A 210,232-nucleotide genomic window follows, 5' to 3' on the forward strand; every position below is an offset into this window, starting at 1 on the left:
TAGAGCTTGAAGTTGGGGAACATAATGCCCCCCACACTTTATTCTTCCTTCTCAGGATTGCTTTAGATACCATTTAATATCCATTCTTTCTTTTTATAATAATGACGTCTACTTTCCTTGGAGGCACTATCCCCTCCCTTACTCTCAGACATGTCAGGGGAATTGGCCCCACACAGGCTTCATTCCCTAGGCCACAGGGATGGTCCAGAGACAAGATCAGCTGGGGGCCTTTGCTTACAATTGTGCCCTTTTCTGGAGAACTTGAATCTGGGAGGATGCACTTGATATCTTGGTTTGTCCACTCTCCCCATATCTACCCCTACTCTATGCCCTCAAGAAGCCTGGTCTGCATAATATAAGTTCCTTTGACTTCTATTTGAATGTAGCCAATTAGGGGTACCAGCAGGGGATCAAAGGGAGGCAGAAGAGTGAGGCTAGGATGTTATTCCCCCAACTCCTCTTCTGGAGGGTCTCCTCTACTGAAGATCACAGCTCCTGTGAGACAGCCCTCTTTGTCCACGTTTTGGTAACTTATCATCTCCATTCTCTCTGCTCTCTTAAACATTATCCATGCAGTACACATTCCTTAGATTACCAACTTTAAGCCTATCTTTGACCCTGACTGAAACAGAGTATGAAGGCCTAGAGCTGCCCACAGCCATCGGGTCATCTTGTGGGGTCTGACAGTCAGATCAACAGGAAGGAGAGAAGAGGCAAGGGAAGCAGAGGGACTTAGTCCCCCCCCACCCCCACCAGCCAACCACTGACTCTGGTCATGCCTGAGGCTGCAACACTCACTGATTTTTCAGTTACCTGAGTCAGTATATTTCTTTTATGGCTCAAAAGATTTTAAATGATGTTTCAGTTGCTTGAAACAGTGTCTTAATTAAGGTATAACCAACAACATAGCTTTAAAGTGAACTGTATGCATCCCTGATCCTAAAGACCCTAAATTTGACTTAAATACAGAACTACCTTCTAGTTCTAGGCTCCATGAGGCCTGATCTTACAGCAAATCTCATTTGTAGGTTCCTCTGAGATTCTGTCTTCCTTACACATGATGTGCCTCCTTACAATAGTTACCATCTTTACTCAAGTTAATATGAGTGAGTCTGTTCCTTGGAGCAAAATGAACATAATAAAGACCATTCCCATTTTATAGATAAGAAAATGAAGGCCAAGATAAATGAAGAAACTTCATGTAAGTCAAAGGAATGTCAAACTTGGACTTGGCAGGCAGGTCATCTGGCCCAGGACCTTTCCATGCTCCTTCCCCAGCTTCCATGTGTTCTCTTTCCCTCCTACCCTTATCCTTTTCCCTTCTCATTTGCCCTGAATTTTTGTGGCCCTGTTGTCCTAGTAGGACTGGGATGTGTTACATTGTCTTAGGGCCTTATACTACCCAACTGTCAGAGGAGAAAAGCCGTGGGCTTGTCTTTCTCTGGCTTTTCATCTGTTGTCTATACACTCATTTGGTATTCAGCATGTGCTACCCTGTGAAAGTTTTGGGGATATTTGATCAATGTTAACTTGTAATTTTAGTTAGTTCCCCAAGAATTCATGACTTGTCTTCTCAGGTGAGAGTAAATTTATCTGCTATCTGATTCATTTTGGAAAAACCTGTAGTGCCTAGCAGAGTATTTAGCTCACATTAGAAAATCAGTTACAGAACAAGATTGACTGAAAGGATCTTATATAAGTATTTTGCTGGCTAAGCTGCTGAAACAAAATCATAGTGGCTTCAATGTGATGGAAGTTTACTTCTCCCCCACTGCCCAGAGGTGGGCAGGTAGTCCAGCATGAGTAGGTGGTTCTGTTATACAAAGTCATACTGGGACTCAGGTTCCAGCTCTTTGCTCTGCCATCCTCTGGGGTGTTTTATTGCTTGTGGTTGGAACTAGCTCACCAGTACCACATTCACATTCTGGCCCAAGGAAAGGAGAGAAGGGAAAGTGAAGGGAAAGCAGGTAGCTTCCTTATTAACATGGAATCCAAATAGGAACACATTAGCTCTGCTGGCAGCTCACTGGCTAAAACATTGTCACGTGGTCACACTGGCTGGCAAGTCATACTGGAAAATAGAGAATCTTAATTAACTGCCACATGATGATAAAACTTAGGGCTCTATTGCTAAGAGAAAGGTGGGAAGTCATTTGCCAGTTTAACATCCTCTAGACTGACTAAAGAGACTGATGAAACCAAGTGGGTGGGAGAATAAAAGGGTATATCCATCACAGAGAATGCTTTCATCATCCTCTCCTAGGTATTTACCTAAGAGCTATGAAAACACACGTCCACAGAAAGACTGGTATAAGAATGTTCATAGGAGCCTTACTCAACACTAGCTAAACACAGGAAACAAACCAAATGTCATTCAACAGAAGAATGGTTGAATATGTTATGGGATAGTCATCCAATGGGATGCCACTTAGCAATTAAAAACAAAAACAAAACCAAACTACTAATACATGAAACAATCAGGGCTGACTTACCCATTTGGCATAGTAGGCACAATGCCCAGGTCCATGAAATTGTTTTAATTTCTTTTGAAGGTAGAAGGAAAACTTCTGAACTTTAGGCTGAGAAAATATTTCCATATGTTAAATGGATACATTTGTCTTTGTAGTAACACAGTTCTAAGAGGTCATTTTTTTATTTTTTATGAGGAAGGGACCCATGAAGTCCCTAGGGCCCACAAATGTTGTAATGCAGCCCTACACACAATAGGGGTGGATCTTAAAAACATTATGTTGAACAAAAAACAAAACAAAGCAAAACAAAACAAAACAAAAAAGCTTGAGGCACAAAAGAGGGCATGCTATACGATTCTAATGAAATTCTGTGACAGGCAAAACTAACCTATATTGACAGGGATCAGAAAGTGGTCATCTCTGGGATGGGAGGAATTGCCTGGAAAGAAGAATGAAGGCAATTTCTGGAATATCAGCAATGTTCTGTGTCTTATCTTAGGTGGTCACCTAAAATCATGAAACTGAAACTTTAGGATCTGTGCATTTGATTGCATATTAATTATGCCACAATTTAAAAAAGCAAGAGGGAGAGAGTGGACACTAGAGTACAATTAAGAATCTAATAAATAGCCTTGATCAATGAATTCTTGAGACCGTGAGGGCTGACCAGATTTTAAGCTGCATTTTAGTAGAAAAGCTTTAGGAACTCAAAGGGAAGAGTCCAAATATTGTGACAGGTCAGTGGGGAACAAATCACTCTGCTCTGTATCGTCAAGGTTTTTGATTGTAAGGAACAGAAAGTATCATTGGTTAGTTTAAGCAGAAAATGAAGTTATTGAAAGTCTAACAAGAAGTGTAAGAAAAAACAGGCTCTGAAAACAGGCAGGAAGGAATTAAAGGAGGCAAAAACCACCAGATCACTTGATGCCATTATCCTATATCTTTGCACCACCCTGGCATTCTCTATCTTAGGCTCCCAGCGCATCTTTTTATTATTTCCCCAAAGTTGAAAAACCTGGATGTAAGTGTCTGATTGGCAGCTCAGTGGCTAAAACACTGATTTTTAGCTGGCCAAATCTAGATTTCACATACATATTATAACTCCCAAGGATTTGTGAGAGGGAATATATGTTTCACTTGGCTTCTGGAGTGGGAGGTGGGGCTCTGTCTCCCACCTATTTTGGAATTTCCTAAAATAACACTTATGTTTGAATTCTGAGTAGCCAAAAAATGAAAATTCACAGTATAGTTTGTCTCTGTTCTATCGCCTGTGCAGGACTTCAAGATCCAGGACAGGATCAGTGTAGACAGCTATATTCTAACCACTGACCTGGGCTCTGGAGAGAACCATGAGATCAGGTGTGGGAGGTCACCCTGGCTCAGCTACCTAGGACCTGGGCAGGGAATTAAATTATGCCAGTGAGATATGGTAAGAGCTTGAATTACACAAGAGAAATATTTGAAAGGGAGATAGGAGACAGTACTGGTGATTAATCTGGAATTTGCAAAGGCCAGGGGAAAGGAGTCCGAGGGGACAGCCCTATATTTTGACTGCAGAAGGGAGGGGTGAAGATACACTGATGTATAGGGACAATGACACTCAAGAGTGGTAAGAAGTAGGTTTGTTTATTCCAGATGGGGAGGGTTACGTTTTTCACATGGTGAATTCAAGATGAAGATGTCCAGTACGCAACGGAAACGACAGCTTTTAAAAAGACCAGAAAAAGTCAATTTATTGGCTGAGGCCTTGGATATGGGCCAGCTCAGTCCCGATGGTGAGCAAGGATGTTGGAGAAGGTCCTGGACACTCCTTTACGGGTCCCTTAGATACACTTAGGGAGCGGTCTCTGAGCATCGCTCTCAGCTCGCGCTGAGCACGTGCTCCAGGCCACCCCCGCCGCGCCCGCGCACCAGACGGTCGGTGGGTGCGCCCCAGGCCCCTCCCCGCTGGGCGGGGCTAGGCAGGGCCCCGCGAAGTCACCCGGAAGACGCAGTCGGGTAGGCGCGCTTGTGGCCGCCTCTGACCCCCTGGGCTGGGTGGGGAGGACCGAGGAAGGGGTGCCCGACGAAAGGGAAGAGAGGGCAAGGAGCCGAGGGGAAGGGGGGATGCCCGGGCTCGCGGCGCTGGGCGCGGCGGCGGCGGCGGCGGCGGCGCTAGTGGCCGCCCTGCTCCTGCTGCCGCTTGAGGACGCGGGGCCGGGGGCCGGCTCCAGGTAACCCTCCGCCTAGGGGACCGAGCGGGCCCCTGAGCCCCCGTGGGAACTGGGGATATCGTGGGGGAGCGAAGCCTCGGGGTCTCCGCAGTTTGTGCACCTGGGCGCATTTCCTTCTGCGCGTGGGTTGGCAGTGGTGCGGGACCATCACGCCGCTCCACCCTGCAGGTGACTCAGCACTTTCCCCTGGGACCAGGCTGTGGAGAATAATATCTTCCACTAGAACAAATAAACAACCCTTGTTCCCCAGGGTAACCACGAGGCATCCCTTAAACATCCTAAGACCAGCACCTGTTGTTGATATTTCTGCAGCATGGCCGAGACGGGGGCGCTGCCAAAGCTTCGTGAAGACTTCAGGATGCAGAATAAATCCGTCTTTATTCTGGGTGCCAGCGGGGAAACCGGCAAGGTGCTTTTAAAGGAAATCTTGGAACAGAGGCTTTTCTCCAAAGTCACGATTATTGGCAGGAGGAAGCTCACCTTTGACGAGGAAGCTTATAAAGATGTGGTGGGTATTTGAACTGGGGCTCAACAATACACACTCAGTGTTTCTGCAGCGTAAATATATTTCATACCTCAAGGCTGTACATTGTCCGGCCAAGGATGGTGGCAGCAAGAGGTATCAGAACAGTCTGTGAGCCCTTTCTTGGGAGCTGGAGTCCTAGTTGAAGACTCACATTGACCTCCCCTCACTGTGGTGGCCTTGGGCGAAGCCCTTCTAGACCTTTTAAAAGGTCTGTCCCACGTTGTAATGGGGCTGGGGAGACGGGGAAGAGCACTATTTTCAGGATCATTCAACCTAGTTCTAGAGAGTCTTGTGACCTTGGGCAATTTTCTCAAACTACTTTGCTTTGTCTACCTGTCGGCTTCACACTAATGCCATTGATGCAGAAAGTCCTTTGCAGAGCAGGAATGGTCCATGGCGGTGAAAGGTGGGGTTATTCACCTACCAAAAATGTGCCCTGCCTGAAAACTTCCAGGGCTGCAGGCTTGTACCTCTAAGTGGAATGTATCCCCTTCACTGTCACTTTACCTTTCATAGTTAACCAGATACACACCAGACTTCAGTGGGGCTCTAACCCCCTAATATTGGAAGTCTGACCTTCCTGGAGATTCCTTTCCCTATTTTACTGAGTTATATGTGAAGTACAGTAAATTAAACTGGTGAAATTCTGAGACCCCACAACTATAGAATTTGGTCCCATGAGTTTCACAGTGGAATATTCCAAATAACAAATGGTCTCACAGATAGATGTTCTGGACTCTTGCAAGTCCATGTTCAGGTCAATTTGTATATCTCTTTGGTCCATCAAGGCTTTTCAGTTTAAAACATCTTTACTGAGACTGAGGCAGGTAATATGTGGTCTTAAGAGTCTGGCTTCATGGGGTGTGTGAGATGCTTCTAGCAATTAAAAACTGAAATCGAGTTCTGTGCTTTGATGATAGTCTAGTTTTGGTGGCACATCTTTTGGTCAGGCACTTTTTGTAAACATATTTTTTCTTGCAGCATTATGCCTAGTACCAGGAAAATTCTTTTGAGGGAGTTAATGGTAGGGAAGGGAAGCAACATTTTATTTGGACTCCTAGATGATGAGAATTTCTCAAATGTTCTTTATTGAGTTTCCCAACAAACTTATGAAGCTATGTGGAGGTTCTTAAATTTCAGTGAGTGTGAGAATTACTGAGGGTGCTTAGAAAAATATATTTTCTGATTTAGATGTATTGGTGTGAGACTGAGGAATATGCCTTTTTATCAAGCACCTGCTGGCTGGTTTATATTGCAGGTGGATCATGGATAAGACTCAGGGAAAGATTATCATTCACATTTTACCTTTGAGAAAACAGGTATATAAAATAACCTGGCCAAAATTACATGCCTAGTAAATAGCAGGCCCAAGACTTGAACCTAGGTCTTTGATATTAAACCATTTCCTGTCTCCACATTATACTTCGTTGGTATCCATCCTGGTCATAGACAGACAGATCTTTTATTTTTCCATAGGGAAAATTATAAGTGAACCTGACTTTAGTGATCTGAATCACCCCTAGTTCAGTTATGTGTACTGTGTACATATAAGTGCATTGTTGATTTTGAATTCAGATTAATTGCTTTTTGGTGGGAGATACGAGCTTGCAAAATTTGACATTAAGTGGGCAAACTTCAGTAATATTCTGTAATTTATTTTTGAAATTTAGAGGGGTATTTTTGTCTTTTAAAAAATAATATCAGTTTATATTCAGCTGTGTCCTTATGTCTAGAATCAAGAAGTGGTGGACTTTGAAAAGCTGGATGACTATGCTTCTGCCTTTCAAGGTCATGATGTTGGATTCTGTTGCCTGGGTACCACCAGAAAAAAAGCTGGGGCGGTAAGGAAAAAAATATACTCTTTTCCCTTTTTGCGGGCCAGAAATGTCAAAGATTCCTTTCTTGCTTATTCTTTTTCTTTATATTGCTTTAGTGTAAATATGCACTTTTTTTTTAAAGGTTAGAAGACAGTTTTATTGAGCAAGGAGAAAGTACACTCTTGAAGGGAGAACTGGTGGCCTGAGAAGTCTTATCGTTTGAGATTCCATATGTTGCCCTAGCCTTTGCTATGCTTTAAATAGTACTGATAAGTTCATTTTTCCTTCAAGTAATCTTTGAGTTCGGGCCTGCATGCCGGAGACATCAGAAGTATTTACCTGGTCCTCCCTCCTGCAAATTTGCTATCCCTACATCCCCTGATGAAGGCAAAAACCATCATGTCTGAATAAAAAAAAAAGTAACTGGCTCATGCTGTTAGCAGTAAGCTCTTTTTTTGTTTTGCCTTTATAAATGCTTTAAACTTCAAGTATTCCCTCTCACATGAGCAATTTGCTTCAACTTATTTTCATAACCAAGTTTTAAGCTTCTGGCAAAGAACATCAGAATAGAGGCACGATTCAGCTAGCCTCCAGTGATGACTCAGCCCCCAGCAATGATTCAACTTTAGTGGTGATTCAGCCTTTACTGACGCAGAACTGTTCTAAAGATATTTTATTTTCTTTTTAATGGTGTTCTCAATTGCATCGGCCGCTGTCCAAAAGTCATAGCTTTCTATGTAGACCCTGAGAGAGTGTTAATACATCTTACTTAATTTACACCTTGACTGTAGTTTATCCCTCTCACAGAATTTAATTTTGCTGGAGCCAAAGATGTCTATTAAATATGCAGGACCACAGTGTTGCCATGGACCTTACTATAGGTCTATAAACAGGCCTATGCCCCAGAATTATTAGGAAAGCACATGGTTAAGAAGTATGGGTTTATACCAATCAGGAATTAGGCTTAGATGTACTTCTCTGGGCCTCCTGGTGGTCCAAAGAATAATTCTGTAAGTGTTTGTAGTTCTGCCATGTCCACTTTGGAACACAGCTGGATTTTGAGCTCTGTGCTGGCAAGTGTGGATTATAGAGCAGTTTGACTCTCCGAGGAATTGGCACATTATTTCTCCTAGAAAGGGTCGTGTTCCTGTTCAGCAGCTAGTATAGTCTTTTCTGTGCCAGGGACAGTCACAAGTGGTTTGCCCTGTCAAAGCATCAAAGGACTTTTGAGTTAGTACACCCCAGGTTGCACTGTCTCAAGTGCAAACCTGATTTTGGTGGTGTGTTAGGCTGAGAGCAGTCAGTTTTCATGACGTGAGGCATATGTCATTATAGAGCACTCCAGGGAAAAGTCTAAATTGCTTTGTTACATTCAAATTGTATAATGCAATTTTAATGAGAGGAATTGAGGGTCTTCCCTATCCAGAATATTTTTTAGGTGGAGTTCTTTCCACCCCTCAGCCTGCTCACTACCTTTTGTTTTCCAAAGTTAGTTTGAAAAGATAAAAGTAATTAATGAGTAAGCAAGATAAAAGACATGTAAGCCAAAGATAGTCTTCCATAAAACTTACTTCCATTAGTAAGTTTTAAGAGGTTAATGACAGAAAGGAAGCGGACATTTCCTCTGAAAAGTTTTTTTTTTTTAATTTAAAACTAGTTTAGATTGGATACAGTGTGAAGTTTGGAAGTTGTGATAAATTTAGGCAATTTAAAAGAGGTGACAATTCACAAGTGGCTAGGTAATAGTAGTTGTTTGATGGGGGGTGGGGTTGTGGATTTCCAAGCTCACCCCACCCAGTATTCTGGGTCAGCAGCTCTCTCTGTTGAAAAAGAGTTCAACAGAGAGATACTGCAAAGCTGGTGGCAAGCCTTGTGACATTTTGTAGCCGTTTTGTAACTGGAACACCCCACATTTTGCCTTAGCAATCTGAGTTTTCCAGGAGAGAAACTTCAAGAATTTAGGGCTTCTGTATGAGTGTTGAAATTCTCTAAGTAGCCAGCTTATTTCCCTATGATTTTCAGTGTACTAGTTGGCTAGGGCTGTGACAACAAAGTACCATAACCATGGTGCCTGAAAACAACAGAGATTTGCAGTCTCACAATTTTGGAGGCCAAAAGTCTTAGATCAAGGTGTCATCAGGATTGGTTCCTTCTGAGGGCTGTGAGGAAAGGATCTTCTCCAGGCTTCTCTCCTTGGCTTACAGATGGCTGTCTTCTCCCTGTATCTCTTCACATGTTATTTTTTTCTTTATGTATATGGCTATGTCCAAATTTCTTCTTTTTATAAGGGCACTAGTCAAATCGGATTAAGAACCACCCTATCCAGTATGATGTCATTAACTAATTGGATCTACAATGACCCTATTTCCAAATAAGGTATTAGAGGTATTAGAGGTTAGGATTTCAACATAAGAATTTTGGGGGAAAACATTGCAGCCCATAAAATTCAGTCTACCCAGATTTCTGTTGAAACTGGTACTAGGGATAGGTCTATTAGTTTTCTTCAGCTCTTTGGAAAACCTTTTTCTTTAGCAATAGCTTGTTACCTAATTTTCTTTTCACAGCAACAAGCCATAGTCATCTAAGCAATACAGTGGCTTCCTGACTTGGCCCTAATCCAGATCTACTGGATCAGAATCTCTGAGGTTGGAAACTTGGAAACTATTTTTAGCAGGCTTCTTGGGAGATTCTTGTGCAGTCAGTCCTCTTCTTCTCGTTGCACCTGCTTTTGGAAAGCATTGGGATGTATTAGTTTTCCTCACCTGCCACTTTCCTAGCCACTGTCACCCCAGATGGCCTCCACCCTGCTTTAGTGAATAACTTGTAAGCTAGTGAAGTTTGAGATACCCTTTGGAAACCAGATCTACACTGACCATGAGTGAAGAGCAAAAACTCACAGATGCCACTGAGAAAATAGTGAATTCCCATTATTTGTATTAAGAGAAGGATTTGGTTAGTGAGTTTGAGGTGGTATGATGTGGCATTTATCTCCTCATCTACTAGGCAGAGGCTCTGGCAGTCCAGGTTCTGGACAGTGCCACTCATGTGATTAATGCAGCCATTGTAACATTTCTTAGGCATTGTTAGAGTCTCTTGCCTTCTGATTCTAATGATGCATTCTTCTAATCCAGGGGCTTGCAAATTACGAACTGTGGGCCAAATATAGCCCACCTGTTTTTACATAGCCCATGAACTAAGAACATTTTTATGTTTTTAAATGGTTAAAAAATTCAAAAGAGGAATATGTCATGACACGTGAAAATATAAGAAATTCAAATTTCAGTATCCATTATTAGAACACAGCTCTCATTACTTTATGTGTTATCTATGGCTGCTTTTGTGCTGTGGTGGCAGAGCTGTGTCATTGCAAAAGAGGCCTGCAAATAAGAAAAGATATACTATCTTATCCTTTGTTGTACTCTCTACTGTTTTATTTGTCTAGGCAGGGTTTGTGAAGTGGCAAAGTCCTAAATGGGTTGAGGGATCCAGATTATGGGCCCTGTTTGAATGCCAAGTAGCCATGGGACCTTGGGTGTGCCGGTCAGCCCGGTGGGCCATTGCTTCCTTGTCTTTACTGAGAAGGAGGTGGCCCTGAAGCCCCTTTGGTCTGCAGAAGTTTTTTACTTTCATAACAGAGAAATGAATGCCCCAAATGGAAAAATTTTGTGAGAACAGAAATCGACTCAGGAATCCACATCATCAGTTTGATTGTATTTTCCTTCTCAGAGCTCTTTCTCTAACTAAGATTTTGATTCCACCACTGTGCATCAGATATGTAGAGATGCCCTCCAGGACACAAACAAATGGGGCCTCAGATTATACCATTTGTTGTTCATAGGCATTTCTGTCTTCTAGTCTAACTTACAGGGTTAGATTGAAAAGGAGTGAAGGAAAAAGAATCTGAAGCAGACATACAGCTAAGTAGGACCCCTTACAGAATGGTGGATCCTGCCATCCTGGAAAAGGATCTCCCTGACCTTCTGGCATGCTCGCTTATCACATCAGTCAGTGCTAACATACCTTACTTATTAGGATGAGTTCTTAAGCAGGAGTGTCCCCAGTTACCAGGCATTGGTAAAGAAGGTTAGAAGAAATGTTTTGTAGTTTTGGGTTTAATATGACTTAAAATGCAAAGTAATTGGAGAATTTGTCTCCCTTGATGTGTGTGAAACTTGTGAGGATATCTCCACAGAGTATCCCATGTTATATTACATTGTCTTTTTTCTTTCCAGCGGTGGCTGAGAAAGGAAATTTATAGTGGAAATTTATTTAATCAATTCCTTTTTCTAGAAGGAATTCTGATTCCTAGCTTAGAGCAGGATACACTGAATATAGAGTCATAAAGATACTATAACATAATGGACTTAATGCTTTTGAAAGAGATGTCTTTTCTCCTGCCATATGATTAGAGAAACTAAGTGCGATTTTTCTGAAAATTTTGTTTCTGGGATATGGAGTAGCCTGTTTTGGTTTGTTTTTCTATTGTATTTTTTAAATTTGAGCTGTTAGAGAACAAGAAAGGGTGTCAACAATAAGATTTTAAAGAGAGTTCCCTACTATCTAGAAATGGAATCTTCCTCACTCACAGAAAATTGGTGTGTGTTGATACCTCTGAGTCAGTCACCAGGACCTACATTTAAGATTTCTAAGTCCTTTAAAGCCACTGATCCCTTCACTTTTGAGTTTCATTCACCAGCTAAAAGGCCTTGCATCGGGGTGGGGGAAGTGAAAATAAAAATTTGTGGCCTTGGAAAAATACCTGTTTATAATCAGCTTGAGGGCTCAGAGGATTTGTGAAGTCATTTTGGATTAACAGCCATTGATTGCTAATAAAACAGTATTTAGCTTTGACCAGAGAACAGCAGTGGAGAAAGGTATGGGCACCTTGTCAGCAGGGCCCATTGAGCCGGGATGATGGGCTGGGTGCGGGGGTCCCTGCGGCGCCGTGGGCACTAGCCCTCCAAGGAGCTGTTGTCAGCTGTGAGCGAGTGGAGTGAAAGGGAGGACGCCGGCGTCTGATGGCTGGGGTGGTATTGATGTGCCTTAGCTGACTAATCAGATTGAAAAAATCCCATGGTATTTATGTCACTTTAATTTTCATCAAACAATTGGAGACGGCAGCACTCTATTAAGGAGAGGTTGATCCAGAACGAAAGCCAAATAAATTAGGGTCTCAGTTTAATCAAATGATCCCTTTACTGGTCTTGGATTAAGTGAGAGACAGCGTCGGTCTAGAGACTTGTGATTGGCTGAATCTTTCCCTTATTTTTTAAAGATGCTGACGAAAGAAAAAAACATTTTAACAGAGAAATAATAGCTAGATTCTAAGAAATAGTGCTAAAACAACGGCAACACAAAAAGGAATTCATTTCTCCAGTCAACTGTATAATTCTACTGTGAATAACAAACCAGTTATTAAAACCAGAGTCCTGGTGAATTGGAGTGAGGGGGAGAAATAGATGTGGAAGAGCCATTTGAGTGTTTTAGAATTTTTCTATGTGGTTTTGGATTGTTTTTCTTGGCACATGTTTGGCACACATAAAATCTCAATTCGGAGAATGGCTCTGAGGAGACTCACATCCCTCTCTTAAGATACGCCAAGTATTGAAATTGGTTTGTTTTCGCACTAATTTCCAAAGGCAGCATCGTGAGTTTGAGTCAATGGAGAGGACAGGTCCGCAAGTCAGTTGCTAGGACTGAATATCAAAGTGTACAATACAAAAGGAGGTGGTGATGATTCAGGGGTAAAGAGTTAAGTTTATATTACTTAAAGTAAGGCAGAAAAGTAGTAGTGCCCTGCAGGTAATGAATATAGTTAAAATGTTCTGTGAGTGATGAGTAAAGACGACAGGAGAGGCTTTGGGGGTAATGGTAATGTTTTATTTCTTGATCTGAGAGCTGGTTGCAGAGGATGTTCAGTTTATGAAAATTAATTGAGCTGTATGCTTACAATACATTTTCTTCTGTGATCTACTTTCAATACATTGTTTAAAAAGTTTGCTTGGACCTGTTGCTTTAAAATTGAATTCTGTATTAGTTTCCTATTGCTTTTGTAACAAATTGCCTCAAATTTAGTGGCTTAAAACGACATGAGTTAATTTTCTTAGCGTTCTGTAAGTTAGAAATGCAACATAGATTTTGCTGAGATAAAATCAAGGTATTGACAGGGACTTCATTCCCGTCTGGGGGCTTTAGGGTAGAATCCATTTCCTTACCTTTTCTACCTTCTAGAGGCCACCAGAATCCCTTGGCTCATGGTTCCTTTCCCCCATCTTTAAGACCAGCAGTGGGGATCAAGGGCTTCTCATGCTGTGTAACTCTAATCTCATTTTCTTCTTCTCTTTTCTACTTTTAAGGACCCTTATGATTACATGGGGCCCAGTTGGATAATACAGAATAATCTTATTTTAAGGTCAGCTGATTAGCAACCTTAATTCCACCTGTAACCTTAATTCCCCCTTGCTGTGTAACCTAACATATTCACTTGTACAGGAATTAGAAACTGGATATCCTTGGGAAGCCATTATTCTGCCTACTGCACTTATGAATCAGTCATTTTCAATAGCTAGAGATTGTGTGAGATAAGAAGGAACATGGGTACAGTGAAGATCACTATTCAGAGCATCAAGAATTTGTACTCGCTCTCATTTCTCACCTATTTGCTGGCAGTTCACTGCACCACTGTACTTTGTTTTCACTTTTCCGTAATGAGGGGGTTGGATGTGATGTTCCCTAAGGTGCCTTCTAGCATTTATGAAAGGTACACATCTTCATATGAAGTAAAACATTTAGCAATAATTGCCATAAGGCACATTTTAAATTAAAGTCATTGGGGCAGCAATTCAGTCCTCAGATGGAGAGTCCTTATATATTTGTGGATACCTATGGAGTTCAGCTTCAATAATATATATTTCTCTTTACCTGTCTCAAGTTTGAGGATCCCAAATTTTGGTGGTCCCAAGAGGCTGTTCCTCCATGGAATCCCCTTTCTGGGTGCAGGCACGTGTCCTTCAGTTAGGCACTGAAAGTGAGTCTATATTCTGTTGTTTGCATCATCATCCTTGCTCTTCCTCCTTTTATTGCCACTTAGTCCTCTTTTTTTTCCCCCTAATTGGATTTGCCTTGCCTCTGCTTTCATTGGACTTTTATTTTTATTCATTCAGATATTTTTGGAGCATGTTCCACATGCTGCGCATGTACTGATCTGAGACGTGAATTAAGAAGAAAGACCCAGCCACTACCCTGGACTAAGTCTAGATGAGAGGTCTCTAAACATTCTTAATTATACACCTGTCAATAAAAAACATTTGAGGGTGCAGTACTCTTTATTAATATGTAAAGTGTGTTGTAAAACATGCACAAAAATTAGAAATTAAATCTGTTTAAAATTAATTAAAATTAACATTTAATTAATTAACACTCATAGTGTCTGGATAGTATTCTCAGCCATGCTTTGAGACCCTACTATGGTAGAGACAACAGGGAAGAAAATGAGAGAAAACAGAGAGGTTTGTAAGGTTGTAAAGTTACGAAAGGACAAAAAATGGGTGACTGCAAGCAGTTTCTCAGCCTGATCTTATTATTCCTTTCACTACTTGCATATTTGTCTGGTGTCTGTGTTTCAGTATCATTGCTCTTGTTTTTTTCATTGCAGTCTAGGCTTGCTGGTAAAGCTGGTATGTCTATCCCAAGGATTGTACTTGGCACCTTTCCCAGGGTCTAAGCCTGACATTCGTGTATTACTTGGATGTATTTCATTTAGGTTCCCATTCTCCCCCACCCGCCCCCGGCCTCCTAGCCTGCCACCCAAGCTGAGTGGTGATCTTTAAGATGGATTCACAGCTTTTTTGAAATAACTCACATCCTTTTCCCCCTCAGGAGGGATTTGTTCGTGTTGATCGAGATTATGTCCTGAAGTCTGCAGAGCTGGCAAAAGCTGGAGGGTGCAAGCATTTCAACTTGCTGTCTTCTAAAGGAGCTAATAAGTTGAGCAGTTATTTATATCTGCAAGTCAAGGTTTGTGCATGTATCTTTCACACACTTTGGAGAATCCTGGCTAATTGACAATACTAAATCATAAAATGTGAAATGATATAAAACTGCATTATTATGCATTTTTTTATAGCTACAGGGACTGTTCTTTGCAAGGATAAATTTAGTAAACAGGAATAATATGAAAGATAATTTCCAGGGTCTTCCCCCAGTTATCTAGTAATCATCAAATGAGATGTGGCAGTTGTAGTCTTGAATATTAGCTTGGAATCAACATTAGAAGGGACTTCAAAGCAGTGAATCTTAAACTTTTCCAGAGTAGATGATATTTTATTATTGGGTATGGTTCTTGCCCTCAAGGAATTTAGAATTTGCTTATGTTGGGAAATCCCCAGGGCCAGGCTCAAATTTGGTAATTTTCTAGATCTCACAGGACTCAGCATATAGTCATACTCAACATTTATTATAATGAAAGACTATAAAAGCGATGTCAATATAGGGAAGAAGTGCATGGAGTCAAGTCCAGGAGAAAAGAAGTACAAGCTTCCAAGGGTCCTCTGCCAGTGGAGTTGCATGTGCTTAATTTCTCCAGCAGTGAATACTGTCCACCAGAGAAATTCATTTGAGCCTAGAAGTCTAGGTTTTATGGGGTTCATTCACTTAGGCACCCTCAACCTAGAAAAAATTACAGACTTCCAGAAGGAAAACAAGTGTTCATCATTAACCAAATTGTTTATACAGATAGTTTAGGCATAGGAAACTACCCATATCAGTTAAGTAATTAAGTACCCAGATTATCAGCTAATAAATGGATGAATAAAATGTATATGCATACAAAAGAATATTTTCCCCTTTAAAAAGGAATGCTACATTTTATAACATGGGTGAACCTTGAAAACATGCTAAATGAGAGAGGCCAGTCACAAAAGGTCACAACTTGCATGGTTCCATTTATAAATGTCCAGACTAGGCAAATCTATAGAGACAGAAAAATTAGTGGTTGGCTAGGTCTTGGGGGTGGGGATGGGAGTGAGTGCTGATTGGTAGGGGATTTCTTTTTAGGATGATAAAATAGTCCAAGCTTAGATTGTGAGGAGGGTGGTATAACTCTGTGAATACCCTAAAAAACATTAACTGAAAGAAATGTTTAAAAAAATCTACCTAGGATTATACAATGTGACAGTGCCCAGTGAATGTCATTGAACAGGCCAAGGAGGAGGAGGGGAGCCCCCACTTAATTCACAAGGCCTTTAGGGGTACATGTGTCCTGATATCCTCTGGCATTTCTTTTCATGGAGATGACTGGCATGACAATGTATGGTTTGTCTAACAAATTTAATTTAAAACATGTAGATAAAATATCATTGTCTATCAAAATTTGGTGAGGTTTGTTAGGAAGTGAGTAATATAGAAGATCTGTGGGATGTTTGGACCCACTGGAAACACCTGGAAACCAAAAGAGGTTAGTACATGCCAGCCTGCAGCATTAATTCCAGACTAATTATTCTTTTATGATTGAACTCCTAACATGCCACTTACTTTCTCTGGATGTTTTTTTTTCCACCCCTCTGGAACTGTTTTAATTTGTTTTAATGAGACAAATGAGAGGCTGAACAGCCATTCACTTATTCAGCCCATCTTTTTAGCTCTTTACTACATATCAGGATTAAATTATTTCTTCCTTAACTTTCTAGACTCTCTCTTTGGAATTTGAAGTTCTAGATGAAGATATTTACAAGTATTGAGACCTGCAGAAGCAGATTATCTTCAGTACCCCAAATTATTCTCTCTTAAGCATTACAGTAAATTGGTCTTGATTAGGTACTAAAAATGTGGGGTTTTTTTTTTTTAACAGGGAGAAGTGGAAGATAGGATTGAAGAATTAAAATTTGATCGTTATTCTGTGTTTAGGCCCGGGTAAGTATCCATACCACCTGAGAGCACACTGTTGGTTATTCCCTGGAATCTAGTTTTTCCTTTGAAGAGACTGATAACTAAGTTATATAAGATATGAAAGCTGTCGAGATGGATTGCTTCTCTAAAAGACCTGCCTTTTGGCTTTGAAGGAACGCTCAGACAGGTGGTGATGCCAGGTTCAGAACAGTCTAAAATATCCTGAGTAGCTTTTGCTGCCTTCTTTTTAAAAATCCTAGTAAGACCTTTTACCCCCTATATTACCATGTTTGGTCTGCTCTAACAGAATAGCACTACAGACGGGGATGCTTAAAAAACAGAAATTTATTTTCTTATAATTCTGGAGGCTAGAAGTCTAAGATCAAAGTGTCCAGAGAAGCCTTTCTTTCTGGCTTGTAGGTGGCCACCTTCTGTGTCCTCACATGGTCTTTCCTCTGTGGGCATGTGAAGAGAGATCTCTGATATCTTTTCCTCTTTTGTAAGGACACCAGCTCTATTGGATTATGATTCCACCCTTGTCATCTAATTTAACCTTAATTACTGCCCTAAAGGTGCTGTATTCAAGTACAGTCACACTGCGAGTTAGGACTTCAACATGAATTTTGTGTGGGGACACAGTTGAATCCATAATACACTCCATGGTCTGAATGCAGTTTACCATCTCTTCCTCTGATTTTTTTTTCCTTTAGAGTTCTGTTATGTGATAGGCAAGAATCTCGCCCAGGTGAATTGTTGATCAGGAAATTCTTTGGCGTCCTACCAGTATCTTGGGCCAGTGGGTATTCTGTGCCCGTGATCACTGTGGTGAGGGCAATGCTGAACAATGCAGTGAGACCCAGCAACAAGAAGGAAATGCTGGATAACAAAGCCATCCATGACCTGGGGAAAGCTGATGGCTCCCTCACACTGTAACCACCCTGGAGAAATGATTCCTACTCTAAAACTCAACACCTACCACCTAATTGGTATTCAGGGGTCTAAAAAAATGTGTTATTTACCTATAGTTTCACTTTTATTCACAGAATTGTTGGAGTGTGGGCACAGGAAATTTGTTGTTTTGTTTAAGTTTCTCCCGGTGGTTCAGTTGCCACTGGTGGAGAGGCCAGCTTTGAAACACTTGTCTACAGAGTCGTAGCATCACAGCAAACATTATACATCATGCAGATTAATTCTGTTCTAAAATTGTTGACATTTGTGTCTGAGTTATCCAGGGCTGACTGCACATAACTATGTAAGTGAATACTGTGCCTTACTACTTCTTTAGAATATGTAATGAAGGTTTTATATATAATAGAGCTTATATAATTTATGGGACAATTAAATAGAGGAATAAAAATAAATAGGTCCTTAAGTGAACACTGTGCCTTACTACTTCTTTAGAATATGTAATAAAGGTTATGTATAACAGAGCTTACATAACTCATGGGATAAATAGAGGAATTAAAATAGACAGGTCCTGGGTGCCTCTTAGATTGTTCGGAAATGCCTAAATATCAGTGGTAATATGAAGTATACTGATTGGCCAGTGGGATGATACAACAGCAAAAATTTATCATCTGCTTCCTAAGTACCAGCCTTTACACATGCAATCTGTCCTTTAACCCTCCAGGTAATCCTTATAGGTGGTACTGCCATCCCCATATCTTAGGAAAACTAAGGCTCATTGTGGTTAAGTACCTTGCTCAGGGGCCCATAGGTGGAGGCCTGAAGCTAGGAAATGGTAGAACCAGTATTCTAACCCAAGTCAGCCTGATCCTAGCTTGTATTTTTAACAACTTTGCAGGAGCATTCAGTATCTATTTCCGGAAGGTTCTAGTTAATTATTAACTAGGTCAGTTTATGGTATAGATGAATAAAATATAAATATTTGGGTTTCTCCATTACTCTAGGATTCCTGTAATGATTAACCAGAAAATGGTCACTTAGTCAGTAGAAGTGCAAAGTCAAGCTGCTGTACTTTAAAAACTATGGAAAAGGAAAGGAAGATGCAGCAGGAATGGTCAAAGTCAAGAGGAGCACACGGTGTTAATTTCCATCTTGGACAAGGGATGGTGATGAAACAACTTCTGTGCTTAAGGGAAGCAAAGTGATTTGAGTAATTGAGTCAATATTTTTTTACAGGGTTTATAGTGTGTACCTTTCAATCTTCAATGCTCACTATGGGATAAAGGGTATCCCCTTTATTTTTTATTTACTTATTTTTTAAAGTAAATTTTTGCTTATTATTTATTTATTATTTAAAGGCTATCCTCCTTAATAGGAGGAATATATCCTTAAAGGAATTGGACAGTCCCAACATCAGTCACTTTGGGAGGAAAGAGGTATATTTTAGGGTCGGGTAGAGTCTTGTAATGTGGACTTCAGGAAGGAGATGGAACATCTGCCATCATGCTAGGTGGGGTTCCTTTGGAACTGTACCCTGAATCGCCTCTGTGTTTGGGTGATAACAAGCATGGGCTCAAATAAATGAGGCGTGAAGGAGGGGACCCCGCGAGGATACCTGAAACCTGCAGGCTCTAAAAGCTTAACTCAGTGGCCAGTTTTAACCTGTTCTCAGTATTGTTTCTTTACCCAAGCCTATTACGTCTTGTTCAACATTCTGTTTTGTCTCATTAGTGAAGTGGGATGGGGAAGAGTCTGTGTCCATCTTTGGAGTAGAGAGAAAGCTGCTGCCTCTCATGCCCAACACTGCACTGAGACATAAAGTTCAACGGACAAGGTTCTGACTCAATCACTCATGTAGACTGGGTGTTACTTCTTTTACTATTAATATTTAATGACTGGGTGTTATTAAGGGATCTAGCAGGTTTCTCTCCAAATATTATACAGATGGGGAGAAGATGGTCCTTGCTGGGCTGAGAGTTTATGTTAGAATGACAAACGGAAAAGTTGTATGGGCACATGAAAGCCCTTGAATTAACTAACTCATTCAGCTTACTGAATGTCTCCTTGCACTCCTGGGCATGTAGCCAGTAGGGATACTTCAGTGAACTGTATGTCTTACCTTTCAGAGCCAGCAGATATTCTGGCAATGTCCTTCAAAGCTAATATTTGATGGATTCTGTCCTCTAGGAGTTTAGTTAACGGAGAGGAGTACATTAAGAGATTAGCAGTAATACATTTTCATTCAGCAAATTTGAGTATTTACTATGAGTTGGGTCATGTATTATATGCCAAATAAATGAAAGTAAAAGACATAGCCCTTATTCTCATGGTGCAAAACAATGTTATGGGTAACACCAAGAAAGAAAATAAAACAAAGCACATGGTAGGTGCTTAGAAAGAAACTAATGGGGCTGCTGGAATGACAGTGGAACCTACATGAGAAATAGTGATCTGAGAAAAGACTTTCTGGATGAGACAAAATCCATTTGTAGAACATTCTTACTAAAGGCCTTGAAGTGGGAAAATGATTTTTGCCCAGCAGATGGGGCCCAGGGTGAAAGGTTGAGATGGAAAGTTAGGCAGGATGATGCAGAGCCTAGACGCCATGATAGTCAACTGAATAGGATAAACATGTGCCAAGCACAGCCCTAGCCTCTGGGTCCAGAGCTTGGGACATCATCATCTGCTGAAATTACTGCTGCCCACTCTCCCTAACAGAACATTCTGTTTTGAGTAGTACTAGTTAGGTAAAAAAGGTATAAAGCATGGGAACGTTTGTGCTCTTCCCACACAGCAGCCAGAATGTTCCTTTCTGAACACACCTGACAGCATCACTCCCCTGATTAGGCAGGTCAGCTGCTTCCTATTGTTTAGGATAGAGTTAACACGTATGTCTAAGCACTTTACATATATGAACTAATTTTATCCTGACAATAGCCCTGTAGTTTATGCAGTCATTAACTGTTAGTTGGGGAAAGGAGGCCGAGAACGGTCAGGTGACTTGCTCAAGATCACAGAAAGTGACAAGTAGTAGTCAAACCAAGCAGGTTGGCTCTGGCGTCCATGTTTTCACTTAAACACTTACTAAAACCCTTAAACAGCCCGCAAGGCTTTGGCCCTCGTGGTCCCTAGTACACCCACACTGGCTCCTGCAGTTCTTTCTCCCCAGCGGCATCTTCAGGGGTCAGGAAGCCCAGGAACCCGAAGCGAGTCTCAGGCTCTTTTAAGCGTTCGGTCTCCTCTACCGCCAGAGGGCGCCGCGGGTTCGTCGCCCATCTAACTGCTCATCCGGGTAATGAGATGCACAGAGGGCGTGATGCCCCCTGCAAAACTGCTGCACCGACTCTCCGCCTCTGCGCGCAGTACGGCGGACGAGGACATCTTGCTAAGGCCAGCTGCAGCCCAGGAGACAAAAATCGTGTCGTTACCTGGAACGTACACCCTACCTCAGCGACTACTAGGCGCGCACTGCGTCAAACCTGCCGCTGGAAAGAGAGCCCGGGCTCTCGCCCCGCCCACCCATTTCACGTGACGAACACCCGGCCACGTGGCCGGAAGCGCTTGTCGGCCAGGGCATCTAGGCTTCCGCGGATTTCCCCAAACTCAGGCTTAGCCGTGCGCTCGCGCTCGTTCCCGGGTTCCCTGGCCTGAGAGCTCGGGAGGCTGCGCGCACGTTGCCAGTCCGGTCCCCGCCCCCAGGCGTGCGCGGCTCCGGGATTTCACAGCCATGTGCTCGTTAATGTCGAGCGCTGCTGGTGGGTACCTCTGGCCCCCCAAAAAGCCGGCTCGTCCGGCCCCTAGGCCGCGTCGCCGTGGTGAAAAACCCCGCCCGCCGCGCGCTCCGGCACGGGGAGCCGGGCGGGTGAGGCCTTGCAGGGAGGGTAGGGGACGTGCGGCCTTGGGGGAGCGGGGCGCGGGAAGCGGTCACTCTGGGAGGGTCTTCGAAAGATGCGAGCTGATCGTTTGCGCGTGGCAGGCGGCCAGGGCGCCCTGGAGGATGAGGAGGACCCGCCCGAGCTGTCAGACAGCGGCGACGAGGCCGCCTGGGAGGACGAGGAGGATGCCGATCTACTCCGCGACAAGCAGCACACCCCCTGCCTGTTCTGTGACAGGTTCGTCTGCCGCGGCGTCAGGCCCCAGCCTTAGGGGATCCGGGCCGCGTGCGTCCGTGTGGTCTGCATCTGCAGTTCAGAGTGGCCCGCCCACGAATTCTCAACTAGTGATTTCAATGAGGGTTGTTGAGAAATAGGATGTACAGTGGTGTAGAGGGAGGAGCAGTGAACCGGAAGCCAGGTTATACTACTTCGACGGGCCTCAGTTTCCCCTAGTGTAAAATGAGAGGGCATTTGGTGGCATACTTTTGTCACCCGAAACACTTAAAAAAGAAATACAGATGGTGAACTCTGCACCCCAGTTCTTCTAAAGCAGGGGTGGGAACTAGGAATCTTCTCTTTAATAAAGACACATCTGAGGTTTGATTCTAATGAATAAATAGCAAGTTTGGGAGTCACTAAACTAGATAATGCCTCAGGACCCTTCCAGCTTCATCATTCTGTAATTCTTTGACAAGTAGAAAACTTCTCAGGTGTAATATTTACATTTGAGCCATTTAAAGAAGCACCTGTCTTAGATAGACGCACCCCATCTATTGAAGGGAAGGAATTGATACCATTTTCACTTTGGGAAAAAGTGATGGCAGTATCAATAAGTTGTTCAAAGTGACGAAACCGTGGTTTGCTTATATCCAAATCCATGTTCTTTCCATTTAAAATTATGCCTCTTCATCTTAACAAACTTTGACTTTGATTGCTATACTGGGCAAGCGGGCCTGAAAGAGGCCCGGTTGGCCTTGGGCAGTATTATTTAAATAAATTTTCTTGTTTCCACTAAATCTGGACATGGTGCTGACTGGCAGTGTATTGGCTCCTCGATTTCTCGCTATTCTCACACATATCCTCTTTTGGGAGGCAATGGAATGTCTCCATATATTCTAGTCCTCATTAAATAATCTTTATGGAGCATCAGGAATGTACTATTTTGTGATAGACTGCAGAAGTACTGCAAAAATAACCTATACTGGTAAACGTTGAAAACTGCTGCGTATGTGCTAATCATATAGAAGAGGTATGTAGTTTCTCTGCTGTATTCCAATCTCGTGTCTTTGAGTTTTGCAGGTCACATAATAAAGAGGCTTAGTCCTCATAATATCTGTAATTCAAGTACATTGGGAACACTACATCATTCTGAAATATAGCACTTTGGAAATGTGCCAGCTGAAGTTACATTTATGCTTGCTTTCTAAAAGCAGTTTAAGCTATGCCAGTTCTGAAAGCAGAGTTGGCACTTAGGGGAAAAAAGAATCTTGTGTAGGGATTTTTCATGTCTTGAGAGAAACAGTCTATCAAAGGGAATTCTCTTCTTTAAAAGCCTTTTGATAAATGCAGTGTTATTTGGTAAATAATACTGACATTTGAAGGGTAGTTAGTTTGTTGTAGGTGTAAAATGGGACTCAGAAGTATTAATTTCCTTTAGAAGGTATGTTTATTTTTTTCTTAATTGGAAAGAAACCTACCTAGAAACCAGCTGTGTGGTGTTAGTGATGGGGGGGTGCATATTTAACATGAAACCAATATTTAGACTTGGGGGACTGCTTGATTTTTTAGGTTATTTACATCTGCTGAAGAAACGTTTTCACACTGCAAGTCTGAGCATCAATTTAATATTGATAACATGGTCCATAAACATGGTGAGTATTTTTTAGAATAAAGAAAATCACAGTTTTGAAATTAAAGTTCTAACTTCATATATTTTTTTAGACCTTTCCTTTTCTATAGAAGTCCAATATAGTGAAACATAGCAACAACCTATGTTATGAAAGTGAAGTTTTTTTGACAAGTGGCCTTTGAGGAGAGACTTTTAAGTCATTCTAAGGATAAGATTAACTGTATTTAAGCTTATATTGGCTTTACAACTAAAAAGGGAAGAAAAGAAAATCGGCAATGAAAGGACAGTGTGTGTGTGTAGGGGGGGGATCTTTACAATGGAGAAACCTGGCAAACACTGCCTTGTCATGTGATTGCATTTTTACCATATTAGAGTTAAGAGCAAGGGTAGGGGTGGACTTTGGAAAAGGAGATGGGTCATTATGAAAAACTACAATTTATCAGTTTACAGCATAATATAAAGTTCAAGGCATACAGGACTGAGTTATCATTTATAGGGAATTTGGTAAGAGTATGGTAAAAGGAGTGATGCGGTTAAGGTGGTAAGCAAAATATTTAGGTGATGATTCTTTTGAAACTTGAATTTAAACATAGTAACTTTGCAATGAAAGCCTTTCATTTCTTTAAATGGACATAGAAGAGCTGTACTGTTCTACTAAAATTCATTAAATACATAATTCAGTTTTTGTTCCCTCTATCTACAAAAAGCTATAAAGGACATTAGGTAAATATCTGATATGTTTATAAATCAAATTCAGCTGCATTTACTTTTGAAGCCATGAATGACTTAGGCTCATTACTGTTTTTCTTTAGCCATGTTTACTATGCATTTTTTAACTGAATTACAGCAATACTTTAGATGTAATTTTGTATTTTTTTCATGTGTAAAATAGGGTTTTTTTGTACACTGTTATGCATGTAAAACAGTATTCCTACTAACAGCACTTCTCACACAAATAATAACCAGTTGGTTGGATATGCTATTGCTTTTCCTTATTTTGAATGCTGCTTCATTTTTAGAAAGATGAGAACCAGATAACGTCTCATTGTTTTTTAATTTGCATCAATTAACTTAATGTAAAAGCTAGTATACTTAGTGTAATCCATGTCCTTGCAAAATTATAATTTGGTAGGCATCATAAAGATGGGAAATTTAGAAACATTCAGCTCCAATATCAACTTCCAAATACTTGGTAGAATATACAGTGTAATTTTCCTGATTTGTATTGTTCTTACAAATGAGGAGTAGAATTCTAAAAATAAATTTCCCATTTTGTAGAAATGCAGGAAGCCATTAAAAAACTACCATCTATAACTGTTTCTTAATTAAAATATTCAGGAGTTACTGTTTCTAGTTAATAAGAAATCCAAAACATTGTAAGTTGTAGTTTAGAGGGCAGAAATATTTTATTGTCTATCCACAGAAATCTCAGTAGAACAGGTCCACTAAACAAAACTCAAATTTTATGTTAAAATAGATGAATTATCTTTTTTTCTCCTTTAGGGCTTGAATTTTATGGATACATCAAGCTAATAAATTTCATTAGACTTAAGGTAAGTTGGTAGCTTAATTTACAATTTCATTTAGAAACTAAGGAAATGCAACAGTTACTATCAATGCACTGATTTTTTAAAAGAATGCAAGGAACTGTTCTAGAAGAAACTCAAGTTTGGCAGTCATCAGTTATATTGGGGGAGTCACGGACGTTAGGAATTAGCACAATCCACAGCACCAAGTAAATGGGTAACATCATACTTTATAAGTACAGTTTTTAACTGCATTTAAGAGATTAATCAGTGTTATTTGAAAAAGTAATTCAATATCAGATAAAGGGAAATAATGATAGTATTTCTGTAAAATTTGAAATAGTTTCCAGCGTAATTTTAAGTACTGTTGTTGCTCTTTTTCTATTTTTCAAATACTTTGTTCTTTACTCTGTCCTATTCAAATAAATGTTTATGTTGCCACTTCTCCCAAATCTAAACAAATATAAAACTATGCATTGAAACCAGTGGTTAAGCAATCATCCAGTTAAGGTAATGTAATTACAGGTGAACACAGACTCCTTAAATAGAGATTTAGTGTAATGTAGACACATTATAATTTTTTTCCTAGTTTTTGAGGGGATTTTGTGATTATATGCAATGAAAAACATGCAATTTCTTTTACATCCAGAATCCTACAGTTGAGTATATGAATTCCATATACAACCCAGTGCCTTGGGAGAAAGAAGAATATTTGAAGCCAGTATTAGAAGATGACCTTTTACTTCAATTTGGTAAGATGAACTTTCTGTATGTACTTTAACGTAGGGTCGTTTGTTATGGCAAAATGGTGGTTAAGTGCTCTAGGAAAGTACATTATCTCCTTAATTCTCTAAAGACCTCATCAGGTAGTTGGTTTCAATAGGGAAGTTAAGTCACTTAAAAACTGATAGTCACACTGACCATTACCAAGGGAGAAATTTGAAATATGAGCTTGTTTAAACATTGTATGTAAGATGTTTTGAAACATAGGAAGACTTGAGAAAATAACTTTTAGTTGTTGAAGTAATGTTTAGTCTAACATTTTAATTTAATTAACTTAGTTACAATTAACTCAGTTTTTAGTTTAATTTTTTAATCTATTTAAAAAGTTTTCTGCTTTTGTCTTATACGTATTCAGATCAGATAATTGACTTTTCTTAAGACATCTAATTTATGAGATCTTGTTTTGGTGCAAAACTGATTTCACAAAAATTTCCCTGGGCTTACTCACATACCCTAACGCTTAAGCCACCCTTGTGGCAAGGTAAATCTCATTTCTTGACTACAACTTTCTTCCATAGCTCCTTAGTTGCTTGTTCTGTGCTTTGATTCATTCCTTATTGAACCAGGGATCTTCTGAAAATTCTGTTGACTTCTTATAGATGCTTCACAGGTCTGATTTATCACAGTTAATGATCTATTTTTCTGTCCCTTATTTATGCTTTCTTTCCTGTTTCTTGTGCCAGTCAGGTGAGATAGAGGATTTAATCTCTTCAGATGAATAAGGCCATTCAAAACAGCCCCATAGCTTCACAGATAGTTTGACACTGTTCATTTGAGCGGTTCTTTGATTAGCGAGAACTGTGGGGGAAAAAAACCACTCATTTTCTTGAGAGGTACCATCATTAAGTTGTATGGCTTGTAATGTAGTAGTAAGAACCTTAATGTCGGATTCAGGAACTATGTGATCCTGGACAAAGCACTTAAGATTTCTGTTTTTAAGTCTTCATCTTACAGAAGAGGAATTAGGGCCAGATTTCCAAGAATCTTTCTAGCTGTAAAATTTGGTGAGTCCCAGACTGATTCTTCCTTGTTTTTACAACTTCTCTTTAATTGCATTTATCCTCATAGTGACTAAAGTGATCTCTCTGATAAATGACAAAGTGCCCACTAAGTGCTCTTCATAACTTCCTAAATTTGCCCCAGAGTCATTTATTGAAGACTCACAGGATGGAGGTAGTATGTTAAATGCTGTAGAAACACAAAGAAGTAAATCTATCCCATAATAAGCCCAAATCTGATAGTAAGAGTGTTTTGTTTTTAAATGTCCTATATGAGAATTTAAGGTCAAATAAATTCAATACATGAGAAGTAGAAAGGTAGTACAGTTCAGAGGAGGGAGAGATTACTCAGATCAGCAGATATTGGTCACTGGATATAGGTTGGTCTTAAACTGTAACTCTCCAAAGGTATATAAACTTAGTTTCTTCCAGCCTTAATTTTAATTTGTAAAAAGTTAATAATGATGCCTACCTTGCAAAATTATCACAAAGATAATGCATATCAGCACAGTAGCAGTCAGAGAGCAATTGCTTAATAAAGGAGATTTTGTTATTAGTAAATTAATGTGTTCTATAGGAGTTTGGATGAAGAAGTCATTGACTAAGATCTGGAACAGTGAGGCCTGTAAAGGAACTGGACATGATCTTGAGTACACTGCCTGCATTCTCTCAACTGTCTTTCAGTAAATTTTTCCTGACCATCTCTGAAATTTTAGACTTTGAGGATATAAAGATGACTAAATTAATAAGGGAAATGACTAAGAAAATCGGCAATGAAAGGACAGTGTGTGTGTGTGGGGGGGGATCTTTACAATGGAGAAACCTGGCAAACACTGCCTTTGCTGGGTTCACATTAGTGATAAGCTATGTTGATAGCATGAACTCTTTATATGGTCTGATGAGAATGACTCTTGACCTCTGTAGTCTTCCTGCTAAAAACTATAACCTCAGTCTAACCATGAAAACCATCAGACAGACACAAAGTGAGGGACATTCTGCAAACTACTTGACTAGTACTGTTCAAGACTGTCAAGGTACCAAAAAGAAGGAAAGTCTAAGAAACTCGTAGCCAAGAGTAGCTTTAGGAGACATGACAGCTAAATGTGTTGTGTGTCCTGGATGGGATCTTGGAACAGAAAGGGGACAGTAGGAAAAACTAATGAAATCTGAATGAATAAAATGGAATTTAGTTTAAAAAAATATATAGCGTAGTAGTTAAAACATATCTTACAGAAGGTTAATGTCTGTGTGTGTGTGTGTATCAAAAATTGAGGGACAAAGGATCAAGCAATACAATAGGGGAAAATACATGATTAGACAGTTCACCAAAAGAGGTATAAAAATAGCCTGACTGTAAGAGATCATTTCTCATCTATCAGATTGGTAAAAATGCTTAAAATATGATGACATATTCTGTTGACAAGGCTTTGGAGAGGCAGGCCCTGTTATATATTGCTAGTAGAACACGAATTTGGCAATACCTAACAAAACTATAGATGCACTTACTTTTTTTTTTTTTTTTTTGTTCCTTCAGTTTTCCTTTGTTCTTATACTCCACATATGAGTGAAATCATTTGGATAGATGCACTTACTTTTTAACCGAGAAGTTTCTCTCATAAGAGTGTCTTGAAGATACACCTCCAACATTCTGAAAATGCATATATACAAAGTTATTTATTGCAGCACTGTAATTTGAAAATATTGAAAATAACCTAAATACCCATACATAGGAGAGCAGTTGAGTAAACTGGCACATCCACATGTGGCATAGTGTACATCTTTTAACAAGAATGAAGAAGATATTTGGACTGATACAGTGATGTCTGAGACATACTATTAAACAAAAAAAACTAAAACTCAGAAGAATATCGTTTGATATTCTTCATGGAAGAAAGAAAGGGATTTGAGAAAATGCACATGTGTCTACTCATATGTGCAAAAGAAACACAGGAAGGATAAACTAGAAACTAAAGAGATAGGTAATGGATATGGAGGGAGTGACACTTCTCTGAATGAGTGTGCTGTGACCCGTAGGACTATATGTTTCTAATAGCCTTCATATAATAAAACACCAACACTTAAAACAACCAGGATGTATGCATGTTTGTGTGGTGGTGGTGCAAAATGGAATACAAACACTAACAAATGAACTGAACTGTATTACAAATGAATAGTGTAACTGTACTGCAGGGGGTAGGGAAGAGGAGTACTATGTGAGTAACTGAAATCCTGACTGGTTATTGTGTTGAAGCTACAGATAAAAACTGCACTAATGCTGTAATCTAATGACTAAAGGTATTTATCACAGGGTATAGATTAGGAATTCTGACACTACTTTTTGTGTATACTAGAATGGAACAAGTAAGTAAATATATTATGGATAATAAGAATTAGGTTTCTCATTCTTGGAGAAGGAAGTTTCAAATAAGGAAATGGGAAATAAGGATGAATAAGGATGAAGTGACTCTTGTGATAAATTGGCAGAAGTATCAGTATAAATTCATAGTTTTTAATATACACAGACAGACAGATACAGAAATATAAATGTGGGTGTGTGGGTGGGTGAGTATATATATATTTCCTAGCTCTGTTTGCTGAGACAGCCTAGAAAAACACCACTAGCAATGAGCACATTTAGTACCCAGATCTTGATTGATAACACAATTCTCCAATGAGAGGAACTAAGTCTCCTTAGAGAGGTGATTAACTCCATAGATGGGGCAGGGAAAATAGATGAGTCTAGGACATCTTGGGCCAAAAAATAAGGAAGTGCTTAAGCAGTAAAGTTTGGAAAGGAGGGGACTTATCAAAGGAACACAGGAGTCAACCTGAAGGAGCTCCTAACAGCCAAAGCTGGAATAATTTGAGCAACACAGAAAATGATAATACTGGATTTTAACCCATGGGAAAAAGTAAGTATCCATGAGTCTATACTAGCACAGTCAAGCAAATAAATAAATAAAGGAGTAGCTTGACCTTAGAGTAGAATTCTATCAATTGATAGGAAATGTAGAACAGAAAATCACCATTAGACAAATACTATAGTAATAACTTGCAGAAAAGATCCACCAGTGGTTGTTATGATTAATGGGCAACAGTTTAAGGTGAAATAGGATTTGCATAGTTTGGAATAACTCCCTCAAGATATTTATTAACTACAAAGGAGATGTTAACTTTTCAGCGGAGAAATCCCACAGATAGAACCACAACCAACTGGTCAAGGTTAACATCACCAGTAATAAGGCACATCAGCGCTATGAACTAACTGGTATAATGCACTGAAGACACAACATCACTTCTCTGTTCCTCTTGCCAAAAATGTAAAACTTCATTCAGTAATGAAAACAGGCAAGCCCCAGTTGAGGGACAGTACAGAATCACTGATCAGTACTCTTCAAAAGTGTCCAGGTACAGTTCTTGTGTGCAGTGTTCTATCAATAATTAGTTCAAGGTGCTGAATATTTTAGTTCAGGTATCTTTTTGGAGATTTAAAAATCTAGTTCTACCAGTTGTTGATAGGGATGTATTTAAATCTCTGACTGATTGAAGGATTGTTTGTTTTGCCTGTAATCCTGTCAGTTTTTGTGTCATATATTTTGGGCCCTTTTTGAAGTTTATATCCATTTATAATTGTATATGTCTTCCTGATAAAGGACCATCTTTAGTGGCAGTTCTCAGCTTCCAAGATGAGGTATCTGGGTGATTTGATCCTCCTGAGACAGAAAGAATCTAGATGTGGAAATTCATCTTCCTGGATATGGTTTAGGACTTTGAATTAGACTGTTTTGATAAATTATAATTATGAATCTTAATGTTTACTTAATCCATTCTTTTTTCAAATCCAAACATTTAGTCTTCAATATATGGTTATCTGTATGTTGTCAGTGCTGCAAGTTTTTATTCTTTTCTTGCAGCTGAAAGCAGAACAGAAAAACTGCCAAAACAAAGAAACAAATTTCTTTGTTCAGTTCTAATCCATAAGTTAAACTGACAAGGAGGTTTACAAATTTTGAAGAATTTTGAAAACAAGACACACCGTGAGAGTTGTAGTAGAAGGTAGAAAATATTGTATTCTGTCCTTAAATAGTTTGGAAGTATTTTGTTGCTCTCATTAATTTTTGGTGAATTAAATAGTGAATGAATCTATAGAGTGATTTAGTATTCTGCCAGACTGATTAGAGATTAGTGGTGCACTGCTCTGCTTTTATATAAAGAATTTCAACTTAGGCTCTAGTTTCTAAGTTATAATATTATCATGTGATTCAGCTTAGTTATTTTGTCCCAACACTGAAGAAGTGTTGTGACTAAAAACTGAATAGGAAAAAAAGTCATATTTTCTCCAGTGCTGTACTGAGAAGATATAGTATCTGCACTGTTTGTATTGTTTCAAGTTGATCTTAAGGTTAACTAGACTGGTAAATGGACATTGGGTTTTGTGAAACTCAACTAGCTCCATATGTTAACTTCTGTTTGCAGAGTTGTTAGTTCTACAGCAGAAGTTAATAATTCATATATTGTACTGTGAAATTAAATTTAAGTCAAGATTTTTAAATAATTTAAGAATTAGAATACATAATAATATCAGCAATAAGATATTGGTGTATAGACTGTACTCCCTCTTACCTAGGATGAAATAGTTATTCAAAGTATAGAATACTTTATCTACACACTTTTCCTAAGGAATATCTAAATGTAATGCCTGTTATTCGATCAATAAGGACCCAGAGGCTGAGAGGTGGCCTGTGGAGTGACAAGAGCATGAGCTAGGAAGGCAGGCATGGGTTTGAACCTTTTGTGCTTTCATTAAACAGCAATCTGACTTTGGACTGATCAAAATGTCTCTGAAATTTATTTTTCTTTGCCTTAAAATAGGGGTAGATATTTGCATCGTAGGTTTGTTTTGAGAATGAAATGAGATGAAATGCATGTACTTGAAAGATACCCAATAACCAATAAATATTAGGGGTTTTCCTTTGCTTTTTTGTTTTCTTCCTGGGTTTGGCTCAGTATAATTAATGCTTATACATGGGTTCAATTTAGCCAACTCATGAAAAACTCAGACTAACAGCATTCACTTTACATTCATATTGAAACAATTTGGGTATAAAACATTTAATTAAAAGTACTTTTACTAATTTTTCACAGTTGGCTGCATAAAGGCACTTAGTATATTATTTATTCCTAACATATTTCCATGTGCTTCATTGTTACAGATAACCTGTATTTCTTTATTTATGTCCATTTATTTCTTTAGATGTAGAAGATCTTTATGGACCGGTAGCAGTTCCATTCTCATACCCCAATGGGCTCAGTGAAAATCCATCTCTTGTTGAAAAACTGAAACACATGGAAGCCAGGGCAGTGTCTGCTGAAGCTGCATTAGTGAGAGCTCGTGAGGATCTGCAAAGAATGAAGTAATTTATCATTCCAACAGATAATTAGTTGTTCTGATCCCAAAATAATATAACTAATAACAAGGTAAAATATAGTAAAACATTTCATATACTGGAAAGCACAATGGAGGTATTTAATTTTAGTAATACTAAAGACATGCAGCATTTTTATATATTGTGGATGTAGTTTAAAGTTATGTAGTTTTACCTAGTCTCATACCCCTGTATAATTACTTTTGTGATAATAATTGTTCTGGGGAGTGTTTTCCTCTTGAGTGCTTTTGTTCCTTGATTTGCCTGTCTTTGATTACCCAGTTTCTAATAGATTTCTCCATTTTGCTTTTCCTCTCCTATGCTTTTAAAGTGGAGGGATTAATATTTTTAGGTTTGGGGAAAATACAAGGTTGAAATTTTTGTTTTTGAAAAACCAAAATATAATTATGATACAGTATTTAATCAGAAAACCAGATACATGAGACTGTTTTCTAGTGAGTAAATTAGTATTCTACTGGCTTAGTACTTCTCATAATTTAGTGTGCATACAAATCACCTGGGGATCTTGTTAAAGTATAGATTCTGATTCAGGAGGTCTCAGGTACAGGCTGAAGATTCTACATTTCTTCCAAACATAAATCTCACTTTTCCTATTGTATTTGTGTGTCAGTTACTATTGCTTGAGTACCCATTTGATAGTGTGTCAGAATGTCCAGCAGAAAATACAGTAGAGATGATTATAGTTCCCCTTCCCTGTTTCTGAGATTTTATACTGGATAATCCTAGTAACAAACTACTGTTTGCCTTTTTGTACTTGTCCCCTATGCATATGTTATAGATTCTTAATGTATTATTAGCATAGAGGGAACTGAGTCTTAGAGCTGGAGTGGATGGTGTTAGTGATTGTAAATAATTCTCAGTTTGGGTCCACCTTCCATGAAATAATCTGATTTTAAAGAATATTAACAGTGTTGAAATGCACCACATTGATTCAGTTGATAAGATAAGACTCTGGAGCAGTAGAAATAAAGTTGAATAAAGGTAATGTGTTTATTTTGTTCACTTGAAAGATTTAAACAACTATAATCTGTGGTAGGCAGTACTTTGCAGGATTTGCAGAAGGAATGCTTAGAACTGGGTTTGAATATGCTGTTTCTTCAGTTCCAGCAGGGGGAGCTTTCAGTTGCTTAAGAGAGAAGGTGAGTTAGAAGGCTCCTGGCACTCATGCTCCATTCCCTCGCCCTTCGTCTTCCTCAGCCTCTAGCCTTTTCTTTTTTCATGGTCCAGTAAACCTGTCTCAAGGGTATATTTCAAATTGATTACAGACAATTTGCTCAGGATTTTGTGATGAACGCAGATGTCAGAACCTGCTCGTCATCTACTGTTGCCATTGCAGACCTCCAGGAAGATGAGGATGGTGTTTATTTCAGCTCATATGGGCATTATGGGATACATGAAGAAATGCTAAAGGTTAGAAGAGCACAAATGCACCAAATTCATAATAACAAAAAAATAGAATAAAACAGGTTCTGTATACATATGCTGAGGCACAACTGGTTTTTTGTTTGTTTTTGTTTTGTTTTGAGAGCTGCTTTTTAAATCTGGTGTTTTTTTGAAAAGATTACAGCAAAGCATCAGAATCATTGTAAATTCTATTTAAAATCATTATTAATCTTTATTATGAAATGATTTTTGCTTGAAATAGAACATTGGAAGAAATAACTGCTAGCAATTTTAGTTACCTCAAAAGCATCTATTAAATAGGAACAAATAAGTACATGATTGCCTTTTAATGTATAAAAAATGAGTAATTTTAGTGTTTTAAAAGCAATATTGACTTCAATTTGGCTAAATAATTCTTTGATACAAAATTTAATTATAAATAATTCTCACCATTGTTATGGCATAACTTTTTAACTTTTGAAATCATTGACATACAGAAGAATTTCCTATATTGGCCAAATCAGGTATTTAAATTAGGTTGGTTTTAATTTTTATAATGATAATGTCCATATAAAATATAAGTAGATTTTTAGCTATACTTGGTAGTTGTATATATTATCATGTATTATAGGTTGTAAAAGAGCAAGATACAAATTTTTAATTTAGGAAAACTGAAAATGTCTAACTAGAGTAAAACGAAAGTTGGAATGTAAATATTATTGCAAACCTTAGATGTTTATCTGTGAGAATTTTAGATGCCACTGCCTTTTCTTAAAACCAACAAACACAACTTTTCTCCCTGAATCTTTCCTCAAAAAACTGTTTTATTTTATGGAAGCCCTAAGACGATATTCCCCTAAAACATACACATTTAAAGTAACATGTATTTAATAAAATATATGTATTTTGTTGAGTCAGTTTTTCAGAATCCTGGAGTAAAAGTGTGCTAATTAATAGTAATTGTAATTATTTGGGGTCTTTTAAAGCAATGTCATGTCATTTTCTTTTCTAATGACATTGTCACGGTTGGTTGTGTTTTTTTGTCACTTGGGTAATGGCATAGCATTACAAATAAGTTGCCTTATTATATGTAATAAATGATTTTATGTCCAGAATGAATTTGTTTAAAAGAAATTGACTTACTCCATTTTCTTTGTTAAAACTGATTTTAGAATATTTTCTTTAAAGGACTTAATCTAAGCCCATGTTGTCATTTTAAATCACCTCGTCAATTTAAATGTCGTGAACCTTTAATGCCTTGATATGGAAATTATGTTGGGGTTTTCAGACAGATAAGGTTACTGAGACTCCCAGTATATGGTACATATGAGCATCCTCAGTACACTCATCAGGGAAATCCAGTTTGAGTTCTTATTTCCTAATCTCTGTCCTGGACATTTGTAGCTCTCTTTAAATTACTAGAGGATCTTCACACTTTGATTGTATATCCTTAAGTCCTTTTTTAGGTACATATAAATCTAAGAAGTTTCAGCTTGAAGTTTCCAGTGCCAGCTTTTCCCTTTTCAGAGAATCATTTAGGAATCCTTATTAACTCTCCATGCCTTAGTGCCCCTTATCTGTTACGCAGTTGCCTCTACTTGGAGATGACTTGGTCAGGTGTTCATAGGAAATAGGGATATATTCCATTCAAAAAGAACTATTCATCCAGTTTATATTTTGCTAAGTAATATATTAGGGATGAATATGATTATGTGTCTTATATCAAGCAATATTTCTTCTCTCATCAAAACAATTCTTAGCACACAAAATCTATTCAGGATTGTGCTACCATTAGAATTTCACTTGATCTTTGTAAACCAACTTAAAATTGAGAGACCATATATAAAGGACTTATTTTTATGCTTGAAATTGGCCTTGCTTTTATGGAAATATTGTTTGGATTTTTTGTTGCTTAGTCTCAGATATTTTAATGGCACTATTTTGGCACATGTTGTGATCTTGGTAGTTTGTGATCTTATTTTCTTGGAGGTAAGCTGGGATAACTTTTTAATTCTAGAGATACATTTGAAAGAGGGATAGATTACATGAGTTTTCAAAATCCCTTGCCATTTTATTTTTCTGGAGGAGTCATTGTTGACTAATGTTATAAACTGAGATGTATCACTCTTTTCTTTTCCAAGAAAAACATTGTTCATCTTGGTGAACATTTATCAAGATGATTTTTTTTTACTTGTTTAGTACCTTATTTGGTATTGAAGTGTTAGTCTTCTCTTAAATTTTTAGAAATCGTTATGAAGGCTAGTATTTTATTTGCTTGCATTTTCATGTTTAGTGGATTTTTCTTTCAAAAATAGTTATTAAATTGAAGCTGCACTATGTCCAAAGCATTATATTTGGTATACTTTAGATTTCATTGCACCAGGGTGAGCATATGAATGAAAACAGATGAATATATAGAAAGAGCCCAGATGAAGATTGTCAATGAGTTGAGCAGCAGTGCGTGGACTTAGTGCAGGAGTTGGGCTGCTGGTGATTAAGTTGGAGCAGTGGTGAGGCCCTGTGGCTGGTAGGAGCTTTCTGAGTGACTGCCTTCTTAAGTGATGTTCACACTTTGTAGGCTTTGTAGTATCAGCACTGGGTTTAGTTGTAAGAACAATGTAAAAATGTGTGAAGTGGTACATTTAAAAAAAAAAGACAGTTTAAAATTTAGTGAATAATAAGTGTAAATTTATTTAAACATTGGTTTCTTTTAGTAATTCTTAAAATAACTTTCAGGGAAAGATTTAATAAGCCTGATTTGAAATTTTGTTTCTAAAGCAGCTAGAAATGATTCCATGAGAAGGCACGGAATTAATTATGGAATTCTCCCTTTTTAGATCTGGTAATTAATTAAAACAACTTTTATATTTAGGCCTTCATTGTATGTTTTTTTTTTAATCCCAGTGTTAGCATAAAAATGTTCTTTTAGGGGGTATGGATTGTATAAGTTTTGATATTGTAGCATTTGGTATAATAATTCTTTTTACCTAGTGTGAAATCCCAAACTGTAATTCCCATTCTGAGATATTTTTATCATATTTATTTTACTTGGCAGTAGATCCCCTTACTGCTTAATTTGCTGCCCGTATGTGTCTCAACTGAGGTAATTTATAAGGGAATCTGCCATGTTCATGAACCAGTATAAATGTTAGCATTCAATTCCTGCCTTGGTCACAGGTCTTGTGAGACTCCAGAGTGTAGAAATCTCATGATGTATGCTGCAGGGCTCAAATGATTTATTTTTCGGATTATAGGCTTTTAAGCATCATTTCCTACTAGTGTTATTTCTAGAAACAAAACAGGATTATAAATCAGATAGGTGCTGCTTAATGACTTAGAAAAACCATATTCAGTTTAGCTTTATTTTTCACATGTAACTTTTATCATTTATCTATTTGTGTTTTTTTTCCCCATATTTTAACATAACTCTACCACAGGGACTCAGGCTCTAGATTCCAGGCCCTGTTTATAGGAGCGAAACATTCTGTTCACCTTTTATTAGCTCTAATTATCGGTTGGAGTCTTATGATGATAATGCATGTCAAGATGAAAATGTGCATATTTTAGAACTTAGATCTTATTTGACTTTCAGTGATACTCTTAAACATTTTCTTTGTGTGTTGTTATTTCTAATCCTTACTGTTTTCTTTTGGGAAAAAAAATTGAGCTTCATTTTCAGGCAAAAGGGAGCTTTGGAAACTAGCAATGTGTGTAAATATCTTTGTGAAAACATTTAATTTTTTCAGACTGTCCTGTAAACACAGTGCTTTCCTTTCTGCATCCTAGGACAAAGTAAGAACAGAAAGTTACCGAGATTTTATATACCAAAATCCACATATCTTCAAAGACAAGGTGAGTAGCATAGGCTGCAGAACTGTATATTTCCTATGGACCTTGGGCAGTAGAAATTCCTTCTTGGGTCATCATTGTGATGGCAGTTGATTTAATGTGCTGTGGCTTTATATCGTGGAAGACTTGCTGTTCTGTGGGTTCAGAATACTGACAGCAAGAATGCTCATTGGTGCTGTCATTCATTGTACTCTTCTTTAAAATTGAAATTCATTAATTACAGAGACATAGCTTAGTTTAACTTTGTTATCCAGATAATTTTGCTTAAAGTATATTTTTGATTTACTGTGATTCCTTTGAATTTCAAATGTATTGGATAAGCCCATATGAAAGCAAAAGCACACTTAATCATTATAGTTTGTGTTAATTAAAAATTAATCATTTAAAAAGTTACTTTTGATAAGCAGGATCAGATATTGTAAGGTGTAATTTATTTTAAGAGACTTATTTTAAGACCTTATTTATTTACTCCCCTGTATGAGACATTTTGTATTTTACAATTAGTCTTAATACTGCCTCAGCTTATTTCAAAGATGTCTTTCACACTGTGTGTGTGAAATTTGTGTCGTTTTTCATCCCTTATGAATTTTTTTTTCATTTTTTTCTTATTTATTTCCTTCCTTTCTTTTTCTCTACATTGGCAGTTACCTAAAGATTTGGGTTTTCTGATTGTTCCTCCTTATTGAAAATTAATCTTCTAATTTAGTCAAGAATATTGTCATCTCTGCTACTTATATACATTTGCTTAGGAATTTTCCCCAACTCTTTCCACTTTAAGAACATGTGTATTGATAACATACTAGGTTTTTTTATAAGACACTTCTCTAAGAGTATTCCATGAGCTTTACATGAAATCACAGCAGTGACCGCCAACCTGTGTATTTCAGCAGTGACCAACAACCTGTATATTTTGAAAAATCTCTTTTCCTTATTTTTATATTGTTTGGAATATAATATAGATTGGTTTTTCATTTTCTGTGCTTGTTTCCTAACAGCAGTGTTTCCCTTGTGACTTAGCAGTTAGACAGTTTAAATTTTATATGGTGTGCTGGTATCTTTTGATATTTTTTGGCCAAAGTATTACCTATCATGAACGGTTTGTAATGATTTGTATTTCTTAGTTTTTGCTGTTCCCCAGTGTAGACAAGTCAATGAATTTATTTTCAAAATCTTAGTTTTTATAGTTCTTTGTACTTAAGATTGTATGCTTTTTGTTATTGCAGCAGAGACTAAGGATTTTTTGTTTTCATGTTTTGTGTTTTGTAGTTAGTTTATGTTTTATATTTAAATTTATTATACTATGGCTGTAGATTTAGAAAATATACTACCATGTACTTAAATAGGACTTGATAATTTATAGATTGCTTTCAAACATGTTGTCTCATTGTCACTATACAATATGCCTATAACCAGACAAGGCATGTATTTATCTCCATTTTACACATGAGGAAGCTTGAAACCAATAGGTTAATTGACTTGCCCCAAATCATGCAACTAAAACAAAACAAACCTGAGGGGTTTTAACTCCTCGTGTAGTGCCCTTAATCCCTGTGCCACTATTCCTTTGACGCCATCATGTTAAAATAGAATGAGTAAATAATCAGGATGGGATCCATGAGTTACATTTTAATTCGCATTATTTTTCATAAACAGGTCATATAATGTCTGTGTGCCATGACACAATATGTTTATGAAATTATTTAAATATTTTTATTTTTTAAAATGTATGATATAGCATATTTTCCTTAGTTTTATTACCTTTGTTTTTGTTTGCTTTTTCTCCATTAGGTAGATAAGCATCATCCCAAACACTAGCTTCTATATCATTTTATGTAATGCATAGTAGAGATTTATTTTTCAAAAAGGTGCCTATAATTAAAAATGTATTCTTTCCTCTTACTCCTTCTTCCTCCATCCTTTCCTTCCTGCCTCCTTCCCTGCATTCCTTTCTTAATATTGTTTCCATTCACAAGCTCCTGTGGAGGCCATATGGTTTCTCAGATTTAATTTAACTTTGGTGGCATTTTAATCATGTTATCACCCACTCATAATTAATTTCTATTTGTAGTCCACTGAAGAAATTCACAGGTGCCTTCTTTATGCTTTTGCTTATTATCTACAGTTAAAAATTTATTCACTTTTTTCTTTCTTTGTTTTAGAAAAAAATGAGTCAAATTCCTTCATTTTATATAATAATGTTAGTTTATTCTGTTATTTCTACCTCTTTCTTTGGTTCTATCAAGTATTAGTTTATTTGCCCAATAACCTAATTCTGAGCTAGAGGTAATAGATAATTAATATACAATTAAAATATAATTTAAATATAAGCTTTAAAAGCAGACTGACCTATGTTTGAATGCTAACTTTATAAATTACCAGATGTATGATCCTGGACCTGTTATTTCCCTTCTCTAGGCTCATTTTCCTCATTTGTAAAATGAGGATTAAATAAGAATTTATGTGTATATATATATATATAAATTGTATATGTATGTGTGTGAATGTATAGTCTTAGGAAAGAACATATACTCTAATTGAAGTATATGATACATATCCCTCTGTACTTAGCTTTGTTTGCTCAGAAATTTTTCTTAGAAAAATTATTACTTCCTTATTAACATTCTTTTAATGACTCATGTATCTATGTTAGAATGTCCATGAGTTTTAATTTTTTACATTAGAAACAGTACTGCATATAAAAATATAAAATATTAAAAGTCTTTTCATATATGTGAAAGTACAAAAGATAGATGCCTAGCAGTGAATTCCCTGGTTCAAAAAGGTTAATAACCTGGATACTGTTAATGGTGCTAACTTGTCTTTCCATAAACAGTGTGTATTGATATTCCTAAACACCACTGCCAGGTACTATGCTATCAAACTTCTAAATTCCATACCATCCTTTAAAAAAAGTTTTTTTCATTTTGTATGTATCTTATTTCAATGAAAGCTTCTAGGAGCTTATCACTTACTATTGTATTGTGTATATATATATATATATATATATATATATTTTATTATCATTTTATGTCATATGTTTTATACTGATGTACTATAACATAGTATAAACATGTATGCTGTATGATGACATAGTTTTTCTTGATCGTGTAATTAATACATTTATTTGTAACTTTAAAAAATATTTTCTTTTCGTTTGCAGTGACCTTATATAGGTTTGCTTCTTAAAATTCTTAACTTCCTTGTGTGTGTAAGTAGTTATGTTAAAATGTGCTAAGTCATCATCAGAGGTCACATATGCAGGAACAGTTATATTCTCGCTGTGAAACTATCTGGGTTTTCTTCTTGGAGGGGCAGAGGATAGGAGACACAGATTAGTAAGATTTTGACAACTTTATTTCTTCAGTGGAAATCAGGCTGTTTAGATTTTTTTCTTCTGGAGTCAGTTCTGAAAAGTTATATTTTCAGGATATAATGAAACGAAGGACTCCACTTGCAATAGCAAACAATAAAGGAGATAAATGCATAGGAACAAACTTAACTAACAATATGCAGGACTTACATGAAAAAGATTTTTTAAGAGACTCCTGAGAAACATAACAGATGATTAAACAAATCAAAAGGTATATCATATTCTTGAATAGGAAAACTTAACATTATCCATTTTTCCTAAATCATAATTTTAGCTCAATCCCTACAAAATTGCTAAGACTTTTCAAAAAACCTGCTGATTTTCTTATTGTTACGGAAAAATAAACATACAAAATTTCCAGAATTACTGGAAAAAATTTTGCAGTGAGGGGAGATGAATCAGCCTTACTAGATACTAGATATTAAAACATTCTGTAAAACTTCTATAATTAGAAGTTACTAGTACATGATTAATGGAGTGGAATAAAATTCCAGAAACAGGCCAAAATATACATACAAGTTTAGGTCCCTATCATAGTCCATTTAGGTTGTTAGAACAAAAATGCTATTAACTGAATGGCTTATAAACAACAGTTTATAAGTTTATCTCTCACAGCTCTAGAGGCTGAGAAGCCCAAGATCAGGGCACTGGCTGATTCTGATGAGGGCCTGCTTACGGTTCATAGACATGTCTTCTTGCTATGTCCTCACGTGTTGGAAGAGAACAAGGGATCTCTCTCAGCCTCTTTTTTTTTTTTTTAATTTTGGTATCATTAATCTACAATTACAGAAAGAACATTATGTTTACTAGGTTCCCCCCTTCACTGAGTCCCCCGCACATACCCCTTCACAGTCACTGTCCGTCTGTGTAGTAAGATGCTGTAAAATCATTACTTGTCTTCTCTGTGTTGCGCAGCCCTCCCCATGCCCCCCATGCACTATACATGCTAATCATAATACCCTCTTTCTTTTTCCCCGCCCTTATTCCTCCCTTCCCACCCTTCGTCCCCAGTCCCTTTCCCTTTGGTAACTATTAGTCCATTCTTGGATTCTGAGATTCTGCTTCTCAGCCTCTTTTTTAAGGGTGCTAATCCCAGGACCTAATTACTTCCCAAAGGCCTAGCTTCTAACTCCAGCACCTTGGGGGTTAGGATATTAGCATATGAATTTCGGGGGAATACAAGCATTCGGACCACAGCAGTCGCATATTAAATCAGTGGAGGGAAACAGGCTATTTAATAATGTTGGGACAATGGTTAGCCATCTGAGTAGTAAAGTTGAATACCTCTTAGTGTTCATCTTTTGTGTTTACCATGATAAAAGAAAATGTATTAATGAAACCACAAATGTGCTAGAAGGAAATGTATGAAGGTGAAATAGGGCAGAATATGGGGAAGATCATCCTAATTAGGATCAAAATCCAGAAGCCAGGAAAGAAAACGTTAATGAGTCTGTAGGTTAAGAAGTTCTGCATAGCAAAAATCACTGTAAGCAGAACCAAAAGACAAGAATATATGCTGGAGGGAACATTCCAAATCATATTATAGAGGCCTAATCTCCTTAATTTACGAAACACTCTTATTTGATAAGAAAAATTTGGTTAGAAATTTGATAAGAAAAGGGCTAACAGCTCAGTGGAAGAATGCAGAAAGGGGATAGATAGTTCACATAAGAAGAACTACAGATGGCTGTACAGCATATGGAATAATGCTAAACCCCATGATAAAGAAAATGCCTTTTAAAGCTAGACTAATGTATCATTATTTTGTCTTTGCCTGATTGGCAGAAATCCAAAAGTTTGAATATCTGTGCCATGGCCTAGTCTCACCTGTGAGGAAATTGGCACTTACACATTGCTGGAGTCTTCCAAGAGTAGAACTGGAGAGTAATTTGGTTGTTTTAGAAGAATTACAAATACGTGTATCTTCTCTGACACAGTGTTTTCACTTCTAGGAATATATTCTATAGATTCACTTGTGTGACTGGGGTTGGGTATAAGGTGTTTTTACAGCTTTTCTTGTCATTGTGAAATTTCAGGAACTACATGTCCATCAGTAGAGAACTGCTGAGTCAGTAGTAGATTATGGTATAGCCATAAGATGGAATCTTATACAGTTATATAAGAGAAGAAAGTTTTATAATCTTTGATCTCTAAAAGAGGATTAAATAAAAAAGCAACTTGTAACACAGTGGGTGTAATACACTTCCATTTGTGTAAAAAGGGGAAGGAAAAACACTTTGTATTGCGCTGTATATGCATGAAAATTCTCTTGAAGGATGAGTAAATGTACTTTTTGAGATTGAAACTATGTGACTATATTCCCTGGTGAAAAATAAAATAATGTTGAACAGTATAATAGATTCTTAATTCTAGTTCTCTTTTTTCACAGTAGCTTCCCCATTACTTAGAATAAAATCCAAAGGCTTATGTGATCAGGCCTCTGCTTAACAATGACTTTATCTCTAAGCAACCTCTTTGTCTCACCCAGAGGCACACTGGCTTTCTTGTTTGACCTGGAATTTTGTGCCTTGCATTTAATATTTTCCATGGCTAGAAGGCACTTCCTGCATATCTCTGCATGGTACACTCCTTTACTTCCCTCTGTTCTCTGCTTACATATATCAGAGACGTATTTAAAGACTTATCTAAAATTCCAAAGGGGTGTATTTCCTTTCTCCTGTGCTAACCTCTACTCTGGTGCTTGATTTCTTTATAGCATCATTGCCTGACATTATTTTATATTCTTTGTTCATTATATTGTCTCCCACAAGATTATAAATTCCATCAGGAGAGGGATTTAGTCTTATTTGTTGCTGTGCCATATTACTCTGATCAAGGCCTGCACTTGGTGATGCTCAGTGATACCTATAGTAGAAGAGTGCTGAAGTAGTTTCATGTGTGGAACAAATTTATAGGATTTTTGGCTGTTATTAATGAAAGACTTAAGGGATTATGGTTTTCAGTAGTTTCACAGAGTAGTATACCTCAGCGTATTTTGCTTGGCATGTTTCCTTGGTAATTTGTTTTTGTTTTTTAGTGTGAACTGAGCAGGTTTCCTTACACTGTTCCGGGACAAACCATAGAAATTCTCATTTTAGAAATAATTGCTCCTTACCCGTCCCCAGTGTCATCTTAAACTTGGTTCTTACTACTTTCACCAGTGATAATGAGTATCATTTTTAAAACTTAAATTCTCAAGTTACTGAATTCTAGAAGCCAGCTTGTTTTTATTGTACCTTTATTGTTAAAACAAGCTGAATAGTTAATTTAAAAGTAGAGGGAGTATGACCATATTCTACATCCATGATTCCTTTATAAACATTTTTTCGTTGTATTGGGTAAGACTGTCCTGCTTAAGTTAATTCCTGCCTCTCAAACTTGACAAAAATTTGTTTCTGTTAAAATTTAGGCTCATTAAGCCTAAATTAGAGTATGCATGCAATAAATTAAAAACAATACTTCATGATTGAGAAGACTACGGAATTGCTTATTACATATAAACATCTCAAATTTATATTGTTGTATCTGATCATAACAGGCTATGGAAAAATACACTGTTATGAGTTTAAAACAACCCATTGTAATGATGATCTTGTTTCCCCAAACAGAAGTTATTACCATATTTAATTGGTAGAGTTTTAAAATTTTGTGGTCTTTCTCAAGCTAGAAACACCATAATATATGAATAGAATTTAAAATATTATACCTTTTTGATGGCATCTTTTTTTTTTTTAACACCAGGTAGTTTTGGATGTTGGTTGTGGAACTGGAATTCTCTCTATGTTTGCAGCTAAAGCTGGAGCAAAGAAGGTTCTTGGAGTTGACCAATCTGAAATACTTTACCAGGCAATGGATATCATAAGGTAGATGCGTTTTAAAGCTGATTTAAGATTATTTTTAAATTTGACATCTGACAGATTTCTTGTCTTTAATAGCCATCTAATGTAGACTCAAGACATTTGTCTTTCAGTAAACATTGATTCCAGAATAATAAGACTTTAAGTTGGATTGAGCTAGATGTGTTTGAGATATAAGTAATCTTTTTGCAGTTCTCAGTGATGAGAATTATTTTTTCATAATTTTCTGTCTTTCCAATTATTGCTATAAATACAGTAAACATAATATACAGAATTAGAAATCGTTGACCTATAGGGTAATATTGCTAGAGGATTCTCTACAAAAACTAAATATTTATGTCAGTTATATTTCCTTTAGCAAATAGCAATTAGACTAAAGAAAAGTGCTATCTTTTTCCTTTTTGACAACAATTGCCCTTGTGTGTCCTTCAAATTAAGTAAATTTCAAAATGGCTACAAATAAGACAATAGTTTGTTTATCCTCTGAAACCTAATTTTATTGTCTAAAATTATCTCCTCCCTTTGAGAAGTTATTAAGTTAATCAACCAGTGATTGATTTTACTATTGGCTTATGTCCTAGTAAGAAGCCCTTTATTTGAACTGTAGCTTTTAGAACTAGATTTCTTTAGCTGTGTACTTAACAAAAAGCACCTTCTATTCGTAACTTAAGAATAATTTGCAGAATAAATAATTAATAGGAGGCTTCTCAGTGATCCTTTTTTTTCCAGCTTTATTGAGATGTAATTGACACATAATATTGCATAAGTTTAAGACATACAATGTGTTGCTTTTATACATTTATATATTGCAAAATGATTATGAACCTAGCATTAGCTAACACCTCCATTGTGTCACATAGTTACCATTTCTTTTTTTTGGTGAGGTATTTGATATCTACTGTCTTAGCAACTTTCAGGTATATAATACAGTATTACTAGCTATAATTACCATGCTATACATTAGGTCCCCAACAACTTAAATGATTTTAAATCATTCTCCCACTGATACTTATGTTCTGTTCTTAAAATTGATTAATGTGTATCTTTTCTTATTATTATAAAATTTAAATACAATCATGTAAAATGTGTAATTTTTAGATTTTATTGCATAATGTAGAAGTATAGAGTTGTGGTAAAGAGCACAAGTTTGAGGCAAGCTTGGTTCAAGTCCTTGCTCTATCATTTACCAATTATTTGAACTTTGGTTAAATTATATCTGACCTCTGAAACCACAGTTGTTTGTCAAATAAAAATAATAATGACTAACTCATATGGTTATGAAAAAGATAAGTAGAATATTCATATAAATCTCTTGGCATATTGCTTGGCATGTAGTAGTGTTCCAAAGTTAGCTACTATTATTGTAGCAACTACCAACTTAATGAAAAAATTGTGTTGATCTTGCTTAGATTTTTCATAGATAAAGGTCTGTGCTTACAATATGCATTTTGGAGGCTGTGCATATATGTCACATATATACATATATATATGCAATCTATAAAATTGTGAACTTTATAGTTATGATACCATTAAATACAACATCATCATTTTGGGGGCTCTATAAAGAGCACTTTCACTTGCTTGTGTGCTGATTTCCAAACAAATATAAGAACCACTGTCTCAAAGAAGGTGCTGTTTTAGAAGAATTGTCAAAAATTTATTGTTGATAGTAAGATTATGGTAAGATGTTTCTATTAATTCATTTTTGTATTAATTGATCATTTTTGATTTCTACAAAGCAAGACTAGATGGGCTTTCATTTTAATTCCTTATGGAAAAAAATTAAAGGGATAGTGATAACAATTATTTTATTTTGCATTGTTTTGCTTTGTTTCATCTTATTTTACAGAGGCCCTGATTCCTAGTGACTTTTTAGAAATATGTTTATACAATGATTATATTCAGATCGATTGTGTATAAAATTTAGTGCTTGAGTATATGTAATCTTGGAACAACAACAATGTATGAATTGCTTGCCTGAGAGCATTTTTTCAAAATAACTTGGCACTCAATTTTAGGTACTTTGTTTTAATACTATAAATTACTAACAATAATTTAGTCCTTTCTGTTGAATTTCCTTTGAGGTAGATGCAATTACAGTATATTATTATTCTTCCCACAGAGATTAAGAAATTGAGACATAAAGATTAAGTAACTCCTTGGTTATAGTGGAGCCAGGATTAGATTCAAGACAGCCTGACTCCCGAGTCCGTTCTCACAGACAATTTACTCTGCTATAGTTCCTTTTAACTACTTACAGGGCATGTATTGATTGTGTTCATTAGTTTATGTTGCTTAGAACCTATAGAATTTAAAAATCAGGCCTTTTTGTTTTGGATAAGCCAATATTGTACTGTTTCTTCAGAGACGTTTTCCTTTGCCTTTTTTTATATGTATTATGAAAAGATAGCTGTTTCCATAGTGTTCATAAGCACCTCTTTTGTCTTCCATCTGAAAATTGGAAATTTACACTGTGGGGTGAAATAACCTCTGTTCTTCTTTTTGTAAAAGTACCTATAAAAGAATATGCAGGAAGCAGTTTACTACTGGCTCATTATTCTACCAGCTGAGGAGGCAGTATAACATACTTCTTTCAGCATCTGAAATCACATGACTTGATTTCTAATTTTTGCCTTTTGACTTACTAGCTTTGTAATAATGGGCAAATTCTTTAATTTCTTTAAACCTTGGCTTCTTCATTTATAAAATGCGGTTGATGGTAGTAGCTGATGGCAGTGCAATCTATTTGATAGAATTGTTGTAAGGATTGAATCCATTTATTGTGCTTTGCAAAGTGGCTGGCATATTACTGCTTACTGAATATTAGCACTAATTATAATAATATTAGTAGGTAGTAATAGTGGTATGCTTTCCTTGGCACCAGTGCCTCAAATAATACTTTATATTTGATTGGTTATGTTTCTGAAATGATCATTTATTGCAGCTATCCTACGAAAATATTTTTTTTTGGATTCTTTATGTTTCACAGTCTGTCTTTTCTTCCACCATTAAACTTTAAGCTTTGGCCAGTTTTCTCCTGTACTCACACTCCTCCCTTGAAATCTACTTTTAACTTTTCTTAAATGTGTCTATTATTGCATATTGGAGCTTCCTAGAACTATCATCAGTCAGTGAAAACAATTCTTGCAGTTAATAGGCCGTGAGTTTTCTTTAAGTGTTCTTTCTCTGTCAGAAAACTATACACATAATGATACCAAAATAAAAAAAAGAAAAGAAAACTATAGACAGCAGAATTGCTAAACTCCATATGCATTTGAAATTCTAAAAGATGTATTCTAAAAGAATCTTTTAGAAGAAATTCTGAAAGAGATCTAACATTTCTAAAGAAATGAGTAGAAAAAGTTTTGGTTTTTATGTAAATGGGCATGTATATATATATTAGGACTAATATATGTAGTGTATATCAATACAGATTAATCTATTATATATATTAGAACTTAAAAACATCAGGCTTTTGGTGAAGGTACAGACAGGTATAAAGTAGAATATAGATTTTTAAAGATATTAGCAGAGGCAGATAAAACTCAGAGTGATATATGGAAAGAATGAGAAATTATTCCTTATTCTTGCTGTTGTACTTCGAACTCTGCTGTGAATGATCATTCAGAAACATACACTTAGCTAAGGATAACAAAGCTATTCAACTGCCAAATAATTGTATACTTCATTCATGCTCAAAAAGCAGAGATAACTTCTGGCAATATTTTTACCACCATTTTGGCTGCCTTTGGTTTCTTATTGACTCAGCTATGAAATAACTCATTATTGAGACTTGTGGATGTTATTGCAGAGAAGTTTTCATGAAAAGATTGATCCATCATGTAGCTACAATGCAGTATGACAATTTCAGTCTCAGTATGACATTGAAGATGCAATTTTTTACATCATCTGTGTCTGGACTACTGTTAGAAATGAAACATTAAGAAAAGCCTAGAGAATATTTTGACGTGTTGTCATGTTTATGTAAGTATCCTCCAGATTCTAGGACAAGAGCTTTATCTTACTCTTTTTATCCCTAATACCCAACAAAGTATCTGGTACATGGCAGATGCTTAGTAAAGGATTTTTGAAAAGGAAAATATAACACCGATTTTAAAGATAGTGGTAATATAGTATATAAGATTTAGGTCAAGATCACAAAATACAGCAGTATAAATTCTTGAGGTAAGAGATATTCCTTCACATTTTGTTTCAAATTTAACAGAAATGACAGAGGAGTGAGTTAAAGGTGAAGAGAATTTTGAATCACTGATAAGGCTCAAATGGTGAAAAAAAAAATACTTTGCTGCTCAAAGCCATAGAATTATCATGAAGGTAATGGAGGTGATCAAGACACCTTACAAAAAAATTAAATTAATTTCTTCTCCAATCCCACCAGCCTCTTAATTGCCTGTCCATTCAGTTGTCCTGTCTTGGGGTTTCCATGACTACCTGCTAGCTCAGTGGTTCACTGGGAGAACTCCCGTGACTCAATATAAAATTGAGTTCACATCTCAGAGTGATTACAACAAAGGATAGAGTCTAGGGAAAGCAAGAAAAAGAAAATCCATTAATGAAGAGGCTCCCAGGAACTCCCTCTTTCTCTCAAGAGCTGCACAAAATGTACTTTTCTCTCTAGCTGTGATCCTCAGAGACATGTGTGAAATGTCTACCCAAGGAAGCTTGAGTCGTAGAGCTCATAGGTCTCATCATTATCCTGTAACTATGTGAATGTTCAGGAGTTTTGTTCTTAGAGTTTGATCAAGAATTATTGTCTTGGTTACAGAGATAAACAAGAGTTGGCAGAACAGACCTGTATTAACTCTCATAGGTCAAAAGTAGAAACCTGGGATTCATACTTGACCTTTACTTCTCCTTTACTGACATACCTGTTGAAGTTTGAGTCCCATTAATTGAGAATCCTCAGTGTTTCTCAAATCCATCCCTCTTCTACCATTGATGTTTCTTAAGTCCATGATTTAACTCATATATTCTTATATTTCTCACCTAAATTAATGCATCTCCAAATAAGTGGTTCAGTTATTTGTACTTTGTCTTTGCTTGCTAGCAGGTCTCATTCATCCATTCTCTCTAGTGCGGATTGATATCCCTGCCCAGTTCTCCCCTTTAAATAAAAAAGGAAGAAAGGGGTAAAAAAGATGTTTTTGTGCAAAAACACAAGAGATGATAAAGAGAAACTTAAAATATATCTGTGATTCTGGTGTGACAGATCACTATTAACAGTTTGATAAGGCTTTTTAAATCCATAGGTCACAGAAAGTGGAATACATAGCAGTGTTAACTTTACTAGATTATTAGTTCCCCAAAGTTAGATAACAATTTTTTTTTTCTCTTTTTTGTTTTCCAACTTCTTGGAAGGGCACCTGGGCACATAATAGGTATTCAATGTAAATGCGTTTTCAAAGAATAAATGAAGTAATTAAAGTATTTTCCAGATCCGTGGACATAAAATATTCAAAGCCAGATAAATCATCATCACCAAAGTCTGAAAACCTATTGTTTGTTTGAATCCAGATGATTCTTTTCATAATTTTTTCCCACCATCTTAGAAGCTGAGTTATTTTTTGTTTAATTTTAGGGAGAAGTGTTTTTTTTGGTATCATTAATATACAATTACATGAGCAACATTGTGGTCACTAAAATTTCCCCCATTATCAAGCCCTCACCACATACCCCATTAGAGTTACTGTCCATCAGCATAGTAAGATGCTGTGGAGTCACTACTTGTCTTCTCTGTGCTATACTGCCTTCCCCGTGCCACCCTCTACATTATGTGTGCTAATTGTAATGCCCCTTATTCCCCTTCTCCCTCCCTTCCCACTCCCCTCCTCAGTCCCTTTCCCTTTGGCAACTGTTAGTCCATTCTTGGGTTCTGTGAGTCTGCTGCTGTTTTGTTCCTTCAGTTTTTGTTTTGTTCTTATACTCCACAGATGAGTGAAATCATTTGGTACTTGTCTTTCTCCACCTGGCTTATTTCAATGAGCATAATACCCTCTAGCTCCATCCATGTTGCTGCAAATGGTAGGATTTGTTTTCTTCTTAAAGCTGAATAATACTCCATTGTGTATATGTACCACATCTTCTTTGTCCATTCATCTACTGATGAACACTCAGGTTGCTTCCATTTCTTAGCTATTGTAAATAGTGCTGTGATAAACACAGGGGTGCATATGTCTTTTTAAGACTGGGAAACTGCATTCTTAGGGTAAATTCCTAGGAGTGGAATTCCTGGGTCAAATGGTATTTCTATTTTTAGTTTTTTGAGAAATCTCCATACTGCTTTCCACAATAGCTGAACTAGTTTACACATTCCCACCAGCGGTGTAGGAGGGTTTCCCTTTCTCCACCTCCTCGTCAACATTTGTTGTTTCTATTCTTTTCTATGTTGGCCATCCTAACTGATGTGAGGTGATATCTCATTGTGGTTTTAATTTGCATTTCCCTGATAATTAACAATGCGGAGCATCTTTTCATGTGCCTGTTGACCATCTGAATTTCTTCTTTGGAGTATTGTCTGTTCATATCCTCCACCCATTTTTTAATAGGGTTATTTGCTTTTTGGGTGTTGAGGCTTTATATATTTTGGATGTTAACCCCTTGTCCATATGTTATTTACAAATATATTCTCCCATACTGTAGGATATCTTTTGTTCTGTTGATGGTGTTCTTTGCTGTACAGAAGCTTTTTAGCATGATGTAGTCTCATTTGTTCATTTTTTATTTTGTTTCCCTTGCCTGAGGAGATGCATTCAGGAAAAAGTTGCTCATGTTTATATGCAAGAGATTTTTGCCTCTGTTTTCTTCTAAGAGTTTTATGGTTTCATGACTTACATTCAGGTCTTTGATCCATTTTGAGTTTACTTTTGTATGGGGGTTAGACAATAATCCAGTTTCATTCTCTTGCATATAGCTGTCCAGTTCTGCCAACACCAGTTGTTGAAGAGGCTGTCATTTCCCCATTGTATATCCATGGCTCCTTTATCATATGTTAATTGACCATATATGATTGGGTTAATATTTGGGCTCTCTAGTCTCTTCCATTGGTCTATGGGTCTGTTCTTGTGCCAGTACCAAGTTGTCTTGATTACTGTGGCTTTGTAGTAGAACTTGAAGTTGGGGAGTATAATCCCCCCACTTTATCCTTCCTCCTCAGGGTTGCTTTGGCTATTATGGGTCTTTTGTGGTTCCATATAAATTTTAGAACTATTTAGTTCATTGAAGGATGCTGTTGGTATTTTGATAGGGATTTCATTGAATCTGTAGATTGCTTTAGGCAGGATGGCCATTTTGACAATATTAATTCTTCGTATCCATGAACATGGGATGTGTTTCCATTTATTGGTATCTTCTTTAATTTCTCTCATTAGTGTCTTGTAGTTTACAGAGTCTAGGTCTTTCACTTCCTTGGTTAGGTTTATTCTTAGGTATTTATTCTTTTTGATGCCACTGTGAGTGGAATTATTTTCCTGATTTCCCTCTCTGCTATTTCATTGTTAATGTATAGGAATGCAATAGATTTCTGTGTATTGATTTTGTATCCCACAACTTTGCTGAATTCAGATATTAGATCTAGTAGATTTGGAGTGGATTCTTGAGGGTTTTTTATGTACAATATGTCATCTGCAAACAGGGACAGTTTAACTTCTTCCTTGCCAATCTGGATGTCTGTTATTTCTTTGTGTTGTCTGATTGCCATGGCTAGGACCTCCAGAACTGTGTTGAATAAAAGTGGGGAGAGTGATCATCCTTGTCCTGTTCCTGATCTTAAAGGAAAAGCTTTCAGCTCCTCACTGTTAAGTATAATGTTGGTTGTGGGTTTGTTATATATGGCCTTTTTTATGTTGAGGTACTTACCCTCTATACCCGTTTTGTTGAGAGTTTTTATCATGAGTGGATGTTGAATTTTCAAATGCTTTTTCAGCATCTATGGAGATGATCATGTGGTTTTTTTCCTTCTTTTTGTTGATGTGGTGGATGATGTTGATGGATTTTCGAATGTTGTACCATCCTTGCATCCCTGGAATAAATCCTACTTGATCATGATGGATGATCTTTTTCATGTATTTTTTAACTTGGTGTGCTAAAATTTTGTTGAGTATTTTTGCATCTATGCTCATCAGGATATTGGTCTGTAATTTTCTTTTTTTGTGGTGTCTTTGCCTGGTTTTGATATTAGAGTGATGTTGGCCTCATAGAATGAGTTTGGGAGTATGCCCTCCTCTTCTACTTTTTGGAAAACTTTAAGGAGAATGGGTATTAGGTGTTCACTAAATGTTTGATAAAATTCAGCAGTGAAACCATCTGGTCCAGAGGTTTTATTCTTAGGTAGTTTTTTGATTATCGATTCCATTTCCTTGCTGGTAATAGGTCTATTTAGATGTTTTGTTTCTTCCTGGGTCAAAGCTGAGTTATTTTTAATTCTAAACAATAAATGTTCTCAGTGTTAGTAATTCCATGGCTACCCACCTGTAAACACAATTGATACATTCAGGAAGGAGGCAGCTCATAGAATAGTCTTGTTCTAGTCCAGGTCTGGGCCCTGCATTTGAAATTATCCACCTGGTAGTATTTATTTTCATGTGATGTACTTACACCTGCCCAATGTCTCAAATGGTGAAGTATCCTTGTTTTTTGTTCACATCTATGAGTAGAGGACTAGGTTCCTTAATAAACGCAGCTGGTATGGTTTTCTCCATATGGGGAAGGAGCCCTGTTCTGAGCATCCTTCTTCCAATAGTTTTTCAGTCCCTCTGTCACTTCCACTTTGTACACGTTTTGACTCCAGGGGTTTGTGTTGGGAAGAATGATTTCTGCCTCCACTGTAATCTTTTCTGAAGTGTGTGCACTGAGCACTGAATCCTTCTGCATAGCTTTACCAATATTTAATTCTTCCTTTCTCCCACTAAATTATCAGAATCTTTTGTTCTTTGATACCACCTCCTAAAGTGATACATGCATGTATCAATTTATTACATTTTGTATTTATGGTCATTTCAGTGTACATGGATGCTTTGGTGAACTGAAAGCAAGTACTACAGTTTATGTATTTTATATCAGGTATTCCCTCTTTGTCCTACCCCTGTATGCTTTTAAAAAAAATAGTTATCACCCATGTATTCTTCTAGGTAAACTTTATAATTATTTTGTCACTAACTTTAAATGCTATTTAACTTGATTAGGTGTTCATTGCATGAACTTCCATGGTACTTTATGCTGTTGGTATGTCTGCCTCCCTAGTAGACCATGTTCTTCCTTAGGACCTAGACCATGCCTTTGTCTGAGTCACATCAGGCAAAAGTACATCACAGACCTCATCCTATGTTTCCCATCCTAAAAATCCTGAAATGGCTTGTCATTTTCTTTAAATAAAATCTAGACTCCTTAGCATCACCTCTAATTAGTTCCCAATTTTGTCACTACCTCTTGTTGCTTTAATCATACTAAACCATTTATTGTTCTTCAGATTTGTTTGTTCTCTCTCTCTCTCACACACACACACACACACACACAGGCAGTTTGTACACACAAATATGACCTTCCCTCACCCCCATACCTATATACATCTTTGCGGATGTCCTGTCTTTTCCTGGCTAAGCTCAAATGTCTCACTTAGTTAAGGCCTTATTCTGTGAGCTCCCATAGTGTCTATGCTGTTTACCATTCTGTCTCCCTTAGAGCATGTTCTTGAGTACATGGACTGTGTATTTTATCTCTGTATGCCCAGTACAAGATAACTAATTGCAATGATATCCCTGTATCATGAAATAAAATTAAATTGCCACTTTTAAGGGTAGGAAATAAGATAGAAAGTGTTAGTTATTCTAAAAAAATTTCCACACAGAAAAGTAGTTTCAGTTCTTTTTGTATTAGTTAAGAAACTTACTTAAAATAAATAGCATTTTTAATTGCAATGTCATATTTGAATAGAGTAAAGCTATGCTAGTTTTTGAATAGGTAAGTCCAGAGATAGAATTCATTTGGAATACTTTTATGCTGAAGTAAGGTTTGGTGAGTAGCCACTTGAGAAAAGTAAGTAAAATGTAGTTTTTTTCATAAATGGGAAATCAGGTGGTGAAGGAGATGAAGAGTCCCATGAAAGACATTATCAGTGTAAACAATATCTGTGTTGAGCTGTTTTAATATAGTATTACTGGGAATTATGGCCTTTTCTTTTTTTCTGTGTATTGCCTGGAATCTTAAGCTTTCCTGTTATATTTATATTTGAACAAGTAATTACTGATGCAAGTAGGATTATGACTTGTAGCAGACAATAAACAGCTTGAGCAGATGGCCACTTACAGAATACATCTAGTTTCAACATTAGCATTCTGAAGATATTTCCAGGCAATGGGAACATTTTGCTCTCTTAAGCAGCTTGCTTTTTGTTTCCTTTGAAGTATTTATAATTGTTAAAGCTTTAATATTTATATCAGTAAATAGTAAGCAACTAGAGCAATTTCATCACAAAGAATTTTATTAAATAAAACTTAAATTTATGATATAAACACCCTTTTCTTTAACTTTCATATGAACTAATATATATATATATAGCATATTAAAAAGTGCATAAAACATAAGTAATGTGTTAATATGTACATAATTATGCATAAACAACAAGAAATGGAACATTACCAGCACTTTAGAATCCAACCTACCTCCGCTGGCCCTTTCTCAGTCAAGGCTGTCTCTGCCTGATTGGGGTACCTACCATCCTGACTCACTGTAGTCACTTCCTGTTCTGGTTTATATTTTAACAACTTAAATGAGTAATTAAAAGATAGTTTTGTTTACTCAATTTTGATCTTTGGATAAGTGAAATCATACATTTTGCATTCTTTTTGTCTAATTTGTTTTGTTCAGCATTATTTTTAGTGTTCATTCATGTTGTGTATAACATTTGTGTTTATTGTATAGAATGCCAGTGATGAATATATCACAGTTCTTTTCTATTCTTGATGGGCATTTTTGTGTCTTCCAGTTTATGGCTGTTGTGAACAGTTCTGTTAGGAACTTTTGTACATGTGCACTGGTGCCCACTTCTATGGGGTATATCCTTACAGATAGAATTGTAGACTTTAGGGTATATATATCTTCACATTTCCTAGATATTGCCTGACTATTTTCCAAAGTAGTTTGACCAATTTATACTTCCACCAGTAGCATATAACAATTCTGGTTGGTATTGTCTACCTTTAAAACTGTTCTCCAGTTGGTTGTATAGCAATTTACCATTGCACTTTAAATTTGTACTTGTTATTGTTAATGAGGCTCAGCACCTTTTTACATGACTTGTTGGCCATTTGGAATTCCCGTTGAAATAGCTGTTACACCTTTTACTTGACTTTTTGTTGAGTTGGGTCTTTTTCTTACTTAGTTATAGGCAATCTTTATATTTTTTAGATTTGGGTTGTTTATAGGTTTTATGCAATGCAAATGTCTTCTCTCATTCTTGCTTCCCTTTTCACTCTCCTTTTAGTGTCTTTTAGTACTGAAATTCTCAATTTTAATACAGCAAATTCTTGTCTGTGGTTGTCAGTACTTGTGAGTTTAGTAAGAAGCCTTATGGAGATATTTGCCCATATTCTCCTGTAAATGCTTTATAGTCATGTTTTTTACATTTAGATTTGTAATCCACTGGGCATCATTTTTGTATATAGTGTGAAATAGTGGCCTGGTTAGCAAACTTGAGTTAGAAAAAAAATGTCCTTAAGATAAAGTTTCTACAAAAACAAAGCCTACAGCCCACATCTTGCTGAAGCACTGCAAGCATTCACTTCAAGTTCAGGAACAGGACAGGGAGACTTGTCATTAGCTCTTCTATTCAGCATGATAGGAGATCCTGGACATTACAGCAAAGCAAACAAAAAGAAGGTATACATATTGAAAATGAAGAAACAAAACTATTCTTGTTCACTAATGATAGATTTTTGAATATTGACTTCAGACATAAACTATAAATAAGTTATTACAACAATAAAATATCAAGGTTGTCAAATGCATAATTAAACAAAAATCATTTGTACTTCCATAAAGAACATCAAAATTTAGACATTGAAATTTAAAATATTAAAGTGTATTGTTAACATTTCTAATGTCCTCCCAGATAATGCAAGGATATTAAGTCACTTTTAATGAAAAATTCACTCATGAAATGAAGATAAATGTCCCCTAGTAAAGGTTGTGCATGAATCATTGGTGAGCTGTTTTAACTTCTTCCCCAGTCTACCTTCTGTCCCTGGCCTGTATCTCCTTGCCATATATATTTCTCAGGTATCTTTAATCTTACAGCATTTTCTGCAATAATTTCTGCAAAGAATAAGCCTGTGAAAACCCTAAAGATTACCAGGATTTGAACCATCCTCTACAAAGCTTGTTAATAACTCCTTGGTAGAAACCTCACTTAATTCATCTTTTTCATACCATTTTCCCAAAGCTATCTAAATTGCCCCTCTCAGTGAGTTGGTTTTTGTTTTCTCCCTCTGTCTCTTCTTCTATTGATGTTGCCTTCCTTTTGTATGTCAGACAATCATGCAATCCCATTCTTGGTAATTGAACAAAGCATTCAGACACTGCCTTCTGAATATTCCCTTGGCTTTCCAATAACAAGATAACATAAAGTGTTCAAGAATGAGGAGTCACTGATTTTACATCTGTCATCGTCTCTATCAATAGTATGAAATTATATTGTTATCGTAAAGCCAGTCTATGTTCACTTGCAGTCATAGCATTCCTACTGGGGCTAAATTCTATGGAGTGAGGAGAGGGCAGGGCCACAGCCCCACTTGAGATAGGCATGCTGCAGCCTACCTTTCACTCACTGGCAAATTAGTTGTTATATGACCTGACCTGCGTAACTTTAAGTTCATTACTTTCCTAGTGGATACTTCGTCTCCCCAGGTCGCCATATTAGCATAAGAAAGCCTTCCAGGAAGAGGAAAACCCATTCTTAACCATCATCTGAAAGGACTGGCATTTATCTAAAACTCTAGTCACAACCAGAGACTGGAACTTTTTACTATTCTTATGCCAACTGCTCCCTATCAGGAAGGTAGCCAGTTTCTCTGAGCCTAAGTTTTGCCATTTTATACCGAGGATGTGTGGGCAACCATCTCAGGATTAGATCGTCATATTCTTTTAGTCCCCTCTTTTTTCTGGCTAAAAATGCCTTTAGCCTTTGTGATTCATGGGTCCTCAGCACCACTCTGAGCTAACATATTTTCAAATCAGACTCACACAAACCTAAGTATCCAGTATTACCCAGAGGGATTACCCAATATTAAGCTTTATTAATAATTTCAAAGACGTAAGAAATCGACACAGAAGAAGCAAGAAGCAATCTTGTACTTAGAAAGGGTTTCCTTAACATTTGAGTTCTTAGCCCAAGCACCTTACTTAGAGATCTTGTCTACTCTGGGCCAGAGAATGCATGTCTGATAAAGGGAAAGACAGACCAGAGTACCTGCCCTTAATGTCCCAGACTTCTCTCACTGATTAGTCTGGATCTCTTAACTGCCGGTATTTTTGAAATTATTTGCAAAGCCTGGTGCTGGGTAAAATCCTTGGTTTATGTGAGTCAGCTTTTGACAGTCCTTTATACTTACTCATCCACAGATGTCCATATTCTTTTCTCATTCCTTCCTATTTCCCTGATCATCTGGGATCATTTTTCCTGTTTGCTGAATGGATTCTTTAGCATTTCTTTCACTGTGCATTTATGGCTATTGTAGAACAAAGTGATGTTTGTTGCTTCAAAAATATTTTGTCTTTCTTCCTGAAGGTATTTTTCTATGTAGAATTCTAGGTTGGCAGTGAATACTGCTTTAGGGTAAGAGTCAATAAACTTTAGACATATACTTCAATGAAAAAATATATCAATAACAACAAAAAAATGATGATTGTCTAAATCATTATTTTCCTGATGTCACTATCAGTAAATCACAGTTTCACTGTTTAAAAAAATAAACTTTAGCCACAGGCCATTATTTATTATATTTTTTGGTAAATAAAACCATGCCCTTTGTTTACGTATTATCTATTGCTGCTTTAATACAACAGTGGCAGTTGAGTAGTTGCAACAGAAAATATATGGCCTGCAAGTCTAAAATATTTACTATTTGGCAGTTTAATAAAAAACTTGCCTGCTTCTGCCCCAGTTCATTGATCTCATTCACTGTCTCTCCCTTCCATTTTTGCTGTGAAGAAGTCACCTGTCAGAATAACTGTTATTTCTTTGGAGGTAATCTCCCTTTGTTGAAGATTTGCTCTTTGTTTTTGTTGAAGTTTTACTGTATTGTATGGGTTTTTTAAAAAAATAGACTTGAGGTTGATTGGATTTCTTTTATATATGTGGCTTTTAATGCTTTTTATCAGTTTCAAAAATTCTCATCATTTATCTTTTCAAATATATTTTCTGTCCCTTTTCTTTACACCTTTTTATATCTTTCCATTTAATTCTATATTAATCTTTTCATTATATTCTTTGTCTTAGGTATGCTTCTGTAGTGTTCCAAAGCAAAGGTTGGAAAACTTTTTTCTATAAATGGCCAGATAGGAAATGTGTTAAGCTTCGTGGGACACTTATGGTTTCTGTCACTTCTGCTGATGCTTCTTGAGCATCTGTTGCTACAGCCCTTAAGCCTGTGGGCTATAAAAAAGTGGGCCACAGGCGAGCCAGCCATAATTCTCCTATCCTTGGCCTAAAGACCCAATTAACAGACAGATCAAAGACAAGGACAAATCCAAAGGAAAAGAATTTAGAAGCTATTTTGAACTGAATTAAAAGCACAGTGTATCAAGATTTGTGGTATGTAGCTAAAGCCGTGAAGGAAGTTTAAAGTTTCAAATGCTTGTATTAGGAAAGAAAAAATTTTAAATTCATGATCTAAGCTTCTTAATTCTTAAAGTATGGTAGAGAAAGAAAAGCAAAATATACTCAAATAAGTAGAAAAAAGAAAATAAAGAGCAGAAATCAATGAAATACCAAACAAAACAATGAAGTTAATGAAAACAAAGTAGATTCTTTTTAAAAATAATAGAATTGATATATCTCTAGCTAGACTTATCAAAAAAGAAAAGAGAAGATATTAGTAGCCACAAACAAATAGAAATTGAAACTTTAAAAATATATGCTATTTACAGTACAATCAAAACCATCAAACATTTAGGGACGAATTTAACAAAATATGTCTAAGACATTGACACTGGGCAGTGCAGAAGATTACCAAGAGCTGCTCCTAAAATTCATATGGAAACCAAATGACCTAGAATAGCCAAAATAATTTTTTAAAAGAAGAATAAAGTTGAAGAACACACACTATCATATTTTGTGAGTTAATTTAAAGCTATAGTAATGAAGAAAGTGTCATATTTGTGAAAAGCTACACATCTAAATCTTGGGGCAGAATTGAAAGTCCAGAAATAAATCCCCCACACATACAATGTTCAATTGATTTCTGATAAAGATACCAAAGTAATTCCATAGCATATGATAATTTTTGAAATCTGTTCTTAATAACATTCTGATTGCTCTTCAGGCTGAAGTTTTTAATATTGGCATTGTACTTTTACTTTTATACTTTTACATTGTATTTTTAATCGCAGTATACTGCCATGTTAATTTAACTACATGTATCCTTGGGCATTCATGGAGTGACTGAAAAGTAACTCAAGAAATAAACTTTGAACATACTTTTGAGTTCAACAAAATAGTATGAGCAATTGCCAAGAAATTGTGTAATTTGACTAGTTTTCAGTATGTGTTTCACATACTAATTTAATTCATTATGATAATTTTCAGACTAAATAAACTTGAAGATACTGTTATACTAATTAAAGGAAAGATTGAAGAAGTCCATCTTCCTGTAGAAAAAGTGGATGTTATTATATCCGAGTGGATGGTAAGTGTTTGCAGAAAAAAACTACTTTTATTAGTTAAAAAGAAAATAAAAACAATGATAAGGTAGCAGTTTTCTGCATTTAATTATATTTGATAATGCAGAATGGCTTCATTATTTTAAAAACACGATCATATTGAATGTCCTATCTTTCTGAGGTTAGGCTACGTAATCAGTGTTCTTTATCACATAAAATAAAATTTATTGGCATCGTTATAATAATATAATGAATGTATGTTATATAGCATTATAATATGCTTTTGAAATCATAAGTCAAAGAATATTTACATTAAAAATTATATGAAATAAGATTAATGGCACTTGACAACTGATTTGACTTATTGATATGCCAATTTGATGAAGACAAAGTAGGTAGTAATTCTAGATAGACAAAGATTTCTTAATCATTTAGAAAGGTTTAAGCTTTTTAAAAAAAAATTGTATTTGGTTATGTGTGTTTTCATAAATGAATTTATCAAAAAAAATTGAAAGCAATGAGTTTTGCTTTACAAGCATCTATACATATTTAATAAATATGGTCATAGTCCTAGCAAAATAGCAGGGATTTCAGGGAGCTTCTGAAACATTCAGATTTAATGTAGTGTAAGTTCTAATCTGGAACCAGTGACAGTCACTATTAGCAGTTAGTCTTTTACTTGAAATAGTAAGTTAATTTTTTATGTTAAGATTGGCTTTAACAGTGCTTAATGACAATATCATTTTTCTTCTTATATCAAAGAATTTGTATCAGTACTGTCATTTCCCTTATGAATTAAGTGAAAAGATGTGAGTTTAGTTATGTATAATTAAAAACATACCTCTTGAAAGATGACAAAAAGATGCTTTGGGGAAAGCACTGTTAAGGCCTTTAGTTAGCAACAATTTTGAATGGTTTATACAAAATAATTGGCTGACATGATCCTCATTTCTCTAGGGATTATTTTATTTTTCTTGGAAAACACATCTTTTAAATTACTCCAGAATAGACTGTGAGCAAGGTAGAAGACAGACTTTACTAAACTTTGTCACCCCAGTTGAACATTTTTACATATTTGATTATACTAGTTGACTAGTTCTTGCCCTACCTCACAGAATTATACCTCTGGATATTGATATTTTAGGAATTTTCACTTCAAAGTCTGAAAGATAATCTTAGAAGTATTAATATGAAATTGAAATTTTAAAGCCAGTTGATATAATAACAAATAAAATATTAACTGGATTGAGTGAATTTATGAGATTGTCACATTTATGATGTGAACATTATTGAAAGGTATGCTGGTCTGGGGTTTGTTTGCCCTCAGATCCATTTTATGCCCTTTTGCTTTCTTCTCTGCTGAAGGAGGGCCAGCTCTGCAGGCTGCTTTTTGTAGGCTCCAGTGACAGCCAATTTCCACTGAGTTTGGGGAGCCCAATGGGAAATACTAAAAGGGAATTTAAGGAAGGGTGAAGCCAGGGCATTTCTTTCTTCTCTTCGCCTCTACTAGTATTGCTGGTGGAAGCTGTTTCTTTTGTAGCTTCAATGCCCACTGGACTAGCCTGTCATAATTCCAGCATCCACTGTGTGACCCTTGCTCTGGGCTCTTGTAGTGGTATCTTTTTTTGTCTCTCATGGTACTTCCTGATGTTGCTAATGTCTAGTTGTTTGTTCTCTTGATGACTTCTCCTATCTTCTACGCTTTGTGTAACCAACTTTCTATATTATGTTTACTCTATTTTCATAGCCTATGGTTTCTTTTCTCTTAGTTAGACTCTAAGTGATATAAGGGCACGTTTCATTTGGAAGGACTGTGTAGATGTGATCTCTGCCTTTATCAGGAAGGCACTGTAACACAAACAGTACTGTATCACTAGAACTGAGATGAAAGGAGCCAGTTGTTTGGAACCAAGGTGCTTTCAGAATCCTTTCACTAAAGGAAACAAATCAGTACATCCAAGAAATGATAACTAAGAACTTTCCTTTTTCCTCTTCACAAAGGTATAATTTAAGAGTTTGCATTATCTTGCTGTCTGCCTTTCCTTGTAAGCATCAGTGGAGTTGAAGTCTAGCAGACTGTGTTAAATGTGTTAGGTGGAGCATTAGACACTGTAATTTATGGCAGCTATTCTAAGGCAGTCAATTCTGGGTGGCCTTCTTTCTGTAATGAAATTTGTGCTTAAGCTTTTAACTATTCTTGTGCTAAAAAGTCATCATTGTAGATTGGCAATATTTTTTATAGTATCTTTTAAATCCTGTAAGACCCCTCTTAGCTTTGGTACTTCCTCTAGGATTTCTAAGCGGAAAAGCTGAAAAATTCAATTATATAATCAAACAAGAAGCAGGAATGCTTTCTAAAATATTACCAACATTTTCCAGACATTCCTACTTTGGCTGAAACGATGGGCAAATGGTAAATAACTGGCTTTTAAATCTGTTTTAAAGCCATATTTTCATGGATCAGCATTTTGAAATTAAAATATATTGCATAGAATCTCCTTTGATTTTTTTACATAGAGCAGTAAGGATGCAGAAATCTAGAATAAACCAATTTTAAGCTAAAGTATACATCTTTTTCCCTCTTTTTAAAGAGTTTTCAATGAGGGACAGAAAAAGAATATACCCTGCAGAATTGGACACAGATGTTTAATGAACTTGTAACCCAGTATAGCAATGCAGTCATCATATATTGGAGAGACGTACATCTGTTTTCTTCTGCTATTTTCCACTAACTGTTCGATGGCTTAATCTAGATATGTTTTTTGTCTACAGCTGTTCATGGACTTTGCCTTTATTTTGGGAAGGTGTTTTTAGATTAGAATGTAATTTTAAAAGCTGAATCATTGCCATTAGCATATTATTTAATAAATTATCACTTGTCTCTTAGATTTATGAATTTCCAGATTTAGGCTTGCCTTTAATTCTGCATTCTCATTTTTATTGAATGGAATTTCTATTTGATCACGTTGTTATCAGTTAAATAGAAACTGTTTAATCTCTACAAGATGTTAACTGTTTATACCTGTGAGTATCTGTTCTCATTTTCACATTTTATTCTAGCAAGAGCCATTTTTTATGACTTACTTCTGATTGCCTAATAAAACTGTTCAAAGTAAACATCTCTAATTCTTGTCCTACAAACCAGTCAAACCAGATTGACTCATCTAGTATTGCTGTTTTCCTGTTTTCCACCTATATTTTCAGCATGATATCATTGCAAATAGGTAAGATCCTGGCATTGTATGACATAGTTGCCAGAGATGATTCTTGTTATTTTCTGTCATCAGAACCATCAGCAGAATTACACAGTAGGTGAACTTTATGTTTCATTGTCACAATCAGTCATGATATACATTCAGGCTGTCTAAAGTCCCTTGTTGAAATTTTTCTATGTAGGCTTGTGTTTCATAGAAGTGACGTGAAATTTTCTCTTTATTCAAATATTTTTGGATTTGTCCTTGAAACTTAAGAATTAACTTTCCCTTCTCATCTTCACCAGCACGGTATATCTGCATAACATGCATGCATGCACATACCCATACGTGCAACGATGGGGTATCCTTTGTTCATATCTAAATCAGCTGACAGGTGGATTGTTGAGGGGGTTGGGATATTTTTAGTATTTTTCTTAACATTAACAGAATTAAAATATTATGTATGTTTCAAGCAAAATTCTCAGTTTGCTGCCCTGTAAACTGTTTTGGCAATACTGATAAGTATACCTAATTATTTTAGATAATGTATAAAATAAACATTTCACAGTAATATTTTTATGTATTATAAATATTTTTATGTATTATAGGTACAGTACTTGAACAATGAAAGGAAAATTGTGGCTTATAGAAGTATTATTTTTAGATGTATTGACATCTAAATTAAGAATAAAATGAAGACAGAATAAAAATGTAATTAAGAATAGGCCTTTCAAGTATAATTATTTTGTTTTATAATCTCTATGTTTATTCTCATCTGCTCTCTTTAACACTCCCCAGCCTCTTCTTTATTTAATCTCAGTCTTTGTTTAAATTAGAATTCAGATCATACTCTGCAGCAATTTTATTTCTTACTATATCAAGGAGAATGTTTTATAATAGTAGGATCTTGGTATCTATAGGGAATATTTAATCCTTTGAAAAATGATTAAAGTGGGTCCCAGGCTATTTTATAGGCTGCAGTTACATTAAAAAGTATAGTAAAATATACCTTATTCATATTATGCTTTTTTTTTTCTATGCTTGAAACGAAATCTAAATGAAATTATTTAATCTTTAAGGAAAGTTATTTATATTGAAACAATTATGTGTTGTGAGTAAATTTTTGCTTTTGGAATATATTGAGTGTTTTATATCTCTTTCATCAAATTTCTAGAAGTTGACTTTGCCAAGAGATTCAGTGCATCATGTGTGATTGATTTGATTGAACTTACTAGCTTTTTGACTCCCATAATCCCCTTTGCCATATTACATTCTAGTTATGCTTTTATTAAGTTCTTTATGAATTGCTTTTAAAAAAAATCATTTTGTTCAATAAGTTGTACATTATTCTAATTTTGAAGATAAAGTGGATAAGTTATTCAGTAATGAGTCAACTGCCCTTACAAAAAACTTTCAGTTAAGCTAGTCAGAGAACATGAAGTATTTGTTAAAGTTGATTTCAGACTCTAAAGTTATGTAGCAGTTTATAAATATTCTTTCAGTAATATTGTTTACTTTGACCTGGGAGTGAAAGCAGCCGTTTGCATTTGCAGACAGATGGGCATTGCTTACAAACACAATGCAATTGTACTCTGTACAACTGAGTTGGCTCAATCATAATTATAACAATAATTAATGTGAAGTGGTTCTACTTAAGAATATCCGTGGACAGATACTTGATTCACAAGCCTTTCTTATGTTATATTATCTCTAATAGATTCTTGAAATAGGTAAAATTTTAGATGGTAGGACTCTGAAGTCATTATTTAGGTGAAATGGAAATTTTAGGGCAGGAGTAAGGTACATTGAAATGTTGATCTGTTCTCATGAATGGCTTTTTTTTATTTGCTCTTGGTAAATTACTTATTTTGAGTAAATTCAGTAGTGGTGATGCATTGATATGATCCACTCCATTTTCACTTTCTTCCATTTCTCTTCTTAATGCTAGAATATTTATTTGGGGATACCCAATTTAAAGTAATTTAAAGTTGAAAATGAGGCTAACTGACCTTTACAGGAATTCAGTCTTCAGCCTTACTTTTAGTTAATTTGTGCTTCTAGCCAATAAAATAAGTGCTCTGTAAATGGAATCATACAGTATGTGACCTTTTGGGATTGACTCTTTTCACTTAGCTATTCCCTAGAGATTCATCCAAATTATTGCACGTATCAATAGTCTAGTCCTTATTTCTGAGTAGTATTCCATTGTATGGATGCACCCCAGTGGTTTAACCACTTAACTTTTGAAAGATATCTAGTTTGGGGCTATTTCAAGTAAAGCTGTATAAACATTTGTGCATAGGTTTTTATATAAACGTAAGTTTTCATTTCTCTCAGATAAATGCCCAAGAGCTAGTTATATGGTAGTTGCATGTTTAGTTCTGTAATAAACTACCAAACAATTTCCCAGAGGGGCTGTACCATTTTATATTCTTACAAGCAATGTATGAGCAGTAAAAAGATGAGTAACAATGTCCATCTACATTCTTGCCAACATCTGATATTGTCACTCATTTTTATTTAAGCTATTCTGATAGGTGTGTAATGATAGCTCGTGGTTTCAATTTGCCTTTTCCCTAATGGCTAATGATGTTAAAAACCTTTTTATATGCTTATTTGCCATCTGTATCTCCTCTTCAGTGAAATGTCTGTTTGTAGCCTTTGTTCATTTTCTAATCGGATTGTTTTTATTTTTACTGTTGAGTTTGATGGTTCTTTTTTAGTAGGCCTTTATCAGATATGTGGTTTGCAAATATTTTCCCCTGCTTTATAGTAATTCCTCACCAGAACTTACCAAAGGTAAAAGGCAGTTTATCAATTTTTATTTTTATGGATCATGTTTTTGGTATCAAGTTTACAGTCTGTAATGTATAGGTTCACCTTTCCTACACCATTTTTCTCTTGCCATTCTTTGAAGAAACTGGGTGATGTATTCTGTAGAATTTTCCACATTCTGGATTTTGATGATTGCATCCTTATTGTGTCATTTAACATGTTTTTCTATCCTTTGTATTTCTTGTAAACTGGAAGTATGAGGTTCAGAAATTGAGGCTTAACAAATTCAAGTTGATTTTTTCTTTCCTAGAATATTTCATGGGGAGTAGTAGTGGTTAGCTGCTATTGTATTGAATTAAGAGACTCTTGATGACTGCTTGTCTCTTTCTATTATGTTAAGATTGATTAGTGGCTTTTGGAGTTGTCAGCCTAATTAATCAGTTCATTATAAAGTTACCTAATGGTTTTAGAAGCCATTGAAAATTATTTCTTAGATTCGTTATTTCATTAGAAGTTGCAAAATTGTGGTATTTTCATTGTACCATTTGTTCTCTATGCATTAGCTAAAATTATTCCATAAGTACTTTACTTGATCAAATGTTTGGCTATAAATTCCAGCTTATGTAGAGAATACTGAATAAATGCTCAGTATTTTCTGTTTATTTGCCATTTTCAAAATAATGAATTGTCATTGGATTGTCATTGCTTGTATGTTTTTCATAATGGACAGATACAGCTTTTTTTTTAAATATTAAAGAGTAATTTGCACTGGTATTTCCAATTTAAGATTATGGAATTTTTACTTAAAGTCTTTAATTTTATACTTGTATCACTTTTCTCCCTGTGCAGAAAATCTTGGTTCCTAAGATAATGCTTTTTGTTTGTTCTGTCATGTAATAATACCTATAATAATTTCACAAATTTTATATGAACTTTGCTATAACAATAAGTCTTCTCAATGCAATTTAGGATTTCTTTGTATTTCCTTTTTCCTACAGTATTCCTTCTGAGAAATGTACAGTCTAAAAACTGTGTTTTAAAGTCACTTGAAACAATTATTTTCTCTGTTTATATAGCCAACTTGACATACAGTCAGATTTAATTATTTCCTTTTTCTTTAATTTGAGGGGTTTACTTTTTCCTTTGTTTTTGTTTAACTTTATGGTTTAATTGTGAAAAAAGTTATGTAACTCCATTTCTTTTGTCCCTTAGTGAAAATAATCTTTTTTAAGCTTTTGATTTATTTAATATATTTTAGATATAAAATATTTATATTTTCACCCTCCTGTTATGCAAAAGTTAATATACTGTATATATTGTGATATATATATATTTATATAATTCTCCTTAATAAAAATAGTAATACTTTAGTTGAATTTATAAAAGTAGAGTATCCAGTTAGAATTAATGATTTTTTTTTTCCAACTAGTATGAGGGATTGGGAATATTGTTTTAGAAATGCATATGCATCCTCTACTCTTATCCTTTAAAACTAATTGTGTAAATCTGGAATAAGACCCATATGTGCACTTGGAAAGGTCTTTAGATGATTCACTTTTGCGTCTCATAGACATGCTTATTGGGCAGTTTACTGCAGTTCGAAGAAAAGGGCCAAATTAACTGTCAGTCTTCTGTTGACTAAGTGAGAGTGCCATCTAGCGGGAGAAAGACTTTTAAGCTAGTAAAAGTTTATCAAACTAGAAGAGTATGCTGAGGAAATCCTTTTGTGCTATTACATTCTTCAGAAGTCTGTGACACTAGAAAGTGAGAACTCTGTGTTGTAAGATATGAGAAAAGGAAGGAAGTAGTAATGCAGGACAGTAGCAAGCACACAGTAGGTACCTAATAACTAATGGTTATCACCATTATTCTCATTCTTGCATGGAAGGTAATGATCAAGTAAAATAGTAATGAAGTAGGAAATAATGAATAAGTGAAAATGAAATATGAGAAATATTTGTGATATAAATTTGAATCTTATTGCCATTTTTAAAAATATAATAATACACAGAAGCTACAAATTTCATCTTGTCTTTAACCTACCACTTAGGATCTACCCCAAGTCCCCAACAAAATCTGTTACCAGTTTCTAGCATGTTCTTCCTGAAATACTTCAGTCACTTATAAACATGTATGTATAGTCCCACCTGTTGGCACATGTTCGTTCAACAAATTTTGTGTGGCTGCTATGTGTCTGGCACTGTTCTAAGCAGGATAAAGCAGTGAATGTAATAGATTACAAACCTCCCCCTTATATTTAATGTAGGGTAAGCATATTCTATATATTGTTCTCCACCTTGCTTTTTTCCTTCTCTTTTAAGCCTATAAATTTTTCACTGTGACTACTGTAGCTGCATTCCTCAAATGTTTTAATCAATTCAAAATACTACCCTTGAGATCGCTTCTTTGATCCATGAATTGTTTAGAAATGCGGTCTTTAACTTCTAAGTGTTGGGGTATTTTAAGATATCTGTTGATTTCTGATTTACTTTGCTTGATATCAGAGGACATACTGTGTGTGCTGTCATTCTATTAAATTTGTTCAGACTTGTTTTATGACCCAGCATATGGTGTGTCTTGTTGGATTTCTCACATTCATTTAGATGGACTGCTTTATAATTGTCAGTTGAGTCAAGTTGTTTGATAATATGATTCAAGACTTGTGAATCATTATCGTAAGTCTACTCATTTTATTAAGTACTAAAAAAAGAATAATGCAATTTATACCTAGTTCAGTTATTGTTTCTCTTTTCAGTTCTGTCAGTTTTGGGTGCAGATATTTTATGTGGTTTTTAGGTGTATGCAGATTAGGATTGCTATATGTTGTTGACAAAATTTGGCTTCTTTATCACTATGGAGTATTGGTTTTTGTTCCTGATGATATTTTGGTCCTTTTGTCTACTTTATCATTTTTCTAGTTAATTGTGTACTATTCCAGATATATTCTAAGCATTTATAAACAGATGTGTGTTCTTTTTTGCTTTTACCCAATTCTTTTTTGCTTTCACCCAGACTATAACTAGTTCTATAAATCATCCTTTTTGATTACATATTTTATTTATTTGACATACAATATTGTATTAGTTTCAGGTGTATACTGTAGTGATTCAGTACTTATATACATGATGAAATGGTCAGCCCAGTAAGTGTAGTTAACCATCTGTCACCATTCAAAGATGTTACAACATCATTGACTATGTTGCCTATGCTACACACTGTATCCCCACATCTTATTTAGAACTGGAAGATTGTACCACTTATTCCCCCTCACTTATCTTGTCTATTTCTCCATCCCCTTTCCCTTGGCCACCATTAAGTCTCAGTCTATGAGGTTTTTTTTCTGTTCTGTTTTGTTTTCTAGATTCCACATATAAGTGAAATTCTGTGATATTTGTCTTCTCTGTCTGACTTATTTCTCTTAACATGATACTGTCTAGGTCCATCCATGTTGTATCAAATGGCAAGAATACATCCCCTTGTATGGCTGACTAGTATTCCATTCTTTATCCATTCATCTATTGATGGACATTTAGGTTACTTCAATATCTTGGCTGTTACAAATAATGCTGCAGTGAACAGAGGGGTGCAGGTGTCTTTTTGAATTAGTGTTTTCATTTTCTTCTGATAAATACCTACAAGTAGAATTGCTAGATGTAAAGTAGTTCTATTTTCAGTTACTTGAGAAACCTCCATAATGTTTTCCACAGCTGCACCAATTTATATTCCCATCAACAGTGCATGAAGGTTCCATTTTCTCCACATTGTTGCCAACATTTATTTCTTTTTGATTTTAGCCATTCTGACCGGTGTGTGACATGATACCTCATTCTGGTTTTGATTTGCATTTCCCTGATGGTTAGTTATATTGAACTTCTTTTCATGTACCTTTGGCTATCTGTATGTCTTTGGAAAAATATCTCTTCAGGTCCTCTGCCCATTTTTAAATTGGATTGCTTTTTTGTTTTCTGATGTTGAGTTTTATGAGTTTTCCATATATTTTGGATGTTAACCCCTTATCAGATTTATCATTTTTTAATATCTGTTCCCATTTGGTAGATTGTGTTTTTGTTTTGTTGATGATTTCCTTAGCTGTGCAAGAGCTTTATGTTTGATGTAATCCCATTTCTTTCTTTTTTACTTTTGTTGTCCTTGCCTGAGGAGAGGGATCCAAAAAATAATCACTAAGACCAGTATCAGAGAGTTTACTGCCTATGTTTTTTTCTAGGAGTTTTATGGTTTCAGTTCTTATATTTAAGTCTTTCACTTATTTTGAGTTTATGTTTTAATATAGTATAAGAAAGTAATCCAGTTTCATTCCTTTACATGTAGTTATCCAGTTTGCCCAGCACCTTCATTAAAGAGATTATCTTTTCCCCCTTGTGTATTTTTCCCTCCATTGTTGTAGATTAGTCACCCATGTAAGTGTGGGTTTATATCTAGGCTCTCTATTCTGTTCCATTGATCTGTGTGTCTTTTTGTGCCAGTATCATACTATTTTGATTACTGTAGATTTGCAATATAGTTTGAAATCTGGGCTCATGACACCTCTAGCTTTGTTCTTCTTTCTTAAGATTGCTGTGGCTATTCAGGCCATTTGTGATTTCATACAAATCTTAGGACTATTTGTTCTACTTCTGTGAAAAATAATTTGGTAGAGATTGCATTGAATCTGTAGATTGCTTTGGGTAGTATGGATATTTTAACAATATTCATTCTTCCACTCCATGAGCATAATATATCTTTCCATTTGTGTTATTTTCAATGTCTTTCATCAATATCTTACAGTTTTCAGAATATAGGCCTTCCACCTCCTTGGTTAAATTTGTTCCCAGGTACTGTATTATGTTTGATGCTGCTTCAAATGGGATTTTCATAATTTCTCTTTCTGGTAGTTTTTCAGTAGTGTACAGAACTGCAGCAGATTTCCGTATATTGCTTTTGTATCCTGCAGCTTTACTGAATTCATTTATACTGCTCATAGTTTTTTGGCAGAATCTTTAGGGTTTTCTGTATATAGTATCAGGTCATCTGTGAATAATGACAGTTTTACTTATTCCTTTCAAATTTAGATGCTTTATTTTCTTTTTCCTGTCCAATTTCTGTGACCAGGGCTTCTAAAACTATGTCAAGTAAAAGTGGTGAGACTGGGCATCCTTATCTTTTTTTTCCTGAGGTTAGAAGGAAGAAAGCTGTCCACTGTTCGTTCACTATTGAGTATTATGTTAACTATGGGTTTTCCATATACTGCTCTGTTATGTTGACGTATGTTTTTTCTACACACACTTTGCTGAGAATTTTTAATCATGAGTGGATGTTGAATTTTGTCAGATACTTTTTGTACATCTGTTGAGATGTAAATCTGTGTGATTTTTATCCTTCATTTTGTTCATGTGCTATTATGCTGGTTGATTTGCAGATATCGAACTATGTGTGAATTCATAAATTCCACTTGTTCATGGAGTATTATCCTTTAAATGTATTGTTAAATTTGGTTTGTTAATATGTTATTGAGGATTTTTATATCTGTGTTCTTTAGGGATATTGGCCTGTAATTATCTTCTGTTGTATTGCTTTTCTTTGGTTTAAGTATCAGGATAATTCTGGCCTCTTAGAGTGAGCTTGGAAGCATTCCTTCTTCAAGTTTTTGGAATAGTTTGAGAAGGATGGGTATTAACTCTTCTTTAAATGTTTGGTAGAATTCACCTCTGAATGCCTCCAGTTCTGAAATTTTCTTTGTTGATATAAATCTTCCTGTTAGTAACTTTAACTTGTAAATTATACACAGAAATCTACATAAATTTACAGGTACAGCGTAACAGGTAGTTATATAATGATCACCAAATCAAAATAAAGAAGTCACCAAATATCTTTCCTCAGTTACAACTCCTTTTTTATCCCAGAAAGGTAATCACTCCTGACCTTTATGGTAACCACTTCCTTGCTTTTCTTTATGGTTTTGTCTCCTGTATGTGTATTCCTAAATAATGTAGTTTATAGTTCCCAGTTTATTAAGATTTATATAAATGGAATCAAAGTGTAAGTACTTTTTGGATTTAAAAAAAGCAGCTTTTTATGGAGGCTTAACAACATGCTCCTAAATAACTAATGGATCAATGACCAAATAAAAACAGAGATCAAGCACTATATAGAGGCAAATGACAACAATAACTCAACACTGCAAAATCTGTGGGATGCGGTGAAGGCCATGCCAAGAGGGAAGTATATTGCAATACATGCCTACCTCAGGAAAGAAGAACAATCCCATAAGAACAGTCTAAACTCAAAATTAATGAAACCAGAAAAAGAACAAATGAGGTCCAAAGTCAGTAGAAGGAGGGATATAATAAAGATTAGAGCAGAAATAAATAAAATTGACAAGAATGGAACAGAATCAATGAAAGCAGGAGCTGGTTCTTAGAGAAAATAAACAAAATAGATAAACCCCTAGCCAGACTTATCAAGAAAAAGGAGTCTACACACATAAACAGAATCAGAAATGAGAAAGGAAAAATCACCATGGACACCACAGAAATTCAAAGAATTATTAGAGAATACTATGAAAAAGTATATGCTAACAAACTGGATAACCTAGAAGAAATGGACAACTTTCTAGAAAAATACAACCTTCCAACACTGACCCAAAAAGAAACAGAAAATCTGAACAGACCAATTACGAGCAGCAGAATTGAATTGGTAATCAAAAAACTACCTAAGAACAAAACCTCTGGACCAGATGGTTTCACTGCCAAATTTTATCTAACATTTAGTGAAGACCTAATACCCATTCTCCTTAAGGTTTTACAAAAAGTAGAAGAGGAGGGAATACTTCCAAACTCATTTGATGAAGCCAGCACCACCCTAACACCAAAACCAGGCAAAGACCCCACAAAAAAGAAAATTACACACCAATATCCCTGATGAACATAGATGTAAAAATACTCAACAAAATATTAGCAAACTGAATTAACAATACATCAAAAAGATCATCCATCATGATCAAGTAGGATTTATTCCAGGGATGCAAGGATGGTACAATATTGAAAAATCCATCACCACCATCCACCACATTAACAAAAAGAAGGACAAAAACCACATGATCATCTCCATAGATGCTGAAAAAGCATTCGACAAAATTCATCCATTCATGATGAAAATTCTTAACAAAATGGGTATAGAGGGAAAGTACCTCAACATAATAAAGGCCATATATGACAAAGCCACAGTCAACATCATACTTAACAGCGAGAAGCTGAAAGCCTTTCCTTTAAGATCAGGAACAAGACAAGGTTGCCCACTCTCTCCACTTTTATTCAACATAGTTCTGGAGGTCTTAGCCATGGCAACCAGAGAACACAAAGAAAGAAAAGGCATCTAGATTGGCAAGGAAGAAGTTAAACTGTCCCTGTTTGCAGATGACATATTGTACATAAAAAACCCTAAAGAATCCACCCCAAAACTACTAGATCTAATATCTGAATTTAGCAAAGTTGGGGGATATAAAATTAATACACAGAAATCTGTTGCATTCCTATACACTAACACTGAAATAGCAGAGAGAGAAATCAGGAAAACAATTCCATTCACAATTGTATCAAAAAGAATAAAATACCTAGGAATAAACCTAACTAAGAAAGTGAAAGACCTAGACTCTGAAAAGTACAAGACACTCATGAGAGAAATTAAAGAAGATAGTGCTCATGGATACAAAGAATTAATATTGTCAAAATGGCCACCCTGCCTTAAGCGATCTGCAGATTCAGTGCAATCCCTATCAAAATAGCAACAGCATTCTTCAATTAACTAGAACAGGTAGTTCTAAAATTCATATGGAATCACAAAAGACCCCAAAAAGCCAAAGCAGTCCTGATAAGGAAGAATAAAATGGGGGGGGATTACACTCCCTGACTTCAAGCTCTACTACAAAGCTGTAGTAATCAAGACAATTTGGTACTGGCACAAGAACAGACCCATAGACAAATGGAACAGACTAGAGAGCCCAGATATAAACCAAACCATATATGGTCCATTAATATACAATAAAGGAGCCATAGACATACAATGGGGAAAGGACAGCCTCTTCAACAACTGCTGTGGGCAAAACTGGAAAGATACATGCAAGATAATGAAACTGGATTATTGTCTAACCTATACACAAAAGTAAACTCAAAATGGATCAAAGACCTGAATGTAAGTTATGAAACCATAAAATTCTTAGAAGACAACACAGGCAAAAATCTCCTGAATATAAGCATGAGCAACTTCTTCCTGAATGCATCTCCTCAAGTAAGGGAAACAAGTTAAAATGAACACATGAGACTATATCAAACTAAAAAGCTTCTATACTGCAAAGGACACCATCAATAGAACAAAAAGGCATCCTACTATATGGGAGAATATATTTATAAATAACATATCTGACAAGGGGTTAACATCCAAAATATATAAAGAACTCACATGCCTCAACCCAAAAAACAACCCAGTTAAAAAATGGGTAGAGTATATGAACAGACAATTCTTCAAAGAAGAAATTCAGATGGCCAACAGGCACATGAAAAGATGCTCCACATCACTAATCATCAAGGAAATGCAAGTAAAAACCACAATGAGATATCACCTCACACCAGTTAGGATGGCCAGTATCAAAAAGACTAAGAACAACAAATGCTGGCAAGGATGTGAAGAAAGGGGAACCCTCCTACACTGCTGGTGGGAATGCAAGCTAGTTCAACCATTGTGGAGAGCAATATGGAGGTTCCTCAAAAAACTCAAAATAGAAATACCATTTGACCTGGGAATTCCACTCCTAGGAATTTACTCAAACAATATAATTTCTCACATTCAAAAAGACATACACACTCCTATGTTTATTGCAGCACTATTTACAAAGCCAACATATGGAAGCAACCTAATGGTCCATCAGTGGATGAATGGATAAAGAAGGTGTGCTACATATACACAGTGGAATACTATTCAGCCATAAGAAAGAAACAAATCCTACTATTTGCGACAACATGAATGGATCTGGAGGTTATTATGCTCAGTGAAATAAGTCAGGCGGAGAAAGACAAATATGAAATGATTTCCCTTATTTGTGGAGTATAACAACGAAGCAAAACTGAAGGAACAAAACAGCAAACAGACTCCAAGAGGAGACTAGCGGTTACCAAAGGGGAGGGTTTGGGAAGGGAGAAGGGGATTGAGGGGTATTATGATTGGCACACATTGTGTGTGGGGGTATTACAGGGAAGACACTGTAGCACAGAGAAGACAAGTAGTGACTCTGTGGCATCTTACTATACTGATGGGCAGTGACTGCAATGGGGTGTGGGGGGAGACATGATAATATGGGTGAATGTGGTAACCACATTGTTTTTTCATGTAAAACCTTTATAAGAGTGTATATCAATAATACCTAATACCTTAATTTAAAAAAAGCAGACTTTACTTTCTTCACTAAGTCATGCTTGTAACATTCATCAGTATTGCTTGTAAGGACGATTTGTTCATTTTCATTTCTGTATATGCTGTTGTATGAATATACCACAGGGTATATATTCATTCTACTTTTGGTGGGCACTAGATCATATTCAGTTCTTTTACCATGACAAATAATAATGCTCTAGTATACTTGTACATGTATGCAATTACCCTTGAGTGTGCATTTCTGGGTGTATATTTAGGAATAGAATTGGTAAATCACAGGATGTGCCACTCTTCCACATTATTAGAAATACCAAACTTTTCTAAAGCTGTAAAATTTTTATCTTTATGTTCCAAGAACTTGTCCACTCTGGAGATTGTATTGCTAGTCTGCTAGTCATGCAGTAGTTTTTCATTGTGTTTGAATTACTAATGAACTTCAGCACCTGTATGTGTGACTATTGGCTGTTTGGATTTCCTGTTTTGTGAAGTTACTGTATTTAATTCTTTTGCTCATTTTTCATTTCGCTTGCCTATGTTTTTCTTAATATTTTGTGTTCTTTGTTGGGGATGGAAACACACATGTTCGTGTGTGTGTGTGTATGAGTGTGTGTGTGTGTGTGTGTGCATCAAGTATCTTTTTAAAGTCTGTGACTTTTTTTAATCCTTTCATGTGTTTTGATGATGAACAGAGGTTCTGAATTTTATTGTGCTCAAACTTCTTAGTCTTTTTCCTTATAGTAAGTACCTTCCCTCCCCCTGCACTAAGACCATGAAAACATTTTCTACAAACTTTGTACCATTTCCATGTACATATAGATCTTTAATCTATACATACAGTTGTGTGAACAAACTTTTTCATAGTTTTTCTGTGCAGCAGTTTGATAATACAAATCAGAATTTTAAATGTTCATGTCCCTTTATCTAGCAATTCTGCTTTAAGAAATTTATCTTAGCCAAATACATAAAACATTGAACGAAGATGCCTGTGTGTGTGTAGGTAGATGTTCAAGTTTTCTTACCCTTCTACAGCAAATAAGTGCACATGATACAGATGTTGTTGCTTTATATCATCAGCTGCCTTGCCTTTTGCCAAGTGAGTGTAATCTTTCTCAGTCACTGTAGAGCCATCAGTAAACTACCTTACCCTAAATAATTTTATGTTATTTAAAAATCTTGTATAACTGTTACATTTGTGATATATAAAGTGGTTTAACATTAGCACATTTTATGATGAGAGATTCGAGTGATTGAGGAATCACAGAGAAAACTGCAATTCAGGTGTTTAGTTTCTAAGACCATTATAAATATAACAGTGAAATGAATGGAGGTTATATTACATCCTGTAAAATCTTTAATTTGGTGCATTTTTAGCACAGAGCATTGTCGATTAGGAGAAAGTGCTTTTCTAGTTTTTGGTAATTTCTACAGCAGAGGTTCTCAGTGGTGGAGGTGGGGGTCCAGTTTTGCCCCCCCCAACCCTGGGGATATGTGGACAATGGGAAATGTCTGGAAGAATTTTAGGTTGTTACAATGTGGAGGGTTGGGGACAGGAGGAGAGTGCTGCTAGCCCCTAGTTGGTAGAAGCCAGAGATGCTGAACATCCAAAAAGGGACAAGACAACCTCTACAAAAAAGTAATTTCTGGCCCAGAATGTCAGTAGTGCCACGGCTGAACAACCTGCTTTAGTGTTCTCACTTCCGGCATTGATAATAACTCAATCTGTAACTGAGATCGTATTGTAAAAGCCACTCGATCTTTTCTCGGGCATTAAAGTAGGTTTTCCTTAAAAGGTGACATTATGAGAGCATATTTTGTCACATGAATGTACAACAGAAGCTTCCTTAACCAACCTGCATTTAATTCACCAAATTAACAATGTCCTACATTCTTTTTGTATAACATCTGCTAGACTTCATAGCGACCTGAACATGTAAAGCTAGTAAGCTACTTTCACTGTGCTGCTCCTGTTTAGCTCCTATCATTTGGGTTATAGTTTACCAAGAGCTTATTGTGTTTGTTTGCCTGCTTATTTATATAATACCAGTTTACAGTAACATAAACTATTGAACAAGATTATAAAAAATAAATGTTTACATCTTTATTTACATTTACTTTATTCCCTTTGAATAAAGTAGTGAGCAAAATGATTGTGAAAGACTGTAAGTGGAAAGGAGGAATTATGGAATTCCAAGATTCTCCACTTGGCAAGTGCCCTTAGATTCTTTTTATGTTTTGAAATAACCCAAACTGGAAATTATTTACAATCTATTATGAAAGTGATTTATGCAAGGAAGATGGTGAATATTTCAATCAATAGGTCCATTCCTGGAGAGTATTGGTAAGCAAATCTACATTTATTTGTTTTCTTAAAATATGTTGTTTTCAATTAACACCTGATCACTAACCCCAATCACATTGGATAAAATTCTATCTGCAGTAAATTTTACAGAATTGAGAGTAGTATTGGAAAAAAAAGACATCAAATAATTTCTTGTACTTCAGAAATATCCTAAGAATTGGGGATTAGATTTTATAGGCTTATTTTTTAGAAGTAATGTTCTATTTTTAAATAAATCCAATTACTGAGTATTTGTCCACTAGACTTTCTACAAATGAACTATTTTATTTGTAATTCATTGTCTCAATTTTTTTAGTTAATTCTGCCTATGGGTATATCAGTAATCCAGTGATTCACAATAAGAAAATTATGAAAGAGAAGCACCTTATACTGAAGGTATCACAAGTTTCTTTTATCATTAATTTGTCAATTCCAAAATATCATGAGTAGGCATTTTCAAAATAAGCTTTCCATTTCAATGTTGATATGTTAGTCCTGTATTTAATCCACCATGTTCCAGTTGTAGTACTTAATTCTTGATATGTAAAAGTAAAATTTAATTTTAAAATGTAAATGTCAATTTGGAAAGAAGAGTGCCCCATGAACATCACTGAAGAAAATATTGGGTGTAATTCTTTTCCAGATGGCACCCCCACAGGTGAGGCAGCAGCCTGTGAAATTACAGTCTGAATTACATTGCAGATGAGCAGGGCATTTGGAGCAAAGCCTTCTGATATCAGTAATAAATGACTTGGTTCAGAACCAAGGACAATTCCCAGGAAATTAAAGGCTATTCTTTCATATAAGAAACCTATAGTAAAATGAAGTTTAGCAAAGTGGAAAGTTGAGAGAAAGGACAACAATTGTTAATGATCCATATATGATTCTTTTCATTCTCTCTTTTTAACTAGACATAGTAATTTATCTCACAGAAGTCATATATTGGCTCTACATATACTCTAGTCTTTGTGTAGATTTTCCAAACTGATTGCTTTCATAGTAGATGGTGGCTGAGAATCAATTGCCAACTAAGCTGTTGCTCTGAAATATTGGAAATCATATACATATTGTAAATTATAACCTTGTTTAATATGTTCTATGGGAAATTTTTCATTTTAGAACACTTGAATCCTTAATTACAGTGTAGTATAATACAAATACTAAATCTTATTTTCAATCAGATTAATCAATTTAAGAAGCAACATAGAATAGTAATTCACAATTTGACCTCTAGTTACAGACCAGGGTTCAAATTCTGACTCATTCAACTGTTTCTTTGACTATGAGCTATTTTTTATATCCTGTTAAGTAATTTAATATTTGCAAACCTTTATTTTCTCATCAGTTAAATGGAAATAACAGTAAAATGTGCCTTAGGGGAAAAATTAAATAAGATAATGCTTTAAAGATACTTAATACAAGGAACTTAAACAATTAACACCACTATTGTTATTTGAAAATACTCATTTTAGAAAGCAAAACAGCTTTTTAAAACAACTAATTTAAATTTCTCTAGAAAAATAGCAAAAAAGCAGATACTGTTTCATTTTAACAAATATATAATGATATGTATACACAGTATTAATAACTCTTATTCTTTTATTCATTAAAAAATTCTTAATGAATTTCTGCTACATACCTGACACATTTCTAGCCCTCAGGAATATAGTTGCAGACAATTTATGGGCAAAGTCCTTGCTCTTCTTAGAGCTTACATTTTAGTAAGGAGATAAAATAAATGCAAAAATAATATTTTAATTCATAAGTGCTGTGGTAAAATACAAAACAGGATAAAGAATGGTGCTTGGTGGAGGGAAATGATGATACTTTATGTAGGGACTAAAGGAAAATCCTTTTTGAGGAAGTATTGGTTGAGCAGGTAATCTGATACTAAGTGAAATGAACAATAAAATTGTCAGGTCTTCACTGAGTCTTAAATAATGTAGCATATTTAGGAGATAGACTAAATATGAAGAAGTGTGTAATCTAGTTTTGAAGGAACGCTTTTCTTTCGATTTGCTGGTTCAGTTATTCTTCAGCTTAAAGTTTACAAAGTACTGTAACAGAATAGAAGCCTAATCATATACTTAACGCAAATTGTACCTTGCTACTGAGATGAAAAAGATGATCAGAAAAAGATATAGAGTATTGCTTTTAATTATATATGAAGGAAGAGAGAAAAAGATTATCAAAAATGGGAAAACACAAAAGAAGAAAGACATGCTTTAGCCTCTGCTTCTATCCATTTTAGCCCAATTCTGCCTTATGGGGACTTTTCTCAAATTAAAAAATCACATGATAAGGTTTCTCATTGATTTTATGTGTTAACTCTGTGCCAGAAACTGTGCTAACAACAAAATGTATCAACAAAAGCATTTAATCATTTGCTTTCAGAAAATCCGTGACCTAGTAATTAATGACGACTGTCTTTAAAAAATAAATGGGAAGCACAGACATGGCTGAAATTTCTGGAAGAGTATTTTTGCTGCTAGGGATGGTTATCTTCTTTCAATTGTTTGTTTGCACTCTGTTTACCTGTTGAATTTATCAGTGGGAATTGAATCTTAAGGCCAGTGTTTTGTAAGGGAAGCTAAAAATTGTCCAGTATTTATCTAGCTATAGGACTTAAATAAAATAAGCCCCTTAACCTCTCTAGTTCTTCTTTCCCTAATGTGAAGATTAGATTGTTTAAATAATTAGAATCCTAGAGACTGTTTCTAGTGATATCTGATCAAAATTCTAATTAGTGAAAGTAATTATTATGGGGTATGTTGAAAAATGTTTATTGGGTTTATTATGCAAATACTGAAGTTCAAAGTATTAAGTAAAATTGATTTTTTTGGACCCAGGGGGGAAAAAAAATCACTGTATTATCCCTTGAGAATCTTAAAGTTGGAATTGGAAATAATTTAGCCAGTGTGATCAAATTATTTTGATTGGGTTTTTAAATCCTATTTCTTAATTGTAAAAAAATCTTGAGGTTTTGTATTTTTCTGAATGTATGTGCACATGCGTAGTCTTCTTGGCTAGTTTGAAAAAAGAAGTAACCCAATAAAGTGGATTCTGATAGATGGCTGAAAAAACAAACAGGAATTTCACTTCTAGCTCATGGGTTATAACACAGGCCCATTCAATAAATGTCATATGATGTGGACAGCCTTATAAGCATTTATTCTCTAATTTATTAACTTTAAATTCTCATTCATCACTACAAATATATTTTTAAGTAACTCCTAATTTTTTTTATTAAGGTATCATTGATATACACTCTTATGAAGGTTTCACATGAAAAACAATGTGGTTACCACATAACACCCTTATTATCGAGTCCCTCCCACACCCCATTGCAGTCACTGTCCATCAGTGTAGCAAGATGCCACAGAGTCACTACTTGTCTTCTCTGTGCTAGTGTCTTCCCCTTGATCCCCCCAACACTCAATCCCCTTCTCCCTCCCTCCCCACCCACCCTTCCCCTTTGGTAACAGCTAGTCCCTTCTTGGAGTCTGTGAGTCTGCTGCTATTGTGTTCCTTCAGTTTTGCTTTGTTGTTATACTCTACAAATGAGGGACATTTGGTATTTGTCTTTCTCTGCCTGACTTATTTCACTGAGCATAATACCCTCTAGCTCCATCCATGTTGTTGCAAATGGTAGGATTTATTACTTTCTTATGGGTGAATAGTATTCCATTGTGTGTATGTACCACATCTTCTTTATCCATTCATCTACTGTGGACACTTAGCTTGCTTCCATGTGTTGCTATAGTAAATAGTGCTGCAATAAACATAGGGGTACATGTGTTTTTTTGAATATGAGAAATTATATCCTTTGGGTAAATTTCTAGGAGTGGGATTCCTGGGTAAAATGGTATTTCTTCTTTTAGTTTTTTGAGGAAACTCCTATTGCTTTCCACAATGGTTGAACTAGTTTACATTCCCACCAGCAGTGTAGGACATCCAGAAGTATGTTGAATAAAGGTGGGGAGAGTGGGCATCCTTCCTTGTCTTGTTACCAATCTTAAAGGAAAAGCTTTCAGCTTCTTGGTGTTAAGTATGATGTTGACTGTGGGATTGTCATATATGGCCTTTATTATGTTGAGGTACTTGCCCTCTATACCCATTTTGTTGAGAGTTTTTATCATGAATGGATGTTGAATTTTGTCGAATGTTTTTTCTGCATCTATGGAGATGATCATGTGGTTTTTGTCCTTCTTTTTGTTAATGTGGATGGTGGTGATGGATTTTTCAATATTGTATCATCCTTGCATCCCTGGAATAAATCCTACTTGATCATGATGGATGATCTTTCTGATGTGTTTTTAAATTCAGTTTGCTTATATTTTGTTGAGTACTTTTGCATCTATGTTCATCAGGGATATTTGTCTGTAATGTTCTTTTTTGGTGAGGTCTTTGCCTGGTTTTGGTATTACAGTGATGCTGGCTTCATAGAATGAGTTTGGAAGTATTCCCTCCTCTTCTACTTTTTTTGTAAAACGTTAAAGAGAATGGGTATTAGGTCTTCACTAAATGTTTAATTGAATTCAGCAGTGAATCCATCTGGTCCAGAGGTTTTGTTCTTAGGTAGTTTTTTGATTACCAATTCAATTTTGTTGCTGGTAATTAGTCTGTTCAGATTTTCTGTTTCTTTCTGGGTCAGCCTCGGAAGGTTGTATTTTTCTAGAAAGTTGTCCATTTCTTCTAGGTTATCCAGTTTGTTAGCATATACTTTTTCATAGTATTCTCTAATAATTCTTTGTATTTCTGTGGTGCCCATAGTGATTTTTCCTTTCTATTTCTGATTCTGTTTATCTGTGTAGACTTTCTTTTATCTTGATAAGTCTGGCTAGGGATTTATCTATTTTGTTTTTTTTCTCAAAGAACCAGCTCCTGCTCTCATTGATTCTATTGTTTTATTCTTGTCAATTTTATTTATTTCTGCTCTCATCTTTATTATGTCCCTCCTTTTACTGTCTTTGGGCCTCATTTGTTCTTCCTTTTTCTAATTCCATTAATTGTGAGTTTAGACTGTTCATATTGGATTGTTCTTCTTTCCTAGGGAAGGCCTGTATTGCAGTATACTTCCCTCTTAGCACGGCCTTCGCTGTGTCCCACAGATTTTGTGGTGTTGTATTATTGTTGTCATTTGTCTCCTTTATTATTGTTGTCATTTGTCTCCATGTATTGTTTGATCTCTGTTTTTATTTGATCACTGATCCATTGATTATTTAGGAGCATGTTGTTAAGCCTGCATGTGTTAGTGGGCTTTTTCATTTTCTTTGCTTCAAATTATTTCTAGTTTCATACCTTTGTGGTCTGAGAAGCTAGTTCGTACAATTTCAATATTTTTGAATTTACTGAGGCTCTTTTTGTGGCCTAATATATGATCTGTTCTTGAAAATGTTCCATGTGCACTTGAGAAGACTACTTATCCTGCTGCTTTTGGGTAGAGTGTTCTATAGATGTCTTTTAGGTTCATCTGTTCTATTGTGTTGTTCAGTGCCTCTGTCTCCTTACTTATCTTTTGTCTGGTTGATCTGTCCTTCAGAGTGAGTGGAGTGTTGAAGTTTCCTAGAATGAATGCAGTGCATTCTATTTCCCCTTTTAATTCAGTTAGTATTCATTTCACATATGTGGGTGGTTCTGTGTTGGGAGCATAGATATTTATAGTGGTTGTATCTTCTTGTTGTATTGATGCCTTTATCATTATGTAATGTCCTTCTTTGTCTATTGTAACTTTCTTTGTGTTGAAGTCTATTTTGTCTGATACAAGTACTGCAACACCTGCTTTTTTCTCCCTATTGTTTGCATGAAATATCTTTTTCCATCCCTTCCCTTTCAGTCTGTGTGTGTTTTTGGGTTTGAAGTGAGTCTCTTGTAGGCAGCATACAGATGGGTATTGTTTTTTTATTCGTTCAGTGACTGTGTCTTTTGATTGGTGCATTCAGACCATTTACATTTAGGGTGATTATTGATAAGTATATACTTATTAACATTGCAGACTTTATATTCATAGTAACTCCTAATTTCTTTAAGCTAGTAAGATTTATGGTTTCAAATCCTTTGACATATTTAACATAGTATTATGTTAAAGAGTTTTAATGTATTTACTCTTCACTATAAACTTAAGAAGTAGAAACTTATTTTTATTGGCATTTTACAGAAGAAGGAACTGATACTCAGTGATGTTAACTTGCTCAAGGTCAGTTGGGAAAGGGGCTCTTCTTGGATTTAAACCCTAAAGTCCACCCTCTTAAACACTATACTGTTGGTATTGACCTTAGGAGCAGTTTAAAATAGTGTAATTTAATCTGTGGTGAACGGCTAATAATAACTCTATCTTAAATGCAATAAATGAGCAAGTTGCTAGATGGAGCTACTTTAACTTACTGATCGCAAAGATTTTTGTTTGATGGAGTTTGAACATGTGGCAGCAAAATTCTTAGGTTTAGCTAATTGCTTTGAAGAGTAATGCTATGAATAGTTTGACAGTAGCAAATCAATAACAAACTTTTTTGCCCTTTTTCAAAAAAGATTGGATTATAATGAATAATTTGTACCAAAATGTGAATTTATTTATTTTAATCTTGTAACATGCATAATCTTGCTAATAATGACCATTTTTCTGCAAACCTATTAGTATGTTTTACCAGCTTATCTTTTTCCCATAAAGTAAATGGCTACCTCCTGTTTTAGTAATTCCTTGATATAAATTATAATTCACCCTAGTCAGTGGATGAATGCTTATTTTTTAAACATTTGTTTGTATAGATCTGCATGAATAATGTCATATGGAGAAAGATTTCTTAGTTTAATTGTAAAAATCCTGTTCTTTGAATACATAGATGATATTAGTGGGGAACTATCTAGTAACAGTTAGACATATCACCGAAGGACTCCAACCAGAAAAACTAGTTCCATCAATGCTTAATTTTCCTAATGTAAACACATTAATGAAAGAGCTTTGTTGCTAAGTCTTTTGCAGGCAATTATTTTCTTATCAGTGAATTGGTGTGTTGGGGTAGTAGGTAAATGCCAGTGTAGAGTTGCTAGTGGCAATTTAATTAGGTTTCTTTATAAGTGACTCAAGCCTAAGAGCTTTATTTTCTATAAATTTAAATTTGCTGTTAATCTAGTGAAGATTATCCATTTCAGGTTTTCTTGTTTTAGAGATAGCTTTAAAAGTCTTTGTTTATGTGATTAAAGAATACTGTATTTATCCTGTCAGGTAGTTACTTGTCCACAGAACAAATGAGTAAATGAGAACAGCCTTGATTTAGAATGTTATCATTAGGGTAAAGCTCTCATTGATTTTCGCTGAGCAATAATAAGGTATATTATGTGCTAAGCAACTGCAATGAGCACTTGACTTTCCCTCCTACTCAGGGTGGTTGTGGGGTGGGCCCTAGAAGGAGAAAGAATGACCGAAGCTGTCACCGATCTCTCACACAGGCTTCTGTGTGACTTCTGTAATAAACTGTGTAGCATACTATGAGAATGTAGTTTGTGACACCAGTAGTGGCAAATTGTCTTTTCATTGTGCTATGTTTTTTAATTTTTTGGTAGAGGATTTATTACTGTTGAAATCTTGAGGACACCAGGGCTGTATTTCATGAACATTCAACAACACTAGTTGTGCAAGGTGTTAATAGGTGTAGCATAGAAAAAAAAAATGAAGAGGTCTATAAGTAATTCGTTGTTAAAATATATTCAGCAATCCTCTTCACCATAACCCTTCTCAGTACTACTAGAGTGCTAGTATGCATTATGAATCTCTAAGAGGAAAATAAAAGCATCTGTTGTATGTGTCAACCTTCTGATTAAAGATACCCTTCTTTTTTTTTTTTTTTTAACCAAAGAGAAAGTCACTGGGAAGGAATTGCTTTGGGAAATGGTGTTCTAGACTAGGATTTCTCAACCTCAGCCTTACTGACATTTTGGGCAAGATAGCTGTGTGTTGTGTGGGCTATCCTGTGCATTGTGGAATGTTTATCAGCTGCCCGTGGCTTTCCCTGTGAGATATCAGTAGCTTCCCCTAGCCCCAGCTGTGACAATCAAAAAACGTCTCCAGACATTACCAGATGCCCCCTAGGGTGCAAAATCTAGTTGAGAACCACTGCTGTAGATTCATATTGCAATATCCCAAGGGAATTATAGGACAGATTGATAATTTCTATCTCTGATTTTCCTTTTAATGAAGAAGAAACCATAGTCTAGAGAGTGGAAGCACAGATAAAGAAGGATCAGTATTTTCTATAGTAATAAGCTTTCTGGCTGGGTTCACTTTATACCCTGGCCTGATTTTCTAATAATTATTAGATAGAGAACTTAATGTAAAAATAATTCCAAACTTTGCAGGAATTTATATGGCAAAGACAAAGAATATATTTTTTATGAAAAGAGTAGTCGGCCAGATATTTAAGTTGATCTATGTGTGAAGATATTGCACATATCTAAAATCCTTTTTACCTTTTTTATACAGGGCTATTTTCTTCTTTTTGAGTCTATGTTAGATTCTGTCCTTTATGCAAAGAACAAATACTTGGCAAAAGGAGGATCAGGTGAGTATAAAATTCTAGTTTTAATAATCAAATTTTAGTCTGGCAGGACCAAATGAACCTTTGGACTTCAAATAAACTATGCATGACTGAGAAAGTTCCCAGTAGAGATGAAAGATGTTTCCATTACATGAAGCCTTAAGACATTCGTTTGCTATACTGTTGATAGTAGAACATTGTATAAGATATGCAGTACTCAAAGTTAATGGTATTTCCAATAACACTTTTTATAAAAATATGACTAGGTTTGGAAGCTATTTGATACTGAAATCAAAATCTAACAGAAACTCCTTTTGATTTTTAACTCTATGACATTTAGTTCTTTTTTTTTTTTCCAGTAGAGTATTTCATACTAGGCTGGAGATTTTTCACTTTTGCTGCTAAGCAAATTTTCCATGATTTCACTAAATATATAAGCCTGGATTATCTGTGATGTATTAAGAACACTTAAAAAGTGACTGGTTTCTACCAGCTTTTTAAAGTGAAGCATACCCAATCAGTATTCCTAAGTGGGTCCCAATAAATTTGGAAAGCTTTCTTTTCATGTCCCTGGTAAACTTAATATTAACCTGCATACTCAGAGTGAGATTGTGTTTTATAGGCCTTCTGCTGTAAACAGTCACATACAAACAAAATGTTCTCTTTCAGGGTAGGGATTATGTTTTGTTCATCTTTGACTCTTCAGCAAGCCCTACAGCTCCTGGAACATAAATTAGTTTATTGAGTTGAATCATTGAAACTGAATTTGAATAGCATCTGTTCCCATTCACTCATCTCTCCCTGTACCTTCCCTTTCTCAAAACTTCAGGATCAACAGATGGTTTCCACAGTCAGAGTACAGTTAATAACTGTTACACAGAAGTGGACAAAAAGGACACATTTTGAACCAGTGACATAAAGCACTTGACCATACTTATGCCACCTGTCCATCCATATTCAATGAAATTACTTTGGCAATTTTAGAAATTACTTTGGTGCAGTAAAAATCAGTAAGGAAAAAGCAAAGCAGAGAAACGGCTCCCATACAATAGTTGTTTTATATTAACATTTAAAGAGATTGTCTATTTCAAGATACTCACTTTATTACTGTATTTTATACAGCCACCTCAAGATATGTTCCTGATCTCTGACATGAACCTCGTTAGCATTTTTAGATATATTTTATCCTGCAACAACTGACTCTTTGATATAGAAGCAGTGGCTTTTTAAAATGGCAGCATCATACGTAATGACTGATAACTAATATTATCTACCATTTGTTGATTGTCTACCAGCTGCTAAATAATAGACTCTAGCTTTATTTTTGTTATTATGTATAATTCTTAAAAGAGCCCTTTGAGACTTTTAGAAACAAAGGTGTCCTGGATGACACATATTAAGTAGTCAAGCCTTAAGTCAAGTTTTTTGTTGTTTATTTTGTTTCATTTTAATTCAGAGCTTATGATTGCAATATTCATGTTTTCACTATCCCTTGTTCTTTCCGGTCCCAAAGCACACTGATTCTTGCCTTGAAGTTGTTCTAGGGAGGGTTCAGTTCAGAAAGCTGTTTCCATACCTCCCTGAATAGTATTCATTGATCTTACTGAAGGACTGACAGAAACTTAATAAACTTAAATTGAATTCTTGATGAAATTCATTAAGAACCTAGAGCATGCGAATAATGAGGTTATAGTTGACAAAACAATGGCAGAGCTATTTCCCATCATCAGAGGGATAAATTAGAGGCTCATAAATTTAGCTCTTTCCATATTTTTATATAGCTAACAGCATTAAGATAATCTGAGGTATATTGAAGAGGTCAGTATTTAACTGCCTAACCAGTGCTGTTGAATGTTACTTGTTTACAGAATAAAGAGACAAGAAGGAAAAATCAGAAATGAATAACGTGAAGTAGCCTATTTAGTCTGTTCTGTGTACTTGAGTATGCCTAGATGAATATCACCATTCATCTAAGGTGCTCATTTTTCTCTTGCAAAGCAAAATTTTCTTTAGTTTTTCTGAAGGAAGGGCTTACTAAGCAATTAGTAATATAAAGATTATAGAAAGAATGATTGAATTATTAGAGATGGAGAATATTGCAGATTCATATAAGTCTAAGGGGACCCCTATTTATTTTTACATGAATTTATGTTCATTTTATGTCTCACTGTAAATATCAAATGGCATGGAGTAAAACCTTTATAAAACACTGTCAGCCAATAACTTGAGAAACATTTTCCTTGTTACCACAAATCAGTTCCACAGTACTACTTTAGAGGTACTCATTTACGACTATTACTACTAATAAAAATAATCTTATAAAGTTAATGAAAGTGGGTTTACTGAAGACTACTTTTATTTTTGGCTAAGATTTAACAAGCACTAATTATGTATTCTAGGAATTACAGTGTTTTACAGTTCGACCAACCAAGAGATGAGGAGGAAAACAAAATACAAATCTTTCTGAATAAGAAAATGTTTGGTAGCAACCATTGAGTATTTTTACAATTAGAATAAAGACAAAAATAAAGTATGTTTTAGGATGACATCAAAGAATGTTAAATGTCTTATACCCTAACAATATCAAATACTACATCTCGCAAAATTGAGAAGGGAATGCAGAAGACATGTGGGAAGAAGTATGTATATTTCACTTGCTTTATCTTTAATAGCAGGTCTTTATGAGATACCATTTAAAGCTGACAAATCAAGTAATAGAATTATAAGCACATTTAGCACTGCAAAAGCAATATTGAAATTATTCTGTTGATTTAAATTTAGTGGTGAGGTTTGTGATGATAGTGGTGATAGATCCTGTCTGAATCTTGATTGTGGTGGTGATTACATGACTATGTATTTATCAAATCACATAGAATTATATACCAAGAAGGGCAAAAGGAGTGAGTTTTTAAATTACTGCATGTACATTACACCTAATAAAAATGACTTTTAAAAAAGTGAAGTGGCATTTGCCACCACATTCAGGTCAAATGAATTATGACATAATTTGATTTCTAACTTTTCTGAAAAATATATTAAAAAGCTGTGTACTGACTGTGTGCCCACTTTGGTGTTTGTTGTTAGCATTATCAGTACACCTCTCATTAATAGTCATTATCTTAATAATTAGGTTATTATAAAAAGGGAAGAGAAGGGGAAGAGCAAGGAAATATAGTAATTTTATCATTAGTCATGATAAATGAGGAAGTAGTATTGCAAATGGAGAGCTAAAGATATTCTATAAAGCTATAATCATAAAATTAGATACTAGAACAAAAATACAAAACTTTCTGAATATAAGAACTAGTAGTTAGAGAAAAAGCAAAAAGACTATGTAGTGACCTACTTAAAAAGATAAAAAACTATAGATACAGAGAAGATAACATAAAACAGTAGAATTGTGAACAAAAAAATACTTATATCAGTAAGCGTAAATGGGCTAAATTTGCCTATTCAAAGAAAAAGAATTTCAGACTGGATTACAAAAGAAAACCCAATTCTGTGTACTTTCTAGAGGCACACATATGTCCTTCATGAAGAAAGCAGTTACTCCAAAAGCTGTTGTGAAGTTTTAGATTTGATTATAAAATCCTTACTTACATAGAAAATGTAGGGGCCCATTAAAGGAGACATCTTCCATGTTAGAAAAGAGTGTTGTTTTCATTGCCTTTCATTACAAGTAAAATGAAAGGACCCCCTCCACACACACACACACACACACACCCCACCCCGCCCCCACTCCCCTGCCTCACATGGTCAGAACTCAATTCAAATTCCTTATGGAGTCCTTTAGAATACACATCTTCCTTGAGTTATAATTGTCAAGATTGTAAAGTTCAGGACTGTGTTCATTACAACACAAAATATCTAAGGTAGCCAATTCCTAATTCACTGTTTTCTAATCTTGACAGACTGTCACGATCACTGGGGCCTTTTGTTAAAAATATGGATGTTCAGGTCCCGCACTAAACCCTTTTGAACCAGTAAGAACTAAAAATCAAATGACAAATGTGCCAGAATGTGAAGGTAAAGAGTTAGTCAGAATTCTGGGAAGTAACCCGAAATCTTAGCCAGCTGTGAGGAGGTGAATATAGAACCAAATTGAAGTATAATACTGATTACAAATCCTTTAACATACAACTTCTATATATGATTTTATTTTTACATAGTTTATCTCTGTGTAATCAGCCACTGACACTGGCTCATAGTGCTTAGAGATTTCCTTTAGTATTTTCATAATTCACTGTCTGCTTCCTCATCATCAAATGTGCATTTTTCACATTCATTATTTTGGTTTTGTTCAGTGATATTGCGGTAGTATCACTTTCTACTTTTTTCAGGGTCTACTACAGCTACATTTTAGCTTAGCTTAAGTATTATAAGGCAGTCACTATTTACAAGTTAATCATGTGAAAATGTTTCCAATTTCCAAATAACTAGTAGTTAATTTTTTAAGGTACCCTTATTATGAAATAATAAAAAATAAATCGAAATTTTATTTTTTAGTTTACTCAACTCCCAAAATATTTGCTAATTTAGGTATATAGTAGTAATACATTCCCCTTTATAAATATCACTTGTTTTATCACTGGCTATTACTTGATAAAATCTTTCTTCTTATTCACATATATTGTGAAAAGAATAGGTGTTTTTGACTAAGGCTTTTTACTTTTTGTTTATTTATACAAAAGCAATGTGCTAGTGTTTTCTAAGAAGTATTTCTTTATGCATCTCAGTCTTACCCTTTAGTGTCCAAAAGTTTGTGAGGCATCTCTAAGGGATAAAGGTTTTCCCATCTTTATCTATTCACCATGTGAGCTGTTCTAGTGACAAATGAATTCTGGGTAGTGAATCGAGAAGGACACAGATGTCAAAGCCATGAATTTATAAATGGTTTATTAAGAGGGTGCCTTTGTCCAATCAGTGCTTTGTTGATTTAGCCTACAAGAAGGAATAATTATTCAATTATGCTTCTATCTGACAAAAATCAAATGACAAATGTGTCAGAATGTGAAGGTAAAGAGTTAGTCAAAATTCTGGGAAGTGGCCCAAAATCTTAGCCAGCTGTGAGGAGGTGGATATAGAATCAAATTGACCTATAACACTGATTACAAATCCTTTAGTAATATTCGTAGATCTCACTAACTGAGGAATAAGCAATTGCATTCCTAAATTCTAACAAGAACCATGATTGTATTTTGTGAAGTATAATTAGCTTGAAAAATATACCTCAACACTAGAAAAAGTAAAATCATATTCTTCTTTTGTTCATTTCTTATTACCAGTATATTTTCAAGACTGGTTTTAGTTAGTTTTAGTAATTTGTAGTTTTTCCTTATGAAAAAATTAAGCCTTATGTCTTAGTAGTAGTACTAGTGCATCATTTGCTTGATACAGAGAGTTAGAGGTCATCTAACTTTTTCTATAAAAAACTATTAAGATAGTAAATATTTTCAGCTTTGTAGGCAATGCAGTCTCTGTTTCAGCTACTCAACTTTGCCACTGTAACACAATGCTACCATAAACCATAGGTAAATAATTGAGTGTGGTTCTGTTCCAGTTAAACTTTATTTACAGAAATATGCAGTGGGCTGAATTTGACCCGTGGGCCATAGTTTGCCTACCCTGATAGAGAGACTGATACTATTTTTTTAAAGTTCACTAAAATTTTTAATAATATCCTAAAATAGAAGAACTCTTGTGAATTATGTTAAGCAACTTGAATGTCTGTCCACTCTACAACTCCAAAGGATATTTGGCTCCCCTGGACTACAGTGTGAATGGCATCGCCTGAAATAGTCTAGTACAATGGACCTGATAATGACCTCCCTCATCTGTGTCTTCTACATCTGTATCAGGCCCACTGCCTGTTTTTGCAGATAAACTTTCATTGGAAGATAGCCATGCTCGTTTATTTACATCTTGTCTGTGGCTGCTTTCACACCCTATAGGGATCAGTAGTTTCAACAAAAACCGGATGGCCCACAAAACCTGAAACAGTTACTTTACAGAAAATGTTTGCTGAGTCCCAGTTCTATCTTACTATGTCCCTCCTTAAGGATGACATTCCACAGTATAATAACATGGGAAAGCTATGATTGTCATAGTAAGTCTAGCAAAAGATACATAAAGAAGTCACTAAATAGCTAAAGGTGTTTCAGAATTCAGGATGTGGTTCAGAAAACTAAACATAGAATTTTTTTATAGCTGATACTCTTGCTGGGTCAGCATTTTTTTTTTTTTTTGAGAGGGCATCATATTTATTGATCAAATGGTTGTTAACAACAATAAAATTCAGTATAGGGGGGTCATCGCTCAATGTACAATCATTAATCCATCTCAAGCCTAATTCTCGTCAGTCTCCAATCTTCTGAAGCATAACAAACAAGTTCTTACATGGTGAACGAATTCTTACATAGTAAATAAATTCTTACATGGTGAACAGTACAAGGGCATTCATCACAGAAACTATCGGTTTTGATCATGCATTATGACCTATAAACAATCAGGTCAAATATGAATATTTGTTTGATTTTTGTACTTGATTTATATGTTGATCCCACATTTCTCCTATTATTATTATTATTTTTATTTTTAATAAAATGCTGAAGTGGTAGGTAGATGCAAGATAAAGGTAGAAAACATAGTTTAGTGCTGTAAGAGGGCAAATGTAGATGATCAGATGATCAGGTGTGTGCCTATGGACTAAGTATTAATCCAGGCTAGACAAGGGCAGCAAGACATCCACGGATGTAGCAGATTTCTCTCAAAGCAGGGGGGGTGAGGTTCTGAGCCTCACCTCTGTTGATCCCCAAATTCTCACCTGATGGCCCCCCTGTGACTGTGCCTGTCTTAGGTTGTTCCTCCCTTGAGGAATCTTACCCGTCTCTGGCTAACCAGTCATCTTCCGGGGCCATACAGGGAAATGTAAAGTTGGTAAGTGAGAGAGAAGCCATATTGTTTGCAAAGGTTAGCTTTTTACTTCTTTGCAGATTTATGCCCTGTGGCTTCTATGCCCAGCACTTGTCTTGAGGTGTCTTTACCACCTGGAGGAATTATGATACTCGGTAAATTCGATATGAGGCACGAATTCTATTTAAGGGTTGTAATTAGGAAGGAAGAAGAAAAGCTATAGATGTAGCATATGAGGGAAACATGGGAGGATTGATTATTTCTTTGACATATCTTCCTGTATAGTACCTTAAGTATGTATAGGTTTTAAACTACTAACTAATTTGCACACACATATTAACATAATAGGAATACGGTGACATAAACAAAGCAAATCTATAATTACCATCCATCTCCAGTGAAGCCAAGAAAACCATTTAGGCACCCTAGGCATTTGTGAAAATTTATCTATGATATGATGGATATTGTCCAACTGTACTTGAACCATCAGACAAATTAAAGCAGCCCATTTCTGGGATCTGTTCACATCCCATATGTTCTTTTAACCGTAGATAGTCTATAGTCATGAGATTTTGGAGTGCTACAACTTGCACCCCTCCCAACTCCTGGTTGAGTTCCAACAGTACAGATCCGGTCAAATTCGTTGTCTCACTGTATGCACATGCCAGCCTAGACATCTCCCTCCTCATTCCTATGGCAAGTCCAGGAGACGGTGGGCTGGATGCAGCCACAACCGCAGCATCGTCCGGATACCTGTGGAGGCTTTTTGATGATCATCCCCCGGCACAAGTCCTCCAGAGAGTTGGGTCAGCATTTTTTATTAACAAATCAGTTACTTTGAAAAATTGAACAGTGAAGAGGCTTACCATGTCTGTGGAGGAAGAGGAGAATAAAAATAACTCAGTTTGCATGGGAGTTGACTCTCTCCCAGTGCAGATATCACATCTGCCTCACATGCCCTGTTAGGGAAGACTTGAGAAACTTCTTACCGGTGACATAGCACCAGGTATTTTTTCTGGGTGTCTTACACATCAGATTTGGAAGAAGCAATTGTTTGGATGCCAGCAGATCTTATCATGCTCTTTATTTGGAAGATAATTTAGTGCTGCTGTCACTGAATAATAAAATTCTTAAGGTTGTGGTTAGAAACAAAGTTTGGGGAAAAAAGAGGGTTATTTCTCTACTGCTTAATTCTGCAGGTTGTTAATAATCATGAAATTATTTCTTTTGTATATTTCTGTGGTATATATGTACTTGCTTTCAGACTGTTAATATAGGAAGAATGTGATTTATATTTTAATTCATGAATCTCCCAAATGTTGATACTTGAAGGACAAAATTTATTATGTTATTTATTAGTGAAACAACAAAGAAAATCAATGGTATTTTAAAAATCCTGTGTTACAAAGATTTTTACTTGTTACTGAAGAGGGTTTCTTTCTAAATCTGTCTCTTAATACTTACTCTCTAGGTTCTCCTCTTACTTCTGTGGCCTCAGCTTCTCTGCCATTTCTTCCCAGCCTCCTTTTCTTCTACACATCCGCTTAAATCTAGTCCTTTAGATTTAAGCCTCCTTTTCTTCTACACATCCCCTTAAATCCACCCCCTAGGTGACCTCATGAGCCCTCAGACTTATATTTCCATTTATATGTGCATTGTTCCAAATCTGTATCTTGAACCCAGATAGTCTCTTTTGAATTTCAAGCCTGTATATTCAACTGCTTATTGGATATTTTTACCCATTTATCTCATAAGCAAACTCTCATATTCCTCTCAAATCTGCCCATATTTATTCCCTATTATAATGGATAGTACCACAATCTGCCCAGTTGCTAAAGCTAAAAACTGTTAACCTTGGCTCTTCCCTCCTTATCTCCACAGCCAGCCAATCTTTATAGGCCTATGAGTTCTACCTCCTAAGTATCCCTTGAGTAGATGTCCTCCTTTCCACTTCCACAGCCATCACTTTACTACAGATCTCCTGGATTATCACAATAGTCCTTTACTTTGGCTCTTTCTTAGTCTTGCACCCTCTCATCGATTTCTCCACATTGCACTCAAGGTGGCTTTTTTAAAACCAGAATTTGATCACGTCCCTACGCCATGTAAAATTTTTCACTGGCTCTTCATTATTCTTGGAATAAAGTACAATTTACTAATGTGGTTTACTCAGCCATATTTTCTTTGCTCCCTACCTTGTATCTCACTCTTTCTCTCAAACTGAGTGTATATTAATTGTGACCCTGTATATACACTGCTCGCCCTGCCTAGAACACTTTCCCTCCCCACTCCTAATGAACTTGGTCTTCAGTTCCTGCCTTATATAATATCCCTGTACCCCCGCTAGAGCCAAATCTGGAGTAGCTATTTTACGGTGAGCTCCCTCAGTACCTTAAACTTCCCCTTTCTTATTATTTATTACCTTGCAAAGGATTGCTCATTTATTTGTCAAAATTGTCTAAATACAAGTTTCTTGAGAATGGGGACATGTATCCACAATGTAAGTCAGCATAACTTACCTGGCACATACTTAATGCTCATAAATATTTCCTTTTTATGATAAATAAGAGAGGGTAAAAAGAACTGATTTTCTACACAACTATGAAATTTCATCTTGATTTTTTCACATGTCTCTTATCTTTTTAAATGATTTGTCTGTTTCTGCCTTTTTCAGAGGACTATATAAAGATCTAGGACCTTGTTAAAGTCAGCATATTATATGTTTAATATTAATAAACATGTTCATTTTAACATTATTTAATTGTGTCATCCTGTTTTAATTATTTTAATAGAAACCCATCATTAAAATCTTTATTTTAGTCTTACTATTACAGTAATGGAAATCTTTTTTTTTTAAGAGGCCGTAAGGTGGAACTTGGTTATTTTCCCTGATCTACACCTTCTGTACTGATGGATGTGGTATTTATATATAGCTGTTAAAAAATTATATTTTGTCACAAAGGGAAATAATGCTAACTGTTGGGTATTTTATTTGTTCCAGTCTACCCTGACATTTGCACTGTCAGCCTTGTTGCAGTAAGTGATGTGAATAAACATGCTGATAGAATTGCCTTTTGGGATGATGTCTATGGCTTCAACATGTCCTGCATGAAGAAAGCAGTTATTCCAGAAGCTGTTGTGGAAGTTTTAGATCCAAAGACTCTTATTTCTGACCCTTGTAGTATTAAGGTTGGTGTTTTACGAATTTTACTTTAATAGTGTTGCCTTTTTTTCTTAGTTTTCATTTAGGAGTTCCATAATTGAAACTAACATTGATTTTATATGTGGGCCTTCAAAACAGTACTTATTCTTCCTACTTTAATCAGTCTAAGGCACCTTGAGATTATAGTATTTATCAGTTGACTGTATCATCCATTTGGAATCACTTCTCTTTTTATATTGAAGTTCTTTATACTGAGGAGTTGAATCATTTACTTGACCTTAGTGAAGGCAAAAAGTCATACCCTATTGTCATTTCTGCTTCACTAGCACCTCCTGGCTTTTCTAGCTTCACATTTAGAGCTAGATTATTCATTCATATAATATATTCCACACAATTTAACTTCTCTCATTTAAATTTCTTTGCCTTTCAGATTAAGTTATTACAGTGAACTTGCCCATGAAAGTAAAGCTCTACTATGTTCCAGTTTCTCAGTTGGCTCCTTTTCCGTTTTAATATCTTATTCTTCCCTGTGTTCATCTCTAGTTTTACTGTGAGTTTTGCTATGCCATGTTTACATGGGTCAAATAAGAACTTTGCCGTGAAAAGTCGTATTGCTTTTCTTAAAAACTGATTTGTTTGTTTCAGTTGGATAATCAAATAAATGTAGGTTGTTCAGTATTAGATTTAGAACATTATCTCTTCCTTTTTAGTCACACTGTTACTCTCATAGCATCAGTGATTGTCCCCTGCACATACGAAGTTGATATTCAGCAAAAGTTTATTAATTTTATTAAGCAGGCAAAGTATTTAAAGTTAACTTGGAATAGTAAACATGTAAAATTTCTCATAAAAGTAAGCAGATTAAAATTGTATTCAGCTTTTAAGAAGAAAAATACAGTCTGGCTAATGATTATAGGACTATTCAGTGCTCCTGTACATTGATAGTAAGGGATTTATTTGGATTATTTGGTTCAGATAGGAATGTACAGTGATAGCCAACTCAGCCTCAAGACTGAGCAAAATAAGGGAGGGTTGTCTTGGGGGTGGGGGAGTTGTTGTAATTTATCTCTGTAGTGATCTCAGCTTAATACCAAAAACTGCTACAAATAAATAGTTGAAATAGAAAATTTAGGACTGAAAAACAAAGGTGTTTAAAAAGTATATATACCCTTTTTTTAAACAATTAATTATCTATGTGTTTTTATAGTTTGTTCTGGGTTCCCCAATACTCCTACAAATGAAAGGTGGTACCCACACTGTAACTTCTGTGAATTTTCTCATATTGTTTAAAATAGAAGAGTGCCTTAAGTATATAGTCATATAATTGTGTTCACTGTCACAGAATTTACTCATGACAAATCAATTCTTGACAGCCTTTACAAGAATTGACAAGTCATTTCTTGACAGCCTTCTGGGCACGCTACTGTAGTTGACGCCATCTACTCTCCATAGGGAAATGGAGAAGGATTTTAACCAGGGAGGAATGGAGAATAAGGATACTTGGCCATTTTTTCCCTGAGTTGAAACTTTATAGTAGATTTTCCCCTTTGGTTGAAATTATTGTGGTTTCTCCTAATATCTAACAAACTTCAAATGCAGTTACAAAAATGAATTCTGAAACACCTTGTCCTTTTCATTAGCATATGTGTTCAAGTTGGTATTTCCTATAAAAATACAGTTATCACACATAATTTATAGTAAGTGTATTGCTACTGATGATCTATAAACTGATTTTAGATGTAACACAGGAAAACATCTATTTGAATGTATTTTAGTATGTCTTAGAAAAACTTTAACACATCAGAGCCATGATTTGATATATACTGTTCCTATAAGATGTCCTAAGTAAAAAATACTGATTTGATTTAAAGAAAAATTAACTAAATGATATTGCTGGTAGGCCTTAAATTTGGAAACAGTCCTCACAGTGGGGTGTGAATGATTGAAATTTGTAAAACATTGGTTTACAGTAATCCTTTTTGCATAAAACAAGTAAAATTTATGCTTGGTTTTTGGTTTTATTGTTTTTATTAAAGTCTCCCCCCCCTTTTTTTAATGGGTAGCATATAGATTGCCATATGACATCTGCCTCAGATTTGGACTTTTCTTCAGATTTCACCCTGAAAATTACAAAGACATCCTTGTGCACGGTAAGCTACTTCATTCTACTTTCACAATTTTCACTAGCAGTGCACTTGATTGGCAGGCTAATGAATTAATTACCAGCCTTGTGATAAATGAAAAAGATTATTGCCTTTGACAGTCTATCATTGCCATTGTTAGGCTATTGAACAGATCTGTTTTAATAAGTCAGTTGACTTTAAAAGTTAGTTTATTTGGGACAAAGGATAGAAAACTTTATGTTAAAAGATATTGTACTTTTCCTTTAATGATCTTAGTTTTGTTCTGTATATTTAGAAGTATAAAATAGAAAAATAAAACAAAAAAATGAGTAAAGAGTATTTAATACAAAGATTATAATCAAAATTTTTGTTTTGAAAAATAACGTATCAAATAGGTAGTTGCTGCATTTGTCCTACAGGACAAAGAATTCCATAAGAAAAACTATTCAGAAATAAACTGTTGTGTATTATCTTACATATGTAAAGAACCTCTTAGATCCACATTTTTTCCTAACTTGCCTGAATTATTTTAATATACAAGTCTTGAGGTGGGAGGCTAAAGATGGTGGCGTGAGTAGGGCAGCGGAAATCTCCTCCCAAAACCATGTGTATTTTTGAAAATACAACAAATACAACTACACCTCAAAGAGAGACCAGAAGATACAGTACAACAGCCAGGCTGCATCTACATCTGCAATTACTCAGCATCTCACGAAAAGGGTAAGATACAAAGCCGCCATCCAGCAGGACCCAAGCACTCTCCCCACCCCAGCTCACTGGCGGGAGGAAAGAAGTCAGAGTAGGGAGGGAGTGGAAGCACAGGGCTGGTAAATAACCAGCCCAAGTAATCTGCACCAGGAGCACAGACACACATTGCATGGTGTACTGGATATTAGAGAAACAGAAAACTAAAATTTGAGACAGAGACTGCAAGCGTGTCCCCACAGCTGGCTCCCTGCGGGGAGTAGCAGATGCATAGCCTGTGTTCTCCTGCGAGAACGGTCTCCCTTCGTGCCTTGCTCTGGCTTCCTCTGTCTGTGCTGGCAGCAGCCTCTGGGTCTGTCCCAGTTAGCTGCATGCTGGGAGGAGACTCTGGGTGGTTGCTGTGGGCGGGGCTGCTCTCTGGCTGCTCTGCCGCTGTGGCAGGGCAGCGCCAGCGGGGGGAATGAATAGCTTATCACCATGAGGGGCTTCGGGACTGGGTTACCTCCCAGGGGTTTGGGGCACATGAAGTTCCTTAGGATTCCCAGGCTGCTGGGTTGAATGTGCCAGGACAATTCCATTAGCTGTTAAGCCCCTGTCCCTTCTTCAAATTTAAATGATAATTGTGCTGGATACAGTTCAAGGACCTTCTGTTTCCTTGCATTAAATATATCATGCCATTCTCTTCTGGCCTGTAAGGTTTCTGTTGAGAAGTCTGATGATAGCCTGATGAGTTTTACTCTGTAGGTGATCTTTTTTCTTTCTCTGGCTCCTTTTAATACTCTGTCCTAAGAGGAAAGTATATAGCAATCCGGGCCTATTTAAAGAAGGAAGAACAATCCCAAATGAATACTCTAAAGTCACAATTATTGAAACTGAAAAAGAAGAACAAATGAGGCCCAGAGTCATCAGAAGAAGGGACATAATAAAGACCAAAGAAGAAATAAATAAAATTGAGAAGAATAAAACAATAGAAAAAATCGATGAAACCAAGACCTGCTTCTTTGAGAAAATAAACAAAATAGATAAACCCGTAGCCAGACTTATTAAGAGAAAAAGAGAATCTGCACACATTAACAGAATCAGAAATGAGAAAGAAAAAATCACAACAGACCCCACAGAAATACAAAGAATTATTAGAGAATACTATGAAAATCTACATGCTAACAAGCTGGAAAACCTAGAAGAAATGGACAACTTCCTAGAAAAATACAACCTTCCAAAACTGACCAAGGAAGAAACGGAAAATCTAAACAGACCTATTACCAGCAACAAAATTGAATTGATAATCAAAAAAACTACTCAAGAACAAAACCTCCAGGCCAGATGGATTCACCACTGAATTTTATCAGACATATAGAGAAGACATAATACCCATTCTCCTTAAAGTTTTCCAAAAAATAGAAGAGGAGGGAATACTTCCAAACTCATTCTATGAAGCCAGCATCACTGTAATACCAAAACCAGGCAAAGACCCCACCAAAAAAGAACACTACAGAACAATATCCCTGATGAACATGAATGCAAAAATACTCAACAAAATATTAGCAAACCGAATTCAAAAACACATCAAGAGGATCAGATACCATGATAAAGTAGGATTCATCCCAGGGATGCAAGGATGGTACAACATTTGAAAATCCATCAACATCATCCACCACATCAACAAAAAGAAGGACAAAAACCACATGATCATCTCCATAGATGCTGAAGACCATTCGACAAAATTCAATATCCATTTGTGGTAAAAACTCTCAACAAAATGAGTATAGAGGCAAGTACCTCATCATAATAAAGGCCATATATGACAAACCCACAGTGAACGTCATACCTAACAGTGGAAAGCTGAAAGCTTTACACCTAAGGTTGGGAACAAGACAGGGATACCCACTCTTCCCACTGTTATTCAACATAGTACAGGAGGTCCTAGCCACAGCAATTAGACAAAACAAAGAAATACAAGGCATCCAGATTGGTAAAGAAGAATTCAAACTGTCACTATTTGCAGATGACATGATATTGTACATAAAGAGCCCTGAAGACTCCATTCCGAAACTACTAGAACTAATATCTGAAGTCAGCAAAGTTGCAGGATACAAAATTGATACACAGAAATCTGTTGCATTCAATTAACTAGCAGAAATAGAAATCAGGAAAACTATTCCTTTCACAATTGCATGAAAAGAAATAAAATAACTAGGAATAAACCTAACCAAGAAAGTGAAACACCTATACCCTGAACACTACAAGACACTCTTAATAGAAATTAAAGAGGACACTAACAAATGGAAACTCATTCCATGCTCTTGGCTAGAAAAAATTAATATTGTCAACATGGCCATCCTGCCTAAAGCAATCTACAGATTCAGTGCAATTCCTATCAAAATACCAACGGCATTCTTCAACAAACTTGGACAAATAGTTCTAAAATTCATATGGAACCACAAAAGACCCCAAATAACCAAAGCAATCCTGAGAAGGAAGAATAAAGCAGGGGGGATCTTGCTTCCCAACCTGAAGCTCTACTACAAACCCACAGTAATCAAGACAATTTGGTACTGGCACAAGAACAGAGCCACAGACCAGTGGAACAGCATAGAGAGTCCAGATATTAACCCAAACATATACGGTCAATTAATATATGATAAAGGAGCCATGGATATACAATGGGGAAATGACAGCCTCTTCAACAGCTGGTGTTGGCAAAACTGGACAACTACATGTAAGAGAATGAAACTGGATCATTGTCTAACCCCATACAGAAAAGTAAATTCGAAATGGATCAAAGACCTGAATGTAAGTCATAAAACCATAAACCTCTTAGAAAAAACATAGGCAAAAATCTCTTGGACATAAACATGAGCAACTTCTTCATGAACATATCTCCCCGGGCAAGGGAAACAAAAGCAAAAATGAGCAAGTGGGACTATATCAAGTTGAAAAGCTTGTATACAGCAAAGGACATCACCAATAGAACAAAAAGGCATGCTACAGTATGGGAGAATATATTCATAAATGACATCTGATAAAGGGTTGACATCTGAAATATACAAAGAGCTCAAGCACCTCAACAAACAAAAAGCAAATAATCCAGTTAAAAAATGGGCCCGGGATTTGAACAGACACTTCTCCAAAGAAGAAATTCAGATGGCCAACACGCACATGAAAAGATGCTCCACATCATTAATCATCAGAGATATGCAAATTAAAACCACAATGACATATCACTTCACACCAGTAAGGATGGCCACCATCCAAAGGACAAACAACAACAAGTGTTGGCTAGGTTGTGGAGAAAAGGGAACCCTCCTACACTGCTGGTGGGAATGTAAATTAGTTCAACCATTGTGGAAAGCAGTATGGAGGTTTCTCAAAAAACTCAAAATAGAAATACCATTTGACCCAGAAATTCCACTCGTAGTAATTTACCCTAAGAATGCAGCAGCCCAATTTGAAAAAGACATATGCACCCCTATGTTTATGGCAGCACTATTTACAATAGCCAAGAAATGGAAGCAACCTAAGTGTCCATGAGTAGATGAATGGATAAAGAAGAGGTGGTACATATACAAAATGGATTATCATTCAGCCATAAAAAAGCAGATCCTACCATTTCCAACAACATGGATGGAGCTAGAGAGTATTATGCTCAGTGAAATAAGCGAGGTGGAGAAAGACAAGTATCAAATGATTTCACTCATCTGTGGAGTATAAGAACAAAGAAAAAGCTGATGGAGCAAAACCGCAGCAGACTCACAGAACCCAAGAATGGACTAACAGTTACCAAAGGGAAAGGGTCTGGGGAAGATGGGTGGGAAGGGAGGTGTAAGGGGGGGAAAAAGGGGGCATTAGTACTAGCAGTCCTAATATAGGTGGGGGCACGGGGAGGGCTGTACCCCACAGAGAAGACAAGTAGTGATTCTATAGCATCTTACTACACTGATGGGCAGTGACTGTAATGGGGTATTAGGGGGGGGACTTGATGGGGGGAGTCTAGTAAAAATAATGTTGCTTATGTAATTGTAGATTCATGATACCAAAATTAAAAAAGTCAAAAAAAGAGTCTGGCAATGAAGGAGACTTGGAGTTAAGGAGGAAGGTGGCAGTAGGTTGGAGTGGCTTGCATATGTCTGGTCACTGATGAATAACTCACCTTGAGAGGAATGTATAGTTTCAAACCATATTTATGATGTATGCTAGGTTCTGAAGATATATGTTCTAGAACTTATCATTCAGTGTTATCTCTTCTGAGATTATTCTGTCGATTAATTAGGCAATATAAATTTTCTTCCTGTTGTGATAATATGTAATAGTTATCAAACACTTGCATGTTAGGCAGTGTGCTAATCACTTTAAAGCATTATTTTATTTTAGTCCTCATAATTACCTTTTGAAGTGGGTACTAATGTTATTTTCACTTTATGAGTGAAGAAAAAAATCACTATAATGTTTTATTTGTGAAATATCCTAGCTCTTTCCTGATCCGAGAAAACCTTCTTGGTGGAATTGTACAAACTATTAAAGAAGCAGAGAAATGTTCTTAATGAGATAATGCAGGTGTGGAAGAGACAAGGTGGCAAGTTGCATTTGAAACAAATCTGAAACTCGTTGCATGTGAAACAGATTTGAAATATTTTACTCATGGCCAATAGTCTAGCAGTTGTTAGGAAGGAGAGGGAAAGAGAATGTGAATGATCAAAATGCACTTTTTGATAGGACTGACAAATTTATATGATAAAACCTGTGACATATCCCATCCTTTTTGCAGCAAAGACAAAGTACATCTTTGAAAAATTTTTTCTATACCTTTTCAGAATAAACTTATAGTTTGTTAAGCTTCTACATTTCTTAGAAACTTCCTTTCTTTCCTAGCATGCTGGCTTTAACATGGATCTGACATGAGTAAGATTTTGTGGTCTAATGTTTTTACTATGTTTTCATAATTTTTAAATCCCAAGTATCCATCCCTATTTCCTCCAACTATCTTTGCTTTTTGGAAAATGTTACTTCAGGGATGAAGAGGTATAGCTATTTTAGACAGAGTGAAGAAAAAAGTATCTAGTTTTGTACCGCTAAGTACAAACCTTCAAATGTATTAAATGTTTATTTTCTTTTGCTGAACACTTTAATGCATAGCTAAAAAATAAGATGGACAAATTTTTTGAAAGCCAGTTTTAAATACATGCATGACCATTTCTTAATGAGATTCTAAATTTGTGTTATAGTGAAAATATTAGAGGAAATCAGGTTTTTCAAAATAACAAGATGCTAAGAACACCTCCTTTGCATTTAATTTCAGAAGCATGTGTGTTATAGACTGAAGTGTTTTTCAGTGGTTTTCTGAAGTGAATTAGAACCTCTAATAGAAAAACACCTTTTCCTTTGTCTCCCCTACCAACACACATGCATGCATGTACTCACACACACACACATACCACAGAAGAAATGTAGTAACAGCTTTAATTTAATGTTTTACATTAACAAACTTTATTTTATATTTTGGGGTATTTAACATGTGATATTTATATGTAAATGCCTTGAATCTTGGTTGTCTTTAATGGTTGAAGAATAATTTTTTTTTTTTTGAGAGGGCATCTCTCATATTTATTGATCAAATGGTTGTTAACAACAATAAAATTCTGTATAGGGGGGTCAGTGCTCAATGCACAATCATTAATCCATCTCAAGCCTAGTTCTCATCAATCTCCAGTCTTCTGAAGCATAACGAACAAGTTCTTACATAGTGAACGAATTCTTACATAGTGAATAAGTTCTTACATGGTTAACAGTACAGAGGCATTCATCACAGAAACTTTCAGTTCTGATCACGCATTATGTACTTTAAACAATCAGGTCAAATATGAATATTCGTTTGATATTTATACTTGATTTATATGTGGATCCCACATTTCTCCCTTTATTATTATTATTATTTTTATTTTTAAAAAACTGCTGAAGTGGTAGGTAGATGCAAGATAAAGGTAGAAAACATAGTTTAGTGTTGCAAGAGAGCAATTGTAGATAATCATGTGTGTGCCTGTAGACTGTGTGCTAATCTGAGCTAGACAAGGGCAATAAAACATCCATGGGTGCAGAAGCTTTCTCTCAACACGGGGGGGGGGGTGAGGTTCTAAGCTTCACCACTGTTGATCCCCAATTTCTCACCTGATGGCCCCCCTGCAACTATGCCTGTCTTAGGTTGTTCCTCCCTTGAGGAATCTTACCCGTCTCTGGCTAACCAGTCATCTTCCGGGGCCATACAGGGAAATGTAAAGTTGGTAAGTGAGAGAGAAGCCATATTGTTTGACAAGGTTATCTTTTTACTTCTTTGCAGATTTATGCCCTGTGGCTTCTATGCCCAGCACTTGTCTCAAGGTATCTTTACCACCTGGAGGAATTATGATACTCGGTAAATTCAATATGAGGCACGAATTCTATTTAAGGGTTGTAATTAGGAAGGAAGAAGAAAAGCTATAGATGTAGCATATGGAAGAAAACATGGGAGGATTGATTATTTCTTTGACATATCTTCTTGTAGAGTACCTTAAGTATGTATAAGTTTTAAACTACTAACTAACTTGTGCACACATATTAACATAATAGGAATACGGTGACATAAACAAAGCAAATCTATAATTACCATCCATCTCCAGTGAAGCCAAGAAAACCATTTAGGCACCCTAGGCATTTGTGAAAATTTATCTATGATATGATGGATATTGTCCAACTGTACTTGAACAGTCTGAAAGAAATCAGACAAATTAAAGCAACCCATTTCTGGGATCTGTTCACATCCCATATATTCTTTTAACCGTAGATAGTCTATAGTCGTAAGATATTGGAGCACTACAACTTGCACCCCTCCCAACGCCTGATTGAGTTCCAACAGTACAGATCCGGTCAAATTCGTTGTCTCGCTGTATGCACATGCCAGCCTAGACATCTCCCTCCTCATTCCAATGGCAAATCCAGGAAACGGTGGGGTGGACGCAGCCACAACCGCAGCATCGCCTGGATCCCTGTGGAGGCTTTTTGATGATCATCCCCCGGCACGAGTCCTCCAGAGAGTGCTGATGCCGGAAGCTACTCCTCATATCGTATCTTAGTTCATTTTCTGGGTATCCAAGCTAGGCCTTGATCTTCTGCATAGAAACAAACAGACCCTTTGCCCACACTTTGACATGACCTCTATACCACTGTGCAGAACTCATTGGAGGTCAGCACACAGGAACTGCTTTTTATTTATTTATTTATTTATTTATTTTTATTAAGAGAAAGGAATATTATCAGAAAAGAGTACCTCCATAGTTGATCATCTGACATCCTTTAAGTGATCAACATTAAGGATATTTAAAGCATGGGTTAATCTTTGATTTACCAATTTATTTATCCTATCAAGGAGTAATCCCCCTTTTCTTTCTTCTTTTTTTTTTCTAATCTTTAATCTACACTTACATGAAGAATACTATGTTTACTATGCTATCCCCTATATCAGGTCCCCCCTAAAAACCACCTTACGGTCACTGTCCATCAGCATAGCAATATGTAGAATCACTACTTGTCCTCTCTGTGTTGTACAGCCCTCTCTCCCCTTTCTCCCTACCCCCCATGCATGCTAATCTTAATAACCTCCTTCTTCTTCCCCCCATGCCCACCTATCCTCCCCAGTTCCTTTCCCTTTGGTACCTGTTAGTCCATTTTTGGGTTCTGTAATTCCGCTGCTGTTTTGTTCCTTCAGTTTTTCCTTTGTTCCTATACTCCTCAGATGAGTGAAATCATTTGGTATTTCTCTTTCTCCGCTTGGCTTATTTCACTGAGCATAATACTCTCCAGCTCCATCCATGTTGCTGCAAATGGTTGGATTTTTCCACTTCTTATGGCTGAGTAGTATTCTATTGTGTATATGTACCACATCTTCTTTATCCATTCATCTACCGATGGACATTTAGGTCGCTTCCAATTCTTGGCTATTGTAAATAGTGCTGCGATAAACATAGGGGTGCATCTGTCTTTCTCAAACTTGATTGCTGCGTTCTTAGGGTAAATTCCTAGGAGTGGAATTCCTGGGTCAAATGGTAGTTCTGTTTTGAGCATTTTGATGAACCTCCATACTGCTTTCCACAATGGTTGAACTAATTTACATTCCCACCAGCAGTGTAGGAGGGTTCCCCTTTCTCCACAGCCTCGCCAACATTTGTTGTTGTTTGTCTTTTGGATGGCAGCCATCCTTACTGGTGTGAGGTGATACCTCAATGTAGTTTTATTTTGCATTTCTCTGATAATTAGCGATGTGGAGCATCTTTTCATGTGTCTGTTGGCCATCTGTATTTCTTTTTTTGAGAGCTGTCTGTTCAGTTCCTCTGCCCATTTTTTAATTGGGTTATTTGTTTTTTGTTTGTTGAGGCATGTGAGCTCTTTATATATTCTGGACGTCAAGCCTTTATCAGATGTGTCATTTTCAAATATATTCTCCCATACTGTAGGGTTCCTTTTTGTTCTATTGATGGTGTCTTTCGCTGTACAGAAGCTTTTCAGCTTAATGTAGTCCCACTTGCTCATTTTTGCTGTTGTTTTCCTTGCCCGGGGATATATGTTCAAGAAGAGGTCACTCATGTTTATGTCTAAGAGGTTTTTGCCTATGTTTTTTTCCAAGAGTTTAATGGTTTCATGACTTACATTCAGGTCTTTGATCCATTTTGAGTTTACTTTTGTATATGGGGTTAGACAATGGTCCAGTTTCATTCTCCTACATGTAGCTGTCCAGTTTTGCCAGCACCATGTGTTGAAGAGACTGTCATTTCCCCATTGTATGTTCATGGCTCCTTTATCAAATATTAATTGACCATGTATGTTTGGGTTAATTTCTGGAGTCTCTAATCTGTTCCACTGGTCTGTGGCTCTGTTCTTGTGCCAGTACCAGATTGTCTTGATTACTATGGTTTTATAGTAGAGCTTGAAGTTGGGGAGCGAGATCCCCCCTACTTTATTCTTTCTCGGGATTGCTTTGGCTATTTGGGGTCATTGGTGTTTCCTTATGAATGTTTGAATTATTATTTCCAATTCATTGAAGAATGTTGCTGGTAATTTGATAGGGATTGCATCAAATCTGTATATTGCTTTAGATAGGATGGCCATTTTGACGATATTAATTCTTCCTAGCCATGAGCAGGGGATGAGTTTCCATTTGTTCATGTCCCCTTTAATTTCTCTTAAGAGTGACTTGTAGTTTTCAGAGTATAAGTCTTCCACTTCTTTGGTTAGGTTTATTCCTAGGTATTTTATTCTTTTGGTTGCAATTGTGAATGGAATTGTTTTCCTGATTTCTCTTTCTATTGTTTCATTGTTAGTGTATAGGAAAGCTACAGATTTCTGTGTGTTAATTTTGTATCCTGCAACTTTGCTGTGTTCTGATATAGTTTTAGAGTGGAGTCTTTAGGGTTTTTTATGTACAGTATCATATCATCTGCAAATAGTGACAGTTTAACTTCTTCTTTACCAATCTGGATTCCTTGTATTTCTTTGTTTTGTCTGATTGCCATGGTTAGGACCTCCAGTACTATGTTAAATAACAGTGGGGAGTGTGGGCATCCCTGTCTGGTTCCCGATCTCAGAGGAAATGCTTTCAGCTTCTTGCTGTTCAGTCTAATGCTGGCTGTGGGTTTATCATATATGGCCTTTATTATGTTGAGGTACTTGCCCTTTATTCCCATTTTGCTGAGAGTTTTTATCATGAATGGATGTTGAATTTTGTCAAATGCTTTTTCAGCATCTATGGAGATGATCATGTGGTTTTTGTCTTTCTTTTTGTTGATGTGGTAGATGATGTTGATGGATTTTCGAATGTTGTACCATCCTTGCATGCCTGGGATGAATCCCTCTTGGTCATGGTGTATGATCCTTTTGATATACTGTTGAATTCTGTTTGCTAATATTTTATTGAGTGTTTTTGCATCTACATTCATCAGGGATATTGGTCTGTAATTTTCTTTTTTGGTGGGGTCTTTGCTTGGTTTTGGTTTTAGGGTGATGTTGGCTTCATAGAATGAGTTTGGGAGTATTCCCTCCTCTTCTATTTTTTGGAACACTTTAAGGAGAATGGGTATTATGTCTTCTCTGTGTGTCTGATAAAATTCTGAGGTAAATCCGTCCGGCCCTGGGGTTTTTTTCTTGGGTAGTTTTTTGATTACCGTTTCAATTTCTTTGCTCGTAATTGGTTTGTTTTACTTTTCTGTTTCTTCCTTGGTCAGTCTTGGGAAGTTGTATTTTTCTAGGAGGTTGTCCATTTCTTCTAGGTTTTCCAGCTTGTTGGCATATAGGTTTTCATAGTAGTCTTTAATAATTCTTTGTATTTCTGTGGGGTCTGTCGTGATTTTTTCCATTCTCATTTCTGATTATGTTGATTTGTGTTGATTCTCTTTTTCTCTTAATAAGTTGGGCCAGAGGCTTATCTATTTTGTTTATTTTCTCAAAGAACCAACTCTTGGTTTCATTGATTTTTGCTATTGTTTTATTCTTCTCAATTTTGTTTATTTCTTCTCTGATCTTTATTATGTCCCTCCTTCTGCTGACTTTAGGCCTCATTTGTTCTTCTTTTTCAGTTTCGATAATTGTGATGTTAGACTGTTCATTTGGGATTGTTCTTCCTTCTTCAAGTGTGCCTGGATTGCTATATACTTTCCTCTTAAGACTGCTTTTGCTGCATCCTACAGAAGTTGGGGCTTTGTGTTGTTGTTGTCATTTGTTTCTATATATTCCTTGATCTCTATTTTGATTTGTTCATTGATCCATTGATTATTTAGAAGCATGTTGTTAAGCCTCCATGTGTTTGTGAGCCTTTTTGTTTTCATTGTAGAATTTAATTCTAGTTTTATACCTTTGTGGTCTGAAAAATTGGTTGGTAGGATTTCAGTATTTTGGAATTTACTGAGGCTCTTTTTGTGAGCTAGTATGTGGTTTATTCTGGAGAATGTTCCATGTGCACTTGAGAAGAATGTATATCCTGTTGCTTTTGGATGTAGAGTTCTATAGATGTCTGTTAGGTCCATCTGTTCTAGTGTGTTGTTCAATGCCTGTGTGTCCTTACTTATTTTCTGCCTGGTGGATCTATCCTTTGGGGTGAGTGGTGTGTTGAAGTCTCCTAAGATGAATGCATTGCAGTCTATTTCCCTCTTTAGTTCTGTTAGTATTTGTTTCACAAATGCTGGTGCTCCTGTGTTGGGTGCATATATATTTAGCATGGTTATATCCTCTTGTTGGACTGAGCCCTTTATCATTATGTAGTATCCTTCTTTATCTCTTGTTACTGTCTTTGTTTTGAAGTCTATTTTGTCTGATATTAGTACTGCAACCCTTGCTTTCCTCTCACTGTTGTTTGCCTGAAATATGTTTTTCCATCCTTTAACTTTTAGTCTGTGCTTGTCTTTGGGTTTGAGGTGTGTTTCTTGTAAGCAGCATATAGATGGGTCTTGCTTTTTTATCCATTCTATTACTCTGTGTCTTCTGATTGGTGCGTTAAGTCCATTTACATTTAGGGTGACTATTGAGAGGTATGTACTTATTGCCATTGCAGGCTTTAAATTCATGGTTACGAAAGGTTCAAGGTTAGCTTCTTTAGTATCTTACTGCCTAACTTAGCTCGCTTTTTGAGCTGATATATACACTGTGTGGAAATTCTTTTCTTCTCTCCCTTCTTATTCCTCCTCCTCCATTCTTCATATGTTGTATGTTTTGTTCTGTGCTCTTTTTACGAGCACTTCAATCTAGAGCTGTCCCTGTATGATGCCCTGGTTTGTGGGAAGCAAATTCCCTCAGCTTTTGCTTGTCTGGGAATTGTTTAATCCCGCCATCATATTTAAATGATAGTCGTGCTGGATACAGTATCCTTGGTTCAAGGCCCTTCTGTTTCATTGCATTAAATATATCATGCCATTCTCTTCTGGCCTGTAGGGTTTCTGTCGAGAAGTCTGATGTTAGCCTGATGGGTTTTCCTTTATAAGTGACCTTTTTCTCTCTAGCTGCCTTTAAAACTCTTTCCTTGTCCTTGATCCTTGCCATTTTAATTAGTATGTGTCTTGGTGTTGTCCTCCTTGGATCCTTTCTGTTGGGGGTTCTGTGTATTTCCTTGGTCTGTTCGATTATTTCCTCCCCCAGTTTGGGGAAGTTTTCAGCAATTATTTCTTCAAAGAGACTCTCTATCCCTTTTCCTCTTTCTTCTTCTTCTGGTACCCCTATAATACGAATATTATTCCTTTTGGCTTGGTCACATAGTTCTCTTAGTGTTGTTTCCTTCCCGGAGATCCTTTTATCTCTCTCTGTGTCAGCTTTAATATGTTCCTGTTCTCTGATTTCTATTCCTTCAATGGCCTCTTGCATCTTATCCATTCTGCTTATAAATCCTTCCAGGGATTGTTTCACTTCTGTGATCTACTTCCTGACATCTGTGATCTCCCTCCGGACTTCATCCCATTGCTCTTGCATTTTTCTCTGCATCTCTGTCAGCATGTTCATGATTTTTACTTTGAATTCTTTTTTAGGAGGACTGGTTAGGTCTGTCTCCTTCTCAGGTGTTGTCTCTGTGATCTTTGTCTTCCTGTAGTTTTGCCTTTTCATGGTGATAGAGATACTTTGCAGAGCTGGTACGAGCGACAGCTGGAAGAGCTTTCCTTCTTGTTGGTTTGTGGCCTTCCTCTCCTGGGAGAATAGCGACCTCTAGTGGCTTATGCTTAGCAGCTGTGCGCAGACAGGGCTTCTGGGACCTGCCCGGTTCCTATGGAGTTTATCTCCCCTGTAGCTCTGGGCGTGGCCTTGCTGGGGCTACTCCTCCAAAATGGTGGAGCCCCATTGGAGGGGGAGCAGCCGGGAGGCTATCTATCTCGGTAATGGGCCTCTGTGCTCCCTTTTGCCCAGGGGGTTAGAGTGCCCAGAGATCCCCAGATTCCCTGCCTCTGGGCTAAGTGTCCTGTCCTGCCCCTTTAAGACTTCCAAAAAGCACTCTCCAAACCAAAACAACAACAGCAACAGCGAAAGAGGGGGGAAAAAAAAAGGAAAAAACGCACGATTTTCTTTGTCCTCACGCTCACCGGTCTTGCTGCCTTGTTTCCCTAGTATTGGGGTCCCTGTCCCTTTAAGCCTTCCAAAAAGCACTCTCCAAAAAAAAAGAAGGGAGAAAAGCGAGAAACGCGCGATATTGTTTGTCCTCAGGCACCAGTCTCAGGCACCCTGTCACCGGTCTTGCTGCCTTGTTTCCCTAGTATTGGGGTCCCTGTTCCTTTAAGGCTTCCAAAAAGCACTTGCCAAAAAAAAGGGAATAACGTGCGCGATTTTCTTTGTCCTCAGGCACCAGTCTCAGGCGCGTGCTCACCAGTCTTACTGCCCTGTTCCCCTGGTATTCGGGTCCATATCTCTTTAAGGCTTCCAAAAAGCACTTGCCAAAAAAGAAAAAAAAACGGAGCCGGGGGGAGGGGCGCTCGGGTCCCGCCGGTCCAGGGCTTGTATCTTACCTCCTTCGCGAGGCCCTGGGTTCTCACAGGTGTGGATGTGGTCTGGATGTTGTCCTGTATCCTCTGGTCTCTATTTTAGGAAGAGTTGTCTCTGTTATATTTTCATAATTCTGTGTGGTTTTGGGAGGAGAGTTCCACTGCTCTACTCACGCCACCATCCTAGCTCCACCCCATGAACGATAATTTTTTACTCTATACAAGTAACATACATAGCAATTTTCTGAGCATTTTTTACTGTATCTAATGATATTATTGACAGTTTAGGTCAAATCCCCTTTGCTTTAATGATGGAGTATGAAGATTTAGTTGGCAATGACTTATATCAGCCTTCCAAAACTTTTCAGTAAATGAACAGTAAGGTTCATTATTTTTATGGAAAGTTTATAGTTGTTTAAAAGCAAATGGTTTAAGGCTGTATGATTTAGAACTAATGTATTTTATCTTGTGAGTTCTAGTTTAGTTTTAGAGTCATTTATGTAATTGTGTAATGGTCTTTTATACTCTGTTCCAGCAGCATTTGTATTGGCATCTGTCAGAGTATATGCTCCGAAAAGACGTAGCCAAGCATTCTTTTTCATAATGCTAGGTGTAAATTAAGTGACCTTTCATATGACCTTTATGTAACAAATGAATTGTTTACCTTAAAAGTAAAAATATTTAAGATGATTTTATCAGATTACATGCTGACATATGTAATATCTTTGCCATGTAAAGATTTTTGATATATCATCTCTTACAGCATTCATTTTTGTATCTTCATTTCAACATTGTATTTTCTTTTATTCTGCCTCTTTATTAACCTGCACTGGAATAATGACTGCTACGGCAACATTCAATTTGTAGAAACTTACCTTTGTATTTAACAGAGGATATTTTTTCCTAGGCATTTTTTTTTTATTATTAAAGTATCATTGGTATACAATCTTAGGCATTTTTCTTTTACTGTAGTTGCTAAATTAAAGATGAACCAGTGGATTAAATAAAAACAGTAGGCTTTTTTATATTTATATTTAAAAACCTTTTGAAGTTTTTTATTTTGGATTTTATCAAAGTACATTAATGTTAGCATAGTGGTTTTTGAGAGGTATTCAATTTTTTGATATTTTTTTAGAGCTTTATATTAATGTGAAATTTCATATCAACAGATATTTCAGTTTTTTAAACAAATATTAAATGCTGACTATGTTTCCAGATATTTGTCTGATATCCATGGGCACAGAAACAAACAAACAAACAAAAATAAATAAAACCTATTCTCCGTCCTGAAAAGGCCCTTAAGGAAAGGTGGCAGGTGCTGAGAACATTTCAGCCTGAATATAAAAGTATGAATATAGAGATATACACAGGGTAGTCTGGAGCTGGAAGCACAGAAGAGAGGATTTTTTCTGGAAGAAAAATACAGTTGGCAATTAAACTTTACAGCCAAGATCCCATGAAGAAGAGAAAAGATTTGCCCCTCCCCCCACAAAAAAAAAGATTGTACTTTAAACAAGGAAGCATATTGTTTCCAAGGATGAGAAGATTGAAGGAGAAGGCTAAGCATGGTAGCCATTTAATAAGTTCACTTCTGGATAATTTGTCTTCACCTATATTTTAATTCATTCGTCTTTTCTTCATGTATATCCTTTCTGCTGTTAAGATAGCCAACTAATATTTTTATTTTAAATATGGTTTTCTTTTTTAGTTCCAAAATTTCTATTTTGATTTTTTATTTTTCATCTTTTTAACCAAATTGGTTAGTCTTTTTATTGAAATTCCTTTATTTATAATCATTGTTTTAAGGTCTGTTTGCTAATTCCCTGAGCCATATGTGATTCTCCTTCTGTTTCTTTTTTTTTTTTTTGATTATGGGCCACATTTTCCTCTTTCTTCTCATACTTCATGATTTTACGTTTTACACTTGACATTGTGTAAAAGAAGACTACAGACTAAAATAGGTAATGTTTTCCTCTACAAAGGCCTCTGCTTACCTGTCTGGTATCTAAGGATGAGGGGCTGATCCCTATTATTTAATCTGTAATAGGGCTTGGTCAAGGCTGGGTACTGCTGTGGTTAATTTCCAGGGTCTTGAGCCCAGGATCAGGCTTTCCCACTTGAAACTTCCTGAAAAGACCATTGAAATGAAGTTGAGTTTAGGGAGGAAGACAAAGTCAGGATATTTATTACGTTTGGGAAATCTGGTTTTTCACAGGTCTCTTAATGCAGAACAAAGAGAGGGGAAAGAAAAGGTCCTGATCTGCATTTGGTATAGTTCATGACCTAGTTGAGAATTGGTAGACACAGTGAGAGGGTTTCAAAGTGAATCCTAAACAGTGAACAGTCTAGTTGAACCATCTCTTCTGGAGAAGAGGATATTTATTCTCAGGATTAGTTGAAAAATCTTTTGTTCACATAAATAGGTTTTCTTGAGGTGTCTGAAACAAACAGCCTCTTTCTTCCGGACAAGAGTGTTTTGGAACAGCAAAGTTTAATAATGTCATGTCAGTGCTGACAATGAACGGTGGTTGCAGATAATTTTGGCTCCAGGACCTATAAGCTCTGCAAGAAAACTTATCTCTTCCTGTTGTACAGCATAACCACTAGCTTTATCTACTCTTGGTTTGCAGAGAGGACCAGCTCTGCCTTTCAGGCTTCTCCAAATTCCATTGTCCCATACTAGCTACTAAAAGTTGGCTGGGTTTTCTTGTTCCAGCAAAGTTCCTGTGCCTATGGCATTTTTGCTACTTTGCCCCCACCTGTACCCAAGTATTGGATGAAAGCCACTGTTTCTTTCAGCTCAGGTAAGAAGTGTTGATCCCCATCTAGAAATATTATACTTCCTTGTATCCAAGGCTTTGCAGTGGTTTTAATGAAAAATATAATTGTTTAGTTTATCCAGTGTTTTCTTTTTAAATCATCAGTGAGAGTCTTTTGCAAACCTCTACATCCTAACTAGAAACAGAAGTTCCTGAATGTCCTGAATGCACTATTTTTAAAAGCCCTATCTGAAAAATCTGGATTTTTTTTTGTTAGGAAAAGTAAATTAAACGAAAGTTAGTGAACTAAAAATAAATTTTATGTCACCTCTCAGTTCTTGTTTTGTTTTCTTTTTTTCCTTCATTTTCAAATGATATACTTGATAAGTGTTGGAAAGATATTTAAGAGGCACTGATATTTAGCTTTAATGGAGTCAAAACAAGTCTTTAGAGTTAGTTTTTTAAGGCTATTGCAAATGTTATTAAAAGAAGCTTTAAAATGTTTACAGCTCAAACTTTAGTGCTTCTTTACTCATAGTACCTTTTCATTTTACTTTATAAGTTAGCTTTAAATTTTTCTAATAGCTCAAGAAAAAGCATAAAGCTGAGCCCATTTCTTTGCAGTCATGTTCTTTAAATCTTTCTTTAAAGCTTCTGAAAAAATCTGGCAGTAGAAACCTACTAATTCCAAACTTATCCTTGGGTATTAAAGCAGTTGTTAGTACTTTGGGGTATACACTGACCTAATTTTGACCTTGCTAAGCTTATCAGCTAAAGAAACTAATTATTAAAACACATCTGTGCTGCTTAGAAATAGTAAAATTTGTCTTGAACTTGCATCATGGACCTTAGTGGGACATCTGCTATTTATTTTCATAGGCTTCATTAAGTAAATTTTATATCTTAGGGGGAGAGCATTTCTAATTATATGATTCCACCTCTATGGTCAATTTTAGGTTTCTCCTAGTGTGAATGACCATATAATCTAGAGCATGGTCCTAAACTTTCTACTCTTCTCTGAAACCTGAACCTTTGTAGTAAGGCTTAGATGGTGGTGAGAATACTTAAATATTTTTGTTTAATCACAGGAACTGTTTTTTGAGTAGTATTATGTGCTGACAGCTGCACGTTATTGGGAGTATAATAATAAGCTGAAACAGACAGTTCTTCTATTCATGAGGCATTAATGGTGGAGACATATTAAAATTCATCTTATGGATACTAGACAAAGCCAAAGAATTATTGAGAATCTGGTTATGTGTGATAAAGGCATTGTAGCTACTAAGAAAGTATCCATGTTTTTTAGAGATGTAAACTGAAGTATATAGGAGAGAAATGACATGAGGTCAGGCAGTAGCTCTGAAATAATTCAGCAAGAAAGGGGTCAGGTAGAGAAGAGATTAAATAAATGGGCCAACTACTAGCAACTGTTGAAGATAGGTGATAGGTACTCAGAGGTTCTATAATTGTATATATGTTTGAAATTTTTCATAGTGGGTTTCTAAAAAGAATTATGCTACTGACATATTCTAAGACATGCATAGGAGTGAGAGGCAAAGGTGCTATGCTGAGATAAGTTGTTGCTATATAACTCAGCTACCCACTATAGCTACCAAAGAGAAGACATACTTATCCTGTGGCTTAATGATTTCACTTTACAAAACAGAAATAAGTCCATATGTTCCCCCCAAAAGACATGTAAAAGACTGTCCATTGCAGCATTCATCATTATAGTACTAAACTGGAAACAAGCCAAATATTCATTAATAGTAGAATGGGTAAATAAATATGGTAAATTTATGGAGTAGTATACACCAATAAAAAGGATGATCTTGACTATATATTACAGCATGGATGAATTTCCTGAGCAGAATGTTCATAAAAAAAGAAAAAAAAATGCCATAAAACCAGATACAGAAAAGTTTTGATATTTAAATTTCCAAAACAAGAATCTAACTTAATACATGGTGATAAATAATATCAGAAGAGTAGTTATATTTTGTGGGAGGACTTAATCATTGGAAGAGGAATGATAAAGGCTCTGGTGTCTTGGGAGTGATCTGTACTTTGATCTGGATAATAGTTGAGTGTGTTCACTCTAAAGTTCACTGAGCAATATTTTAAAACCACTAATTTTTAGACATTTGCATTGTTTAGCTTATACTTGTATACCTCAATGAGACGTTTTTTAAAAAATATACAGTGATTCTCTTACATTAGCTAAAAGAAGTATCTCTGTATTTTCTGCACATATGTAACATTTCAATTAAGAAGTTCATCAAAAGCAAACCAAAAAATGTATATCTAGTAGGCAGAAGCTTGATGAGTAAAAGGAACTGAAGGAAGCCCAGCATGGCTAGAATACATAGACCATGGTGTTTAAGGAGGGTGGATTGCTGTCCAGATCATTTAGCACCTTCTGCCATTTGGTCTTTTTTTTAGACCAGGGGAATAATTGAAGTTCTTTAAAGCAGAGAGTGATATGAGCTGAAGGGTACTTTGGAAAGATCATGGCTGGAATTTGGAATAGGAGACTAGAGTAGATGTGAGAGGCCAGGGGGTAGACTGTCACACTAGGTCAGGCAAGAAATGGCAATGACTTACCTTACACAGAGGTCGTTTTAGTGGAAATGGAGGAAAATGGACATATTTGAGAGCTATCAAGAGGGCAGCATTGATAGGACATGAGGGTGGAGTAGATAATAGGGGGTGAGGGAAAAAGGTAAGTGGTGGCTTCAAGGTATTTTGCTTCCACAATTTCAAGAATGGTGGTACTATCTTATAAGACAATGAAAACTGGAAGAAAAATAAATCTAGAGGTGAGGATCAGAAGCTCAATTATTAATATGTTGAATTTGAATTGCCTTTGAGGTATGCAAGTAGTGATATCCAGTAAGGGAGTGGAATACTTTTTGGTGGCCTATCTTGTCAAGTCAGACTTGTGACTTATTTGGTACAGATAGGAGGAGAATCAAAGGTTTTGTAGGAGAATATTTGGAAATTCACCCCAAATATACTCAGTTTAACAAAAAGCATTTTAAGCAATCATAAAATTGCTCTTGAATATATATTGTTCTTGAACTGGTATGTATTTTTCAACCTGTGCTTCTTCTTGAGGTTAATTGGTTCCAAAAGTTTTTTTTTTTTTTAAAGCAAATCTAATGGAGTAGCATCATATGCACATCTAACTTAATTCAAGTTAGCTATTCAGGTAAAAAAGAAAGAGTCTGTGAGAGAAATAATGGCCTAAATCATGCAGTTGATTCTACCCTCCATTTTATTTAGTGAATATGTATCCCAGAATGATCATGAGGTGAAAAACACATTGGCCATTTCTTCAGTTGTTAACAGCTTCCAAATATTTCTCCAGTATGAGTATCTTACTGGACTGCATATGATTCTTGTCTATAAAAGTATCTATTTTTAATACAGCAGAGCACACTATTACAAGCCATCTATTTCACCTGGAGCCCAGGCAAAGAATGGGGATTCATACCATTACCAGAAGTGGTTGTATTGAACTTACTGAGAGATGGTTTAGATGTTACTCTCCAATGTAAAACCTTATTAAGGGTTTTCTAGAGTAATTTTGATTATCTGAGATTTTCCCATTATATGTCTTATCCTCTATATAGTATATGACTACTGTAAAAGGATACTTTGTCTCAGATTCAAAGAGATTCTATCTAGTTCTGAGATTTTTTAGATTTGATTAAAGTCCAGGTGTACCCTGTTTTGGGCACTGCCGCTTAATCCCCTCTTACGTCTCTTTTTACCAAGCACACAGTCTAGCCTTCTAAACTGGACCCCAGAAGATTTTGCCCTTTTTAAAATCTGGACTTCTTGCACCCATTCTCCATGTTTAGTTGCCTTCCTGGCTACTTTTGTACTCTTCCTGGAAACATACCATTAAGAAAAACTAATTTTTAAAGATATATTTCCCACCTCACACTAAGTTTGAGATATGTTCATTGAATAGAATAGTGGGAGGAATCACCTACAATACTAAGCCATTACTTAAGCTTCCTCAGAGAGAATGCAAAAGTCCATAAAATGAGGAACCCTAACGTTGAGTAAAATAACTTGTCCTTAGAGTTGGTAGAAATTCCTATGCTTGACCCTCTTTTGAAAGCCATGTTGTAAATATCACCTCTGACTCTGCAGTTTTAAAAAATTCATTAACAATGGTTCTGAAGCCTCTGATTGACTTATATTACAAAATATATTGCTCTTAAGTACATTTTAGAATGATTTTACATTGTGCTTGGGAAAAAAGAAAGATGAGAGGGGATCAAAGTGGAAGTGTCCAAACAGGATACACCTGGACTTTTAATCAAATCTAAGATAAAGTACATTACAATAATAATTTACTTCTAGATAGGTATAAGCTCATGCTTGAAATCAGCAATTCCAAGAGTCAGAAGTTTATGAGAGAAATAATCACACTCTAGCAGGATTGAAATACTTATCTCAAGCACAGCAATAAGTATAAAAATGGTTTGTTTAAAAAATAATCAATAGTAGTGGATGCTTAATTAGACATATCACAGGGGATTTTTTCCTAAACTTACCTCAGAGGCTGCCAATTAGTATTATTAGGTTGTGATAATAAATGAGTTTGACCAGGTATTTTCCTCTTTGATTCAGGCAGTTATCCCTGGAGTAATGACCTGTAGGGAAGTAATCTTTGCAGTTCAGATTCTCTTTGACTTATGTTCTGGCAGAAACCACTGTGAATATTGCCATTCAGATCTAAAAATCCTAAAGCGCTTAATGTTTCCAGACATCTGATGTATGTTTATATATTCACAGGAAAGATCAGTCCTCATGGAAAGATGAGTCAAGAATTAGAAAAATAAGTTTTTGTTATTTATATCAGATGGCTCAGATCCTAAACTTTTAAATTAGTCCATCTTTCTTTTTCTAGAAGACCACATGAGAAAGAACCAATCTTGAAAAAGAAGGATATTTTCTAAAAATGATTAAAATAAAAAAGGAAGGTTTAAATACTGTGTAATGTAGCACTGTGGGTTAAGCTTCAGGTTTAGACCCAATGGGCCATGTTTATCAATATGACTTTCAAGAGGTATTTATCTTTTCTGAACTTAAGATTTTTCATCAGAACAGTGGAGTTAATATCAATACCTACCTCTTAAGTATTGTTTTGTGTTTTTAAAGAAAGAGATGGTTGTTTAGTTTTATTTTTAACTTACCCATTTGCTTATGGGGATTTAGGATTTTATGATTTCATAGTTGAGGTTTACTTATTTCATTCATCAGGATTGAATAAGCATAATTGATTTGGCGTAAGTACCACCCCAAAATCAGTTTCTTAACAGGCAAAGGTATGCAGTGAAAACTCTTTGATATATCCATATACCTGAATACCTACGGTATTTGGGAGATGAGACCTTTCAAAATGTTGCATTTACACAAATCAGCTGCTTTTCAAAGCAAAATCACTTCCTTTCTTCCTACAGCTCTGCAGAGTCGTGTTTTTAATTTCTAAATCACTGAGACGATGATGTAACTATTATTTAAATGTCTTTCCCTTAACAAGTGGTATGTCCTGGCTGTCCCCAGAGGCTGCATCATTTTATTTCTTTTTTCCCTTCTCCTCATCCTTTCATTCAGCATCCAACCCCAATAATATGGGATGGGCCAGAATGAGTCCTGGGGCTACAGAGATGTAGGCCATTGTCTCACACATCAGTGTGCAGAGAGTGCAAACAAAATTAACAAATATAAAGCCAGGACTTAACGATAACTAGTATATTACCTTCTTTGAAAAATTGCTGGCCTCTAAACGACAAGTGAAAATAAATACTACCAGGCATTTAGTCCTCACCCCATGTGTTGGATACTTTTTATTAGGGGCTCAGGTGGGGTGTGGTAGGCATTTTTTTTACCTCACTTTTCAAAAGAAAAAAAAATCTTATTCAAATGTACCACATCTTCTACTTGCCCCCATTTTCTTGTCTGTTAGTTTCTTTCAGTGTTCTTTCTCTTAATTTATACTCCAAAGGGTTGTAAAGACAAGTAGCTTTTGATAGAACTCAATCACTTAGCTACAAAAATGAGTGTTAATAGTTTTCAGTTTTAAGCTTATACAGCAGTCACAAAACTAATTTCTTTTTGTTCTGCCTTGATTTTTAAATTCAGTATATCTATATACCTGTTTTCTTCATAAAAGTAAAAATGTATTTACTTACCATTGATGGTATTTTCTGTCCTTTAAAGAACTTGGAATGGACCACAGAGCCTTTGTATGGATAGTTTTTAGTGAACATTGGAAAGCAGCATGAAAAATGGAATATAAGGAAACAATAAGCTTTGATACCAAGCAGTGAGAAACTGATGATGTGAGGAAGCAGGGAAAGATAGAAATGTAGAGAAGCAGTGGGCTGCAAGCGTTTTTAAGTGGCAAGCACAAGAAAAATCACTTTTCAAGATAATTTTTCATTCAAGCCACATGTATTAAGTATTAGTACTGTGTGTTAGTTTCTGTGTTAGGCACCCTGAATTCAACAACAAATGTGGTCTCTGACCCCAAAGACCTTCGTTTAGTAGGAGAGACCAACATGTAAATAGATAATTGTAATGTGATGTTCTCTAATGAAATTAATAGTAGTGGCATATAAAAGATATCCTTGGCCTGGCATAGTCTTACTTTTCCTTACTTTTCTTCAGTTTTACCATATGGCTTCTTCCAGAAAGCCTCCCTAATACTGTATGCACTAAATTAGTGGGGAGTGATTAACTTTTGTACAGGCATAAGGGAATATTTTTCTAAAGTACTTAACATCTAATATCAGTTTTGAATAGAAAAAAATAGGAAGTTATGAGATATAAACATCCAACAAAAATTAGTTGTGTGACTGTTGCAGAAGTTTAAACCTTTCCCAGAGGTTCTAAGATGCTGAGCATATTATATTACTTCATCATTTATTTGTTCACTCAGTTAACAAATCTTTATTAATTTCCTGTAGTCCCTGAACATTTCAGGCAATTTATTACCTTTGTAACTGCACAGTTGTCACTATTTAGACAGAATGCCCTGGTGTTGTGTTTAATGAGCACAGGAGGTAAACAAAGATAAGGTGAGACTCCCTGGAAGGGCTTCTTGGGGTCTACAGTTGAATAAAAGACATTGAACAAAAAGCCTTCCAAGTATGGTTAAGTGTTATTACAGGGAGTGCAGGAACATTAATGGATGTATGATAATCTACCTGTAGGATTAGGGATGGCGGCCCACAAAAGTAACATTTAAACTGACAAATAGCAAGTGAAAAGGAGCTAGTTTAGTGTGACACAGGCAGGGGGCCTTAGGAGAAAACAATGGAGTGGTGAATCTGCCTATTATAACAGTGAACTACCTAAAATGGAATGACCCTTTTGTTGAGAACTATGAAAGCTGGAAAAAATGTAATATTCTCTCTGTTTGAAGGTATCAGAGATAGAAATTCAAAGTATTACCAAGCCAAGATTCAGAAGAAATGGAAATGCAAAGAAATGAGACTGATGCTTGAGACTGCTTTTGCCCTAAGGGCATTTGCCAACTCAGAGGAAGCGGCTAAAAGACTTATGTAGTCCTTTTGATAGCCTCATATGTACAGGAATATAAAAATTGGGCCCTCAGTGCTTTGCATTGTGACCCTGAAAGACTACACTCAAGAACAGAGTAAAACAGAGGTAAATTAACCCTTGAATGGATTGCAGCCCAGCTTCAAATCATCTGGGTGGTCCAGGAAATTCTCAAACCCTGTTGTAACTCCTGGGGGAAAATCCCAGGGCAAAATACCTTTGAAATCAGTCAAAGGAAAAAACAAAATGTGAGAAACCCATTTATTTCTTACAGGCAGTCTACCTTCTGCTCTCCCGTGTCTTGTGACCAAGCTGCGGAAGAGGCCCCCACCCAACCTCTCTGGTCCATATAAGCCCTCACTTGCCCCTGTAATTACCTATTGATACAGAGATGGACTACTTCTCTCCACCCCTTAGAAACACCTATTGTGTGGAGATGCACTAAAGCCAGGCAAGAGATTCTGGAAATTGCAATTTTACCCACACCTGTTATTAGACTATGATGATCTTGGTTTTTGCCAGCACCCTCAGGTTCTTTGAAGAAACAAAGATTCTTTCTAGAAAATTATTATTATGGGTCTGACATTATTTCTACAGATAGTTTTTCAGATAACAGTGTTGACAACATAATCAAAATGAATCAGTCACACAAGGACAGTAGACAACATAAATCCAGAAACATCTGAAGCAGTAGGCAATAAAAATAGAGTTCCCGGTGCTCCAGGTATTAGATCTTTTAAATACAGACTTCATCTATGCTTACTAAGGACAAAAAAATGGTAAATTTCAAATAAAGAATTATACAGACTTTTAAAATAATACCACAAATTTGAAAAGGAACCAGATATTCTAAAATTGAAGAAAAGATGAGTTTAGCAGCCAATCTTAATACACTGGTATAGAGAGGATATTGGACTAGATCTTAGAAGGAGATATCCAGAAGGAAACCTGGTGAGATACAAGGATGAGACTTTGGGAAAGGCAAGAGATAGAGTATATAAGTAAGGTCTGATACATGATTAAATGGGGGTCCCAAAGGAAAGGAGGAGAGAATATTTTAAACAATATTTGAAAAGAGAGTGGTTGAGAATTTTCCAAAACAGATGAAAAATAGCTACAAATTCAAGAAGCACAACATAATCTGAATGGGATTAATTTAAAAAATCCATCCACTTTCAGGTAAATGCTCAAGAGAAATGAAAACATGTCACTTGTACATGAATGTTCTTTAGCAGCATTATTCATAACAGCTAAAAGGTGGAAGTAATCCAGATACCCATCCCCTGAAGAATGAATAAACAAAATGTGGTATATCCGTACAATGTCTGGCCATAGACAGAAAGAAGTACTGATACATGCTACAATGTGGATGAACCTTGAAAACATTATACTAAGTAAAAGAGATCAACTGCAAAAGGATTCCATTTGTATGATTCCATTTATATGAAATGTTCACAATAGGCAAATCTATAGATGGGGCTGTGATGAGATGGGGAATGGGTACAGGATTTCTAGGGTTTCTTTTTGGAGTGATAAAAATGTTATAAAATTAGATTATGATATGGTTGCCCAACTCAGTATACTTTAAAAAAATCATTGAATTATACAGTTTATTTAAATACAAAAATTTTTATGGTATATGAATTATATCTGAATTAAAAAGAGGAAGAAGAGATCCACTCCTATATACATCCTGCAAAACTACAGAAACCAAGGAGAATATCTTAAAAGCTGTCATGGGGCTCTGAGTAAAACATTAGAATTGCCTTTAAAGGAGCAGTAAATAGATGACCTCTCAAAAAAAATAAAATAAAATTGAGAAAAAGAAGATAACTCAATGATGACATACTCAATGTGCTGAAAGAAAATAACTGCCAACCCTGAATTTTACCCAACTAAAATATCTTTTAGAAGTGAAACTTAAGAAGAGAGAGAATTTGTCCTAGCAAACCTATCCTAAAGGGTATTCAAGCAAACAGAAAATGATCCCTTATGGAAGGCCAGAAATACAGCAAAAAATAGATTAACAAAAGTGGTATATGTGCCATACCAGTAGTTCCACTACTAGATATATACCCAATAGTATGAGTACATATGTACCAAAAGACATGCTCATAAAGAAGAGTTCATGGCACTATTCATAAAATGTTGGCAGCCGTGCTCAGAAAATAGCGCCCCATGCAGGGCAGCCGGAAGGCCCCGAACTTCCTAATGACAAATCATCCCACACCACTAAACTACATGCTAATTGCGCCTTGGCATAAGGACCAATGAGACCCACCAAATGGTTATGCTAATAAGGCATATGGAGCCGCACCAACCAGGTCAGAGCATGAGAACTATATAAGCAAGCCTCTCCTTCCCCTCTGGGTCCTGCCCAACTCATTTGTTTCACAAAGAGCTGAAGAATAAAGCTTTCTGCAGAAGAATCCTGCTGTTGTTGCATGCTGTTCTTGCCGGCGAGGACAGGGCACGCGACAAGTGGTGCCGAATCCCGGGAACCAGAACATCACCGGCACAGGGAGGACCCTTCAGACATCTGGAGAGGATTCAGAACTGCAGGTCAGAAGAAAGCCCGGAGGGGTAAGTTCCGAGAGGCCCCTGCTTTTTAGGATAATGGTTGATGGTTCTCTGTAAATAAGGAGGCACCATGGGGAATGCACCGTCATTAGTCACGGCGCTGCAGACAGCTCTCAAAGAGCGAAACTTGAAGGTCTCCAGCAAAGTCTTAGGATCTTTTGTGAAGGAGATAGACCGTGTGGCCCCCTGGTTCATTTGTTCAGGGTCCCTCTCAATCCCGAGCTGGGACAAACTGGGGAAAGATCTTGATAGAGAGGAGGAGGAGGGTAGCCTGAGGGGAGGCACCAGGCCCCTCTGGAAACTGATTAGAGCTTGTCTGCAAGATGAGAGATGTGAAAAGGTAATAAAAGAAGGTCAGAGAGCATTGACAGATATCCAAGAGAGCATGTCAGAAACGGAACGGGAAACAGAGAGCGCGCGCGGCCGAAAAAAGGCCACAAAAACGAAGGTAAAGAAACCTCAGAGTGAGGGAGAAAGCCCGCCTAGGGCAAAAGCGAAAGAGCCCCGAGAAGCGAGTGACAATCGCCTCGGAGAAAATAGTAAATACCCCTGGAAAGAGTTGAGGGACCTCCAACTCTCCAATAGGGAATCTGAGGAGGAATTAACGTCCGCAGAGGAAGGGGAAGAAAATAAAACCGCAGAGTGTAGAAGTAAGGGAACCAGCAAAGTTGAAAAGCGGACCAAGGAAAAAATGAAAGCAGGGTGTCCCCCGACGCCCTTTGCCCCGCCACCTTACGTGAGTGGCGCACTCTCCTTTTGCCACCCAGATACTCTTCAGGCAATTAGACAAATGTTTCCTGTATTTGAGGATAACGGTGTACGCTCTCACCAGCCCCTGAGCCATAAACAAGTTAAGGAGTTAGCAGAATCCGTTCGGGCTTATGGAGTCAGTGCTAACTATACCATAGCACAAGTTGAGAGATTAACAGAGACAGCCATGACACCCGCAGACTGGCAATATGTAACTAAGGCATGCCTTTCTAGTATGGGGCAATACATAGAATGGAAGGCATTGTGGCATGATATCAGCATGACCCAGGCACGCGCAAACGCGGCCGAAGGACAGCCTGCATGGTCATATGATATGCTGACGGGCCAAGGACAGTGGGTAGCCGACCAGACCGCCTTCCCCTTACAGGTATATGCACAAATAAACACGTGCGCCGCCAAGGCATGGAAAGCCCTCACCAACAAAGGAGAAGTATCAGGCAATTTGACAAAAATTATTCAGGGGCTGAGCGAGCCATTTTCTGACTTTGTCGCTCGTATGATAGAGGCCGCAGGCAGAATATTTGGAGATCAGGAACAAGCAATGCCCCTAGTGGAGCAATTAGTGTTTGAACAATGTACCAAGGAATGCAGACAGGCGATAACACCCTGGAAACAAAAAGGGATACATGCCTGGTTGAAAGCCTGTAGAGAAATAGGAGGGCCACTCACCAACGCGGGCCTAGCCGCAGCCATATTACAGAGCCACAAACAAGCCAGGATCACTAACAGAAGTATTAAATGCTTTCACTAATCTGTCACGAGGCCTGTCCCAGTATCTTTCAGGAAACTGGTCCCAGGACTTTGATGGAGCACTAGAAGAACTGCGGCGAGAAATTATCCACATCAACTCCACCCGTCTAGATATCTCCGTAGCGGAAGGACTCTCTTCCTGGTTCCTCAGAGCTCTCTCCCACGTCAAGGAGTGGGCGGGCATGGCTGGGATGGGCGTGTTCATGCTTGGAGGTCTCATGCTCCTACTCTGGTTGTTATGCAGACTCCGCAATCAACATAAGGACAAGGTGATCCTTGCTCAAGCCCTAATGGCGATAGACATTGGCGCCTCTCCCCAAGTGTGGCTCAATATGCTTAAGAAGGAAGCTCAGCTTTAGCTTGAGGTAGCTCTTGCACCCTGAGCCCATGTGGCACTGCACCAGGCCCGAGTACCTCAATGCTTAATCACAGCTTTCTTTAAGAAGCTCATGGTGCAAGAGGGTTGAGAAAAAGGGTCCAAACCCTTTGTACCAAGCGGTCCCAACGCCAGCCAGAGGATGCGAGGCAAAGCACTGCAAGAGGTCTTGGACCCCTCTGAGAGGCATGCCTGACTGCATAGGGGTAGATGCCCAGAACCCCTCTCCAAAAAGGGGGCATCAGGAAGTATGATGGAGGTCAGGCCTCTGTCTCCGCCTCTGCTGGCAAGTTCCGCCTTGAGCTTCTGTTAGACAAAAAAGGGGGAGATGTTGGCAGCCGTGCTCAGAAAATAGCGCCCCATGCAGGGCAGCCGGAAGGCCCCGAACTTCCTAATGACAAATCATCCCACACCACTAAACTACATGCTAATTGCGCCTTGGCATAAGGACCAATGAGACCCACCAAATGGTTATGCTAATAAGGCATATGGAGCCGCACCAACCAGGTCAGAGCATGAGAACTATATAAGCAAGCCTCTCCTTCCCCTCTGGGTCCTGCCCAACTCATTTGTTTCACAAAGAGCTGAAGAATAAAGCTTTCTGCAGAAGAATCCTGCTGTTGTTGCATGCTGTTCTTGCCGGCGAGGACAGGGCACGCGACAATAAAAGCCTCAACTTAAAACTACTTAATGCCTGTCAACAGAAGACTGTGTAAATAAATCATATAGTCACATAAACCTTACAGCCATGTAAGTGTTTAGGCAATATGCAACAATATAAGTGAATCTCAAAAACAATAAGGAAAATAAGTTGAATACATGATGTATGATCCCATTTATGTTGAAGTATTTATTAGGGAAAGTGAATCTCTGCTCTTAGAAATCAGGATAGTATTGAGATAACAACTGTTGTCTAGAGTGGTTTGGAGCTTCCTCCAAAAATTAAAAATGAACTACTGAGTTTTCCAGCAATCCCACTTCTAGGTATATATCCAAAGGAAATGAGAACAGGTTCTTGAAGTGGTATCTGCACGCCCATGTTCATCGCAGCATTATTCACAATAGCCAAGATGTGGAACCTGAGTGTCTGTTATCAGATAAATGAATAAAGGATTTGTGGGGTATATATACAATGCAGTATTATTCAGCCATAAAAAGAAGGAATCCTACCATTTGGGACATGGATGGACCTTAAGGGTATTATGCTAAGTGAAATATAAGTCAGATAAAGACAAATACTATATGGTATCATTCATAAGTGGAATCTAAAAAAGCCAAACTCAGAAACACAGGCTGTAGGGAGGGAAAAATGAGGAGATGTTGTCCAAAGGGTAAAAACTGAATAAGCTCTGGAGATCTAATGTACATCATGGTGATTATAGTTAATAATATTGTAGTATGCTCTCACCACAAAAAAGAATCATAATTATATGACATGACAGAGGTGTTAGCTAACACTATGGGTAGTAATAATTTTGCAATATGTAAGGGTATCAAGTCAACACATTGCACACCTTAAATTTACACAATGTTATTATAGGTCAACTGTATCTCCATAAGCTTGTGGGTGGAGGAGAAATCAGGATAGTAGTTAGCCTGTGTGGGTGGAGTTGCGTAAGTTGCGTAGGGTTGGTTGGGTGTGAGTTTCACAGCTGTATTCTGTTTGAAATTCACCATGATATACACTTGTGTGCACTCCTCTGAGTGTACATTACACTTTAAAAGGTTTTTCAAAGCCAAAACATTAGTGACCCTCAATGAATCCTGAATGTACAAAACAATTGTCTTGTGTTTATAGCTATGAAGAAATGTAGGGCATGTAAGGTATCAATTTATGAAATGTCAGAATTAGAGTACTTGGGTTTTAGGCTCTGATGTGATAAACCCTTCTTCCCCCTAAAATCATTTCAATAAGCAAATTGGAAATTACGAGGGAGCAATCTAAGCAAATTTAAAAGGAATTTCACTTATAATCTGGTAATATTTTAAGTAGATCAAAATTAATTACATTGTCTTTTCCAGTAAAAATGCCTTTAATATTTTTAGACCTATTGTCTGTTTTGTTACTTCCCATATTGCTTTCTCTGTTGCTAAACACTACTCAATTTGGCAATATCCCTTGGGAAGTATATGGCACTTAATGTGTATTGTTCCCTAGAGGAATCATAAAGGAAAGAAAAGATGCAAATTTTCTTCTGGGACAAAATAGAAAATTAATTGAAAAAAGAAAGTCTATAATTCAAGGTATAGTTAATATTGGGAGAAAAATCGAAACTTTTTATATTTGTTGATTATGTCTTCTTAATTTAAATACCAGTTATCACTAGCAGAGTTCATGCTCTTTATGCAGCAGCTTGTATGACTTATGTTTGTATTTGCATCTTGATATAGGCTATAATAATAATTTTTTATTCATTATCTTCTTACTCTTTCTTTACTTGCTTCAGACTCATCATCAGTTGGCTTTTCAATTCCATATTAAGATTTTGAAAGAAATATTCCAACAAAAAATGAATTGTGTTTTTGTTATAGTGGTTCTCTGCATGGATTACAAGCACTGTATCTCCATGCTTGGATAAACTCCATCAAAAGCACATTATCCTCCTACTTCTGTGGCCAGCTGCCTAATTGTATCTGCTGTAACCACACGCTGTTGGAACATGATACCAATGAAGAACAGAAATGATAAATTACTCCCTGCAGGTGATAGTGATAATGATAATTTTTAATTTCCTTCTTCCTCATAAGGTCTAGTCTGATCTGATTTCATTGGCTGCCATCCTGTTAACATACCACATGATGTGTCCTCTTTAAAGAAATACTCATCATACCAAAATACATGAGAAAGCAATTATTTTTATTCCAAGTCATTGTTCTTCAAATGAGCACATATAAAATTAACTGCATCTACCTTTATGTGTATGGGTTAAAAAAGCAAAATGTGGCTTAAAACAGATTTTTAAATGATTCAATTTATAAGTGCTGTGAGTCATTTTCTTCCTTTTTGTGAAATCCACAGAGATGAATAGCTCATTTAAAAACTGTATTCTAATGTTTGAGAGTATTTAAAATGTGCAGTAAAGCTACATGCAGTAAAGCTATGTGCTTCCAAGTAGTTGTGGAGGATTCTCACCAAATGACAAGTGTAATTAAACTGCCCCAGAAATTTACTGTCTGCATGTATTTTGCTTTCAGTCTGTTTTCTTTTTTCTTCATTGTTTCTCATAGTTAGCCCTCATTCCCCCTTCTCTCAGCCTAAGGGACTTGATAACTAAAATCATTTTGACTGTGATATAATTCAGTGAAATTTTATTTATTCTTGACCTTGCCTTTACAGATTAACCCAGCTCCTACAGATATTTGATTTTAATGCTTATTTTTTCCCCCAGCAGTTCCCGTTGTCCCTGACAAGATATATATGGGGAACAAAGAGAAATTTATTCTGTGGTCAGGCCCTAACTTATCTGATCTTTTTCAAGCACATGTCAAGCTGTGTTCCAGTTATTTATTACCATTGTCTATTAGTCATCATCTTCAATTTTCTAGGGTTGTTGTTTATTCTTATGTTTGAATGACTTCCAGAGAGAATGTAAGTTCATTGAAATTAACATTTGAAAGACCTAGAAAAAGCCTGTCAAAGTGATGGTAACAAGGCAGTTAAACTGTAGTTGAAGGATGGTGGCATGTTTATCTCCAAATCAGCTGACATACTTGACTGAATGAAATGGCTTGGCAGACATAAAAACACTAATCATCGTTCAATTGGTTTATATGACTATATTTCAGTTTTTCCTAATTTCTGTGTTTAATTATTAAAGATTACTTTTCAGGGGTGGGGGGAGAAATCCTTTCCCTTTATGTGACATTCTGGGCCTTGCTTGTTTTTGAGGGAAATGCCCATTTTAAACCCAGAAATTCACTTTGGTTTTTCAGAGCAAGTGTTTTGCACTTTCTTAGTTATGTGAATGTTGTTTTATGATTAGATTATCTGCACATAATTTTTAATCACAAGTGAATTTCTTCCTGACTAATCCCTTATGCTTTTGCTTAATGGTGCTGTGGAACTTATTTTAGTATTATCCTCAACCAAACATCATTAGGAAGGTAAATATGCAATGAGGAGTTGAAGATACTGTGAAGATACTATGCATTTGAAAAGGAACTTGTAAAATAGATGTAATTTCATATTTATCTTTGTCATAGATCCCTGCCATCTTCTCATAATCAAAATTTATTTGTCTTTCATTTTTATTTTTCCTTCATATTCATCTATTTTTCTCGAGACTTATAAACTGTTTGTTTCTTGGTTACCCCAAACTATCCAGTATTTTGTACACTGTATTTTTTGGTAACCACGAAGGGTAAGTTTCTTTGATTTTTAACTAAATTTATTGATAGTTGGATTTGGGGATTAGAAGATAGTTCTAAAATGTCTTTGTATTCTCAAATTTTAAAACTTTTACTTTTTGTTGAAAATTTGTATATCAGCCTCTTCTCTTCACTAAGATCTATATTATAATTCTACAAGTGTTCTATCATATTCATATTGCCAGTCAGTGTTTCACCAGAGTTAAATATATATTTCACTCCATGTATTTTAAACATTTCAAATTCAGGTCACATTTTCTGAAAATGAATTTGTTTTCACAAAAGGTTTTAGTAGCTTGTCGGGATTTTTTTTCCACTTTCTTTTTTGGTAACATAGATTATAAGGCATACATAAAACATGTATGCCTGAAAGAATATTTGTAAAGTAAATCCCTCTCCATGAAAACCCACTTACTAAAAGCTTTCTTAATGTTTTCATTATAAGATAAATTCTAGCCGAAATAAACAGGCAAAGAGAGGCAACAAAGGGCCAGGTACTTTATTTGAACGCAATTCCTGGGCGAGGTTCACCGGTCTATGGAAATGGAGGCTGGAGAAGTCGCGCCCAGCAGGGCAGGCAGCAAGTTTTTAAAGAAGGCAGGGGGAGGGAGAGCAAAGGTATACAGTGGCCCGAGGATTGGCTCACCTAGGGTACGTGAGGGTCTCTCATTGGCCTTTAGCCAGGTACTGGAAAGTTACCACTACTATTCTAGCTTGGGGGAGGGCTCTAGTTAGGAATGTTGTCCAATCAGACTCTGAAATGTTGTCAGACTGGAACCTGTTGGTCTCTCCACCTTGTTTGGTGAGGCCTGAGCTTGTCCAGCAGGCTCACTCCTTCCCCTGGTGCCTCCAGCCTTACATTCATATAGTTTGGCAATTTCTTATTACTGCAACCATTCTATTTACATATTTTCTACTTTCTATTTTCAGTTTGCTTTTGCTATTCTATCATTGGAGAATGTTATTTTGTTGAGTTATTAGTTGAAAAAACACTAGTTGTTCTTATTTTTTCAAATTTATTTAGTTCCTATTACATGTTAGCCACTGCCCTAGCTGTTGAGGATCCGGAGATGAATGATTTGAGGGAGTCACTAAGGGAACTGACAGAAAGGTAAAACAGTTGAATTGAGTGCCTCTCCCTGCAATACTATAGGTCATTTAACTCAAATATTATTAAAAATAAATTATTATCATAGAAGCTGTTCATTTTTATGGGAAATATAAATATAGTTAAGCATAAAGAATGTGAATATTCCAAATCTGTCACCCACTTTGAATAACTTGTTAAATCTTTCCAAATACATATATATATACCCAACATTTGCATAACATATAATACATGACCATAATATACATATTATTCTTTTCACCTAATAGTGTATTGTGACTGTTTTTCCAAATCAATAAATATTTATCTTCAGGATTACTTTGAATGGCCAAATGGTATTCCAGTATATTAAAGTATTATGATTTAGTAACTGGTCACTGCTTGAAAATTTGGGCTAAAATTAACATCTTATAGCTAAATCTTTGGAAGGATACTTAGTAATTTACATAGAAAAGTTCTAAGTTTAGAATTACTGGGTCAAGTACATTACATAAACATTTTAATTGACTGCATAACATATACTTACAAAACAGTAAAGTGCATAAATCTTAAGTGTAGTTTGATAAAATTGCACAAAGTAATAGCCACTATGTATTTAGCACTCAGCTTAAAAAACATTACCAGAAACCAGGTGCCCACCATGTAAACCCTTCTGGTTTCTACCCTACTGCAAGGGTAATTCCATACAGACCTGTAACACTTACGTGAGTTTTGCTGTTTTTGAATTTTCTGTATATAAGTGGAATCAGATCATACACATTATTTTGTGTCAGACTTCTTTTTAATACGGATGTTTTATCTTTTATTATGTACTGCCAGGTTCCTTCCAGAAAAATTATTTCAGTTTCTTTTCCAACATGCATGTCACTTTCCCCACTGCCTATGGATATTATCATTATGAAAATGTTTTCTCCAATATAACCAAGGAAAATTGTATCTGGTTGTTTCAATTTACTTTTTTTTTTTTAAGTAGGTCAAGCATTGTTTTCACATGCTTAATAAATATCCTCTGGTCTTTTTTTTAAATAAATTTCCTGCTTTGTCATGTGTTAATTTCTTTTGGCCTATTGTTTTCTTAATAATTTGTAGTACCGTAATGTACAAAGGACAACTATATATATCACAAATACTTTTAAAATTCTTTGTCTTTTAATTTTGGTAATAAAGTTTAAATTTCCCTTCTATTAAGTTTCTGTTTTATGTGTGATGCTTAAAAAGCCTTCTTCACTTCCAAAATTTATAAAGACTTGTATGTATCGGTGGGATTTCACCATTCCTTCTCTTACCTACCACTACCTACACTGATCTTGGTGATTATGTATGCATACATTGAAAACCCCACCAGATGATGTTATATTTGCCTTTCATATTTTAAAGAAATTCAGAGAAAAAGGTGGTCTTTCATTTACCCAACTATTTGTCATTTTTGTTTTTCTCCTAGTATTTTTTCTTCTGATATTTTTGATAGTTTTAATGGGAGTTATTGTCCATCAACCTAAAGAACTTCTTTTAAAATACCTTCTAAAAAGTCTGTTGGCAATGAATTCTTTCAGTTTTCCATCTCTTGGAGGTGTCTTTATTTTGCCTTCATTCCTGAAGGATATTTTTGCTGGATGTAGAATTTGAAAAGGTTCTTTTTCCTGCTCTGGTATCTTTTTTTCCCCCCCATCTGCACCTCTAATTACATGCATGTTAGAGCCATAGGTCCCTGAGGGTCTGTGTATTTCACTCCATTCTTTTTTCCTAGATTGTTCAAATTAGAGAATTTCTATTGATGTATCTTCAAATTCACTGATTTTTTTTTTTTTCCTATGTCGTCTCCATCCTGCAATTCGGTCCAGGGAGTTTCCTGTTTCATGTATTGTATTTTCAGTTCTCAGATTTCCATATTTTTAAATAGTTTCTGTGTCTCTACCAAGAATTCCTATCTTTTGATTCATTTCAGGTGAATTGACCCATTTTTGGTACCTCATACCAGCGTAGTTATAATTCTTGCTTTAAAGCCTTTGTCTCATAGTACCAGCATCTGGGTATTTCAGAGTTGGCAACTGTTTTATTGTCTTTTCTTCTTATGAGTTGGATACATTTTGCTGGTTCTCTGTATGTTGAGTAATTTTGGATTGTATCCTGGATGGTTGTGTATGTTGTGTTGTGTGGACTATTGGTTATGTTATAACCATCTGGAGAATGTTGATGTTATCAGCAGTCAGCCCAGTTAAAGTCAAACATAAATTGTGTCAGTGGTGTCTGGGCAGACAGTAGTTCAAATCTCATTTCCATTCTCTAAATGGAATGGAATTTGTTTGTTATTCTGTTTTGGATCTTTCCTGCACATATGCAGTTTAGGGATCAGACTACTTATACAGGTTTTTCCAATCTCAGTTTAGTTTTTTAAGCCTTTACTTGTTCGTTTAGGTTTTTCCTAAGAGGTTATTCAGGATCCTAAGACTTGAACCAGTGATTCAGGTTTTACTTCAGTTCCCAGCCTTTGTTATGTTCGTTTGGATCTAACCCAAGCTGTGGGGTTCAGGGCTTAGGATGAGATTTGTGCAGGCATATAAGTAGGACTAGCTCTGTTAACTCTGTCCTCCCCGTATTTGTCACACATTCTCCATTTTTTTCAGAGTTGAAAATTATTAGTTGCATCTAAATGTAGTTTATTCAATGATTTAAAAGTATACTGATTACATAATAAGGCTAGCTATATTTAAGAAATGGAAGACTAAAAAATTAAAAATTTGTTGAGAACCTGCTATATAACAAACTTGTGCTGGGTAAGGGGCATAGAAATATGAGTTATTCATAGGCTTTGCTCTTAAATTGCAGTGTGATAGGGCTAGCTATAATATAATCTGGTAAGTATGGTAATAGTATTATATATAATAAGCACATTCATAGAGCAAATACTTATTGTGTACTACAGGCCAGGCACCTTTCTGGGCACTGAGATACAGTGGTGAACAAGATAAGCATACAGGAATAAATTTAAGAAAACAGTTGAATTAGTTTATGGAAGAGTATCAGGAAATCAAAAGAAAAAAGTTAATGTTTTAGAACTATTCTGAGTAACTACATGGTTTTCTAGAACAATCTGTAGCTGAGTACTGCATTACTTTATAATTATATTGGACAAAATAGAAAAAGTATTTATAGTATTTCAGGTCTCTAGGTATCTAAAGTATAATGAACCTCAAGGTTAAATATTGAGTTGGCTTGGACACAATCCATATTAACCCTACAGATCAATAAAACTTCACATTCTCAACACATGCTGTAGAGTACACAAATTTTAGTGATTTTTCAATAATTAGTGTCTGATTTTTAACACTTTATAAGCTTTATTTAATGCCAGTTTTAAAATTAGATTAAAGCTAGTCCTATTAGTAAAAGAAAAGAAGGAATGGTGTCATTTAAATTTTAAACGAAGAGAAATAAAAGTTATATATTCATTTGAATATGTTTCATTTCTTTTAGAGACTTTTTATACTATGATTGTAACTGTGAGTTACTTTGGAATCTCCTTTGGTTGTTTGTTTAAATATAAGTTTTATTTGAAAGCTAATTCTCATTTTTATTTTATTTTCAGAAAAAAATAGAACATTTAAAAATGTAATTGATCTCATCTCAAAAATATTCTTAGTGCTTTGCTTTAAAATGTGATGCAAATAGAAGAAATTAAATGAACTGGCTTTGTGGAAAATAGTGTATTTTAATTATTATTGCTGTATAACAAACCACCCCAAAACTTAGTGACTTGAAGTCAGAATCATTTAGATTACTGGTTTACAATTCTGCAATATGTACTGATCTTATTTACTAAAGACTTACCTATGAGTCATTCTGTTGCCCTCCTCTGGAGTCTCTCATGCTGCTGTGGTTGTCTGGAGGCTTGACTAGAGCTGGAGGGTCCAAGATGGTTTAATTCACTTGGTGGCAACATCTCAGTGGCAAAGTCTTGACCAGCATAGGACTTTTTCAAATCACCATCATGATCATTTTTCCTATAAAGCACAAACTGGTTACTTGATTAGCCTTGTTACCCTTATTATTATGTGTTTCTGTGGGGAAAAGCCAAATTATATTACTTTATTTTTACTTAAAACATCTTTTCCAGGAAAAATAGTGACTTGCCATAATTTAAGAGGTGTCTGGGTTTTGAAACGAAATCTTGACTTAAAACCATGTGTTATTTGCTGTGTCTTAAAAGACTGAATAATTCATTATGTCATGTAATTGATTTAATAATTATTTATAGTTTTTTGTTTTTTTTTTACAGGCAGTTGCTGGTTACTTCGATATATATTTTGAGAAGAATTGCCACTACAGGGTAAGTATCATGAGTTGTCTCAGTAAGAATTAATTATGTGAAATACATTGTATTTTATTTTGTGCCCCCAAGGTGTTTGATCATAAGCATTTTGCTGTTGTAAACAGTTGGAGCTTGTATTTGATGTAGTAGATTAATGTACCATGATATTAAAAATCTTGTACTTCATAAGATACTTTTGAACTCTACCAATGCAGGTCGTGTTCTCTACGGGCCCCCAGAGTACCAAAACACACTGGAAACAAACAATATTTCTACTGGAGAAGCCATTTTCAGTTAAAGCAGGTAAGAAAGGGAGGTGGTGGAGAAATGCCTTACTCATTCTGACATAAACAATATTCATTCATTCTGTGACCCCTTTTTATGTGTCCACTGTATTTCAAGCAATATAACAGATGCTAAGGTACAACTGCATAAATTTTAGATGGCATGTTCTTTCCTTAGAAAAGTAATTTTTAAAAAGTAATTGAAAGAAAATATATTTAGATCTAATTTATTTATGCCAGTTAAAAAATGTATTTGACATATTATCTCTTATTTTGAGTGTGACAAAATAATTATAAAAACTTTTCCTTGAACAATTACTAGTATTTACCAAGTTGCAAATATAACTAAAATTAAATATTTCCATTTCCTAAGTGACTAAAGAGAAATATCACCAACAGAGGTAAGGTATAAATTAAAGAGAATGTCATTCAGTAGTTATTGTGGTCAAAATATATTTCTCTAGAATGCTGTGACTCTACCTCCTCAGTTCTTAAAAAATCTTGCATAATGTTCATGATCTGGTCCAGTCCTACATTCCTTTGTTTTATATCTCATTGATCATTTATATAAGCATCTATAGTTCTTATATACCTACAATGCTTAGCTCCCAAAGTTAGAATTTGATGATAGAAACTTTGTTTTTTAATCTAAACTTATTACATAGAAGTCTTTTTGTCTCACCTTTACTGAAAGCCTCCTGACTGGAAAAGCTGCATGTACAACAAACTTCAGAGAAAAAATAACTCTACATCACTAGTAACTCAGAGGAAGGCTAATTAAAATTATAACACACTGTTTCTCATCCTTCATTATGGGAAAAAATTCATGAAATTTAACAGTGTTGAATTCTTGAAATAATGTGTCCAAAGGAACCTTTATACTCTTATGCTGGTAGTCTTAATTGATACAACTTAACAGAATAGTTTGACACCATCAAGTTAAGTATAGATGTATCATCCCTGCAACCACATAATTTTTTCCCTAGGCATGTATTTTCCTACACAATATCTCCCACAACCTGTGTACAGGAAGCTTCACAACAGTATGGCTTTAGAAGTGAAAATTGGAAGTAACCTTAATGTCCATCAAGAGATGATAGATAAATATATATGATAGTTGCATACAATAAAATCTCTATAGCAGGTGAAGTAAATTATATTTTATCATATAAATTATATGTCTGTCAAAGGAACATTGAGCAAAAAAAAATTGTAGTATGACTCCTACAATATACAATTTATGTGAGGTTCAAAACCGTGTAAAATAACAACACACACACACACACACACACACACACACACACACGAGTAAAAGTAAGAAGCAGCACCTGGTAATGACGACCGCTTAATTTGGCTTAGTGGTTACCTCTGTGAAGGAGAGTAGAGTTAGGGAAAGCTGCAAAGGGGTTTCATTGTCATATTATCTGAACTATTTCTTCTAAAAATTGAAGACTTGCAGAATGTTAAGATTCAAACAAAGCTGAGTGGTAAGTCCTAAGTGGTCATAATGTTATTCTCTATATGTTTAAAATATTTCATAAAATTCTAAAATAATTTTGGTTTCACTCGATGTATGAATTGAATTTAGTAGATGCAAATAAACACTATTTGACTAAAGCAGCATCTTGTCATTTTTTCACTTTGAGGTTTCAGTGCTATGACAATAAAACCTACATGGTGTCATTTTCTCTTTAGAAAATTTGAGCACAGCATAACTGAAATTTGGCACATACAAATACAAATTAAATCCTTTCACATCCTCACTGTTTTGTTTTTGTGTAGCTCTAGTATTTGGACTCATGTATGGAAACTTGAAAATGTTTTTTTCTGTAACCATTTTGTTGTCTTAATGCTAGATTTTAAAGGCAGTACTAATTCATTCATGTTTTAATCTTAAGATAGCATTTGAATTTTCTTCTGCCTAATAACAACAAAATATTATTTGATATCTAGTGGAATTTTGAAATCCTATTCTTTACCCAGTAATCCTTAGAGTAATTGATTAAGCTTTTACAGAATACTGTGAATGTGTGTGATTCTAATGTTGCCTTGTGCTCCATCTGCATCCTGTATTTCTTGGACTGCCACTTGTATCCACTTGTATTTAAGTAGTAAGGCCAATACATCACAAACTATTAGAGTCACCTAAAACAGCACAACCTGAGGAAAGATTTGAAAGGAAGATCTCAAAGTAAAAAAATGGGGTCATTCTCAGCTATGGAAAAATAAGAAAGGATTAGATAAGTGGATAAAATACTTTTTTTCCAACTCTGCTAAGTGCCTGATGGTGGTGTTGATGACTAGAAGTCAGAAGTTAGGGGCAGAGTACTGAAGAGGACAAGTTAATCAAAAAAAGAGCTCTAGAAATATACATGGCCATCCCCTTGAGTTTAGGTGAGTATTAAGATGTACATGCGTAGGATGAAAAACCTGAGATCAGGCAAAGCAGCTGGGGCAGCTGTAAGCCAGACAGTACTCAGAGTTTATACAGAGCTGTAGAATATTCAAGGCTCATCCAGTTAGAATGGGGAGTCCTTTTGGATCTATTCGGTAGAGATTCCAGAAGGACCATAGCTTAACAGTGGGCATAAACTATCCCTAGGGTAAAGGCTACTCTGCACACTCCTTAACAGAGCTTAAAAACAAGCCTTTCGAGAAAGAAAAAACAAGCCTGCAAATAGCTTTAATGACAACAGAAGGAAACACCAGTACTCAGACACTCAGCAGCATAAAATTCATGATGGCCAGCTTTCTAACATCTAATGCAGGAAAACATCGGTTGATAGAAGCAGACCCAGAAATGATGGAATTTGCATGCAAGCATGTATTATAACTACTTTTATATGAACATAGGAGAATATGAGAAGAAATTTAAAATTCAAATAGAAGAATATCTGAAGTGAAATGTCATTTGATAGAATTAATGGCAGGAGAAAAGATCAGTGAATTGTAGTTGCAGCAATAAAGTGTACCAAAAATGAAACATAGGGAGGGGAAAAAAGATTTTTTAAATGAATGTATCCACAGTAACCTTGGGAAAATTTGAAGCACTGTAACTTAAATGTGATAATAGAAGTCCCTGAAAGTAGCAGGGACAGAAAATATATTTAAAGAAATAGTAATGGCCCAGTTTTCTTACATTTGGTAATAATTTTAACCCAGATTAAAGAAACTCAGTGAATCCTAAGTGGGATCAGCACCAAAAAAAAAAACAACACCAAGACATCATAAACAAATTGCTTATAAACAGTGATACTACAAAACATATTAACATTAGTCAGAGAAAAAGAAACAAAGATACAAAGAAAAGATAACTTCAGAATACTCATCAGAAACCATGTAAACCAAACAGTAATCAAATGACATTTTAAATGTACTAAAAAATCTAGAATAAATACGTTTCAGAAATGAAGACTAAACAAAAACTTTTCCAGAAGAAAATGTTAAAAGAATTCATTGGCAGCAGTCCAACAATATAAGATATAATAAAGAAGGTTCTTCAAGTGGAAGGAAAATATCACCAAATAGAAACTTGTACCTAAAAAAAATGGAAAATGCCAGAAACAGTAAATGTGTGTGAGTATATAGAAAAGCCTTTATTTTCTCATTTTTTAATTTCTTAAAGATAATTGACTTTAAAAAAAATGGAGACATAAAGTGTATGGCAGTGATAAAGAAATTAATGAGAAAATGGAAATATATTGTGAAGTGCTTAAAATGTACACAAAGGAATTTAATGGTAAACTGTAATAAATTAAGTATGAACATTATAAACCCCAGAGCAACAGCTAAAAATTATAAAATCAATCTACAAATATAGCTAAGTAAACAAGTAGTGGATATAAAAAGGAATCCTGAAAGAAATATTCAGTTCAAAAGAAAATCTGAAAATAAACAGATGGACAAAGAGAAAACAAGTGCTATGAGGATAGACATAAATTCAAACATAGTGGTGATTATATTAAATATGAGTGGGCTATACTTCCAGCAGTGGAATATTATTCACTGCTAAAAAGAAACGAGCTATCAAGCCATGAAGAGATAGAGAGGAAACTTAAATGCATAATACTAAGTGAAAGAAGCCAATCTGAAAAGGCTACATACTGTGTGATTCGAACATGACATTCTGGAAACAGCAAAACTGTGCACACAGTGAAAACATCTGTGGTTGCCAGAGGGAGGGATACAAATAAGTAGAGCACAGAGGTTTCTTAGGACAGTGAATACAGCCTGTATGACATAATGATGGGTATTTGTCCAAACCCATATAATATGTCTATAGGTAAACTATAGACTTTTGGTGATTATGATATGTCATCAGTGTAGGTTCATCGTTGATAAAAAATGTACCCTTCTGATGAGTGATGCTGATAATAGGGGAGACTATGCATGTGTGGGGACAGAGGAATATGGGAAAATCTTTCTACATTCTCAATTTTGTTGTAAACCTAAAACTACTCTAAAAAAACAAAGTATTCAAAAAATAAATGAATGGCCTAAACATGTCGTTTAAAAGGCAGGAGTAAACTGAATAAAAGCAAGAACTAACTAAATTCTATCTACAGGAAACATTTAAATATAAAAGCACAGTAATTCCAGTTCCATATGAGATGATGTAAGCGCATTCCATCCTCTCTCTATCACTCAGCGCAGCTTTAAAACCATAATGCAATGGAAAACTTGTATGAGATCTCTGAAAAGTAAACACTATCAGGTAAATTGGAGAAGACCAGAACTCACAGTACTCCTGAAATGGTGGTAAAGTTATAATTTGTTTCCCTCCAATCCCCCAGCTTGGACACCAGACAGCATGAATCTCCAAAGAGGGTGTCAGTACAGAAAGAGCTCCCTCTAATTCTAGCATGAGGAATGGGGAAACGGTCTCTTAATTCTCAGAATGGGACAAGTCCTGTTTTCCTTTCTATATATTTTCTTCTCTTCTCTCATACCCCAGTTCCCACATAATCCCACGGTGGTAGCAGGATAACAGTGGCATCAGTGGGACGCACAGACACCTTAAACACTAAAGGATAATAAGTAACTGAGTGGATGTGTTTGAATTAATTTTTTTTTCTTATTATAAAGTGGAAGACACCCTTGCCATTTATTTTATTTTTTATTTTTTAAAAATTTTACTAAGGTATGATTGATATACACTCTTTTGAAGGTTTCACATGAAAAAGCAATGTGTTTACTACATTTACCCATATTATCAATGCAGTCACTGTCCATCAGTGCTGCAAGATTCCACAGATCCACTGTGTGCCTTCTCTGTGCTACACTGCTCTCCCCGTGATCCCCCACACCATATGTACTAAACATAATACCCCTCAGTTCCCTTCTCCCTCCCTACCCACCAGCCCTCCCACACCCCTTCTCTTTGGTAACCCCTAGTTCATTCTTGGAGTTTCTGAGTCTGCTGCCATTCTGTCCCTTCAGTTTCACTTCATTGTTATACTCCACAAATGAGGGAAATCATTTGGCATTTGTCTTTCTCCACCTGGCTTATTTCACTGAGCATAATGTCCTCCAGCTCCATCCATGTTGCAAAATGGTAGGATTTTTTCTTCCTTATGGCCGAATAGTATTCCATTGTGTATATGTACCACCTCTTCTTTATCCATTCATCTACTGATGGACACTTAGGTTGCTTCCATATCTTGGCTACTATAAAAAGTGCTGCAGTAAACATAGGGGTGCATATGTCTTTTAGAATCTGAGAAGTTGCATTCTTTGGGTAAATTCCAAGGAGTGTGATTCCAGGGTCAAATGATATTTCTATTTTGAGTTTTTTGAGGAACCTCCATATTGCTTTCCACAATGGGTGAACTAGCCTACATTCCCACCAGCAGTGTAGGAGGGTGCCCCTTTCTCCACATCCTCGCCAGCATTTGTTGTTCTTAGTCTTTTCGATGCTGGCCATCCTTACTGGTGTGAGGTGATATCTCATGGTGGTTTTTACTTGCATTTCCCTGATGATTAGTGATGTGGAGCATCTTGTCATGTGTCTGTTGGCCATCTGAATTTCTTCTTTGGAGAACTGTCTCTTCATATCCTCTATGCATTTGTTAATTGTGTTATTTGCTTTTTGGGTTTTGTGGTGTGTAAGTTCTTTATATATTTTAGATTTTAACCCCTTGTTGGATATGTCATTTACAAATATATTCTCCCATACTGTAGGATGCCTTTTTGCTGTGTTGATGATGTCCTTTGCTGTACAGAAACTTTTTAGTTTGATGTAGTCCCATGAGGTCATTTTTGCTTTTGCTTTCCTTTCTTGAGGAGATGCGTTCAGGAAGAAGTTGCTCATGCTTATACTCAGGAGATGTTTGCCTATGTTGTCTTCTAAGAGTTTTATGGTTTCATGACTTACATTCAAATCTTTAACCCATTTCAAGTTTACTTTGTGTATGGGGTTAAACAATAATCCAGTTTCATTCTCTTGCATGTAGCTGTCCAGTTTTGCCAACACCAACTGTGGAAGAGGCTGTCATTTCCCCATTGTATGTCCATGGCTCCTTTATCATATATTAATTGACCATATATGGTTGAGTTTATATCAGGGCTCTCTAGTCTGTTCCATTGGTCTATGGGCCTGTTCTTGTGCCAGTACCAAATTGTCTTGAGTACTGTGGCTTTGTAGTAGAGCTTGAAGTTGGGGAATATGATGCCCCCAGCTTTATTCTTCCTTCTCAGAATTGCATTGGCTATTCAAGGTCTTTTGTGGTTCCATATGAATTTTAGGACGATTTTCTCTAGTTCGTTGAAGAATGCTATAGGTATTTTGATAGGAATTGCATTGAATCTATAGATTGCTTCAGGCAGGATGGTCATTTTGACAATGTTAATTCTTTCCATCCATGAGCATGGGATGTGTTTCCATTTATTGGTATCTTCTTTAATTTCCCTCATGAGTGTCTTGTACTTTTCAGAGTATAGGTCTTTCACTTGGTTAGGTTTATTCCTAGGTATTTTATTCTTTTTGATGCAATTGTGAATGGAATTTTTTCCTGCTTTTTCTTTCTGCTAGTTCATTGTTAGTGTATAGGAATGCCACAGGTTTCTGTGTATTAATTTTGTATCCTGCAACTTTGCTGAATTTAGATATTAGATCTAGTAGTTTTGGAGTGGATTCTTTAGGGTTTTTTTATGTACAATATCATGTCATCTGCAAACAGGGACAGTTTAACTTCTTCCTTGCCAATCTGGATGCCTTTTATTTCTTTGTGTTGTCTGATTGCTGTGGCTAGGACCTCCAGTACTATGTTGAATAGAAGTGGGGAGAGTGGGCATCCTTGTCTTGTTCCCAATCTTAAAGGAAAAGCTTTCAGCTTCTCACTGTTAAGTATGACGTTGGCTGTCTGTTTGTCATATATGGCCTTTATTATGTTGAGGTACTTGCCCTCTATACCCATTTTGTTGAGAGTTTTTATCATGAGATGTTGAATTTTGTTGAACACCTTTTCAGCATCTATGGAGATAATCATGTGGTTTTTGTCCTTCTTTTTGTTGGTGTGGTGAATGATGCTGATGGATTTTTGAATGTTGTACCATCCTTGCATCCCTGGAATAAATCCTGCTTGATCATGATGGATGATCTTTTTAATGTATTTTTGAATTCAGTTTGCTAATATTTTGTTGAGTATTTTTGCATCTATGTTCATCAGGGATATTGGTCTGTAATGTTCTTTTTTTGTGGTGTCTTTGCCTGGTTTTGGTATTAGAGTGATGCTGGCCTCACAGAATGAGTTTGGAAGGTATCCCCTCTTCTTCTACTCTTTGGAAAACTTTAAGGAGAATCGGTATTAGATCTTCATTAAATGTTTGATTAAATTCAGCAGTGAAGCCATCTGGTCCAGGAGTTTTGTTCTTAGGTAGTTTTTTGACTGCCAATTCAATTTCATTGCTGGTAATTGGTCTGTTCAGATTTTCTGTTTCTTTCTGGGTCAGTGTTGGAAGGTTGTATTTTTCTAGAAAGTTGTTCATTTCCTCTAGGTTATCCAGTTTGTTAGCATATAATTTTTCATAGTATTCTCTAATAATTCTTTGTATTTCTGTGGTGTCCATAATGATTTTTCCTTTCTCATTCTGATTCTGTTTATGTGTGTAGACTGTCTTTTTTTCTTGATAAGTCTGGCTAGGGGTTTGTCTATTTTGTTTATTTTCTTGAAGAACCAGCTCTTGCTTACATTGATTCTTTCTATTGTTTTATTCTTGTCAATTTTATTTATTTCTGCTCTAATCTTCATTATGTCCCTCCTTTTACTGACTTTGGGCCTCATTTGTTCTTCTTTTTCTAGTTTTGTTAATTGTGAGTTTAGAGTGTTCATATGGGATTGATCTTTTTTCCTGAGGTAGACTTGTATTACAATATACTTTCCTCTTAGCACGGCTTTGGCTGCGTCCCACAGATTTTGTGGTGTTGAATTATTGTTGTCATTTGTCTCCATATATTGCTTGTTCTCTGTTTTTATTTGGTCATTGATCCATTGGTTATTTAGGAACATGTTGTAAAGCTTCCCTGTGTTTGTCGGTTTTTTCATTTTCTTTTCGTAATTTATTTCTAGTTTCATATGTTTGTGGTCTGAGAAACTGGTTGGTACAATTTCAATCTTTTTGTGTTTACAGAGGCTCTTTTTGTGGCCTAGTATGTGATCTATTCTTGAAAATGTTCCATGTGCACTTGAGAAGAATGTGTATTCTGTTGCTTTTGGGTGTAGAGTTCTGCAGATGTCTTTTAGGTCCATCTGTTCTATTGTGTTGTTCAGTGCCTCTGTCTCCTTACTTATCTTCTGTCTAGTTAATCTGTCCTTCAGAGTGAGTGGAGTGTTGAAGTCTCCTAGAATGAATGCAGTACATTCTATTTCCCCTTTTAATTCAGTTAGTATTCATTTCACATATGTGGGTGGTTCTGTGTTGGGAGCATAGATATTTATAATGGTTATATCTTCTTGTTGTATTGACCCCTTTATCATTATGTAATGTCCTTCTTTGTCTCTTGTGACTTTCTTTGTTTTGAAGTCTATTTTGTCTGATACAAGTACTGCAACTCCTGCTTTTTTCTCTCCGTTAGTTGCATGAAATATCTTTTTCCATCCCTTCACTTTTAGTCTGTGTATTTCTTTGGGTTTAAAGTGAGTCTCTTGTAGGCAGCATATAGATGGGTCTTGTTTTTTTATCCATTCAGTGACTCTGTGTCTTTTGCTTGGTGCATTCAGTCCATTTACATTTAGGGTGATTATCAATAGGTATGTACTTATTGCCATTGCAGACTTTAGATTCGTGGTTATCAAAGTTTCAAGGTTAACTTCCTTACTATCTAAGAATCTAACTTAACTCACTTAATAAGCTGTTACAAACACAATCTAAAGGTTCTTTTCTTTTTCTCCTCCTTTTTCTTCCTCCTCCATTCTTTGTATATCAGGTATCATATTCTGTATTCTTTGTCTATCCCTTGATTGACTTTGGGGATAATTTAGTTTTGCCTTTACTTAGTAATTAGCTGTTCTACTTTCTTTACTGTGGTTTTATTACCTGTGGTGACAGCTATTAAACCTTAGGAACACTTCCATCTATAGCTGTCCCTCCAAAATAGACTGTAGAGATGGTTTGTGGGAGATAAATTCTCTCAGCTTTTGCTTATCTGAAAATTGTTTAATCCCTCCTTCAAATTTAAATGATAATTTGCCAGATAAAGTAATCTTGTTTCCAGGCCCTTCTGCTTCATTGTATGTGATCTTATTTCTCTCTCTGGCTGCTTTTAACAGTCTGTCCTTATCCTTGATCTTTTCCATTTTAATTACTATGTGTCTTGGTGTTGTCTTCCTTGGATCCCTTGTTTTGGGAGATCTGTGGATCTCCATGGCCTGAGAGGCTATCTCCTTCCCCAGATTAGGAAAGTTTTCAGCAATTACCTCCTCAAAGACACTTTCTATCCCTTTCACTCTCTCTTCTTCTGGCACTCCTATAATGCGAATATTGTTATGTTTGGATTGGTCACACAGTTTTCTCAGTATTCTTTCTTTCTTCAAGATCCTTTTTTCTCTCTGCCTCAGCTTCTTTGTGTTCCTCTTCTCTAGTTCTATTTCATTTATCATCTCCTCCACCATATCGAAGCTGCTTTTAATACCCTCCATTGTGCTCTTCAATGACTGGATCTCCAACCAGAATTCATTCCTGAGTTCTTGGGTGTCTTTCCGTACTCCATTAGCATGTTGATGATTTTTATTTTGAACTCCCTTTCAGGAAGAGTCATAAGGTCGATGTCATCTTTCTCAGGGGTTATATTAATTTTACTCTGGACCAGGTTCCTTTGGCATTTCATATTTGTATACGGCCCCTTCTAGTGTCCAGAAGCTCTACTCTCTGAAACTCCTCAGCCCCTGAAGCAATGTCGAAGGGTTGCAGGGGAGTTGTGTTGGTGCCTGGTGGGAGGAAAGAGCTGTTTCCTGCTTGCTGGCTGCTGTGCCTGTCTCCACTGCCTGAACCAGTGGGCCGAGCACACAGGTATAAGTTTTTGTCACAGAGCAGCTGGATATGGATCCCTGCTTTCCACAAGCGGCTGGGATCTGTCTCTCCAGGTATTCTGCCTGTCTTAGCTTTCCAATCCCCTAATCACGAGAGTATCATGAAAGCACCATGAAATGTAGGTTTGTGCTCCCAGAACTAGGTATTCAGCAGTCCCAGGCCTCCACTCCCTCACCGCTCCATTTCTCTTCCTCCAGCCGTTGAGCTGGGGCGGGGGAAGGCTTGGGTCCCATCTAGCCACAGCTTTGGTATGTTACCCTGTTCCATGAAGTCTGCTCTTTTCTCCAGTCTGGCACAGCCCTCTTTCCTGTTGCTCTCTCAGGATTAGCTGTATTAATTATATTTTCATACTATATGTGGTTTTAGGAGGAAGCCTCTGTCTCACCTCTCACGCCGCCATCTTTAATCCTCTCCGAATTAAATTTTACTGACAAAAACAAGCAGCCGACCTCAGAAACCTTCCATAAAACTAATGTCCAGGCACATTGGAAATTCTCCCAACCAGCTAAAGAAAAAATAACACAATTCTGAGCAGTCTTCCAGAAAATTTAAGAGGCAAGAGCTCATTTTATTGAGACCGTATTACCTTGGTACCAAAATCTAGACAAAGATAGTACATAAAAATTAAACTATAGACCAGTATCCCTTATGAATATAAATACACAGATCCTCAACAAAATAGTAGCAAACTGAATCCAGCAGTATATAAAAAGAACAACACACCAAGAACAAGTGGGGTTTGTTCCAGGAATGCAAGGCTAATTCAATATTTTAAAATAATTCAATGCCCACCATGCTAACAGTCTGAAGAAAAACCATATGATCACATCAATGGATGCAGCAAAAGCATTTGACAAAATTCAGTACCCACTCATGATAAATACAGCAAACTAGAAATAAAAGAGAATTTTCTCAACCTGATAAACATTATACCAAGTGGAGAAAGACTGAATTCTTTTCTCCCACGCTTGGGACAAGACAAGGGTATCCACTCTCACCACTCCTATTGTCTTATATTGGAAGTCTTAGCCAGTGCAATAAGGATTGAAAAAGAATTAAAAACCTTTGGAAAGGAAGACATAAAACCATCAGTATTTGCAGATAATGTAACTGTACTTAGAAAATTCCAAGTAGTTTACCAATAGAATTAATTACCCATTGAATTGGTAAGTGAATTTAACAAGGTAGGCTGATTCTAAAATTTACATGCAGATGCAAAAGACCTAAAGTAGCTGAACAATTTTTCAGAGTCATATTTGAGTCTTACATTGTGATTTCTGAACTTATTAAAATGTTACATTAACCCAGACTGTATCATATTGGTGTATAGTATAAGTAGACATATAGATTAATATAAAAAATGGAAAATCTAGAAATAGGCTCACTTTTGTATAGTTAATTAAATTTTTCCAAAGGGCCAGTGTAATTCAATGGGAAAAGGAGAGTCTTTTCAAGATATAGTGCTAGAAAAACTAAGTATTTGTATAGGAAAATAATGAATCTGAATTATTACCTTACACCATATATAAAAACCAATGCTAAATGGGTCATTGACCTAAATATAAAAGCTTAAAACTAAAATTAATGGAATATAACAAGAGATTATCTTTGAGATTTGAGATAGACAAAAGTTTATAAAAGTGACATGTTGGTAAAACTCATTGAACTGTATGTGTAAAATATGTACATTTTATCATATGTAAATTATGCCTTAACAAAGTTAATTTTTAAAATTGGCTTATTGCATCATCAGTATCTCCAGGATAAAATCCAAATTCCTTACCATGACCCTTCACAATCTGACCATTTTTCATCATTCCCAGTCCTATCCTGTCATGACCTTATTATAGAAGCCCATCATAGCTACAGAGAGTTCATTTTTTAGCTAACTTCCCTATCTCTTCTCCTCCTGCCTTTGACTAAGATATTCTTCTACCTAGAAAGTTGTTCTGATCTCCTTCACTTGATAAATTCCAATTTTCCCTTTATGACCTGGTTAATTTCTGTAAATATTTTACTCATTGTCCTCAGAAAGCTAATTGCTCCCTTTGTTCTCTCAGATCAAGTCATGTATACACCTCTGTTACCCAACATCCCATGCTGTGATGAAGGGTTCTAGCAGAAGACAGTTACTTGCTTCTCTCCTTTTTGATCTGATGTAGACTTTGGCATATTATAAATATTCTTCTGAGCAAACAAATGAGTGGAGTTATTATGCATTCTCACTGAAATCAAATTTCCTCTCATCACCTTGGGTGACACCATGCCAAGAGCATTTATGTAGCTTTTACTTGGTTTATTTTGTCAACTCTGTTCTCAGAAATTTCATCATACAAATTGCATGTGAGCAATTTGGTGTTCAAATTTTTCTTGGCATGGCTGAAAAGAGTTCTCTGTCGTTGGGTTTAGTTAAAAGTATTTTTTGACTCGGTATGCTATAAAATTTTTAGATAAAACTAAATAAAGCCAAGAGTCTAATTAGGACAATTTGCTGTGTATGTAAAGCTTATTTTAGTATCCAGAAAGTAATATAACAAGATTTTTAAAAATAAAAAAGTATTGTAAACATTACCTGTACAGTTACTCTACCTAGATTGTGTGTGTATGTGTGTTAATAGCTTCAGTAATGGTCATTTTTGTTGGGGGGAGTGGGGGGGGTAGTGGTAAATCTTACCTTGAGGGTAGACTTGATATTTAGAAAGCAGGAAAGACAGTGTGAATAGGAAATTTCTCAAACTAAGAATTCTACAATTGGCCAAAAGCAAAATGGAACTATAAAATAATGAGCCTAGTTTGCTTGTTTATTTGTTTGTTTGATTTACAAACTAGTTCTAAAAATAGTTCCAAAGGAAGTGCTCTAAACTTTTGAGCACTTCCAGCATTGAGGGAGTAAGAGACCAGTCTCCCAGAATTAATACTTTTAAAGGACTTAGCACTTTATTTAAATTTGAAGTGTTTTTTTCCTTTTAAGAATAATGTAGTTTTATTATACAAACTTCTGTCTGTGGTTACTCTAAAAAATCCACATATTTTTCATGTGATTTGGCTTTGAAAATATAAGTAAGATCAGGTTCTCTCTTTTTCTCTGTATATACCTAGTAAGCTTTTACATGATGGAGAATCCATTTCTTTTGTTTTCCTTTCTTTCATTTTTTTAACTTTAAGCTTTAATAGTGATAACAATGATTTTTTTATAGTTCCCCTCTTCCTGGGGAATTGGAATTTTATGGCTCTAGAGGAAATTAATTTTAAAAAGCCCCTAGAACAAAATTGAAATGAAATCAATTTTGTTCTTAATTGAACTGCAACTTTGCTCTAGTAGCCGTCTGCCGATGATAAAAACAAGGTGATACAGCTCAGCTCCATAGAGACTGTCCTTTACAGCTCTCACCACAGTATACATGTTTAACAGCATCAGTCATTTTATATCTGTTTGACACTGATTAATTACTCTGATCTATTCTGGCATTACAGCCACTGCCTTGGCACTGTAGTCAGTCTTGAACAATTGAAGGGAGTTTAGCAGTGTGAATTATGTATTTATCACTGTGACCCTTCATGCTATTTAATTTACTTGAATGTGCTGTTTGCACCCTTGTTTTGAAATGAAGATTATTACAGAAATAGATATTTTACTTATATTTCATTCTAAGACATGAAAATTCTAAACTTATAAGGCAAGTAATGTGGCTTTTTAATTCAGATGCTTTGTTTAATACTGATGTTTAACATTTTTTCTTACATAAAATTTAACACAAGTATCTATCACTATTCATTGTGACTTGGGTTATATTTCTAAATTGAAGAGTACATAGAGTCCTTTAGACTTGAAATGAAGATTTTGATAAACGGCTTTAAAAGCACCATAGAACATTTCCATTTTGACCCTTAACTAAGGATTGAATAGAAGATTTACAAAAACACAGCTTACATTAAAAAAATAATTTTAAGGTAACTTAAAGAGCAGTAACCATTAGGACACATACATTAAAAAGAAATATTTGTAACAATTACACTTCAATAAGAAAATCACTAAGTTAAAAGCACAATGGATTTTTATTAATGGTGGTTAAAAATTTGAAGTAATACCCATCACCACTGATCATCACTGAAATGCAAATCAAAGCAATCAGATTCTCATTGTTTATCTAAATTACAAAGATGTTTTTATTGTTTTCTTTCATTTTGTTGTTTGGTTTATAATAACATCCAATGTTGTTGAAGATGGCAGGAATGAAAAACTGGAATATATTTTATGCCTATCTTTTAGGTATTCCACTTATGATAATCCATCCTAAGGAATCAAATTTTGATTTTTTTTCACCTTTGTTATTCTAAGAAGTAACATTGTTTTAACTTGCTTTTATTTCTTTAAAGTATGTTGCTTTGTAGAATTGATTTCATTTTATATAATCAAATCTGCAAACTTTTCCTTTTGGTTTCATACTAAAAAATACTGTATTACTATATTTACACATTTTATTGGACCTTTCCTCCAGTGATTTAAAATGCCTGACTTACCATGTGCTGAATCTCTATAATGGATTCATAATGGGTTTTGTTTCTCTGCTACATTCCATTTATCTATAATTTTTTAATCGTTTTTTAAAGCCACATCGTTAAAACAGCTTTATTCTATAACTTACATACAGTAAAAATTCACACATTTTAATTGTATAGTTTGATGAGTTTTGACAAGTGAATTCACCATCCTTATCAAGATATAGAATATATACATCACTCCAAAATATTTCTTCCTTGATCCCCTGTGTGATGTCATTCCCACTGGAGTTGGGCATCCATAGCTCTACTCTTCAGACCAAGACAACCACTTATATGCTTTCTGTTACTATATATTAGTATTACTTGTTCTAAAATACTACTGGTATTTTAGAACTTTGTATTGGAGTAATTATACAGAATGTGCTCCAGCTTCTTTGCTTAGCATATATTTGATACTCATCTGTACACCAGTAGTGTGTTCCTTTTTATTGCCAAGTAGTATTTCTTTGTATGGACATACTGCCATTTACTTATCCATTCATCTGCTGCTAGACTTTGGGATTGTTTTTAATTAGGGGGCCATTATACATAAAGTTGCAATGGGCATTCATGTAAAGTCAATGCAGACAATATGTTTTATTTCTCTTGGGTAAATACCTAGGAATGGAATTATTGTAGGTGTATATTTAAAAGAAATTGGTGAACTTTTTCCAAGAGACTGTAGTTTTTAACATTCCTGCCACCATTTTGGATTCGGTTGTTCCACATTCCTGATAACTCCTATAAAAAAGTTATTTTAATTTAAGTTATTCCATTATATATATGGGAATAACTTTACTTTTAATTTGTATTTGCCTAATAACTAATGATGTTAAGCATCTTTTCAGATGTTTATTGGCCATTTGTGTATCTTTTTTACTGAGGTTTCTGTTAAAATATTTTGCTCAGTTTTTAATTGGGCTGTTTGTCATTTTACAGTTGAGTAGTAAGAATCTATGTATATGAATATAGGTTTAGAAATTTGTTTAATTCCTAAATATTTTGGGATTTTTCATGTAGCTTTCTCTTACTAATTTTTAATTTTACTCAGTTTTGTTCAGAGAACATATACATTAAAATGTATTAAGATTTGTTTTATGGCCCAGGGTATGGTTTTTCTTGGTTCTATAAATGTTAGTCAGATCAAGTTGGTTAACAGCGTTGTTCAAGTCTTCCATATTTTTTCTGATTTTCTGTTTAGTTGTTAATGCAGTTATTGACAGAGAGATGAAATTTCCAATTATAATTTTGGGTTTGTTTCTTATGGTTCTGTCATGTTTGCATCATACATTTTGAAGCTCTAGTTATACACACACAAAAGTTCATGGTGTCTCATTTATGAATTGAATATCTTATTTTGAAATGTTTCTTTTTATCGCTGGTTGTATCTTCTTCCTTGAAGTCAACTTTGTCTTAATAAAGCTATTCCAAGAAATTACATGCCTCAACACCCAAAAAGCAAATAACCCAATTAACAAATGGGCAGAGAATATGAAGAGACAGTTCTCCAAAGAAGAAATTCAGATGGCCAACAGACACATGACAAGATGCTCCACATCACTAATCATCAGGGAAATGCAAATTAAAACCACAAGGAAATAGCACCTTACACCAGTAAGGATGGCCAGCATCAAAAAGACTAAGAACAACAAATGCTGGCGAGGATGCAGAGAAAGGGGAACGCTCCTACACTGCTGGTGGGAACGTAAGCTAGTTCAACCATGTGGAAAGCAATATGGAGGTTCCTCAAAATACTAAAATAAAAATACCATTTGACCAAGGAATCCCACTCCTTGGAATTTACCCAAAGAATGCAACTTCGCAGATTCAAAAAGACATATGCACCCCAATGTTTATTGCAGCACTTTTTACAATAGCCAAGATATGGAAGCAACCTAAGTTGCCATCAATAGGTGAATGGATAAAGAAGATGCGGTACATATACACTATGGAATACTATTTGGCCATAAAAAAGAAACAAATCCTACCATTTGCAACAACATGGATGGAGCTGGAGGACATTATGCTCAGTGAAATAAGCCAGATGGAGAAAGACAAATGCCAAATGATTTCCCTCATTTGTGGAGTATAACAATGAAGCAAAACTGAAGGAACAAAATAGCAGCAGACTCAGAGACTCCAAGCATGAACTAGTGATGACCAAAGGGGAGGGGTGTGGGAGTGTGGGTGGGTAGGGAGGGAGAAGGAGATTGAGGGGTATTATGTTTAATACACATGGTGTAGGGGATCACAGGGAGAACAGTGTAGCACAGAGAAGGCACATAGTGAATAGTATAGCACAGAGAAGGCACATAGTAAATCTGGCATCTTACAGTGATGGACAGTGACTGCATTGGGGTATAGGTGGGTACTTGATAATATGGGTAAATGTTGTAATCACATTGTTTTTTCATGTGAAACCTTCATAAGAGTGTATACCAATCATACCTTAATATATATATATGTATATATAAATTTTATATAAATAAGTAAATCTATATATCTATCTGTCATCTATCTATCATCTATCTATTCCAGACTCTTTATGATTAATGTTTATGTAGAATATCTTCATCTTTCCTTTAACTTTTAACCAGTATCTTTATATTGGACACATTTACATTTAATGTTATTAATTATCTATGTTACTGGATATAATTCTCTCATTTGCCACTTCTTTTCTATTTCTGTCACTCTGTTTTCCTTCTTACCATTTTTTCTGTTTGGATTAAATATTCCGTATTATTTCATCTCCAACCTTGACTAATTATCTAAACTTGTGTTTACAATGCTTACTCTAGAGTTTCCAGCATGCATCTTCAGCTTATAACAGACTTCCATCAAGTGGTATTATATCACTTCATTTGTTGGTTTATGACTTTGACAACTATATATTTCCATCTACCCCCTCTGATCTTTTGTGCTATTATTAGAAAACATTTCACTTCCCCAAATGTTTTGAACCCCATGATACATTGTTAAAGATATTTTAAAATAAGTTTTCGAAAAAAGAACAAGTCTTATATTTGCCACATACTTATCATTTCTGGCACTGTTTATTACATTGTGTAGATCCATATTTCTTTTTGGCATCATTTTCCTCTTGTCTAAAGTTCCTTTAACATTTCTTGCAGTGAAGGTCTACTGGAAAATTTTTTTTGCTTGTGTTTCCTTTTTTTTTAGGAGAGCAAGGCAGAGGCTTTTACTTAGAGAGAAAGCGAGAGGACAGACCTCCTGGCTCAGGCAAGGAGGGGAGAAGAGAGTCCCCACTTTAGTTTCTTTGAAAAAAGTCTTAACCTTCATTTAAAAATTTTTTTGCTGGAAATTGGATTCTTAATTGATAGATTTTCTTCTATCATCACTTTAAAGATATGTGCAAAAATATTTTTAAAAATTTTAATTGGAAAAGAAAATGTGTAGATGATGAAAATTCTGAGGTCACTCTTTTCTCTCTTATGTATTACCTTTTTTCTCTGGACATTTTAAAGATTTTTCTCTTTGTCATTGGTTTTCAGGAAATTAATTAAAATATGCCTTAATGTATTTTTGTTGTCATAACTTCTTCTGCTTATAGGTCTCAGTTTGCTGCTTTTTTAATATCTGGGAATTTTTTAATGGGTTTCAGACATTGTAAATGTTATGTTAATGAATGATTGGGTTTTATTTACTTTTCAAAAATGTTAAAATTTGTTTTGGCAGGCAGTTAAGTTACTTAAAAATTACCTTGATCTTTACAAAATAGGTTTTAAAGCTTTGTTAGGGAGCACAGGAGTAGCCTTTACTCTTAGGGTAGTTTAATGCTAAAGCATGATCTGTCTAATGCCTCTACTGAATTACCCCTAAGGGTTCCATAAGCTCCTTTTATTCTGGCTGCTTGGAATTCACATTATCTCCCAGCCCTGTGTGAGCTCTGGGAATTGTTTAGCCAATCGCTCCTTGGGAGTTACTCTTTGGTCAAAATCATGAAATTTCACCCTATATGTGTGCAGATTAATATTTAGGTAGTTTCAGGAGGATTCAATGGAAGATTTCTGGACCAGTTTCTCTGAAAATAGTATCTGAAATTATGTTTCTATTTTTTTTCTTCTAATATTTTAGCTGTATTCTTAATTCTATTTTATGTCATATTGCATTGGGTAGAACAGTCAAGGCTAGTGTTAAATAATATAGTGATAAGGGTATTTTTGCTGTGTTCTCACTTTAACTGTTTTTTATCATATTTGCTCTCAGATTTTGATTACTCTTTCAGTAAAGAAGTTGCTCTTTATTCCTAAATTAAGAGACTTTTCTATGAATAGATGAAATTTACTAGAGGCCCCATTTATCATTATATAGTAATTTGAGCATGTGAGTGTCCAAGTTTTACCCACAGTTTACATCCTAGAGAAACGCTTGCTGTGGACACAACAGACATATGTAAAAATAGTCATAGCAGCATCATTTGTAAATACAAAAAATGGGAAAAATTCAACAGAGGAATGGATAAATAAATATCAGTCTATTAGTAGTTTAATACTACACAACAGTGACCATGCAGTATAACTCTGTGCCTTAAATTAATCTCACAAATGAATGAAATAATTAAGCCACAGAAGAATATACAAAATACAATATTTTTGAGTTTTAAAGCATGCTCATATAAGCAATATATTGTTAAGGATATATATATCTCTACGACATGGAACTATCTTAAATAGGTAATGATAACAAAATATCAGCATTAGAATGTTTACCAGTGGAGGCTGGAGGAGAAGGGTGTGATTGGAAGGACTTAATAGGAGGCCTCAGTTATTTTGGTAAGGCTCTAGCCTGATGTTGGGGGTGTGGACAAGGTTTTATTGTTATATCAAATACATTATCTTTTCACACATATAAACTACTTTACAGAAGGAACTAAATTTATACTGACACACTGTTTGTAAATCAGCCACTAAGTTGTAAAATTCAACCGTTGTTGACCTCAGTGCTGGTAATTCAGTAACAGTAATTTAAACCAAAGAACCAAGTTGGTAATTACTCTTCTCTATCAGGTACTTGTAAAAACACTATGAGTTTATCATAAAGTGGCTGCTTATCTCCAGTTTCAGAATCAGTAAATGGTAAATTCAGTATATGACTGTTAGTATAAAGTAGCAGTTTAAAATTAATATTAAAAAATAGAGGCAATAAGGTATTGTTGCCTACATATTCAAAATTAGGAAAACTCTTAGATTTGTTGAAGATACTTACGACCTCTTCCCTAGGTTAATGCCTTAACATTAAGAAAACATGTATATAGTTTGTTAAATTTATTACATACTAATAATTATATAAATCTTCATATTACTCAGCATTTTTATGAAGTGACTCTTCTTACAAAAATGTCATAGGGGAGTAAAATGTTGGCTATTTCATGTCCATTATAGCATACTTAAAACGATGACCATTTTTTCAGATAGCAATAGAGGGACTGGAATGTAGTTGAAGAATACAGGCTCTAAAATTTCAAATCCTGATTCTTCCACTAACTGACAGCATGACCTTAGGCTGATTACTTAACTTTCTTGAACTCTGTTTTGTTTTGTGTTTTTTTTGGTATCGTTAGTGTACAATTACATGAGCAACATTATGGTTACTAGACTCCCCCCATTATCAAGTCCCCACCATCTACCCCATTACAGTCACTCTCATCACCATAGTAAGATGCTATAGAATCATTATTGTCTTCTCTGTGTTGTACTGCCTTCCCCGTGCTCCACCCCTACATTATATGTGCTAATTATAAGGCCTCCTTTTCCTCCTTATCCCTTCCTTCCCACCCATCCTCCCCAGTCCCTTACCCTTTGGTAACTGTTAGTCCATTTCTTGGGTTCTGTGAGTCTGCTGCTGTTTTGTTCATTCAGTTTTTTCTTTGTTCTTATCAATGATTTCACTCCACAGATGAGTGAAATCATTTGATACTTGTCTTTCTCTGCCTGGCTTATATCACTGAGTGTAATACCCTCTAGCTCCATCCATGTTGTTGCAAATGGTAGGATTTGTTTTCTTCTTATGGCTGAATAATATTCCATTGTGTATATGTACCACATCTTCTTTATCCATTCATCTACTGATGGACACTTAGGTTGCTTCCATTTCTTGGCTATTGTAAATAGTGCTGCGATAAACATAAGGGTGCATATGTCTTTTTCAAACTGGGCTGCTGCATTCTTAGGGTAAATTCCTAGAAGTAGAATTCCTGGGTCAAATGGTATTTCTATTTTGAGGAACCTCCATACTGTTTTCCACAATGGTTGACCTAATTTACATTACCACCAGCAGTGTAGGAGGGTTCCCCTTTCTCCACATCCTCACCAACATTTCTTGTTTATCTTTTGGATGGTGGCCATCCTAACTGGTGTGAGGTGATATCTCATTGTGGTTTTAATTTGCATTTCTCTGATGACTAGCGACATGGAGCATCTTTTCATGTGCCTGTTGGCCATCTGAATTTTTTCTTTGGAGAAGTGTCTGTTCAGATCCTCTGCCCATTTTTTAATTGGATTATTTGCTTTTTGTTTGTTGAGGTGCGTGAGCTCTTTATAAATTTTGGATGTCAACCCTTTATCAGATATGTCATTTATGAATATATTCTCCCTTACTGTAGGATGCCTTTTTGTTCTATTGGTGGTGTCCTTTGCTGTACAGAAGCTTTTCAGCTTGATATAGTCCCATTTGTTCATTTTTGCTGTTGTTTCCCTTGCCTGGGGAGATATGTTCATGAAGAAATTCTCATGTTTATGTCCAAGAGATTTTTGCCTATGTTTTTTTCCTAAGAGTTTTATGGTTTCTTATGTACATTCAGGTCTTTGATCCATTTTGAGTTTACTTTTGTGTATGGTGTTAGACAATGATCCAGTTTCATTCTCTTACATGTAGCTGTCCAGATTTGCCAACAGCAGCTGTTGAAGAGGCTGTCATTTCCCCATTGTATATCTGTGGCTCCTTTATTGTATATTAATTGACCATATATGCTTGGGTTAATATCTGGACTCTATTCTGTTCCACTGGTCTATGGGTCTGTTCTTGTGCCAATACCGATTTATCTTGATAACTGTGGCTTTGTAGTAGAGCTTGAAGTTGGGAAGTGAGATCCCCCATGCTTTATTCTTCCTTCTCAGGATTGCTTTGGCTATTCAGGGTCTTTTGTGGTTCCATATGAATTTTAGAACTATTTATCCCAGTTCATTGAAGAATGCTGTTGGTATTTGATAGGGATTGCATTGAACCTGTAGATTGCTTTAGGCAGGATGGCCATGTTGCCAATATTAATTCTTCCTAGCCATGAGCAGGGGATGAGTTTCCATTTCTTAGTGTCCTCTTTAATTTCTCTTAAGAGTATCTTGTAGTTTTCAGGGTATAGGTGTTTCACTTCCTTGGTTAGGTTTAATCCTAGGTATTTTACTCTTTTTGATGCAATTGTGAATGGAATTGTTTTCCTGATTTCTCTCTCTGCTTGTTCATCGTTAGTGTATAGGAATGCAACCGATTTCTGGGTATTAATTTTGTATCCTGTAACTTTGCTGAATTCAGATATTCTAGTAGTTTTGGAGTGGATTCTTTAGGGTTGTTTATGTACAGTATCATGTCATCTGCAAATACTAACACTTTGACTTCTTCCTTATCAATCTGGATGCCTTTTATTTCTTTGTGTTGTCTGATTGCTGTGGCTAGGACTTCCAGTACTATGTTGAAGAAAAGTGGGAAGAGTAGGCATCCCTGTCTTGTTCCCAATCTTAGGTGAAAAGCTTTCAGCTTCTTGCTGTTTGGACATTGGCTGTGGGTTTGTCACATATGGCCTTTATTATGTTGAGGTACTTGCCCTCTATACCCATTTTGTTGAGAGTTTTTATCATGAATGAATGTTGAATTTTGTCGAACACCTTTTCAGCATCTATGGAGTTAGTTGATCATGTGATTTTTGTCCTTTTTGTTAATGTGGTGGATGATATTGGTGGATTTTCGAATGTTGTACCATCCTTGCATCCCTGGCATAAATCCTACTCTATCATGATGGATGATCTTTTTAATGTATTTTTGAATTTGGTTTGCTAATATTTTGTTGAGTATTTTTGCGTCTATGTTCATCAGGGATATTGGTCTGTAATTTTCTTTTTTGGTGGGGTCTTTGCCTGGTTTGGTATTAGAGTGATGCTGGCTTCATAGAATGAGTTTGGAAGTTTTTCCCCCTCTTCTATTTTTTGGAAAATTTTAAGGAGAATGGGTATTATGTCTTCTCTAAATGTCTGATAAAATTTTTGGGTGAATCCATGTGACCCGGGGTTTTGTTCTTGCATAATTTTTTTATTATCAATTCAATTTTGTTGCTGGTAATTGTTCTGTTTAGATTTTCTCTTTCTTCCTTGGTCAGTCTTGGAAGATTGTATTTTTCTAGAAAGTTATCCATTTCTTCTAGGTTATCCAGTTTGTTAGCATATAGATTTTCATCGTATTCTCTAATAATTCTTTGTATTTCTGTGGAGTCTGTCGTGATTTTTTCTTTCTCATTTCTGATTCTGTTTATGTGTGTAGATTCTGTATTTCTCTTAATAAGTCTGGCCAGGGGTTTATCTATTTTGTTTATTTTCTCAAAGAACCAGCTCTTGTTTTCATTGATATTTTTCTATTGTTTTATTCTTCTCTAATTTATTTCTTCTCTGATCTTTATTATGTTCCTCCTTCTGCTGACTTAGGGCCTCATTTGTTCTTTTTTCAGTTTTAATAATTGTGACTTTAGAGTATTCATTTGGGATTGTTCTTCTTTCTTTAAATAGGCCTGGATTGCTATGTACTTTCCTCTTAAAACTGCCTGTGCTGCATCCCACAATATTTGGGCATTGACCTGTTGTTGTCATTTGTCTCCATATGTTGCTTGATCTCTGTTTTAATCCGGTCATTGATCCTTTCATTATTTAGGAGTATGTTGTTAAGCCTCCATGTGTTTGTGAGCCTTTTTGCTTTCTTTGTACAATTTATTTCTAGTTTTATACCTTTGTGATCTGAGAAGTTGGTTGGTAGAATTTCAGTCTTTTTGAATTTACTGAGGCTCTTTTTGTGGCCTAGTATGTGGTCTATTCTGGAAAGTGTCCCATGTGCACTTGAGAAGAATGTGTATCCTGCTGCTTTTGGGTGTAGAGTTCTGTAGTTGTCTGTTAGGTCCATCTGTTCCTTAGTTATTTTCTCTCTGGTTGTTCTGTCCTTTGGAGTGAGTGGTGTGTTGAAGTCTCCTAAAATGAATGTATTGCATTCTGTTTTCTCCTTTAGTTCTTTTACTGTTTGTTTCACATATGTTGCTGCTCCTTTGTTGGGTGCTAGATATTTTTAATGGTTATGTCCTGTTGTTGGACTGCCCTCTTTATCATTATGTAATGTCCTTCTTTATCTAGTTACTTTCTTTGATTTGAGATCTATTTTGTCTCATACAAGTACTGCAACACCTGCTTTTTTCTCCCTATTGTTTGCATGAAATATCTTTTTCCATCCCTTCACTTTTAGTCTGTGCATGTCTTTGGGTTTGAGGTGAGTCTCTTGTAAGTAGCATATAGATGGGTCTTGCTTTTTTATCCATTCTGCTACTCTGTATCTTTTGATTGGTGCATTCAGTCCATTTACATTTAGGGTGATTATCTATAGATATGTATTTATTGTCATGGCAGTTTTTGGATTCTTTCTTACCAAAGGTTCAAGGGTAGCTTTTTTACTATCTAACTGTCCAACTTTAACTCACTTATTATGCCATTATAAACACAGTCTGATTATTATCTCTCTACCTTCTTTTTCTTCCTCCTCCACTGTTTATATGTTAGGTATTTCATTCTGTAGTCTTTTGTGTTTCCCTTGACTGCTTTTGTGAGTAGCTGATTTTACTTTTTGCCTTCAGTTAGTATTTGGTTGTCTGCTTTCCTTGATGTGATTTTATTTTCTCTGATGACATCTACTTAGCCTTAGGAGTGCTTCCATCTGGAGTATTCTCTTTAAAATATCCTGTAAAGGTGGTTTGTGGGAGGCAAATTCCCTCAATTTTTGCTTATCTGGGAATTGTTTAATCCCTCCTTCAAATTTAAATGATAATCTTGCTGGATACAGTGTTCTTGATTCAAGACCGTTCTGTTTCTTTGCATTAAATTTATCATGCCATTATCTTCTGGCCTGTAAGGTTTCTGTTGAGAAGTCTGATGATAGCCTGATGGGTTTTCCTTTGTAGGTGATCTTTTTTCTTTCTCTTGCTGCTTTTAATACCCTGTCCTTGTCTCTGATCTTTGCCATTTTAATTATATTTCTTGATGTTGTCCTCCTTAGGTCCCTTGTTTTGGAAGATCTTTGGGCTTCCATGGTCTGAGAGACTATTTTCTCCCCTAGCTTGGGGTAGTTTTCAGCAATTATTTCTTCAAAGACACTTTCTATCCCTTTTTCCCTCTCTTCTTCTTCTGGTACCCCTATAATGTGAATATTGTTCCGTTTGGATTGGTCACACAGTTCTCTTAATATTCTTTCATTCCTTGAGATCCTTTCATCTCTCTCTGCCTCAGCTTCTCTGTATTCCTGTTCCCTGATTTCTATTCCATTAACAGTCTCTTCCATCTCATCCAGTCTGCTCTTAAATCCTTCCATTGTTTGTTTCTTTTCTGTTATCTCCCTCATGAATTCATCCCTTTAGCTCTTGCATATTTCTCTGCAGCTCCATCAGCTTTGTTATGACTTTTATTTTGAATTCTATTTCAGGAAAATTCCTTATATCAGTCTCACCAGGCTCTTTCTCTGGTGTTTGAGTGATTTTGGACTGGACCAGGTTCTTCTGCCTTTTTGTGGTAATAGAGGTGATCGCCGGCAAGTGGTGCATGTGTCAGCTGGGAGAACAAAGTCCCTTCCTGCTTTCTAGTCGCCTTGCACTTCTCTGCTGCCTGTGCCGGTTAACTGCACACAGGGAGCAGTCTCTGAGTTAATCCCCTGAGCTGCCGTGGGTGGGGCGGCCCTGGGGATAGCCTGAGGCACTGACAGGGGTCACAGGCAAGTGGCGTGTGTTCTCTTGTGAGAAAGGCACCCCTTTGTGATTTCCAGACTTTGCCCCGGCTTCCTCTGCCTATGCCAGGCAGCTGCATGCAGGGGGCATCCTCTGGGTCTGACCTGGTTAACTGTGTGCTGGGAGAAGACTCTTTGTGGTTGCTGTGAGTGAGTCTCCTCCCTGGCTGGTCCGCAGCAATGGCGGGTCAGCCGGTGTGCTTGCAGTGCCTGTGGGGGGGAATGAATGGCAGGCTACCTATCAGTGTGAGGGGTCTCAGAGCTGCATTGCCAGCCATGGGGTTAGGGCACCTGAAGTCCCTTAAAATTCCCAGCCTGTTGGGCTGAGTGTGCCAGGATGATTTGTCCACCTGTTAAACCCTTGTCCCTTTAACACTTTTAAAGCACCCACTTTTCCTTTGTCCCAGGGCAGCTGGTTCCGGGGACCTGTTCACATTCTCAGTCTTGGATTTTTCTTCTCTTTTTCTCTAGTATCCAGTACACTGTGTGATGTGTGTCTGTGCTCCTGGTGCAGATTACTAGGGCTGGTTATTTAGCAGTTCTGTGCTTCCACTTGCTCCCCACTCTGATTCTTTTCCTCCTACCAGTGAGCTGGGGTGAGGGGAGTGCTTGGGTCCTGCCAGGCCATGGCTTTGTATCTTACCCTTTTCATGAAATGCTGAGCTCTCACAGATGTAGGTATAGCCTGGCTGTTGTATTGTCTGGTTTCTCTTTTAGGAATAGTTTTATTCGCTGTATTTTCAAGATATACATGGTTTTGGGAGGTGATTTCCACCGCCCTACTCACGCCGCCATCTTGAGCGAGCCCTCTGAACTCTGTTTCTTATGTGTAAAGTGAGGAAAATGTACTAAACCTCATAGAGGTATTTGTTATTCATTAAGTGAAATAAGTCATACAGAGACCTTATGATAGGGTCAGCATGAAATAAGTGTGAAATAAATATTGGCAATTATTACTGTCTAATGATTAACCTGAACTTCCTATACATTTTATAGCACTCCCTCACTGGAAACTTTTGTCAGGCTGAGGTGAGCATGGCACATGAAGTAGATTTGTTCTGTTTTCTTAATAATATAGAGGGATAGCTCAGATATAAAAACCAAGGCTAGATATACACATTAACATATACACTTGCACATAAAATCATTGTTGAATTAGGCCAAATGGAATGTACCTTGGACTACATTATTTCTTCCATTACTCTTTAATTCCTTAATTTTGTATTAAACTGTTTACATACAGGCCTTACCTTTATTGCAGGTTGTATAGAATGTATCAGTAATAGAATCTTTATACTCTGAATAAATATAACTAGTAGATGGTTTTGTTATTCCACAACCATGTTGACATTCATATTCATCATCCCTTAATGTAGGGACTGGCAGGTTTTTTAAAGAAGATATTGATTCAGTACTTAGGTAACTTTATGTACATTCCTCAGTCATTTTATATGGAGTCTTCAGTGTCCGTCCGGATTGTGAAGCTATAGCTGATGCTGTTTGGTATGATCTCACTCTTAGTAAAGCAAGGAATAGTGATCAATTATGACTTAGCAATCTCTTTTGTTACTTTTAAATAACTTGGTAAATAAATGAAAATTTTAAATGGCAAGTTTTTGTAATCAGAGAAACACATAGACATAATTCCATTTTGGAGTAAAATGAAATTTGGAGCATACGAGAAAAGTTTTTAGGAAATTAGTCTTTGCCTTTAAACAAATATGTATTATTTTTTGTGTTCACTGTTTCACCTGTGTAAGTTGTCTTCCATTCACAGTGTTAGTACCTTGAAGGCCAACGGCCTTCCTCATGTGCCTTTAAAATACAAATTTCAGTTTTCCCAACTGTAATTTTCAGTTCCCCAGACTGCCATTCCCTGAAGGGACTCTGCACATGTTAGCTCTCCTTCAGTGCCATTCCATGTACACTCCTTAATTAACCATGACTTTAGTCCTCAAATAATTCATTCATTCTTGGAAAACCTTGTCTTTCACTGCCTTCCAGCCACTCCCAGTCCTCACCTCCAGCACACTTTCAACACATACCTATTGTGTAGTTGTTGTTTAGCTATTCTTTTCACTATCACCATGAACTCTTAGAGGGCAGAAACCATGTGTTGCTTTTCTATATGCCAGAACTCACGATATCATAGGGCCTCACATTCAGGAGTCGAATAAAACTGCTTAGCCAACCCTGCATAACCACTATAGTTTTGCTAATTTTTTCACAAGGATGTGACACCTGTCGTATGTAAGTTAGATCAGCTTTGCTCAAAATTAAATATAAAATTGCCTTAAAATTAAATCTGTTAATTAAAAAATAATTTAAAAAATTTAAATTTAGGGAAACATCTCACAACAAAACAAGGAGTATTGTATATACATTGTTACTTTTCTGCTAGACTGTATTCCTTGAATTCTTAAACACATTTTTTGCCTTTTTTCTATAGGTGAAGCCTTGAAAGGAAAGATCACAGTCCACAAGAATAAGAAAGATCCACGTTCTCTCATTGTGACCCTCACATTGAATAATTCAACTCAAACTTATGGTCTCCAGTGAGAAGTCCACAGAAACACAACTAACTTGCTGTTTTTATTGTGGGGGTAGAGGGAGGAGTTGATGGGAGCACATGGATGTTGGATCCTTTCCTAATGATTCTCAATGCAGGAGAAGCTTGGTAGGAATCTGATGTGATAAGGCTAAGGAAGGGAACCCACAGATCCTAGTGATCCACCAGATAATCACCTTCTGGGAAGTCTGGTTGGTGTGCTTGAGCCAAATGCAAGCCCTACATTGAGGTTAGCTATATTGAAAATCATGTATATTGACCTAAAATTGAAACACATAGTCTGTTATTTTTAATATGTTTCTTAATGCAAATTTTAGACACTAGTTGATTTTTAGTGATTTAGATAATGTTTATTAAACTTGTAACTATACACAAGGTATTACACATTTTATTGCATATCTCCTCTCTGAGGAGGAGGGGGGGTTTTTAATTGTATTATTTGCTAGACTATCAGGACAAATTAGATTAAAGAGCAATGGTAAGGGACTAAAATATGGAAAAGAGGGCATCACGTAAGTCATATTTGAAGACAGCTTCATTGATTATTCTAGTTCTGTAATTCTCATTTGGTAGCTTCTTCCTCCTTTGCAAATTCATTAGCCATATACTTTTCTAGTTTTGCCCAGAGAATCTAATTTCAATACATTTATCCTAGATTTCATAAAAGTTTTTAAAGGTTGAGATAAATATGTACTTATTTACTAATATAATACCTTTCTTGAACTAAATGTATGTGCAAAGTTAAACATGTAACATAATACACTTATATCACTATGCAATTGTGTCATTTACAATTCTTCATTCAGTTTGAAACACGAAAGAGAAAAAAGTCAATAAAATGTATATACAACAGCCATTAGCATATAAAATGATATTCTAACATATTAAAGCCTTTTATAAAATCACAAGCATGTAAAACAAGTCTTATCAAAGGAATCATTTTGAGGAAAACAGGAATTTTAAGGGGAGGTGGGTCATATGCCTCTTTTCAGTTCAACAGCTGGTTCTTTTTCAAAACCAAACATACCCAAGACAGCATAGCATAGTGTTGGGACACATGAGCTTCCCCTCAGGAGTCAGTGCCTATGTTCACGCCTTGGCTCCAGCTCTTACTTGCTATGTGATCTAGGTTATATTCTTTAGCCTCTCCCTCCCTTCATGAATGTGCCAGTTCCCGAGTTAATACATTTCAACTACTTAGATCAGTGCCTGACATACAGAAAACAATCAACAAATGCTATGTTATAGTTTCATCATACAGTCCAAAAATGTGTGGCATTTACATGAATTAGATTAGTTTGAGAATTGTCAACGCATTAAAAATGCTACCCAAGTACATGAACGAGTAGGAAGAGTACAGCAGAAATTGATTTTTAATATAACAAAAACTATATCAAGAAGAACTAGTTTTGATCTTTCTTAGAGAACTGGACATCTAGCAGTGGGAAAATTAACCCCCTCAAATGGTGGCATTTCAGACCTTAGTCCCTTTTTTTTTTAAATTAAGGTATCATTGATATATAATCTTAGGTTTCACATGAGCAACATTGTGATTTCAACATTCATCGGTATTATCAAGTACAGGCTCACCCCATTTGCAGTCACTGTCCATCAGTGTAGTAAGATACTATAGAGTCATTACTTGTCTTCATGCTATACAGCCTTGCCCGTGACCTACCAAAATTGTGAGTGCTAATTATAATGCCCCTCAATCCCCTTCTTCCTTCCTCCCCACCCACCCTCCTCAACCCTTTTTGGTACCCGTTAGTCTCTTCTTGTAGTCTGAGTCTACTGCTGTTTTGTTCCTTCAGTTTTGCTTTGTTATACTCCACAAATGAATAAAATCATTTGGTACTTGTCTTTCTCTGCCTGGCTTATTTCATTGAGCATAATACCCTCTAGGTCCATCCATGTTGTTGCTAATGGTAGGATTTGTTTTCATCTTATGGCTGAATAACATTCCACTGTGTATACCACATCTTCCTCCATTCATCTACTGATGGACACATTGCTTCCATATCTTTACTATTGTATATAGTGCTGTGATAAACATAGGGGTGAATATGTCTTTGAATCTGGGATCTTGTTTTCTTTGGGTAAATTCCTAGGAGTGGAATTCCTGGGTCAAATGGTATTTCTATTTTAAGTTTTTTGAGGAACCTCCAAATTGCTTTCCACAGCGGTTTAACTAATTTACATTCCCACCAACAGTGTAGGAGGGTTCCCATTTCTCCACATCCTCACCACCTTTTGTTGTTTCTTTTGGAGGTTGACCATCCTAATTGGTGTGAGGAGATACCTCATTGTGGTTTTAATTTGCATTTCCCTGATAATTAGTGATACGGAGCATCTTTTCATGTGCCTTTTTTATCCCAGTGGGAGGCCTCAGGGCTGCATTGCCAGCCATGGGAATGGAGCATCTGAAGCTCCTGAGAGTTCCCAACCTGCTGAGCTGACTGTGCCAGGACAATTTTGTCCACCTGCCCTTTCTCCTGAGCAGTGAGCTATGTGTAATCTTTGCCCTTTTAGCTCCCCTCTCACTGTTGAAAAATATTTCAAAGTGCCTGCCTTTCTTCTGTCCTGAAGAGGCCAGTTGTGTGGTACCTGTTTTCCACAGTGGCTGGAATCTCATTCTCTCTGAGTATTCTGCCTGTCTTTGCTTTCCAACCCCACTAATCTCCAGAGCACCATGTAATGTGGTTTCATGCTCCTGGAGCAGATCTCCAGGGGTGGGTGTCTAGCAGTCCTGGGCTTCTACTCCCTTCCTGCCCAATGTCCCTTCCTCCCACCCTTGGGCTAGGGTAGGGGAAGGGCTTGGGTCCTGCTGGATCACAGCTTTGCTACTTTACCCTTTTCCATGAGGTCTTCTCTTTTCCCCAGATGTACAGTCTGTTCTGCAGTCTTTGAGTTGCTCTTTCAGGATTAATTGTATTTGCTGTATTTTTGTGTTATATGTGGTTTTAGGAGGTTTTTGCCTCACTTCTCATGCCACCACCTTTTCCCCCAGACCTAGTCTCTTAAGTTTTCCTTTATAAGCATGATTTCTTTCTTCACAAGATTAAACCAGCCAGCTTGTTTTCACCATGAGTTTAAATTCTGACTGTTACTGGAAATGTGTGGTGCTAATAACAGAGCTCAAAGTACTTTAAGTTTTGTCTGGAATGGCTTCGTGTACAAATTGGAGTAGCATGGGGTAATAAAACAAAATTAAGCCCATAAGAAGATTAGTGGATTTTTAAAGTAATCAAAAACCGTCTGATTTTTTTTCTTGTATGTGCATAACACTTTCTACTATTTAAAAAGAAGCATTTCTCAAAAATTATTTCTCTTTAGTATTCTTGTTTGATTTTCATGGGACTTGGACCCAATGGCTCTTTCGATGTTCTCTTCCTGGTTATAACTAGCCCGACCATAGTTAGTAGGTCTCAGATCTTTTCAGTTAGCCTTCCCAGGCTAGAGCAGTCTAATTTACGTACCTGAGCATTTTATGGAAGTTCAAATGTTTGCTCTTCTATTGGAATTTTGGCCCTAAACTACTGTGAAAAATAAGTATTTCATAGCCCTTGACAGTGATAAATACAATGTCCTTTTGTGCTGTGGCAGACTGGTGTTTGTGAATAGATTACTCTGTCCCAGGGATTTTAAGTTATTTCCATTAAGAAAATACATTTTTCTCCTATTTTCCTTTGTGAAAACCAACATCATTATGTTGTAATGTGTGGGATTCATCCAAGTATAATAGTCATCTCTGTTCGAATGAGCAGTGTTTTCTGAACAGAACATTTTGAAAGGTGTGTTCCAAGAAAACAGAACTCTTGAGGGAATACAGTATTACACAGAGTGGTCTGCTAAGTAGCTCCAAGGGCTAGGAAAACCCTTTAAGATAAATAGGGGAGCTGTCATTTAACTTCAAAATAATCCTTGTTTGAGGGAGAGGGAAAGTAATTCTGATCCTACAGTTACTTACGTTCTTGTCAATTAATCTGGATTAACCAATGTCGACCTGTGTCAATCAGAATTCTCTTTCTCTCACTTTTTAAAATGGAATATCTAAAATGTATTGAGTTACTGATTTGAGATCAGTCCATGCTAGACTCACCAATCCTGCTATCAAGTGGAGGAAGTATGACAGTACTGCTAAGAGCATTCTACAGGAGAAATTAAAACAGGATAGTTTAGCTCCTGAAAGCCATACTAGAAATAATCATTTAAGCTGCTGGACTGTAGTGTATACCTAAAATCTCCAGGTGTTGAGATTTTTCTGTATAGCAGAATATCTCAAAGATACATATTAAGCAAAATACTAACAGCATTTTTCAATGAACTAGAACAAATAATCATTAAACTCAGAACCACAAAAGTTCAAAATAGCCAAAGCAATCCTGAGAAAGAAAAACAAAGCTGGGGTATTATGCTCCCTGACTTCAAGCTATACTACAAAGTTTTGGCATTCAAAATAGTTTGGTACTAGCACAAAACAGACCCATAGATCAATGGAAGGGAATAGAGAGCCTAGATATAAATCCACACATACATAGTCAATTAATATATGATAAAGGACCCATGAATATATAATGGGGAAAAACAGTCTTAAATGACTGATGTTGGGTAAAGTGGACAGCTATATGCAAGAGAATGAAACTAGATTACTGTCTAACTCCACACACAAAAGTAAACTCAAAATGGATCAAAGACCTGAATGGAAGACAAAACTCTTAGAAGAAAAATAGGCAAAAATCTTGAACGTAAATATGAGCAATTCTTTTATGGACATATATCAGGCAAGGGAAACAAAAAATGAACAAGTGGGATTATATCAAGCTAAAAACTATGCAGCAAAGAACATCAGCAGCACAAAAAGGCAACCTACAGTATGGGAGAACATTTGTAAACGATTTATCTGAAAAGGGGTTAAGATCCAAAATATATAAAGAACTCATGACTGAACACCAAAAACATAACCTGATTAAAAAAAGGGCAGAGGACCTGAACAGACATTTCTCCAAAGAAGAAATACAGATAGCCAACAGGCACATGAAAAGATGCTCCACATTGCTAATCATCAGGGAAATGCAAATCAAAACCACACACCAGTTAGTATGGCCACTATCCAAAAGACAAGAAATAACAAGTGTTAGGAAGAATGTGGAGAAATGGGAACCCTCCTGAACATTGTTTTACATCGGTGAAAATGTGAATTGGTGCAGCTGCTGTGGAAAGCAGTATGGAGTTTCCTCAAAAACCTAATAATAGAAATACCATGTGACCCAGTAATTCCACCTTTAGGAATCTACCCAAAGAAAACAAAATCCCTGATTGCAAAAGAAATATGCACCCCTATGTTTATTGCTGCATTATTTACTATAGCCAGCTTACGGAAGCAACCTAAGTGTACATCACTAGATAAATGGATAAAGAAGATGTGGTGCACACACATAATGCAATGTTACTCAGCTATACAAAAAATATCCTGCCATTTGCACCAACATGGATGGAACTAGAAGGTATTATGCTAAGAGAAATAAGCCAGGCAGAGAAAGACAAATACCATATGATTCCACTTATTTCTAGAATATAAAAAAGCAAAACAAAATGAACAAAACAGAAATAGACTCGTAGACACTGAGAAGTGACTGGTGGTTGCCACAGGGGAGGGGTTAGGGTTGGAGGGTGGGGAGTGTGAGGGGGATAAAGGGGCACAATAATTCTCAATATAAGTTGATCAAAAGGATGATGGTACAGCATAGAGAATACAGCCAATGATTATGTAACGTCTGCCTATGTTGACAGTAACTGCACTAGTTGGGGTAAGGATTTTATAATATAGATAACTTAAACCATTGTGTTGTATAATTGAAACCAATATAAGATTGTATATCAGTGACACTTCAATAATACATATATATGACTCATTAATGGCCATGGCACAAGAGATAATAATATAACATAGTATAAAAATTAATAATAGAATCTATGTAGATTTTAAGGGCTATATTTTTTTTAAACGTGTGGGGCTAAGCAACTGGGGAAACTCCATTTATGAAAGCTTAGAGGAGTGACCAAGACCCTAATTTTTTTTTTAAATACAGTATTTACATACTTAAGATTGGTAGCTGGAATTGTAACATTTAGTGCACTGTATAAAGGGAATCAGTAAACTGAAACTGTAACTATCAACTTCATTGAGAAAGTATTAAGACCAGAAAAATGTGCAAACAGCACTTTTCAAAGTTAGAGATGGTTGAATATCCCCTGTACCCAACAATCTACAAACTAACTCAGCTAATAAAGGACTTCCTGAGCCTAAAAGAAAAGATTTGCATGAGCCTCATTAACCTCTGACCCCAAACTAACTGCCAACATTAAGAGACTCATTTGGGGAAATTGCTTTATATCAGCACTTTTCAACGTGGCTTGAAGCCTCCCAGTGCTTTCCTTGCTTGGTTCTCCCTGGAATGTGGTGGGCCTAACAAATGTAGTGGTGTATTCACGCACCAGACAATATGGGAAGATATGTAAAGTCCCTCCCCAGCTATCAAATGAGGCCATGTTGCCTTGGAGGCTTATATATTTTTAATGATTTTATGTCCACTTCCTTGCTATACAATTAGTGTAAACTTTTCTAAGCAGAATGATAAATGCGTGAAGTGTTTTTAAAGTGTCTTAGTAATTCACTTGCCCTTTCCAATCAAGTTTTTTTAGGGGACGGAGCACAAGAAACAGTTTCCAAGTAATTGCCTCAACATCTGGACTAAAATGGAGCAGTTAGCATTCATGTAGCTCTACATTTAGCTTAATACATACCAAAGTGGTTTATCACTGAGTGAGTTATAATTTAAAAGGAAGATTATCAACAATAGTCTAACAAATAGTAAAGGAGGCTGAAATTAAGTGAATTATATTCACTTCATGGAGTGTTAATGCACTCAATAATAATCAAGTCCTGATGGCAACACAAAAGCTCTTATGATTTAAAAAAAAGCAAGATAATTTAAGATACTATAATTACAAGACAAGGCCTACATATGCTAAAGTGTTGAAAGAGGAAACAAAAAAATAACTTGCTAGGGTGATTGGATTATGAGTGACTTTTTCTGCTAGATGATCCTTCTATACCCTGACCTTTTTGCTTATTGACCTCAGCCAATGATCTTGCCCTTTGCCTTGCTTCAGCCACTCCTGTTGTCATCCTTTAGAACTGGCCACAACCCAGAACTCACACCCCTGCATAAATCTCAAGTACCATTCTAATCTAACCTAACATAAGCTATCCTAAACAAATCTATCTTTTCAGTATTCCAATTCTAACAATCCTTTAACTACCAAGACCAAATTCCGCTGATTTGTATCACATTTTCACCGTCCCTCACCTCTTTGTGTTTACAGTTCCCTCCTTGCCCAGCGTAAAATCCTTAGTCCATCATTATAAACACTCATTTCCAAATAGCTGCAACTTCCTTGCCCCTCTTTCTTTTCTGTACTCTTGGCTAAATCACAATCTTGCTTTGAATCCAAATCCATATGTGCAAATCAATGAGGCTGGAGGAAAGCCCTCAACCCTGCTGATCAGTTTAGTCTTAAATTCATGACCTATAATCTCAAGTGTCCAGAAGTCATTCCTTATTACCCTGGTCCATTTATCTCCCACTATTCTCAGTGATTATTATATACCTTTCCTCCAGCCTCCACAATCTCTCCCCTTGTTTTTCAGCTGATGTCCTTTTTTCCTATTTTACCAAGAAAATAGATCCAAGCTGAGGAGAATCTCCATAGCTTTCCATACCATACCACCCAACCAACCTCTGTCTGTGCCCATACATTGCCTTCCCACTGAGGGAACTTCCCTGCTTCTGTTCAAAGCCAGCCTCTCACGGCATACCACATCCCACTCCCTCCACTGCTCAAGAATCCTGCCTTGGCAAGTTTCCCCCATATCATCTGCTAGCTCTCCAGTTAACATACAAACCGGCTATGATTTCTCCTGGGTTAAAAAATTTTTCAACTCCTCCCTCCTGCTGTTGCCACATATCTAGCTTTCCCTTTACACTGAGACCACTCCAAACTAGTTGTCTATGTTCACTCTCTCTGTTCTCTCTCTTCCCATTATTTTTTTAAACTGTACTGAGGTATAATTTATATACAATAAAAAATACACACTTCAAGTTTACAGTTTATGTTTGGACAAAAGTATGCATATAATCATCCCTATTAACAGAACATTTCCTTCATACCAAAAGTTTTCTTGTCCCATTTTGCAGTCAACACATATCCTCACTCCCATCCCTAGGCAAGCACTAATCTGATTTCTATCAATATAAATTTATTTTGCCTATTTCAGAACTTCATATAAAGGAATCATATAATGTGTACTCTCTTTTCTGGCTTCACAGGTTTTTGTGGTTCATCTGTTGATGTGTATTGGTGGTCCATTCCCTTTTATTACTTAATATTCCATTTTATAAATGGAAATGTGTTCATTTATCCATTTGCCTGTTGGAGAACATTTGGATTGTTTCCAGGTTTTGTAGCTCTTGTGAATAAAGCTGTAGCATCTGTGTACAATCTGTCTTGAGTCCACTCTCACCAGGACTTTTGCCTCCACCACTCCACTGAAACTACTCTTACCAAGGTCTCCAGTGAACTACATGTTGCTAATTCCAGTTGCCATTTCTCAGCCTTCGTCTTACTGACCTGCTGCAGTATTGAGTGCTGGTGACCACTCTCTGGAAACATTTGGCGAGGCTCTCCCCACTCCACTCCCTCCTCCGTGGCCACTCTTCTGTTTCCTCTGTCGGCTTTTCCTTCCTCTTCACCTTGCATATGTCAGCACCTTAGTCCTGGGATCTCTCTTCTTCCCTCCTCTGGTGATTTCCTCCAGTTTTATGGTTTTAAATACCTAGATAATGATACTCCTAAATTTGTATCGTTAGCCATCTATCTTCCACTGCAGTCTATATCCAATTCCCCATATGACAGCTGTGCTTAGCTGTCTAATGGGCATCTCAAACTTAACATATTCAAGACTGAATTTCTGATCTTCCCAGTACCCTGATCCTGCTCTCTTCCTCCTGTCACTTAATGGAATTTTATATTTGAGTAGCTCAGGCCAGAAACCCTAAGGTTCTTTTCCACCCCTTTCTTTCCACATCCAAGCTGGCCAGCAAATTTTATAGCATCTACCTTTAAGATATATCCAAAATAGTTCTCCCCACTTCCACTACTGCTACTCCAGTCCAAACCACCATCATGTTTTACCTCAATCATTGGTTCTCAAAATATGATCAACAGATCCCTGGTGACTCCATGAAGAACTCTTGTGGGAAGTCCAGGAGATCAAAACTAGTTTTGTGATAATACTAGGACATCGTTTGCCTTTTTCACTGTATTGACATTTACACTAACAGTGCAAAAGCAACTGTGGGTAAAATTGCCGGTCCCATAGCACAAATCAAGACACTTACTACACTGGCAGTCACTGTGCTCTTCACTATCACGTACTCTTTAAAATGTTCTTGATGAAGCTGTAGGGCAGCTGATGAAGCTTATGAAACTATGGCAGACATTGTCCTGAAGAAGGAAAAAGTAAGCTTATCACTCAAATAAAACAACTGATGGAATTTGTTGCTAATGATAAAACTGAAGTTTTCAAGCTAAAATTAGAATTTTGAAAAACATGTATTTATCACCATGAGCTTGATGGCTTTCCAATTTTTAAAGACGGATTATTGGTGTAGGAAAAGTACTTTTTCTCTTCTACCTTTTAAATTTGCAACTGGGACTCTTATAACAAAAGATTAATAAGTGAGAAGCATACACATTTTTTTAACTAATTTGCGTTTATTAATGATGACAATTTGTTTATACATATGCAAAGCAGCTGCAGGTATGCTTTGCAAAAGGTTGACTTAGTCAATGGAGCGTTCTGGATTCTTAGACCCTTGGCAATAACTTCAAGATACTTTTGAAGACCAGTTGTACACTTACAAGCTATGGATGGTAGATTACTTTTTATTTTTTAATTAAGGTATGATTGATATACACTCTTATGAAGGTTTCACATGAAAAACAATGTGGTTACTACATTCACCCATATTATCAAGTCCCCACCCATACCCCAATGCAGTCACTGTCCATCAGTGCAGCAAGATCCCACATATTCACTATTTCCCTTCTCTGTGTTACACTGTTCTCCCCATGATCCCCCACACCATGTGTACTAAACATAATACCACTCAATTCTCTTCACCCTCCCTCCCCACCTGCCCTCTCACACCCCTCCCTTTTGGTAACCACTAGTTCAATCTTGGAGTCTGAGTCTGCTGCCATTTTGTTCCTTCAGTTTTGCTTCATTGTTATACTCCACAAATGAGGGAAATCATTTGGCATTTGTCTTTCTCCACCTGGCTTATTTCACTGAGCATAATGTCCTCCAGCTCCATCCATGTTGTTGCAAATGGTAGGATTTGTTTGTTTCTTATGGCTGAATAATATTCCATTGTATATATGTACCACATCTTCTTTATTCATTCATCTACTGATGGACACTTAGGTTGCTTCCATATCTTGGCTATTGTAAAAAGTGCTGCAATAAACATAGGGGTGCATATGTCTTTTTGAATCTGAGAAGTTGATTTCTTTTTTTTTTTGAGAGGGCATCTCTCATATTTATTGATAAAATGGTTGTTAACAACAATAAAATTCTGTATAGGGGACTCAATGCACAATCATTAATCAACCCCAAGCCTAATTCTCAACAGTCTCCAATCTTCTGAAGCATAATGAACAAGTTCTTACATGGTGAACAAATTCTTACATAGTGAATAAGTTCTTACATGGTGTACAGTGCAAGGGCAGTCATCACAGAAACGTTCGGTTTTGATCACGCATTATGAACTATAAACAATCAGGTCAAATGTGAATATTCGTTTGATTTTTATACTTGATTTATATGTGAATCCCACATTTTCTCCCTTATTATTATTATTATTATTATTTTTAATAAAATGCTGAAGTGGTAGGTAGATGCAAGATAAAGGTAGAAAACATAGTTTAGTGCTGTAAGAGGGGAAATGTAGATGATCAGGTGAGTGCCTATAAGCTAAGTATTAATCCAAGCTAGACAAGGGCAACAAAACATCCACAGATGCTGAAGATTTCTCTCAAAATGGGGGGTGAGGTTCTAAGCCTCACCTCTGTTGATCCCCAATTTCTCACCTGATGGCCCCCCTGCGACTGTGCCTGTCTTAGGTTGTTCCTTCCTTGAGGAATCTTACCCGTCTCTGGCTAAGCAGTCATCTTCCGGGGCCATACAGGGAAATGTAAAGTTGGTAAGTAACAGAGAAGCAATATTGTTTGAAAAGGTTAGCTTTTTACTTCTTTGCAGATTTATGCCCTGTGGCTTCTATGCCCTGCATTTGTCTTGTGGTATCTTTACCACTTGGAAGAATTATGATACTCAGTAATTTCGATATGAGGCACGAATTCTACTTAAGGGTTGTAATTAGGAAGGAAGAAGAAAAGCTATAGAGGTAGCAGATGGAAGAAAACATGGGAAGATTGATTATTTCTTTGACATGTCTTCTTGTAGTGTAACATAAGCATGTATAGGTTTTAAACTACTAATTAAATTGCATGCACACATTAACACAATAGGAATACAGCTACATAACCAAAGCAGGCCTACAATTACCAGCCATATCCAGTGAAACCAAGAAAACCAGTTAGGCACCCTAGGCATTTGTGAAAACTTATCAATGATATGATGGATATTGTCTAACTGAATTTGAATAGTTTGAGAAAAATCAGACAAATTAAAACAACACATTCCTGGGAACTGTTGACATCCCATATGTTCTTTTAACAGTAGATAGTCTATAGTCGCAAGATTTTGGAGCACTGCAACTTGCACTTCTCCTAATTCTTGGTTGAGTTCCGACAGTATAGGTCCAGTCAAATTTGTTGTTTTACTGTATGCACAGGCCAGCTTAGACATCTCTTTCTTCATTCCAATGGCAAGTCCAGGAACCGGTGAGATGAATGCAGCTACAACTGCAACAGCGCCAGGATCTTTGTTGAAGTTTTTTGATGATCAACTTCTGGAATGACTCTTCCAGAGGATATTGATGTTGGAAGTTCTTCTTCATATTGTATCTTAATTCATTTTCTGGGTAGCCAAATTAGGCTTTGATCCTCTGTATAAACACAAACAAACCCTTTGCCCACACTTTGATATACCCTTTATACCATTGTGAAGAACTTATTGGAGACCACCACACAGGAACTGCTTTTTTTTTTAAGAGAAAGGAATATTATCAGAAAAATGTATTTCCATAGCTGATCATCTGACACCCTTTAAATAATCAAAATTAAGGATATTTTAAAGCATGCATTAATCATTGATTTACAGTTAGTTTTATCCTATCAGGGAGTAATCCCCCTTTTCTTTTTTTTTTTTTGTTATCATTAAACTACAATTACATGAAGAATATTATGTTTAGTAGGCTCTCCCCTATACCAGGTCCCTCCCACAAACCCCTTTACATTCACTGTCCATCAGCATAGCAAAATGTTGTAGAATCATTACGTGTCTTCTCTGTGTTGTACAGCCCTCCCCTTTCTCTCACCCCCCCCATTATGCATGCTAATCATAATACCCCCTTTCTTCTTTCCCCCCCTTATCCCTTCCTACCCACCCATACTCCCCAGACCCTTTCCCTTTGGTACCTCTTAGTCCATTGTTGGGTTCTGTGATTCTGCTGCTATTTTGTTCCTTGAGAAGTTGTATTCTTTGGGTAAATTCCAAGGAGTGGGATTCCCAGGTCAAGTGGTATTTCTATTTTTAGTTTTTTGAGGAACCTCCATATTGCTTTCCACAATGGTTGAACTATCTTACATTTCCACCAGCAGTGTAGGAGGGTTTCCCTTTCTCTGCATCCTCACCAGCATTTGTTGTTCTTAGTCTTTTCAATGCTAGCCATCCTTACTGGTGTGAGGTGCTATTTCCTTGTGGTTTTAATTTGCATTTCCCTGATGATTAGTGATGTGGAGCATCTTGTCATGGGTCTGTTGGCCATCTGAATTTCTTCTTTGGAGAACTGTCTCTTCATATTCTCTGCCCATTTGTTAATCGGGTTATTTGCTTTTGGGTTTTGAGGCATCTAAGTTCTTTATATATTTTGGATGTTAACCCTTTGTCAGATATGTCATTTACAGATATGTTCTCCCATACTGTAGGATGCCTTTTTGTTGTGTTGATGATGTTCTTTGCCATACAGAACTTTTTAGTTTGATATAGTCCCATGAGGTCATTTTTGCTTTTGTTTCCCTTTCTTGAGGAGATGTGTTCGGGAAGAAGTTGCTCATGCTTATATTCAAGAGATTTTTGCCTATGTTGTCTTCTAAGAGTTTTATGGTTTCATGACTTGCATTCAAGTCTTTAACCTATTTCAAGTTTACTTTTGTGTATGGGGTTAAATAATAATCCAGTTTCATTCTCTTGCATGTAGCTGTTCAGTTTTGCTAACACCAGCTGTGGAAGAGGCTGTCATTTCCCCATTGTATGTCCATGGCTCCTTTATCATATATTAATTGACCATATGTGGTTGAGTTTATATCAGGACTCTCTAATCTGTTCCATTGGTCTATGGGTCTGTTCTTGTGCCAGGACCAAATTGTCTAGATTACTGTGGCTTTGTAGTAGAGCTTGAAGTTGGGGAGCATAATTCACCCTGCTTTATTCTTCTTTCTTAGGATTGGTTGGGCTATTTCAGGTCTTTTGTCGTTCCATATGAATTTTAGGATGATTTTCTCTAGTTCATTGAAGAATGCTGTAGGTATTTTGATAGGAATTGCACTGAATCTATAGATTGCTTTAGGGAGGATGGCTACTTTGGCAATATTAATTCTTCCTATCCATGAGCATGGGATGTGTTTCCATTTATTGGTATCTTCTTTCTCTCATGAGTGTCTTGTACTTTTCAGAGTATAGGTCTTTCACTTCCTTGGTTAGGTTTATTCCTAGGTATTTTATTCTTTTTGGTGCAATTGTGAATGGATTTGTTTTCCTGATTTCTCTCTCTGCTAGTTTATTGTTAGCTTATAGCAATGCCACAGATTTCCGTGTATTAATTTTGTATCCTGCAACTCTGGGTGCTTTTAATCATCTGTCTTTATCCTTGATCTTTGCCATTTTAATTACTATGTCTTGGTGTTGTCTTCCTTGGGTCCCTTGTGTTGGGAAATCTGTGCACCTCCATGGCCTGAGAGGCTATCTCCTTCCCCAGATTGGGGAAGTTTTCAGCAATTACCTCCTCAAAGACACTTTCTATCCCTTTCTCCACCTTCTTCTTCTTCTTCTGGTATCCCTGTAATGCAAATATTGTTCCATTTGGATTGGTCACACAGTTCTCTCGATATTCTTTCATTATTAGGGATCCTTTTTTCTCTCTGTGCCTCAGCTTCTTTGTATTCATTCCTCTTCTCTAGTTTCTATTTAATTTATCATCTCCTCCACCTTATCCAATCTTCTTTTAATTCTCTCCATTGTGCTCTTCAACATTGGATCTCCAGCTGGAATTCATTCCTGAGTTCTTGAATATCTTTCCGTACCTCCATGAGCATATTAATGATTTTTATGTTGAACTCCTTTTCAGGAAGAGTCATGAGGTCCATGCCATCTTTCTCAGGAGTTATATTAATTTTACTCTGAACCAGGTTCCTTTAGCATTTCATATTTGTATATGGCACCCTCTAGTGTCCATAAGCTCTACTCTATGGAGCTGCTCAGCCCCTGAAGCAATGTCGGGGGTTGCAGGGGAGTGGTATTGGTGCCTGGGGGGAGGAAAGAGCTGTTTCCTGCTTCCCAGCCACTATGCCTGTCTCTACCATCTGTACAAGTGGGCAAGCACACAGGCATAAACCTCTATGCCTTGCATTTGTAGTTGTTGTAGACATATCTTCCCTCTGGCTGGCCTAACGCCAGGGTAGGGTTTGCCGGTTTGTGAGCCAGGTGGGGCTGGCCTGGAGAATGGTGCAGTAAGCTGCATATCCCAGAGGGGGTCCTTGGAGCTGTGTAGCCAGCCAGGGTGCTGGAGCACCTGGAAATCGTGAAAGCTCCCAACCTACTGGGCAGAGTGCACCTGGACAATTTTGTCTACCTGTCCTTTCTCCTGAGCAGTAATCTCTTTGCAATCCTTGCCCCTTTAACTGCCCTCTTGCTAAGGCTTCCTTGTTAGGAAGTCTCTGACTGCCCCCCTTTCTTTTGTCCCAGAGCAGCCAGATATGGATCCCTGCTTTTCCCACTTGGCTGGAATCTCAGTCTCTTCAGGAATTCTGCCTGTCTTAGCTGTCCAATCCCCTAATCATGAGAGTATCATGAAAGCGCCATGAAATGTAGGTTTGTACTCCCAGAGCATATCTCCAGAGTTACGTATTCAGCAGTCCCAGGCCTCCACTCCCTCCCCGCTCCATTTCTCTTCCTCCAGCCGCTGAGCTGGGGTGGGGGAAGAGCTTGGGTCCTGCTGGGCCACAGTTTTGGTATGTTACCCTGTTCCGTGAGGTCTGCTCTTTTCTCCAGGTATATGCAGTCTGGCACAGTCCTTTTTCCTGGTGCTCTTTCAGGATTAGTTGTATTAATTATATTTTCATATTATATGCGGTTTTAGAAGGAAGCCTCTGTCTCACCTCTCACGCCACCATCTTTAATCCACATACAAATTTATTTAATGTAAATTATATGTAGCACAGGTGTCTTCATAAGGAAAGAAATGAAGACACAAAGAAACAGTGAAACCTGAGTGTTTTTATGCTGTTTTATAGGAGTCAAAAATCATGGTTAAACAAAGAATAAGACAGAAATTCCACTTTATTCGGGGAAACTCCTTTCTTCCAATAGAGCAGGGGGCACCTCTCACAGGAGGGTTTCATGGCCTGCTTCAGAAGAATGTTAGAAAGTCCTTCCTGAAGGTGGAAGAAATCACAAGAACACATCAAATGTATGTTTTTTCTAATAACTGCTGTTGAACACTGTGGGTCCACCTGTTTACTGAGATGCAACAGGCCACAAGCAGAGCTAATTAAATAGGAAAAAAAGAAAAAGTCCCTCCTTCACATGCTGTTTCTCAAATCTCTTCACCTTGAAATAGTCAATATGTCAAGGTACCATATTTTGGGGTAGCATGCCCTGAACCCGGCCAGTGTTAATTATAACAACTGTGATTTTTTTGATGCTATATAATGAAATGTGCTAATATTTGGAAGATCTGTATAACTCAGTGAATTAATATTTCTCCCTCAAATGCATAGTGTTACAAATATCCATTCAGAGCACAATTTTAGTGAAACAATATAAAAGTTTCCTGATATAGTTTGAGATTCTACATTGCAAGTGTCCTTTAAGAAATGACTACTGGTCAAGTTTGGGTTTAGTATTGAAGAACCAAAACAACATATAGCAGACTAAATACAGAAGCAACAATGAGAATCCAGCTGTGTTCTGTTAAACCAGATAATAAAAGAGATTTGCAAAAATGCTAAATGCCACCCCTCTTCTCACTAAATATATATATATATTTTTAAGGTGTTATTGATTTACAGTTTTATGAAGGTTTCACAAGAAAAACAATGTGCTTACTACATTCACTCTTATATCAAGTTCCCCCCATGCCCACACCCCATTGCAGTCACTGTCCATCAGTGTAGTAAGATGCCACAGAGTCCCTACTTGTCTTCTCTGTGCTACACTGTCCTCCCCATGACCCCCCACACACCATGTGTGCCAGTCATAATACCCCTCAATCCCCTTCTCTCTCTCTCCCCACCCGCCCTCCCCCACCCCTACCCTTTGGTAACCACTAGTCCCTTCTTAGAGTCTGTGGGTCTGCTGCTATTTTATTCCTTCAGTTTTGCTTCGTTGTTATACCCCACAAATGAGGGAAATCATTTGGTACTTGTCTTTCTCTGCCTGACTTATTTCACTGAGCATAATACCCTCTAGCTCCATCCATGTTGTTGCAAATGGTAGGATTTGTTTCTTTCTCATGGCTGAATAGTATTCCATTGTGTATATGTACCACCTCTTCTTTATCCATTCACTACTGATGGACACTTTCACTAAATATTTTTTGTTTTGAAAAACATAGTTATATTCATTTTTTAAAATATGTATTTCTGTTAATGTATTTTTTTTATTCAGGGAATAAATATACTGTTTCTCATTTTCAATTTCTAATATGGTAAATTTCAGTAGATGTAACCACATAAACAAAAGCTCTTTGGGATCCTTAATAATTTTTAAGAATGTAAAGGGGCTTGAAACCAAAAATGTGTGAGAACCACTGACCTTGATTATTATCCTAACTGGTCTTTCTGCTTCTGACTCACTCCACCCGAACCCCATCTATTCCCAAAATGTCAGCCAAAGTAGTCCTCTTAAGATAATAATCATATTTTTATTCCTTTACTTAAACATTTCTAAAAGCTTTTCATCTCACTGAGAGTAAAAGTTCCTTCACATTTGCCCACAAAGCCTACAGGTCTCATGCCCAATCACTTTTTTTTTCATTGATAGTCTTAGTTTTCAGTATGCAACACAGTGGTTTAACAGTTACCCACATGACCAAATTGTCACCCCCACCAGTACAGCTGCTATCTGTCAACATAGAAAGATGTTAGAGAATCATTGGCTGTATTCTTCATCATGCTGTACTACTATCCCCATGACCAGCTTATATTACGATTTAGAATTTCTGTGCCCTTTGCCCACCTCCCTCTCCTGTCCCATCCACTGCTGCCTGCTCCTCTCCTGCTTACTCATCTGTGGCCACATTGGCCTTCCCTGGTTCCACACACCTGACAGGCACATTCCGTCTGAGGCTGTTCCTTCTGCCTAAAAAGCCCTTCCCCCAGATGGTCACTAACTCATTCCCTCCTCGCCTTCAAGTCTGGTCTCAAAAGTCAGTTTCTCAACACTTTTCTCTGACCAATTTAAAATTGCAAAACCCACACTCACCCTCCCAATCCCCTTATCTCCTTTATTTTTCTCAGCACCTACTGCCATCTAATATACCATATGTTTTACCAGTTTTTCTTTTTTCTTTTCTTTCCCCCTCCCTAGAATGTAAGCTCCTGGAGGTCGGGGATTTGTGTCTTTTTTAGTAGCCGCTGTATTGTGCACTGATGCATAGTAGGAACTCAATAAATATCTTTTGAATGAAAAAACGAATGCAGCTTCTATTGACCAATAATCCAGATAGGATTTGCTATAATTAACCAATGATACCATGTCAGTTTGTCCTCTTTAATTGTTTATTTTATTATCTATCAATTACTTTATTTTGCCATTCTAAATTAGGAAACTTCTCTCCCTTTAGTACATATTTAAATGTTTCTTCCTTCCCAACTATTGTGATGTTTTAAAATTTCAGAGCCTAAGACCATCAAATGGTTCCACACCCACAGAACACCCTGGGTTTGCATACAGATGGGTCATTTAGTCGACATACACACATTTAAGTAGTTTTTAAATGACTTGCATTTTGATCCTTTTCAAAAAGTAGATACTCTACTATATTTTAGAATTAACAAAGGCTATTTCTGTACTGGTAAGTGTGTGAAAACTGCACAGATAGAATTTAAACTTTTTTAAAAAGATCAAATAAATTATTTATGAAACATTTTAATATTATTTTCTTTATGAACTAGTAGGTGAGAACAAATTAATGACTCCAAAAATCTCACTTTAATAATAATACTAACAGCAAGGATTTTTTTTAAAATGGTGTTTTTATCCCCATCTGTTCTAATATCTGTTTTAAATGGTTTTTGAAAGAACAAAACCCTTTGTGTGTGGTTTAAGGAGGCCCTCTGGAATGTTTTCTGAAGCAAACAGCACGTTTTTCTCCTCTTTGGAACTGATGCTGAGACCACGTGAATATGAATGGCGCTCCAAGTCTCTTTCATTAGCGTGTGTGTCTCCGATGCCCCTCTTGCTGGGAGCCCTAATAGGATTTCTTCCCTTTACACCTTAGTCTGCCATGGCTCCTCATTCTGTTCTGTGGTGTTTGGTTTAATGAAACAACTCCTGTGATCCAGGGGGGAAAAAGTATCTTTTCCATAAAATGATAGCTGAGGGAATTCAAAATTATGTTCTCTGTTTCCTGAGATTTTATGTAACCAATATTTGATGATAATCTTGAGTATGCTGAGCTAAGAACATCACAGTAGCCACTTAATCTCAAAATCTCAGCCATTAATTACAAAGTCTGGGCAGATTGCATCTCATAAAGTCAATTTAGCCTTGATAATGTGAGAAGACAGAAGACATTAGCTGGTGGGGGGACCAGGTGGGTGCAGAAAAGTGTAGAAGAGGAGGATCTCTAAAATTCTTCTTATGAAGTAAGAACTTGAAACACAACCTAGTGTTGATGGAGTAATAAAAATATGTGTAAATGTTTAAAGTAGCCAATTTTGGGAATCAGAAGAGTAATAGATACTGGGAAGGTTAGGTTAGTATAAGTAAGTGAAATCCTCTTTAGAGGAAGGTAATAGATAATGTCTAAAATGGATGCATCCAAAAATAGAGATATGAAAGTCCTATTTCTTATTTAGGGATGTAATAGTGACCACAAGAAAAATTTGAACAGGAGATTGTATAACAAACTAAAAGAGGGTTGGTTCTGGGGAAGAGTTGGGTAGAAAAGGCCTAGGCAAGAGAATCTTTTTATGATCTCTTCTCTTGTGCTCTTTGTTTTTTTGTTCTGTTTTGTTTTTTTATTTTGCTGTCATTAATGTACAATTACATGAACAACATTATGGTTACTAGACTCCCCCTATTATGCTGTTTGGTTTTTATAACTAAATATATATTAGGTATCAATCTGACCCCTCTGGTAGTCAAATTGGGACTGCATAGAGAGTTGGAGCAGCTAAGCTGATCAGTCCGGTGGTCTATATGCTATGTCTGCTTTTGCTGTTGACTTGTTCAGGTATGAATAAGCAAGAGGATCAGAGTGGCCTGAGTGGCCCTGGTGTCTTGGCATTGCTGTCAAAATTTGGATGCCAGACAGACAGGTAAGGTAAAAGCCCATGATAGTAAAGAACATTATGAAGTACAATTTTGTAGCAAGTTATTTCCACATCCTTTGACCTAGAGAAATGGTCCTATCCTTGGTTGAGTTACTTATAGAGGATTATAGACACAGAATAAAGAGTTGGGGGAACCCCTTTCTCTGCCTCACCCCTATAACAAGTCATACTTTGGGAAGAGAAATCTTGATTTTGTTCTTGCTGCTAATGCTGCAGTTGGAAAAGAAATACAACTCTTCTTAGCTTGTTAGTCCAGAAATTTTATTCTTTTCTACTAGTGGCTTCAACCACTTGCAGGTCTGCATGTATTGGGTGGCTTTATTTAAAGTGCAGAATGTGGGGCACTATCCAAGGAGATCTCATGCTGTTGGCCTTGAGTAGCATTAAGTCGCGATTCTGATGTGCAGCCAGGTGTGGGAACCACTGCTTTAATCCAGTCTAGTTAATGTAATCCTCACAACAATCTTAAGAAATAGAAGACCAAAGTTCTAAAATATTGAGTCATTTTCCCAAAATCACAGTGAAATCAGTATTTTAAGCATATATGTCTGCAGTGGTGTAGTGGCAAATGTTTAACATCCAGTTCTTGAAAAACAGACCTCTTCCCATTAAAAAGCCCTGATTCGGAGCCTCTGCCAATTTTGGTGGTGTAAATAGTCTTATCGTGGCTAATATCAAGCTAGCAACATGATATCACTGAATGTCAAAATAGGAAGAGATGCTCAAGGACATACAGATATTTGCACCATATAGACACAATTACATAAGTAGATGTATAGACATGAATAACCTTAAGAGCATAGATTATACTAAAGTGTGTAAAATAATTAGGAAGTGATAAGTTGTGAGTATCCATTACCTTTGTCATATGATTTATTTAATTGTAAGTTTATATAATTTAACTTTTAATAAGGACTGAATTTAACAACTGGGTTTTACAATCCTAAAATTTTAACAATTAGATCTCGTGAGTCAATGAAAGCCAGCTCCAGTGGGCCCATGTCAGACCTAAAAACCTTCTGTATTTATTTAACTACACATAGTCTGAGGAATTCAAGTTATTTAAGATCTTTTCTGAAACAAGATTTTGAAGGTCAAATATGTTTGGGGAAATGCTGCAGGGTTAATTTACTCCTTTAAAATCTACCATTATTTAGATTCACATATTATAGGCCTTAGAAGTGCTGAGGTGGAGACCTGTTAACCTCAGCCCCAAGATTCCTTTTTTGTGTAATAGCGTTCAGCATCCTGCAGGATCAGTGTTCCGCAGGATCAGTGTTCCACGGAATCCGCTTTGGGACATGCTGTGCATTTGGGGAAATCTTAGCAAAGTAATTAAAACATCAGCTGTAGAACCAGACCACCAGAGTGAATCCTGGCTCCACCGTTTACTGGTTATGGGCCTTTGGACAAATGTAACCTTCCTTCTCAGTTTCCTCAGCTGTAAAATAGGAATAATAATAATGCCTATTTCATATGGTTGTTCACGGATTCAATGAGTTAATTCTACATGTAAAGAGTTTAGAGCAATGGAAGGCACCTAAATAGTGCTCTGTGAATATGTATATCATTGTAGTTGTTACTCTCTTACCACTCTGCCTCCAGCACAAGCATTCCAGTCCCCCTGACTCAGCTTTTCTATCCAGCAATACGCAAGAAGGCAAAGGGATCGAAAGGGAGGGTCTCTTGACATTCTTTCCTGAGTTCAAGCCATTTCTAGCCACACCAAAGGGCTTAAGATTTTCCATTTTCTTCCCAGAACCTGCCAACTGAGACTGTGGTTTTAGATGTGCATACATTTAAATAATATCCTGAATTAGAAATCATTTAGATATCCCATGGCGTTAGTTATAGGGGAATTTTCTCTTGCCATTGAAAAAATAATAGCGATTTTTTAGTAGCCCTTTTCTGTCTGAGTCAGCATCATCAGAAGCAGAAATACTGTCATCCTTCACAGAAGATTGGCTCCAGGTTCTGACCTTCCGTAACTTTCTCATATCCATGGCTTTCCCCCAGTCAAGTGAAGGGCATGCACCCCTCCAAAGCTTTGCCTTCTTGCCAACTTAGCTAATTGAACTCTGCCTCAGGAAAAGGGGTGGTGGTGAGGGGACAGCACACAGAATTCCACAAGAGTTGGGTTAAGAAAAACTAGCTGTGACTTCATACTAGTTTTGTGAAAAATCTGATTTTATTTGAAAAAGAGTGAGTTTAGTTAAAGGTCATGAAGAGGTCATTCAAAAAATATTTGAAAGGCCAACAAACAAAAATATTCCTAACCTTACTAATCATCAACAAAACATAATAAAATTAAGATATCATGTTTCTTCTATTAGGGCAAAGATTTTTTGTTTTTAATTGACAAAACCCAGTAGTGGCAGAAGTGTGAGGAAAGTAGCACTCTCTTGCAGTGTTATTAGGAGTATATAATCTGTTGGGAATACTATTAGACAATATCCATCAATATTTGAAATGTATATGCCCTTTGATAGAGCAATTTAAAGATAAAATTGGACAAGTAAACAGAAGTATATGTTCAAAGAGGTTCAAAATCATTCATATTAAAAAAAGTAGGAATAAAAGTAATTATCTATATGATGGATTGAGTGTTAGTCTCAATTCTTCACTCCAATCTGCACTCACATGTCTTAATCATAGCAAAATCTGTTTCCCCATCCCTTGACTTTGGACTTGGCCATGTGGTATGCTTTGACCAAAGGTATTTAGGCAGAAATGACATTAAGCCTAAACTTTAAGAGACCTCAAGTGTTTCTGTTTTCCTTCTTGTGTTTCTATAATCTCCATAGCATAACCCAGGTAGTCCCCTGGCCCCGGAAAGAAGATGAGAGACACATGGAGGGAAGCCACCCTTGCCAACCTATACACAGAGCAACTATAAACTGAAGCAGAACTGCCCAGCCTTGGTCAGCCAAACCCCAGCCAAACGTGATTTATCTATCATCTATCTATTTATCTATCTATCTATCTATCTATCTATCTATCTATCTATCTATCTATCATCTATCTGTCTATCTATCTATCATCTATCTATGGAATTTGTATAGAATATATATATTATATGTATATAATATTTCTAAACATTGTTTTCACCTACTGAGTTTGGGAGTGATTTGTTATGCAGTAATAGTTAACTAATACAGTATCAATAGAACATAAATACTGTACTATGCAGCTGTTAGAAATAATAATATGATCCATATGTACTGACATGGAAAGATATCTATTAATATTGTTAAAGGAAAGAAATCAGAGTTCAGAACACAGCCTATCTAGGTACAACTACACACACATACATACAGATATCAGAAAGGCTGTTTTGCAGTGGTTATTTCTGGGAAATAGGAATCAGGAAAATTTTTTTTTGTTTTCTCTGTATGTTTGTATATTATTCCATTTTATTTCTTAAAGAATGACCATCATTTTTCAGAATTGGAAATATAGCAATGACAATGATTATGATGGGTACTGAGAGAACAAAAGGTAAGTCTTTTTAGAATAAAGAGAAATGAGGTAGAGAGGAAAAACAGAGCCCAGATTACATGTGGCCTTGAAAGGTGGGTAGAGTTCAGATTTGATGTGTGAAGAACTAGAAGTAAACATAATAATAGTTAACATTGAGTAATGCTGACTCTGAGTGCACTGGTAAGTGAACTATCTCATTTAGTTTTTGTTGCAACTCTATGAGGTCACAATACTGACTTCCCTTATTTTACAAAAAAAGATACTGAGGTTCAGAGAGGATAAATAATTTGGTTGCTATGAATCACGCAGGTTGGATTTGAACCCTGGTCTGTCTCCAGAACGCTTTTTCTTTCCACTCTACATACTTATTCTCATTGCGTGGCTTTGAGCAGGAGTGACAAGCAGGCACCAGGTGTGGAATCCAAATGTCTGAGCACTTACAGCCTGAGGTACTGTGAGTAAAGGGCAGGTGGAGGGCATTATAGCAGAGACGCTAGGTCAGAGAATCGGCCAGAATCAGAAGTCAAATCCTACCTCTGCACTTAGGAGATGAGTAATTGTGCACCAGGTTCTTAGGCCTCTCTAAACCGGGCTTTATCCTTCCGTGAAAACATAGAATAAATAGTAAATATTTCCTTCACAGTCACAGGAATCACTTTAGGGTCTGGCATGTAAGCCACCAATGCATAGTTGTTAATATTTTGATATAAATCAAAGTACTTTGGAAAATGTAAAATGCTAATCAAATAGTTGTGGTTACAATTTTAGTGAACACAGTATTTGAGGGAATTGATCAGGTGGGCTAAGGGAAGATTGGAATAGACGGAGGAGCTGCTCATCCTCGCTGACAGTACCCGATGGAGCTTGGCTAGGAGCTGGCAGTGGGAATGCCCAGTCCGGCAGGGGAGACATTCCAAGGGAAGAATCCACAGGACTTGGCAACTGGCTGTGACCTGGAGATGAATTAATGTGACGAATTTTAAGTCATGAAGATTTCAAGTATGGAAAAATAGTGATGTTCATGATTGAGAAGCCTTCATTATCAGTTGTGGAAGGTATGTGGAAAAGTCAGGACAAAACTCTTTATGAAGGGTTTGTTAATTTACTGAACAAGTACCTGCTCTGTGCCTGGCACTGAGTATACACTCAAGTGGATTGTGCTGTGTGGTGGTGGTAGACAACAGATCTCAGTCAAATGATCACACAAATAAAAATAAAATATACCTGTGATCAATGCAAAGAGAAATGGTACTTGGGGTTATGGAAGTCTATAACTGGAAAATGTTCCCAGAGAAAGTGATGACTCAGTTGAAGAGAGCTGAAGGATGAATAGAAAGGTAGAGTTTAGCTCAGGTTGTTACTCTGTAGAGGCATAGATCAGCTTTTCAGCTTTCAGGGAGACAGTTTCTGTTTATCTATGTCAATCAGAGTTTCCCAAACTTGAGTGTGCACCAGCTTATTTAATACACTGACTGCTGGGCCTCATCCACAAGTGATTCTGAATCTTTCTGATGCTGGAGGTCTGGGGAGGGCTGGAATGAGTTCCCAGGCGGTGCTGGTGCTGCTCGTATGGGGCCACCCTTTGACTGCTGTTCTATATTAACACCCATACTACCTCTTGCCAACTAATAGAACTAAACATGAGCAACTTCTACCAAATGTTTTCCAGGTGGCTCACCACAAAAATAAATTTCCAATTGGTTAAAATGTTTTTACACCAGGTTGAATGTTAACATTATACTTTCAACCTTTCTCTTTATTGAAAAAAAACAAAAACAAAAAACCACCACTGTAATCATAGAATCACCTTGCAGCTGACTCTGGGTGAACTAATGTCAAAGCGCTGCAAACAACTCTAATGGAATCTCTGAAGGGACTCTGGCCTCTGAGACTGTAGTAGGGTGCAGAGGACTGTTCCAGTGCAGAGCCGGATGAAGGACATGCCGTATTGGTCTGGGATGGTCGTGTAATTTACCGCATAGGAATTCTGTTCCTTGGAAGTTGGGAAAAGAGAAACCTGCCCACATCAACTGCTAATATATTTTAATACCTTAAAACACAACTTTAAGATTGCACCAATAATGCACGAATATATTGCTCTTCTAAACAAACCAAAACATTTAAATAAGGCCTCTCCAATACTAATTCTTCTCTTCCTTTCCCTAGAACTAATTTATGTTGTTAATTTGGTGTTTATGCTTCCAGACCCTCTTTTATGCCATTGCTATGGGAACAATTGATTATTGTTCCCTGTGATGGTATCTTACTCTGTATGGTTCCACAACTTCTTGTTTCACTCCCTGGTATGTCCTATGGATTTTTCCATGTCAGAACATAACTTCACCACACTCTTCTTAATTTTTTGCATATGATTGCATAACATAGAATTAATGAGTTTTTTTATTAGACAAGCATTTAAGCTACTTCCTGTCCTGGTAGTTTTGCTGTTGTTTTGCTTCATTTTTTAGTGATGACAAACAATGCTGGAGTAAATGTTTTTCCACGTGCCTTCCCATAAACAGGTTGAAAAAGTGAACTGCTGAGTCTCCATATTTGAATGTTTTACCTATTAAAAGAGATACTGCCAAATTGCTTCCTTCCTCCTACCAACAGGGTCACCATTCCTGATACGTGTGCCAATAAATGGTAACACCAAATATTTATGGGTTACCTTTCTAATGGGTGAAAACACAGTACATTTTGTCTTTAATCAAATGTTGCATTTGAATCTTCATTTCTTTATTACTAGTAATGTTGGTTTCTACTAGTTTTCATAGTTGAGCATGTTTTCATAGTTCTGTTGTCCATTTAATTTTCTTTGTTTTGAATTGCCTAGTCATGATCTGCTCATCTTTCATTTGGGTTAACTTTGTCTCATTATTTGAGGAGTTCCTTGTGTAGTCTAAACAAGACTCTTTAGTCTTTGTGTGATTTGCATATGCTTTCCTCCAGGGGTTATTATTGTAACTTTATTTATGGTGTCTTTTAGGATGGAGAAGCTTTTAACTTGGAAATAGTCATGTGTATCATCCTTTTCCTTTTAAGGGTTTTGCTTTCTGTATCTTATTTAAGAGGGCCTTTATCTCTATCTTTGACTATTTTAGACCTACTTATGTGAATTTTCTTTAATATCAGTAAGTTCCAGGGCCAGAAGTGATCTTACAGATACTGTATAGTTTAATCATTTCATTTTACAAGTGAAGAGACTGAGGCCCAGACAGGATGTGTGATGTGTAATACTGACACACTTGCCCACCCTGTAGCTGAGTGACAGAGTCAGGCCTTGAGCTCAGGTTTTCAGAGCCTAGGGAAGATGACTCTAAGTCTGTCCCTAATATTTCTACCATGACATTAAATCAGCCAATACAAAGAGGCATCTGATTGGGAGAAAGGTCAATGACAGTTGGCACTGGGGGTCAGAGGTCAAAGAGTTTGGGGGGAGTACCTGCCTCTCCCCAGAACAGGCTGCAGATTCATGCCCTTCTGAGGAAGCGGGGTGACTGCAGTACCTAGAGCTGGATGACCTTGAGTAAATGATGTGCTTGTCTCAGTTTCCTCAACTGTGTAGTAGAAATGAATAATAACACAAATTGCAGAGGGGTGTGGCATGGTTAAGTGAAAAGATTTCTCTATTAAAGACTTAGCATATAATTCATGTCCAAGAAATTTAGGTATTATTTATTAATAACAATAATAACACAATACCACTGTTCTTTCTTGTTTCTAAAAACTTCTGTAACTCAGATTTCTAAGGCCTTGTGAGCTCATGGGCATCTGTTTTGGGCACCTCCCCAAAATCCTGTTAGGCCACCCAGATTTCTGTCACTCTGTGATGACTGCTTCACCAGACTTCAGCCACCTTTGAGCAGGCGTACCTGTCAGTACCTCCCCTTGGGTCACCCCTCATCCCTTTTGCTTCTTGCCTAGGCCTTCTCTGACACCTGACAACTTGCTGGAAGTGTTGGGCACTTACCCTCGGGCCATCTTTGACCAGTTGGGGACCAAAGCCAATGGGTGAATGCCTCCCCGGTTCATCCTGGATGGACAGCTCTACGGGGCACACTATTAGGCTCTCAGAAACCCCACATATCCTGGGGTGGCCAACTCAACAACACATCCTTGTAGGGTCCCTCCTTCTGTGCTTCACTTCCCCTCATCCCTCCCTCCAGCTCCTCAGGATGATACTGTGAAATAAACTACCTCCATGTAGGTTTTTATCTCAGGCTGTACTTTCAGACAGCCCAGGCCAGGGCCTATTGGGTTAGTAGTAACTCAGCTGTCACATATCCGGCTCCAGCACAGGAACTCAGGCTCAGCCTCTTCATCCAGCGCTTCCCTCTTCCTCCATGTTCTTTGCTGTGGGACCCTCAGTGATAGTCATGCCTGAGAAGCCGCTCAAGGTCCTGTCCTGTTCCCGTGTCCCTTAGGATCCTGCCTGTGCCCAGGGGAGAGCACATTCCTCCTCTGGCACAGTCCCTCTGCTTGTCCTCTGTAGTGCTCAGACACAAGTCTGTGGGACCAGGCTGGGGGCCCAGAGCTGAGCAGACCCTGCACTCTCATTCCCAACCCTGTCTCTCCTCCTAAAATCCAACCACTTTTCAGGATTAGGAAACCAACCTCATCTATTTATCACACAGATATCTGCGTCCCATTTTAAACTTTAGCTGAGACCTCTGATGTACTTGAAAGATAAAGGGCCCGTGAAATTTATGGCTGCTGATGTCAGCACTTCAGAAAGAATCATTTTCACTGGGCCTCAGACATAACCTGAGATTTTCATTCACCCTTCAGGACTTAGCTTCTGTCCCCACAGCCGTCCTTGCATCCTCTCCTCCAGGCAAGGTTGGGAGCTCCGTTTGATATTCAGACAGAGTCCTGCGTGGGATCTGACTCCTGTCTATGTTACAACCATTTATAGTGCTGACACGCCCATCATACTGGCCAAATCTTGAAACAGACAGTCTTATTTGCTTATAAATTGCCAGTTTACAGTCTGGCACTTCTAGGTACTCATAAAATGTTTGTCAACTGAATGAATGAGGCAATGAGACATTGACATCTGGGATGCAGAACTGTCACTAACAGATGGGTTCAGGCACAGACTGGCTCAACCAGGCAGGGCAACAGAGAGGCATGTAAATACATGCTTGTTGGCTGTGCCTTCGTTTAGGCTGTACATTCTTGACAACAAAGGCTCCTTCTAGCTTACTGCTCTATCCCCATACATGAAAGAGAGCTTGGAACATGTAGGCCATCCATCAGTATTTACTGAGTAAATGAATGACTATAGGTGTATTTCCATCTGCTTTTTCTCTGAAGACAGTAAGTGGCTTGATTGTCTGATTTCTTCCCCTCTCAGGGAGGAAGAGGGCATGGAGCTAACCTTCCATCCCCCTGCCCACACAACAGGGTACCACAGGTGCCTTTCTGCAGGTATAAGCTTGAGCTTCAATGTCAGGCAAGCCCGAGGGGCACTGCAGAGAGCCAGGGCAAGCAGCCATCCTGAGTCATGGTGCTGTGGACGCACTGAAGGCAGGTGAGAATTTGGCCCCTGAACTGAAACTGTAGGGCAGAAGGTAGAGACTATTATGATGTGTTATTATTTTGATTTATTGCTGGGTAAGAAGTGGGAATTCCATGTACCCAGGGAATTATGAAGATAACATAAAAATCGCTACAAATCCTACAGTTCTGAGGCAACCACTGCTCACATCATGATGGACATCCTTGCAGGAACTTCCCTATGCATGTGCACACCCATATGTGTGCATGCATTAGGTTGAGTTCAGCTACAAAATGCCAGACAACCAAAATAATAGTAAACATGATAGTAGAGCATTCTAAAGGTCTTAACTGAAGGCTGGGAGAGTTCAACGGTCAACTTCAAAGCCCTCTATTCATTTTCCCCAAGGGTTTCCTCTTTCATTCTTTCAACATGTGTTATTGAACACCTAGGCAGATGGCATGAACACCTACTCAGTCTGGGTAGGTGATTCAGGAGTGGCAGGGTTTTCTACAGTGTCAGTCACTCAAGCTCATCCATCTTGTCACTATATTGTATAAGGCCTCCACGTCATGGTCCCAAGGATAGCCTCTACATTCTAGAAAACAGAGGAAGGAACAAAAAGAAAGATTGAGAGAGAGGCCAAAGGAATATATAATATTTCTGCTTATATCCTGTTGGCCTGAACTTAGTTACTTGGCCATACCCAGCTGCAAGGGACATTGGGAAATGTAGTCCTTGTTCTGGCAGCCATGCACCCAGCTAGAAATCCTATTACCATGAGAGAAGGAAGAAATGGATATCCAGGGGTATCTGGCAGTCTCTGTCATAGTGTTTATGCAGTATTACATTATATCTGAAGATAATGTGGGTTAAAATCTGACTTAGCTACTTACTCTTCAGTTTACTTGTCTGTAAACTGGGGATTATAACAGAACAAACCTATTCCATAGGATTGTTGTGAAGATTGAATGAGTTAATGTATATAAGAGGGCTTAGCATGGTGCCTGACAGTAAGCTCTCAGTAAAGTGACCTAGTAATCTGCTTTTTTCTTTTCTTTACCACTCACCAGTATACCATGGATAGGGTTCTGTCTCATCATCTGTAAAGCTACTTATATTATGCCTTTTAATGGCTGCATAGGATTCCATTATGTGGAGAGAATATAATTTATTTAACTAGTCCCCCATCAATCACCATCTTAGGTTGTTACTAAATTTTGCCATTATCAGCAATCCTTGCATCAACATCATTTTGTACTTCCATGATTATCTCCTTAAGGTAAATTCCTAGATGTAGGATAGCTGGGTCAGCTTATACATATTTTACATGTAAGGACATATCATCAAATGTGGGTACTTTTAACAGCTAGCTTCCTAAGACATTGGAGCATTCCATTATAACCAAGTTTTTGAGCACCTACAAATGCTGAACGTTGTGCTAGTTGCTTAGAGGGTTCAGAGATAAACAAGATATGCCATGAAATCAGGAAGGAAATAACCAATCAGGATATGTGAATGTAAAATTTAGGATGCTGTAAATGTTGACCTGGGGCTTCAGCTAGGGTGGGAGTCTGAGGTCTCTCTGAGGAAGTGCTATCTCACCTGGAACGTGGGGCCCTAAACCTGTGTTGGTGTGGTGGAAAGCAGAATTTTGGAGAAGGGAAGCATATTCTAGGGAAGAAGTAAAGTGTGTTGAAAAGTATAATGAGGTGGCTTAGAGTGTATTCTGGAGCCAGAGGGTCTAGGTCCAAGTCATGGCTCTGTCACCTCAGAATGACTTCTCTATACCTCAGTTTCTTCATCCTTACAATTAAGATGATAGTAATTATAGGATTATTATGAAGATTGAATAAGTTAATGCACAGAAGACTCAGAAGAGCTCCTGACAGATAGGAAGCACACTGTGACAGCTAATATTAATATTATCATCTTCTTGCCTTTGCTTAAAAGGTCTTAACCGAAGGCTGGGAGAATTCAACGGTCAACTTCAAAGCCCTCTATTCATTTTCCCCAAGGGTTTCCTCTTTCATTTTTTCAACATGTGTTATTGAACACCTAGGCAGATGGCATAAGCAAAGTAGTCCCAGACCCAGGCTTCAAGGAATTAACTGTCTAGTGGTGGGAGATATTTTTAAATTGAAAATCCCACCCAAATAGGAGCACATTTATCTACAAACCAATATGTACAGTGCAGAGAAGCCCTGGGTGATCTGTGAGAGCCTATCAGGAGCATGTCCAGCGAGAACATGACCAGAAGCCAGGATGGGGAGGCTCCAACCAGGTGAAGGGGGCTAGGGGAGACAGTAGACCAAGCAGAGGGAGCAGCCTGTGGAGAGACCTGAGGAGGGAACACAGAGACATCAGAGGAAATGACGGAGAAACAAGTGAGGGAAGAGACACAGGGTGGAGTACAGAGGCGGGCTTGAGCTCACTCGGGGTCTCCAGCTCTCGGGCAAGAACGAGCCCTCGGTCTCCAGGTGAGCATGGGGTGAATCCTCCCTTGAACACCATGGTAGCCCTGCCAAGGTCTTCCTTCTGGCCAGCCGCACAGTGCCTCCCTGCCAATCAGTAGTCGTAGTCTCTCAAAACTTCTCCTGCACTCGTCTTCCAAACAATCTTGAGACTAAGCAGAAAAGTCCCCCACACCAGCACTTTTCCAGGAAAGAAACAGCTTTTATTGAACACCTGTTATGGACCAAGGAATGCATGGAGCCTCTTACACATCTTACCTCATTTACTGCCCAACAATCTATGAGATAAGCAGTATTATCCCCTTTTGAATAAATAAGAAAATAGAGACTCAGAGAACATAAGTAACTTGCCTAAAGTTGTACAACTATCAAATAGTAGAGTCAGGTCTCTGAGTTCAAAGTCCTGATCATTTTCTCTATATTGCTTAGACCATGAGGAAGGGAGGGCCTGTTTCACCTGGGCGTGTTAGAGCCTCAGGAAGCTGCTGCACTGTGCAGTGTGACACTTTGAGGCAGCAGCAAGCTGAAAATTACAGAAGCCTCTCTTCAACCAAGTGTAAAGTTCATTAAGCTGTAGGAGCTTTTAATATCTTCAGCATTTTAAGGCAGCTCTATGTTCCATGAGTAAAGGAAAGAACTAATACCCATCCCTAAAAAGGTGAATGAAAGCTTTTGCTAACTAAATACTGCAGATAAGCATCTTCCCCATTTGACTGTAATTACCTGAGTCCCAAGTTACATCATTGCTAGTGAAATGATTAACAAAATAATGGTAATGATACCGATGGTAAATTAAATGGAAATAAAAGGAGCTCAGTGTACTGTTCAATTTCTCACTTGGGGACCACTCCTAAGTTGTGTTCTTCAGCTTCCCACTGGGAATTTCCACGTGTAAATAAATATGCCTGATTGAAACTGCAAACTTAGACTTCTGGACGTGGCTAACACTGAAAACTAATCTTGGGATTGCTTCTTTCCCATCCCAGGGAGAGTTCCCAAGGCTGATGTCATTGAAGATGGATTTCCCCTGACATGAAATGTTCCAATGAATTATGTAAATAGAGACAAACGCCTTATAGGACTGACCTCTGCCACAGAAGTTGACATCCTCCTGCCCTGGCCAAGCCAAGTGGAAAATTGGATTTAAAGAAAAAGAATCAGGGATTCCAGGCAACCCAGATGCTTTGTGATGTCTGGGTTCTCACCACCACAAATCAACACAACCAACCAAGAGAAATTACCAATAGAAGTGACAAGGAATGGGCATGACAGAGTCCAGTTCATGTCGTCAGCAGATTCTTTTCTTGTTAGAAGCCCTTTAATAGGGTTTCAGTCATAATTGCTAGTTTTCCTTAGGACACCCTACGAAAAGAGTGAGTGCCCTGGGTTTAGTGAGTGCCCTGGGTTTAAAAATCTAGTTCTCCCTCTTATGAACTGTGATTTTGGACATGCTACTTAAAAGGCTTTCAGAGCACCAATTTCCTCATCTTTAAAATAAGGATAATAGTAGTGCCTCTTTGCTATGTGGCTTTGAGAATTAGAAAGATAAGGCATATTGCACCATGCCTGATCCACTAATTGTTCAAGAAATGGGATCTGTTCCTATCATTATTAGCCTCAAATTAAAGCTTGATTCCATTTCAAGATGAATATTAATTGGGCTTTAGACTCTGATTTTTTAACATGACTTGAGATTCTCTTTAGTCTTGAAGTTATATTGATTTCAGGTATACATAATTAAGCTTTTTTTGTTTTGACAAATTACTTGTCTGACACTTATTAGCAATCTAGCTTGGAGCAAATCCTACCTTCCCTGGGTCTTAGTTTCCCTGTTGGTTTAAATGAAATAGAGCTAAAACTATAATAACCTTAGAAGAAAACATAGGAGTAAAATTCTCATGACCTTGGATTAGGCTGTAATCTCTTTGATATGGCAATAAATGTTCAAGTGATAAAAAAATATTTGCAAGTTGGACTATATCAGAATTGAAAAATTTTGTGCTTCAAAGTACACCATCAAGAAAGTGAAAAGTTTTGAATGGTAGAAAATATTTACAAATCATATGTATCGGACAAGAGACTTGAAACAACAAAAAAAAACAACCCAACTTAAAAAGGGGACGTCTTTCCAGAGAAGCACATGAAAAGATGCTGAACATCAATAGCCATCAGGGAAATACAAATCAACACCACAGTGAGATCGCACTTGACACTCACCAGAATGACTGTCATAAGAAAGACAGGCAATAGCAATTGTTGGTGAAGATGTGGGGAAATTGGAAACCTCATACATTGCTAGTATAAATATGAGATGGTACAGCCACTTTTGGAAACAGTCTGGCAGTGCCTCAAAGGATAAACACAGATTTACCGTAAGACCCAGCAGGTCTACTTCTGGTTGCCAAGAGAAATGAAAACATATGTCCACATAAAAACTTGTACAGGAGGTCCTAGCCACAGCAATTAGACAAAACAAAGACATACAAGGAATCCAGATTGGTAAAGAAGAAGTTAAACTGTCACTATTTGAAGATGACATGATATTGTACATAAAAAACCCTAAAGACTCCACTCCAAAACTACTAGAACTAATATCGGAATACAGCAAAGTTGCAGGATACAAAATTAACACACAGAAATCTGTGGCTTTCCTATACACCAACAATGAACCAATAGAAAGAGAAATCAGGAAAACAATTCCATTCACAATTGCATCAGAAAGAATAAAATGCCTAGGAATAAACCTAACCAAGGAAGTAAAAGACCTACACCCTGAAAACTATAAGACACTCTTAAGAGAAATTAAAGAGGACACTAACAAATGGAAACTCATCCCGTGCTCTTGGCTATGAAGAATTAATATCATCAAAATGGCCATCCTGCCCAAAGCAATATACAGATTTGATGCAATCCCTATCAAATTACCAACAGCATTCTTCAATGACCTGGAACAAATAGTTTAAAAATTCATATGGAAACACCAAAGACCCCAAATAGCCAAAGCAATCCTGAGAAGGAAGAATAAAGTGGGGGGTATCTCGCTCACCAACTTCAAGCTCTACTACAAAGCCACAGTAATCAAGACAATTTGGTACTGGCACAAGAACAGAGCCACAGACCAGTGGAACAGAATAGAGACTCCAGACATTAACCCAAACATATATTGTCAAATTAATATTTGATAAAGGAGCCATGGACATACAATGGGGAAATTACAGTCTCTTCAACAGATGGTGCTGGCAAAACTGGACAGCTACATGTAAGAGAATGAAACTGGATCACTGTCTAACCCCATACACAAAAGTAAATTCAAAATGGATCAAAGACCTGAATGTAAGTCATGAAACGTAAAACTCTTAGAAAAAAACATAGGCAAAAATCTCTTGGACATAAACATGAGCTACTTCTTCATGAACATATCTCCCTGGGCAAGGGAAACAAAAGCAAAAATGAACAAGTGGTACTATATCAAGCTGAAAAGCTTCTGTACAGCAAAGGACACCATCAATAGAACAAAAAGGTACCCTACAGTATGGGAGAATATATTCATAAATGACAGATCCGATAAAGGGTTGACATACAAAATATATAAAGAGCTCATGCACCTCAACAAACAAAAACAAATACAATTAAAAAATGGGCAGAGGAGCTGAACAGTTCTCCAAAGAAGAAATTCAGATGGCAAACAGACACATGAAAAGATGTTCCACATCGCTAGTCATCAGATAAATGCAAATTAAAACCACAATGAGATATCACCTCACATCAGTAAGGATCACCACCATCCAAAAGACAAACAACAACAAATGTTGGCGAGGTTGCAGAAAGGGGAACCCTCCTACACTGCTGGCGGGAATGTAAACTAGTTCAACCATTGTGGAAAGCAGTATGGAGGTTCCTTAAAAAGCTCAAAATAGAAATACCATTTGACCCAGGAATTCCACTTCTAGGAATTTACCCTAAGAATGCAGCAGCCCAGTTTGAAAAAGACATATGCACCCCTATGTTTATCGCAGCACTATTTACAATAGCCAAGAAATGGAAGCAAACTAAGTGTCTATCAGTAGATGAATAGATAAAGAAGATGTGGTACATATACACAATGAAATATTACTCAGCCATAAGAAGAAAACAAATCCTACTATTTGCAACAACATGCATGGAGCTAAAGGGTATTATGCTCAGTGAAATAAGCCAGGCAGAGAAAGACAAGTACCAAATGTTTTCACTCATCTGTGGAGTATAAGAACAAAGAAAAACTGAAGGAACAAAACAGCAGCAGAATCACAGAACCCAAGAATGGACTAACAGTTACCAAAGGGAAAGGGACTGGGGAGGATGGGTGGGAAGGGAGGGATAAGGGCAGGGAAAAAGAAAGGGGGTATTATGATTAGCATGTATAATGGGGGGGCATGAGGAGGGCTGTGCAACACAGAGAAGACAAGTAGTGATTCTACAGCATCTTACTACACTGAGGGACAGTGACTGTAATGGGGTTTGTGGGGGGGACTTGGTGAAGGGGGGAGGCTAGTAAACATAATGTTCTGCATGTAATTGAAGATTAATGATAACAACAACAACAACAACAAACTTGTACAGGAATATTCAGGCCAGCATTATTTGTAATAGCCAAAAAGTAGAAAGAGTCTATGTGTCTGTTGACTGATGATAAACCTTGAAAACATAAGGCCAAGTAAAAGAAGCCAGCCACAAAAGACCATGTATTATGTGAGTACATTTTTATAAAATGTTCAGAATGGGCGAATCCAAAGAAACAGAAAGTAGATTAATAGTTAACTAAAGCTGATAGGGAGAGGGTTGGGGGAAAATAGGAAATGACTACTCATGGAGACAGGGTTTTATTTTGGGAGGTGGGGGAGTGGTTATGAATATGATTTAAAATTAGATTATGGTAGTGGTAAAATCTGTAAAAATACTAAGAATTATTGAATTGTACACTTAAAAAATTAAATGGTCTGAGCAAGATGATTTATTTCAATCTTGCCCTTAACATTTTATGAAATAGAAGCACATCTTGAAATGGAGCTGTGCCCTACAGGAAAAAAATGGCCCGGTTTATGTTAGTACACATTGAAGGCAGAAGAGTTGGGTGACAGCCTGAGTGCAGTGGTAAATCCCACCACTCTTCTATAAAAGTTAGCTAAATCACAAGGTAGCTGCCACAGAGGCAAACTGGTGGTTAAGCCCTTAATAACCACAAATGTTAGATGGGATACTGATCAGATGTCTGGTCGTATTCTAAACACATTCCGTGGATCTCATTTAATCCTCACAATGCCCTGTGAGGCTTCAAATGAGAAACCAAGGGTTGGAGGGTACAAAAACAGAAGTTGGGGGTCAGAAGCAAATGCAGACAGCTTTACTCCAAGGCCTGTGGTCATAACCTATCCTGGCTTTCTCTCTACTCTATTACTTTTCCTGTTTATCTACCTGGGTACAAGCAAAATGTGTGCTTAATCAGCAGTGAGCAAATAACTGAGTTAAAAATAACCTTATCATTTCTGGCTTTATTTTTTAAAACAGGGAGCATGATCATTTCATTTTACAGCCCTAAATTCAGCTTTCCTTGATGCTCAGGCACACGCTGTGATTTGCTTGCAAGGCACGCACTCCTGGATCCCCAGGGCTAGATGTATACCTCTTATCTAAACCAGGCTGACTGTTCCTTTTAATTTTTCCTTTGTAAATGTCTGCAATCTAGCAGCTTCCCAGCAGCCGTCTGGAGCTGGAATTGCTCTACACCTGGGAAGTTTACTACAGGAGCCCTAAAGAAACCAGATTTCAAAGTGCCTGCTATAGGTTTTTCCTCTCACCTCCAGCCATAATATTTTTGTTTGCAACACAGTAATTGTTTCACAGTGAGTGATTCCTCCATCATATACAGGAAAATGACTCTAGGAATGTAGTGAGTAGTAGGAGATGGCAAATTGTGCAGGCCTGCTTTTGCCACAGGAAAAAGGTCTGTCCTGATGTCAGATCCATGCCTGTCTCTCTGTAGCTCTCTTCTTTCTGTCCATGTTGTGGCCCAGCCCTTATGCTACCAAGCCAGCCCAGGGGAAGCCCACACCCAACAAGGCTGCCCAGAAAGACCTGCATGTGTGCTTATGAAGTGCTTTTAACTGAGAAGCTCCATTCCAGCTTTGGAGATTGCCATGGATATAAGGACGGTTCTTACCTAGCCCTAGGCAAGAACTGCCAGACAGGCTCCATACAGGCACCTGAGCCTCCACCATGTGGGCAGCCCGATTGGGGGCGGAGTTGCACCCTGCCTGGGTCCCTGCCCAGTGTCCTCATCTGCGCCACGCCGGGGAGAGCACACAGCTGCCACTTTCTGGGAGCTCTCCCCAGTCACCATGGCTCAGCAGACCACCATGGGTACCAGAGGCTCCCTCACAGATAACTAGCACTTGCACACATGAATTGCCAGGGTCTGTGTTTAAAAAAAAAATCCCAAACCTAAAAAACAGATGCTGATCTCATCTGGGTGACAAACATCAGCCCCAAACCCTGGATCCTCACCTCTTCCATATCCCGCCACTCCAGTGAGGGTCCCTGGGGGTGCTGAGCCCAGCCTTGGGATTTGCTGATTTGCAGGTGGTTTTGGGAGGGCCCCAGGGCCATGCTTGTCCCAACTTCCTGCATGGCCTGATCTCCCAGGGTCAGCTTTATTGCTCTAATGAATATTCTTCTCTTTAACTGGCAAGACAGCCCAGAGAGTGGGAAGAGCCTGAGTAGGGGTAGAGCCAACTCAAAAGGCAAATCAACTCTCTCCAGTCTCTGCAAGGAGGGGAAAGGAGCACCCCTAAATGTAAGGCGACGGTGATCATTTGACTTTCCAGGAACACAGAGAGGTAAAGTAACACAGGCATAATATGATAACCCACCCAAAGTGGGTGCAGGTGTTGAGACCTCCCCACCACGTTTACCTAAGTAACAACAGGTAAGTGCTGTCTTCTCACCTGGGAAGGCGGTCCTGGGGCTTGGAGGGGAGGCAAGTCTGGCCAGAGCTGCTTTGGCGAGGAAGGAGAGACTGAGCCCTGCCACTTTTGCCATCTCAGCCTCTCCCCTCCTGGGCTAAGTGACTGAGGAATGTCTGATTGAAGAGCTAGCAGGCTCCCAGGATCTCCTGGCTTTTTTATTCCTCTCTCTCTGATTCTGGCCTGAAAGAAATAGGCCACAATCTGATGATCAAAGCAACTGGTGCAAGACAATTGCTTTGATTTGCTATTGCTTCAAATCTGGATTACTCAAGCCTCTCTGAGCATAGAATTTAAAAACACAAGTTTTTAAATCACCAGTCTTTCCCAATCTGTCCCAAGATCCCCTTACTACAAAAAATATTTTATAATACCCCTCTACTATTCTGAAATGGATCTCATAAATAACATAAGCTACCTGTATACATGGTTTTTAAAAATTCATTATAATATCCTTATTATTTATGTAGGAGAATTAAGAGAAAGTAATTTATTACAAATAATATATACTTCAATATGGAAATATTTGGGTACAACCCAACAGAGACATAATGAAGAGGTCAGAAGCCTACTTCTATATACCAAATCATGTATGTGATTCGATGTGTGAAAATGCCAAATGCACGTGGATGCGGGAGCATTATATTGGTGACTCAGATACCATGAAGAGTGCAGATTTTCCAAAATGAGTTCCAAAAAAATAACTCTTGATTAAATAGGTTACCCAGCAAATTCCACTCCTAAGTATATGGCCAAGAGAAATAGAAACATATGTCCACACAAAGACTTATAGGAATGTTCATAGCAGCAGTATTCATAATAGTCAAAAATATGGAAACAATCAGCTGGTGGTGGAATACTATTGAGCAATGAAAAGGAACAGGTGATCCATGGTGCAATGTGCATGAACCTCAAAAAACATTCTGAGTACAGAAGAGAAGCACAAAAGACTATGTATTGTATGATTCTATTCATGTGAAATTTCTAGAAAAGACAAATCTGTAGAGACAGTAAGCAGATCAGTGGTTCCCTGGGGCTGGGGATGGGAATGGAAATTAACTGAAGACAGACATGAGGGAACTTTTTAGGGGGATGGAGAGGTTCTGAAGCTACATTGTGGTGATGGTTGCCAATTTATCAGATTTACCAAAATCATCGAACTGATCAATTGAAAATGAGTGAATTTTATAGTATGTAAATCACAATTCAATACTACTATCTTTAAAAGATGTAATTTACCCTTGATTTACATTGTGATTCCATTTTTCAAAAATTCATTGTACACTGTTGTGCAAAAATGAATTGCATTCATATTTAAAGCAGAGCTAGATTCCAGTGTCAGATTATTATGAGCAAGTTTTTCTTTCACATGAGTGTCAAGTAGGCCATGTGACAGTTATGCAGAGTATAGGATAATTCTTCCCTGTGTCCTGTATATTATGGGATATCTGACATTCCTGTCCCTGCCCACTAAATTCCAGAAGCAACTTCTAATCATTGAGACACTGAAAAATGCCCCTTTACAAATCCAAATCACCCCCAGGAAGTGGTTTCACCCCCACAGAGAATCCCTAATGTAGTCCAGCATCACATGGGAAACTGAGGCCAAGTGAGGGGCAGGGTCACTGAATGAGTTAGTTCTTAGCTGCATTCAACCCCAGCAACCTAAACCACACTTCAAAGCTCTTTGGCCTATATCAGGCCTTTTCAGTTTTGCTTTTCTTTTTCTCTGGACTCCATCATTCTCATCATCCTCATCATTCTGTGTTAAACAGCTCAGTCTTATTCAGAGCCATGGAAGAGGCAGGCAGGGGGCCAGAGCTTGTCAGTATTATGCTAGCACATGAAATTCACCCTCAGAGAATTCAAGCAATGGGGGCAGCTGGTTCTTTGGGTCCCAAACCTGAAGCTTCTGTGGGTGTGTGGGTGCAAGAATGTCAGCTCTCTGCTGCATGCACGGGCTGCAGTTCCAACCTCCCCTTCCATGGCAGACATTGCTAATTGATCGTGGCATGCTTCCCTCCTGAGAGCGGATGCAGACTCTGCCTCCTTCCAGAGGCAGCCATTGTCAATTATCTGAAATTTGCAGAAGAGATAAAGTCACTGTCCTAGGGGTGCTGGCTCCAAAGAAGGGAAACAGGTTGGGTGCAGATCCAAGATATAGAGCCAACATTAGAAGAGGAAGTTAATGCAGGGGTGGAGGGAAAGGCTCTTGGGCTCTTGGGTGTAATAAACAAGGGAAGAGACCACAATGAGAGACCAGACAAGGACACTGGAAACAGCATTTCAGGCCTTGGTTCAGACAGATGGGTCCTCAGAGAACAGGTGCTCAGTAACTGCTTGATGAATGACCACCGAGAGCAGAACAGGGACTGTCTGTCCTGGTTTTATAGCAACCTCTTGGTCAGAGCGAAATGGGTGTGTGCTGCTCACCAGAGTGAGGCTGGAATCTGAAAGGCCTCTGAGGCTGATCTCATAGCCTACGCTCTCTGGAGAGTCTTGCCCCCTAGTAGAGGACATTCATCCTGCATCCCGGGAGTTTCCCAGCACATCTGGAGGGATCATAAACACTGGTTCCTCCTGGAGGCAACCAGAGGAACTCATACAATATCCAAGATTTGGGGAGAAAGGTCCAGTGGCCAAGTACGTGGGCTTTGGAGACAGACCTGGGTTTGCATCCCAGTGTTGTCAATGACTAGTTTTGTGATCTTGAGCAAGTTGCTTAACCTCTAGGAGGTCATTTTTCTTATCTCTGTCTGGGATCCTGGTGCTAGGTGCAGGGTTATTTATAGTGAGCTGGACAGTCTCCGTACTGCCAAATATACAGACCCACTGGCCTAGAAAGTCTCACTCCATCACCACCCCTCTGAGAGGTCTCCTTCTTACTAAGCTGAAAGGGAGGCCCAGCATGCTCACAAACACATGCATATTTATAAGGGAAACCTTGCAAAATGGTAACGCACGAAGAAGCTCTCCATCAAAGTGAAATGGTTTTTAGTCCAGAGGTGGCAGGATTTACTTATATCTTTGTGCCTCCCCACACTCCACTTCAGCCCCACACCCACCTTCAGATCCCTCCCACCTTCATGCCTTCCAAGTCCTCACTAGAAACTCTGTAAGAGCAGGTGCTTATGTTCCTGCTCCTGGGGCCTCCAGTCTGTTTTCCTGTATACCTCACTCTACGCCACTCCTCTAGTCCACCTGCGTCCCCTGTCTTCCAGCTGCCCACTCTTCTCATTGTCTCCTTGCCTTGCCCTCCAGGCTCTGGACACTTAGTCTGCACTTACCTCTACGATCTCTGACCCGCAGCTCAGTCCCAAGGTCCTGCTTTAAACCTGCCCATATTCCCACTTGTCCACAGATGGCTTGTAGGGGTTCTAAAGATAATTCAGTTACTGTGCACTGGTACCTAGATTCCTGACTTCTATCCTAATTCCTGGCCCCCATAGACTTGCCTGATGCCGAAATAAATTCCTATTATTAAGGTAATGGGGATAATGCCTCATCCTGGCCCAAAAGCTACATTGCAAAAAAGAAAAATAAAAAGCTACACTGCTGTCCCATCCTTCCCTAGCTTTGCTTTTCCTTTTATATTTAAAACAAACAAGATTTTTAAGGGGAAAAATTCAAACAGTATAGCATTTGGTAAAGTAGAAAATGAAATCCACTCCCTCAGTCTCTTTCCCCAGAGGCAGTCATGCTACCAAGTTGACTGTGTAGCCCTGAGCCAAGGTAGCCATGGGCCCCAAAGGCAGATCACCTGGATTCAAATTCCAGCTCCACCACTTATTAGCAGTAGGTGCTGAACAAGCCAGTAAACCCCCTGAGCTCTGGTATACTTACCTATACAACTAGCCTAGTAATAGGACCTACTCTTGAGGTTCCTGGGAAGAAAAAACTAAAATTGCCAGTAAAGCACTTAGTGACTGGCACACAATTAAATGTTTCCAAAAAGCAAATTATAATCTACCTCATTTTTAGTAACAGCCATCTAAGTTTCCACAGTGTGGATGTCTTTCACTCTACACCCATGTGGTTTATACATTCACTGACTGGTTACTCCAAACCCAGGAGCCAATCCAGAGTGTATGGTTTCAATATTCTTATTTAGAATCCAGTGACATTGTCATCAGAGCTTCCCGGTGTCCACGTGCTGGCCAGAAGGTACTGTAAGAGACCATTTCCTAGCAAGGGCCATGCCTTCATTCTTCTATACATGATGTTTTCAAACCAGACACCCTTCCTTTCCTTCCAAGCACTGTGTCCTGGGGAGCCTGCATCCTGATCTGAGCTCTGCTCAGAGCTAGGATACTACCAATTAGAATTAGAGCAGTTTTTCTTGCTGCTCTTCAATGTACTGGGCTGGCAACACCCTCACTTCCTAGCAAGTTACAATGGTCACAAAGCATCTTTGAATAGTTCTCTTGGAAAAAAAGAAGGGAAAGAAGCAGCACAGACCAGATGGATCTAAATCGAACACACTTCTCTTGGCACTTAATATCCCTCACACAGAGCACAAAAGGCATTTGGCAGCCTTCTGGGAATATTTCCCAAGCAACTGTCGAGTTTTAACCATTCGACAGCCGTTAGCCATATTGAGCCTCACAGGGCTTAACTCCCCACCCACCACTGAGGAGCATGATCAGAAACTACCATTCACCCTGGGAAAATGTCCTGTAAGTAGCGCCAACCAATCTTCCCCAATAAAAGCAGACCACAAGCAATGCTAACATGGTGCTTGGCAGAGCTTCAGTGTAAAGATGCAGAGAAAGATCCAAGATAGCCTCCTCAGAAGAAAATTTTCCATTTTACCCAACTAAGATGTCCTCTGTCATCCTTTTTTGTTAGT

The 210,232-nt window shown here is 36.8% G+C and overlaps 2 protein-coding genes and 1 long non-coding RNA gene across 9 annotated transcripts; all 3 read left to right on the forward strand.

Moving 5' to 3' along the window:
* The first annotated feature begins 4,320 nt into the window (after positions 1-4,320).
* HTATIP2 (HIV-1 Tat interactive protein 2) lies at positions 4,321-18,289 on the forward strand. Of its 5 annotated transcripts, none has more exons than XM_037027081.2 (6): positions 4,321-4,469; positions 4,997-5,192; positions 6,944-7,051; positions 14,906-15,043; positions 16,875-16,936; positions 17,623-18,289. In XM_037027081.2, exons 2-6 carry the CDS (start codon positions 4,998-5,000, stop codon positions 17,843-17,845), a joined length of 726 nt encoding a protein of 241 aa, XP_036882976.1. In that variant the 5' UTR covers positions 4,321-4,469; position 4,997; the 3' UTR covers positions 17,846-18,289. The 5 variants fall into 5 exon arrangements, with proteins under 5 accessions (XP_036882976.1, XP_036882975.1, XP_036882974.2 ...); XM_037027080.2 differs by having other exon boundaries at positions 4,367-4,469; positions 4,935-5,192; XM_037027078.2 differs by lacking the exon at positions 4,321-4,469 and adding an exon at positions 4,504-4,684.
* A 575-nt stretch (positions 18,290-18,864) lies between these two features.
* PRMT3 (protein arginine methyltransferase 3) lies at positions 18,865-168,706 on the forward strand. 3 transcript variants are annotated; one of them, XR_012122640.1, is made up of 17 exons: positions 18,865-21,573; positions 21,795-21,930; positions 23,482-23,564; positions 25,046-25,095; positions 25,718-25,820; positions 32,104-32,263; positions 33,562-33,706; positions 37,466-37,531; positions 44,640-44,761; positions 60,573-60,672; positions 86,853-86,931; positions 96,821-97,008; positions 99,046-99,132; positions 115,999-116,086; positions 137,855-137,905; positions 138,103-138,190; positions 166,727-168,706. XR_012122640.1 is itself a non-coding variant. In XM_073216321.1 (16 exons), the coding sequence occupies exons 1-16, from the start codon at positions 21,546-21,548 to the stop codon at positions 166,834-166,836; spliced, it is 1,596 nt and encodes a 531-aa protein (XP_073072422.1). In that variant the 5' UTR covers positions 21,335-21,545; the 3' UTR covers positions 166,837-168,706. The 3 variants fall into 3 exon arrangements, 2 of the variants coding, with proteins under 2 accessions (XP_073072422.1, XP_073072423.1); XM_073216321.1 differs by lacking the exon at positions 115,999-116,086 and having other exon boundaries at positions 21,335-21,573; XM_073216322.1 differs by lacking the exons at positions 18,865-21,573; positions 115,999-116,086 and having other exon boundaries at positions 21,580-21,930.
* On the forward strand, positions 125,782-128,714 carry LOC140844397 (uncharacterized). The gene is made up of 2 exons (XR_012122641.1): positions 125,782-126,208; positions 127,750-128,714. It is a non-coding gene; the product is annotated as an uncharacterized lncRNA (long non-coding RNA).
* Positions 168,707-210,232: the final 41,526 nt, after the last annotated feature.

The sequence above is a fragment of the Manis javanica genome, chromosome 11 (genome assembly GCF_040802235.1).
Source record: "Manis javanica isolate MJ-LG chromosome 11, MJ_LKY, whole genome shotgun sequence".
NCBI classification, from domain to species: Eukaryota; Metazoa; Chordata; class Mammalia; order Pholidota; family Manidae; genus Manis; species Manis javanica.

Bases quoted from the DNA above. Each gene is read 5' to 3' on its own strand.
- PRMT3 (XM_073216321.1), top strand. From the start codon at position 21,546: ATGTGCTCGTTAATGTCGAGCGCTGCTG. The intron at 21,574-21,794 runs GTGGGTACCTCT...TGCGCGTGGCAG, and splicing joins GTTAATGTCGAGCGCTGCTG to GCGGCCAGGGCGCCCTGGAG. The intron at 60,673-86,852 runs GTAAGTGTTTGC...TTTTTTATACAG, and splicing joins TTATTATATCCGAGTGGATG to GGCTATTTTCTTCTTTTTGA.
- HTATIP2 (XM_037027078.2), top strand. From the start codon at position 4,578: ATGCCCGGGCTCGCGGCGCTGGGCGCGGCGGCGGCGGCGGCGGCGGCG. The intron at 7,052-14,905 runs GTAAGGAAAAAA...TTTCCCCCTCAG, and splicing joins CCAGAAAAAAAGCTGGGGCG to GAGGGATTTGTTCGTGTTGA. The intron at 15,044-16,874 runs GTTTGTGCATGT...TTTTTTTAACAG, and splicing joins ATTTATATCTGCAAGTCAAG to GGAGAAGTGGAAGATAGGAT.